General features: G+C 45.7%; 9 protein-coding genes across 77 annotated transcripts in view; 4 read left to right on the top strand and 5 right to left on the bottom strand.

The window, feature by feature from the left end:
- Positions 1–5,076: 5,076 nt before the first annotated feature.
- Positions 5,077–31,946, bottom strand: Nadk (NAD kinase). Of its 5 annotated transcripts, none has more exons than XM_076565867.1 (12): positions 31,875–31,946; positions 18,342–18,546; positions 15,941–16,024; positions 12,236–12,365; positions 10,993–11,101; positions 10,785–10,870; positions 9,228–9,330; positions 8,533–8,672; positions 8,257–8,356; positions 8,021–8,178; positions 7,408–7,490; positions 5,077–6,742 (listed from the first exon to the last, which is right to left on the bottom strand). In XM_076565867.1, the coding sequence occupies exons 2-12, from the start codon at positions 18,518–18,520 to the stop codon at positions 6,577–6,579; spliced, it is 1,338 nt and encodes a 445-aa protein (XP_076421982.1). In that variant the 5' UTR covers positions 18,521–18,546; positions 31,875–31,946; the 3' UTR covers positions 5,077–6,576. The 5 variants fall into 5 exon arrangements, with proteins under 5 accessions (XP_076421982.1, XP_076421980.1, XP_076421981.1 ...); XM_076565865.1 differs by lacking the exon at positions 31,875–31,946 and adding an exon at positions 30,406–30,686; XM_076565866.1 differs by lacking the exon at positions 31,875–31,946 and adding an exon at positions 20,356–20,446.
- A 2,675-nt stretch (positions 31,947–34,621) lies between these two features.
- Positions 34,622–113,046, bottom strand: Gnb1 (G protein subunit beta 1). Of its 8 annotated transcripts, none has more exons than XM_076565879.1 (13): positions 101,534–101,674; positions 73,670–73,718; positions 66,449–66,530; positions 64,994–65,090; positions 57,863–57,901; positions 56,202–56,308; positions 48,758–48,821; positions 46,285–46,447; positions 42,232–42,298; positions 40,112–40,313; positions 38,101–38,317; positions 36,572–36,687; positions 34,622–36,367 (listed from the first exon to the last, which is right to left on the bottom strand). In XM_076565879.1, exons 4-12 carry the CDS (start codon positions 65,048–65,050, stop codon positions 36,581–36,583), a joined length of 1,023 nt encoding a protein of 340 aa, XP_076421994.1. In that variant the 5' UTR covers positions 65,051–65,090; positions 66,449–66,530; positions 73,670–73,718; positions 101,534–101,674; the 3' UTR covers positions 34,622–36,367; positions 36,572–36,580. The 8 variants fall into 8 exon arrangements, with proteins under 8 accessions (XP_076421994.1, XP_076421990.1, XP_076421992.1 ...); XM_076565875.1 differs by lacking the exon at positions 66,449–66,530 and adding an exon at positions 86,385–86,466 and having other exon boundaries at positions 101,534–101,671; XM_076565877.1 differs by lacking the exons at positions 66,449–66,530; positions 101,534–101,674 and adding an exon at positions 112,574–112,931.
- LOC143272081 (uncharacterized) lies at positions 74,278–101,061 on the bottom strand. Its single transcript, XM_076565886.1, has 2 exons — positions 100,564–101,061; positions 74,278–74,426 (listed from the first exon to the last, which is right to left on the bottom strand). Exons 1-2 carry the CDS (start codon positions 100,950–100,952, stop codon positions 74,411–74,413), a joined length of 405 nt encoding a protein of 134 aa, XP_076422001.1. The 5' UTR covers positions 100,953–101,061; the 3' UTR covers positions 74,278–74,410.
- LOC121827444 (uncharacterized) lies at positions 101,427–113,165 on the top strand. Its single transcript, XM_076563646.1, has 2 exons — positions 101,427–102,016; positions 113,040–113,165. The coding sequence occupies exons 1-2, from the start codon at positions 101,427–101,429 to the stop codon at positions 113,098–113,100; spliced, it is 651 nt and encodes a 216-aa protein (XP_076419761.1). The 3' UTR covers positions 113,101–113,165.
- A 15,573-nt stretch (positions 113,166–128,738) lies between these two features.
- Positions 128,739–129,499, top strand: Calml6 (calmodulin like 6). Its single transcript, XM_076563645.1, is given in 4 exon segments — positions 128,739–128,786; positions 128,993–129,167; positions 129,325–129,411; positions 129,414–129,499. Coding segments are annotated over 4 exon segments (396 nt in total).
- A 623-nt stretch (positions 129,500–130,122) lies between these two features.
- Tmem52 (transmembrane protein 52) lies at positions 130,123–132,232 on the bottom strand. 4 transcript variants are annotated; one of them, XM_076565882.1, is made up of 5 exons: positions 131,860–132,232; positions 131,560–131,603; positions 131,382–131,423; positions 130,780–130,958; positions 130,123–130,705 (listed from the first exon to the last, which is right to left on the bottom strand). In XM_076565882.1, exons 1-5 carry the CDS (start codon positions 132,121–132,123, stop codon positions 130,446–130,448), a joined length of 789 nt encoding a protein of 262 aa, XP_076421997.1. In that variant the 5' UTR covers positions 132,124–132,232; the 3' UTR covers positions 130,123–130,445. The 4 variants fall into 4 exon arrangements, with proteins under 4 accessions (XP_076421997.1, XP_076421998.1, XP_076421999.1 ...); XM_076565883.1 differs by lacking the exon at positions 131,860–132,232 and adding an exon at positions 131,696–131,845 and having other exon boundaries at positions 131,382–131,441; XM_076565884.1 differs by lacking the exon at positions 131,860–132,232 and adding an exon at positions 131,696–131,844.
- A 1,653-nt stretch (positions 132,233–133,885) lies between these two features.
- Cfap74 (cilia and flagella associated protein 74) lies at positions 133,886–192,978 on the bottom strand. Of its 50 annotated transcripts, none has more exons than XM_076565824.1 (41): positions 192,468–192,602; positions 192,258–192,380; positions 189,303–189,502; positions 186,338–186,423; positions 184,659–184,743; positions 184,378–184,521; positions 183,110–183,208; positions 182,525–182,629; positions 179,278–179,451; positions 178,615–178,725; positions 177,959–178,061; positions 177,310–177,467; positions 175,813–176,014; positions 174,175–174,333; positions 173,757–173,930; positions 173,083–173,201; positions 169,750–169,816; positions 169,346–169,435; positions 165,524–165,688; positions 164,044–164,176; positions 159,763–159,839; positions 158,880–159,002; positions 155,589–155,710; positions 152,280–152,408; positions 149,064–149,151; positions 148,051–148,224; positions 147,481–147,614; positions 142,094–142,370; positions 140,728–140,826; positions 138,929–139,065; positions 138,097–138,231; positions 137,848–137,957; positions 137,540–137,595; positions 137,312–137,431; positions 136,893–137,048; positions 135,942–136,071; positions 135,614–135,768; positions 135,271–135,403; positions 134,847–134,995; positions 134,485–134,619; positions 133,886–134,382 (listed from the first exon to the last, which is right to left on the bottom strand). In XM_076565824.1, the coding sequence occupies exons 4-41, from the start codon at positions 186,402–186,404 to the stop codon at positions 134,281–134,283; spliced, it is 4,896 nt and encodes a 1,631-aa protein (XP_076421939.1). In that variant the 5' UTR covers positions 186,405–186,423; positions 189,303–189,502; positions 192,258–192,380; positions 192,468–192,602; the 3' UTR covers positions 133,886–134,280. The 50 variants fall into 50 exon arrangements, 37 of the variants coding, with proteins under 37 accessions (XP_076421939.1, XP_076421941.1, XP_076421940.1 ...); XM_076565826.1 differs by having other exon boundaries at positions 134,847–134,977; XR_013049525.1 differs by lacking the exon at positions 189,303–189,502 and having other exon boundaries at positions 137,312–137,438; positions 137,521–137,595; positions 138,929–139,191; positions 192,468–192,620.
- Positions 192,979–202,761: 9,783 nt separating this feature from the next.
- On the top strand, positions 202,762–215,485 carry Gabrd (gamma-aminobutyric acid type A receptor subunit delta). The gene is made up of 9 exons (XM_006992387.4): positions 202,762–202,982; positions 210,131–210,243; positions 210,537–210,604; positions 210,694–210,914; positions 212,434–212,516; positions 213,082–213,219; positions 213,810–213,965; positions 214,198–214,409; positions 214,753–215,485. The coding sequence occupies exons 1-9, from the start codon at positions 202,915–202,917 to the stop codon at positions 215,041–215,043; spliced, it is 1,350 nt and encodes a 449-aa protein (XP_006992449.1). The 5' UTR covers positions 202,762–202,914; the 3' UTR covers positions 215,044–215,485.
- Positions 215,486–241,215: 25,730 nt separating this feature from the next.
- Prkcz (protein kinase C zeta) overlaps positions 241,216–261,715 on the top strand; it is a 112,649-nt gene continuing 92,149 nt past the window's right edge. The window contains exons 1-4 of one of the 6 annotated variants that reach the window (XM_042272278.2): positions 241,216–241,459; positions 245,671–245,775; positions 246,925–247,014; positions 248,971–249,021. In XM_042272278.2, coding sequence (XP_042128212.1) covers positions 246,951–247,014; positions 248,971–249,021 — 115 coding nt within the window. In that variant the 5' untranslated portion in view covers positions 241,216–241,459; positions 245,671–245,775; positions 246,925–246,950. Of the gene's footprint in view, positions 241,481–245,670; positions 245,793–246,924; positions 247,015–248,970; positions 249,022–261,167; positions 261,457–261,659 lie in introns of those variants that run through there. The other 5 variants (XM_006992389.4, XM_076565816.1, XR_013049517.1 and 2 more) reach the window with 5 other exon arrangements.

Raw genomic sequence — 261,715 nt, 5'->3', positions numbered from 1 at the left:
TGATCTCTACAAGAAGGCTAAGGTCTGGGCCTGGTGGCACACACCTTTCATCCCAACACTTGTGAGCAGGCTCCAACCTTCATAGGAGCCAGACCTTAGCACAATGGAATCCATGATCTTAGCACATGGATAGCATCACCTATCAAAATGAAAATGAAGCCCTAATCCATCACAACCCCCCCCCCCCAGCCGTCATCTGAGGCTCTGTAATTAACATAAGCCTCTGTGTGTTTGTGGCTGTGGGGCAGGAAAACTTCCATCTACATACGCTGCCCAGCACTTGGCTCAGGGTCGCTGGCGGCCAGCTCCACCTCGAAGGCAGTTGTCTGGAGATGTGTCTCTGCACTGTGGCTGGCATGAGACAAGGAAGCCTAGTGTGGCTCCAATTCTGTGCATTTAGAGCCTTTTTTAAAGCTTTCTCAGGTCTTATGTGGAAATACCTGCCCCACATTTGGTGCCATATGTAGGCAATTTTCCTGTCCCACAGATGGTCTCAAATAAACAGAGGCTTGTATTAATTACAAATGCTAGGCTGATAGCTCAGGCTTGTTACTAGCTAACTCTTACATATGAATTAACCCATGTATCTATCTATACTTTGTCACATGGCTCATGGCTTGTTACCTCATTTTTCTTATACATCCTGTTTGTTCAGCAGATGGCTGGCATCTCCCCTGACTCTGCCCTTCCTCATCTCATCATCCTCAGTTTGGCTTTCCCACTTAACTTCCTGATCAGCTACTAGCCTGTAAGCTTTTTATTAACCAATGAGAGTAATACATATTCATAGTATAAAGGATTATTCCACAGCATTTCCCCCTTTTTGTCTAATTAAAGAGGAAGATTTTAACTTTATCATAAGATTATATACAACAGAAAGTTACTAAGAATTACAGTTGCAATTTCCAGTCCATTTGTATTTGACAAAATTAGAGAAAACACTCAATTTTCTATCCTATCTTGGTGAGTCTAAAGTTTTATACCTAATTTACTTTTTATTATGACTAAGGAAAACTAGTCTTCAACTCCATTAAAGACTCAAGAAAGATGAAATGTTTTCTAATGACAGGGACATCAGGCTGTCTGGAAAGTCACCCAAAGTTCCTCTAACATTGGGGCATCCAACTTTGGCCTATAGGCCGAGAATATCTGACAGAAGCAGGGAATTTTTTTTTTTTTTTTTTTTTTTAAAAGCAGGGAATTTTGAAGAACTGTCCTACCTTGTCTTGGCAAAGTTCTGTAGTCACCCCAATTGCTTCCAACTGTCAGCAATTGAGGCAAGGGTAGTTTCTTTGTCTACATGGCTAGCTTTTGCCATAAAGAAAACATACTCCATATGGAGTTTCTTCAGTGCCCATCATCTTCTCTGAAGTAGATTGGTGCTTCCAGCAACAGATATGTCTCACTGTCATAAAAAAGCCTAAACAAAAATGTGGTAGTGTAGTAGTTTGTGAGATGTCTCGGTGGGTAAAGACACTGCCAAGCCTGACAACCTGAGTTTGATCCCTGGAACTGACAAGACAGCAAGAAAAAAATTGACCCCTAATTTACACACACACAAACACACACACACAAAGTAATAAATGCATAAATACATACATACACAAATAAATAAATAAATAAATAAATAAATACATAAATAAATAAATAAATAAATAAATAAATAGGGGCTGAAAAGATGGCTCAGGCACCTGAAGAAACATGTACACATAGTCAAAAATAATAAAATTATATCTTAAAAAATTGAAGTGAAATGATTCTTTACTGCTACAGAAGCCCCTGAACATTTAGAGGGCAACTCTATGTCGCCTAAACTTAGTTTGCAGAAGACTTCAGAGATCTTGAAATCTGCCAAGGCCTGCTTCCGCCGGATACAGATTCTTTTTTTTTTTTTTTTTTTTTTTTTTTGGTTTTTCGAGACAGGGTTTCTCTGCGTAGCTTTGCGCCTTTCCTGGAGCTCACTTGGTAGCCCAGGCTGGCCTCGAACTCACAGAGATCCGCCTGGCTCTGCCTCCCAAGTGCTGGGATTAAAGGCGTGCGCCACCACCGCCCGGCCGGATACAGATTCTTAACTTACAAAGAAAAAAAGTCTGTTTTAAACCTCTTAGATAATTTGACTATGGAGATTGTAATGTTTTCATTTCTTTAGCTGTTTTTGTTTTTGTTTGTATTGTTTTGTTTTTTTAAGCTGGGCTTGGTGACCCAGGACTGAATTCCCAGCTATTTGGGTGGCTGAGGCAAGAGGATCACAAGTTTCAGGCTTGCCTGAACCACACAGTGAATTCAAGGCCAATCTGGGAAACTTAGTGACACCCTGTTTCAAAAAGTAAAAACAAGACTGTGAATGTAGCTCATGGTAGAGTGCTTATTTATATGTATACCTGTTTTAAGAGAGTATCTCATGTAGCACAGGCTAGCCTCAATTTTTTTTTTTTTTTTTTTTTTCAAGACAGGGTTTCTCTGTGTAACAGTCCTGGAACTCACTTTGTAGACCAGGGTGGCCTTGAACTCACTGAGATCCACCTGCCTCTGCCTCTGGGGTGCACTGCCACCAGCCAGCTCTCAATCTTCTTATGTAGCTAAGGATGACCCTGAATTACTGATTTTCCTCCCCAAACCTCTTAAGTGCTAGGATTACAGGTTTGGGGCACCATTCCTGGTTTACAAAGTTCTAGGGATAGAACCCAGGTCTTCTTGAATGTTAGGTAAACACTCTTCTCCAAGCCAGCTCGGGTATTGACTTAATTGTTTTTCCCCCAATCACCGGTTATTATCGATCATTTTGGGTTGACCTCTGGTATCTTGCTGCTTTCCCTCTACACAGAGGTGACAAGATTTCTCTTGGAGGCAGACAGTAGGGAAGGAATGAGGCTATGCCTCAGGTAATGTTCTGGGAAGCTAGGCTGCTCACCTTCAAAGCATTAGGAAGCAGGCAGTTCCCAAGGGGTAAGACTTCTGACCTGAACCATGAAGAGGGTGGGTGATAGGACCTGCTTGGGTCTATTCTCATTTGGGCTCAGTACTGAGCACAGGCCAACACCCAGTGTTCCTCACCAGCCTTTTATTGTAACCAAGTTATGTCAGAAAATCAGACAGACATAGTTGTGTCCTTCTACAGCATCAGAATTTGAGAAGCAGTAAATCTAAAAGTTGTGTCAATTTTGTTGGCTTTTCCAGCTAATAAAGATTTAATCTGTTAGATGTCTCCCATTGGCAACCATGAGTTTCTTTTTTAGTTGTTTTGGAAACTGCCAGAATTTGTCTTGAACTTGCTATATAGCTGAAGATGACTTTGAACTCATGATCCTTCTGTCTCCAACCTCCCAAGTGCTATGATTACACGTGTGTGCCACCACATCCAGGCCATTATTCCAATCTTAATTACTAATATTAACACTTAGATTACATATTACTTTTTTGTTTTGTTTTTTTTAATTAATTAATTGAATTTTTTTTTGTTGTTTTTTTGTTTTTCGAGACAGGTTTTCTCTGTGTGACAGTCCTGGCTTCCCTGGAACTCTCTCTGTAGACCAGGCTGGCCTCGAACTCACAGAGATCTGTCTGCCTCTGCCTGCCCAGTGCTGGGATCAAAGGCGTGTGCCACCACCACCACCAGCTGTTTTGTTTTTTCAAGACAGGATTTCTGTGTGTAGATGTGGCTGTCCTGGAACTCACTCTATAGACCACGCAGACTGACCTCGAACTCAGAGATCTGCCTGCCTGTGCCTCCCAAGTGCTGGGATTAAAGTTATGCATGGGGTTAAACACTGGGTGCTGCTTGGACACCATGCCTAGGCCTCCAGGAATGTCTAAAGGGCTGATGTGATCCCTCTCTCAGCTCTCTCCTCTCACATACCTTTGCTTCTCAAAACAAAGAAGGTCAAGGGTCCAAGGTCAACAGTCATTGCCAGGAGTGTGGATGGCCCTGGGAGCAGGTCTCTAACACTCCTAATGAGCCACCTCTCTGGCTCAGAGTCTCTGGGCAGTGCTGGGTCTGACTCCCAGCCTCCAAGTGTTCTTTAGGCCATGGAAGGGATGCCGGCTCTGGACAAGGAGACTGAGTTATGGGTCCTGGGTAATGTGGGGCTGTCACATACATACAATGAGCAGTTTGAGGAACGCTGGCACCCTGCTAGGAGAGACACTTCACAAGGTGAGGCCCCAGGTACTGGGTATGTTCCGGCAAACAACAGTCATTCTTGCTGTCAGTGGGTTCCTGAGTTCTTCTGACTACATCTGTGATTAGCACCCTCAGGATCATTACTCATGGCGGTTTGGTAGGGAGGTAAGTTATGTAGACCTAACTAAAAGTGAACCTGAGAGTCGTGATGCTGTCATTGTCCTAACAAGCAAAGTGGGCCTAAACAGAGCAGGCAGTGACCACCTGGGGCCTGGGCTGGCCTACAAGGTGGGTGTATAAGGCCGCTGGCTGGCCCTTTGCTCAGCACAGGGCTGTTTGTCTTGAGAACCATGCTGGGACCTAGGCAGGTTCAGGGCTGCATAGAAGCAGGCACCCCAGTGGTCATCTTATTTTTCTAGCACTCAACAAGCTCTTGACACACAGGCAGTAGTCTGGAGTGCCAGTGCCCACCATATCCAGGCTGCTAGGGGCTGGTAGAGGTTTGCCTGGCTTACAGCTACCCCGACCTAGACTAGGTGTTTGGATGGATGGTGGGTGAGGGTCAGGTGGCTTCCCTCACCCCCTTGCAGCACTGGGACTCGGAGACTCACTTCCACTTTGGTCTCAGTGCTCTTCCTGATGACAGTGCAGCCTGACTTGAGGACACTATACCTGAGACACTGCGTGGCCATGGTCTTTGGCCTTGGTAGTTACTTTTCCATCCTAGCTTTGGGCACTACATGTGAACTTCTCTCTGAAGAGGTGGCTGTGCCCCTCCCCCTAAGATACAATGCTATATTGCTTTAGGGTGGGCACCTGGCCAACCCAGAGCCATGGCGCTATCAGTGAGAGCAAGTGTTTCTCTTGTGGCTAGGGTGGCCTCTGGAGACTATGCTGGATGCCCTTGAGACTTGGAATTGGTTACAAAGAGACAGAGAAAGCTGATACTTAACCTATTTTTTTTTAAACAAGTTTATTTATTGAAAGAATCTGAAAATAGTAATAAGGCCTTCATTAACAATTAACAAATTTTAAGATATTAATATGAAACATTAAGAATTTACGTGAAAACTCCATGTGTTCTAGATCAGTCTGGTAGCAGCTGTTTCTAGGCTTGTCAACACTTGCTTTTTAGATGCGTGACCCGCACTCCAGACCCTGCTCTCCTCTGGATCACAGCAGAGGCCTACTGTGCTCACAATCACAGATGAACAGCACAGATCTTGGGGACAAGCTACCATAGCCTAACAGCACTGAAGCCAGACAACTTAGGGCTCCATTGCTGAGTTGTGTCAACAAGGGCCCTGTGGGTCCTGACTTTAACGGGTTGAAGAAAGCTCAGTGCGGTCAGCTCTACAGAAGCTGGCAAACCCTTTTCAGCAGCATGAGACAGAAACCTGACTTTACCCTGGAAGCCAGAATGGGCGGTCCTCCCTTCCTACTGCTGCCATAAGAGGTGAAGACAAAACTGAAAGCAGATTCCTAACTGAGGCACCTCGGCTGACCACTGACTCCACAAAGGCTCCAGGGCCTGTGTGGCACCCACGTGTGTTAGTTGGGTTACACACACGCGCTGCACACAGGGCTCCAAATGGCTGCTGCTCAGATGCAAACCTAAGACTCTTGTGGAAGGAGGAGGGCAGGCTCACAAGCCTGATGTCAATAGTGAGTTGGTCTCAAAACCCTTGTGGCCACTGTGAAAGGGAAGAGTGGAAACACAGAGCCCTGTCCTGGACACAATGTAAACACTGGACAACAGGCAGTCCCTCTAAATCTTCACAAAGCGTGTACAAGAAAATATGTACATAATCACTTCAGAAAGTTTAAAATAACCTCTAAAAAGTGTACACAGGACTTAAAATGTCTCAGGAGCTGCTGCCCTGCTACATGAGGAATGTGACGCTGCTTGATGGCTGTGCAAGGTGTTGCCTCTGTCTGCTCTGGAAGGAGTCAGAGACCTTGGGCCAGACTCAGAGACACCTGGCCATCACACGCCTTGCCAACCCCTAGCAAGGCTGCCAGGTGACCCCGAGAGTTGCAGAGGGAGGTACAGGACCTGGGGAGAAGCACTGCAGCTAACGGAGGAGTTCTGGCTGAGACATTTATTTCAGTATCAAAGGGAAGATCAATTCATTCTGACCCCCTCGGAATTGCAACAGACTGATTTATGGGAATTCCTGACTGGGATCTCAGGGGGCCCATGGGAGAGATGTAGGACACCCAGCCCAGTTCTCATTTTGCTTCTTTAGAAATGAAAAAGAGGTTTAAAAACATTAAAAAGCTGATCTGTTCTTCAAAAGGCAGACCCAAGCTCTCCCAGCAAGGCAGGCAGGCACAGATGCCTGGATAGCCATGTGGTTTGTCAAGGCCAGGTCAGCCAGAAGGCCAGCAGGAGAGCAAGAGAAGGAAGGCCCCCAAGGGCTGGAGGGCTCAGGCTGTAGGCTGGGAAATGAGGTCTAGCTGTCCTCCTCATCCTGGTCCTCATCCTCATCCTCTGGGAAGTGAGCTTGCTTCTTTCGAACATTCCAGTGCAGACACTGGGCAAGGCTCTCAAACCAGTCACTCACAGGGTCAGACACACAGATAGAGGGCAGCGGGTAGCAGGAGGTGGTAATGCTGATGCTTTGAAGGGAGAGAGAGAAATATGTTTGGGTAAGCCAGGTACTTTTTCAAGTAAAAAACTGTTCTCCCTAGGCCAAAGCCCTCTCCCAGGGCCTCACTGTGTCCTAATGCCAGCAGCCACTTTGGATTCTGAGGGGTACACAGACACAGGCTCTGCCCCTGTTGTCACTGTACTGATAACCTGACTCTAGGTCTGATTCCCAGGGGTCTGGGCAACTTCTCCTGAGGTGAGGCAGCGTGGGGATTGGTGAATGACCAGACAAATACATAAGCAGCTCTGCTGGCCCATCCTAGATCCTGTGATAGGCCACATTTAACTGTTGGGCAGCACACCCACACACCCAGGGAGACGCAGGGCTAGCTAAGTCAGTGTGCCTGCTGTTTCTGAGGCTGTGCAGTGAGTGACTGAGGGTGGCTGTGGACCTTTCATCTCAGGTACTGTAAGCCACAGGCAGCACCACAGCCTTGCTGGAGGTGACTCACCCTAGATCTAGGCTGAGACCAGTCCTGTCTCTGGGTGTAAAACAAGAACCAAGGGACAGGGCCTTGCTACAAGCCTACTGCATCTATACATGACCATGCTTTGTAACAGGCCACCCACTAATGATTAATACCACATGACAGAAGACAAGGTCAGCCCATGTTCCAGCACTGCAGCCCCACACCTGTCTCCATGGCGTATTTCCTGCCTCTTCCGTCCATCAAAAGACACCCATGCAGTGTTCCTGGCTTCCGGTGACAGCATAATCTAAAGGGGTGAAACAGGAACAAAAGTGGGCTCTAGGCATGAAGGGTGTGTTTCCAGCTAACTCTGGGTCCTCCTGAGTTCCTGCAGGGTACAACTTTAGCCACATTTTGGTGTTCTAAGAATAGTTGCTACCTCCTATAAATATAGCCATTAGAACTTATATTAGTAACAAACTAGCTTGAGTGGCCTGTGATGGAGGTTAGAGAAAAATGAGGCTGAGGCTGGGTACTCAAAGATCAGCCAGAGACCAGGTCAGAGGCTTTGTGGAGGACACTAATCAGGGTCTTTCATCACATGGAGACACGTATGCCATTCCCTCCCAATGGGGACCATCCATACTTCTTGCAACTACGGGCTCTGCATGGAGAGCTGGCCAGCTCTCTGTGCCACCAGAGACCATGGACAGGTAGGGCTGACATGTGAGGGTGCTGGGAAGTGGGCCTTTTGGAGGTGGCAGGTGCAACTGCTTTCTGCTGGCTCAGGGTCAAAAGACTCACAGACCAGAGGAGATACAGGGAGGCTGCTCTGACCTTCAGCTCGACCCCTGCAGGGACCACGATGGGCCGGAATGACAGCGAGTGGGGGCAGATGGGTGTAACCATGATGGCCGGCACGTTGGGGTGGACCATGGAAGCCCCGGCTGCAGCTGCATATGCTGTGCTGCCCGTCGGGGTGGACACGATCACTCCTGGCAGGGACAGGGTGTAGGCATCACTCTTGGGCCCATGTGGGTTTCTTGGGTCCCCAGGTGCAACATGGGCCTTACCATCGCCCTGCACAGTGGTGATAAGGTGTCCATCCAGGTAGACATCTACATTCGACAGGTATGAGGAGGGGCCTCTGTCTATCACCACTTCATTCAAGACCTGGAAGAGATGGCAAGGCCATGGCACTGCACTCAGGGGTCATGGCTCTACCATAAGCAGTTAAGGCTTACCAGAAGTTTCTTATCCTGGTGTCAGGGATTCCAGCCCCGAGTTCATCCCACCCTGATCCCCTCCTTGGGAGGTGAGGTTAGTTAGCTGGGGACTTCTCCACAGACCTGGTACTGCATGGCCTGCTTTCCGCCCTCTGTGTCCAGGCCGTTCTCACTGAGGCCATTATGGATGGCTATCTTCTTGTCTCTGAGCTCTTTCACCACCCTGACCTTCAGCCGGCTCCTCAGGATAACAGCAGCATTCCCTGGGGTCAGCAGGATCCAGCTCAGGGAGGCTGGGGCCACCTCCAAGGAAGCTGGGACCCTTCTCCTTTATGTTCCTATGTCAGTGACCTTCAGTGCCTTTCACCAAAGCAACCCTGAGCAGCCTATGTGCTGCCAGATTTCCCACTTTAGTAAGGAGTATTTGAAATATCTGCAATTTAGAAATCCCCAAATCTTGAAACTCCATCATTAAATAAAAATATTAAAAACAAAACAAAACAAAACAAAAAAACCCAACAACAATAACCAAGGGGGCTGGAGACATGGCTCAGTGGTTAAGAGCACTGGCTGATTTTAAAAAGACTCGGTTTCAATTCCCAGCTCCCACATGATGGATCACAACCATCTATAACTCCAGTCCCAGAGGATCCTACACCTCCATGGGCACAAAGCATACATGTTGTACAATAGACGTACTTGTAGGAAAAATAACCATACACATAAAATTGAAAAACAAAAACAGCAACAACAAAAACCTAACCAAGAAGGAGGGAAACCCTGAACTGTTTTGTGAGATCCGGAACATTCCAACTTACCCTCTATCACCTGATTCACTTGGGATTGGAAGTTCTCAAAGTTGAACGGGGTCAGAAAGCCCAGGGAGCCAAGGTGGAAGGCCATGACAGGAGGCACACTGCCCTGTGGGTGAGGAGACCAGGTGGCATTGCTAGGCTACCCAGGAACCACTAAACTGTCAATAGCTGTGGACCTTGGGGATGATCCAGGCAAGAGGTTACAAGAGCCAGAACAGGGTAGGATGGTGCCATCTCCCCAAGAAGTGAGAAAAAGGTGGGAAGGGCCAAAAAGAAACAAAAGCAACAAGACCAGACCAGCTCACTGGTCACACAGGAAAGATCTGGCTAGTACCAGATACAATGCTGTGACTGTAGAGATACATAGGCTAGAAGGAAGGCAGACTTGGCAGAGACCTGGGGGATGGAAGAAGAAAAATGGAGACGGTTGAGGCCCCATCTAAATACAAACGGGGCTGAGCCAAAACCAAGGTTCTAGGTACAAGTTGCCTGCAGTCCTTGGCCAGCAATTTCTACAGCAAAGCAGGGAAGACATCTTGCCAGGAGAACCCCAACCCGCACTTCCACCCTTAACTCCACACAGCTAGATGGGCTCTGCCTGGCATCCCACCAGGGTCTACTGTCCTCTTCCAGGCCACTCTTTGCAGGCCACCATGCCCACTCTTCCAGCATACCATGGGCCAGGTCCTACCTTGCTGAGGGTGAGACAAGCGAGGCTCCAATGTCCTCTTGCTGCCCTTACCAGCCTAGGGCTTTGGCTTCTAGACTAGTTCTGCAGTGCCAGATCTCTCCCAGATTGTCTGGTCTGTGGCCATGTGGTCACACTTCAGGGAGAGTCTCCCCACACCACTACTCTCCCTCCTCACCAGCTCAACACTGTCAGAGCATGTCCATTCATCTCTACTCACCCCAGGAGACTAGTTACTTGCAAACTTGCTTTACTGCTAATAACTGGGCTGAAAAAAATTTCTACCTCCTTAGAGCATTGGTTCTCAACCTTCCTAATGCTGTGATCCTTTAATACAGTTCCTCATGTTGTGGTGACCCCAACTACAAAATTATTTTCGTTACTACTTCATAACTTTATTTTTGCTACCGTTATAAATCTGAATGTAGCCGGGCGGTAGTAGTGCATGCCTTTAATCCCAGCACTCGGGAGGCAGAGGCAGGCAGATCTTTGTGAGTTCGAGGCCAGCCTGGTCTACAGAGCGAGTTCCAGGAAAGGCGCAAAACTACACAAAGAAACCCTGTTTCGAAAAACCAAAATAAATAAATAAATAAATAAATAAATAAATAAATAAATAAATAAATAAATAAATAATCATAATGTAAATATCTGTGTTTTCCAATGGTCTTAGGTAACCCCTGTGAAAGGGTTGTTTGACCCCAAAGGAGTTGTGACCCACAGGTTGAGAACCACTGCCTTAGAGTAAGACCACTAAGAAGCTTGTGGCCTTCTGGTATGAAGCTGTGTGATGAAGAGTAGGGAACTTACACTCTGAAAACACCTCCTCACATTATACCCGAATAATACCTCAACACCCTGAAACACAGCCTTACCTGGAAAAGTGAGGAGGCATAGAGCAGGGTACCATCTCCTCCAAGACATATGATGAAGTCTATCTGGTTGGAAATGTCATCATAATCTAGAAAGCAGACAAAATTTGGGGAATGTTGTCATACAAAGCCCTAGTGCTCAAGCATGCAGATGCCAACAGGGCAAAATGCCAATGGCTTCTTCCAGTTGAGAGAGCTCAAGACAGCATACCTTCACGGAAAGTGCAGAACTTCTTCTTCACTGGTCCAAAGTTTTCATCACTCACTATAGCAGGGTCTTCCAGCACTTTCTTTTCCACATACACGATCATGTTGTTCTCCTGGAAGCAAAGCATGTATGGGAGCCATCACACAGCCCTCACCAGCCCAGCCCAGGTCATACTGGCTTTTCCACTTTCGGACAGGGGTAAAAAAGTTGTTTTCTTAGCTAGCAAGTCATTTCCAACCTGCTCACTTCGTTGCTATGTAGCCAGAAACTCTGTGGCTCATGGCATCCTAGAGGTCTCTTCCTAAACAGGCACTTTCTAACCCAGTAGCTCAGGAATCAGATAGCTGTACCATGGTTGGATATGTTTTGAGGGAGTCCCCTAAGTCATGTACTGAAAGGAACATGATTTTTGAGGTGTTGAGATGGTGGCAACTTAATTTTTGATGTTCAGAAGTGGCACCTCTAGGGGGTAATTAGGAGTAAGGTCATCATGGTAGAGCCACACCACTGGTTTCTGGTGGTTTTACAGGAAGAAGGAAACGGCAGAAGATATTTGTGCACATACACAAGAACACACCACCTCTTGCCATATGCTATCCTATCCCTTTGGGCTTTGCAGGGAAGATGGCCATCATCAGATGTGGCCCCTGGACTTTGCATCTCCAAAATCACAAACTAAAACAAATCTTTCTGTTAAAACTTACCCAGACTGGGGAGCTGTATTACAGGCAACATGAAAGGGACTCACTCAGGTGAGGGTTAGCTGCTGCAACATGACTTAAGAGGTAGTATATTTGGAGGGGTTGAGGTCAGGAGAGCTAGCATTGCTGATATCTTAGAAAAGTGGGGTAGCCGGGTGGTGGTAGTGCACGCCTTTAATCCCAGCACTTAGGAGACAGAGGCAGGCCAATCTCTGTCAGTTCAAGGCCAGCCTGGTCTACAAAGTGAGTTCCAAGATAGTCAAGGCTACACAGAGAAACCCTGTCTTGAAAAGAAAAAAAAAAACAAACAAACACAAAAAACCCAAACCAACCAAACAAACAAAGAAGTGGAGCACTGCCATGGGGCATGTTCCTCATGAACAGTACAAGATATAGCTCTCCTACCTTGAGTTTCCCAGCACCAGCACTGTGAGCTAGTTAAGACGCCTGAAGAGTCCTTTGTTCTGCCACCCTGGACAAGTCTCCGCCCACTCCTGAGGAGGATGCATCACCCCCAGAGCACAGCCCTACCTTGCTTGCCTTACCTCCATGAGGTATATGCAGAGCTCTTTGAAGGGCTGCAGCAGGCTGGCATCTCGGATCTTTTTGATGACAAGCACACTCTTGGGAGACTTGTTCCATGTCAGCCGCTGGCTTGCAGGGTCCTGGATGTGCCTTTGGAGAGAGAAGAGAAATCACACCAGCAGTTATCTTTTCCTTGAGGAAACAGACATGTAATCTGGAAAAGTAAAAATAATGATACACCAAAAACAAATAAAACCACACCAAAAACAAATAAAAATACGTCGCTAACTTGTGTACATAGAATCAGCAATGGATCCCAGCAGGGATAGCTGCTAGCCATCCTGCAGCCTGGAGACAGGAACACAATGGATCCAGAGCAACCATCCTTGAAGACCCCTCTGCCCAGCCACTGTCCACCCTGCCCAGCCAATGTACCTGTAATCACCTTCATGGGCTAGATTACATATGCTATGTTCATTTCCTTACTGATACTCCCTGGTGGGTACGGCCTTGGCACGGAGCAGCAGAGGGAAAAGCCTGAGCTGTCTGTCAGGCAACTGAGGACACCAGCTCCTCACAGAACACCTGGTTTAAGAACTCTGTCCTGGGGTCTACTGTGAAGTTTCCAGTCCCAGGACCCTTCAGGACATGTGTTTCCTTTGATGTACATGAAGGTGTATGGCCTACCTCTCTATGCCATAAATTTAGTTGGCTCTTAATTATTAGCTTATTTCTTTATTCATTTATTTATTTATTGAGACAGGTTCTCACTATGTAGCCTTGACTGGCTTGGAACTCATTATATAGATCAGGCTGGCCTCAAACTCACAGAGATCTACCTGCCTTTGCCTCCTGAGTGCTGGGATTAAAGGTACAACCTGGTACCATGTCTGGCCCAGTGAATCTTAGTTTCTAAAGCACCATTTTCCCTGTCCAACACAATTTTCCCAATTAAGAAAAGATTCCATGTCCTGGCAGTTTATGAGAACCCACTACCAACTTTGGAAATTTTGATACAAACTACTAAAAGCAAAGGTCACAAAACGACCATGGAACCCTGGTCACAGCACTCACCTGTTTCTGGCATTTCTGGGAGGGGAGGGGCCGCTCATAGCCACCTCTTGCCTCACCACCTGCCTGTAGTGCTCCCGACTCCTGAGGCGGTGGGTCTCCACCTTCTGGAGACAGCAGGCATGTCCCCGAATTTCAGTGATACTTCACTAGCAAACACACACTCGACCCTGCGTGGCTACCATGCCCCTAGTTGTGTATTACACTGTGAGTCTAGTTTTTTTAATCTTCAAAACTGAAAGCAAAATGTAAAAGACTTGTCAAAGGTCCTACAGAAGTGTTCGCTAAACTATGAAAATTAAATAAACAATATGTAGACTTCCTTCTGAATACATGATCATTTTGCCTAACCATCTATTTTTAAAATAAAAAAACAGGAGGTTAACTGTAAGAGCAAAGAGGGCCAGCCTGAACTCCTTGCTCTTAGTGGAGTACCAGGACCACCTGCCTACCAGGCCTCTGGCAGGCCACAGTGTCCTGGCTGCTTAGGGAACTGGGAGCTTGGAAATGGCACGGCCCGCCCACAGGGAGGAGTTCTCAGGCCACCTGCAGGTGAAAGGGCTACAGGGGAAAGGCAATCACTTCCTGAACCTACCAGTCTCTGGGCTCCAGACAATGTGAGTGATCACAACCTTCTGTGCCATGAGAGAGCTCCAAGTCCCCACCCTACACCCAGCAGCCTGCCCTGCCCATGTGTATGTCACGACTGCCCCAGGCAGGCCCAGCCCATGACTTTTGGCCCCAAAGCTCAGGAAGGGTTCAGCATGTGCCACCAGCATTAATATATACAGGCCAAGATGATGCCAAGCCCTCCCTGTGACCACAAACCAGTTCCTCAACTTCCTGTTGGGTCATCTAAAGGGGAATGCTAGCCATTCCAGACAGTCTGAGCTTCAGGTGCCATGTGGAGCTGGCAGGCCATGGCCTGTCAGAACCAGCTCTGAGTGACCTGCCATGCCAGCCAGGGATGCATGATAACTGTGCCATACAACTAACAGAGGCTGACAGCCTAACGTATCCTCATAAGGAAAACACAGCCTCAAAGTAAAGTCTCAAACTAAGAAGGAAATGAAAATTCCTCATGATAAGCCCTCCATGTTATCTTGGGAATATGTGGGAAATGTATGGAGCCCTCTGTAATCCAGAGCCCAGAGCAAATGATCCCAGCCAGGTTAGTGCCTGTCCTAGACACTAACCACAGTCACAAAGTCCCCCACTTGAACTTCCTGACCTCAAAGAATGGCTTAGAGACCACTTTGTGTCTTGGCCCAAGTAACTGATATCTACGTAAAACTGGCTGTGAGGGGCTGGAGAGAGAGTTCAGCAGTTAGGAGTACATAATGCGCCGGGCAGCAGTGGTGCACGCCTTTAATCCCAGCACTCGGGAGGCAGAGCCAGGCAGATCTCTGTGATTTCAAGGCCAGCCTGGTCTACAGAGCAAGATCCAGGGCAGGCACCAAAACTATAGAGAGAAACCCTGTCTCAAAAAAACCTAAATAAATAAACAAACAAATAAATAAAGAGTACATAATGCTCCCCTGGTGTGGTGGCATACACCTTTAATCCTAGCACTTGAGAGGCAGAGACAGTCGAATCTCTGAGCTTAAGGCCAGACTGGTCTACAGAGCAAGTTCCAGGACAGCCAATGGCGTATACTGCTCTTGCTGAGGGTCTATGTTTGGTTCCCAGCACCAACATCTGATATTACAATTGCCTGAAACTCTATCCATTTCCAGGTGGTCCAAAACCCTCTTCTGGCCTCCACAGGAAGCTGGTGCAAGCAAACATACAAACAGGCATATATATACATATACATACATATACATACACACACATATATATAAATTATACAAACAAAATTTGGCTGTTGGAGAGGCCTAAGTAAGTGGCAAGTGTTAGACTGTGCAGGAAGGGGCTGCAAGCAGCTGGTAGTTGGGCAAACATAGGAGACCAGCAGGACACTGGGAAGTGGAGGGCAGGCATGTGGGCATCAGGACAGAAGCCAGGAAGCAGGGGGCTGCCTACAGCTCTGAGTGCTGGGGAGCTTGGGTGGGCCACATGTGGCTTGTGTTCCATCTCTAGCATGGCAAACCAACCCCTTAAAACATACATACACACCAATAAAGAGAAGCATCTTTCAAGCAACTAAAATCAGGTTGAAAAAGAAAGAAAACTGACGTTTCTACTTCTGGAACAATTAAGGAGAAACCTCTTTGTTGGATGGAATTCTCACTATAAGAAACAACTAAGCATCTCACACTGCCCATGCAGGACGGGCACAGTGAGACCCAGCACCCTTATTTTCCAACGCTTTTCTCTTTTCCCTGGTTTGTTTTTGTTTTTCAAACAGGGTCTGACTCTGTGGCCCAGGCGGGCATCTTACTAACACCCCAGGCTGGCTTAGAACTGGAGATCCTCCTGCCTCAAACTGAGTGCCAGATTACAGGTGTGTACCAAAACAGAAAGTTGCCCTCTGCCTCTAGAAGCCATGGGAAAAACCACCAGCTGAGCATCTCCACTTAGGAGTCTCTGAACACAGAGGGTTCTGAAAGACACCTGCTTGGCTTTTGTTTTAAACAATTCAGAAACCTGCACAGGGCAATCCCATAATACTCCCAAGGAACCTCCCCAGCCCCCAAGTCTGGTAAACTCACATGATGGTCTGGGGGTTCTGTAGCACGCAGGCCTTTGGTCCAAATGTGGTCACTGGGCACGGTCCATGGAGAGAGCGGGTCCTCCTGTGGAGCACAGTGGGAGATAGTGTCAAAGTAGGAGGGGACAGGCAGCAAGACAGACATGGGATACGTCAGGCCCTGTCAGTCTCCAAGAAACCCAAATGACATTAGCCCCATCGTACACAGCATTCACATGGCAAGCCCAGAAGATCCTGCTCTGGTCTAGTGATGCCATGCCTGATTTCACTGCTGCCCAGGTTCCCTGTAGCAGTACTGAGACATGGAAGCTGACCTGGACACGCTCCTGTGGACACTGATCCCAAATCAAAGAAGGCACAAGTCTAGTAACAGCCAAGAAAACACTGGCTTCACATAAGCCTAAGACCCAAGGCAGTACCTCTCAGCAGGTCTGTGGGCTATAATCGGGAGTCAAAACCTGACACCACCCTGAATAATCTAGATGAACATTCTAGCAGAAATATTTGCTCTAGAGCACATGTGTCTACAACACAGATACTAATTGAGCAACCCAGCCTTCTCTCCTTCTGAAAAGTGACCCAGCCAGTTGAGCATCCAAACATAGGTTCACTGCAGCCTGCCTTGCCTAAGGACAGCAGCAGTCAATGCTCCCTATGCTTCTAGGGGTTCAGCACAAAGACTAGAACAGTATTGTGACTTTTCTTCTTGGGTCATTCGGCTCAGGCCTCGGGGGGTCTCACCAACCCTTCACAGCCCAAAGAATACAACACTGAGATAGCAAGAGCAGCCTTCAAACTTTCTTTCTCCTTCAGCTGCTTGTCTCCAAACCCACAAAACCTTCCAATTCTGATGACGCAGATGAAAGACTGCTCTGCTTCTGGAGGATGGGCAGCGTCCAGGGTCATGGAGCCTGGCCAGACTAGACAGCTGACAACTGGAGAGGAGTCGATTGGTTGTTGAAGACCTTTCTGGACTAAACAAGTGCTGGAGTTTTACATAAAGCTTTTTTTCCCTTTTCTTTCTTTTTTTTTCAAACAGGGCCTCCCTATATAGCCTAGGCTGGCCTTAAACTTGTGATCTTCCTGCCTCAGCCTTTTAAGTGCTAAGATTACAAGTGTGAATCACCAAGCCTGGGTGATTTACATAAGCCTTTAAAAAGTTATACAGAATATCACAAATATCAACTTTTGTCGGAACTTAAAGGTTACCAGGCAGGAAATTTAGAGCTTGCAAAAGACAAGATTCAGAACTGGCACTCCCTCTATCGTCCTTAAAGGATGGGTTGCATGGGCAAACTTGCTTGTCTCCATACTGCCCCAGGGCATCAGCCACCAGCTACAGAAGCTGCCCTGACCTACAGTCATTTTCACAGGTTCAACACCCCTGAGACAAAAATATACATTATGGCAAAACCGGCACAAACCAGAAACTAAGGCAACTCTGCCCAAGGCTGGCAGAGCACAAACCTAGTGGCGAAGGCACAGGCAGCAGAAGGTGCTCTGTGACCAGCTGTATACCAGAGGGTACAATGTAACCAGCTGTATAGCAGAGGGTACTCTGTAACCAGCTGTGTACCAGAGGGTGCTCCATGACCAGCTGTGTACCAGAGGGTGCTCCGTGACCAGTTGTGTACCAGCGTCGGCCACCTAGCCTCTGACATAGCCATCTCTCACAGACAGAACTTTCTATACAGAACCTGAAGCAGCTGCTTGTTCCTCCACTGCTACCACGTAGGAGCTCTGTGAGATCATTCTATCTCACAGAAAAGACCCCCTGATTTTAAAGTGGCTCCTCACTAGAAAGCCCACCTTCGCATTTCACAAGCATGACCCTTGTTCTGGAGTCACTGCCAGTCTCTGGCAAGCTTCCATCTGAAACTTAACATAGTTATTGTCACTGGGAGTGAGAACACCTGATGACAGCGGAACACCCCATGCGTGTCAGGTGACCCCCCCTTGAGGCAGAGGAAGGCAGTGCCCCACAACCTGCACATGAGACCCGATGGCCTGTGTATGAGGAGCTGAGGGCTCTGGGTCACAACAGTATCTCTGCTCCACCAGCATCCTTTCTTTTACTGAGCACAACCATGCTTTCCTATCAGCTTAACCCCAAGTCAGCACGGTTCTAGTTGGGTGGTTCTGTGCTGAGACAGAAAGAAAAACATAGTGCAGCCTATATTTGGCACATGCCAGTTGGTAACGAGTGCCCAGCACAAGTCTCGTGGACAGTGTTTGATCCCTCTGCTAAGGTCAGCACCATTTGGGCAGTGCCCAGCCCCACCCCATGGACAAAACTAACATTAAGCAATGTTGACCTACACTGATACAGGCTGTGTCCTCTGTAAGGATCTTAACATGTCCCATCATGGCATGAGAAGAGAGGGGAGCACTCCAGATCCTACCTGAACTCCTTGGTGCTGCCCAGGGCAGGTGAAGCTGATAAGCTCCGAGACTTGGCCCGGCCCCTGATGGGATGATTGTAGCTCCAGGTCTCATCCCCATGACACGCTGAGCAGTGGTATGAGGCTGAATCAGGGCTCAATTCCTTACTCACATTCATCTTTCCTGGTTCCATTTCCATAGTTGATATGAGAAAAACACTGATGCCTTAATTTGATAAAATAAAGAAAGTCAATGTATATGAGCAGCAGTAACAAACATTCAGTGTATCCAAGGAAATGTTGGATGTGATTATCTGAACAACTGTGGTCACCTGCACAAGGCTCTCCCTCCCACAAGACCCTCCGGACATTCCCTGTGGAGGGATGAGGAAGATTCCTGAGGTTCCACCCATCCCTGAAGACATATAAGAAGTAAACACTGCTGGGAAAAGACTACTGACACAGTTGTCTGAGTCACCTAGGCTCCTCTAAGTAACCTCAATAAACTCACTGCTGGACTTGGCTGGGCCCATTTGTCACCACCTTCTCTATCTGGGTGAACAGAAAACAGACTCCCTAAGAAAAGTCACAAGCAACAGGAAAAAACTGCCAGGTTTCCATTTTCCAAAGTTTCTAAAAAATATGCTACTTTTACCCTAACAACAGTTAAAAAAAACTCAGAATCCTTCTTGTTGTCATTTTTCTTCAGTGCAGAGACTGAATCCAGGGCCTAGCACACTCTAGATAAGTGCTCTATGACTAAGATGCACCTTTCACCCCCACTGGTGTTTTTAAATCAATCTAAAGATAGAAGAGAGCAAGGACAAAATAACCAAGACAGAGTAGTAGCATTTCCATCACAAGCCAGATAAAAGGGTCCCTGGAAGGGTGGACACAGAGCACCACATAGCAGCCCTGTGGCCAGACAAGTACGATCTGAATGTAAGGTTGTGGTGTAGACAGCAGCACAGCAATGCACTTTTCAGTCCCTAACAGCTGCAGAACAGCAGGTGTGCACGGGGGCGTGTACAAAATGGACAAGATCAGTCCAGTACCAAGAAAGTCATCAAAACTGAACTGTAGTAATTCTCAAAGAAAACTTCACATCATCCAAATGTCATGAAGGTACACAGTTCTGACACCATGGCTCAATAAAATCAGGAAAAGACAAAGGAAGCAAAAAAAAAAAAAAAACAGTCCACTCACCTAGAGTTCTGAAACATTTTCCCGGCCCTCTTGGGGTGAAAGCCAGCATGAGAAGTCACATGGGCAACACCCAGACAGCGAAACCAGGCAAACACAAAGTTTATTTACTCCCCTAGAACCAAGCTGGACTTTCTGAGGATGAGTGGTAGTTAACTAACAAAATTGGAAAGGAATAAAATGAGTTGGCCTGGCAGTGGCGGCACATGCCTTCGATCTCAGCACTTGGGAGGTGGTAGCAGTCAGATCTCTGAGTTCCAGGCCAGCTAGGGCCACAGTGAGACAGACTCCTGTCTCTAAAACAAAACAACAAAGAAGCCTAGCTTTGGGGATGAAAGCCTATGAAGCCAGGAGGCAGAGGCAGGAGGTTCTCTGAGTTTGAGAGAATTCTAGGACAGTCAGGGCTACAGAATACCTTGTCTTAAAAATAAACAGACAAAGCCGGGCGGTGGTGGCGCACGCCTTTAATCCCAGCACTCGGGAGGCAGAGCCAGGCGGATCTCTGTGAGTTCGAGGCCAGCCTGGTCTACAGAGAGAGTTCCAGGAAAGGCGCAAAGCTACACAGAGAAACCCTGTCTTGAAAAAATAAATAAATAAACAGACAAAACTAGCAGAGCTCTGTGAACTCCAGTTCAGCCACAGCCACATTTTATCTGCTTCAAAAACCAAAGAGGAAAAAGAAAGAACACAAAGAGTGCAGAGTCTGGAGAGAAACTATAATAAACTTGTTTCAGTTAAGAGACGAAAGAACTGAACCCTAGTTTCTTCTCTGTTGCTGTGATAAAACACTGACCAAAAGCACTTAAGAGAGGAAGGGGTTTATTTGGCTTACGTGTCCATAGCCAGTTCACAGCCCATCACTGAGGGAAGTCATTGCAAAAGCCTGTCGAAACTATGGAGAAAAACTGCTCACTGGCTTGTTCTAATGTTCAGCTAGCTTTCTTATATAACTACCTAGGAACACCTGCCCAGGGTATGGCACCACCCACAATGGCCTGGTCCCTCCTGTATCAATAGTCAGGACAATCCTTCACATGCCCAAAGATCAACCTGATGAATCATTTGAGGCTAGGCTGTGTTAAGCTGATGTTAACTAGGACACACTGATAACATTTTTTGGGGGTGGGAGTATTTTTGAGATAGGTCTCATGTAGTTTAGACTGATCTCACACATCACTATGTTAATAAGAATGACCTTGTTGATTCTCCTGTGTACTGAGATTACAGGTACTCACCCAATGATGGGCTAAACTAAGAACCTGATCAAGACTTTTAAAATTCTCTTTAAGATTTATTTTATGTATATACATTTTGCCTATATGTACGTATGTGTACCATGTGTATGCATACCATGTATATGCCTAGTACCCCAGGAAGTCAGAAACAGGGCATTGGATGCCCTGGAACTGGAGTTACAGATGGGTACTAGAAATCAAACCTGGGTCCTCTGCAAGTGCTTTTAACCCCTGAGCTATCTCTCCAGCCCCATTTTCTTTTTTGAGACCAGGTCTTCACACTATACTTCAGGCTGTCCTAGAATTCATTTTTGTGAGGGCCTAAAGAAATCTAGGTCAAGTCTCATTCAGTACCTGTGGCTCCTCCCAGCACATCTCATCCCCAACCTCCTTTAGACCCTCTAGCCTAGGGGCTGAGCTTTGCCTCCCTTCTCCCAGCTTCTGATTCCTATGTAAATGCCATTTTGGAGCCGGGCGGTGGTGGCGCACGCCTTTAATCCCAGCACTCGGGAGGCAGAGCCAGGCGGATCTCTGTGAGTTCGAGGCCAGCCTGGGCTACCAAGTGAGCTCCAGGAAAGGCGCAAAGCTACACAGAGAAACCCTGTCTCGAAAAACCAAAAAAAAAAAAAAAAAAAAAAAAAAAAAAAAAAAAAAAAAAAAAAAAAATGCCATTTTGGGTCCTAGTCCTCTTGGCCCCTTCTCTCTTTCTCTCTGGATCTCCCCCACTCCCCACCCCTTCTCTTCTCAAGGTCTGGTCTATTCTGCTGGCCATGTTCAGTCTGGACCCTTCATTCTCTCCCTCACACCTGCAATAAAACCCTCCAACCTTGGAGCCCTCACATCATTTTCATTCCAACTGTCCTCTCACCTTCAGTGATCCTCCTGCTTTCAGCTCCCAAGGGTTGAGATTACAAGTGTGAGCCACCATGTCCTTAAGATGACTTTTTTTTTTTTAAGTTTAAACTTTTAATTTTTATTCATTTCTTTATTTTTGGTTTTTCGAGACAGGGTTTCTCTGTGTAGCCCTGGCTGTCATGGAACTCTGTAGACCAGGTTGCCTCGAACTCAGGATGCCTCTACCTCTGAAGTGTTGGGATTAAGGCGTTCGCCACCATGGCCAGGCTCATTTTATTTATTTATTTATTTTTTGAATTAGGTGAATATGTTGTATGTCTCTGTGTGGTAATGTGCATGCATGTGCAGGTGCCTATAGAAGCCAAGAGTTGGAGTCCCTAGAGCTGGAGTTACAGGTGGTTGTAAACTGCCTGATATGGGTGCTGGGAACCAAATTCTGGTTCTCTACATCTTTGCAGTATTTGCTCTTAACTTCTAAGGCATCTCTCTAGCCCACAAGATGGTAAAGAACCTTCAGAGAGCCTGGCATAGTGTTAACATGGCTGAAATTCCAGCACTAAGGAACTAGGCAGAATAGGAGAATCAGGTCAGCCTGCTTCACAGGGGAGACTATAAAAACAACAACAACAACAACAAAACCCCAAACCTCCAGAAAGGATTATGATGGAGAGCAACATCAGCCACAGGGCCATGATTGTAGGCAATGTGGTCAATGACAACCCCAGACCTGCTGCTCCATCTCAGGAAGCCTGCAAGGGGCAAAACACAAACCTACATAAATACCACAGCTTCCTGCTTAGGAATATTGATATGAAAATGTCTTCAATAACTAGAAGTCTGAATGGAGAGTGTGCTACAAGCATGCACTCAACATAACCCATCCTTAATAAGAAAATCACTGTACAGCAAATAGAGAACAGTGTCAAAAAACAAAAAACAAATATTTTGCCATTAAAGAAGAGAAACAGCTGGACCTGATGACACACACCTTTAATCAAGCACTCAGGAGGTAGAGGTAAGAGGATCTCTGAGTTCAAGGCTAGCCTGGTCTACAAAGAGAAATCTGTCTTTTTTTTAAAAAAAATAAAGAAAGTAAGTAAGTATAAATCCCAGATGAAATAGTGCTGTGGTCTAAATGCTTCTTTTTTCCCCCTAGCAGTAATGGGATTGAACGCAGGACCTCACTCATGCTAGGCACATGCTCTACCACTGAGCTATACCCCAAGCTGTTTTATTTTTTGAGACAGTCTCTCTTGTTACCCACACAGGCCTTTCACTTGTGATCTTTCTTCCTCAGCCTCCAGAGCAGCTGGGATTAACAGACCTGCACCACCAAGCCAAGCACTGTGCTTGAAGTTATCTTGAAGCCTTAACTACAACTGTGACTGTATTTGGAGAAGGGCTTATGAGGAAATGAGTCACAGGGTGGGGCCCTGATGTCCATTTAGTGCCCCTCACTACTACAAGGTTTCTCTCTGTAAAGCCCTGGCAGCCCTAGAACTTACTCACAGAGATCTGCCTGCCTCTGCCTCCCAAGGGCTGGGATTAAAGGCATCTGCCACCAATGCCTTCATCAGTGCCTTTTAAAGAGATATCAGAGATCTCCCTCCATTCCCTTCCCTCCCCTCCAGACAGGGTTTCTCTGTGAAACAGTTTTGCTGTCCTGGAACTCACAGAGATCTTCCTGCCTCTGCCTCCCGAATGCTGGGACTAAAGGCTTGCAACACCACTGCCCGGTTTCCCTCTAGTTTCAAACCTGTCCACCATAAGCCGCACAGAGGTGCTCAGGAAAAGTTCTCCCCCAGTGAGCTGGTACCTGATGATCTTGGACTCCAGTCTCCAGGACTGTGAGAACATAAATCTACTCCTTTGAACCACTCAGTCTGTGCTGCTTTGTTATAGTAGTCCAAACAACTAGGGCATGTATAACTATGGCAGGGAAAGCAGAAGAAAAATCCACTGACTATGGACAAACCTTTGGAGCCCCTGCTAAAGTCAAAGATAAAGGAATAGATATGGTTCTTATCCTGGCTACACTGGATACTCACCAGAGGAGCTCTATAAAACAAAACAAAACCGGGTGGCAGTGGTGCACACCTTTAATCCGAGCACTCGGGAGGCAGAGCCAAGCAGGTCTCTGAGAGTTGGAGGCCAGCTTGGTCTACAGAGCGAGATCCAGGACAGGTATCAAAATGACACTGAGAAACCTTGTCTCAAAAAACCAAAACCAACCAACCAACCAACCAGCCAGCCAAACAAAGAAAAAACCCAGACAATTTCTATGTCCCACCTACCTAAATGAATCATCACAATAAGGATTTGAGAGGCAGAGGCAAGAGAAGGCCACTGCAAATCTGAGGCCAGCTAGGTCTATGTAGCAAAGAAACAGAACTGCTTGGGCTGTTGACACAGGCCCATAATCCTAGCTACTTGAAAGGCAGAGGTAGGACGATGACAGGTTCTAGGTTTGCCTGGGCAACAAAACTGTCTCAAAGTATAAAAAGGCTGAGGATATAGTCTAATGGTAGAGTGCCTACAAGGTACCACAGCTCAATTCCAATTCCAGTATTAAACAACTGAACAGACTGTCGAGAAATAGACCTCAACCACTATTTGTGTGTTGTTATGAGTGCATATGCTCCCTGGCATACACACTAGCCTAGCCAATGGGTTTTGACAAGGTGCTGAGGTGATTCAACAAGAAGAACCTTCAAGCTGTATTAAACAGAATAGCCAGTCAAGAGAACTGAAAACTGAACTATTCCCCCTCACCCGCCCTCTTTATTTTAAAGATTTATTTATTATGTATACAATGTTCTGCCTGCATGTATAATGGCAAGCAGGCCAGAAGAGGACACTAGATCTCATTACAGATGGTTGTGAGCCACCATGTGGGAGTTGGGAACTGAACTCAGGACCTCTGGAAGAGCAGCCAATGCTCTCAATCTCTGACCCATCTCTCCAGCCCCTGAACTATTACTCTTATCACATACAAACATTAACTCAAAATAGATTACAGATGTGTACAATCAAACTATTAGAAGTGTTAGGAGAAAAAAATCATAATGGCCTTTAAAATCTTTTACCGTGTGTTGTTAGGAATTAAACCTTGGGCCTTACACTTGCTATGGAATACTTGACCACCGAGTTGTACTCCCAGCCTGTTGTGTGTGTGTGTGTGTGTGTGTGTGTGTGTGTGTGTGTGTGTGTGTGTGTGTGTGTATGTGTATTTTTTCCATTTTTGGTTTTTTGAGATGAGTTTCTCTGTGTAACCCTGGCTGTCCTGGAACTAACTCTGTAGATCAGGCTGTTCTTGAACTCAGAGATCTACCTGGCCTGCCTCTGGCTTCCAAGTACTAGATTTAAAGGTGTGCACCACCAGATTGGCCTTTTTAAAACAAAACAGTGTCTCATCCTGTGATCCAGGCAGTCTTTGACCTTGTGATCCTCCTGTCCTCTTGCCTATCTCCCTAGTAACCAGGATTAAAGACCTATGTTGCCACATCCATTTTACTTCTTATATGACAGTTAAGAAAATGAAAGTACATGCATATACTGACAGGTTTTTTTTGTTGTTGTTTTGAGATATAGCCTCACTATATAGTTCTTCATCCTCTCACCATGACCAGATGCCCAAATATTAGCCTCCTTGGGGTTCAGTCCACTCCTGGACACCTACATTCACATGTGAGGATTTGGGTTCAATCCCTTTGACCCATACTCTGAAAGGAGAAAAGTAACTCCTTGACCTCCACAGATATGTTGTGCACATCTGAACCCACCCCTACACACAAAAACTATGTAAAAAAATGTAATTTTAAAAATTAGAAAAGTAGCTGCCTGATGATTCTCATGGGTTTATGTTGGCCAAGGCCTGTGGGAGTTTCTGTGCCCTGTGCCGGCCTTCCTCACAGTGCCTTGTCAGGTCATTACTGGGCAGAGTGGGTGGTTGGTCAAAATGCCAATTGTCACAAAAAGACTGTGTGCTAGGGTTAAGTGTCTACACTGGCATATGAGGGTTCCCTGGGCTCTGCTCTGGATGTGGTGGGTAGCAGCACAAATCTGCTGATGGAGCCTGGGTCCCCCTGCCTGCCTGTTCTGCTCTAGTGTCAAAGCCCAATTTCACCCCATCACCATCGAGCTGATGACCAGGTGAGGGATGATAGCACATCACACATAATGGGTGCCATAGGCATCTCTGAAGTTAGGGCTAAAAAGACCCTACAGTGATTCCAGGAACACCACTAACAGAATGTGGCTGGGCTCACACACAGCCTTCTCCTGATCATGAGGTTAGACAGACCCTGGTACATTCTGCACTTGGCCTTTGTCCAAGCAGCTGGACAGTATGGGCTGTTGGGTCTCCCAGACTCTAAAGACAGATAGAGATGGACAGAACATGTGCAAGGCAGGATACAATACCATCCTGACATGCAAACACATTCTGTGGGTGGACTATGGTGCTGCTTCACAGGAGAGGAGACTAAGACCCCAGACCGTGGCCAGAATGAAAGTGCAGAGGAAGAATCATCAAGAGAATATAGTGTCCCCTATTTTGTGTCCACTGGGGTTGGACTGATAGTTTCTCAAGGAAAAAGAGAGTGGCCACCATGTGGGCTCTCAGGTTCCAATCCTGTTGGAGCCTTTAAAAAAACAAAGATACTAGGCGGTGGTGGTGCACGCCCTTAATCCTAGCACTCAGGAGGCAGAGCCAGGTGGATCTCTCTGAGTTCGAGTCCAGCCTGGTCTACAGAGTGATTTCCAAGACAGCCAAGACTGTTTGTTACATAGAGAAACCTTGTCTTCAAAAAACCAAAAAATAAATAAAAATAAAAAACAAAGACTTATTTTTGTGTTAGGGTATTTTGCCAGCTTGTGTGTGCACCATGTATGTACAGTTCCCACAGAGAACAGGAGAGGGTGTTGGATCCTCTGGAACTAGAGTTTACAAGTGCTAGCCACCATGTTAGTAGATGCCAAGGGAAACAAACCTATTTCCTCTATAAGAGCAACAAGTGCTATTAACGACTAGTCATCTATCCCCTTCCCCAAGTCTTTTTTAAAAAATTACATTTGTCTGGTGTGGAAGAATGCCTTTAATTCCCGCACTGGGAGGAAGAGGTGGGTACATTTGGCTAAACCTACTGGAATTTTTTTGTTGTTGAGACAAGGTCTCACTATGTAGCCCTGGCTGTCCTGGAAAAAGCATTGGCTCACCACAATGGAATATTCATAAAGAACTTATGAAAGTAGCAAGACATCAAGATGTCAATCAATACGTGTATAACAGTCAGGAATCAAAAACACAGACAGACACACACACACAAACACACAGAACCAACACTAGAAACATAATACATACAAGTTGTGAACTTCAAAAAAATATATGTGGAAGCAGTAAATGAAAAATAAAGCTAGGTGTGTTAGTGCACACTTGTTACCCAAGCTACCCAAGCACAGAGGTAGGAAGATTGTAGACTCTGAAAAAAAAATGAAGAAATAAAGGAAGAACAAGAGAAAGAGAGAAAAAAAAAGAAAATTAGTGAGCATAATAAGGAAATGTTTACCTTTGTTAATACTAAGTTGCAAAAAAAAAATTTCATGCTTTTTGTTTACTTTTAAGACAGGGTGTTGTGCCAGGCGGTGGTGGTACACGCCTTTAATGCCAGCACTAAGGAGGCACATCCAGGCAGATCTCTGTGAGTTTGAGGCCAGCCTGGGCTACAGAGTGAGTTCCAAGAAAGGCGCAAAGCTACACAGAGAGACTGTCCAAACAAACAAACAAACAAACAAAAAAGACAGGGTGTTGCTATATCAACCAGGTTGGCATCGCTACTGTAATCCACATTGTCCAGGTCTTAGTAATTATCTAATATCTACCTCTTTTTTTTTTTTTTTGATTTTTCAAGACAAGATTTCTCTGTGTAACAGTCCTGGTTGCCCTGGAACTCACTTTGTAGACCAGGCTGGGTTAAAACTCAAGAGATCCACCTGCCTCTGCCTCAGGATTAAAGGTGTGCTCCACCACCGCCCGGCATCTACCTCGCTTCCACAAATCAATGATACCCTGGCTAGCAGAGAGGTGGGGGAGGTGTGCTGTTCCTGGAATGGGATCACAGACCTGAAGGAGGCATTCTTGAGGCCCCACCAAGTGAGTGCAGACAGGAGACAGGTCTAGGAGGCTGAGTGGTCAGGTGATACCAACTTTGTCTTAATGCAAACATTCATTTTTATGAATTTACTTGTTCTCATGCAGTAGCCTTAGGAGCAGGGCAGCCATGGGTCAGGACATATGGAAAATGGTAAGCAACCATAGTGTGGTTTCCTGGGGCTGAAACGTGACATCTCCTTCTTCAGGAGGGCTAGAGCTCCGTGGTAACAGATCTAATCAAGCATAGAAAATGGAGCCTAGGCCATAGCCCATCATCTTGTCCTCCCAAGGCCACTCCTGGAAGTGCTGAGTTTTTCTGCACATAACTTTCTCCTGCTACTGTACCAGGAAAAGGAAGATCTGAAGTAATAAAGATTCAGATAAATCCACTTCCTTATAATAAGCCACCTGCAGGGCTGGAGAGATGCCTTAGCAATTAAAGGCACTTGCTGCTCTTCCAGAGACCTTGAGTTCCCTTCCCAGAACTCACGTCAGGCAGCTCACAGACACCTATAACTCCAGCTCCAGGGGATCTGACACCCTGTCCCTGCCTCCCAGGCACTTGTACTTATGTGCACATAACCACACACAGACACACATGCATACACATAAATACAAAATAAAATAAATCTTTAAAAAGTAAAACCACCTGAGGCTTGGAAATGTAGTTCAGTTGGTAGAGTGCTTGTCTAGCACATACAGAGCCCTCGGTTTGAACCCCAACATCACATTAAAGCAAGAAAAAGTCCAACTGAATATGGCTGGTACATGCCTGTAATGCCAGCATGCAGAGGTCATACAGGAGGACAAGAAGTTCAGTTATCCTTGTCTACACAGGGAATTAGAACCCCACTTAGGATACATGAGGTTGTGTCTAAAAAGAAAGAAAAGATCAGAGAGATGGCTCAGCAGGTAAAGGCACTGAGTGCCAAGCCCCATGTCTTGAGTTTGACCCATGGAACCCACAAGTCGGAAGGAGAAAAGTAACTCTTAAAAGTTGCTTCACACACGAGAAGTAGCAGGTTCATGTCCACCCCCTCATATACATTTTTTAAAAAGTAAAAGAAATCCACTTGCTTCTCTCCATTCTCCAAGTGAAGCCTAGAGTGTTAAACTATTAACTTAATCTAAACATTGCTGTTATGTTAGCCTTTTCTACCCAAAAGAAGGGGTGTTGGGTGAATTCCAGCTCAGTGGGACAGCATTTTGTCTATCATGTGTGAGGATCTGGGGTGGATCTGTAGAACCTCAAACAAGACAAAATCAATAAAACAGTAGCCCTGACAATTGTTTTAATAAAATACTCATAAAGGAGAAAAGGCAGAAACATTTTAGAATGCCACCTCTAAATGATGTTACCTGGTCAGGCAGTGTATTGGCACCTGTGGCTGCCCCAGAACACAAGAAGGGGCTGGATGAGTAAGTCATAGGGAAGTGACTGCTGAGGACAAGCATGCTACAAGAAATTCCTTGGCTGGGCAGTGGTGGCACAGGCCTTTAATTCCAGCACTTGAGAGGCAGTCAGGCTGATCTTTGTGAGTTCAAGGCCAGCCTGGTCTACAGAGCGAGATCCAAGAAAGGTGCAAAGCTACACAGAGAAACCCTGTCTCAAAAAACAAAAAACAACAAAAAAAAAAAAAAAAAAAAAAAAAAGAAAGAAAGAAAAAAAAGAAAAGAAATTCCAAGGGACATGAGGTCACTATGACTGAGAGCAATGTTGGGAGGGGAAATGAGGTTCTTGAAGTGTGTCATCCCGCAAGATGCTTAAATTACTAAGGCAAGGATGCCACCATCAAGCCTGTGAAAACCAGCAGTGATACACGAAATAAATGAATATAGTTTTGAAAAACATTCTTCTCAAGAGCCAAGCCAAATAAGTTTTGAACTGAAATAGAGACTGTTACCAAATAAGAAAAATAATTTGCTATTCAGAATCAAAGCTAGGAGAAAACCCACTGCTTGGGAGGAGAGCTGGTATGAGAGGCCAGTTTTTGACCAAGGAAGGACAGACCCCGGGGCTGTGATGGGCACGCCCTATTCCCACAATTAAGAAAGCTGCCAGAGCACCAGCCTAGTGGCTTGTTAATGTGACATCTGGGTCAGGAGAGGCACCTGCCTTTAGGAACTCTTCAGAACTCTTGAATTTTCTGGCAAGTACTGGATACCAAGTTTAAAATGTGACTCTGGAGAAATCCACACCCCGATTGTTTACAAAACGCTTAACTCACTACTTTTTGGTGAGTTTTGGTTTCTGAAGTTTCACATGCCAAGCCCTCTCCTACTTGCTAAGGCCCCAGGAAGACCAGTGGAGCTGAGTTGGCTGCGGTGGGGCGCGCTGAACTAGTCAGGGTCAGGTACAGAACAGTGGCCTCCCTGGCTTCTCCCGGGACCCGAACCTCTGACTCGTCCCCCGGACCCATCCCCCGGCCGGATCCTCAGATCTGTCCCACAGGTTCGTCCCCGAGACCACGCGTCATCCTGGCCGCAGCCCACACCACATTCGGACGCAGAGAGAGGCGCGTCAGTGCCACCAGCGTCCGGCCTCGGGCAGGTGGGCAGGGCCGGCGCAGTGACCCAGCCTCCACGGGCCTCCGGCGGCAAGTGACACCGGGCAGAGGGCGACCCAAGGCCCCGCACTCACCGTCGGCTGCCGCGCACCCGCGTGGACGTCTACATGCTGGGCCGAGCCAGCGGTCCCTGCCGCCCTACTGCTACCTGGCCCTCAGTGACCCAGCCGCCCGCCACCCCATGGCCGCTCGGTCCAGAGTCCGGCACACCAAGCAGCAGGGCGCCGCGGCTGGCAGTGCGCAAGCGCGAGACATACGCATGCGCTGCAGAGCACGTGGGGAGGGCCGCGCAGCCGCAACCAGAGAGACCGGCTCCCAAACCTGGGGTTTCTCTCACGCCTTTCTTAGCACGGGAGGGAGACCTGAAGACAGAGGGGCGAGGCAAAGGGAGGAGGCCGGGCCAGAGGAAGTGGGCAGGACAGAGGAGGCGGGGCAAAGGAGCTGAGGCGGGGAGTAAGGGAACTGGATGAGGACAAGGGGCGGAAGCGGGACAGCACGGGAGGGGAGGGGCCACAGGGAGGAATTGGGGTGTTGTGGTGGGGATTCGGAAGAGTGTAGAGGGGAGGAGACGGAGGTGGGGAGGGCAGGTCGGAAAAGGGCGGAGAGGAGAGGAAGAGCGGAAGAGTGGGCGGGGACAAATAGTGAAGAAGGCGGAGCAGAGCGGGGAGGTGGGGCAGAGGGAGAGGAAGCAAAATAGGGAAGCAGAACACAGGCCGGAGAGGTAGAAAGCTGCTGCTTGGCCCTTTTGACTGTCTCAGCCGCCACAGAGAAGAGCAACCAGCACCAGATCCCTTCCCGCTTTTTGCCTCCTTGCCTTGGGATCTGATCTTTATCCCTGACCTACGCCCCGCCCTGTTTCTGCGGGCGAGGTCTTCAGGACCTTGTGGGACAACGCGGGCCAGCTTGGTGGGAACGTGAGCTGCCCAACAGGTTCCTGTTCCCCGGTTGTTCTTAACCAGGACATGGACCTGATAGCATTCAGAATCACAACTCAAGTGCCAGCTGTGCCTGGGGGCGCTCACTTGGGCGTGAGGCACTTCACGAGGCCTTTCGCATTTTTCAGAGTCTCCAGAATTTGGGCCTGTGGTCTTAAGCCTGACGGTGAAGAACCTGACAGCTGGCTGGGCATAGTGGTTCACTACTTTAATCCCAGCACTCAGAGCCCAGGATCTCTAGGAATTCGAGGCCAGCCAGGGGTACTACAGTGAGACCCTGTCTCGGGGAAAAATATTCTGACAGTTGAGAGGTGACAGTGTACCTCATCCACAGCTTCAAGGGAGGGAAAAAGGGAGGCCCAGAAAAGGGCCACTAGCGCTAACTTTGTAACTGGTCCAGAGGTATGCTGAACTGGATACCCCGTTCACAACCAGGCCTTAGAACATGAGCGGTGTGGATAGCGCACCAGTAGGTGTTTTGTAGTCTCATGACTCCCAGACCGTGGCTTTCAGATGTTCACTCTACGCTCCATTTGGCAGGACTTGGCACCCTTCGCTTTGCCCTTCCTGTACAGCCCAATCTCCAGGCTTCCCCACAGCCCCAATACCTGCTGCAGTCAGGATGTTCTCTGGTCAGGACTTCTGAGGTCTGTGTCCTGTCCTTCCAAAAAGCACAGGTCAGTGCACAGTGGAGACCCAAAATTGGGGGTAGGATGACAAGAAATCTGAGGGGATTTCTTAAGTTTTGTAACTTCCTCATGTGTTTTGTAAGCCCAGCTCCTTCCCCAGAGTGAGCACCAGCCACACCCACAGGAGGTTTGAACTGTGCTTTTGGGTTATTATTGTTTTGTACTATAATACTCAACTGGTATCTAGTGGTACATTTCAGGCACATAGCCAGGCCTGGAGAGACTTCCAGAGTGGGAGTAATCATCCCCTGCAAAGGATCGAGCCTGTGGTTTGCAGTCCAAGGTCAAACAGCAAGAAACCTTTCTGTGTACACTTAAATAAAAATATCAAGTGTCCAGTGGTTGCTAAGGAAACTTTGTCTACAGTGAGGCTAAGGATTTGGACTGTGCAGGCTTCCCCATTTCAGAGGAAGGAACAAAGCTGACATTGTGCACTGTTTTAGTGGGCCCCACCAAACTCAGAGGACTTGGGAACCAAGTGCTCATTCTGACCACAAGGCTGATGATACTAACCTAGTTAACAGCTGGGAATGGCCAGAGGGTACTCAAGATTCCCAGTGTTTAATTTGGGCTCCTTCAAAGTAGATCAAAGGTCACATGGGGTGAGGTGTCAGGAAGAAATCAAGGCAATTATACACATTTTTGTTTCAAGCCTCCAACACCAGGACTTACCGTCTTCTAAGGGTTAAATAAGGGAAAGGAAGAACAGGGAGAGGTAGATTCAGAAGTATGATGTGAGGAAGTAAAGAGGATGTAAAGGGAGGTGGCTCCCTTTACAGGCCAACAGAACTGGAATCCTACTGCCAGAGGGATAATTTCCTATGCTGGAAGCAAATGGAGGGACACATTGAAAGTGGGCCTAAGATGCAGTAGCCATTCATCTGCCTGTGTGTACTTGGAACAGGTGTACTCACCACCATGGGCAGCAGGCTGGGCGACTACACACAGGGCAGCCTGGCATTTCCAGTCACCCTTCAAGGCATGTGTAATAAATGGTGAATGCAAGCTGTGAAAACCGGAGCATTCTACCTGGTCTGAAAGGCTTGTGCCTTGGGCCTTTCTTTGTATGCTGTTCAGCCAGCACTGCTGCCCATGTTTGAAGTGGGCACGTTTTCAATAGCTGTTTGCTAACAAGTGGGCAGTAGCCTTGATGCTGGCTGAGAAACAACCAACCTCCAGCCCTCTGAGGCAGAGACAGACCTGCTCTAGTCCCACGGGGCCTGCTGGCAATCAGGGCAGAAGCAGGTTAAGATGTGGATTCCAGCCGGGCGGTGGTGGCGCACGCCTTTAATCCCAGCACTCGGGAGGCAGAGCCAGGCGGATCGCTGTGAGTTCGAGGCCAGCCTGGGCTACCAAGTGAGCTCCAGGAAAGGCGCAAAACTACGCAGAGAAACCCTGTCTCGAAAAACCAAAAAAAAAAAAAAAAAAAAAAAAGATGTGGATTCCGAAAGACAGAAAGAAGGGAGTGTTGGGAGTATGGTCAACCTCACCAGTATTTCCATCCAGTTCAGAAAGAACCTCAAATGCTCTGTACTCTTCTCAGTGGGGGTTGAGGTAGATAAAAGCTTGCAGCAAAGGGTTTTTGTCTCTGAAGAATACATTTATTTCAGGGAAACTGGGGGAGGATTAAGCTAGGCTAACCCATCTGCTCAACCTGCCAATTACACCATAGCTTGCAACATTAGGGGAGTCTCTTCTGAAGGGGCACCACTGACCTCAGTTGGTTGATTTCCTTACCATCAACAAACAAAGGGGGCTTGGCCCAGTCAGTACATAGGGTATCTAAGGCTGAAAATTAGTTAAAATCTTTCCTTTAAAAAAAAAAAATTCTTATTTTATGTGCATTGGTGTCTTGCCTGCATGTATGCCTGTGTGAGGTGTTGGATCCACTGGAACTGAAGTTACAGTTGCGAGCTGCCATGTGGATGCAGGGAATTGAAACAGGGTCCTCTGGAAGAGCAGCTAGTGCTATTAATTACTGAGCCATCGCTCCAGCCCATCTCTTATAATCTTAAAACTTACTTAAGAGGAAAAATTGTCATTCAGCCCAGAAGTAGGCACTTTAGTAAAAGCACCCCAAGCTTTATTTCCAACACCTCTGAGGCTGATGTTCACGCCTTCAAGATGTAGTGGTCTTTGCTCAATGAGAAGGAAATGCTGCTTAGTCAGAAGGAAAGAGTGTATTTGGAGGGAGAGATCCTCAGATATTTTAGTGTGGAAATAGGGAGAGGAAGCCAAAGCAGGTGGTTGGTAGAGGCCAATGGAGGAGATGGCAGACAGGGCCCAGATGCTGAGGGGAGAAAGCCACTTGTCCTGGAAAACAAGTGGTTCTACAAGGCCTGAGATGTGTAGGAACCAGATTATCAGGAACCTCTCAGGAGCGCCCTCTCTCCCACTTTTTTTTGAGATAGATTTTCCTCTACTATATTGCTTTGGCTGTTCTGAAACTTACTAAGTAGACCAGGCTGGTCCCAAACTCAAAGAGAGCCACCTGCCTCTGTATCCTGAGTGTTGGGATTAAAGGTGTGTGCCATGATACTCAGCCTGAGCTGATACTTTATAGGGGGTCTCTCATGATGTTACATAACTGTTGAGTCAGCAAGTGGGGCATGTGGATACCTCCACATATTGAAACTGCTATCAAATAATCATCACACCAGAGTCCCTCATGTCAAACTGCTTTATTACATCTTAAATAACAGTACAGTTTAATATAGTATCTATCTTGCATCCAGCCTCCTTGCAGTACACTGACTTTAAAATTAAATACAAAAGGTGAAAAGGGTACAGGGTGCAGAGAGCTCTACAGAGTTGTTTGGTAGGAAGAGAAGGGGCTTCGCTGTGTTCTCTTTGCCAGGTCCAGGCCTACTGCACAGTCACAGCACAGTTTTGTACAGGACACTGCAGAAAACAGAATGGCGAAGCCACTACTGCTATGAGGGGTGCAGGATACAGGGGGAGGGGAGGGCCCACAGAACACTGCTGTCCAAACGCTGCTGCTGAACATGGCTTGAGATGATAACCACGAAGATCTGCATGGTGTAAAAATTGTTGCCTCGGATGCAAAAGGCTGTTCCATGGAGGCAGGCTTCCAGGAAGTGGCAAAGAGGCAGCAGAGCAGCTTTCCCCCTCCCCTCCTGAATCCAACAGCAATCATTCCCAACAGGACTATTTGTTTTGTTTTTTAAAGTAAAGAAAACAGTGACTTATCCCACTACTCAAGCGTGTAAAGCGCTTGCTGCTTCTGATATGTGTGCAGAGTAGCAACAGTAATGGACAAAGCCGCCACGGTTACAACTTGAAGAGGTTATTTTTTAAAAGAAAAAGAACATCTAAGGACTGAGTCCTATATGCACTTTAGAGCATTTCTACAGCATGCGATTCTAAGAGTAAACCCACCCAATATGGCAAACAATCAAATTGTTTAAAATTTAACTTAGAAAGTCTGAGATCATTATTTTCAAAACATTGATTTGTACATGGTTTCATACACAAATAACCAACTGACTATCCAAGCACAGGACAGGCACCTCTCTGGAGAACAAGTCTCTGACAGCAGGGGCAGGACGGCTAGTGTCACATGACAACAAACTTCCCTCCAACTTCACAGGAAACCCAAGGTAAGAGCAGAAACTAGACAGTGAGGAGGACAAGTCAGGAGGGAAGGGTGCTGGGAATAAGTTTACTGCTGAGCAAAGGGGAAGGATTCCAATAAAGCATTCGTGGCCATCACAACATGTGCTTGGCTACTTTGCTTCTGAATTTTTTTCTTCCACTATGCTATGTTTGTACGAAACAGTCATCTGTGACATGAGACAAAAAAAAAAAAAAAAAAAAAAAAAAAAAGGCCAGGGACAAAACTCCATCACTAACAAATCAGAGACTATCATGGGCTCTGGTTCTCTTAATTACTGAACATAAAGGAATATATTTAAGAAAGAAGTGTGAATGCTTCCAACATCCTGCTACAAATGACTCGTATTTAGAAACAATTACAGATAAAGTCTTCAACTTGTTTTTCATGAATGCCACAGAACAGGATCACTGATCTAAAATGCAAATGAACTAGTAAAGAGGCGTGTCTCTCTCACAATCACACTCAGGGTTACCTTCTGGTTAACATTTTTATTGTAGTATTTCCTTTTAAAATTTACCCAAGACAAAAAAGAAAAAGAAAACAAAGACAATGGCCCCGAAAGGAATGCACAATTTGTTTTAGTTTACAGCACAGAGATCCTTCTCTTAATGGGAGTTGTGCTCTTGGTTTCAGCAATAAGTGAAGGAAAAAAGATCTTGCCCTTTTGAAGTTCTGAGGGGAGGTGTGGGTGTCCACGTTAGTATGGTTGGATAGGATATGCTATCACTGTAACGCTTCAAGGTTGGAATGGTCTTCCAGTCACCATGGTATCCACCTGTTGTTGTAAACAGAGCTTGGGGTCAGTGCATAAGAAAAAAAAATTTTTGCTCTTCCCACTGTTCTCTCGGGATCACACCCATCACTTCAGATTTACTACAATACCAGATTAATAACATATCTCTGTTAATCTACAACCCATGCATGAAAAGTTCACGCCCTGAGAAATATATTCAATTCCACTAATGGGTAACTCCATTACCTACTGGCCTTAGTTCCAGATCTTGAGGAAGCTGTCCCAGGACCCTGTTGCCACAGCCATGCCATCATCAGTTACCCCCAAGCAGCTGACGCGGTTGTCATGTCCAGCTAAAACACCTGAGAACAAACATATGTGATGTTGTGATAAGAGCAGGACGGCTCATTTTGACACACAACACTCCAAGACTCTGCTATAGCCAACACCTAAGAAAGCAAGGGATGGATACCGTGGAGGAAGGTTTTGTCCAAGTAAAAAAAAAATTTTTTTTAAAGTAATTTATCTTTGTGTGCATTGGTGTTTTGTCTGCATGTATGTCTGTGTAAGGGTGTCAGATCTTGGAATTACAGACAGTTGTTAGCTGCCATATGGATGCTGGGAAATGAACCCGGATCCTCTGGAAGAGTAGTCAGTTCTCTTAACTACTGAGCCTTCTCTCCAGCTCCTCCAAGTAAAAATTATCCTTAGGTCCATGGCCAAATCTGTTAAGAGAGCAACCAACCATAACATGTTCTAATGAGAACATGGACATACGCTAAAGAGGATAACAAGGTGACATGCATAGGCATGCACATGCAAACAAATGCAGAGTAAGAAACCCAGACCCCCCTTGTGTTAACTTATGTACACTCACAGAAGCTTAAAATCACCGAGAGCCTGGCATAGTGGTGGCACACACCTTTAATCCCTACACCCAGGAGACAGAGGCAGAGGCAGATGTATCTGTGAGTTTGAGGCCAACCTAGTCTACAGAGCTAGTTCCCAGGCCAGCCAGGGCTACACAAAAAAATCCTGTCTCAAACAAAACAAAATCACAGAGTAAAAACTATAGTTAAGAATCCACCCATGTCTCAGTGGCAAGAATACTTGTTACTCTTGCAAAGGACCTAAGTTTGGGTCCCAGCACCCATATGGTGGCTCACAACTATCTTTAACTCCAGTTCCAGGGATCCAACACCTCATTTTCAACCTCTGCAGGTACTAGGCACTCATGTGGTACACAACGGCAAAACACTCATGTGCATAAAATAAATAAATCTTTAAAAAAAAAAATCTAAAAATCTGAGAGCAACTGATCACATGAGTATAAAGAGCCTAAAACTGATTATCATGAAGTACAGCGGCAAGCAAACCACTTGCCAAAATACTCGTTCCACCACAGAAGGGTTTGAAGCTTCAGAAACAAATTCAAATTCCTGTTCTTTAATGATGTACCAACTAAGCACAAGGGCCAGGGGGCTCTTGGCAGTTCAATGTCAACTTCCCTGATCTATAATACCAAAGGCCAGAATTTATTATTATTATTAATATTGAGACAAGGCCTAGCTGTCCCTGAATTCAGAGAGTCACCTGCCTCTGCCTCAAGTGGGCAAGAGTAAGTACAACAGCCAGGGCTACACAGAGAAACCTGTCTCAAAACCACCACCACTGCGGCCGCCGCCACTGCCACTGCCACTGCCGCCACCACCAAATGGGAAAAAAAGGAATCAAATTAGTGCCCAAGAACACAAAAAGGTCATGTGGCCACTGACCTGCTCTGTCAGCTTTGAGTGCATCCCAGACATTGCAGTTGAAGTCGTCGTACCCAGCAAGGAGGAGTCGACCACTCTTGGAGAAGGAAACAGATGTGATCCCGCAGATAATGTTGTCATGAGAATAGGTCATGAGCTCCTGGTCTGCACGGAGGTCAAACAGCCTGCACGTAGCATCGTCTGAGCCAGTGGCAAAGGCATTGCCATTGGGGAAGAACTAGAAAGAGAAGGCAAGTCAAGACATCCATAAGCAATAAGGCCTGGAACAGGGGCCAGCTGATACAATACTTGCATAACATGTGGAAGCACTGGAGGGGGTGTGGAAAAGTATAGTGGCTCCTGTCTGTAAGTGAGCATGGAATGGGGTATACAGTCATTAGGGCATCGGGAACACAGTGAATTCAAGGTCAACTTGAAGTACATATCAAGTTCTAGCCCATATACTGACAAAATAAATAAATAATAAGAAATGATGTTAATACAATTAGTGGCCTGGCTGCTGTGGAAAGGAAAACAGGTTGAGGTTGCAGCATGAACAAGGGCTGGCATCAGAGTGAATGGGGAGTGCACCAAGGGAGTACTGACACAGTGCTCACGGACTGTCACTGTCACCAAGGCAGACATCAGTACAGAGAAGACATGAAAATGAGCCACTGCTGAAGGGCTTCTGTTCCCTTGCCACTAGCTGTCAGGAGAGACTTGTGAAGGAAGAAACAAATCCCTGTTCCAGCTCACCAGACTCATCCCTTGAGGAGGTGCTAGCAAGAACACAGACTTTAAATTTGCTAACCCCTCACTAGCAGAGGATACACTCATGTATTCAGACTCTAAACTAATAGTCACTCTGGGGAAAGGAGCAGAGCTAGCACTTAGCAGACTCATCAATGTCTGAAACAAATGCACAGCACAGAGTTCGGCTGGCCTCTAAAGGTCAAGTCAGGATTTCAATTTGGTCTGTGACTCTGGTTGTATTTGCAAAGCAAAGGACAAACCAAGTATGGTAGCAAAGGCCTGTAATCTCAGGGCTGGGGAGGCCTTTGAGTTTTAAGTCAGTCTGTGCTAGACTTTGTCTCAAAATAAACACAAACTAAGAAACAAAACAAAACAAAAAAACCCGATCAAATAAACAAAACAAAAACTAAACTTTTTTTTTTTTTTTTTTTAAAAAGGAAGGGACTAGAGAGATAGCTCAGCAGTTAAGAGCATTTATGATTCTTGCTGAGGACCCAAGTCTGGTTCCTAGTATTCACATCATGTGGTTCGTAACAGCTTATTAACTCCAACTCCAGGGTATTGAATATCCTTGTCTGGACTCTGTGGGCACCTGCACTCACAAATGCACATACCCACACACAGACATACACATATACTTATTTTTAAAATATGTATTTTACTTATTTTTATGTGTACAGGTGTTTTAATAGGTTTACTTATTTTTATGTGTACATCACATGGGTGATAATTCCTTGGGACTTGAGTTACAGATTGTTGTGAGCCACATGTGGGTGCTAGGAATCAAACCCAGATCTTCTGAAGAGCAGCCAGCACTCGTAACTACTTTTAAGGCATCTGTGGTGGTTGGAATGAGAATGGTCCCCACAGGCACATAGGTTTGAATACTTGGTCACTGATGGAACTGTCTGGGAGGGATTGGAAGGTGGGGCCATTGTTGGAGGTTCAAAGTTTCAAAAGCCCAAGCCATTCCTAGTTAGCCTTCTCTCTCTCTCTGTCCCTCCCTCCCTCCCAACCTCCTAGTTGTATCTCAGGATGTAGACTCTCAGCTACTTCTCCAGCACCATGCTTGCCTGCATGCTGCCATGGTCATGGACTCACCCACTGAAACTATAAGCCTCCATTAAATGCTTTTCTCTGTAAATTGCCATGATCGTGGTGTTTTACCAAAGCAACAAACAGAAAAGTAACTAAGATTATCTCACTAGCCCCCAAAAAACAAATCTTTAATAATAAGTTTAAAAAGGTAAGATCTGATACAGATACAATTTAAACTCACACATATGGCATTGATGTCAGACTCATGTCCTGTAAAGGTCTGCCGGCACATCCCTTCTCGGACATCCCAGAGCTTGGCTGAAGCATCACAAGCACCAGAGACAAACAGTCTGGTGTCAGGAGCGAGAGACAGGCTCATGACATCTCCAGTGTGTCCAGTAAATGTCGTTGTCTGCTGGCCGGTCTCAATGTCCCACAGGGCACTGGAGCATGAGTAAATGGCAATAAGGTATCAGTCATACATCTGGTACCACCAGCTACCTACAAGAATATCTTCAAACTACCCAGGATCACCGATGACCCCTGTGCCATTGTGAAGATACATTTACTTCTGTAATAAGATTGTATTCAGGAAAAACAAAGCAAAGAAAAACTATATAGACGAGCATACGGGCTACGCCTCAGAACTGCTGTTTCCAGGTCACCTCACACCAGCAAAGGGGCTACCTTTCATTGCAGGGCATGTGAAGTTATCACACATACACACATTCATGGGCAGTTTGTGGGGGCAGCAGAAAGTGCTAAGGCCTGAAAGAGAAGAGCCTGTTTGACTTGTAGTATTTCCTTTATGCCCTCATTTCCCACATTCCTAGACACTAGGGAGGAAATGTTAGTTAAATAAATGGCTCAGAGTAACTGTGATGCCCGAACTCCCTTCCTTAGGGGTCATAAGCCAAGATGGTCTTCATGGATGCACACAGTATTCCAAGGTCCTGCTTGACAGCAAGCAGGAGTTGGCTTCCAAAGTGACAGCCATATGCTACTTCCGGCTGCAACCTGCACAATCAACAGTATGGTGAACTGCCAGTTCTTGTCAACCTCACCAGAAAGCCTGGCTTAGCCTAGCACACAAATCCAATCGGCCAATTTCAACGTAATCAATACAGGCTATCTTTACTAGGCATGAGGGACACAGAAAGAAAGAGGCAGGGAACACAAAAGCCTTATACATTCATCCAAGAAAATGGTCAACACATGAAATTTGTGATGACTAATCTTCATTGTCAACCTGACTACATTTGGAATCAACTAAAGCCCAACCAGCTAGGTAAATTTGTGAAGGGTTTTCTTAATTGGATCATTTGAATTGGGAAGGCCCACCTTAGCTAAATCTGGGTCACAGCTTCTGGTGAGACTCATAAAAGGACATGGAAAAGGAAGCTTTTGCTGTGCACTGGATTGTCTTCACTCTCATTGGTGAGTTTATTTGTCTTGCTGCTAAAGAATTCCTTTATTGGTATTAAAACCTATTCCAGGTTTCCACTGTAGACAGAAGACCAGCTGAGATATCCAGCTTCGTGGATTTAACAGCTACCAGATTGTTGGCCATTTTCATCAAGAAATACAGCTACTGCTAGACTGGCAGGCCTGTAAGCCACTCTAATAAATAACCCTTTAAATTACGGCTATTGACATCTAGGCATGCCTCCATGACTAGAAAAACACACAAGGGCAGCTTAAGTCTAAAATTACTCTCTTAAAACAACTATCTGGTCATTTTATTATTGAATGAAGGGAACTTGAGTATGTTTCCATCTATTAGTAAACAAACATCCTAAAATAAAGAACTCTGATAGAGCTGTTGTTTGAAAGTAGTACTCATGCTCAATATATACGGAGCTGGATTCAGAGTAAAACAGAAGAACGCCACAGAGCTAAAAACATCACATACATGAGTAAAAATAGATGGAGAAAAGTAAAAAGCAAAGCAGGTCTTGATATACAACTGAAGTCTAAATATATTTTAGTTCTTTGTTCAAAACTAAAACTGTACCTATAGACAGTACAATGAATTACTCATTGCTACTTTGTCTTTTTAATCACCGGCCATAATGAAATTCAAGATATTCTTTTTTGTTTTGTTTTTTTGAGACAGGGTTTCTCTGCTTAGCCTTGGCTGTCCTGAAACTTGCTCTGTAGACTAGGCTAGCCTCAAATTCTCAGAGATCCATCCACTTGCCTCTGTTTCCTGAGTACTGGGAATAAAGACATGCACCACCACTGCCCAGCCCAAGATAGTCCTAACCAGTGATGAGAACCATCTCCCAAAAGTTTTACCCTACTAGTGTGAACAAGAACAGTGAATCTCAAGTCTCATTCTCAGCCTTGCCAGGTACTCACCATGTGGTGTCTCCAGAGCTGGTGACTATCTGATTGTCATCCAGGAACCGGCAACAGGACAGATAACCTGGAAAAGAGCAGACCCAAATGAAGACTAAAGTCTAGCAAGCCCCAATCTTATGATCTTCTCAATGTAAAAACTATGGTAACGAAAATACTCAGAAATTCTGTTTTGTTTGGGACATCACAGTATGGGTGAAACTACAGCTAGACAGAACTAATGCCAGGACAATGGGACAATACTTCAGACAGACCCATTCCCTGAACAACACAAAATAGTAAACCATGCCTATGGGATCTTGGTTCTGCCTTTCTATCTTAAGGTAGGGAGTCCCTTTCCTTTTACACTCATTTGTTTGCCAACTGGGACAAAAGGAGCTCAGAGCTCAACAGGAAGGGAGACAGGAATGAAATCAGGGTAGAAAGGGCTTACAAGCCAACCAAGAGGAACAGGAAAAGAACACTAGAAATGTCCAGTGGGAAGGCTCCAAAAAAATGCACATTACTGGGGGTGCTTTCTCAAAAACTATGATATGGAGTTTGCTCACCGGAAGCTGTGGATAGCATAGGGGACAGTGAGACGGTGTCTCAAAATACAATACAAATTTTGAGAAAGATGAAAAAAATAAGTCACTGGAAATAAAGTAGGTTGATATCTGAATGTCACTTAGTTCACTAGAGAGTAGTGGTGAAATCTGCTAAGCAAAGGAACAAATTTTAAATGACTACATGAAGTTATGCAACAGGAGCCAGGACACTGAGAACTTCTCAGATATGTGAATAGATGCCTGCTGGAGTGACACAGAGGGAAGCTGAGGAACAAGCACCTGGGCTTTGCTAAAGTCTGTGATTCTGACAAGCCAGTGGGAGTGGGACACCAAAACGATGGAAACAGAAGTAAGTTATTAATTGTCCAGTTGTGACGTTCAGAGAAGATTTAACAGAGAGACAGAATCTTTTCTTCTGTTATCTAAGTACCTGGGAAGGGGCGTGGGGGAGTGGGGGTGGGTATCATTGTGTTATAAATAATGTAAAATATTCAACTTCTCATTCGATGAAGAAATTATACCCATAAAGTGTTTTAATCACTCACTCTACCAGGTTCCAATACTGAATGGCGATGCCATGCTTCACCAGGAGGGCAAATTGTGGCCCTCTTGACCAGAATATTCCAGCAAAGGATATAGTTACTCAAGTTATCAAAGAGGTCACTTCGAACCCTGGTTTCCCCTCTCTCTTTATCAGTCCCTAGGGATTAGCATTGAGACCAAACTGTGTCTTAGTTCCAGTCTCCTCGAAAATAGTATTCAGGCAATAAATTAACCTTCAAATATATATTGCTATTTATCTGTGGGTATATACACACATGCATGTACATTCATAATTATTTATTTTTTTTTTGACACAGGGTTTCTCTTTGTAGCCCTGGCTCATCTCCAACTCTGCATGCTTCTGCCTCCTGAGTGATAGGGATAAAGGTGTGCATCACCATGCCTGGCTAATTGTTTTCAATAAAACAATTTAGAATATGTATTCTACCTGTAAATTTTAAAAAAAGTTTAATATTTAATAAATAAGGTAATAAAAATGAGCACTCTGTTACTATGAACCCATTGGATCCATTTCCAGGATTTCCTTATCCTGTAAGATAGCCTCTATATTCTATGAAGTTTTAAGCCTGGAGGGCATACTCTACAGGTGAAGCTCCTGCCTGGGAATAACAGGACACACAACTGACTGCCAATGGAAGATATACTTCAAGATCAGATGCTACAATTAGCAGACATTTTACAGTTAGCTTTTGTAACTATTCAGAAACACAAGAAATAATCTTGATATAAATAAAAAGAAAGCATGTGTGTGTGTGCGCGCACGCGCATATAGAATATTTTAAAATAGAAACAAAAAGGAATTCTCAAATTTAAGAGAGCACGTAACACAAAAGTTTATGCTGACCCTCCTTCTATGTCTGACCAGCATGATTTGCATTCTTGCATTTATTCTCGGGTGAGCCTCCCTCAAATGCTGGCCATTACTAGGCTGACAGAAGAAGAGTTGTTGCCTACAGCTGATGTCAACTGAACTTACTTGAACAGAAACAAAACACTTGAAATGGAAACTGAAGAAACTTACCTCTTAAAGCCATAGAAACCAGGGAATTTGAAGACATGCTCAAATTCTACCAATTTAGTAAAAAACAAAAAATTTTGGGTTCCAAACGCCAAAACACAATGAATACAAAGAAAGTCACATATCCAGGCACATCACAAACTGCTTAAAACCAAAGATACACTTTTAATGTGTTTTTGTTTTTAATGCTGGCTACTTTCCCAGGGGACTCAAGATCAATTCCTAGCACCAACACAGTGGCTCATAACTATCTCTAACTCCAATTCCAGGAGAGATCAAACATCCTCTCTCTCTGGCTTTGTGGGCACCAGCCATGCATGTGGTGCACCAACATTCATGTAGGGAAAACAACCCATACACATTAAGTTCAAAGTCAACCCAAAATTCTTTATGTCTAGCAAAAATATCCTTCAGGAATAAAGGTCAAGGGCCAGTAAAATGGATCAGTGTGTACAGGTGCTTGTTGCCAAGCCTGACCACCTGAGCTCAATTTGCAGGATCTACATGATAGAAGAATCAACTTCCCACAAGTTGTTCTCTTAACTACATACACACATGAACCCACTTAGAGGTCAAAGGCAGGCAGGATGGATCAGTGGGTAAAGGAACTTGTGGCCACACCTGAGTTTGATCTTCAGAACCCAAATAGAGAAGGAAGGAGAGAACTGACTCCATACTGATCTCCACATGCATGGTGACCATGGAACTCGCTTTGTAGACCAGACTGGCCTCAAACTCACAGAGATCAATCTACCTCTGTCTCCCAAGTGCTGGGTTTAAAGGTGTGCACCATCACCATCAAATCTGGCTTTCTTTTAGATATGTGAAAATTAAATATGCTTCTTTTTTGAGATGGGGTTTCATGTAGCCCAGACTGCCCTCAAACTCACTATGTAGCCAACTGTGAATTCTCGATCCTTCTACCTCCACTTCATGAATGTTGGAATTACAAGAATACATTACTGTGCCTGGCTTTACGGTGCTGGGATGTAACCTAGGGATTTGTGCATGCTAGACAAGTACTCTACCAACTAACTACATTCCCAACCCCTAGAACAGTAATTTAAATACAATTGATCAAAATTTACAGGAAATATACCTGTAGGGATTTTGCCATTTTAAATTTGAGACAGAAGAGATCTAAAATCAGTTGCTTAAGCTTCTACCTAAGAAACCAGAATATTAAGAAAACATCCCCCAAAGTAATGAACACTGACAGTGTAACTAACTAACCTGGCCAAACTAACTCTTCTACCAGAACGGTAAGGGTTTAAAAACAATGCTCTTCATGACAGTCAATTATGAACAATCCTTTGCTCAAATGTGAAGAGAATCCTAGTGGTGCATTGTCAGTAACACACCAAGAAATAGGGTTTTTGAGAACAAAAAATATTGCCATAAAAAGAAAATACCAGTAGGCTTTCTTCTTTGGAAATGCAATGTGTTCTAAATGCAATGTGCACTAATTCCTGGCAAAACAATATGCACCCAATATTTTAACACTGACCACATTTAAAAGACCTGAATGGACCACTAATTCTCTTCTGTTGCCTCTAAAAGAGCACCGGTAAATCCATAAACAGAAAAGGCTGTACATAGGAACACATAATTAGGAGACTACTCGTGTTAAGGTCTAAAGACAGATGGCAGTTTTAAAACGGGACTGAAATGCCATCATAGTGATAAACTAGAATAGTGGCTGCTACTGTTTAAAGAGAAAAAAGTAGCTGGGAATTCAGAAACTGGCTTAAGTAACCAATTTACAGGTTTTTTTTACAGGTAAAGCATATTGGGCCTAGTTTGGTTTTATGTTCAGAAAATTGCCCTTATCATAACTTTTACTTGAACCATAATCAACAAATCAAAGGAACACTATACACACCCTATAAGCAGCTAACATCATTGGAAGGTTAAGATGTGTACCTGTATGTCCTGCCAGCTCACGACTCACACGCACATTCCCTTCACGGGTTTTCAGATTGTAAATGGAGCAGATGTTATCCAGGCCACCACAGGCCACATAATTCCCAGAAGGAGCGTATGCACAAGTCATGACCCAAGAAGAGCGCAGAGGGATGGCATGAACCTAAATAACAAGAACACATACAGTCAACACTATTAAGTTCAAGAAAATATACTACATGGCTGTTGTGGTGGTTCATGCCCTTAATCCCAGCATTCAAGAGGTAAAGGTAGGTGGAGTTCTGAGTTTGAGGCCAGGCTGGTCTACATACTGACTTCCAGGCCAGCTAGGACTATAGTGAGACTTTCTCAAAAATAAATAAAACAGAACAACAAAAATTAAATTAATGAGTAGTTGGGTGTGATGGCATACACCAGTGAGTTTATCTCTTGGAAGGCTAAGAGAGGAAGAACAAAAGGTTTTATGTTTTGTTTTTCATTTTGGTTCTGAGGACTAAACTCAGAGCCTTGTCTACTAGTCAAATATTCTGTATCACCAGCCCTGATGACAAGTTTGAGGACATCTTGGGGACAAATAGTAAGATACTACTTCAAAGAAAAAGCAAATTACATTTGTATTTTTAATGATTTAAGGAGAGAAGGATGTTAATAAGATTTTTAAGGATTTACTTACTACTTCCTTTAATTCCATCAAAATGGCCATGAGTTTAGAAAGAAAGAAAGAAAGAAAGAAAGAAAGAGAGAGAGAGAGAGAGAGAGAGAGAGAGAGAGAGAGAGAGAGAGAGAGAAGGAGGGAAGGAGGGAAGGAGGGAAGGAAGGAAGAAGAAGAAAGAGCCAGGTAGGGTGATTCATGTTAATCTGAGCACTAAAGAGGCTGAGGCAGGTCAATAACTGCAAATATAAGGTCAGTTTAGGAGACAGTAACTGAATCATATTCATTAATTCATTAATTCATTAATTCTCTGTCTCTTTTACACACACACACACACACACACACACACACACACACACACACACACACACTGAAATAACCAAGTTGTATAGTGGTATCATAATTAATCTTGTCATTTAGATAGAGCTGCTAGAATTTCTGCAATCTTTTACATGTATCTATTATTTCTTAGGAAAACACAACTGACTTCAAGATTATTTACCTTTCCTGGACTGAAGGCAGCATTCAATTTTTTGAGGTTTTATTTTATTTTAATTTTATGTGTATGAGGATTTGCTTAAATATATTTACCATGTGAGTGCAGTGCCTGGGAAGGCGAGAAGAGTACCTAGATTCCACTTTGAACTGGAGTTACAGATGGCTGTGAGGTGCTGAAAATCAAACTCAGATCCTCTGGAAGAACAGCCAGTGCTCATAACCACTGCCCCACCTCTCCAGCCCCAGAACTTGTTTTTTACAGTGTATGTGCATGTGTGTGTGCATGTGGGTGCACGAATACGCCACTGCAGGTGGATATGGAGGCCCGAGGCTAAGTAATGTCCAGACTCTTTCCTGACCATTCTCCACCTTATTTGAGACAATGACTCACAATTGTATCTAGAACACATCTATATGATAAGTCTAGCTAGCCAGTGTGCTTTGGGAATTCCTTGTCTCTCTCTTCCAAATGCTGGAATTACAGACTGGTCACCATACCCACTTAGCATTTAATTGGGTTCCGTTTTTATTGTTGATACTGTTTTCTTGAGGAAGGTCTCATGGAGTTCAGACTTGCTTCAACTTTATTATGTAGATAAGGATTATTTAATGCGTTAATCCATCCTATCTTCCTTTCTCAAATGCTAGATTACAAGCATACACCACCATACCCAGTATAATTTATTTCAATATAAGTCAAGTGAAGATTTAATCTAGAGATTTGTCCCTATCAGGCAAACATTCTACCTAGTATCTCTGTCTTCTGTTTTTCTTCCCTTCCTGTCCCCACCGTTTTTTTGTAGTACCTTGTTATGTTACCTAGGGTGAGTCTGACCACCTGGGCTTACCCAATCCTCCTACCTGGGCCTCCTGAGTAACTAGAATTACACTCTTAACACTTTGCTGGGTTACACTTTGTTCTTATTTTTTCTCGTTCTGGGAATCAAACCCGGGGAATTATGCCTGACAGGCAAGTACTCTACCACTGACCTACATTGACAATAACTAAATTTTCAAGTATAGCAGGTTTTAGATTATATCTTGTTTAATAAACTAAACAAACTACTAACCAAATGGAATCTACATTTCAGTATTCTAGAAATAAGTCAGGAAACCGGAACCCCGTTCTTCTACCAACACAAAGAAGCATTCAGCTCATTTCTACATGGTTAAGACAGGAACCACAGCACAATTGTGTGTCAAGCACAGGGACCAGCAACATGAGCTCTTCTATCACCCTCAAGATCATTACTGAACAAAAATTTCTTGAGTTGTCATGAGCAGACTGTTAGTGTTCCCAGAAAGAATCTTGCTTTTACCCACCTTGTTTGTGGTATAGCTGTCCCAGATGATGAGTTTCCCATCCTGAGAGGCGCTGACAAGGAGCCTAGAGAAAAAATAAAGGAAACAAATCTTTGTGATGTCCAACTAGAGCTTTAAAATTACATTTACTTGCTCAAAATCAAATACACTTAATAATAAGAAAAAGAGGATCTAAATGTTTGACCAATGTGACACCATGATTGTCAGGTAACAGTTCAGTCTTAGGGACACCTGGCTGATCAGACTACCAGCTCCTCTGTTAACTGAGAGGTAGTACTGACCTCTACTTGGTTCTGCAAAGTTTCTTTTTTATTCCAAGTTAAACTAGATACACAGATTGGTCCAGAGCCTTAAGTAGTATCAAATATTTAGGATACCATTTTGTTCCATCTGGTAAGAGAAAACCTGAATATTATGGGAAAAGCTTGAAATACTACCCATTCAGGAATCATTTTAAACACCCTGTCCTGTTTTTTTTTTGTTTTTTTTTGAGGGGGAGGGGTTGACACACATTATAGTCATTTAAAGAAGAGGGAACTTTGAGAAAATGCTTTCACTCTATTGGTCTATACGCAAGCCTGTGGGATATTTTCATGACTAATAACTGGGCAGTGCCATGCTTGGGCAGGTGGTCCTGGATGGTATAAGAAAGCAGGCTAAGTAAGTCCTTTGTGGCCTCTGCTTCAGTTCTTGTTTTCAGTTTTCTGCCTTAACTTCCTTTCGTGATTAGACTACAACTACAAGCTGAAATAAACTTTTCCCCAAGTTGCTTCTGCTCATGGTGTTTAATAGTACCAAGAGAAAGCAAACTGGAATACACTGCATGAGCTGGGATGGTAGTATACATTGTAATCCAAGAATGTGGGAAGTGGAGACACCGTGATTGAGAGTTCAAGGCCAGGCTTAACTATGTAACAAGTTTGAGGCCCAGATTCTATCCCCAAAAGCCACGGAAAAACAAACAAACAAACAAACAGCATAAAACTTCCCAGACTGAGATCAAATTAGAATGCTAGTTTCTATAAAAACTAAGGACTCTCCACAGTAGTTAAGATGACAAAGGACAGAACTGTACATGATTAGGCAAAAGAGACTACCAACTATCACGAATTATGAATTGCTTGTGACTCTGTCCTGATTCAGGGCAGCTGTGCTAAGTTTGGAATCTGTCCTCTGTATTTGCAGAATTAAGGCAGGATACTGTGGAAGGCAAACATGACTAGTAGGCAAAGAAATCTAAGTTATCTAGAAAGCAATCTGGGTGAGAGTAATTCTGGGATCATCTTAAAATGCAACGTGGTTGCATCTTAAAATCCAAAATAGCCATTTAGGGAGGTGTTTTGGATATGTATTCTCACTCCCCCTTACGTCATCTTAATAATTTTTTTCCTTCATAGTAAACGGTTATTGAGCTGGGTGTGATGGTTAAATAAATGTCTTTAATCCCAGTACTTCAGAGGTAGAGGCAGGTAGATCGCTGTGAGTACAAGAGCAACCCGGTCTACAATAGTGAATTTCTGACTAGCCAGGGCTGTGTATTGTAACTATCAAAAAGGAGAGAAAAAGAAAAAAGTTGTTGACAAGAATTTTTTTATATGGCTCAAAGCTGCAGTTTATGACTACATCCTTGTTCATTGTGGTAACTGGCAATTTGTGCAGTGGAAAGATGTCTCCATAGGTAAGAATACTTGCAGCACAAGCTTGAAGACCAGATGCCTAGCACACATGTAAAAACTAGTCATGGCCAGATACTGGTAACCCCAGTGCTGCAGTGGAATGGAGTTAGAACCCCTGGGATCACTAGCCTACCTAAAAAGTGATCTCAGGTCCAGTGAGAGATCTTGCTGTAAAGAAGTAAGGCAGTGGGCAGGAGTCTCCATGACGGGTAAGGTGACTTGCTGACATCCCATGCAACCTAAGTTTTGGATAACTGTTGCCTTGCTTGCTGACCTTGACCTTGATATCCTCCCTATACTAATTCCCTGTCGGGTTCAACCCCCCTGAATGCTTAAGGGAAGTTCCTTGTCTGTGTATCCTGCATAATGGGTGTTAACAGCTTAGATGCAAGAATGTAAAACATCGATAGCAAACTTCTGCCCTCCGGGGTTCTCCCATTGTGCTGTAAGCCTATATTTAAGACCTCCTCCCTCCTTCAATAAATGGCATTCCACATTAAGGCACAGTGATCAAGCAGGTCAACCAACCTCCTTCCTTTGGCTTCTGAACAGGGACGTGCGTGCATATATATGTACATACGTATGCATGTATGTATGTAATGTGTTTAGCAGAATATTAATTTATACTAAGATTCAATTGTGTGTGTGTGTGTGAGAGAGAGAGATATGGGGGAGGGGGCAGCCATGAGAGAGAGAGACAGAGACAGAGGGGGGGGGGCAGGCATGTAGAGGTCAGAGGACACCACAAAGAAATCAGTTCTTTTCTACCTCCATGTAGGTTCCAGGGGATCAATTATTTTATTGTATTGGTTTTTCCGAGACAGGGTTTCTCTATGTAACAACTCTGGCTGTCCTAGAACTCGCTTTGTAGACCAGGCTGGCCTCGAACTCAAGAGATCCTCCTGCCTCTGCCTCCTGAGTGCTGGAATTAAAGGCATGCAAGTGCTACCACACCTGGCTCAGGTGATCAATTTAATGGAGGCTTGCTTGACAGACACTTTTACCTGCTGAGTCATCTTGCTGGCCCTAAAATCCAACTTGTAATAATATTCAAGATGCTTTCTCAGTCCTGTGGGTTTTTCTCCCCTCTCTACTTCCCAGAGCCTGGTAAAGTCTCTTTGGCTGGGTCCTTCTGAGTAACTCAAGAAGATATGAGGGGTTTGGATGTGATTGCCACTCTTTGTTCCACGCAGCTATCTGGCTGGTTCCCAGTTTCTATCTCTACTGGAGATCAGAATGGGAAAGACTTCAGACAGCACAGTGAACTATGTTGGTTCCTCCAAGTTACATGACCTGAGATTAGAATGTGTGTCTTCTTTCACCTTCTGGAGGATCAGCTCACGGCTTAGCATTGTCTTAATTCCTCACTGAGTCAGCAATTATTGAGCTCTCTGAAGGTGACCCCTTAACTTGGAGGATGAGCTACTATAGATGTCTCTTAATACCGTTTCTCAGAGCCTCGAAAAGACCAGGCAGAAATAGAGCAGCAGAGGGCCCTTATACTGTAATAAGGTGAAAGCACCTTATATATGATGACTAAACATGGGTAGAGGAGTGGACTTTAAGCACCATAAAAGGAGAGCTTGAGCAACTGTCAGCCTTGGCTGTACAGTATCCTATCTCCAGAAAAGGAAGAATCATCTAAGGAGGTAAAGAGATGGCTTAATAGTCAAGAGTTTGCCTTGTATGCTCAATGCTCCAGAGGGCTAAGGTGCAATTCATTTGTGAAGAACAATTTACTATGCAGGAAACCTTGAATTGAATCTGTAGAACAGAAGAAAAAAAAGTTGTAGCAACAGGCTTGATTGTAGTGGGTAGCCATTCCAGCTTTGACCTGGAATTTCCAACCCCCATTGAGGCCTCGGTAATGGTCACGCCTATAAGGCGGGGCTGAGAGAGGATGCTGAAGATAGGAGTTCTGGATGCAGGGGCTTTCTTGGTTCCTGGACCCTGGTGGTAAACCGAGCAGAGTTTCCAGAGAACACCGTGGGACTGCGCTACACCTTTCCCAGACTCTGTACACTATCCATTCACTTGTAAATTACCCCACAAAATAAACCTCCCTTTTAACTACGTGAAGTGGCCTTAATAATTTCACCAATACTTGGTGCCTGTACCCAGTTTAGTTCTGTGATAAATTCTGTGACAAAGGATTGAAATTGTCCTTCTGTCACAATATATTTTGTCACAATATGCATTGTTCTTTATAAAGGAAGTTTATATATCAAAACATGGCTTGGCAGGGTGTGATGATGCACAGCTTTAACACAAGCACTTCGGAGGCAGACAACTGGACCCTGTAAATGTGAGGTCAACCTGGTCTACATAGTAAGTTCCAGGACACTCAGAGCTCTGTGTGTGTGTGTGTGTGTGTGTGTGTGTGTGTGTGTGTGTGTGTGTGTGTGTGTGTGAGAGAGAGAGAGAGAGAGAGAGAGAAGCATGGTGTGATGAGAGAGAGAGAGAGAGAGAGAGAGAGAGAGAGAGAGAGAGAGAGAGAGAAGCATGGTGTGATGAAAGTGTCAAAGGCCCAGAATGAATGGCTGAGTTTTACCTCCAAATATGCCCTAATATTCTTGTAGCTGAAATTTCTAGAATAGATATGGTTTGATTAAAAATTTGAAATTAGCTGGGCGGTGGTGGCGCACGCCTTTAATGCCAGCACTCAGGAGGCAGAGGCAAGTGGATCTCTGTGAATTCAAGGAACTACAGAGTGAGTTCCAGGAAAGGCGCAAAGCTACAGAGACATCCTGTCTCGAAAAACCAAATAAATAAATAAATAAATTGAAATTAAAACCTATATGATGTCACTATCACATTGAAAAATAGCTTTGTGTGGACCTGGAAGAACCTCTTGCCCTTCCTTGAAACAAAACAGCACATTCTGTAGGACTCAGTGTCTAAGCCAGAAAGAATGATCATCTAAAACAATCCCTAAATTCTATTTTGGAAGGTTTTATTTGCCTTTTGTTGTTGTTGTTGTTGTTGTTGCTTGTTTTTTGAGACAGGGTTTCTCTGTGTAGCTTTTGGAGCCTGTCCTGGAACTCACTTTGTACACTAGGCTGGCCTTACATTCGCAGAGATTCACCTGCTTCTGCCTCCCAGTGCTGGGATTAAAGGTGTGTGCCATGGCCACCCAGCTTTATTTGCTTTGAGACAGGGTTTCATGTAGCCCCAAGCTAGCCCAGAAATTGCTGTGTAGCTGAGATTGATCTTAAGCTTCTGTAATCCCCCTGCCTGCACCTCCTGAGTTCTGGAATTATAGGCATACACCCTCCTCCCTCCCCCCTAGTTACACAATACTAGCGATATCCCAGGTCTAGTGCATTCTAGGCAAGTACCTGTCAGCTTAACAGCTCCAGTTTATTGACTGATTGGTCTTTTGAGAGCCTCAGGGTGATGTTGTCCAGTTCAAAGAACAATAGTAAAACACATGTCATATTCCCGGCATACTGCCCAAGAAAGAGAATAAACTAAAAATCACCCATGAGCCTTCCTTGTTTACAGGAATATCATGCTCCTGATATAAGAATATCAGGACCTGGTATCCTGTTGATACACACATCTTCTTTCTGACCCATGAATTTCAAGGCAAACTCATGCTTAAGACTAGTTGGAATACAAGCCTTCGTATCTCACCCTAACTACCCTTTACTACTCAGGCCACACACCTGTTCTCAGATCTTTGAATACACCTACCCGAAGCACACACTTACCTTTCCAGACAACTCATTGAGAGCTTAACTGAGGAAGGATGACATAGTACCTCAAGAGGCCAGAACCCAGCATTTGATTCTCAGTCCAGGTCCAGGGCTATTGACTAAGGCTCTTGTAATGTTCTCATACATGGAAATAAAGCTATCTCGTACCACTTACCTTTGATGATGCATTCTGTGATGCATGGATCAGTAAGAATATTTTCTTTCATTTCATACTTAATTTTATACATCTTTAAAGGATATCTTTGAATTTAACCATTTTCTAATTTTATTTATTTTGAATGACCTTTATTTTTAATTGACAATAATTATGGACTATATAAATTGCTTAATGTTTACATTACAGAATGATTGAACTAAGTGAATTTAGAATCTTTTTGTGGTGGGAATATTTAAGATCTATTTTCTTGGTAGCCTAGTGGTGGTGGCACATGCCTTTAATCCCAGCACTTGGGAAGCAGAAGCAAGCAGATATCTGTGAGTTTGAGGCCAGCCTGGTCTACAGAACAAGTTTCAGGACAGTCAAGACATGGAGAAATCCTGTCTCAAACATCCTCCCCCAAAATCTATTCTTGGGCACCTTAGTGATATACAATTGCCTAGCAGGCATGAGACCCTAGGTTCAATGCCCAGCACTGCAAAAAATAAGCAATGAATAAATCTACTCTTAACCATTCTGACAGCAACAACACAATGCATTCATGATCTGAAACATACTTCTAACTGAAGCCGAACCCTCTGAGCAAGAGTGCAACACCCCACTCCCTTTTTCTGTTCTAATGGGACTGCTTCCATCATTAAACGATCACGATCACATAAAGTGCTCATATGCATAAGCAATTGTATAGGGACCCTGAGGAGAACTAAAGATAGCATCTTTTGTTCTCTAGCTATTTATACCCTAAAGCAGATAATTTCACAAAGAAAAGCCAAGCAGAAATTCCACTCTGATAACAAAAAATGGAAAAAAAAAAAAAAAAAAAAAAAAAGAGGATGTTAAGATTCTGTTGGAGCTGGGCAGTGGTGGTGCATACCTTTTATCTCAGCACTTAGGAGGCAGATGCAGGTGGATCTCTGAGTTCAAAGACAGCCAGGGCTGTTACAGAGAAACCCTGTCCCAAAAAGCCCAAAAAAAAATTCCACTGGGTGTGGAAAAGCTAGCTACAGTCACACGAACTATGTTGCACTATGTTTCATTGTAAGTGGAGAAGAAAGACAAGAGGCCCAGAGGTCCAATAATAAAGGGTAGTTATCAGCATATAAAAGATACAAATGCAAAAATGGAGTATCTCTTCAAATGATAAGCAAGTAGATGGTAGGGCCATGTGAGAGGATAAGGATAGCAATTCATTTATATTCCGTAAGTCTTCCAGTGAGAATGAAAAAAATCACTGGAGACCACATTTAGTTTTTGGGACCAGTCTGCTGCTGAAAACTTAGCACCTTATACCTTCTGTTGCTCAATTCTTGCATTATAACCCAGGCCACAGAGTAGCTAGGAAAACAAAGATCCAGTATCTAAAAGGTGAGGTGTGAAGAAAAGCTGGTGCTAGCATGAAAAAAGACAGTAGTGCAGTCAGACAGTTAAACAGGGATTTGAATGAAGAATATGCACCTGTGAACATTACACCTGGCTGCCAGGCAACTGATGGAACAAGTTTTCTAACTTACCCCCACCCCCGCCGTCTCAGATGGGGTCTCACTATGTAGCCTTAGCTAGCCTAAAACTCACAAAGATCTGCCTACTTCTGCCTCCTGAGTACTGGGGTTAAAGGTGTGTGCCACTATGCCCATACCAACTCAACTCCCCCCCAACCCCACCCCGAGACAGGGTTTCTCTGTGTACTTTTGGTGCCTGTCCTGGAGCTCACTCTGTAGACCAGGCTGGCCTCAAATTCACAGAGATCCGCTTGGTTCTGCCTCCTGAGTGCTGGGATTAAAGACATGTGCCACCATCGTCCAGCACCAACTCAACTTGTCAACCATTATCTTTCAGAAATCCAACATTTCAACCAACATTTCAAGCACTGTTTTGGAAGGGACCATTTGTACCTTGAGTCTGTGCCCCAATGCATGGCATAAATCTTGGCCAGATGCCCCCTCAGCGTTCTTCTGGTTCGCATTTGGATTCTTCCCACTGGATCAATGTTGTTTGTGATCTTAAAATATAAAGTTAGTGCAGATTAACTTCAGCAAATAGACTTTCCTCCTGCATTCTGTGGGTTCTGTCATATAATATCAACTGAGAACCAAAAAATATTGAATGGAAAATCCTGTATTAGAATATTTTATGTGTATGCATTGAGGACCAGTGATCCCTGAATGCTTGTGTGCAACATGCATGAAGGAGCCCTAGGAGGTCAGAAAAGACATTGCATCTGGAATTATAGAGTTATGAGCCACCATGGGGTGTTGGAAACAAATGCTCTTAACTGCTGAGCCATCTCTCCAGCAGCCAATTCATAAACTTTAAACTACACATTGCTCTTAAGTAGCACGATTAAACTGTTCATCCTGCAGTGCCTGAGCTGTGAATCCCTTTTGCCTAATGAGTCCACATGTTTGTCAAGTAGCAATACACTACAGCCATCATGCTCTTTACATGCCACAGTACCTATGCAACTCACTTCTTTTTATCCAGTATGCAGGCACCGTGTCATCCCACATCATCCCAGTGCAAACAGTAAGATATCTTAAGATCATGAGCGTATACCCATGTAACTACTCTAGAATAGTTAAAATTTTATTATTGCTTTATTAAATTATGAGTTATCTGCACCTTTATCTAGTGTGCAAACCATACTTTAACACAGTCATGGATACACAGTTAAAAAAAAAATCTGTGTCTACCTATGAGGTCTGAGGACCAGACACCAATTTCCCAAGGAGAAGATGTATTTCTATCTGTTGTGCTAGTAACTTTTTTATTGCGAACCTGACACAACCTAGAGTCACCTTAGAAGAGAGATCCTCAATTAAAGAATTGCCTAGATCAGATTCCTCTGTGGTCATATCTGTGGGGCACTGTCTGGACTGTTAGTTGATGTAGCAGGGTCCAGACCATTGTAAGCAATACCACCTCTAAGCAGGTTATCTTTGGCTGTTTGAGAAAGTGGGCCAGTCAGCAATACTCTATGGTTCCTGCCCTGACTTTCCTTGATGAATTATGATCTAGAAGTGTAAGCCAAAATCAATCTTTCATACCCAGGCTGCTCTTAGCCAAAGTGTTTTACCAAAGCAAACATAACTATACAACAAGAGTTGACAGCCATATATGTATTTTAAATGAATTTTATTTATTGGGATAGAGGAGTGGTACACATGTGCAGAGGTCAAAGGACAACTTGTGAGAGCCTCCTACCATGTGAGCCCTAGGGATTGAACTCAGGTTGTCAAGCTTTGTGGCAGGCACCTTTGATCCACTGAGTCATCTTATCAGCCCTGTACATGTTTTAAAATCAGTTTGATTCTTTTCGACATGAGTCTGGCAGTAAAATTGTTGGTCATATGGTGGAGATCTCATTTTCATTTAAAGAACATTCACTGGTCCTCAATGCCTATCTATCATCAGAATCAACTTCCAAAATAAAAAGTCTTGGCAGTGGTTTTATATTCTCACCCCACAGGACAGAGTACTCATTCCTGAAGTTCCACATGAATGCCCACATCAGACTGTGCATTATGAATGAATGATAGGTGGAATTGTTTCTTACCTGAGAAAGAGTCGCATCTGCACATGCTTTACGTGCATCCTATGAAACAACAAATGGGAATTAGTTGTATTTCACACTTTCAATCTCACGACTTTCCCTACCAAGGTTTCAGGAAGCCTCCACTGTCAGGATCAGTACTCTTCTTTTTACCTCTTCTTTAATACTCCCAAGTTCACTGCTGCTTTTGAGTTGTTCACGCCACAACAGAAATGATTCACAATCCCTAACCCTGCATAAGACATGCACATTCCACAGAACTCTAGGGACCCTGGAACTATAGATAATTCCAGGAAATATCACACTGGAAGTCTGTATAGCAGTGAGTGCCCTGGGAGCAGAGGCTACCTTCCCACAGCCAACACATACCTGCTCTGTCTTTCCCAGTCTACCTGAGAGCAGGAGGAGTTGCAAGGAAAGGAACAGGCTGAAGACCAGCTTGCTATCCAGACCAAAACACTTCTCTTGAGAATGCATTATCCAAGGACTTTATATTCAAACCAAACAATTAAATTTAAGTTCTATGAAAAGAATTGGAAATCTAGAATTGTTAATAAAATTCCAAATGGTAACAAAATAGCAGTAGGCAATATTTTCTATCTATAAAAACAACCAATGCAGCTAAGACCTACAAAAGAATATATCATTGTAATTTTTCTTTAATTTATCAAATTAATTAAAAAGTATTTTCAATAATAAGTGAAATAAGCCTTTTAAAAAATCTCAAAATAGCACACATATATAACTACAAAGATATTCATTATGAAGGAAAATGACACAACCCCACTTTTAAAGTTCAAAACTTAAGTACAGGCATAATTCAAAGGAACTGATAACCTTGACTAAGAAACTGACCACCTGCTTCAAAAGCAGCAGCTGGCAACAGTCCAGGTTCTTCAAATGAGGTAGCACATTCCCAGATAAGTGTTCAAGGATAAACCACCTTATAGTGCAGGAGTTTTAATTTACAAGTTGATGACATGGTAAAAATATTGAGATGATGATCACTGTATGAACAGACTTCTAGGTTCAAAATTCATCCTTAATGATTCTGCTTATAATCAAAATGCAATTCTATAACCAAGTATTTCTACATAAAAAAAATTGCAGTAAAATGCACAGAAAGGGCTTAGAATAGCAAATTATTATCAAGGGTTTTTCATGCCAATACTTGTTGATATAATGTATAGATTTGGATTTAAAAGACTAATAAGAATTTTAAAAATAAAAAATGGAATTTAAGCAGCTTCACCTTGGTTGGTTTCTAAAGACCAAAATGGTTGAATGTTTCTGACACTACAACTACTCCTAACAAAAGAAAAATTTAAACAAATCATATTCTAGCCATCTTTAGTCAACAAATGGTCAAAGATCCATGCAGTTCCAAAATTGCTTAAGACAAAACCTTGAACATTTTTCAAATGTCAGAGGACAACTTGTGGGAGCCAGTTCTCTCCTTCTACCACATGAGTCTTTGGGCCTGAACTGCAAAAGCCATTAAGAATGATAGGCAAGGCCAGGTGGCGGCGCACGCCTTTAATCCCAGCACTCGAGAGGCAGAGGCAGGTGGATCTCTGTGAGTTTGAGGCCAGCCTTGACTACCAAATGAGTTCCAGGAAAGACGCAAAGCTACACAAAGAAAACCCTGTCTCAAAAAACCAAAAAAAAATAAAAAATAAAAAACAAAAAAATTGTAGGCAGCAAGTACTTTTACTTGATGAGCCATCTTGCTTGTCTGAGAATTAATTAATTAATTAGAATTGAGATAGGGTCCTTTAGCCCCTGCTGGCCCAGAACTCACTATGTAGACTAAGCTGGCCTCAAATTTATAGACTCACCTGCCTCTGCCTCCTCAGTGATGGAATTAAAGACATGTGCCACCATGCCCAGCCACAATAATTTCTTTTTCTTCTTCTTCTTTTTTTTTTTTGGGGGGGGAGGGGAGAGGCAGTCGAGACAGGGTTTCTCTATGCAACAGTATTGGGTGTCCTGGAAATCACAGAGATCCAGCACCTCTGCCTCTCGAGTGCTGGGATTAAAGGTGTGTGCCAACACCGACCAGCACACAGTAATTTCTTAATGGATTCATGAATATGAATATAATGTCCACTCAACCAATCAGTCAATTTCCTGTCCTGTCTGGGTGTGAGAGCAAAAGCTCCACCACAGAAGAGGCTTGACCCATCTCAGGAAGGCACTGTCACCTCCCACTGAAAGTAGAAAGTCTGCGTCCAGCTCAGCTCAGTCTCTGGGTGAGTACATTTTGGACTGTGTTTATAGTGCAGCTCATCAACCAGAGTAAGTTCAGTTCTTCTGTATCTAACACATGTATGTTCTAATTAAACATTTGTTTGAGAGCCCATGTTTCCTTAGGAACAACAAATACTGACAGTTTTTGTTTTTTGGGGGGGCAGGGGGTTGTCTTAGGGTTTCTACTGCTGTGAAGGGACACGATGACCAAGGCAACTCTTATAAAGGAAAACATTTAATTGTGATGGTGGCTTAGTTTCAGAAGTTGAGTCCATTATCACCATGGCAGGGAGCATGGCGGTGTGCAGGCAGACATGGTGCTGTCTACATCTTGATCAGATGGCAACAGGAAATGGACTGTGACACTAGGAGTAGTTTGAGCACAGGAGATCTCAAAGCCCACCCCAAAGTGACACACTTCCTCCAACAGGGCCATACACCTCCCACTAATGCCACTCTCTTTAGGGGCCATTTTCTTTCAAATCACTACAGGGGATGTTTCACATGAAAAACAAATCTAAGAACAAACAACAGATAGTGAGACCCTGTTTCAAAAACAAACAAAAAAGTCCTCCTTTTCCATTTGGAGACCAATGGTCTTCACTTCTCCTCAATAATCAATCCATTGTAAAAAGCAGCGCAGTATTGAGAGGCAAGGTCCAAATTCAATGCAGTCATTTGTGAAGATAATATTCATTAGGAGAGTGAAGCAGTATCTTTACTAGGAATGGACAAAGACAGGGCTGTCCACAATGGAGGTCTTGGGCCATGAGTTACTCTGTGCTTGTTAAACACAGTGAGTGTGAACTGAAGTATGGCCTTATAGTGAGGCGCTGAACTTTAAAAGCAAAACAAAACTGAAATGAAAGTACTGTAAAGTACTGACTGAAATAATACTTTAATTAGCTACATGGGACTAAATGAAACTTGTTAAGATTGTTTTTACCTGCTTTTTACATTTTCCCTTTTGGGACAGAGCCTTGTGTTGCTCACTTGGTCTCAAACTTCATTTTCTTTTTCTTTTTTTTTTTTTTTTTTTTGTTTTTTGTTTTTTCGAGACAGGGTTTCTCTGTGTAGCTTTGCGCCTTTCCTGGCGCTCACTTGGTAGCCCAGGCTGGCCTCGAACTCACAGAGATCCGCCTGGCTCCGCCTCCCGAGTGCTGGGATTAAAGGCGTGCGCCACCAACGCCCGGCATGGTCTCAAACTTCATATGTAACTGAGAATGGCCTTGAACTCCTGATCCTCCTGCTTCTACCTCCTGAGTACTGTATACAGGGGCACTCTGTGGGTGCAGAAAAGAGGGCACTAGGGACTATACATGTGACAAGAGTAAAAACATGGGGAGTAAGTAAGCCTGTATATTATAAATACTTGCATGACATTTACCTTGGCCATGCAATCTTTCTTCAGCTACTGTGAAACAATTTGAGCTTCAGTAGCTATAAGGCTATAACCATCTAGCGTTGTAATGCCACTAGCTTTTCTGAATATTTCCTTTTCTCCTTTCTAGCTCTGTTCTAAGCATGCTTTCCCCAACTCTTGGGCTTTCTTATCCTTTCTCTAAATCTCCCCTCTGCCATGTAGTTGACCTCCATGCTGGCTTAACGTTAAAACAGAATAGCTATCTCCACTCTATTCCCCTTAAAAAGTTCAAATCACAAGCCCAATATAGTGGCGTATGCCTTTAGTCCCTAGCACTTAGGAGGCAGAGGCAGGCAAATCTGTGACTTTGAGGCCATTCCAGGATACATGGTGAGTTCCAGGACAGCCAGAGCTACATAGTTAAGACCCTATCTCAAAAGAGCAAAAAACTTAAATCACACTATAGTTTAGGACTATCTTCAAGATAAACTTGAAAAATAATTCTAGGTCGTTATTCAATACCTATTCCTTTGTCCCTCAGAATTTTAATTTTTATATTCTTAGTTTTCAGAACTTTTGGAACAAAGAAAAGATAAAAATCTCAAAGGCATATGGTCCATGCACAGGCCTCAAACTTTCAATACTCCTGCTTTAGTCTCTAGATTTGCTGGCATTACAGGCATGCCTCATTGTACCTGGCTTTAAGTTCTGTTTTTCTGTTTGTTTGTTTTTTTTTTGGTCTTTATTTTGTGTGTGTTTGTGTGGGTTTATGCAAGTACCTGTAGAGGCCAGAAAAAGTATCAAATTCCCTATCCCTTTAAGATAGGGTCTTACTATGTAGCTCTGGAGTTAAGCGTTACATGGGATTGTGATCCCCTTGACTTGGGTGCTGGGAACCCAACTGGGGTCTTCTGAAAGTGTAGCAAGTACCGTTAACTGCTGAGCCATCTCTCCAGTCCTGCTGTTACCTTTTGAGACTAGGTCTCATGGTACCTAGGCTAGCTAGTCTCAAGCTTACCATATAACTGAGGATGACTTTGAACTACTATCATTCGTCTTCCTCCCAAGTGCTATATTAAAGATGTGTACCACCATGCTTAGCTCCTGGCTTTAAGATTTTAATTTAGGGGAAGCCAGGCATGCTAAGCAATCCCAGTTATGGGGGAGACTGACACAGAAGGAACACCTGAACTCACAATTTTGAGATCAATCTAGTACCATAATAAAGAACCTGCCCCCCTTAAAAAAAAAAAGTAACCCTAAAAAAAACTTTAGGTGAGTATTAGGGCTAGAGGTGTACTTCACTGCTATAGTACTTGCCTGCCATGTAAAAAACATAATACATTTAGGGAAATATTTGATATTATTCAAATTTGTTTTTCAGGAAATAACTTTATATCATACCAAATATTTTAGAAGGTTTTATTAATTCCAGGGGAGTAGACACATTAAAAAAACACTGACCAGGACAATCTAGACTCAGATGTCCAGGCATGAAGTACTTACAGCAGAGGATATTTTATATTTTCTGTTTTATCTCTAGCTCTAAATCTCAGGCAATTCTGGTTATCTTTTCTAAATTCAAGAGAAAGTTGGCAGTGGTGGCACATGCCTTAATCCTGGCACTTGGGAGGCAAAGGCAGGTGGGTCTCTGTGAGTTTGAGGCCAGTCTGGTCTACAAAATGAGTTCCAGGATAGCCAGAGCTGTTACACAAAGAAACCCTGTCTTGAAAAACAAAAAATCAAAACCAAAACAAAACAAAAAGGCTAAAATGATGCTAGAGATTTCCATAAAGTCCCACTGACGGGGGCTGGAGAGATGGCTCAGAGGTTAAGAGCACTGACTGTTCTTCCTGAGGTCCTGAGTTCAATTCCCAGCACCCACATGGTGGCTCACAACCATCTGTAATGAGATCTGGTGCCCTCTTCTGACCTGCAGTCATACATGCTGTATACATAATAAATAAATAAATAAATAAATAAATAAATAAATAAATAAATAAATAAAAGTCCCACTGGCAGCCTGAATACAATTGACAAATTAAAGGAAATGTGACTATTGTTTAAGGAGATACTGATTGTTGCCAACAACTGCTGTGTGATGGTCTGTATGTCAAATTGCTCTGATTGGTCAATAAATAAAACACTGATTGGCCAGTGGCCAGGCAGGAAGTAGGTGGGATAAGGAGAGAGGAGAATTCTGAGAAGCGGAAGGCTGAGGCAGAGAGACACTGCCAGCTGCCGCCATGACCAGCAGCCGCCATGACCAGCAGCATGTGAAGACACTGGTTAGCCACCAGCCACGTGGCAAGGTATAGATTTATGGAAATGGATTAATTTAAGCTATAAGAACAGTTAGCAAGCAGCCTGCCACGGCCATACAGTTTGTAAGCAATATAAGTCTCTGTGTTTACTTGGTTGGGTCTGAGCGGCTGTGGGACTGGTGGGTGACAAAGATTTGTCCTGACTGTGGGCAAGGCAGGAAAACTCTAGCTACAAACAACTTATTGAGTAAGACTCTGAGAACAGCTATATCCTTACAAATGAGAACATGAAAATCAGAGAAAGCTATTTCAAATATACAAAACCCTAAACAAAATGAAAACTAGGTTTTTTTCCCGTTAAGTCTTAAGTCTTTTTTCCTTGCTCTTTAGACCAAGTCTAAGAAAATACATACTTGAATTGTCTCCATATAATGTTGAGTTCAAGGTCAACCTGATCTACATTTTGAGTTCCAGGACAGCCAAAGTTACATAGTGAAAAGTGAAACCCTGTCTCAAGTAACAAAAAATAAAATATAAACCCCTAAACTATAAAACCCACATTTGCTTGGCATCAGTTCTATCTCTAGTACCATCCCATAAGGAAAGAATCAGAATACACTGAATTTTATCTTTCCCCTTCATTTTTTTTTTAAAAAATAGGATTTCTCTGTGTAACCCTGGCTGTCCTGGAACTCAGAGTTCCACCTGCCTCTGCCTCCTGAGTGTTGGGATTAAAGGCGTGTGCCACCACCCAGCTGAAATTTATCTTTCATTTAGTTTTGTACTCAGGTAGACACATCTGCTCTCTCTGGTGACCCAAGAGCTGTTATGTACATTCCAATGGTCATCCTGGAGCACAACCCACTTCAAAATCATGAAAAATAAGACAGGCACATCTAAAATACCATTTTATTGATCCTTTCACTTTAAGTAACTTTTTCTTTCTCAGTTTAGCAGCTTTCCTCTTAAAGCTGATGCCACCTTCTCATATAGTGACCCACAATAGCCAAAGGAGGACCTAAAAACCTAGTTCCCCAGATTAAGAATTTCAAAGTCTTTGATGAATTTTATAGAAACGCCATGTAAATTCAAGCAACAAATTAAAGTAAGAAAACAAAATTTCTGAAACATAATAGACCAGGTATCTGGAGCATGATTAGCACATAATAATGCACAATTTGCACAATTTCACCTCACTCTGTTATGCATATAACAGGTACCTTCTGATCTGAAACATAAATAAACATGGCTACATACTCTAATCTGGTTCTTCAGTTGCTCGGCCTCCTGCCGCAGCTGGTCAAGTTCACTCATCTTCAGGTCTCAGTGCTTTCCACACTTCAGAATCCAAGCTCTGCAACAGAAACATGGCATGAAATGGACAAGCTATAATATGATTGGTTAATTGAAAACTTAATTTTGAGTAATTTATAAAGCAAGTAAAACACTGGGTGTGGTGGCATACGCCTTTAATGCCAGCACTTAGGAGGTAGAGATAGCAGGATCTCTGTGAGTTCGAGGCCAGCCTGGTCTACAAAGAGAGTTCTAAGGATAACCAAGGCTGTTACACAGAGAATCCCTGTCTTTTAAAAAAAAAAAAAAACCTAGAAAATTGAAAACTTCAGAGCTATGATCTCATAAAACAGAGAACTTTCCTACAGCATTCATAAGAACTTTTAAAACCCTATCTAGGACTGGAATATAAACATAATCATTATTTCTTACTGACTCTGTATAGTACAACAATGTCTAATACATTGCTGAAAATGTAGTAGTAGACTGAAAATGAAAACTGTTAATGTCAATAGTGGTAGTATAATACACTAGTTAGGTGTTTTAAATATTTACTTATTTATTATGTATATAGTGTTCTGTCTGCATGTATCCCTGCAGGCCAGAAGAGGGCACCAGATCTCATTACAGATGGTTGTAAGCCAGGACGTGGTTGCTGCGAATTGAACTCAGGACATCGGGAAGAGGAGCCAGTGCTCTTAACCTCTGAGCTATCTCTCTAGCCCAGAAAGAAGAGCTTAAGTTCAATGCCAACCTGTACCACAGAGACCCAATCTCCAGAAAAATAAAAACAATATCACTTAAAACAGCATAGGCCTTTCTCATGAAAAGATTTTGAGTCTCTCAGAAACCAAGAACAATGCCAGACATCCAGAATAGCTACCACATGAAGAAACCAGGAGTAATTTCTTCAGGAAACAGGACTAGGGTAATCTGGAAAACTAGTACTTTGAAGCTATGGCAGTCATCATGAGCCTTAAAGGACAAAGGGCATCCAGTATCCAGAAGTCCTCTACTTCTACTAAAACCCTAGGCTGTAGAGTCCCAGGAAGCTCAGAAATATCTTCACCCTTTTAGGTATAAACTGAAAAAGGCTGGTCAAGTGCTGCATACCCAGCCATATAAGACAACATCCCCAAACTCAGAGACAACTGAGATCATCCTGTTATAAAACATGATTTTTTTCAGCCTTGGGATGCAGAAGTTCAGTTGGTAGAGTGTTTGACTAACATATATGAAGCTCTGGATTTGAGCCCAGCCCCAGGGTAAATGGGATTCAGTGGTGTACATCTATAATCTCAGCACGTTGGAAATAATCAGGAGGATCCGAGTCACCCTTTAAGGCCATCCTTGGCTATAGAATTTGAGGCTAGCCTGGGATATATTACAACTGTTTCAAAACTAGATAAGCAAACAAACCTGACTTCCTAGATTGGAGATATAGTTCAGTTAGTAGATTGCTTGCCTACAATATATGAATCCTCACTCATGCTGTAATCACCTGTAAAACAGGAAGTTCAAAGTCATCCTCAGCTACACAGTGCTTTGAGGTCAGTCTGTACTACATTAGTCACTGCCTCAAAAAAATAAAACCAGAGTGCGGTGGTACATGCCTTTAGTCCAGCAGCTAGGAGGCAGAAACAGAAGGATCTCTGTGAGTTCAAGGTCAGCTTGACCTACATACCCAATTCCAGCATAGCCAGGACTTCACAGAGACCCTGTCTCAAAACACCAACAAAAATAAAAATAAAACAAGAAAGAGACTTCTTTTCCTTAGAGGAAGTTATACATAGAGACACCTGTGTGCCTGTCTGGAATTCATTTCGGTAGCCTAGCTTGGCCTTTGAACTGATAAGCAAATCTCTTGCCTCAGAATCTCAAGTGCTGGAATAGCAGGCCTCATGTCACTGTACCTGGCATACAGGCTGCATTTCTGACAAAGATGTTGGCTGTTAATCATAAATGTGATCAAAGCACCTTAAAATTGAAGGTGGAATTGCTTAATTCCCCATGAAAACTACAGAGTATGAATGTTTTGACAGCATTGTATTTACGTGTGCCATGTGAATGCAAATAAAACCTTAGGAGTGATGGCATGCCTCTAATCTCCAGAACTTGGGAAATGTAGAGGTAAAAGACTGCTTTTAGTTTGAGGCCTCTCTGGTAATATGGTGAGCTCCAGGGTACCTAGGACTGTGTCAAGATCATCTCAAATCTTTCTCAAAATTCAAAAGTTAATATCACATGCTTAACTAACCACTGTTATTTTCATTAAGAGTAAAACATATCATGGGTAAATCATCTGGATGACCCCACAGCTTAATTGCTAAAGCTCCTTATACTTTTCTATTCTACAGAAAAATATGAATACCCTCAATGAACCACACTACCAGCTCCTGATGCATATAATGGTAACAAAATCCCCTCCAACTAAGTGCCTTTGTTGCTGGTCAGGACAGAAAGTGCTTAACTTGAGAAAAATGAATTTGAGAGTAATCACCAGTATGGACTACCAAGAAAAGCCTATAAGGTGCAGCTGTGCACTAAACGAAAGCCTCCATATTCCTAGACTAGCACCTGCTGTTGCCGAGCTCTCTAGGAAAGCAGGATATGGAGCAACAGAGCTTCCAAGAGATCTCTGACCACAATGGTATTCTCATTTTCTGTCAATGCTCCCCCACCCCGCTCCTGCCTTTATTAAGAGACTATCTTGCCAGGCGGTGGTGGCACACACCTGTAATCCCAACACTTGGGAGGCAGAGGCAGGTGGATCTCTGTGAGTTTGAGGCCAGCCTGGCCTACAGAGCTAGTCCAGGATAGGCTAGTCCAAAGCTACAGAGAAACTCTATCTCGAACCCCGCCAAAAAAAAGAGACAATCTTGTTAAACCAGCCTAGTATATGAACTAAATTTACCATTACACCCGTCTGACCTCATACTCTACTTCTCCAGTGCTAGCATTACAGGTATGTACTACCATCTCTGGCTACAGTGGTTGTTTTTAAATGCATTAAGAGTAGATGCTTGACTCACTAGGAAAGCTTCACAAAGGGAGAACACTTCAGGCTTCCCTGGACATCCCTAGCATTAGAGAACATTATTTACTTTTGCAGGAAAAGACTGGGCCATTCTGTCTTTAGCACACAAAATCTAAGAACTAAAGTTTAGAAATATTCATAGACAATAGAATAAAATTCCAAATGAATAAAAACATGGTGTTTAGATAGAAAGATGTGGTGCCATGTTAGTCTTGCATGTGTTTGGCTTGCTTTACCTTACAGATTGCAAATCCTCTCACTGGTTTTACAGAGTCAGGGTCACTATATTCCACCACTTCTTACCCTATTAAAAGTCACTCTGGCTATAAAGATCTTCCACCCAATGCAGCATCCATGTAAGAAAAAGTAGCAGCCAAAGTCACGAGGTACCCTGAACTAGTCTAGTCAACAAGCAGCAGTTGCCCCAGACATAAACACTAAAGTTGACCTAGCTTTTACATCACAAGACTGAAAACAACACACTTAACAGGGTTTTGTAAACAGAGGAATTTTCTGAGCTGGCTTAAAAGCTCCTCAGGCTCGGTAGCCAGTAACTTACAGAAAGTCATCTCAATAGCCCATCAGCTTTATCAAAAAATTTTACTAGGTTTCTAGTAAATCCATTTTCCTAGTTTTAAGCACTATAGTTGGGTGACTTGTCATGTATTTTTTCCGTAGTATATGAAAAGAGCATTCAATTAAAAAGAAAGATTTTTAGGTCAATAAGATGGCTCTGTGGGTTTAAGTCCCTTGCTATGTAAACCTGATGATCTGAGTTCAATCTCTAGAACCTACCCCTAAAGGTGGGAAGAGGAAAACTTGACTCCATAAAATCACCCTCTGACTCTCACACAGTATGTTTAAAAAAGGAAAGGAAAGAAAAGAAAGGATCTTAATAGCTAGTAATCTTTTTTTTTTTTTTTTTATCTTTTTATCTATTTGTGTGTGTGTATGGAACACACCTGACAAGGACAGAGGATAACTTGAAGGAGCTGGTTCTCTCCTTCCATGAAGCATTAACAATGGATGCCTTTACCTGCTGTCCTAATATTTATTACCTTTTACAGTCTGGAGTATAGCACACAACTGCAAATGCTATTTACACTGCTTTAATGATTTAAAATAAATGTATGTTTAAGAAGTCCTACTTACATTTAATCACTTTTGACTTTCTCCTCAGTGTCGTTAGTCCCTTGGCCCTTCTGGAAACCCCACCATCAGGTCTGCCTGCCTGGGCAACTCTTCTCCTCCAAAGCACGTCCCAGGTAAGCTTTGGCTATGCTGAGGTGGCACTTTCCACTCTAATCCACTAAGACAGGACCTGCTGAGGCCTCAGGACTGCCCGTGACCCACATCTGCCCTCAGCTTTACTTAGAACTGCTGTTTAGGAAATCTGAATAATTTAAAAGCATAGGGCTAAGGATGTAGCTCAAAAGTAGGGTGCTTGCCCACTACGTGACAACAAACAAGCTGATATGACCTGGCCTTACTTTAAGTGACATGCAGTATCTTTAAGTAAAGTGCTAACATGATTAGAATAGTTCACATATGTGGTATGAGATGTAACATCCCCAACTTTGTGACAAAGACAGCAGCCGCAGAATGCCCCTCCAATCAAGATCCCTGGGAAGGAAATCATGACAGAGTACCTCAACAGTGACCTCAGGGCCCTACTATTAGACAGCTACTAACAATTAAACTTGGGCTGCAAGCCTGCTACTGATAAAAAGGAGAAATATGGGCCATTGAGATGGTTCAGCCAGTAAAGACACCTGATGTCAAACATGACAGCCTTATTTTGATTGCCCAGGATACATCTCATATAAGGGGAGAATCAACTCCTGCCAGCTGGCCTGACTTCCATATGTGCATTCTGGTACCCATGCACACACAAAATAAACTATAATTTAAATTTTTTTAAAGATGCATATTTTGAAAAACAATTTCATTGTCAGTCAGTGGTGGCACACACCTTTAATCCCAGCACTCAGGAGGCAGAGGCAGGCAGATTTCTGTGAGTTCAAGGCTAGCCTGATCTACAGAGCGAGTTCTAGGACAGCTAAGGCTGTCCCAAAAAACAAACAAAAAAAGGGAGGGGGGCAATAAAAAGAATTTCAGTTTCTCCAACATACAAATAGGACCTCACTAAATCACTTTTCACTGTGGTCTGGGAATAACATCATCTATGTCACAGAGCTAAAACAAAAATTAAATGAGATAATCAGTCTGACAGTGTCCCTCAACCATAAGCCTCTCAGTGATTATAATATTGAAGTGTTCCTTTCAACAAAACAACTCAAAGGTTAATAGCTGACATCTGAGTAGAAGTCACATTGGCAAAGAACACTACTGCCCTTGTGTGAGATGCTACTTTCAAAGACAGGAATTTCTAAAAGATTTGAGGTTATGATAGTGGCTGGGGGTGCTAAGTCAATGCCTTTGATCCCAGCACTCAGGAGGCAAGACAGGTATGAGTATGAGGCTAGCCTGTTCTATATACTGAGTTCCAGGATAGCCAGAGCTACATAGTAAGTAAGATCCTGTCTTAATCTGAAAGAAAGGAAGGGAGAGAGGGAGGGAGGAAGACGGGTGTGTGTGTGTGTGTGTGTGTGTGTGTGTGTGTGTGTGTGTGTGTGTGTGTGTGTGTGTGTGTGGTTTAGACCAACTGTGAAGCCAAACCCAAGCAAACAGCACTAGACCTGAATACAGACAGGGAGCTGTGTAGGAAGCAACTGCCAACACATTTTGTAAGTGTGATAATAGTATTGTTTAATGTTTAAAGATACACAAAGTATTTAAGAACAAAGATTCTCCTCAAAACAAGCAAGAAATAGAGAAATGGATAGGGGTATATGTAAGAAATAAGATCAACTATGAGCTAGTGATGATTTTAAGTTTGCTGATAGGAGTTTTCCAAGTGGTTAACTTTTTGCATGTATTTCAGTTTTCTATTAATAGTCACCTTTTAAATTTGGTAAGGTGAAACATACTTCTAATCTCAGCACTCAAAAAACTTAGGAGGACTTTGAGAATTGGGTCAACCTGTGCTATAAATTAATATCCTGTTTCAAACCTCTTTCCTGCCCCATGATTCCCAAATTTATGGACTTTGAATCTTGATGCTTGACTGAAATGTAAGAAAACAAAGAGAAAAGAAAGCCGGCTGGAGGCACTTGCCTTTAATCACAGAACTCCGGAGGTGGAGGTAGGCAGATTTCTGAGTTCCAAGCTAGCCTGGTCTACAAAGCTAGTTCCAGACAGCTGAGGCTACACAGAGAAATCCTGTCTCAAAAGCCAAAACCAAACACAAACATACAGTAATAGTTAGGCATTATTGCAAATGCCTTACTCCAGTTCTGAAGGGTTGGTTACACTCTTTTGACCTCTGTACAAACATAGGTACATGTGTGCAACCCACGGGTGTGCACACACACTCACACATACACAGAGAGGATAGTGAGATGGCTCAGTTTATAAAGTACCTGAGCTCAGATCAGCACCACAGCATCCATGTAAAAAACTAGCCATGATGGTGACTGTAATTACAGCACTGGGGAATCAGAGATAAACAAAAACCTAAAAATTACTGGCCATCCAGCCAGCCTAGCTGAATTAGTGAGTCTCATATTTAGTGAGTGAACCTGTTTCAAAAAACTAAGGTAGAGGGCTTGGGAAGAGAGAGGCATTAAGAGCACGCACTATTCTAGTGAGAATTCAGCTTCAAGGCAATCTGAACCCTCTGGCCTCTGGGGGCACTTGCACTTACACGCAAATACCCACACACAGAAACACACACACATATAATTAAAAATAAAACCAATACACACACACACACACACACACACACACACACACACACACACACAAATTTTTTAAATAGAGAAATGGGACAGATATTGGTAGCTTACCCCTGTAATTTCAGCATGCTGAGAAAACGAGGCAAGAAGACTGCTTGACTTTAAGGTCAGTCTGGCCTACAAGGTGAAACACCATAGGGAAGTTGGGGGCAGCAGGCTGAAGAGATAGTTCAGTGGTTAAGAATACTTGGTTGCTCTTGCAGAGGACTGGGATTTTGTTCCCATCACCCACACGGGACTAACAACTATCTGTTAACTCCAGTTCCAAAGGATCCAATGTCCTCTCTGACCTCCAAAGGCACTGAATAAATGTAGTATACAGATACATATATGTAAGTGAAACATCCATACAATTAAAATAAAAATAAGAGGATATGGGGTGAATTCCCAGCATAACACCTGTCTGTAATTCTGTTCCAGTGGATTTGGTATGCTCTTGGGCCTCTGCTTGTACTGCATGCACATGGTGCACAGACATATAAAACACACACACACACACACACACACACACACACACACACACACAATCTCAAAAAAAACTTAAAAATCTTAAAAAAGAAAAAAAAAGGCCTTTAATCCCAGCACAGGGGAGACAGAGGTATGAGTTTGGTTAGCCAGGCCTACATTTAGTAAGACAGACTGGAAAAAAAGAAAAAGGAAGGAAAGGGAGTGACCTCCTAAAGTGCCAGCAATTTTCTTGAGAGAATGAGGCAGGTCAGGGCCAGACTAGACAATACAGCAAAAGAACAGGTAAAACTGTGACAGAGTAATAGAGGCCATGTAAGAGAAAGTAAAACTATAACAAAGGAGCTGGAGAGATGGCTCAGAGGTTAAGAGCACTGGCTGCTCTTCCAGAGGACCTGAGTTCAATTCTAGCAACCACATGGTGGCTTACAACCATCTGTAATGAGATCTGGTGCCCTCTTCTGGCACGAAGAACACTGTATACATAATTAAAACAAAAACAAAAACAAAAACAAAAACCAAGCCGGCGTCGGCGGCATACTGGTGGAGTGTAATCCCAGTACTCAGGAGGCAGAGGCAGGTAGATCTCTGTGAGTTCGAGGCCAGCCTGGTCTACAGAGCTAGTCCAGGATAGGCTCCAAAGCTACAGAGAAAACCTGTCTCAAAGAAAAAAGAAAAAAAAAAAAAAAGAAAAAATAAAAAGAAAACAAAAACAAAACAAACAAAAACCTTAAAAAAAAAAAAACCTATAACAAAAACTAGGTAAATAAATTAAAAAATCCACGCTGGGCTGGTGGTAGATGTAGCTTGCCAGTAGAGCACAGGTGTAGCACGGGCAAGGACCTCAGTCAGACACCTAGCCACAAACACACAGAAGAAATGTAAATACTGTACTTTAAGAATTGATCAGTGCTGGGCTCTGTGGCATACACCTTTAATCCCAGCCCTGGTCAGGCAGGTGGATCTCTTGAGTCCCAGGCCAGCTTGACCTGAAAGTGAGTTCCAGGAGAGCCAGGGACACAGAGGAACCCTGTCTTGAAATATAAAACAAAACAACTGTTGAGTATCATGATGGACATGGAGCACACTTTTAATCACTGCCACTGGGAGGCAGAGGCAGGTGGATCTTTGTGAGTTCAGGGCCAGCCTAGTGTATATAGTGAGTCTACACAGCCAGAGTTACATAGTGAGACTCCCTCAAAAAAACCAACCCCCCCCCAAAAAAAAACCCCACAAACCACAAAAAAAACTGAAGACTACCAATTATATATGTTAAGTTACCTTAATTCAGAAGTGTTTCTGGTCTGTTTTCCCACACATGTAAGTCTATCTGTAACAACAGAAAAAGTTATGTTTTTAGCATAATGAGGCTGTGCTAACAGCTACATTAGCTACATTTTAGGAAAGAGCACATAAACCATCCTCTTCTCTACTATTTTCTCCCCCATAAACTGCTCTACTCATTATAGCATTTAATTTTTCAGCACTGAAAAATAAAGAAGTGAAGAGCAGGTATGATGATACATGCCTTTAATCAAAATACAGCACTCAGATCTGACTTCAAGCTCAGCCTGGTCTACATAGTAAGATCCTGCCTCGAAACACACACACACACACACACACACACACACACACACACACACACACACACACACACACACACACTAAAAAAAAACTACAGAAACAGTAAACAAAACAGACAGACAGGGCCTGGCAAGATGGCTCAGTGGGTAACAAAACTTGCTGCCAATCCCAATGACCTGAGTTCAATCCCTGAAAGCCACCATCAGGTAGGAGAAAACCAACTCCCAAAAGTTGCCCTGACCTACCTACCTACCTAAAATACATACAGCCATGTACACAGTAGATGATTCTACTTACGACATACCCCAAATAGGCAAATCCAGAGACAAAATTGCAGGAGTTGCACAGGGCCATGTATGAAGAGTTGTTGAGGGAATCCTGCCATTCAGTCTGATAACCAATAGTAAGGGGTGGCTTGGCCCAGGGGTGGAGTTTATATTAGAGAGTAAGTGACCTGGGGACAGGAATATAAGGCAAGGCATGCATATTCGCTCTGTGGAAGACTTGCTGAAGCCATGGCTTGGTGACCTTCCCAAGAGAGGCAGCAACAGCTGAATCAGTGATGACAGGCAGCTTCTTTTGTGTCGTGAGTGTACTGTACTGATATTACCTGTTAATAAATACTGACTTAATCCTAGACTTCCCTCAATCAAGAGTGAGATTTTACTGGGTACAGGGGCTTCTTTTGGGGTGATAAGAATATATACCTAGGTAGAGGAGGTAGTTTCACAACAATGTGAATATACTGAGTGCTACTGAATCATTCTCCTTAAAATGCTTTAATTTTCTATTATATGAATTCCACCCCCAAAAAGAAAAGGTGGGTGTTGAAGTAGAAGTTAGGGAACACAAGTTAATCAGTAAAAGCAAGCTCCATCCACCTCCACAAATCCTCTCTGAAAAGGTCCTATGAGTATATGTCTGAGGAACCATCAAATTCTCTTATTCTAGGGGCTGGAGAGATGGCTCAGTAATTAAGAGCACTGGCTGCTATTGCACAGGTCCTGAGTTCAATTCCCAGCAACCACATAGTGGTTCACAACCATCTGTAATGAGATCTGGCATGCAGGCAAAAACACTGTACATATAATAAATATTTTTTTTTAAAAAAAAATTCTCTTAGTCTAAAGAAGGGTCTCAACCTGGCACCCTGATTTTTTTTTTCCTTGTTTGTTTTGTTTTTAGTTTTGAGACAGGGTTTCTCTGTATAACAGCCCTGGCTGTCCTGGAACTCGCTTTGTAGACCACTCAGGCCTCAAACTCACAGAGATCCACCTGCCTCTACCTCCTGAGTGCTGGGATTAAAGGCGTGTGCTGCCACTGCCCAAAATATTTAATTTTTTTAAAAACATTTTGTTTTGCTCTGTTTTTGAGATAGGGTCTCACTATGTAGTTCTGCATGACATGTAACTTGATATATAGACCAGGCTGGCCTCGAAGTCGCAGAGGTCTGCCTGCTTCTGCCTCCTGGGTGCTGGAATTAAAGGTGTGTAGCACCATACTCAGCTTACCCTGTGTGGTGGTTTGAATAGGAATGACTCCCACAGACTCATGCATTTGAATGCTTGGCCCATAGGGAGCGGCACTATTAGGAGGTGTGGCCTTGTTGGAGGAAGTGTGTCACTGTGGAGGTGGGCTTTGGGGTCTCATATGCTCAAGCTACACCCAGTTGCTTTTGCTGCCTGTGTACCAAGATGTAGACCTCTCAGCTCCTCCAGCATCATGTCTGCCTGTATACCACCATGCCCCACCATGATGATAAAAGACTAATAAACCTGTGAAACCTTAAGCCAGCCCCAATTTAAATGTTTTCTTTGGTTAGAGTTGCCATGGTCACAGTGTCTCTTCACAGCACTAGAAACCCTAAGACATCCTGGTTTATTTAAGGTGAAATTATTTTGGGGAGAGGGTAAGTTGTCCAGCAACTGACAGGCATACAGTAGACCCCAGCTTTTATTGTCTGTTACAGCAGCACAACTAGCCTAGCTGCCGTCCCAAGTAAGAATTAGACTATAATGGGCCATAATTATCCCAATCTCTACACAAAGATCTTCCTAGGCACTTTTTCATAGTAAAAGATAAAGGGATAATAAATCACAATTTGCTCTATCTGAAACACTAAGGCTCCCTGGGGGTTCAAGCTCTCTGAGAAGACACTGGATAACTACTATGACACAAGGTAACTACTGTGTACCTTCACCATCTCCAGCTCCTGTGGTCATGCTAGGATACAGTGGAGAAAGGGGCTGCTTAACTGTCCTGATAGCTCAGTTTCAAGTCATGTGAGTTGTCTCCATTTATTTGGGGTTAAAAATAAGATCCAACTGCAGTTTCTTCCATGGATTAACCAGCCCGTAGGAATCAGAACTTAGGACAAGACTCCTGGTGCTACAGAAAGTTAAGGACAAACCGGAAACACCTTAAAAAAAAAAAAAAAAAAAAAAAAAAAAACTAAGAAAACCAGAATTTAATAAAACTAAAGCCAATATCCAACATGCTCTCACACAGCTACACCATCTAGTCTGTGGTACAGTGGAAAGGTGGGGTAGATACATCATAGATGCCTAGGTACTGACAACACTGATAGCCTGAACCTGCTTCCCATGGTCCATAGAAACCAACACAGAACTAGGAGCCAAAGTGCCAGACAGATAGGCAGAAGAAAAGACTACTCTCAGCAAGGGAGGATGTATAGACTGAGCGAGCTAATAGCTAGCCACTGCTGCTTGATACACATGTGGCAATGCCAACTGGCATGAACACATAATGAGACACTAGCTTTCCTTTCTACAAAGTAGCCCAATATGGAAACTAGAAATAGAAGCTATAAATTTCAAAGGTTAAAATGGCTGAAGTGTGGTTCAGTAGTACATATTTAGTATAGTATACATAAGGAGGCCCTGGATTCCATCTCTAACATCAAAAAAGAAAAGTACAGAACAATTTCTAGTTAAAATTTAAATAGGTAACTATCAAATCACATATTTGTGAGTAAATACAAATATGTCACCAATTGTACAAGGAAATTTAGTAACAGAACTTTTAAAGTATTCTGATAATCATCTACTGGACAACACAGCTATTTAGATAGGCAGCAGCCTGCTATGAATGTATACTCTGGCTTCTGTGGATGCACCAGTCTAAGCACGCTGCAGTGTAAACCTTTCAGATCACCCCTTCCCATGAGAAGGAAGGACCAGCACATGCCCAATCCACACATCCTCTTCCTTTCTGACACTCTCTCTCGCTGTCTCTTAAATGCTGGTATTTGATATACACAATAGTTCAACTTTTATTTAAAAGAATTTAGTGTGTGTGTGTGTGTGTGTGTGTGTGTGTGTGTGTATAAAATGATTCCACCAAGGCAAATTACACTACAAAAACCAAATGCAAGCTGGGTAGTGGTGGTGGCAAATGACTTTAATCCTAGGCAGAGGCAGGTCAATTGCTGAGTTCCGGGCCAGCCTGGTTTACAGAGTGAGTCCAGGGCAGCTGGGGCTACACAGAGAAACCCTCTCTCAAACAAAAACGCAAAACAAAGACTAAGTTCACCAGGCCAGGCTGTGTTCAATGGTTTTCTGTTTTTTTTTTTTTAAATGGTATCAGCACTGCACATACCACTTCTAAAAACGTTTGGATTTAAATTTTTTTAATTTATGTGTATGAGTATGTGGGTATGTACAGTGAATGCGGCTGCCCACAGAGGGCACTGGATCCCTTGTAACTGGAGTTACAGCACCAGTTGTGAGCTGCCTAATATGGGTGCACCAAGTATTCTTAACAATTGAGTCATCCATCTATCCAGTCCTCTAAAAGTTTCTAGGCTGGGCGGTGGTGGCGCACGCCTTTAATCCCAGCACTCAGGAGGCAGAGGCAGGCAGATCTCTGTGAGTTCGAGGCCAGCCTGGTCTCCAAAGCGAGTTCCAGGAAAGGCGCAAAGCTACACAGAGAAAGAAACCCTGTCTCAATAAACCAAAAAAAAAAAAAAAAAAAAGTTTCTATTACATTTATTATATGTGTGTGCACACTCACAGGGGGGTGGGGGGGTGGGGGGGACATGACACAAATATACCCATGGCACATGTATAGGGACCAGAGGACCACTTGTGGGAGTCCATTTTGCATTCAAAATTAGTTGAGTCCTAGGAATCAAAATCATGTCCTCAGGTTTGGTGGCAAGCACCTTTATCAGATGAGCCATCTGTTAAGACAACTCACCAATCCAGGAGCCAAGTCCAGCATGTAACAGAAGGTAGTGCAGTGGATACGAAGCCATAGAGTGGTCATGAATGCACTATGCTCCCTTAGTCAAGGAGCCCAATTACAAAGTGGTACATTCCCATGGTTATACTAGGTTAAATTCCAAAGATCGATACCATTTCAAGATTCTAAATAAAATCAACTGGTCCTGTTTTGACTCTGTAGAGCTAATTTAACAGTATTAAATATAAATATGATTAACTTTTAAGTACACATACACTGTAGCACATATTGAGGCTTTAAGTTTTAAATATTGTATGTGTATATGTCACTTAATTTTTCTCAATCTTGAAATCGAATGCTCTCAAGAAGCTCTTTACAGGTTGATTTCCCATTAAAATGTGAAATCAAGATTTTTTTTTTCTCATTGGATAATCTCAACAAAAGATGGGGGACTGTAGTTAGAGTTTTTCTCTCCGGGTCCTACCAAGCCCCAGCAGTCCTGTAGCCCACTTATAAAATAAACATACAGACGCTCATATTATTTAAACTGCTCGGCCATTAGCTCAGGCCTACCATTGTCTGGCTCTTACTCTTATACTGAGACCATTTCTGTTAATCTATATATCACCACGTGTTCCGTGGCTTTACCTGCTGCCTTTATGTGATGCTCTCTGGATGTCAGGCTGGCAGTCTCCTCCTGACTTCCACCTCCCAGCCTCTCTCCTGTTTGTCCTGCCTATCCTATACTTCCTGCCTGGCTACTGGCCAATCAGCGTTTTATTTATTCACAACATACAGGACATCCCACAGCAGGACCAACAGCTTTGTTGTCCCCAGCACTGGGTTATAAACACATACCACTATGCTAGGCTTTTATGAGTGCTGAATTTCAATAGAAAACTCAAAGAAAGCAAAAATGAAAGAAGCCATGTATGCCTCGGGCTACTTGGGACTAGTAGCTTTTCTGTGTGACAAAAACTCATTTTGGTCCTGATCTTGTGCCAGGGTACCAGTACAGGGCTGGAAAAAAAACAAAACAAAACAAATATATCCTTAAAACTTGAGTACATACATAGTTATACTTAGATCACAGTACAAAAAACAGGATGGAAACATTAAGCTACTAATAAAAACATTAATAGTATCATGGCCTCTATAACCAAGGCTCACAGGTGTGGTCTTTATTCACTCACTCAACAACTATTTACAAGTGCTGGGCAAGAGCCATGTCTTTCTCCTCCAAGTCCTTTGCTTTGAAAGCCGAGTACTTGGTTACCATCAAGGGGTTAAAAAGTAAATGATGTCAGGTGCTTTTCACCGTGAAGGAAAAATAGAACTGGGTGGGATGGGAGGGCGGAAAGATGAAGGTCATTCGAAAACAGCCAGAGAAGAGCATTCAGATGTGCTGATCTCCTGACACACATGATAGAAGAGAACCAGCTCCCAAGGAGGTATGGGAAAGGAGAGAGGGAGAAAGGGAGAAAGGAGGGAGGGGAGAGGGACGGATGGGGGAGAGGGAAAGAGAGGAGGAAAGAGAGAAGGAAGTGGGGAGAAAGAGGAGGGAAGGAGGGAGACTGATCTCCTACTTTCTTTAAATGTCAACATGTATTGCCATTTCTATATGTCAGAAGGAAACTAATTTTATTTTCTTTATTCCTAAAATACCCTCCCTCTCTTAAATTCAAATTGTTTGTACAAAAAAGGATTAGTCATGAAAGGGGGAAGGACTAGGGCCATGGCTAAGTGGTAGGGTGCAAGAAGTCCTGGGTTCTATTTTCCTGTACCACAAAAAAAGAGGAATACCACCACCCAGCTCATAGTCAACATCACTAATCCTAGCCTGGGAATAAAGAGAGAAAGACAGATCTTTGAGTTTGGGGACAGCATGGTCTACACAGAGAAATCCTGTCTCTCTCAAATAAAGAAAGAAACAAGCAAAATTTAATATCAAATTCTCCAAAGAACCATTAATTTAGAATTTTCCAAGAACTGGTGGTAGTGGCACACATCTGTAGTCCCAGCACTCGGAGGGCAGAGGCAGGTAGAGCTCTGTCAGTTTGAGGGCATCGCTGTCTACAGTTCCACAACAGTCAGAGTTGTTACAGAGAAACCTCACCTTGAAAAACAAACAAATGAAGAAATAAATAAACAAACAAAAGAATTTGCCAAGAAGCAGACTGAATATAAGGAAGTCAAGCTATAAGAAATAAACACTCTAAGTTACTTATCAATAAGGAATGAGGTAAAACACACCTCATAACAAGAATAAGATCAAGTTCTCACTGCATGCTTGGCACAGAGTGGTAGCTCATTATATGCCTATTAGGGTCTTTTTACTTTCATGAACTTTTTGCTTCCTTCTAATCTCATCCAATGCTGTATGGTGACACAATGAAATAAAAAAACTAAAAATCGCCGGGTGGTGGCGCACGCCTTTAATCCTAGCACTTGGGAGGCAGAGGCAGGCGGATCTCTGTGAGCTCGAGGCCAGCCTGGTCTCCAAAGCGAGTTCCAGGAAAGGCGCAAAGCTACAAAGAGAAACCCTGTCTCGAAAAACCAAAAAAAAAAAAAAAGAAAAAAGAAGAAAAAAAAAAAAACTAAAAATCTTGACAACAGCAATTTTTCTTTTAAAACAGCATGCACTGAACCTTCCTAAGGTAGAGGAACATGGAAAGCTAAGTATATGGGCAGAACTTGTATGTTTTCACTAGTTAAACATAATTATTGTCTTTTTTTTTTTTTTGGTCTCAAAATTGTTTTAAAAAGTTGCCAGGCGGCAGTGGCACACATCTTTAATCCCAGTACTCGGGAGGCAGAGCCAGGTGGATCTCTGTGAGTTTGAGGCTAGCCTGGTCTACAGAGCAAGATCTAGGACAGGAACCAAAATTACAGGGAGAAACCCTGTCTTGAAAAACTAAAAAAAAAAAAAAAAAAAAAAAAATCAAGACCTGGAGAGCTAGAAGAACTGACTGCTCTTCCAGAGGACCCGGGGTTCAATTCCTAGCACATGGCAGACAGCTAGCTCACAACTGTCTGTAACTCCAGTTCCAGGGGACTCTCACACAGACGTACCCACAGGCAAAACACCAATGCACATAAAATAAATCAATTATTTTTAAAAAAGAAAAAAAAAGTTGGATATTAACTATATCTTTAAGGAAATGGTTAAATCTAGAAGCAAAAAATTAAATGATTGCTGATGCCTTCTCAAATTCCCCCTTCCCCCTCAGTGTTCACCTGGTCTAACTAACACTCTTACAGGAAGAAGGGAGACAGGGATTATGAAAAGCCCCAGGACAGGAAACACATGTAGGAAAGCAAAAATTAAGAGCCAGGTGACTGGAAAGATGGCTCAGCAGTTAAGAGCACTTTCAGCTCTTGCAAAGGACCTGGGTTCAGTTCTCAGCACCCACATCAAGTGGGTTACAATCAACCTCCTGTAACTCTAGTTCCCAGGGGCTCCAACAGCCTCTTCTAGTCTTAGTAGGCACCAGGAATGTCCATGGTGTGTACACACACACACACACACACACACACACACACACACACACACAAAAACAAATTTTTAAAAAATCATAAAGGAAGGAAGGAAAAAGGATAGACAAGCTGTTTGTATAGACCCCTATCACTTCTGGAAACTTTTTCTCAAGTCCTTCCATTGCCTTCTGTAGTAACTGAACAATGGTATCTGGTCCACTGTGCAACAAGGCCTATCATCTTCCATCCTCCACCACAATCACCACCACCTATCAGTCTGTCTTTAGGAAAGGTCTGTGCTAACTCATTCACTTACTGTCCCCAGGGCAAGCAATGGAATGGGAAGGATAACAGGGAAGGAGGCACAAATAGGTCAAGCAACCATAGGATTCTGCAACACAGGCTGTAAGTTATGTAAGCAACATCTTTTCATTCTGCACCATCCAACTAGAGAAATGAGTCATAAAGCACCAGACATAGATTCAAAACACATCATCAGGTAATAATGCAATTCTCCAAACAAAGTGATTTCTAAGCCACTAGTAGCACATATCTATAACTGAGGTCTCAGGAAGCACTGATAGGAAGATCACAGCAAGTTCAAGGCTGGCTCAGACTACATGGTAAGACTCTTGCTTATTCTGTCAAAAGCAGCAAGAGGTGGACCTGAGGTGGGAAGACTGAACATTAGGCCAGCTCAGGGTACACAAGACCCTTTTTCAAAAAGAGGAAGGGAAGACATGGTCAGATTTAAGGACATCTAGTGCAGATAGTCCCTTATTACTCTGACAAAAAGTTTTTAAGAATTATTTACATGTATGAGTGTTTTGCCTGTGTACGTGTGTGCGTGTGTGTGTGTGTGTGTGTGTGTGTGTGTGTGTGTGTGTGTGTGTGTCTTTGTGTATGTGTTTGTGCATCACATGTGTGCCTGTTGCCCACAGAAGCCAGAAGAGGGCTACAGATCCAGTAGGACTTGAGTTATAGAGATGGTTATGAGTGACCATGTGACTGCTGGGAATCAAAACTGGGGCCTCTAGAAGAGCAGCTCTTAATTGCTGAGCCATCTCTCCTGCACCCATAACTTATTTTTTCCAGTTCACTTGTCAGTGAAACTGTAGATAAACGGAACTGTGTTACTGCCCTTGCAGAGTACTCAATAAACTTACTTTTGGGCTTGGGGAAAAGCTCAACAAATGAGATTTGCTATCAAGCCTGAATACCTGAGTTTGATACCTGTAATCTACAATGCAATGAAAAAACCAACTCCTGTAAACTATTCTCTGACCTACATACATAGTGGTGTACTTATGCATGCAAGCACACAAATGTTAAAAACAAAACAGAACAAGTCAGGTGTGGTAGTACATGCCTTTAATACCAGCACTCAGGAGGCAGAGGCCAGTGGATACCTTGAGTTCAAGGCCAGTTTAGACTACAGAATGAGGACCATGAGTTCCATGCCAGTTAGAGATACATAGTAAGACCTTGCCTCAAAAACAGACAGACAGACAGACAAAAAAAAAAAAAATCAAGCAATAATCTCAGCTCCCAAACTAAATGGTATTCAGAATATTGAATAAACTCACAGTACACTGAGGAAAGTAATGAGGGAAGCTTGTAGGTGACTGACAAGAGAGGAGCACCAAGCTCCTCCACACTAGCTATATCTTCTTGATGACATCACATCCTAACAGCTGGGCCTGAGATGGCTGCTTTAATTGAAAAAAAAAAAAAAAAAAAAAAAGCAAGCGTTGTATAAACATCAGCATGGCACAGGAAATGAGGTGGGTAGAGTTAGATCTGATTCTTAAATTTGGGCAGTTGTACAGTCCACTAATTAATAGCTAATAAAGAATGATTAAAATTATTCATTGAGTATTATTTTTCAAATAGCCACTGAGTTTGTTAGACAACATGCTCAAGTTGTTCGAATTTTTTTTAAGATGTATTTATTATATACAGTGTTCTGCCTGCATGTATTCTGCACTCCAGAAGAGGGCACCAGATCTCATTATAGATAGATGTGAGCCAACATGTATTTGCTGGGAATTGAACTCAGGGCCTCTGGAATGTTTGAACATCCAGTGCTCTTAACCTCTGTGTCATCTCTCCAGCCCAGATGTTTGGATCTTAAAATGAATTATAGGAGATTTAAAGTTGTGTTGGGCCACAGCACTGGGAATCAAGAGATATTCAGTATCACCGTGAATTTGGGAACCTTTCCATCAAAACGTAAACCCGGACCTCAGAGATAAACCAACAAGACTAAGTACAAGGTAGGAGAAAAGACAATGGAAAGAAAAATCAGGGCAAACAGGGAGAAAAAGATGAAATGAGTCAAAAGGGGGTGGGGAACAACCTGGCTCATCTCCCTTTCCTTCTTTTCAGTTAAGGACAGCAAAGCTGGGAAATGTGTCATACATTCTTAACAGAGACTGTCTTCCTAATTAACAAAACCCAGCAGGACCTCTATACCTGCTGATTGAAAGGTACTTCTAGGCAAAAGTAGAACTAGGGATGAAAGAAAATGGAGCAAGAAAGAAAAGTGAGGAGACACAGGGGGGAAATAGAACCAGCAGCCAAGTGTGGCAGACCTTCCAAGCATTGAGAACATCATTAAAGACACTCACCAGAGAAACCCAGAGGCACACTTCTGTGGTATTTTGCTCAAAATGCAAAACCTGGATCATACTGTAAAAAAATCCAGTGAGAGTTACTGGGTCCTTCTACAGGACTACTGACCTATGCCCTTAAAAATGCCAAAAACCACATACAGACAGGAGGATTCCAAGTTCAAGACTAGCATGGGATATATATATATATATCAAGACACATGTCTCAACGTACACATACTTACACACACATGCTATGGGATATTCCGTATGTTAAATGTGTTGCTCTGATTGGTTAATAAATAAATCACTGATTGGCCAGTAGCCAGGCAGGACGTATAGTTGGGACAAGCAGAGAAGAGAATTCTGGGAACAGGAAGGCTGAGGAAGAGAGACACTACCAGCCGCCACCATGAAAAGTGAGATTTAAGGTACAGTAAGCCACAAGCAACATGGCAACTTATAAACTAATAGAAACGGGTTAATTTAAGATATAAGAACTAGATAACAAAAAGCCTGCTGCGGCCATACAGTTTGTATATAAGTCTCTGTGTGTTTACTTGGTTAGGTCTAAGTGGTTGCGGGACCGGCGGGTGAGAGAAATTTGTCCTGACCGTGGACAGGCAGGACTGGAGAAAACTCCAGCTACACACACATACAAGTATCATGGAGGAAAATTTGTGTGAATTTTCACTGTTTCATGAAGTAATCACATTTCAGGGAGTGTGGGGTTCATTTTTGTCTGTTTTTTAGGTACTCTGGTTAATTAGTCCAGGCTGGCCTTGCACTCATAATCCTCCTGTCTCAGTCTTAGAACTACAGACTAAGAATCCCTGACTGCAAGCCAGGCAGTGGTGGCGCTCACCTTTATTCCCAGCACTGGAGAGGCAGAGGCAGGCGGACCTCTGTGAATTTGAGGCCAGCCTGGTCTACAAAATGAGTTCCATGAAAGGCGCAAAGCTACACAGAGAAACCCTGTCTCAAAAAAAAACAAAAAAAACAAAAAAAAACACACACAAAACAAAACAAAAAAAAAAAACTCCCTGACTGCTACTTCTTGAGATAAAGGAATGGTTTGGTTGAGAGATGTACAGCTTTCAGAGGCCAATCAGGAGACTTTGCCATAGCTTAAATGTGAATTCTCAGTTTCTCCCATTTATTGCCTACAAGTATAAAGTACTTCACCTTTTTGGAAGTGGAACTAGTAAGTCTAGAGAAAGAAACTAGGAGAGTTCAGTGAGTACCCAGGAATCACCCCCTTAGAGACTTCCACAAATAATACCAGAAGTGAATATGGCAGAATTTTAACCATACTGAGCTGAGTACAAACAAAGCTGCCAAACACACAAGATGGCCATTTCTTACACCTAGTGACAGGGAGCTGGAGCCAACAGGAGGCAGGAGCCTTACCCTGGCTCAGCCTGTGTGTGCACTGCACACGTTGAACAGCATTTCCAGAGTTTCTCCTGCAAATTTTTCTGCAGCACAAAGTATTACACATTAATTAAAAACACAGCTTGGGACAGAAGGGATGGTTTGTATCTCAGCACCCACATGTGAGCTAACAATGGTTTTTAACTTCAGTTCCAAGGGATCTGGTGTCCTCTTCTGGCCCAAGCGGGCACTGTACTCACATGGTGCATATACATACACACAGGTCAACATGTAAAACAACACTCATACATGTAAAATAAATCTGAAAAACAAAACAGATAACTTGAAGCTGGGTGTATAGTTACATACACTTGTAATCCTCAAGTACTAGGAAGTAGAGGCAGGAAGATGAGGCATTCTAGCAGGCCAGCCTAGGCTACAAGAGACACAGTCTCAAGAAGTAAATAAAAATAAATGGGCAACAGCCACATGCCAGTAATCTCAGCCCTTACAAAGATGATTCAGGAGGATCCTCACTCCAAGGCCAGTCTAGGTAACTTAGCAAGACACAGTCTCAAAAATAAAATAAAAAATTTAGAGACAGGGTACTTGGGATCAGAGAGGTAGGTAGGGTTGATGCCCAGGCCAAGCTTCTGTCCTGGGATGAGACTAAGAAAAAGATCTGTGGACAAATGTAGTATCTCAGGCTTACATGGCATTTATTCTCTCCTACAGGGCTGATGTACCTCAGAACAGTGGTTGTCCAGTACGCACAAACTGCTCGATTCAGTCCACAACACCACATAAACAAGGTACAGTAGCCCACATCTGTAACATAAGCACATAGGAGTAGAGTAGAACCAGAAGTTCAAAGTCATCCTTGGTTATGAACAAGGCTAGATTAGAATAGCTAAGACCCCATCTCAAAAAAAGTTTAAGATACACATAATTGCATAATTTGCTCATAGAGCTACTTGGTTTTAGAGACAAAGTCTCACTATTTAACCCCAGATACCCCTGAACTCCAGAGCCTCCTGGCACCTCCATTTTTTCAATGTTGATTACAAGGGTATGTTCCCAGACCCAGCTTACTACATGTGGTCTTTGAGAATTTTGATTATCTTAAAAACATGCTGGGCATTGGAGTTATCACAGCACTCAAGAGGCAGAAGCAGGCAGATCTCCGTGAGTTCAAAGCCAGCCTGTTCTACAGAGTTCCAGGGCAGCCAAAGCTACAGAGAAACCCAGTCTCAGAAACAAACAAAAACTCACAAACACACTGTTGTGCTCCTCCCAAACTGACTATTTCCCCCTTTTTTCTAACTATAGTGAGCTTGGCAAATTAAAGAGAGACAGACAGAAAGACAAAAATGTTCCTTGATACCTCCTCAGACCTCCACAAAGTAACATTTCACAGGATAAACAGGAATGTAACTTTTTTTTTGGAGGGGGGGGTTGTCCAGACAAGATCTCTCTGCCCTTGCTGTCCTGGAACTCATTCTGTAGACCAGGCTGGCAGAGAACTCAGAGATCTCTGCCTCCCTACTGTCTGGCTAGGAATGTAACTTTTTATGAATATACAGCAGGCAAGACAGCAAGCATGGCAAACATACTCACAGCTATTCAGGGACATCAGTTAAGCCCAAGGCCTCAGGACCAGCCTAGGCAACCCAGGAAAATCCTTTCACAAAACAAAGCCACCACAGAAGCTGAAGAAACGCCTAACCATGAAAACAATGGCATTAGACTACTTCCCTTTCCTAAGAACCTAAAATGAATGAATGAATGAAAATTTAAAAATCTCTAAGTTCTATTAAAAAATAGCTAGTCATAAAAGAGCACATCAGAAGACCCAAGGCAGGACCAGTATACTGCTCTCCACTTTATCTAGCCATTTATTAACCTAAATTACTGACTTCTACAACAAAACCAAAGCAGAATTTTACCATAAAGCATTGTAAAGCTTGTTTCAGTTAAACATTCAGGCCAAAAAACATAATTACAGAAGAATTCTCTGACCCCCACAGGAAAGGGTGGTGCAGGAGCTCAGGTGCAGAGCTTGCCAAGGCTTTTCACGTAGTCCTTGCCTTTCCCCACTGAACCCTAGAACCCTCAGCCACATAAATAGCAGCTAGGAAAGGAGGAGTAAAGAAATCTACTGTCTAATCAGTTATTCATCATGTAGCCAGGTCCTTTTTTTTTTTTTTTTTTTTCCTGCTTCTTAAGGATGACCCAATTAGCCTCCAACTGCCCACTACAAAAACATCTGACGACTTTTATAACTGGTTGACATACACACAACTTTAAACCCACTTATACTCAATTTAGGAAGATATAAGCATGCAATTCTTACAATGCTGCTGTCATATGTCCCAAGGTTCAAAAAATTTTAAAATAGGACCAATAAGATGGCTTAGTAGTTAAGGTTGCTAGCTGCCAATATCAACAACTTGAATTTAATCCCTGATACCTACATGATAGAAGTAACTGACTTCTATCATGATAGAACTGACTCCTGCAAGCTGTCCTCTGACCTCCCACACTTCTACACACACACACACACACACACACACACACACACACACACACACACTTTTAAAACTTTTCATATTTTTTTGTTTTTCAGCATAGAGGACAGAATCTAGGTCCCTCCCTCTTGAGCTAGGGGTGTAGTTCAATGGCACAGTGCTTGTTTCCCACAAACCCTGGGTTTGACAGCTGCCCCCTAGCAGAACCTCAACTCTAGATAATAGGGAATACCAAAGGCTACATGAGATGTAGTCTGCTAAAACTAGCAAAATCAAGATGCTTTTAAGGGCAGAGTTTAGGAACCATGTACTTGTTCAAGTTAAAATATCTCAAAGTGAACTGGACCAGCAAAACCCTAATTCTGAATACAAACTGGTCTTTATTATTACTTTATGTATATGGGGGTTTTGCCATGTGTACTACATGTATGTCTAGTGCCTTTGGAGGTCAGAAGAGGGCACTGGGTCTCCTGGGACTGGAGTTACTGTTGTATGACATTTTGTTTGTGTTCTGACAAACAAAGCTTGCCTGGAGATTAGAGGCAGAGCTAGCCACTAGTTAACCATAGGGTCAAGCTGTGGTGGCTCATGCCTTTAATTCCAGCACTTGGGAGGCTCATGCCTTTGATCCCAGCACAACTGGGGAGGTGGAGACAGGATCTGGGGCCCCCATTCGGTGTGAGGATTTGTAGAGGTAAAGTCTCGAGTAGCTGCTGCTTTGCTTCTCTGATCTTTCAGCTTTCACCCTAATATCTGACTCTGGGTTTCAATCGAGAAGACTAATTAGGATCGTGCTTCAAGTTACTTACTGATGGTTGTGAGCCGCCTTGTAGGTTCTGGGAATCAAACCCAGGTCCTCTGCAGGAGCAGTCAGTGCTCTTAACCACAGAGTCATCTTTCAAGGACCCAACTCCTTTTTTCTCTCTCCCCCACCTCCAGTCTCACATTGTAGTCCAGACCTTCCAGTGACCTCCCTTCTACCTTAGTCTCTCAAGTATTAGGATTATAGGTGTAAGCTACTATGTCCAGCTTACAAACTACTTCAATTTAAAATAGAAATTTACTAAATTTGACAAATGTTCCAAGGTTTAAACAATGTCAACAGCAGTTCCTAACTTTAAATATGCAAAGGCTGTTAAATCTAATTTGTGAACACAATTTCCCAAGTTCATACTATTTTACTGCCCAAAATGGCAATTACTGACCACATAAGGCAAAAACAAAAGAAACAAAAAGTCCTCATTTTATAAAAATTAAATAACATTAAGGAGCCTACCTGAGCTTGGTGGCACAACACTCTAGAGGAAGAGACAGAAGAATCTCTGTGAGTTTGGGGCCAGGCTGATCTACATAGTAAATTCCAAGATAGCCAGGGCTACAGAAAGACCTGTCTCCAAAAACAAAAGGAAAAACAAAACAAACAAACTATCTAGTTTTTCAGTCATACTAGATCTATTTCAAATGATCAAAAGCTCATTTCCTCTATTATTGATTTTTTTTAAGACAATGTTTCAAATTCACTATGTAAGCCAGGCCTGCCTCTGCTTCCTGAATGCTGGTATTAAAGGCATGTGCCACCACATCCAGCTAAAAGTTCTATTATTGAGCAGGATATAAAACAGAAAGAGGGAAAGAGGACTGGAGATATAGCTTGGTGGCAGAGCACTGTCCAACATAGGACAGATCATGAGTTCCATCCCCAGTACTACTGACTTTGAAAGAAAGCAAGTAAGTACACAAGAGAACGTAAGCTAGAAACACAAGGAGAAGTAACTCAAAGGATGAAGAAATAGCTAGAGTTGAGCAGCATCTGCCAAACTCATGTCTACCTGGAACTATGACCTTATTTGGAAAGAGGTCTTTTCCAGGTGTAATCAGGCAAACTAATATGAAACCACACACTTAGAGTAGGCCTTAACCAAATGGCTATATCCTTCTAAGGAAAGCAGTTGCAGAGTTTTGACAGCCCTATGAAAAGGGGGCAGAAAACTGAAACAATGTATCCACAAGTTATTACATTACATAGCTGACAACCACGAGAGCAAAGGGAGCTTCTCAATGGCAAAGCTGGTATATGCTTAACAGGACTCTCCCCTGACACCTGCAGGAGGAGGCCCATACCCCTGCCTGCATCTTGATTTCAGACTTCTATCCTCCAAAACTTTGAGAGTAAGTTTGTGGTTGTTACAATAGAACCCAAAGACCAGCAGGGCCTAGGGAAGCAGCTCATGAAAGCATGAAAGAAGGGGCAAAGAAGTAAGACACTCCCATAGTGTCCACTGAAGCTGACATTTCATTTATTCCACCACGTTTATTTATTTATTTTTATTTTGAGAGATAGTCTCTCTATGCAGCCTGGGCCATCCTGGAACTTGCTATGTAGACCAGGCTGGCCTTGAACTCAGAGATCCCCCTACCTCTGCCTCCCCAGTGTGAGGATTAAAGGCAAGAGCCACCAGGCCTGGTGCTCCATCTCATTTAATCCTCACCATGCCTATGAGAATGGGGAGAACAAAGATGTTCAACAGATGGACAAGTGAACTACAAGGAACAGAAAACACAACTGTTTGGAAGTGGTAGCAAAATCTTTTAATCCCAATATTGGGAAAACAGGTTGGCAGACCTTTTTAAGTCCAAGGCCAGCTAGGGCTACATAGTGGGGCCCTGTCTCAAAAAAAAAAAAAAAAAAAAAAAAAAAAAAAAAAAAAAAAGGAAGGAAGGAGGGAAAGGTATCTTCTATCTTTTCCCTATGTAGCCAGCCACCTTAAGTACTCCCATCCAAGCACAGCAAACATCTAACCTTCTCACTATCACTTGCAGGCCCTCAGAAGTCTCCTTTACTGCCACAAGCTCCATCTGTTCCCCACTCTTCACCTCAAGTGTCACTTCTGATTATTCCTTGCATTCTCAGAAGGGTTCCATCGACAGTGGCTCTTTTCACCTCTGGGTTCTATGAGCTACTATTCCTCTACTCGTCATCTGGTGCTGTCCTTCTATTTCCCCATACCTACCCTCAGGACAGACCTCAAAGAAAGTCTAGGTCCTTCCCTTCCGCCCCCCCCCCCCATAAAATACATTACTGCATGTACACGAGGCTAGAGACAAGACATTAAGACAGGATGCCTGACTGCAAGCAAAGGACCTCCACTCTCTCCTTTTCCACTTTCAATCAATCATTCAGGATCCCAGAGGCTTTGGTAGATTAACTGGTATTTACTATATTCAGAAATTAAAATTAAGATTTTAAAATTTTTTATTAATTTAAATTTGGGGGGAGTAAGGAGCTCCTGGAAGTCAGGGTAACTTGCATGAGTTAGTTCTCTTATTCTACTATGTAGGTCCCAAGGATTAAACTCAGACTCAAAAGTAAGTAGCTTTATTCACTATGCCATCTTTGTAGTTCAAGACTGCAAAATTTTTAAATGTTAAATCAGAAGATGGTTCATTGGGTAAATTGAGTGCTAAGTAATCACGAGTTTGAATCTCCAGAATCCACATAAAAAGCAAGACTTGCGAGTCGGACAGTGGCTCTGTGGTTAAGAGCACTGACTGCCCTTCCAGAGGTCCTGAGGTTCAATTCCCAGCACCCACATGGTGGCTCACAAACACCTGTAACTCCAGTTTCAGAGGCCCTGACACTCTTCTGACTGCCCTCCCCCTACATACACATAAGTAAAAATAAATCTTAAAAAAAAAAAAAAAAGCGAGACTTGCCGGGCAGTGGTGGAGCATGCCTTTAATCCGAACTTGGAGGGCAGAAGCAGCCCAATGGATCTGAGTTCTTCAAGGCCAGCCTAGTCTACAGAGTGAGTTTCAAGACACCCAAGGCTACACAGAGAAACTCTGTCTCAAGAAGGAAGAAAGAAAAAGGAAGAAGAAGAGAAGAAAAAAAAGCAGGACTTGTCAGTATGTGCCAATAACCTCTGTGTAAAGTAGGGCTTGGGGGATGAGGGCACAGATCCCACAGGTCTTCTGGGTTCAACTTGCAGTCAAAAACTTGTCTGAAAATTGAGGATGGTCTGGAGAGATGGCTCGGTGGTTAGGAGCACATATTGCTATTCCAGAGGACCCTGGTTCAGTTCACAGTGGTTAGCTCACAACTGCCTGTAACTTCAGCTCCAGCGCATCTGACACCCTCTTCTAACTTCTGAGGGTACCCACATACATATGCGCACAAACACACATAATTAAAATTAAAAATAAGTATTAAGTTCCATTAAAAAACATATACAACTAAGGAGAGCATTAGTGATACCCCAAGTCAACTTCTGGCCTCCACACATGGAGCATCCCCAAATGTTCTCCATACACACTGCAAAGCCCATTCCTCCCAAACGTATGTGTATTAAATCACTTGGAAAACATGTTATCAAAAATAACATTTTTTTTTCTTTTTTTCAGAGCTAAAGACCGAACCCATGGGAGCACTCTACCACTGAGCTAAATCCCCAACCCCCCAAAATAACATTTTTTATGAAGGAAAAAAACTCCAGCTCTAGGAGACCCAATACCCTTCCTCTGGCTTCCAATGGTATGTGGTATTTAGATACCTATCAATTTTAAAAAGCCAGGCATAGTGGCCCATGCCTTTAATCTCAGACTTGGGAGGCAGACACAGGCATATCTTCTACAGAGCCAGTTCCAGAACTGCAAGGGCTACACAGAGAAACTCTGTCTCAAAAAAGTAAAGAAAAAAAGAAAAGAAAACCAGCCTCTCACTGGTTGTTGGAAAAGGCTTTTTACTATTTTGTTAAATAGATGAATATTCTTTAAGACTAAACCAAAACTCAATGGACAGGTAGATCTTTGGTTCATTGACTGTAGTGGTGGGATGGAGCCCAGGGCTCCCACAGAGAGGCAAACACTGCCAGAGTATACTACCAGCTCAAATGGTCAATTCCTTCTTCTTTTCTAATTATTAGTGTGTACATGTGTATGCACACATATATCAGAGAATGACTTTATTGGCTTGTTCTCTCCTTACACTTTGTGGGTGTTCTGTTTTTAAACAATTTTGAAGCCGGGCGTGGTGGCGCACGCCTTTAATCCCAGCACTCGGGAGGCAGAGCCAGGCGGATCTCTGTGAGTTCGAGGCCAGCCTGGGCTACCAAGTGAGCTCCAGGAAAGGCGCAAAGCTACACAGAGAAACCCTGTCTCGAAAAAACCAAAAAAAAAAAAAAAAACAAAAAAAACAAAACAATTTTGATGGAGGAGGGGGGCTTATGTGCCATAGCATGCCTGTGGAGGCTAGAGGATAACTTCGTCAAGTCATTTCTCTCCATTTGCCTCTACACAGGTCCTGAGGACAGAACTCTATTATCAAGCTTGCATAGTGTCTTCACCTGCTAAGGCATTTCATGAGCTCCAACCTTGTTTTTGAGGCAGGGCATCTCTTATTTGAGGCACACTATGTCCCCAAGTGGTCAGTTTCTTAAAGAGTAGTTCTAATGCGGAATCTGAAACTGACAATTTTTCAAGAAGTTTCATCAAATCATTTTATTCCATTTTATGCTCTGAATGGATTTTTTATCCATCTGTGATTTCATAGCATCATGTTCAGGTCATTTGGGAAGTGAAAGTTCACTGATATAAGGAGATATTTCAAATGTAGACAAGTTTCATAATTAACAAAAACCATTTCACTAGCACTATCCTCTAATCTCATAAGCAAGGTACACTACCTCAGGGCTAAAAATATGTACCTTTGTGGTAGAACACTTGCTAGCATACATGAGACCTGGGGTTTCATTCCAGTAACTAACACACACACACACACACACACACACACACACACACACACACACACACACACAAAACCACCCCTTTAAATACTGGATACTGTCTGTCATGCTAGCAGGAACAAAAATCCCTATTTTTGTTCGAAAACTTCTATTTAAAAAAATACATATTTTATTTCATGTATATGGATGTTTTGTCTGCATGTATGTCTATGTACCATATGCATGCCCTCAGAGACCAGATGAAGATGCCCAGAACTGGAGTTACAGATGATTATGAGCTTCCATGTGGGTGCTGAGAATCAAACCACCATGTGCCACCATGCCTAGCCAATAAGAGGCCAGCCTGATAGCAAGACAGTTTGTTTCAAAAAAACAAGAAATAAATGTGAAGGATTAATGATTTTTTAAAGCCTTGGTTGGCCTGGATCTCACTACGAATACAGGCTTGCTGCAAACTGAGAGATCTGCCTGCCTCTGCCTCCTGAGTCTGAAGTTAAAGACCTGTGCTACTATGCCCAGTAATTAACCTGAATGCTGTGAAAATGACTAATTTGTACCACAGCCTTGATCTGTGTTAAGTAGTTAGCAGTTTTACAGTACAAATCCAACACAGCAGTAAGTCAAATAAAATATTTATATGATTACAAGTAGCTTTAACCTAAGAATTCCTAAAAAGGGTTTCAAGAACTGCTGCTAAGAGTTTATGGATTATACTTTAAGATTCAAAGGTCAGAGTTAGCACTGATCCCAAGGATCTAATCACAATCAAAATGCTAATAACCCCCAAAGGCCTCCATCTCTTCTAGAGCCTCAGTCATATAAAAATAAGTCACTGAGTCAACAAATATCTATTGTGTACCTTTTCAGGGGCTAGTGACATTTCAGTGAAGTTGAGTATCTTTCTTCCTGAAGTTTAGAACTAGTGGGAAGCTCAACATCAAGCTATGAAACCTGAGGTTCAGGAATGCCCTGTGAAGAGAGGCTCCTTAGGAGAGAATGAACTCTGTAAACACTTGGGAGGGTCTTCACAAAGCAAGAGATTGTTCAAGAACTGTTATGTGCCTGTGAAGCAGAAAGTGAAGATGGAGTAGCCATCATCCCAGCATGCACAAACCAAAATTATTATTATCTGGCCCCCCAGGACAGACCTAGACCTAGTACCCCACCCCCACAAAATCCTAGGGCTCCTTCTTGATCACCAGCTTTACTCATCTTCTCCATCTGTCCAAGCTGAAACCCCAGCCAGCCTCCTCCCTCCCTGTTCTGAGAATGCTCCAGGTTTAAGCGTGGTCCCCATCTAGTCAACCTACTCAAATCCTTCAAAGGCCTGTTGGAGCCCTCTACATGAAAGTTCACACCCCCACCACCCCAAGACTGCTCTTTATTTATCTACTTCTCCCTGGGGGAATTTCTGGCCACAGATAAGTAATTAATTTTTTTTATTTTTTATTTTATGTGCATTGGCATTTTGTCTGTATGTCTGTGTGAGGGTCCCCTGGTCTCTTAGAACTGGAGTTACAGACAGTTGTGAACTGCCATGTGGGTGCTGGGAATTGAACCCAGGTCCTTTGGAAGAGCAGTCAGTGCTCTTAAACACTAAGCCATCTCTCTCCAGCCCCGATAAGTAATTATTGAGTGTTTATTATGTGCCAGACACTGCTCCAGTGCTGAAGACAAAGTGGGTAATGGTGTGCAGCTGCTGATTGTTGCATAAAAAACACACCATCTCTTCTCTTCTGCCCCATACCTCAAGCTTATTTCAGAGACTTCACTAAGCTCTAGAACTGTTTAGGTATCCCTGAGAACCGCTGACCTCCATTGTTCCTGCTGGTCAGACTCCCACACATTGTCCTCAGGACTTGGAAAAGGTGCTGAGTAAGCATCTGAAATATTAAATATGCCAGGCATGCTGTACACGCCTTTAATACCAGCACTTGGGAGACAGAAGCAGATGAATCTCTGTGAGTTCAAGGCCAGCCTGGTCTACAAAGCAAGTGCCAAGACAGAGGAACCCTGTCTTGAAAAACCAAAAACAAGAAAAGAAATATTAAATAAACAACATAAAGGAAAGAGAATACCAACTAACAGACAAGTGGATGAGCAAATAAGCATCTATATTTCTTGTAGGGACTGTATTTTACAACCCCACAGGGCTGTTGAGTTATAAGACAATCACACACAACTATCTACAGTTTAATAACCATGTTTCACCCATGCTGACTGTTCTCACTCTAACAGTCTTATGAGGTAATATATACAATCTCTCCCCTCTTGATAAGATACATTATAAAACTTGGGACTAATAGATATTATCTTGTAATAATCTTTTTATCAATAGCAGAATAGACTCAACTAAATAATGCTTAGAACCATATTGTGTAATCTCAAGTCTTTTAAATCGGAGATATTTTAAAAATGGCTCTCTCAAAATTCTGATTTAAGGCCAGGTGGTTGCGGCAGGATACTACTTTAATCCCAGCACTTGAGAGGCAGAGGCCAGTCTGGTCTGTTACACAGAGAAACCATGTCTCAAAAAAAAAACCCAAAAAAACAGGGCTGGGGATTTAGCTCAGTGGTAGATCTCTTGCCTAAGAAGAGAAAGGCCCTGGGTTCGGTCCTCAGCTCTGGAGAGAAAGAGAGAGAGAGAGAGAGAGAGAGAGAGAGAGAGAGAGAGAGAGAGAGAGAGAGAGAGAGAAAACCAAAAAATAAAACAACAACAAAAATTCTGACTTAAGAAGACAAATCACTTTGAAGCCAACCTGGGCTACAGAGTAAGTTCCAGCAAAGGCGCAAAGCTACATAGAGAAACCCTGTCTCAAAAACAAAACAAAAACAAAAAATTCTGACTTAAGAAGACAAATAATTAAACTAGGCATGGTGGTGCACACCTTTAACCCCAGCACTCAGGAGGCAGAGGCAGGTGGATCTCTGAGTTTGAGGCCAGCCTGGTCTATAGAATGAGTCCCAGGACTACAGAGAGAAATCCTGTCTCAAAAACAGTCCATCCCCCCTCCACCAAAGAAGACAAATCACTAAATATTGTTACTATGATTAAGTCTTTAAAAAAAGAAAAGGCAACTGTGTTCTAATAAAAGAGAAAGTTTTTCTGTCATTGGAAGGCAGCAATAGCGTCAGGGAATCAGCAGGGCTCCTAAAGTCAGTACTGCACAAGGTTAAAGAGCAATCCGTAGTCCTCTTACCCAGTGACCAACTCCAATGTCTACAGTCTGCATTTCTGAAGTTAGTTATGCAACAAAATTCAAGCTTTAAAATTTTTTTTTTTTTTTTTTTTTTTTGGTTTTTCGAGACAGGGTTTCTCTGTGTAGCTTTGCGCCTTTCCTGGGACTCACTTGGTAGCCCAGGCTGGCCTCGAACTCACAGAGATCCGCCTGGCTCTGCCTCCCGAGTGCTGGGATTAAAGGCGTGCGCCACCACCGCCCGGCAAGCTTTAAAATTTTTATTCCAGAACAGTTAACATGCTACATCCTCTCTTCACATATACATCCACACAATATCATAGAACCATTTTCCTATCACTACTAAACATTTTAGTTTTGTAAATACTGTCTTAATTTAAATCTGTTCTTTTCTCCTCTTGTTCAATGATCACTAAACCAACCATTTAACTCAACTTCTACTTCATAATTTCTATGAATATCCTTAACAACAAACATAGTTCTGGGGAGAATGTAATACCAGCACTTGGGAAAGCTTAAGAATGAGGATCCCTTGAGTAGTTCAAGACTGGCCTGAGCCCTGTCTTTAAAAACAAAACAAACACCCAAATGCAAACCTGGAATTATTCAAACGGTTTCCTGTAGCCTAGTCTGGCCTCACTCATTGAGTAGCTAATGGCCTTGAACTCCTGATCCTGCCTCCACTTCTGAAGTGCTGAGATTACAGGTACATATCAACTCCTAAAATCAGAATTTAAGTCAAGGTTAAGAATTAAGAAGAGCCAGGCGGTGGTGGCGCACAAATTTGATCCCAGTGCTTAGGAGGCAGAGCCAGGCAATCTCTGTGAGTTTGAGGCCAGCCTGGTCTACAGAGTGAGATCCAGGACAGCTATGGCTATGTAGAAAGACTGTCTCAAAACAAAATAAAATAAAAATTAAGAAAAAGAGCTGGAGAGCTGGCTCAGCCATCAAGGGCACTTGTTGCTCTTATAGAGGACTTGGGTTTTATTCCCACTTCCCACATTGTGGCTCACAACCATCTGTAACACTTCTCAGCCTTTTGGTCTCTACTGGAACCAAGCACTCATAGGTGTACACACATACATGCAGGCAAAACACTCATACACATTTTAAAAGTTAAAAAAACCCTTAATAGTCTAAAAATTTTGTCCCATGTCTTATGAGACTTACGATAAGTAGCTTAAAAATAACATGGCACAAAGCTGGGCATAACGGTTCACTCATGAATACTAGCACTTAGGAGGCTGAGGAAGAAGGATCACAAGGGGTTAGAGGCCAGCATGGACTATAGTGAATACCAGGACAGCATGGGTTACAGAGTCAAACGGTCTTTAAAAAACTAAAGGGAGGTGGGGAAAGGCATACCATATGGTCAAGCCCAGATAATAGAACTGAGAATATCTATTACCAATCCACTAATGCTAAAACCAAAGCCCACATAAAGAATTTAATCCAATTTAGTGACTGACAGGAGCCAAATCTCTTAGGCAGAGAAAAACAATCCAATGAACAAACTAATAACTGCAGATACTACACTGGTAAAACAAAGTATAGTGAGCACTGGCCACATAGCCAACTGATAGTAGGTGAGTCGAAAGAGCCCTGAAAACTCAAGGGCTTTCTCAAGGCTACATTTTAGAGCTGTTAACTTTTCCAATAATACCAATGAATATGAGATTTTCTTAAATTACACTTCCTTAGTGCATGTGCATGAGTGGAGGATGCCTTGCAGGAGTGCACTCTCCCCTCCTCCCACCCCCCCCCCCCCCCATCTAACTTAGGTCCTCAGGCTTGGCACTGAGTACCTAAACCCCCAGCCCAGTATTTTTTTTTAACTAAGTGAAACTAACAAAGCTTCAGTATGTCTGTGCACCGCTTCTTGTGAGAGATTAATTACCTTCTCTAAGTCAGCCTGTTTCTCCAATATCAGTATAAATCCACCTGGATAAACTGAAATCAGCCTTACTAGTAGATGTGAAAAGTTTCTACTCTTGAGAGAGAGAGAGAGAGAGAGAGAGAGAGAGAGAGAGAGAGAGAGAGAGAGAGAGAGAATACTATTACACTGACTTTAGGGAAAGGGAGTCTTTAGACAAGACAATCAGTAGATAGCCCAGGCTACTCCAAATTGCATTGGTTTTCTTGCCTCAGCATCCAGAGTTCTGGGATTAGAGGGCATCCTACCACATCTGGTTTGTTCTGCAACCTTCTAAATCTAAGGAAATTCACCTGGTTCCCTATCCCCCTAAATTAGACATAACTGAGGCTATCAAACAAAGAGAAGCCTTTTTAAAAAGTGTGCTTAGGGGACACTCTGCTCTATTCTGATGAAATAAACCTAGCTTTGATGTCAGCTCAGGTGCTATAGAAGAACTGTTTGTGTCCTGTGAATCAGTTCATGGAAGACTGTCAAAGCTGCATGTTCAATCAATCTCCTGCATAAAAAGATCCTTGCAAGGATCCAGCAGATGAAACACCATCCTGACTCTGGGCATCTGTACGCCCAGGAGCCAGGCAGCAGGTATGAGCACAGTCTCAGATAACCTACTTTTGACTTTCCAGCCTCTCATCTTCTAAGAAAGATTACACACTGTAGCAATGAAACAAAATGCAGGCAGGACCCTAGACCTACAGTCTAGCCTCCTCACAGCAATCCTAGCCTTCCCAGCTGCACTACATTCTTATACAGGTCTGTCAGAAAAGTCTGTCACCCTTAAGCCAAATCAAGCCAGAACCTAGTTCTGTTGTCTAGTGCCTCAAGCCTCTCTTCAACACTTCCATCCGTGGCCAAACACCCAGTGTAAGACAGGAGAAAGGGAACTGCTCCTTCATTTTCTTTTTGCAGTATGAAGTACCTTCTAGAAGAATCCAGAAGAGATTTTAGCATGAGAACTAAAAACCTTATTTTCAAATAAAGACCGATTAAAAACAAAACAAAACAAACCCAAAACTATTTAGAAACTGATAGTGAAGGGGAACTTTTCACAAGATTAACACTGCTATTTATTTGCTAATCATGAAAGATTTTCTTAGTTAATAGTCAATCTCACTGGCTACTTAGCCACACAAAAATGCTTGATTGCTGCTATCAGACTGAAACATAACAAAAGAACTATTACTACCAAACAAACACTACGAGTTACCTGTAATTTCAATATTTACACACAAGCCCCGTTAATATATTTTATTATAAATTCCACTAATTCTCCTCTCAAAATAAAAATTCTGACATAACCGCTGTAAAGACGAACTAGGCACATACAGGGATGCTACTTGGGGATGCTAAACGTGACGTTTGAAAAAACCGGAAAAAAAAAAATGTTCAAATGTATCAAAAGGTCAAAAGCCAAGCTGCAGTTTCCCCAGGAGAAACCGAGGCTGTGGAGACACGGAAAAGCTAGCCCACCCGGTGAGGGCTCTGGGCAGAACGCCCCCTCCCCGCACAGTGGCGTCCAGGCAAACCTAGGACCCCGGCGCTTTTTCTCCTGCCCCGGCCGCAGCTGCCAGGGCCGGCCTTTGTTTTCAGCCCCGGTGGCGGCCGGCGCGGTCCTAGCTGACAAAGGCGGGCATCGCCATCTTGTCGCGGCGGCCGGACGCGGCGCCCATTCATTCGAGGGCGCCTGGGGCCGGGAACGCCGGGAACCAGGGGAGCCGGGAAGCGCGGTAGGCTGCAGGCCCGCACCCGGCAGGGGTGATCGCTGTATCCGGGAGACCCGCCCCGCGGCCGCTCCCCGCGCGGCCCTGCCGGGTCCCACACCCCGCAGGAAGGCGCGGTCGGGAGGGCAGAGCTCGGCTTTTGTTCCCGCGGGGACCCGGCCTCGAGAAGAAGCGCCTGCGGGCGCGCCCTTCATCCTGGCCTAGGCTGTCCCGCCCAGGTTCGAATCCACGACCCGGGCCCCAGCCCAGCATCCCGCTCCCTTTTTTAAACTCAGGACCACCGCCGGAGTGCCGCACCACGGCCTAGACCACTCCACCCTCGGCCTCGATTCCAGGCTCTGGGAATCGAATTCCGACACTCGGTCCGGCCTTGAACCCAAGACCCCGCACCCAGTCCCGCATCCGGGATCCAGACTTGAATCTAGGACCCGGCTCCGGCCTTGAACCCATGACCCCGACCCCAGTCGCCGTATCTCGGATGCAGCCTTAAGCCCAGGGTACCGGCCACGGTCCCACATCACGGATGCGGCCTTGCGCCCAAGACCCCAGCCCCGGTCCGCATCCCGGCCTAGGCGGCTCCGCCCCAATCAACCCGGGACCCAGGCCCCGCCGCCCACCCAGCCCACCCAGGGATTGCGGTCCCTGCCAGCCCCACCCTGGAGAGCAGGATGACTCGGGCGGCCGATGACCCCCGGGCGGGAAGCGGAGCCGCAGGGCCCGGCCCAGCTCGGCCCAGCTCAGGGCCGGCGCCGATCACAGACGGAGCCGCGCTCACCTCGCCCTCGCCCAGTCTGGCGCCCACGCCGCCGCCTGGTCGACCCGGTCGTCGCGCTCGCGGCTTGCGGGCAGAAGCCGGCGAGGCTGGTCGGGTCCGCGCGGCGGCTGTTCCAGTCCCAGCCCCGCTGCCCTCGCCGCCCGCGCCCGCCACCGCCGCCGCCGCCGCCGTCGCCGTCCGCCCCTCAGACGCCTCCAGCCATCAGGATGGGCGCGGCGGCCCCTGCCTGCAGCCTCGGGAAACCCCACGTCGCGTCACCGCGCACAAGCAGCGTGCGCGCCCCGCGCTTTCCGCCCCGCCCTCCTCGCCTCTGCGCGTGCGCGAGCGCCTTAAAGGCGCCGTGGTACCGCTTGAGGGTCTTCGAAGGGGCGACCTGCAGATCGGTGTCGGTAGCCTCGGGCCCTACATTGCTGGTGTCGGCCCCAAGCTAGAGGGCGGTGTGTTCTGCCTGCGTGTCCAGCCCGGGAGGGCCGGAGGGCGTAGGTGAGCGGCCTAACGGGGCCTAGCAGGGGCAACAGTAGCCAGGTAGAACAAGAAGGTCGTCAAGAGTAACCCCGAGAATTCCAGCCGCCTTGGGCTAACATGACTCCTGCCACACTGACTTCTTCACTCCCATTCTGTCCTTTCCAAAACAGCCTCAGTACCTCTCTTACTTCCTCCAGGCCTGCACTAGCCTCTCAAACAAGGGCCACAACCTTTTGGTGGACTCATCTCAGCCTGCCTACCACCTTGGCCTCTGGGACCTGGCACCGGCACTTCTCCATGCTTGTGGCTGGGGGCTTTCTTCTTCACACTTTGTAGTTTCCATTCTTGTTGACTCCTGTGCACCTTGCAGCCAGGTCTACCTCCTCCTCTCTACCCTGTTCCTTCTTGAAGCAGCCTTTGGGTGGGTGGTCTTCACATCTTCCTCCCTGCCCTGGATGCTTCCTGCCAGGCCGTAGAAATGTCCCTGTCATTGTTCAGACCTGCCAGTTTCCTCATGGGCTCTTTCTGTGTCAGCCCTGAACTGAGACCTTTCAAGAGTCCTAGCTCCTGCTAATGGTCACTAGAAGGGAGGATTCAGGTGCTGGGTATTCATTGCTACTAAAGTGTCATTTCTTCTAGCTGGCTGAGCAGACAGCCCGAGGGAAAACATATATATATATACATGAAAACACATATGTACATACAAACAGTCATGTGGACATTTGTGTCTGTTCTTCTTGAGCACACTAAAATACTGCAGGGTTCATTCATATTTTCCTCCTTCCATGTCAGTGACCTTCTGCTTTGAGAGTAAGGAACCTGGTTCCAGTCATCTCCAATGTAAACATGGTTGCTATCATCCCATCCTATGGCCTCGTACCCCTGGGCCTCTATGTCCTCTACTCCATCTTAGCAAGACCTGACTTACTGTCTCGTGCGTCGCTCTTTTACCACGGACAACTCCAAACTCTCCCAGTAGAGTCCAGGGTCATCTTGTGCTTGGCCCCTAGTCAGGGTCCACTGTCCCTTGTGACTCCATCTTCCATAACTCGGTGAAGGCCAGGCCTTTGCTGCTGTCACTTTTGCACAGATGTTCCCAAGCCCCTACTGGCCCAGTCCTAAAAGCACATCCATTGCCAGCTTCATTTCTCAAAAGTGGCCTATTCCCAGCTTCTCGCCCAGCTCTTATTTCACTGTGACTCCTGTGAAGACTTCCTCACCCACTGCGACCACCCCACCCCCAGAGGGTCCTAGGGAATATTTATGGTCTGGGAAAAGTATCTAAGTGGCATTCTAAGTTCCACGTGAAAGGGTGGAGACCCAGCAACCAGAGCTATACCTTAGAGGATAGAGGGACAAGGTCTCTGCTAGTCACTGCTGGTTCAAAAAGGGAGGAGCTAGAGGAATGTGAACAGCTGGGTAACCAGGAGACATCTGGGCCCCAGGTTCCTTCAGAGAAGGGATGGGGCATGGAGTACAGTCCAGTGCCCGTAGAAAATTAGAGAATCAGGGTTTCTGGGTGTTGGCAGGTGGTCTCAGGTTCTAAGGCAGTCATCAAACTCCAGCAAGCCTGATGCCCACCCTTCAAGATCTGCGTCGATGAAGGACTTAAAGTAGAAATGAGAAGAGGAAGAGAGGAAGGAAGAAGCGGTATAGAAGAGAAATGGACAGAAGCAAGTAGCCCAGAGTATACAAGGCCAGTTATTTCTGCAGAATCCTCCATGTTGCTGTGAGCTTCTCAGCCGCTCCTAAGTCTCCTAAGTGAAGATGGGGGCAGGGAGGGGACACACTGAGCCCTTCAGGGGCGCTGCCACCTCCCTGCGCCCAGTTATTGCCAGCCCATGAGCAAGGTTCCTTATGAGGACACTGAGCCTAACATGGTTGATACGGCTGAACTGTTGGTTTAGAGACAACATCTTGCTGTGCAGTCCAGGCTAGAGTAGAATTTGGGATCCTCCTGCTTCAGCCTCCTCAGGCTTTGAGATTTAGACTCTTGCCTCCATGTGATCTGTGATTGTTCAGGGTGGGGCAGAGCCTTCCCTGGAACTTGCCCCACAACACTGGCTGAAGTCATCATTTATGTGTTTATGCACAGGGTGTGAGGGACAAAGTTGAGGGGAAGGAAGGAAGGAAGAGGGGAGGGGCTGGTCCCTTATTCTCAGATCCCTAGCTGAAGCTTCAGGCTGCTACCTAGCCTCACCCTCCTCTGATATGTGCACTCCCCAGGCAGCAGGGACCTCTGGCCCTGGACCTTGGTCATTCTGCAGCCTGTTCCAGCTAACAGCCAGTGCCCTGCCCTGAAGATGATAAGAAGCTAGCCTTCTCTTTCGTATCCCAGAGGGTCTGAAGCCTCCTTTTTCATGCATCTGCTTCAGCCCAGGACCCTTGTGTTTTTTGGTTCTCACACTGCTGTTCAGCCCTCTCCACAGTTAGTAAAAAATTTGAGGGATCCCTGCCTACAGCCCAGAGTCCAGGCCTCTCCTGATTTTCCAGGCACACTCCCTTCTCAGGAAACATCTCAGAAATCAGCTGGCAAGTCCATAGCCACACCCAGTCAGATGTGACCAGCCCGGGGCTCCATCAGCAGTGACTGAAGAGCTAAGCAGGGCTCCCGGGTAGAAGCGCTGCCCAGGAGCTGGCTCAGTGCCCAGCCTTCTCTAAAAACCTAGGGAGCATGGATGTATAATTCAAATGCCCCTCCCCCATCTGCTCTTTAGCAGGAAATGGCCTAACAGGAAAGTAGGTCTTCTTAAATCTGAATTATTCAAACAATCTAGGCATGTGACCGGGACCCAGAGCAAGGCAGTGCCCTGGTGCCTTGCTCCAGCCAGGCTTTGAAGAGGCTTGAAACAGCAAGGGACATTTCTAGATTTCCAGATCTGGTAAAAGGGCAGGATAGTGACCAGTAAAGTCCCTTTGTCATGGCCTGGATTCAGGCCCTCGGGGCATCTGTCCCTGTCCTGCTGAGCACTGTCTAGTTTTTCCACCACACAGCTATTCCATCATCATTTCCAGTAAGTGAGACTGCAGCCTCCCCTGCCTCCACACCCCAGAGCACCGAGAAGAGGAAGGAAAGAGAGGAGGGACACGTGATGGTGCCCAGGGACTCAGAATGTAGGTGACAAGGAAGAAAGAGCTAATTAGTTCCTGTGGGTTTCCAAAGGCAGGGTTTGGAGAAAGAACGGGGCCATGGCTCTTGAGGAGACCCTCACACCTCCTTCACCCCCTAAGCACACTTATCAGTGCCCATCTCTGCTGTGACAACCTGGACATGGCCCCGTGCAACTCACAGTCCTGACCTACAGTGGCACATCTGTCCCCCAGGGAGGGGACATGGAGGGAGCAGAGCGGGTGGCCTTTGTAGACTGGCCAGCATGCTTGAAGGACAGTTAGTCCCTGCAGTCTCACAGGGGTTGGTTCTGTGCCCATTAGTCTCACCATGCTTCTGACCCTGTGATCCTTCTGGTCACAAACCAGAAATCCTGTTTGCAGAGCACCAAAATTAGATGGGAATGGAAGGGATGTCAAAAAGTGCCCAGTGATGCCGGGGGTGGTGGTGGTGGTGGTGGTGGTGGTGGTGAACACCTTTAAATCCTAACACTAAGGAGGCAGAGACAGGTGGATCTCTGTGAGTTTGAGTTTGGCCAGCCTAGTCTACAAAGCAAGTTTCAGGACAGCTGGAGCTGTTACACAGAAAAACCCTATCTTGAAAAACTTTTTTTAAAAAAGTGTCCAGTGAGCTGGGCATGATGATAATTTCATCACTTGGGAGGCTAAGTCTAGTTTGAGACCAGCCTGGGCTTCATAGAGAGACTGTCACAAAAATAAAATAAGTGCTGGCAAGATGGCTTAGTGGGTAAAAGTGCTGGCCACACAAGCCTGGCATCCTGAGTTCAATCTCTGGGACCCACGTAAAGGCAGAAAGAAGCTGGGCAGATCTCTGTGAGTTTGAAGCCAGCCTGAGCTACAGAATGAGTTCTAGGAAAGGTGGAAAGCTATATAGAGAAACCCTGTCTCAAACCCTCCCCCCCCAAAAGAAAAAAAAAAAGAAAAGGAAAAAAAAGGTGGAAAGAAAAACTCTATAAAGGTATCCTCTGAGTTCCACACATGTACTACAGCATGTGCTTGCCCTGCTCCAATAATAAATAAAATAGAAGTTGCAGGCAGGTCTGGGGTGGAGGATAAAGGCAAATGAGCCTGTGTCTCCTCCACGTGAGTTGAGTCAGAAACTTGAGAAGAAAACAGATGGTTCCTTGTTGCCCATGACATGTGTGTACTGTTCAGACCTTCAGTAAAGGCCTAGTGTGACCAGCAGTGGGAAATGCCTTCCTGGGAAGAAACAACAACTGGTCTCTCTGAGATTTGCAGAGGGTGTATCACCCTGAGCTGCATGTGTGAACCTCTTGCCCTATGCTATGGCCCAGGTGCCATACAGAAACCTAAACAAGGGGCTCTCCTGTGCCATCTTCATTTAAATATAACCCTCTCTAATGCAGAAGGCAGCTATGAGCAGAAAGACCAGGAGCCCAAACATATAGGTTGAAACAGTGAGAGTCAAGCCAAAAAGTATACAGGCTTAAACCATCTTGTATGAAAAGAAGCAATTGACAGACTTGGTAAATAGTTCATGAAGAGACATCTGGGCTTTGGGCATACCAGGACCCAGGTGTTCCATGAGGCTGTTGGGGCACTCCATTGCCTACCCATGCCTCTGCTCCTCTTTGTGGTGTCTCCCTCTGTCTAAGGAAATTGCTACATGAACTGCCTTCTGATCACTCCAGTTTAGCACCACAGTATTCAGAAGCATCTGAGATGTCTGTGAGGGCTTCATTCAGATTTCAAGGGGCCCCTGTGGCAGAAAGCTAGAGGCTACCATTAGTATCTCTGTTTAGGTAACACAAAGTTTCCAGCACAAAGGATGGGACTGTTACCTGTCTCCAGGCAGGAGAAAAACACTGCTCAAAAAAGGAAGAAACTTCATAAGTGTCCTTCCCCCACAACCAGTCTTTCTGCTAAACTAAGATTTGGAACTATGCATGGTGGTATATGTATATAATCCCAGGACTTGAGGCCAAGACAGGAGAATTGTTATGAGTTCAAGTTCAGCCTGGTCTACATAGTCAGTTCCAGGCTGTCATAAACTACCAAGTGAAACCCTGTCTTAAAAAAATCAAAACCAAGGGGCTGAAGAGAAGGCTCAGCAGTTAGGAGCATTGGCTACTCTTCCAGAGGACCCTGGTTCAATTCCGAGCACCCACATGGCAGTTCACAGCTGTCTGTTACTCAAGTTCCAGTGGGTCTGATTCTCTCACACAGATGTACATGCAGGCAAAACACCAATGCACAATTTTAAAAAATTAAAACCAACAGAATACATAAGACTTCAGATTTTGGACAGTAGTTAAGCTACACCTAAAGGGAGGCTGTGTTGTTTGTGGGACTCATGGCTGAAGGTCAGTTTTCCTGGCGACTCCTGCTTTGGTTGCTGCTCTTAAAGCCCTGGGCCCAATGCAGGAATTAGGGCAGCTTTGGACATTGACTTGTCAGAATGTCCAGTTAGTGCAGGAATTGTAAATAAACACAATTTCAGGATCACTGTACTGCTCAATTGCTCAGTTGCTTAAGCAAGCTAGGGCTCCCCTCCCTAAGCTTGGGGCTGCAGCCCTGCCTCTAGACACCCACTAAAGCATCTCTTGGGGGCAGGATCTCTGAGAAGTCTGGGGCCATCATTGTTCCCTCCTTCCCAACAGTCCTATTTTTTGCCCAGGCTGGAAAAGCAACTTAGGCAAAGGCCACAGTTGTTTTCTTGAGCTTCCACCACTTCCTGTAGGTCACAGGTTCTGGCCTGAGGGTACAGCTGGTGGCCACACCCTGGGTACTTACTCTGTGAGAAAGAATGAATGGAGATGCCACAGAATTGAGGCATGCAGAGGCCTGTACCCAGACCCTGATGGACACAAGGAGGAGAGGGCTTGAGTGAACATGGATGTCGGGCACAGGCCAGTGAATGAGAACACACGTAACTACTGGCCATACTGGACCCAGGAACCTGATATGGGCCCTGCAGTCATGACAGCTTGTCTAGGGCAAAAGAGCAACCCAGACTCTGAGCTGCTAGGTGCAGGCCCCTGGCCTCCAACTCTCTTCTCTGCCTAGAGCTTTGCCTGGGGGAAGGGAGTTCACGACATCCTGGGAACTGTCTCCCATCAGATGGCACCCTGGGACCCACTATCCTAAGACTAAGCTCTTTCAGCACCTGCCAGGTAAACATCTCACACCTGTGGCAGCAGCAGTAGGGCAGGCTGCCAATGTTTCCATGGAGTCTAGGCTCCTAAGGGTGCTGCCTAAGGGGCCACAGGAAAGCTGCTGGCACTGAAGGTTTCCCAGACTCCTGTCCACAGCCTGCTGGGCCCCACCAGGTATGAGACAGCTAAAGGTAGGATGTGTACCTGGAAGTGCCCTTTACACCAGGGAACTAGCTGAGGCCACTGGACAAGACAATGCGCAGTGCCAGGAGGGCAGGGAAAGTGGGCCATCTACAAACCTTGCTTGGCCTCTGGGGACTACAAGGCTCCCAGTTAGCACAAGGTGCAGGGTGTTGACATGAGGTATAATGGGCCCAGGACTCCTACCAGGCATGGTTCTGGCCACAGTACTTCCTGTTCATGCAGCCCTGGACTTCCCTTAGGCTGAAGATCTCTATATCATATCTTTTCTAACAGAAAGACACCCCAGACTACCAGACTGACTCTCCCTGAGGAAGGTTCTAGGTTGCAGCTTCCTAGTCTCAGTGAACCCAAGCTTGATGTCCTACCTTCTCCTCACCCTTCCCCTGCTCAGCTCCAGGCAGGAAATCTCCATAAAGAACCTCCACATGCCTCACATGGACTTAATCAGAAGGGAGACCCCTCAAATATTTCTAGTTCAAATATTTCTCAGTTCCCCAACATGGAACTCTACCTTGTCAACTGCTTTTTTTTTTTCTTTAATGTAGAAAGAGCTGGAGAAATGGCTCAGAAGTTACAAGCACTGGCTATTCTTCTGGAGGACCTGGGTTTGATTCTCAACTCTCATAACCTTCTGTAACTCCAATTCCAGGGGAATCCAACACCCTTTTCTGGCCTCTGTGGACACCAGACATGCACATGGTGATATATATATATATATATATATATATATATATATATATATATATATATATATATATATGCCAACTACCCATACACATAAAATAGAATAAAAATTAAAATGTGGAAAAACACAACATAATGTGCTGTTTTACAAATTATATTTATTTATTGTTTTTTGAGAGAATGTGTCATATGTAAGGCTGGCCTCTAACTCACTATGAAGTCAAGGATGACCTTGAACTCCTAATCCTCCTACCTCTATCTCTCTGACATGGAAGGGTGGTACACAGGCTTGTACCACCATAGGCCCCACGAATTGGCATTGAAGATATCCACAGTGCTGCACACCCATTAACACTAGTTCCAGGATCTCCATCTCCCAGATGCAGAGCAGTTACTGCTGTTTTCATCTTCAAAGTGGAAGCCTACATTTGTGGCCTTGAATCCAGCTTCAACAACACAGCTCTCCGTTTTCATACACTGTACCTGTATCAGTCAGTGTTCCATCCCTTTTATAGCTGAATAGTATGTTATTGTTCACACATACCATGTTTTAGATATCTATCAATAGATATTTGGGTTGTTTCCTAGTTTGGGCTATTATAAGTAAGCTGCTATAAATATCACAGAAAATGCAGCCAGGTGGTAGTGGTGCGTGCTTTTAATCCCAGCACTCGGGAGGCAGAGGCAGGTAAATCTCTGAGTAAGAGGCCAACCTGGTCTACACATTGAATTCTAGGGCTACACTGAGAAACCCTGCCTCAAAAAAAGAAACAAACAAATAATCTCCCAAAAGAAACAATGTGTGGGTGTGTAGTGACTCATACCTGTCATCCCAACACTTGGGAGGCTGAGGCAAGAGGACTGCTGTGAGTTCATAAGTGCCCTGGGCTACATAGTGACTTCTGGGCCAGCCTGGGCTACAGAATTAGACTCTGTCTCAAAAATATATAATCCATCAACACACTTTGTTGGTTTTTTTGGCTGGGGGGCTTTCTTCTTTGGTTTTGGTTTTGAGACAAGTCTAATGTAGCCCAAACTAATATAGGGAACTTGTAATTCCCTATATTACTGAGGATACTGTTGATAGGAGAAGATCTCCCATTTGGTAGTCTTTACTCTTCTTCTTCTTCTTCTTCTTCTTCTTCTTCTTCTTCTTCTTCTTCTTCTTCTTCTTCTTCTTCTTCTTTTTTTTTTTTGAGACAGTGTGTGACAATGTAGCTCTGACTGTCTAGGAACTCAGTAGATAGACCAGGCTGGCCCCTGCCTCCTGAGTGCTAGGATTAAAGGTGTGTACAAACATGCCCTCTTTTATTTTTGTTTGTTTATTTTAAATTTATTTTGGTTTTGTTTTTTTTCAGACAAAGTCTTACTATGTTCCCTGGCTGGCCTGGAACTTGCTGTGTAGACCAGAAGAGCCTCAAATTCATATAGATCCATTTGCTTCTGCCTTCTAAGTGCTGGTATTAAAGAATGGGTCATCACTTTTTTGTATTAAAAAATGTTTTTTTGAGACAGGATCTTATGTAGCCTAAGCTGGCTTTGAGCTCATGATCACTCAGCCTCTGCCTCTTGAGTGCAACCACATTTCTATTCTTTCTATCCTGATGGTCTCCTGATTTCCACCCAGTGGCCTGTGCTAGGTGTGAAGTCAGTCTTCAGATCTGGAGTGGGAAGGACCAGAACTTTCTCTTTGTTCCCTTCCTGACCAGAGTGTAGAGCTGAGGTAGCTGCTCTGGGCCTTCCTGTTTCTTCCTCATGCCAGCTGACATTTTGCATCATGCATGAGATTCTGCCCATCATGCCAATGGCATTGTCCCAGGCCTCTGACTAGGACCCTAGTGAGAATCTATAGTTAGCACTAGCACCTTTTGAAGTGATGATAGGCATCCTGAACTCATCATGGGCAGGAATGGAGGGGTCTCTAAATAGCCTCCTCACCCAGAGCCACTGAGCTACCTCTAAGTCACATTCAGCCATACTTCACACTCTTGCTGGGTCCTGGGCCCCATTGTGCAGGCCTAAGGCAAGAAGCAGTTAGCAGCCTTCTGCAGAGCCATCCCAATGCCAACCCTCAAGCCCCAGAGCAATAAACACCCCAGGGGTTCAGCCCACACATCCTTGGCAGGACCTGGGCCTGCAGGGACAGCTTCCTCCTGAGTGGGCCTCTGGGGTCCAAGAGCTGTTTGTCTATAATCCTTTCCCTATAGTTTTTTCACCTGCCACCTGGGAGATGATGCAAGGTTTGCCTGAAAGAGGCAATGAGGAGAGGCAGGGCATGAGGGCAAGCCAGGGATCTAGGCGATACACAGTGCTGTGGTTTGGGAAGACTGTTGGTGTGGGGCTTTCGAAGGTGTCTGGCCTCCAGCTGCACGTACACATGCTGGAGCTGGCGTCTTCTGTCACCTTCAGCTGCCTTCTTGAGGAGGCTGGGCCAGAGGTGCTAGGTGTTTTGAAATCCAGCATAGGAAGCCGAGAAGGGAGCCAGGGCCCTGGAGCTTTTCTCTGTGACGTTCCTGTGAGATGGGCTGGGCCCTGCTGCAATGCCCCTGGGGCTCATGCCTAGGCCTGCCCTAAATCCTCTGGGACAGGCCCTTTTCAGTAGCTAAGACTTCTAAGGGCCTCTTGTTCTGCCTCCTTTGCCTTTTAATCACTCTCTGAAGTTTTATTTTTGTATATAATTTATTATTATTATTATTATTATTATTATTATTATTATTATTATTATTATTGGTTTTTCAAGACAGGGTTTCTCTATGTAGCCCTGGCTGTCCTGGAATTTGCTCTGTAGACCAGGCTGGCCTCAAACTCAGAGATCTGCCTGCCTCTGCCTCCTGAATGCTGTGATTAAAGGTACACACCAACACCGCCCAGCTATACTTCTTTATTTTTGAGACAGGGCCTCACTATGTAGACTTGGCTGGCTGGGAGCTCACAGAGAGCTGTCAGCCTATGCCTCTGAAGTGCTAGGATTAAAGATGTGTGCCACTATACCTAGTCAACCATTTGGGCTATGAGAGTCAGTCTTTTTGTTGTTGTCTGTTTTGTTTTGTGTTTTTAAAGACAGGGTTTCTCTGCCTAGCATTGGCTGCCCTGGACTCCCTCTGTGGACCAGGCTGGCCTCTAACACAGAGATTCTCCTGACTTTGCCTCCAGAGCGCAGGGATTAAAGGTATGCACCACTACCTCCTGGACTGTCTTTGACATCTGAAAAGGAATATATAGGAAGCCCTCCAGCCCTGCAGTGGGAACAGCAGGAGTAGATGTCTCTGATTCAACACTGACTAAGGTGTTCCTGGGGTCCTGCTGGAACGAGGTTCATGACTGCCTGCTGCTACCTCATCTGTCTACCATGGCTTGTAGATGTTACCTCCCAGGCCAGGATTCTGTAGAGGACATGCACCTATACTGGTTTTACTCCCCAGCCTCAGTTTTCCTTACATACCGTAGAGATGTAGACAGGACGGAGCTCCCTGGCAGAGGGCGACTTCTACTCTGATGGCTGGCCGCACTGGACTTTATGAGCAGGGAGGTCTCTGCTCTTAAGAGAGGTCTGCACACTTAAGACTGAAAAGAACATGAACGAGCCCTTCCCTGTCCCATCGTAGAATCCACGGCCTTGGACTGCTCAGCTGAGCCTGAGCCAAGCTGGGGCTGGGCAGAGCAGGGAGTACAGGGTGGTACTGCCGCTCCAAGGACTAGGTCCAGGCCTGTTGGCTCGCCTGGTGGGAACGCGGCACCAGCAGGCTGTAGAAGGCTGTTTTCAGGAATTGTTAGTCCGGAAGCTTGGCTCCCGCACAGACTCCGGTTAGAGTTCTGACAGAGCTGGCGTCTGCCCCTGCAGGACTGTAGCTGTCGTCAGCTTACCAGGTGGCTGGGATGGAACTTATGTCTATTTTTGTTCTCTGCAGTTGTGGAAGCCGGAACAAGACAGCGTTTCGAAAACAGAGACGGAGAGCCCCCTACCCCTGATCTTCAGCCCAAGCTCTTAGTTTCAAGATGCAAGCCACTGGACATAGAAAAGCCGTCATTCCGGGTTGTAAGCGGTGCTCGAGCGCCTCATGGTGGGAACAAGCGGAACTTCCGAACGCTGGGCGGTACCACTTCCGGGCTGGTTGAGCGATGGAAAGGAGGCGGGACTAAAAGTGGAGCGGAGAAGGGTGTGGCCTGATTGACAGACCTGGAACGTGGACCGTGTCAGGGCCGGGCCTCGGCGGAATGTCCAGCTGGTCCCAGTAACCCTCTTAAGGTGCTGATCTTGCCTCCCAGATCTTGGTGCATGGGGCACACTTGTACTAGCACGTGCGGGCTTCCAACTCAGAAACATTAAACAAGAGGGAAAAATCCTAGGTGGTCTGGTGACAAAACCTGAAATTCCAGCACTAAGGAGGTGGACAGCAGGGGAATCATCTACCTGTTCAGGGACAACAGCCTTGACTACGTGGTGAAACCTTATCTCAAGAAAGCAAAAAGAGCTGGGTGGTGGTCCTGTGCTTTTAATCCTAGCACCCGGGAGGTAGAGGCAGGTGGATCTCTGAGTTCAAGGCCAGCCTAGTCTACAGAGCTAGTTCCAGGACAGTTAGAGCTACACAGAAAAACCTTGTCTGGGGGGGTGGGGTGGGGAAGAAAGGAAGAAAGAAAGAAAAGAAAAGAAAGAAGGGATGCTGGAAAGATGGTTCAGCTGTTAAGAGCACTGGCTGCTCTTGTTAGAGGACCCAGTTCTGTTTCCAGCATCCACATGGTGGTCCACAACTGGCTATAGATCCAGTTCCAGGGCATGTATGTACATTCAGGCAAACACACATACATAGAAAATAAAAGTAGGGCTGGAGAGATGGCTCAGAGGTTAAGAACACTGGCTGTTCTTCCAGAGGTCCTGAGTTAAATTCCCAGCACCCATATGGTGGCTCACAACCATCTGTAATGAGATCTGGCTCCCTCTTCTGGCCTGCAGGGATACACACTGTATACATAATAAATAAATCTCTCTCTAAAAAAAAAAAAAGCTATTAAAAAAAAGAAAAGAAAAGTAAATAGTTAAAAAAAAGTATAAAAGGGGTGAGCAGTGGTGGTTGCACCTGCCTTTAATCCCAGCACTTGGGAGGCAGAGGCAGGCAGATCTCTGTTTGAGGCCAGTTTGGTCTACAGAGTTCCAGGACAGTCAGGGCTACACAGAGAAAGCCTGTCGCCAAAAACAAAAACAAAGGGAAAAAATCACATTGAATGAAAATGAGTGCATGATCACACCTAGGTATGGTTTAGGAGAAGGGTTTTATTGTAGAAATAAGGGAAAATATAGCCAGAGGCATCTGGAAGGATCCAGACTTGACCTTTATCATGACCTTTACATATGACCTTTATCATTAAACACGCCATGGGAGCGGAGTGGGAGCAAGAGGAAGAGAAGAGAAGAGAGAAAGAAGGATGAAAGTAAAGCGGGCAAACATGCCAAGAGCCAGTCAGCCAGGAGCCAAGGGCAGAAGACAAAGAAAGACAAAAAGAGAAGCTGAAGGAGGGGAAGCAAAACCCACTCCCTGGGATGGAGAGGTTTGGAGCAGGGGTTGGGGTGAGAAGTGCTGGGAGAAGCCACAGGTACTGAGTGAGCCTCGTCCTGGCTTTCTTTGGGACCTGACATTCAGCCTTTTTGTCGATGATAAGGAACAATGTAATCTTCTGTAACTGCTTCTTAGCTGAAATTGGGGCATTGTGGGTGGGGGAGCAGGAAGATTGGATGTTGGTCAAAGTCTGGAAGGGAGAGCCGAGTGCAGGCTGGAGGACATCTGTTTTGCTCATTGCCCAGATTTGTTGGGATTAGTTGGGGCTAGCCACTTTGGAACACCTGGGATGCAGAGGCTCAGCTGGTCAGAAACTTCAGAAGCATCTAAGGCCTGTGTATTTGGAGAAGTTGATTGGAAATCTGCTGGACAGATATAGACTAGGGACAGAAGATAAATTAAGGAGTTTAGGGGAAAATCATCTTGGATGTACACTTGAAACTTCCAGGCCTGTGCTTCTAGTAGTTGAGGGGAAGGGAAGAGCTCCAAGACCATGGGAAAGTGGAGCTACCCTCAGGGCTAGGCAGTAGGCAGGGAAACTTAGGCTGTTGATTGACAGAAGTACTTATCTGGAGTTTATTTGACCTGTGACAGATGGATCCAACTCTCAAGACTCCCTGAAGCTTACATGAATTTCTTTTCAGTTTACAAAAAAAGGGATAGAAGTTTTAGATATATTAGCATTACCATTGTTTATAATCTGCACTGGAATACACATTGTAGAAGCAGTAGAATCACACCTTTGAGTCACACCAAAAGCTTGAGGACCCCAAAAAATGATTCTTCGCTAAAAGCGTGAACACTCTTTCCAGAGGACTGAATGTACAGTGGTGTTTTTAGCATGACTGAGAAGAGTACTTTTAAGTCTGTACTTAAAAGACAACCAAGGAAATTTAAATTTTTTAGCTTTGACTATGGTAATAGTAGTCAGTGGTTTACTAGAGCTAGATTAAGAGTTTATCAGAACTCCACTGATTAATGTCAAAATTGAACTTTTGAAGTAGTGAGAAGGAAAGAAATCTGAGTTTTTATTTTTTTACATACCTTAAATCACTTGCTTAGACTTTTACAACTTGCTCTACATGCTTTAAAACACTCTCATAGACCCTTGCAACTTAAATAAACTTTAAACCTTTTCTTTTATCCAGTCATTTACCACGAGACACAAGTGGTTGATTATTGAGGACAGTCATTGCGAAGCAAATTCCTTTAAATAAAGGAATGGTATTTCTTTTAGTGTGCAGTCTGCTAGCAAGGTAAACTGTGTCTGCCTTTCTCAGCTGGAGACCTAGTAGCTCTAGAAACAAGTGAGGTCTGATTTTATATATGAAATGGACTGACCAGTTGCAGCTTTGCAGAGAGGAGCTGGTTTCCTTGCAGCTGTTAAACTGATAAAGCTACAGTTAGCGGTCAACACCATCAAAGATCTGAGAAGGATAACATAATCCAAATGGCCTCTGTATCAGTTAAAATGACTGAGACTTACTGGCTACCTGGATGGTTACCCTAGGCTCCCATGGTCATGATGGCTTTGGGGGGGGGTGGCAGGAAGAGGTTGTAGGTCTTTGGCTGTTACACAGGATAGCTTTAAATCTTCAGCTGCTGCACAAGGCAGCATTGGCCTTCAGCTGTCAGACCTAGAAGGTCTGAGAGATTTTCCTGTAGGGAGCAACTTTGGAAAACTGATCTATCTTGATGAGATAGAGTAGGTTAGTCAACCCAACAGTGTCCACAGTTTGGGCAGGGCCCTGGTGAGGCATAGGCCACTTCTTTGCTCAGTAGTTAGCATTACAACAATCCAGATGCCCCATCATCTTCTTTGGAGACTTTAGGGTTTCCTCTAGGAGTTTGGCATTTTGTCTATCACAAGAAACTTTTTCACTAAACATTTTAAATGCCATATTCAGCAGATCTCTAAAGTATGCAGACCATTTTCTATTAAGCATACCTGATTTAAAGAAACTTTACTTGTTTTTAGTTACTTGCTTTAGGCTTAAACTTGAAAACATATACAGGAGGCTAAACAAAGCTTGTCAATGTAAATGAATTACATTTGTACTTAGCATGACTATGAGACTAGTTCTGAGCACATTAAATACTTTGATCATTTATTAGGTGACTGATCACTAACTTGCATGTCTTAATTATTTTTAATGGTTTACAACAAGTAAATAGTTTGTTTGTTTGTTTGTTTTTTCAAGACAGGGTTTCTCTGGGTAGCCTTGGATGTCCTGGAACTCACTATGTTTACCAGGCTAGTCTTGAATTCACAGAGATCAGCCTGCTTCTGCCTCTTGAGTGCTGTGACTAAAGGTGTGTACCACCACCACCTGGCAAGTTAATTCGTTCTTTCTTTCTTTCTTTCTCTCTCTCTCTCTCTCTCTTTCTCTCTTTTCTTTTCTTTTCTTTTCTTTTCTTTTTTTATAGTTTTTTCGAGACAGGGTTTCTCTGTGTAGTTTTGGTGCCTGTCCTGGATCTCACTCTGTAGCCCAGGCTGGCCTCGAACTCACAGAGATCCACCTGGCTCTGCCTCCCAAGTGCTGGGATTAAAGGCATGTGCCACCACTGCCCGGCAAGTTAGTAGCTTTTAAAGCTTAGGATTTTTAGCTTTATTCCTGTTAAGTCTGAGCCTTAAAAATTTGAATCAAAGATTTAGTTGAAGACTTTTAGCATCAAAATAAAACTTTAAACCATAAATGGCAGTCTATGGAGAGACTGGGAACCTTACTCTCTTGGTCCTTTTATACTGCAGTTTCTTTCTTTTTTTTTATTTTTTTTATTATGTATACAGCATATATAACAGCAGGCCAGAAGAGGGCACCAGATCTCATTACAGATGGTTGTGAGCCACCATGTGGTTGCTGGGAATTGAACTCAGGACCTCTGGAAGAGCAGTCAGTGCTCTTAACTGCTGAGCCATCTCTCCAGCCCCTCAAAAGATTTCTTTAAGCCGGGCGGTGGTGGCGCACACCTTTAATCTCAGCACTCAGAAGGCAGAGGCAGGCGGATCTCTATGAGTTCAAGGCCAGCCTGGGCTACAGAGCGAGTTCCAGGAAAGGTGCAAAGCTACACAGAGAAACCCTGTCTCGGAAAAAAAAATAAAAATAAAAACATTTAAAAAAAGATTTCTTTAGCATAGAGTTCAGAGAAATCCTAGAGATAAAAGATTTGTAGAGGGGAGAGTAGGAAAAGCTTAGAGATGAGACTTTTGGGAGTGTAGAGCATGGAAAATTAAGATGTAAGAGATTTTGGAATCATTTGTGCAGTGATAGGAGTTGTTACTGTATGAGAGAATATAGAAATTGAGTGTGCTGATTTTTGACCATTTATTGAGCTGTACTGAGGCCAAGTCATTTATAGTAAGACATAGAGGAGTCTGAAGAGGAATTTGAGTCTCTGAGTCTGAGGAGGAAAGAAGAAAGGGTTACAAAATGAAGGAGAGTTCCCATAGGCTCCAGGAGGGAGCTGAGCAACAGAGAACAGGGTAGCAGTGAGGAATAAGAGTTGAAAGCAAGAACTCTAGGGAGGATTCTATTATCTTAGAGGCCTTGGAGAGCATAGAGAAGAGACAGAGCAGGTAGCTTGGGGGGCAGGGGGTGGGGTGGGGAGAAGAAAGGAAATGGCAGTAAAGGCCATGAGGGTGGGCACAGAGAAGCTGAGGGACATAGCATGTAGCTCCTATTCAGTTGGAGCCTCTGGCTCATCCCTGCATGGTCTGAGAAGCCCATTCCCCCTCTCTCTTCAAACTTCACCCACTCAGAGAATCTCAAAACAAAGGAAAGGCACTAAAGCCCAGTTCTGTATTCTTGGTGACTATTGCAGCTTCCTCCCCTGATGCTGCCGTCCATCCAAGTACTTGTCTATGGTCAGCTTTTGACCCATAAACCCAGCTTGTGGTGAACACATCATCACCACTTGCCTACAATCTATAAAACCTCTCTGCCTTAGCTCAGGCACATGACTTCTTTGGCCTCCATCTCTGAGACTAGTAAACCCACCTGGGAGTTGCCTTACTCAATAAACCTGTTGCTATATTTTTTCAATTCAGCTTGATACGGCTTACTACATTGGTGGAGAAACTTATTATTTGGGGCAGAAAACATATCAGCTCCTAGCAGAAGAGAGGACAGGGTTGCAACATATAGGCACAGGAGAGCATAAGAAAAGATAGAGCAGGTAGTTCCAAGGGGGAGGAGGCAAAGGAAAGAGTCACAGATAGGAACTCTGACTGAGGAAGGATTCTGATATCATAGAGGCCCAGGAGGGTGTAGAGAAAGCTGTGGGACTGCACCTCTTAGGGGAGGCCAGGAAGCTCCAGGAAGGAGCTGAGAGAACAAATAGAGAAGACAGGGCAAGAGTTGTACAATAATTTAAATCTGGGGCATCCCCAAGTGGACTGAAAGACTTGTCAGAGAGAAGTCCCAAATCACAGAGAAGAGGCCTCCCTTTCCACACGACAGGGGCTCAGCAGGGTGAGAGGACCTTTCTGGCACATTGGTGTGGCTTTTTGTCATTAAGAGTAGACAAAGCAGGCAGCTTCAGGGTGACACTTACCCAGTAGAGGAGAGACAAGTGGTTAGAGCAAGTAGAGGGGAGGACAGCTGAGGAGGTAGACTAGGAGAGTTTTTTGGAGAAGGGAGGGTTCCAATAGAGGGAGAAGAGTAAGTGCCTTAGAAGAGAGACACCCATGTGGGCACCCTGGAGGGTGTATCAGGCTTCTTAGTAGAGAGATGCCTATATGGTGGACACCCAGGAGAGTGTAGTAGACACCAGGATCCAGAGAGAGGGCACTTACTGAATGGGTGAGAAGAGACAGATGGTAATAGCAGGTGGAGGGAGGACATGGCTGAAGGGGTGGCCTCTAGACTTTGGAGTCAAATGTGGTGGGTAGCAGAAGCCAGTAGAAACAAATGACCCATACGCATCCGATGAGAGTCAAATCAGCAGCTTGGTTTGGTTAGGCGAGGCCAAGCCTTTGGGAGGAGGCTCATATATGACTCTCCTGGGTTTTGAGCATCAGATGGATGAAAGTGAGGACACGGCCACTCTTAGGTATGGTTGGGGAGAAGGGTTGTATTGTAGATAGCCAGAGACATCCGGAAGGGTCCAGACTGAACAGGACCGCGAGAAGAAGGGAGGGCATGAGAGAGGAAGAGAAGAGAGTGGGGAGAAAGAGCAAGCAAACCAAGAAGAGCCTTGGACCAAGAGGAGATCCAAGACAGAGCATGGCCAAAATTGTAGGTTTGTATAGGAAAGAGAAACTGGGGGAGGGAACTGAAGCTCAGACCCTAGGCTGGAGAGCTTTAGGGTAGGAGGCAGAGTGAGAAGTGCTGGGAGAGCCTTGTCCTGGGTTTCTTTGGGACTTGACACACATTACATGAACTCTAGACATCTAATAAATAGTACTGGACTCTTTAACTCATTTTATATGTTTTTGGGGCTTTCCTTTCTAGCGCCCCTTTTTACATGCTGGACTCTTCCAGGAAGACGTTGAGATGAAGACTCCGTTTGTCTGTGGGAATTTATGGAAGATAGGGAAGCTAGAGATCACAAAAAGGAGGGAAGGATAGGGCTGAATGGTGGTTGGGGTAGTTCTAGTTATCAGTGTGACACACCCAGAATCACCTGAGAAGTCTCAATGAGCGACTGTCTACATTTTGTTGGGTTATAAGCACACCTGTGGGAATCTGCTTAATTAATTGATGTGGGAAGATCCAGTACACTGTGGGTAGCACCGTTCAGTAGTTAGGAGCCCTGAGAATGGAGAATGGAGCTGAGTACAAACAAGCAAATGACTGTGTGTGTATTCATCTTCCGCTCTTGACGGTTGGTGTGATGTGACTAGCTCTCTCACACTGGCTTTTCCACAGTGATGGGCTGTGATCTGGAATTGTGAGCTAAATAATCCCTTTTCTTCCTTAAATTGCTTTTTGTCAGGATAGTTTACCTCAACAGCAGAAATGAAACCAGGGCACTGGTTTCTGTTTTTGAAAGCACTTGGGCCGGGAGTACTGGGTGTTTGGTTGGAACCTCCAGCTTGCTCCTGCATGATCTATAAAGACCCATTCCTATTTCTCTCTCTCTCTAAACCCTGTCCACTCAGAGAATCTCTGAACAAAGGGAAGGCACCAAAAAGTCCAGTTCTGCATTCTTGGCTGCTGTGGTAGCTGCTCCCTGAAGTTGCCAGCAGCCAAAGTCCCTGAGTAAAGTGGTCAGCTTTTTAACCATAATTGGGCATAAACGCAGCTTGTGGTGAACACATCACCACCCCTCACCTACAAGCTATATAAGCTCTCTGCTTTAGTTTGGACATGTGGCTTCTCTGGCTTCAATTTCAGGGACTGGAGAACCCACTTGGGAGTTGCTTTGCTCAAATAAACCTGTTCTTACACTTTTTCAAATTGGCTTGATGTGGCTTACTGTGTGGATGGAGAAACCTATTACTGGACTCTTCATGTTGTATACATATTCTCCCAACCCTCTGGTACCCTGGCCATATGTTTGTTCTATCCAGAGAATGCAGAGCATGTTCTACAGTAGGGAATGTCTCAAAGTTCCTGGAACACAATGATCCTGAACCTTTCCGGCTCTAGGGAGCCTGGTCCTTGCCTGTGTGACCTTCTGGATTAGAGACAGGATTTGTATAAGCACATATACATGCATATGTCTCTCTCATACACAAAAGTTGGGTAAAGACAGCAATTGAATTTAAAGAAGTGGATCATGTGATTATGGAAGCTGGAGAACCAGGGAAGATCTGATGTATTCTTGGCCTTCATCTGTGGATAGAATTGCTTTTTATTTTTCCTTCAGGAACTCTGGTCTTTTTTCTCAAGGTCTTCAGCAGAATGGACCAGGCCCAACTGCATGTTGGCAGTTATCTGTTTTCCTCAAATTCTACCCATTCAACTATTAATCTTATCTAAAAAGTACCTTTGCATACCGTCATGTTCCTTACAGAATTATTCACAAAAGCAAAGAAGCAGAAACAATCAAAGGTCCACTGATGTAAGAGCCAAAATATGATCTCTGCATACAATGGATGCTGTAATCTACAGAAGGAAATTCTGTCTTGAGGACAATATACCAGGTGAGGGTGTCAGGGTTGCCCAATGGGTAACTCTCAACATCCTAACAACTTGAGTTTGATCTCTGGAACCTAAACAGTGGAAGGAGAGAACTAACCCCTAAAGTTGTTCTCTGATCTCTGCATATGCACGGCGGTACACATGTGACCACACACGGAGAAGACAGCCCAGATGCTATTCTAGGTTTTTCTCTCTTCTTTAGTGACCAGAAGATATAATGATGGAAAATGAAGATTTATTATCTGTCCTTAGATGCACAAGGCACACAGAGATCAGCCAGCATGAAAAGGAGAAAGAAGATGAGGATCTGACTATCTGTAAGGCTAGGATGAGCGTAGAGTCACAGCCGGAAGGAAAGCTGTGTTGGAGGCCAGGGAAGAGGTGGGAGTGCTGTCTTGGCTCTGACTTGGTCTCCAGGGATGGCAAGTTTGAGTGTAAATCATGAAGTCACCAAGATTTCAGGACTTCAGAGATGTAGCCAAGCTCTGTCAGAAGAGAGCAGTCTGGGATGCCGAAAGCCGAGTCTACTCTTCACAGTTGTGAGCCATTGTCTGTTGTGGGATATTTGTACACTGTGTGAAAATGTATTGCTGTGACTGGTGTAATAAAAAGCTGAATGGCCAACAGCTAGGCAGGAGGTGTAAGTGGAACTTCCAGGCACAGAGAGAGGAAGTAGGAAGAGATAATCAAGGCACAGGGAGATGCCAATGAGACATGGAGGGAGTTGGACATACAGAACAAAAGAAAGGTAAAAGCCATGAGGCAAAATGTAGATTAATATAAATTATAAGAGCTAGTAGGACAAGTCTAAGCTAAGGGCCAAGCTTTCATAATTAAGAAGTCTCCACGTTGTTATTTGGGAACTGGCTAACAGGACAGAGAAAGACTCTTTATCAATGGTGCCCAACATAGCGCTTGAATATCCAAACATAGGGCTTGAGAAAGTTAAGAAAAGTTCTGGACAAAGAGATGGATGTAGCTTCCTAGTCCTGCAGTCAGTCTCTCAGGTGGGCTGGTGCTTGGCAGCATACAGAGGCGTGGTTACTGGCTGCTGCCTGCAGGTTGGAGCCAGCTGCCAGCACCATTCGCCAGTGCCATGCACTAAGCTGAGCCACGCCGGCAATTTGTCTCATGCTATCACAGAACACTGCAGATGCTCAGTAAAGACAGATCCAGATGGGATAAAAACCTCTGAACAGGTAGAGTATGCTTAAAAATGTGCTTAGATGCTAAAGAAAATGGATATAGACAGTTATAGAAAAAATAAATATTTTTAAAATTTTAAAAAGAGAATAAAGTAATATAAAAAAATAAGCCATGTAAGGATAGAAAATATTATAACACAGGGAGTTTGGACCTTATATGGTGCTTTGTTAATTTTGAATTTTTTGAATGCTAGTGAACAGAGAACGACAGTTGCTGAGAGACTGTGGAAGGACTGCTGAATTATACAAGCCTAGCTGCTTTAGGAATGTCTTGGCTTCAGAATGGAAGTTGGGCAATGTGTTGCACTGGGGGAGCAGTTGTGCCTTTGTTTCCACAGGAAACAAAAAGTTATGGTTCTCTTCAAAATTAATAAACATCAGATTTAATCAGGGGAGACCTTCTGAGAATCTTGACTGCAGACACAGGGAAAAGCCAAGAAAGACTACAGGACAGGTGATGTATGTGCTGATCCCTCGACATGAGAACAGCTCTGAGACTGGAGGAGACATGATAAATCTTGTTGGCTACGGAGTCCTCATGACTTATTATTACATCCCATCCTTTCATATGGCATGGATAGAGGTTTGATTATACAGTCCAAATGGACTTATAAAGTTGACAGATGTCTTTTACCTGCTCAAACATAAAACAAAAAATCATCTTTACTGACTTGTATACACCACACATTCCATACTTGTGTTATGCAGATATATATGTTACCTTTAAAAGTTGGTGTGTTTAAGGAAAAAAAAAAAAAAGAAAGAACCAGACACCAATAAAAACAAGTAGCTCAGGTGATCCAGCCTCTCAAAATGCCTCTATTTCAGTTTCCCCAAAATTCTGCATCCAGAACATCTTCAAAGCTGTTAGCTAAGATGGTCTAGTCTCACAGACTACTCTCAACAGGACTTCAGATAAGCCCTGCACATTCCCATCACAGAGACTGGACAACAGGACTTGACAATTATCCCAATTTTCTCAGTGTCCTTTAAAGATGTCATTGCCCCCAGAGAGCAGGAAGCAGTCTAGAGAACACAATGCCCACATTCCCAAAAGGTGGGGTGGGTGGTTTTGGTCATTTGGTTGGTTATGAATGTTTGTCATCATTTAGGGAAGTTGTTATTGGTAATGGTCAGGAAAAAAACTAAACAAAGGAGATTAGATTCAAGCATCTATTTCTGAAGGGAAAAAGGGGCATATAGCATAGAAATGATGTGATAAAAGGGTGGATTGTTGGAGCATACTTTTGACCAACCACTAGTCTCAAATATTTTACACTGTATGGATTTTTGTATATTGATACATATTTAAGGTTATTTTTGTAATATTGTATATATGTTTCTTACTTAAGGTATTGTACCTATGCAGCTCATTTAAAAATGTAATGTAAGCTGGGCAGTGGTGGTGCACACTTTTAATCCCAACACTGGGGAGACAGAGGCAAGCAGATCTCTGTGAGTCCAGCCTGGCTTACAGAGCGAGTTCCAGGATAGTCAGGGCTACACAGACAAACCTTGTCTCAAAAACCAAAGAAAAAACAAAAGCAAATATATAATGTAAAGTTCTAGTCCTTGAAAGCTATTTAGGATAATTAAGAAATACAGGTTAGTAATTAATCATCTAAAATAATCAACTTTATAGTCATGTTAGGTATGTTTTCAAGGTCATACAGAGATCTATTTTTAGATATGGTCTTCAAATACTTCAGAAACCTACATAATATGGCATTTAAGGTGTTTTAATAACATAAGGCTTTTCTTTTTTTTTCTTTAAATGTCTTTTTATGGTGGTTTGCCTGTATGTATGACTGTGTGAGGGTGTCAGATCCTCTGGATCTGAACTGAATTTACAAACGGCTGTGAGCTGCTATGTGGGTACTGGGAATTGAATCTGGGTTCTCTGGAAGAGCAGCCAGTGCTTTTAACTGCTAAGCCATCTCTCCAGCCTCAACATAAGGCTTTTTATGAAAGTGAGATGCATCTGCTCCTAGTAACACCAATCTCTTTCAAAAAAAGATGATGGGCATTGAAGAACCTCCATATGGAGTTTGCTTTTAATGTGGCAAAGTTAGCCACTGGGCAAGAAACTGTCTCTTACCTCAACTGCTGACAGTATGCTGTCCAAATTGGACAAGCTGGACACAAAGGAAGGTGACTGCCAAACTTTGCCAAAACAAGATAGGGCAGTTCTCCAAAATTCCTACTTCACAGAAAAGTCTGTCAGATATTCTAGGCCTGTAGGCTAGAAATGGATGCCCCAACGTTGCAGAGGAACCTTGGGTGACTGTCCAGGAAGCCAGCTGCTTCTGTCATTTCTATAGTTTTGGAAGTTGCTTGCTCTGCACTTCCTGTTCACTTAGGTAGTATTATATCCTTCCTGGGTCTCTGATGGGGTTGAAGATGATATAGTTATAGTTACAGTTTTCCTTGTTACCAAATTCAGAAAAGAAACTTATATAAGAGATGTAAAATATGCAGGGTTGAGAGACATAAAAGCTTAAGTTGTTTATCTAAGAAAACATTTTGAGGTCCAAAAAGATAGTTTTGGGTTGGTATTACAAGTTAGGATAAAAAGTAAATTAGGTCCAAAACTTTGGACTCACCAAGATAGGATAAATAATGGAACATTTTCTCTTAATTTGCCAAATACAGATAGACTGGACATTGTAAATGTATTTCTTACTTGATAATTGCCCTTATTGTGTATAATTTTACTGTATTAGAGTTAAAACCTTTCCTTTTTACTTTGACAAAAGGGAGAAATGTTGTGGGATATTTATACACTATGTGAAAATGTATTGCTGTGATTGGTATAATCAAAAGCTGAATGGCCAATAGCTAGGCAGGAGGTATAGGTGGGACTTCCAGGTACAGAGAGAGGAAGTAGGAGGAGATAATTGAGGCACAGGGAGATGCTAATGAGACATAGAGTTGGACATAGAACAAAAGAAAGGTAAAAGCCATGAGGCAAATATAGATTAAAATAAATGGGTTAATTTAAGTTATAAGAGCTAGTGGGACAAGCCTAAGCTAAAGCTGAACTTTCATAATTAATAAGTCTCCATGTCATTGTTTGGGAGCTGGCTGGTAGGACAGAGAAAGACTCTTTACAACCGTCAGGTAAGAGATGTGAGGCATGGCTGTCCAGGACATCTTTTTGTAACCTGCTGCCTCCCCTCTGTGACTCTAGGCTCAGAATCTAGGTAGGATGGCCAGTGTCTAGATGCTGTGGTTTCCCTTACCCTGCACCCTTGGAAGAAGGCATTCAATACACAGAGAGCCCCCAATCCTGGGGAAAACCAAAGCCAGATCACAGCCAGGATGAAGGTATAGGATGATCCTCCAACCACGTCGAAACCAGAGCTGGCCTCTTTCACAGTCCCAGGAGACAGGCCTGCTGCACACTGGAGCCTTCCCATTACCATTAGCACAGACTTTTTGGCCTCAGCAGCTCTCATCCTGCAGCTCTGGGTATTCTGGCAGGCAGAGGACTGGGCTGTTGGAGGACGCTGAATGCCCCACATGCTCAGAGCCATCAGACAGGCATGGGACAGGTAGGCTGAGGTCATGACTAATCTTGGCAGCCAGCCAGCTAGGGATGAGAGGAGCCCCTCAGCCCACAGATCTGAGATCTACAAGTATAAACTAAGTGCTGTGGTCTCTAACCAGTGGGTCTCCTGCTCACTGCCTGGATCGGAGCAAGGAGCCCCCCAAACAAGCTCTAGGGGGTCAGCACCACTGCCTGGTGATTTGCTATACTCAGACAAGAGGGGCTGGTGCACATGTGAAACAAACAAACAAAAACAAACAAACAAAAAACTTCAAGTGTATAAGTGGGCACAGAGTATTTGAGTGTTTCTGTGGTACCTTGCTACTCCCTAGGGAGTTCACTTTGTTGTTCTGAGTGGAAGGGAGGTCAGGTTTCCCAAGAAATAGCCCCCAATTGCCTGGAGGAAACCTGCCAGCCTCTTGGTGGCAGCCTGCCCCAGGTTCACCTGCCTGGCCCCAGGTTGTGCCCATGTTCCTTCTCTGAGTGGGGGACCTTTAGCCCCACCTGTGCAGGGTGTTTGGGATCCCTTAGCCAACTTGCTCATTCTGCCTTTGTAGAGTGTTTGCCAAGTATTAGCAGTGAGATTGGAACTGAGTCCATGAGCATGGGAGACCAGCCAGACAAAGCCAAATGGGGAACTGCAGTGTGATCCTAAGGAGTCAAATATCAGTGTGAAAGCTGAAAGATCAGAGCAACAGAGCAGAAGCCACTAGAGACTTCTTACCTCTACGAATCCTCCGAATGAAAAAGGGGCCGAGATCCTGTCTCTACCTATCTTATATTCCTGTCTCCATGTCCCAATTGTGCTAGGATTAAAGGCATGAGCCCCCCAAGTGCTGGTATCAGAGGTGTGAGTCACAACCATCTGGCCTCTATGGTTAACTAGTGGCTAGCTCCACCCTCTGATCTCTAGGCAAGCTTTATTTGTCACAAAACAAACAAAATATCATACAACAGGAAACTAACTGGTTAGTCTGGGCCTTTTGCAAGAAGTTTCATAAGTGAGTGATGGCCACTTTCAATGAAGGTACCTGAAGTAGAACCTTGGTGCTCTTAATCCACTGAGCCATCTCCTCAGCCCTGAACTTAAAAACTTACAGAAAAAATTATTACATGTATTTTTATTTATTTATTTGTTTTTTTTTTTTTGTGTGTGTGTATGTGTGTGTGTACATTCATGTGTGTGGGCTTGTAGAGTTTGATCATGAGAAGGGAACAGCCCATGTAGCCTGTCTCTGCCCCTCTGTTCCTGGCCCTTAGCACTCATCTTCAGGGCTAGGGGACTCCCAGGCTGAGAAGGTTCAGGAAAGGGCCCCTGTAGGGAAGGACTGAGCCTATCCTGTTATAGGGCCGGCAGGATTTCCTACCCCTAAAAGGCTTTTGGAATCTGTCCTGGAGGCCCTGGGTAGTTGAGCATAGCTAAGACCTGGCTGGGCCACTGTTCTGCATGCTCTACCCAAAGCAGCTTGGAATCACTGCAGTGTCTTCTTGATCAGGCACACACATAATAAGGTAGTTTCAGCACCCAGAGGAACCTCTGGTGGACTAGCTGGGTGGGGTGGGAATTTGGGCAGGGCCTGCAGGCAGAAATGCACCCAAGCTGTGAGGACCTCTTGGAAGCCTAAAAAGGAGCTCTGGAAGCCTAGAAGAAGCCTTTAGCCATCAACACTTTTGTAGTGGATAGCCATTCCAGCTTTGATCTGGAAGTTCCAACCCCCATTGAGGCTTCACTGAAGACCTGAAATTTGGATGTACGGGCTCTCTTGGTTCCTGGACCTTGGATGCTGGAGGTAGACCAAGCAGAGTTCTCCAGAGAACACCGCCGGACTGCACTACACCTTTCCGAGACCCTGTAACCTATCCCTTCACTTGTAAGTTACCCCACAAAATAAACCTCCCTTTAAACTATGTGGAGTTGCCTTAATATTTTAACCAATACACTTTCCTTCTCTAGGGCCAGGGTGGAACACCCCTTTCTTGAAGGCTTTCATAGGGCTCTGTTGCTTCAAGGATGTGCAAAGGTAAGGGTTGGATGCTGAACTGTGTCTTCCTAGTCCTATGACCTGCTGGCAGGGAAGCCTTTACCTGGGAACCTTTACCATGGCTTCATTGGGCGTCTCCCCATGCCAGTTTCCTGTGTCTTGTGTGCTGTCTCCTTTGGCCCCAGGGTCTGTCGCATAGACTTCTTAGTTCCTGATGCTACCTCACAAGGATGGCCTGTGCCCTGGCTCTTGTGTGCCTACCTGACCACCTTCATCTGGTACTCATGACTGCCCCTACCTCCTGCTTGCTTATTTTTGCCTCTGTCAGAATTTCACTCACCATGAAGCTCATTACATCTGCTTGTTCTTGAACATCTTTTCTTCATTAGGGCCTCCCTTTAAATTATGTTCCCTGAAGCCAAGTAGATGCTAGGTTACTTCCTAACCTCTCCTGGACAGGAAGGACTTGTAAGTGTCCTTACAGACTGATTGCTTGTCAGCTGAGTAGATTAAGAAATACAAGGGGATCTTTGAGATGTTTGATGAGGAGGGCAATGGAAACGTGAAGATCGGAGAGTGGGAGCAGCTCATGAGCCTGCTGGGAATCAACTTCACCAAGAGTGATCTGGCCTCCTTGGGCAAGGATGTGGACAGAGGCAGTAAGTCAGGGCTGGCAGGGTGTGTGGGGTGTGTGTGAAATCTTGGGCCATGGTCACCTGTGCATACGAATGGGGAGAGAAGCATCTAGAAGGGAAAGGTAGAAGTGGGCCTAGCCTAGCTCTAACTTGATTCTTGGGTCAGTAAAATTATTTTCAGACAAAGGGTTCTTTAACCATGATAGCTTCCTGGTGCTGTTGTGGATTTACTATGAGAAAGCCCACAACCAGGAGGGCAAGCTAAGGGCAGCTTTGACAAGGACACCAAGAACTACATAGACTGGAACATACTCAAGGAGGGCCTTGGGCTTCGGGGTGGGGTGGTACCTGAGTAAATGGGGAGTTCATAAAGATACCAGCAGATGGCAGCTGAGTGTGAGACCTTGGTAGACAGGTGTTCATGAATGTGTGTGAGACCCCCAGTAAAACAGAGGCTGAGCCAAGGAGATTGACAAGGATGGAACCACTGACTATGAAGGTGAGCAATGGACGAGCCTGGGAACCAAGCCTCAGGCCAGGGAAGGCTGCTAGCCTGCCCGTCTACCCCCAGAGTTTATAGCCAGATGACAGGAGAGTCCTTCAAGTTGTCCAGTAATATAGCTGCTGTGACTGTGGGAGGTCTGCCCAGGAAATCTACTGCCCACTGCCACCCTCCCTGTCCACAGCTCTGCATCAAGTAAATGTTCCAGCCAGACTCTACTGTTTTTCACTGTCCCAACCTGGAGGGGAAGGCGGTAAGGGGTTGGTCCTGGAGAAGGATGTGTGGGACAGTCCTGGACACACAATTTAGACCATTTCTCTCTGACCTTGGCCTTTCTCATTGTCCAGTTCTGGGTTCTGAACACCAGCAGGAAAAGTAAATGGACTCCCACTAACCCTGTCTGTCCACACTGGGGTGGCTACCTAAGGCCTCCTGGACACGCTGGGGGCACTAGAGCCCTTTCCACAAAGGCAGAGACCATGTTCACATAAACTTTATTCTCTCTTCAAAGGGCTGACATGCCAGTGGGGCCTCAGCTCTCAAGGTTCAGGCTCCTCTGGGCTGAGGGTCTGCTGGGCCCCAGATAGGTGGGAGGGGTAAGGAGGAGGGGCCAACACAGGGCAGGCTGGCTGGCCGGGCATTGCATAGCAACGAGGCCAAGTCTGCAGCAATGTGCTGGATGGCTGGCCTTCCCTGGGGAGGGATGGCACAGGTGGGGTCCTTGGTTCTGAGTGCCAGATCCAGGTTATGGTTTAACGGCTCCACAAGAAAGAACTCCTGCCCTTTTCAAAGGGGCACAGTTAGGGCTGCTGGGTGCTGGGGCCTGGCTCTTGGGGCCCTGGAGTAGTCTCTAGCCCCAAGGCCTCGGGCAGAGAGTTGGGTTTCTGAGAGGGAGCCACTGCTTCCTCTCTGGCTTTTGTCATCTTCACAGCCTCATCATAGGAGGGTGGCAGCTCAGAGGCATACAGGCTGTAGGTAGGAGGGACCATTGAGTCAGGGTCTGGCTCCCCGAAGAACAGGGGCAACCGAATTCCCAGTGGGTACTGCACGGAGCTGTAGGCTGCAGGGAACAAGAGTGGGTTTGTGGGGACGGTCTGGCATTCACCCCCGTGCCCACCACCCCCAGACACTCACAGGTCACAGTGCTGTGTGCAGGGCTGTCACTGTCCACAGGGATGACTGTCAGCTCACAGGGCTGCCATGCTGGTCGCATGCGTGTCTGGGTGTGCAGCTGCTTCCTGAGGCAGCAGAACCGTACACAACTGGCTGTGACCCCACACAGAAGCATCAGGAGTATGGCAAGCAGGATAAGCCTGGCAGAGAAGAGTGAGGATCTGCCACGCACCTGTACACTGGGGCCAGTCATGCCCAACCACCAAGAAGGATAACAAGACAGGGGGAAAGAAAGCAAGACAAGTCTCTCCATGCCAGAACTTCTTGGGCTAAATGCAGGCCTGAGGAGCAGCCTGCCCTGGCTGGCTCTCTAGGGCTGGCCAGAGGTGTCCTTGGGTTTATTCCCAGGACACACTGTCCCCAGCCAACTGCACAATCCTTGTGCCTTCTGCTGACTATAATCAGGTCTTGCTTCCAAGGCTGCCTGGAGCTCAAGAGCTCTTTAAACAAACAGCGTCCAGGGAGTTGGGGGCAGTAGATGGAAAGGGTCTGGCCGGCCTAGCCTAGGTCTACCTTCAGAGGAACCGTGGGACAAGAGGCTTGGCACCTCGGCTTCCACTTACCCCACATGCCATAAGCTGCTCCAGCGGGCCTGGGGCGGGCACCTGCGGGGACAGCGGCACCTGGAGCAGGCGGGGTATCTGCTAGCTCACTCCACCGCTCCAGCCTTTCCCAGCACGCGGGCCGAGCTCTGTCTCCCTCTCCTGTCCCCTCTCCTCCTCCCCGTCCCCAGCTACTTACTGGTCCGAAGGGTCACAGTTGCTGTCCGCGGAACCCAGCGTCACCTGTGGGGACAAAGGTTAGCCTGAGCGGGGCGGGGCCGAACTCAGGGCCGCCCCACTTGCCATAAACCCGCCGTATGCGCAGCCCAACCCACCTGCGACAGTGGCAGGAGAGGTAGCAGCAGCAAGAGCCCCTGTGTGACTGGCGGCCCAGGGGCCATGTTCCGCAGACACAGCGGAACTCAAGTCCAGCGTCCACTCAGCTTTATGAGGCCCCGCCCCTGGACCTTGTCAGCTGAAGGTCCAGGATCACACCCACCTTGGTAGGCTTCCCTCCTTGCTCCCTGCCCTCCATTTTTCTGTCCCTAGAGGTTACCATCCCGGTTTGAGAAAGAGCACGCGCGCGCGCTCGCGCACAAACACCCGGTTTAAGAGACCGCGCATGCATGCGCGGACCGGGACACACACACACACACACACACACACACACACACACACACACACACACACACACACACACACACTGCATCTTCAAGGACCAAGGTCCTCCGGTAGGGGATAGAGCAGGTCTTGCTCTGGGCATGGGACATGGGTTTGTCTTGTATCAGACTGACACCTCACCCAGCCACCCCATCTTCTATTTCCCCATCCCCATTCACAAACCAGGTCTCCTGAAACTTGTGGGCTGCACTGGGTTGTGGCCTCTCAGGACAAGTAGAATCCACCCTCATACTCCACAATCCTCTAGGTAAAAGGGGTGTGAGTTTACACCACTAAAGCTGGGGCTTTAGCTTTCCAAACCACTATTAGAGGACATTTGCTATGCACCCTCCATGTGGACACATCTGAGGAATGGTCGGCCCATTTGGCCTAGAGCCAGCAGCTGGCTCTGGGCTATTGAGGTGCTGCAAACAGCACTCCTCCCTCAACCTGGGATGCCTGCTTCTTCCTGGAGGAGCTTACCAATCTAGGTGCTCTGCCCTCCACTGTTGGGACTGTTGGAACACTAGTGTTCAGATTGCAGGGGTGGTCGGCACAGCCAGGCTCATTAAGGACAGGAGGTGCACCTGTCCTCCTTCTGCCTTTATTTCTTCACTGTGCTCATACTTGTGTTGATCTCAGGTTTCTCCCTCACTAAAGGAGGCTTCAGGGTTCTGTCTACAGCTGCCCTATGCATTCAGGACCTGTGCTTTGCCTCTCAAGGGCCCTTTCTGTCAGGCTGGTGAACTTGTCCCCTGTCTTGCTTCCCTCCTTGCTCTGCCTTGGCTATGCTTGGTGTTGGAGGACCAGCACCATAATAGGAGGAAAGAGTGGATGACAAAAGAGCAACCTGAGGCCCAGATCAGAGCCTGGGGTCCAGAAAAGAGAGGCCCTGGGCAGGAGAACCATGTCTGGGTTCAGAAGGAAGTGGCCTGCCTGGGGCCATGCTTTCCCTAGAGCATGTCCTCATGAACCCTAGCCTGGCCTAGTGGACTTGCTGTTGCCACCCATCTGACCTGGAAACATGCCAAGGGTTTTTACTGGTCAGCTCGGGGCAGCAAAGGGCCTGGGCCTAATACCTCCAAGGTCACTGAGCAGAAATCCTGTAAAATGCTGCTTTAAGGTCAATGTCACTGGCTCACTTAGGGGCAATGCCAGGCTTCAAGGTTTCAAGGGCCCCAAGTACAGGAGTTAAAGCAGTGTTCAGGAGAGCACCCCGATAGATGTCATCACCCCCACTGCCCTGCCAGGCCTAGGAAGGCTGGGAAGGCTCTCACGGTAGCCTGTCCCCATTGGGTGGCAAAGTGGGTATGCTGCACCGGCAGGAAGGCAGGCTGGATGCAGTGTTGGAGTGGGAGTATAGCTGAGTGGGCTGGGGCCCAGAAGGCAAAATCCATTCTTTTTAGACAAGTGTAAACTCAAACTCACAAGCTGGGCCCCCTTTGCCCCTGGCCTACTTCTTGGTTGGGATCATCTAGGTTCCTGGGACTTGGGAGGAGCTGGGAGGCTTAAGGGACCAACTCTGGACTTTGGAAGCTCTTGTCCTCCTCTTATTCCTCCCTGTACCTTTCTAGGTCTGGACCAGGCTCAACCCTGGCTCTGCACCCCCAGCACCCTGAACTGTATGCTGTTACCCTCAATAACATAGATTTGGAGGAATCTTCCAGCGTTTGAGTCAGGGTGAACTCCCTCTAGTTATCCGGCAAGATTCCACCCTCGGGGAGGTTCTTTCCAGGCAGGACATTGTTTTATGGGTTGGTGTCTGTGAGAGGGGGTGTGGGTCAGGCTTCCTCCAGGCTGCCCTCCCACCTTACTTTGTGCTTAGCCAGCCCCCCACCCCCACCCTGTCACTGCACACTTGTGCGTTGGTTCTTAGAGTTTATTGATAGACCTGCACTATCTCCTAGGACCTCTAAAGCCTGAGGAGGTGCTGGTGGGTTTGGGATTTGGGGGCTGGAGGTAGTGTATCTAGGAGCAGGCTGTGTGTGGTGAGTTGGATGGATTAGTATTTCTTGGTTTGTGGCGCGCGCGGGGGGGGGGGGGGGGGGGGATGTTCTTGGATTGCTCTCAGGGCAGCAGGAAGTAGCCATGTCTGTAGGGCTGGGGAGCTCTGGCTCTGGGAAGTTTGAACCTGCCCAGCAGGGGATGCCCAGGTCCCAGGTCCCAGGCCTAGGGGAATGGGTTGCCCCGGCCCCACAGCCTGGGAAGGGATTCAAGGGTGGATAGGAGAGTTCAAGAGGCTCTGCAGTTTCCTGTGACCTCAGAGCCCAGCCACCACGTAGGCTACAAAGATGACTTTGTAGGTTTCCTTTACATCTCCCCGGAGCTGCAGCAGGGTTGACACCATGAGTGGATGGTCCGGCTGGAAGAAGAAGCTCCTTAGTAAGATTTCCAGACAAATCTGCTTGTTCCCAACGCCCTGCCTACTTCCTCTCCCTGCCCAGCCTGGGGTCCCAGCACCTACATCAAAGTCAGCAGGCGGTACCCAGGAGATACTGATGGTCTTGGTCTGACCACGCTCCACAGAACCCCTGGAAGGCTCGATGGTGAAGCCCTTGTGCTGAAGCCATGGGATACTGTCCAGGCTGAACTCCACAGTCTGTGAGATATTGGTACTACTGGAGGTTAGAGGGTCAGGTACTCTCAGGAGGCAGTAGAACTAGTGGAATGAGGGTGCCCAGCTTTACCCACCCCTCAACTCTGACCAGGACTGCCACCCTATATCTGCTGCAAAAATCCTACACAAGGCCAGGAGAGGTCAGGGAGCCCAGGTCAGGGAGGCCAATGAAGTTTCTGGGGTTTAGCTCAAGCTAGGGCTGTAATCACCTTCCTTGGTGATGGCTGGGTGGTCCGTATACAGCCCACTTGCAGCTCTCGGGTAGCAGGTGGGGTTGGCATGTCTGTGTCAAACTGGACATAGTTCAAGGTCACCAGAATAGGCTTCATCTCCTCTGCTTCTGGAGGGGGAGATCTAGCTGAAAAGTGGTTAGATGGAAGGATGTGTCTGGGGTGAGGTGAGCTGTCCAGGGTCAGGCGGCACAATAGGAAGTGGAGGGTGAAGCTGGAACCTCTCAGAGCAGTCTCCTTGGTAGAGATTGGTAGGGCATCCTGCCTGGCTCTGGGGCTGATGGGCTAGTAATCTGCTCTTCTCCAATGGGCCTTGGTATGCCCACTTGCTGGCCTGGGGTACTAGAGGGCCCTCTCACTGCTCCCCTTTCCCTGAGCCAGAAATCACATGGTAGGGGCTCACCTTCTCTATGTTCTGGGTCGAAGGCAGGGATCACTGTCAGGGACTCCACAGGCACATCCAGTGGGTCTCCTCCCTCCACAAACATCATGTGCTCACGGGCAGCACCCTTCAGGAGGATCTGGTGGGAGACTTTCTGGGGACAAGAAGCATAGCAACCTGCCCTGAAGCTTGACAATTGGGGACTGAGGCTGGTTCAGGGTGGGGCCTGGAGAACCAGGGATGCTGATCTCTGTCTGACATCCTCCAACATGAGATACCAGATAATAAAAGCCTCCAGGAAGGGGCAGATAAGGGACACACAGGGATCCTTCCCAAAATGGGGTGAGATCTGTGAGGGCTCCACCTTTTCAAAGAGCACCACTTGGAGCAGGTCGGAGAAGTAGAGGCTTTCATGGTCTGGACTGAAGGTTATGGTGAATTCGTGAGTCTTCCCAGGGACCATGAGTCCCTCAACTGGAACAACACTGAATACGCTCTGGCCATTGTGGTTCTGTGTACCTGCGGGCAGGACAGGGGTTATGATCAACACTACCAGTCCTGCTCCACTGAGCTCATACCCTTCTGCATCCCTTTTTGCTCAGTCTCTTCATGATCTGTCTTGCTGTACTCCATCAGCACATATCTCCTCATGGTTCCGTACCCCTGTGATTCCTGGCAATGTGTTAACTCACCAACAATTTCGGTCCTCTGCTCATGGGAGGTAAGGAACTTTGGTAGCTGCTGCCGGTTCTCAGCCCTTTTTTTGGAGAGGCTCTCCAGCCGCATCCAGAACTTGATGGGAAGCGAGGATTCATTCTGTAGCTGCAAGAGCAAGATGTCACTCAACTAGCATACCCTAAGCTGCCCTATGCCTGTGGTCAGTATCTATGACTAGGTTGTTTGCTGCTGGATCACACCTGATGGGGACCAGGTGACACTATGCTACAAGCCCTTTCTGGTGGTACTGCCAACAGTAACCACAGTAGCAGTATTTGGGACTGTTGGTACTCAATCACTTGGCCTTTTCCAAGGCTGGCTGGCAGCCTGCTTCCCTGCCCAACTGTGTGGCCAGCTCTGTGCCTGTCAACTGTTCTCCAGAGCTCCTCTTAACTGAACCATATCCTCATCTAGTCTCTTCTCCTCCCTCAGTCCTCTCTTTGGATAGCACCCTGTATGGTATTCTACTTCAGGACCCCATCAGAGCAGGTGGGCAAGTAGGTTGCTTGAGTCCAAACCTAGGATAGCTCTCAGGGTGAGACAGGACCATGTTCACGTGAACATGAGGGAGCCCAGGTAACAGCATGGATCTCCTTAGAGGTCTGTCCACTGGGAGACACCTAGTTAGAGGTCCAAAGAAGTAAATAAGTAGCAAAGAGGAAGAGCCTGATGTAGGAAGACAAGAAACATCCTTCAGGCCAGCGCTTTGTCAGGTCAGGGGGAGGGTGCTCCCAGTTTTCCTAGAAGTAAAGGCTCTGGGGTCCCTGCTAGGAAGACATTAGAAATGACAGCCTCTCGGGAACAGAATTCAGGAGAGACAATGTGTGCCTCCAGGGGTTCCCCAACCAGCTGGGTACTTCCAAATGCAGAGTTCACTGGCTCCAAAAAATTTTTTTTAAGGAGGCTGGGACCAGGGCTTAATTCACCTTAAAATTTGTCGAGACAGATTCTCTGGCAAGCACATAGCCCATGTTGAGGATGTTGCCTTCAATGGAGCATGTAATCATGGATGCCACACCTGTGCCCGTAAGGGTGAGGGTGAGAGTGCCTCTCTTGGAGATGATGTCCAGTGTTTCCTGAGCCTAAGGAGATTATGTCCTTTAGCAAAGTGCAGATATGGGAGCTCTACCCATGAGTAGCTGGCTGATAGCACTGTGCTCCTGAGATAGTCTGGAGATCTTTCCTTCCACAGACTTGTTGGCAAGAACTGGGTCAGGACAGGCTGCTTTCAAGCTCCAGCTGATCATCTGGGCCTGAGAACACAGTGGTGTCTGCCTGTGGCCACATCATGGTCCTGCAGTGTGGGGATCTCAGGGCAGTAACATTGCTTGGGGGCTGCACTCACCAGTATGCTCTCGTGGGGTGAGAAGGACAGCACCAGGGTCTGTGTCTCGCCAGAACATAGCTTTCTGGTAGGGTTTAGCAGGACGAAGGGGCCATGGGGGTTCAGCACTGAGAACTCCAACTAAGAACTGAGTATCAAGGATGAAGATGACATTTTGCAGGTTCTGCCACACACCTCACTGCCATCTCCAACCCTGGAAGCTGACTCACTGAGTATGGATAAGGATACAGCAAGGTCCTCCGGAGAAATGTTCTGGAGGGTGATCTTCTTTATGCCTCGATGCCCTGAAATGTGGCAGAGAGTCAGGTCACAGTCACAAAGGTCCAAGGAGCATCTATTTCTGCAGCAAGGTCAGGGAGCAGATGGTAACTGGAATGGTCCTGGTACCCAGGGTAGAAGATACGCTGTCGGATTGGGGATTTAACTCAGTGGTAGAGCCCTTGCCTAGCAAGCACAAGGCCCTGGGTTCAATCCTCAGCTTAAAAAAAAGATACGCTGTCAGGAGTGAGGGCTGTCAGTATAGAATTAGGACTTACCCACAGCAATATCACCAAAGTTAACGACAGTCTTGCCTTCATTAGATGTCACCACAATGGATGGAGCCACTACTGGACACCATAGCTCCAGATATAGAGTGTTATAGGGGCTAGAAGCAGGACAAGGGCAAATAATGGCAGATTAGGGTGACTCTGTGTCCCCCAGGTCTCAGATATGACCAGCAGTAGAGGAGGGACAGTGATTTTATGGCCAATCACACCCCATCCTGTCTCAAGAACCCCACACACCTGAAGCTCAGAGGTTCTGATGCCTTCCTGTCTTTGATGTCACCACTGGCAACGACACAGGGCACTACAAACCTGTCAAACTTCCCCTGGAAGGTTCTGACCAAGGTGGCTTGTGCAGCTTGGTATTCATTGGAACTGGAATGAAGGCAGTAAAGAACATTCATGCATGTTCCTCATGACCTTAGGCTCTGTTCCTAGGATACTCAGAGTGGGACCAGACCTTCCTCATCTTTGATGGTCATGCCTGCTCTCTAGGGCTGTGGGCTCAGGTGGACTCTCCAGGGAAGGTGAAAGTATTAAGAGGCAGAGCTCAGAGCCACTATGGGTCCCAGGTGGTAGCCACACCAGTTTTGTCTGGTAGACTAACTTTCCCCACCCTTCTCTGGCTCCTGTAGGGACCTTCTCCCCCACTGCAGACCCTGGTCATCCAGAGAGGGAGTAAATGTTTTTGTCACTACAGAACCACATTCCTGGGTCCACAGGGACAGGTCCTGGGCTGGCAAGTGGCCTAACCCATCAGAGCTTTCTTGGGCTCATTTGTTCATTGAGGAGGCTGGAGTCAGACCATGGAGTAGTCTGTTCAGAGGGATACCAGGCCCATGGGAATAGCCAAGGAGCAGATGCCTCAGAAGAAGAGACCTGAGTCCAACTATTTCTGAGGCCAGTCATGCAGCAAATACCACTACACAGTCAGTTTTGGATCTGCAGACACACAAGTTAGTGAAGCCGTGCTCCAGGCAATGTATGGGAAAACCTCTACTGAACAAGGTAGGCTTCATCACATCTGGGGAGAGCTGGTGAGATGCAGATTGGGAAGATCCCTCCGTCCTACCTGGCACTGAGCTCCTGCCTCTGCAGCTCTTGGGTATGGGGAGTAGAGGCCCGGGTTGGTCGGTCCCGGTTGTGAACCCGAACCACAGGCAGAGACTGTTTCCACTGTTCCTTCCTTTGGGTTGTTTCCTTTCGGAACTGTAAGCAGGAGCAGATGCTGAGGGGCTACCATTGGGGCTCAGTCCTCTGCACAGCAGGTGTTTCACTGCTCCCCTGTCTCAGGCTCTTCTGAGGCCCACTGCTGTGGAATAATCCTCTTGTACACTGTAAAGATGTCACTTGAATTGGTTTAATAAAACACTGATTGGCCAGTAGCCAGGCAGGAAGTATAGGCAGGGTAAGTAGACTAAAGGAATGCTGGGAAGGAGAAGGCCAGAGTCAGGAGTCACCAGCCAGATGCAGAGGAAGTAGGAGATGAATGTGCCATGCTAATAAAGGTACCACCATGTGGTAGAGTGTAAATAAGGAATATGGGTTAACTTAAAATGTAAGAGCTAGTTAGTAATAAGCCTGAGCTACTGGCTGAGAATTTATAATTCATGTGAGCCTCTGTGTGTTTATTTGGGACTGGGCAGTGGGGAAATGTCTGTTTATAGCCTAGCCTAGCAGGCTTGGTTTGACTGCTTGCTGAGTGACAGGAACTACCGGTTCAAGATTGGAGTGAATGGTATCCTCAAAGCAACTGGCTCTCTAAGGGAGTTTGACAACAGGTGCATCATTAAGAAAGTAAGCAGTGCAGACAGATAAGCATCCAGGGAAGCCCACGCACAGAGACCCTCCAAGGACAAGTTCATGGCCTGAAATGTCTGAACTTAGAGAGACCAAGCCACAGAGAGTAAGAAGTTTGCCGAATTGGGGTCATCAGTCTCCTCCAGTCCATTCCTTTCTTGAACCTCACTGCCTCATCAGAAGGTGGAAGGAAGGTCAGGGCTCTTCGCTCATGCGTGTAGTATGAGAGGCATGAGGCCACGAGAAGGGTAAGCCTGTAGCCAGTGGCTTCACAACTCCCTAAGTTGGTACAGCATGGAAAGCCTGTACATACTGTTGGGTGAGGCTTGCCTACTGTTTCAAGGCTGCCTTCCAAAGGTGGTTTCTGTGTTATCCCTCATGAGAAGCTATTCTGGGTTTTTATCCCAGCCCTGCTTTGGTCAAAACTCCAGCCACCCTAGGGTCACCCTTGCCTCCTGCTGCCTGGTGGTGCTTCCAGGAAAGGGAGAGCTCTTGCAAGACAACCTTTTACCAGCTCGGAGCACAGTCCCAGAAAAGTCTGCCTTGTACCTCTGTCATATGTAGGACACAGACTGCAGTCCCAGGCGCCAAGGACCATGTGAAAAGAGGCTTTTCTGTCCTGCCTGGTTCTGTAGCCACTTTTAAAATAATCACTCAGAGGTTTAATATTAATTACAAACCATTTGGCCTATTGCTTAGGCTTATTACTAACTAGCTCCCACAACTTAAATTAACCCATTTCTATTTATCTATATTTTTCCATGTGGCTTGTGGCATTACCTGTTCTCTAGTACATCTTGCTGCTCTGGCGGCTCCCTGGCAACTGTCTGACTTCACCCGTCTACTATCCGTATCTCTGCTTGGATTTCCCACCTGGCTCTATCCTGCCTTGCTGTAGGCCAAAGCAGCTTCTTTATTAACCAATGGTAATGAAACATATTCACAGCCTACAGGGTCATCCCCAGCAAGCCCACACATCTGCACCACCTTCCGTTTGGTGGCATGCCATTTGCTCCCCTCATGCCGCTCCCCTCTGGTCACTATGCACCTCCCCTAAAATACTTCACTTACCAGTTTGGTCTCTGTTTCCTTGTTCAGGATATGAATGGCTTCCTCAAGGATTGTCTCATGTGGCAGTACAGGCTGGAAGGCCACTTGGACCAAACACCTCTGCAGAGAGACACTAGGACTGCCAACCCTCCCCCAGAAGCTCAGAGGGCAGAGGTGGCCCTGCTGGTGCACCTCCCTCCTCCCATGGTGGTCTGCACTCTCTCTCTCTCTCTCTCTCTCTCTCTCTCTCTCTCTCTCTCTCTCAACCTCCCCTCCCCTCTTCTTCCTTTCCTCTCCCCCTCCCCCCGCCCCCCGCCCCCGACTTTTTTTTTTTTTCCAAGATAGTCTCTCTGTGTAGCCCTGGCTGTCCTGGAACTCTCTCTGCAGACCAGGCTAGCTTTGAACTCACAGAGATCTGCCTACCTTTGTCTCTCAAAAGGCATGTTCCAGCAAGCTTGACTGCATTTCTCTAAGGTTGCTTTTTTGATATTTTAACCTAGATGTTCCCTTCCAGGAAGGTTCTCCCTGATCACTGCCCTAGGAAGCTGGGGTGGACTTCAGGCCATGTATGTTGGAGGTCTGTTAACTAGAGGTGCTGAGAGCAGGGTCCTGAATGGGTCAGAACCTCACCAGACTAGAGTAAGAAATGAACCTGGGAACATGGAGCCCTTTCCCATCTGCAGCAAGTTCCCATGGGACATGTCTGAGGAAAGATTCCACGGTGACTTGCTGACCACATCTCCTTGATGCTCAGGATGTAGGCGTGGGGTTTGTAGGGGTGAAATGATGGGTAGGAGGGGGAAGAAAAGTTAGGAGGAGAAGAGTGAACAGGGGAGGGAGAGATGAGAAAAAAGGAGAGAAGACAGAAAAGGAAGAGGAAGGAGAAGGGAAAAGGCAGAGTAGAAGGAAAAATAGAGCTAGACACTGTCATAACTCAGTGGGAGACGACAACCAATATGGAGGGAGTAATTTCTAAATTCAACAGAACATGTTTTAAACAACTGTATCCTTTGAATCCTGCTGGTGACCAGACAAAAGGACACTGAACGGAAGTGGGCCACACAGGTGTGCTCCTTGAGGCAGGTATTGTGTGGCTTTCTTTAGCTGTCTACTATGAGCCAACACTTGGCTGCTCTGACAGTCTGCACATCTTCCTTCCAGCCCCAGGCAGGCATGTGCTGGATCAGCTTCCTCTCAGAGCTCTCTGCCTCTCAGCTCAGATGAGGCCAAGGGCACCGTGTCTTCTTTCCACTGCTCCTGAGCCCCTGGCTTATACCCTTGGCCTTGCTGTGGTTCAATACCTGTGGTTAAGGTGTACCAAGCCAGGCACCCTAGAGAGTGGCCTGGACGCGTTGCCTCCTAGCTTGTCAGTGGGGCCCATGCTTACCTTTCCTGGTAACACGGTTCCCACGGATGGTGAGATGGTGATGGGTGAATTAGGGGGCACCAAGAACTCAAAGGATGTTGGTCCCACTGGGGTAGCTTCCTCTGACCCAATTCGAGGCAAGGAGTGGATCAGTTTGTTCATGCTCAGGTGAGAATTGATGACATACAGTGTGGACACAGTGGTGCCATACAAGGCAGTGGCTGAAAACTTGATCTGGTAGTGGGACAACTCCAGGGGTGGGTGGACACCTACTGCTTGGCAAGACACCTTGAAGCACCTGAAAGCAACCATGTGGGTTATGTTCATTCTGTGCCGTGGCATCTGTGGTCCCTCTGCAGCCCTGAGTGGAGGAGACACACAGCTCTCCACATGCCAATTGTGATGGACAGGCCTGTTGAGCTGATGATGCCCCAGGTGCCCAATACTTACTCCTACAGTCCTCACAGTTGTTTATGACCTCATTAACCAATGTGGGGAAAATGTGTAAGCAAAATTATATAAGTGAAATAAAAATCTATAAGTTACTTTAAAAATAAGAGCTTCAGGGCTAAGAGATGGCTTAAAGCAGTGGTTCCCAATCTTCCTAATGCAGCGACCCTTTAATACAGTTAGTTCCTCATGTTGTGGTGACCCCCAGCCATAAAATTATTTTTGTTGCTACTTCATAACTGTAATTTTGCTACTGTTATGAATCCTAATATAAATATTTGAAATGAAACCCCTCCCCAAAGGAGTCTCTACCCACAAGTTGAGAACCACTAGCTTAGAGGTTAAGAGCACTGCCTTGGCTGTTCTTGCTGATGACCCAGGTTCAGTTCTCAGTACCCACATGGGGGCTGAAACTACCTGTAACTCCAGTTCAAGGGGAGCAAAGTCCTCTTCTGACCTCTGTAGGCACCTGTGTGGTGATATTTTATTTGTGCTGAAATGTGATTTTATTTGTATGTTAATAAATAAAGTTGCCTGGGGGTCAGAGCTAATAGCAAGCCATTTAGCAGAAGTCTGGCAGTGGTAGCACACGCCCTTAATCCACTCACATGGCAGGCAGAGTCTGTGTGTTCAAGGACATAGCCAGCTTGGTGACACACACCTTTAATCCAAGTACCAACCATAGAGACCTGGAGGTCTGTATAGATAGGCAGTGACGAAGAAGTCACGTGGTTGGGTTTAGAACCAATGAGAAGGCAGAACAGAAAGTCAATAAAAAATACAGACACGGCAGGGCGGTGGTGGCGCACACCTTTCATCCCAGCACTTGGGAGGCAGAGACAGGCGGATCTCTGTGAGTTCGAGGCCAGCCTGGACTACCAAGTAAGTTCCAGGACAGGCTCCAAAGCTACACAGAGAAAGCCTATCTCAAAAAACCAAAACAACAAAACAAAAAACCAAAAAAAAACAAAACAAAAAAAAACAAAAAAACAGACACACAGGAAGTAGGTCTCTTTTCTCAAGGGAAGGACGGCAGCGGCTGGTAAGCTAAAGGCTATTTGCTACTGCTCTGACCTCTTGGGCTTTTAACTCTGCATTTGGCTCTGTGTTTCTTATTTAATAAGACTGTTTAGAGTTACATCTACACACCTGTATGTATATAGTACATATTCAGACAAGCAAGCAACCCATATATATGTAAATAAATTGTTTTTGTTTTTGTTTTTTGAGACAGGGTTTCTCTGTGTAACAGCCCTGTTTATCCTGGAACTCGATTTGTAAACCAGGCTGGCCTTGAAACTGGAGAATCACATGCCTCTGCCTCCCAAGTGCTGGGATTAAAGCCATATGCCATCGCTGCTTGGCTAAAAGTAAAAATTTTAAGAAAAGAAAAATGTAGTAAAAGGAGTTGATTTCAGGCTTATTACATTAAATATTTATTGGCAGTTAAAATCCTCCTTTCTCCATGTCCTGAGTGCTGGAATAACAGGTGTGTTTCACCATGTCTTATTTATGGAGTGAAGGGTATTGAACTTAGGGTTTTGTGCATGCCAGGCAAGCACTCTACCAATTGAGCTATAATTCTAGCTCTAGGTATCTGGTCATTTTAACCACAGGAAGTTTACATTCTATATTTTCCCAGAACTCTTATGTTCACTCATCAACTTTTATCATTTGTTTTCTGTGCTGAGGATTGAATCTAAGTCCTTGTGCCTGCTAAGAAAGAGCTCAGTTGTTCAGTTTCACCCTGCACTCATTACATATCTTGTTTTAAAAGTTTATTTGCTGTGGAATAATCCTTTTGTACACTGTAAAAATTTGTCACTTGAATTGGTTTAATAAAAAGCTGACTGGCCGATAGTCAGGTAGGAAGTATAGGCAGAATAGCCAAACTAAGGAGGCTGGGATGAAGACGGGCAGAGTCAGTGGTGTCACCAGGAGACACAGAGGGAGCAAGACATGCTAGAGGACAGGCAAAGCCATGAGCCACGTAGCAACACATAGATTAACAGAAATAGGTTAATTTAAGTTGTAAGAGCTAGTTAGTTAGTAATAAGCCTGAGCTATTGGCCGAGCATTTATAATTAATATTAAGCCTCAATGTGTTTATTTGGGAACTGGCGGGTAGGAAAGAAACATCCACCTACATTTATTTATTTGTTTGTTTGTTTTTTGAGACAGGGTTTCTCTGTGTAGCCCTGGCTGTCCTCAAACTCACTATGTAGACCAGGCTGGCCTTGAACCCAAAGATCTACCTGCCTCTGCCTCCCAAGTGCTGGGATTAAAGGCATGCATGACAACTGCCCAGCTTTAAAGGTTTATGTTAAATATATGTGAGTGGGCATTTTGCCTGCATGTCTGCCCACCACATGATTACAGTGCATGCAGAAGCCAAAGAGAGCATAAGATGCCCTGGGATTATAGTTACAGACCATTGTGTGCCGCCATATGGGTGTTGGAAATTGAACCCTGGTCTTCTGGAAGAGCAACTAGTGCTCTTAACTGCTGAGCCATCTCTCCAGCCCCATTACATGTATTTTTAATGCTTTAAGCAAGTACATGGATTATCCTATCAAACTCTCATCTACCACAAAATGTGTTCAGGGGCTGGGGAGATGGCTCAGTTGTCAAGCACTTGTCTTATAAGCACATGGACTCAAGTTTGATCCTTAGCATCCTCCTAACAATCTGGGCACAATGACATATATTTATAACCCCAGCATTTGTGAGATGGGAGTGAGAAACAGACAATTCTTTAGAAGTTTGCTAGCTAGCTAGCCTGGCCTACTTGGCAAAGTCCCAAGCCAGCAAGAGGCCTTGTCACAAAGAGATAGTGGAAGGTGCAACGCTAGAGAGAGTGAGGAACAACACCCAAAGACCTTTGACATCCACAGGCACACACATGTATGTCCACACAGACACCCAACTGTGCACACAGATCTACCTACACATATATAAAATATGTTCAAATATTCAAATATGTAAGTTAATATCTTTTGGGGTAGAGTGATTATTATTAATGTTTAATTGAATAAATGCATAAAGAATGATTATGACTAAATACAAAATTTACTGGAATCTTTTCTTTTTTATGTAGCCTAGGCTGGCCTATAGCTCACTCACTATATAGCTCAGGATGGCCTCAAACTTGGTCCTTCTGCTTCCGCTTCCTGAATGCTGAAAATACAGGCCTGTGCCACTACCCGAGTTAAAAATTCTAAATATTTTTTCTTCAGTTTGTGTGTGTACAATGCAGGTATATATGTGTCTATAGATATATGTGTCTATATTGTGTGAGTGTGTGCTTGCATGTGCTATAGTGCAAGGGTGGAGGTCAGAGGACAACTTTGGAAGTTGGTTCTTGCCTTCTACCTTGTTTTGAGATAAGATCTCTCTTTTTTATTTAAAATTTTTCTTTATATTTATTTAGCATGTTTGTGAATGCCAATACTCTCCTACCAGGTTGCCAGGCTTGGTGACAAGTGCCTTATCCACTGATCCATTTTACAAAAAGGTCTCTCTTTTTGTTGCTGTTCACGGCTACATATCAGGCCAGCTGGCCCTTGAGTTTTCCAAGGATTTTACCTTCTCTACCTTGCAGTTTGTCACAGGAGCAATGGAGTCACAGGTGCAGGGCTGCGCTTTGTGTGGGTTCTAAGGACTCACACTCGGATCCTCAGACTTCCACAGCAGGCACTCTACCCACTGAGCCGTCCCCACAGCTCTCAAACCCTTTTTGTTTTGTTTTTGAAACAGGGTCTCACTGTGTAGTCTTGGCTGGCCAGGAATTCACTCTATAGATAGGGCAGCCTCAAACTCACAGAGATCTGCTTGCTGGGGCTGGGATTAGAGGCATGCTCCACTGCACCTGGCTCAAATCTTTAAATTAAAAATTTGCCGGGCAGTGGTGGCGCACGCCTTTAATCCCAGCACTTGGGAGGCAGAGGCAGGCAGATCTCTGTGAGTTCGAGGCCAGCCTGGTCTACAAAGTGAGTTCCAGGACAGGCGCAAAGCTACACAGAGAAAGCCTGTCTCGAAAAACCAAAAAAAAAAAAAAAAAAAAAAAAAGAAAAGAAAAGAAAAGAAAGAAAAAAGTGTGTGTGTGTGTGTGTGTGTATACACTTGTATGCATGCACACATGCTCAATTGTATAATTTTATGTGTACTGTGTGTGCGCAGGAGACCGAGAAGGTCAGAGAAGACATGATTGCCTGGAACTGAAGTTACAGATGGTTGTGAGCCACCATGTGGATGCTGAGAACTGAACTGATGTCCTCTGAAAGAACAGTAAGTGCCTTTAATTGCTAAGCCATCTCTCTAACTCCTTTTAAATATTAAAATAAGAGGTTTTGTTTTGTTTTGTTTTGAGTTTCTGGGACAGGTTTTATATAGCCCAAGTTGGCCTCAACCACATTACTTGGCCAAAGATAACCTCCACTCTGACTCTCTTGCCTCTGATGTCCACGTGCTGGTATTATAAGTGCTTACAGCACTGCTTCATGTGGTGCTGAGGATCAAATTCAGGGCTTCAAGCATGTGCAGCAAGCATTCTACCAACTGAGTATGCCCAAGATACCAACTTGCAAAGGTAAATACATTGGAATAGCACTAGACCTCCCAACAGAAACCCAGGAAAGCAAGGAATGACATATTTCAAGCCTTGAGAGTGAATAATGTATGAATACTTATACCAAGATACTTTTCACAATGTACTGACATGCACACAGATGCTCATGTTTACAATACTCATATTCATTGACTCATTATTTCCTTATCTCTTCACATACAAGGGTAAACTAGTCCAAAGTAAAAGGTCATATGGACCTAAAATCTATCTATCCCTGGGTCTTGGGCTCCTATTGGTCAGCAGTGCTGTCTACCCCATGCCCGAGGTCAGCCTGGTGGAATTTGAGGAAAGGACACAATGGTCACACGTCTCCTCTGCCTAGCAGGCTTACCGGTTTATTTCGGATTTGCAGACCAGCTCAAATCTGTATTCCTTGGCCTTAATGGGTTGGAAAATCACATCAAGTTGCAGAGTTTCCAGTGGCAAGATTGTCCCAAACCCATCATTGGGCTGGATGTCCACATACTGAGGAATGGGAACAGAGTCAAAGTGAAAACCATGCTCTGTAGAGAAGCTGGTAGAAAACTGTGTACCCTGTATGGGGAAGTGATATGTGAACATGCCACTTTAGGAGGACACGCAGAGGGTGTGAGAGTATGAAAGATGTGTATGTGTGTGAGTGCTCAACCTTACCAAGTGTGTGGGTGGATAGGGACAGCCTAGGAAGGGCTTATGGCAGTCAGGCCTGGGCATCCTCTTGGCCAGAGAAAGTCTTAGAAGGTGGGCAGGGAGAGTCTGAAGCTTTTTGGGTACCTTAAAGTCAGAAACATGAGAGGCCCAGGAGCCCCCAGGAAAGGTTCAACTGGGAGGTTTTACAGGGAAGCAGAGTTGCTGACACCTGGGCCTGGAGAGCAGCTGTTATGTCCTGCTCCACATCCCCCGGGATGACCACAGCAGGTACCTTTGGAAGTCCAACGAACCCAAACTCCTGGGGCAACAGTGAGAGGTTGCTGAGGCTGATTTCTGTCCTGATAGCCTCATAGATGGTACAGTAGCCAAAGTTTATCTCTAAGGGGCTGATTTCCAAGTCTGAGGTGGTGACGATGGCTTGGACAGTGAAGCCCACTGGTTTGATCTAAGGTGCAAACGGCAGAGAACATTCCCAGCCACTGGAAGATTTATGCAAAAGCCCCAAATAATAAAGGCAGTTCTGCTGCCGTGTGGCCAACAGCATACTATTTCCAGAACATGAGTTTCTCAGCCAGACCATTCCTCAGTATTTCCTAGTGGACAACTGAGTGTCTGAGCCAGAATTCCATGGTGAATAGAGAAGGAGTGCAAGCAGTAGTCTAAAGCACCAACCAGGTGTGGCAATGTGGCATGTGACTATGTGTGGATATATTGTTTGTAAGCACATACATATGTGGACCCATGTTGATGAGATCATAACATGCATACCTATGTGTGTATGTGGTGCATTCATCAGTGTATCTGTGTTCAATTGTATAGGCATATTTCTTTTTTAAAAATAATTTATTTATTTGTATTTTATGTACTTTTGTGTTTTGCCTACATGTATGTCTGTGTGATGGTGTCAAATCCCCTGGAACAGGAGTTACATACAGACAGTGGGTACAGGGAATTGAACCTGGGTCCTCTGGAAGAGCAACAGTGCTTTTAACACCTGAGCCATCTCTCCAGCCCCATAGGCATATGTGGGTGAGGTATCTGAGCCAGCCTACTCAGGTAAGAAGCCTTTTTCTGTTATTTCATACTATGCAGGGGTTATATAGATAGGAGGCAAAGCTGCCTGTCAGATTCCTGGATATCACCGGCTGGGAAGTGAGGATGGGTTTTGAAATCAAGGTTCTACCTCTTTAGGCATTGTCATTGGAGACACAGGGTTTGACCTCCCACAGCAGCCACCTGTTCCCAAGCAGTACTTAACATTCCCAGAAAGTGTCCTGTACAGACCTGGTCAGCCACCCAGATTGTCATCGGAGCCTCCAGAACACGACTGTCCTGGTCAAAATACTTTCCTGCATCTTCTGGGAGGGAGTGTCTGTAAGAGGAAGGATCCACTTGAATATATTTTTCTTCTTTATACTTTGTACAATAAAACTGTTCTAAAATTGAAGGGTAAGATGAATAAGAACATGATATAATGACATATGTATGAATATAACATAAGGAACCACATCATTTTGTATACTAACTTTAAAATGTCTTGCAATTAAATGGTCCTCTCAATCAACTAAGCAATCAACTAAGCAGGGCTCACAGAGACTGGAGCCAGCAAGCACGGGACCTGCATGGGTTGTGCCAGATCCCGTGTATATATATGTTGTGGTGTGATAGTTTGGTGTTTTTGTGGGACTCCCAACAGTGGGAGCTGGTGTATCTCTGACTCTTTTGCCTCCTCTTGGGACTCTTTTCCTCCTATTGGGTTGCCTTATCCAGTCTCCATATGAGGGCTTTTGCCTTGTCTTATTATATCTTGTTTTGTCTTGTTTGGCTGTTGTTTTTTATAGGCTTGGTCTTTTCTAAAAGCAAAGATTTTAAGCAAAGGGTGGGAAGTGGATCTGGGGGAGGGGAGAGGTGGAGGGAGCTGGGGGGGCGGTGGAGGGAGGGGAAACTGTGGTTGGGATGTATTGTATGAGAGAAGAGTATATTTTCTTTCTTTTTTTCTGTCTTTTTTTTTGTTGTTGTTGTTGTTGTTTTCAAGACAGGGTTTCTCTGTGTAGTTTTGGTGCCTGTCCTGGATCTCACTCTGTAGACCAGGCTGGCCTTGAACTCACAGAGATCCGCCTTGCTCTGCCTCCCAAGTGCTGAAATTAAAGGTGTGTGCCGCCGGGCATTGGTGGCAGAGCCAGGCGGATCTCTGTGAGTTCAAGGCCAGCCTGGGCTACCAAGTGAGCTCCAGGAAAGGCGCAAAGCTACGCAGAGAAACCCTGTCTCAAAAAAACAAAACAAAACAAAAGAAACAAACAAAAAAAAAGGTGTGTGCCACTGCTGCCTGGTAGGAAAGAGTATATTTTCTTTTTCTTTTTCTTTTTTTTTTTTTTTTTGGTTTTTCGAGACAGGGTTTCTCTGCATAGCTTTGCGCCTTTCCTGGAGCTCACTTGGTAGCCCAGGCTGGCCTCGAACTCACAGAGATCCGCCTGGCTCTTCCTCCCAAGTGCTGGGATTAAAGGCGTGCGCCACCACCGCCCGGCAAGAGTATATTTTCAATAAAAAAAATTAAAGAGAGAATGTTAATAAGCTTGGCTTAGTCAGATGTGGTGGTGCACACTTTCACTCGCAGCACTTTAGCTCAAAAAACTAAAAACCAAAAGCAAAAACCTTGGTTTACTTATGATATATATATATATATATATATATATATATATATATATATATATATGTGTGTGTGTGTATTTTGGTGTGTGTGTGTGTGTGTGTGTGTGTGTGTGTGTGTGAAGACATCACATTTTATCTCATGAATGTATGCAATTGTAATTCTACAATAAAATTAAAAATGTGTTTGTTTTGAGGAATACACATACCACTGTTCACACATGAGGGTCAGAGGATAACTTGCAGGTGTTTGTTCTCTCCTACCATGTGGGTTCTGGTAAGTGAGCTCAGGTTATCAGGCTTGGTGGCAAATGCCTTTACCTGCTGAGCCATTTCTTTGGTCCAGTGCTGTGGGCTAATGCTTTTGTGCACTGTTTTAATTAAACGCTGATTGGCCAGTAGCCAGGCAGGAAGTATAGGCAGGATAAGCAGACAAGGAGAATTCTGGGAAGAGGAAGGTTGAGTCAGGAGATGCCATGCCACCATCCAGGGAGCAGCATGTAATGGCACACAGGTAAAGCCACGGAACGACGTGGAACACATGGCGACATATAGATTAACAGAAATGGGCTGTGTTTAAGTGTAAGAGCTAGTCAGTGGTAAGCCTGAGCTAATGGCTAAGCGGTTTTTAATTAATATAAGCCTCTGTGTGTTTACTTGGGTCTGGGCAGCTGCAGATCAGGCTGGACACAGAAAAACTTTCAGCAACAGTCTAAAATAATAATTTTAAAGACAAAATCAATAAAATGATAAGGAGTCTATCACTTGAAGGAATCCTAAAAGTTTTTGAAAAATCAGTCTAAAAGCAGGTTGCTCAGTGGTAGAGTGATTCCCCAGTACTGAAAAAGAAAAAAAGTTTACTTTTGTTGGGTTGGGTGCTATACACCTGTAATAGGCCAGAAAATCATAAGGTAGGCCAGGCTAGGCTACATGGCATGACTTTTAAAAAGTACAAAGAAGCTGAGTGGTGGTGGCGGATGCCTTTAACCCCTGGATCTCTGTGAGTTCAAGGCCAGCCTGGACTACAGAGTGAGTTCCGGGAAAGGTGCAAAGCTACACAGAGAAACCCTGTCTCGAAAATAATAATAATAATAATAATAATAATAATAATAATAATAATAATTTTTAAAAAGTACAAAGAAAAGAGTTCCCCTTTACCATGAAGCAGGTCAGATCTTAAAAACCAGCTTCAGCGCCTCTTTGATACCCTGAGTGCCAAGGCCTGGAGGCAGATCCATAGCCACCTCACTCCCGAGCCTGCTACACCTACTTCTGTGGTCCAAACTCTGTTGACAGCCCAGGGTCTAGATCTTAGCTTGGAAAATAGGTTCAGTAGCAGGAACCAAGGGTCACTAAGGGAAACAGAGCTGCTGAAGTGAAAATCAGTACTTTTGGTTGCCAAAGCACCAGAAAAGCTGAAGTGAATTATTCAAAGTCCATCCTAGGAAAGGCAGAAGCCAAAGGACATACCACATACCAAAACAGTCTGCAACACCGGCAGTGCAGGTACCCCAGGGGCAAGAACAGAAGGGCTTTGGAACAGGGAGGATGCAGGGAGAACTGAGTGACAGGCACACCTTACAGAGCTTTGGGATGAAGGTAAAGAAACAAGCTTCAAGTGTATGCTACAAGCTGACACCAAACCGCAGGGAGAGACAGGAAGAGGTCTCACAAGAGCAAGGTGCTCACTGTGTCTGAGCAGAAGTGATGGTGGGGTCCGCGCTGGGAGATCAGTGTGTTCTGACCTTGGCAGATGGTACATCCTGGATGTGTGTGTCAAGCAGAGTGATCGGCACAAGGCACCCATGGATCCCACCCCCTTCCATCATGCTCCAGGCCTTTCCCAGTTCTCACCGAGGCAGGAACTTGAGCTGTACTGAATAGGAGGACTGGGCCTGGATGTAGCCAGTTTCTGGCAGAAGCTCTATGTGGCCTCTCAGCTCCTTGCAGACTTCAAACTTCAGGCGCAGGGCTGCTTTTGATCTGCAAGAGGTCACAGGTGGCTTTGCATGCTTAATCCTTTGACTGATTAAGGTATTTCTAATGATAGAGCCAGTGTGCAATATGCAGCAGACATGTTACTATGAGCCAAGCATAGCACACTGATGGTTAGAAAGGAGCTTCAATGCTGTTTTTTAAGGCATGTTTTGTTCTGAAATGAAATTGATTAAATTTTTTAAAAAATTATTATTGGGGGCTGGAAAGATGGCTGTGGTTAAGAGCACTTGTTGCTTTTGCAGAGGATCCAGCGCTCAACGGTGTCTTACCACCATCCGTAACTCTGGTTCCAGGTGATCTGATACCCTCTTTTGACCTCTGTGGGCACCAAGCATACATGTGGTACACATACATATAACCAGGCAAAGAAGTAACACATAAAATAAAATGAAATATAATGTATATTTATTGAGACAGTCTCTCTACATAGTCCTGGCTGTCCTGGAACTTGGTATATAGACCAGGCTGGCCTCAAACTCACAGAGATCCTCCTACCTCTGACTCCAAGGTGCTGGGATTTTAAAGGCACTTGCCACTATACCTGGCTGAAATAAAAAAAAATTTAAAATAAAAATTATTATTGTTGTGTATTTATGCATGGTGTGTGTGTTCACACATATGTGTGTGCATGCATGAGTGAGCACCCAAGTGCATGTGCACACTCAAACATGCACAGGAGCATTTTGCATGTGTGGAGACTAGAGGAGAACTTTGCAGAATTGTTTCTTGCCTGTGTTTTTGTGGGTTCTGGGGATTGAACTCAGGTTTCAGGCTTTAACAGTGCGTGCCTTTCTGATGAGTCATTTTGCTGACCGTGATTTTTTTTTTTAAGACAGGGTCTCACTATATAGCCCAGGCTGAACTATATAACTCAGCTGTCCTGCTTCAGCCTCCTGAGTGCTGAGTTTATAGCCATATGCCAATACACCCAGCTTTTGAAAAAAAAGTTTAAAATAAATAAAAATTTGTGTTGAAACATGCCCAAATCAGTTCTCAGAGACTAGAATGCTTAATGGGAAGAAGTATTGCAGGCTGATACTTAGTGCAGGGCCTGGAAGGCTTGTGAAGGATGCCTTCTCCCTAGGGGTTCCTGCTTCTTCCTACCCAGGACTCTTTACAGGAAGTTTATATACTTGGCAATAGTCCTAGAACCTTCAAGAGCCTTCTAGAATGATCCTTGTATGTCCTGTGGCTGACTATGCTTTGCAGCCCATGGTCTTCTAGACCTCTGCTCAAATATGGTCCTGAGAGCTGAGTCCATATCGATCCAGAGATGGAACAATAAAGTCATGCCATGGACCCTGATGTTATGAGGGACACTGAGGGAAGTAGCCAGATCTTCAGGGAGGGCCCACAAGTGCATAGATACCTCTGGGAGCATCCATAAGGAAGAACCAAGTGGACACAGAGGGAAAAAAAAGCCTCTCTCCTTTCTCCTGCTCTGTGGATGATTACCAGAGCCCAGACGGTTACCAGAGTTGTGGTGACCTCTGGCCTGCCTCTGAGCCCCTACAGTGTGTATCCAACACTACAGCTGACCAGGGCCCTGAGCTTCTGCTGCTGGAGACCTAAAATATTATGGAAAGCAGTCACTTGGGGTGTTAGTCAGCTCCACTGCTTGTAAACAGTGACCAACATTGGTTCTTGGGCACACACAACAAATGGTCTTCATGAATCAACACCTTTCTACATTCGTGCAGGTAAACCCACACAAAGTTACACATGACACTAGGTTTAAAGATTACTGAACACATTTATACTGACAGCTGGGTACTTTGGGTAAGAATGATAAAATTCCTTTCCTACATGGCCAGGAAGCACTTAATACCTACCCCAAACTCTGTTCAACCCATTCTCCCAAATAAGTACAACAAACCCTTCTTCTAAGCCCCACATTCCTTCATTCACCAGGTTTCCCCCTGACTTTTTTTATTTTTTATTATTATTATTATTATTATTATTATTTTTTTTTTTTTTTTTGGTTTTTCGAGACAGGGTTTCTCTGCGTAGTTTTGCGCCTTTCCTGGAGCTCACTTGGTAGCCCAGGCTGGCCTCGAACTCACAGCGATCCGCCTGGCTCTGCCTCCCGAGTGCTGGGATTAAAGGCGTGCGCCACCACCGCCCGGCTATTTTTTATTTTTTATAAACAATTTTTTTTAAGATTTTATTTATTTATTATGTATACAGCATGTATGACTGCAGGCTGGAAGAGGGCACCAGATCTTGGTACAGATTATTGTGAGCCACCATGTGGTTGCTGGGAATTGAACTCAGGACCTCTGGAAGAGCAGTCAGTGCTCCTAACCTCTGAGCCATCTCTCCAGCCCTCCCCCTGACTTTTGACAGTGCTCTTATAGCTCTTTGGTTCCCAGGGAGGGTTTGGGGACATCTACTAACTGCACCTTCATGGAGCAAGACAAAGCCTGGTGGAAACCATGCCATGGGAGTATTGTTCTTCCAGGTCATGTGTGACAAGGTAGGGACAGGGGTTTGATACAAACAGCACCTGCTTTTCTGGTCTGGGGACTAGTGGTTCAAAGCTGGTGAAGTCATGAAACCTGGATGCTCCTATATCAGGTTGTACTTCAAGGAAAATACTTTTAATAAAAAATCTGATGTCTTTGTAAAACAATACAAATAAATACACTTCTTTTGTTGGACTTTGTCTATTCTCCATGTTGCTGCTATGTTCTATATTCTTGAGGGCACTTAGACCCTTGCTTAGTAACCCAGGCATACAGCAAGTGTGTTATGGCTGCTGAAATACTTTCCACAAACTCAGACCTAACACATTATAAAGTAACTCTCTGAGCATCATGGAAGACATAAGGCCAAAGTGGGACTAACTAGACTGAAGGTTAAGTTGTAGGCAGGGCTGGTTCCTTGTGAAGACTGCAGGGGAAAATCCATTTCTTGCACTTTTAGGTGTCTGGCTTTCCATAGTTGTGGTCCCTTCCTGTCTTCAGTTCTGTCTCTGTCCTTGACTCTCCCGGATTCCTCTACAATGCCTCCACAACCCTGGGACATCCTGGATATTCAGGATCACTTTCTTCAAGGTCCATAGCCTAATTAACTGCCCACTCCTCTGTTACCTAAGGTGACAATTCAGAGCCAGTGTGTATCCAGCTCCAGACATGACACTCTTGCTGCCCACCATAGGCTCACCTGGTGTGGACAGTGATAGAGTCCTGGTAGAGTCGGTCATACATGCAGATCTTCAGGTCCACAATGGCCCTTGGTACCCAAACTGGCACATCTACGGCAATACCAGTGGCTCTGAAATATAACTGAAGTGGAACATGTAAACTCAACATGTGTTTACTTTGCAACATAGGAGATATCAGTGAGTGTTAACACAATACTTAGCAAAAGGTTTCATGGTTTGATTTTTTTTTTAACTTACTGCATTACAAGTATGAGGTTAATAATCAAGACATGTGTTGAAGAATCTTGTGATATTTTTCATGTGATTATCCTATTCTGATCGAGAGAATGAATTATAATAGTCATACTTTGGGTTTTGAATGAGTTTATTAAGTGTATAGTAAGCTGAGGTAAAAAGCAGATTGATCTATAGATAGATTGGTAGTAAGACATTACCAAATTTGGTGATCAAAATATCCAGCAGATTTAGAGTGTAGTGGTGCACATCTTTAATCACTTGGGAGGCAGAGGCAGAGGCAAGCAGATCTCTGTGAATTTGAGGGCATTCTGGTTGAGATCCAAAACAACCAGGGCTATAGAGATCCCGTCTCAAAAAAGAAAAAAAAAATTATCTAGCAGAAATCAACTGGGGAGATCTGTTGAATCAGTCATCAGGAGTTTCCACAGAGAGAGTCTTGGGGGTGGGGAGGAGCAGAGTGTCACTTTGGTGAGGCTCCAAGTAAAAGAACAAATAACAGCAGAAAGGTAACATCAAGTCCAAAGCTGATCAGTAAAAATAGACTGAGAAGATGGCTCTGGATGTGGGTTGGCCTATCAATCACTTCAGATCCAAGCATGTTTGTCTTACAGACTCCTGTAAGACCCCTTCTTCACGGGTGGGCTGCTCCCCACCCCATCCCCATGAGAAGGAGAATGGAGAACGGAAAAAGCAGTCCAGTGGAGAAAATACCATTGACAACAGGAGGAGACCACAGCATCTGAGCGCAAACATCTGGGAGGCAAATTATTCCCACTCATCTTCCCAAAGTTAAAGACTCAGATACCCTGTGGTACAAAAATGTCTGTGGTGGGAAAATGACTAATTCAAAGTGTCACCCAGGAGAAGACATTCTTCCTGGGATCATCTTTGTTTATCAGTGACTCCAGATGGAGCTTTTGGTTCCCAGTGTTCCCCGTCAGTTTCTGCTGGACAGTCTAAGTGTCTGATTTGATGTCTACTATCTTTCTGTTGCTTGCTGTTTTATTCTTTTACTTCTGCTTGCTACACACTTAGCTATGGTGATGTTTCATTTGTACTGAAATGTGATTTTATTTGTATGTTAATAAATAAAGTTACCCGGGGGTCAGAGCTAATAGCAAGCCATAGCAGAAGCCCGGCGGTGGTGGCGCACACCTTTAATCCTGATCACATGACAGGCAGATCTCTGTGTGTTCAAGGATACAGCCAGCATGGAAACATCCGCCTTTAATCTCAATACCAACCATAGAAGACCTGGAGGTCTGTATAGACAGGCAGTGAGGAGGTGGTCACGTGGTTGTGTTTACAACCAATGAGAAGGCAGAATAGAAAGTCAATAAAAAGACAGACACACAGGAAGTAGGTCTCTTTCTGAGGGGAAGGACTACAGTGGCAGGAAGGGTAAGAAAGGTTTTTAAGTTTCAGCTCTCAGCTACTGCTCTGACCTCTTGGGCTTTTAACTCTGCATTTGGCTCTGTGTTTCTTATTTAATAAGACCCTTACACCTACACTTAACAAACTCACTCATTCCAAAATGAAATTACAGCTGTCTCCTTTTGAGACAGGGTTTCTCTGTGTAGTCCTGGCTGTCCTAGAACTCACTCTGTAGACCAGGCTGGCCTTGAACTCAGAGATCTGCCTGCCTCTGCCTTCAGAGTGCTGGGATTAAAGGCATGCACCACCACTGTCCAGCTTAAAGTGTCTTTTTTTTTTTTTTGGTTTTTAGAGACAGGGTTTCTCTGTGTAGCTTTGCGCCTTTCCTGGAACTAACTTGGTAGCCCAGGCTGGCCTCTAACTCACAGAGATCCGCCTGCCTCTGCCTCCCGAGTGCTGGGATTAAAGGCGTGCGCTACCACTGCCCGGCTAAAGTGTCTTTTATTATCAACAATTATAAACATAAAATATGTAACTCAATACTAAATGGCCATGTATTTCTCATCCAATTTTAAAGTTATCAAGATTTTTAATTGCTTGAAGACTTGGGTCAGTGATGCAGCTCACCAGTGTTTGCCTAGCATGTTCAAAGCCCTGGGTTTGATTCCTAGCACAACCAAAACAACTAAAAATTCTTGATTGCACAATAATGCATTATACAGAAAAGTTTTATGCATTATGTAAAACTGCCACAGAGAACACAAACTGGAAGCTACAGAATTCAGTAGTTTTGCAGGGATCTGGGAAAGGGGTGGTAAACTTATATCTTTGTCCCCATCTGCTGGTTCTCCTCACTCTGACTCCTCAGGTCTGATTGGTTGGGTAAGGTGAGTAGGTAGGGGCCTGGAGGGATGTCAAGACTTGGAACTAAAGGAAGCCTGGTATAAGGGTAAAGCCTACTGGGTGGTAGGTACTGTTCTGGTGCTATGGGTTGAGTGGAGACCTCTGAAAATCGACATGGACTAAAGAACTCAGCCTGGGATAGAGGACTATGCCCTCTAGACAGTCAATAGGGTGAGTTGGCCTGGTAGGAGGTTTCCTTTTCCATAGGCTAATGGACTTGTACCATTTAAAATGTTCCAATTATCAAGTCTGAGGCCACAGTATTGTCAAAAATGCAATCTATTTCTGAATCAGAGACAAAATTAGAAAATATTCCAGCAACATTATTCTGTGGAGGAGGCAGGAGGTCAGTGACAATGCTTAGAATGTGAGGAGCCATTCAGGTTAGCACAACATTGTCTCAGCCTGCACAGGCTGGCTGAGTGGCTAAGGTGGCAGTGCACCTATTATTAGCAGCTATTAAAGCAGGGACTAGGACCTGATGGAGAGCTTAGATCTGGAGGACAGACACAAGATGACAAAGAAGGCAAGTTCTAGGAGTCTCAAAAAACAAAGGTAGACTGCTTGCTCAAGGTTCTAAGTTTAATCTCCAAAACTATAAAAAAGGCCGGGGTTGGGGAGAGAGAAGAAAAAACAGCAGTTTGTCCAGGAGCACCTGAAGACTCTTGTGCACGTGTGTTTATTAGCTAAGGTGTCAACCATTTGTGCTACCCACTAATGGTTTAAGCATGAGCAAATGGAAACCTCCTGGCACCTAGGGCAGCTGGGATACTCACCGTTGGACACTGTGAATTTTTAAACATAACCTTGAACTTAGTCTGGACTTCTCCTGGGATAACTGGGTTGAAGAGAATAGGTACTTTGATGGAACTGAAGGGGCCAATTTCTCCCTCTGTTACCTGTGCAAGAAGAAGAGGGCCATGGGATAAGAACACAGGCATCATGGTTTTTCTTAGGGAATTTCCCACTAGCCCTTATTCTTGCTACCACTGCAAGGATGGGTGGGTAGTAGGACCATGTCCTTGGGATGTCCATTTGGTCACATACAGGTATCAGTTCTAAGGCTGACATGCTCTTGAATGCTTACTGCTATGGAGTCCCAACAGAGTGAGACTTAGAGGGCTCATTCAAGCAGTCCACAGACCCTTACCCCACCACAGAGGCCAGGCTCTTTTTACCAGCTTTAGATGCCAGAAGAGCTTGGTAGGAGCTGGCTGCATTTTCTATCTTGTGTCTAGGATGCACAAGTCCCCACTACCCTACTCTCCCTCTAAGCCCCTGGAGTTTCAAAGATGCCATTCCTGATTCTAAGGCCACAGTCCATTTGGACTGGAGCAAGAAAGGTAGCTTAAACCTTTCTCTGCATCTTCCTCCTCCAGTTTGTGTGAACACACACATTTCAGCTAGGGAGGTTGTTGGTGTCCTCTCTAAGCTGGACCACACATAGGAATTTGATCCTGCTACTCTGGTCCTACCTAGTCTCAACATGGGGAGGGGATACCTTGGTACTAGTTGAGACCACAGGTGCCTGGAGACTGTAGGTTTAGTCTGGCTCTGGACAGACGAAAGAGCCCCCTGAGAGTATTGGCTAGGGCCAGAGAAGGATGAGCTGCCTCCTGGCTAGAAGAAGCCAAGGTTTAGCAGGGTAGGTGGACTGACCTCTCCCAGGGTTATCTCTGCCTGCTCCTCGCTAGGAACCATGGTCATGGCACTGGCCACAGCTGAAACCTCTGCTTCTAGAAGACAAATAAGACTATATCAATAATCAGTCTTGGAAAAAAGTCTAAGATTTTCAGATTGAACCAACTAAAAATGTATAAGAAGTACTTACTGCAAATTCTGAGGTACTGCCAAAGAAAAATAAAGATGACTCAACTCATTGGGTCATCATCCTCATGGGTTGAAGACTCAATATGTCAAGATATTATTTCTAAACTGATGACATATTCAAAGCTATACCAATCACATTCATGAAAGGCTTTCCCCCTCATCTTTTTTTTTTTTTTTTTTTTTTTTTTTTAAAGACAATGTCTGGCCGGGCGGTAGTGGTACATACCTTTAATCCCAGCACTCAGGGGAGCCAGGCGGATCTCTGTGAGTTTGAGGCCAGCTTGGTCTACAGAGTGAGATCTAGGACAGGCACCAAAGCTACACAGAGAAACTCTGTCTTGAAAAACCAAAAAAAAAAAAAAAAAAAAAAAAAAAAAAAAAGACAAGGTCTGGCATAACTCAGGCTGGCCTTCAACTCAATGGTTTTGAATTCCTGATCCTTTGCCTCTACCTTCCAGGTGCTGGGATTGTAGATATGTATCAATATACTAACATGTCTGACTCTAAAATGCATCCAGAAATGCAAAGAACCAACACAATGCAAGCAATTACTCTGAAAAAAAGAAAGTTGGGTAACACACAATTCATGACTTCAAGACTTAATCTAAGTTCATGATAAACAAGAAAGTATATTTGATAGGATAAATTGTTCAACTGGTTAAAAAAGAGAGCCTAAAGTATGTTCCTCTCAGATAGTCAATAGATTCCTGGCACAAGTAACCCATTTATCCAAACATTTATTTTTTGTTTTGTTTTTAAGACAGGGTTTCTCTGTATAACCCTGGCTGTCCTGGAACTCACTCTGTAGACCAGGCTGGCCTCAAACTTAGAGATCCACTTGCCTCTGCCTCCTGAGTAATGGGATTAAAGGTATTCACCACCTCTGCCCAGGTCAAAAATACAGTAGTGAAAGTTTCAAGAACAAGAGGCTATCTTCACAGAGACTGAAACTCAATTCCTGCTTTGTGCTAATTTGTATGACCCACTGCTGAGGATTCAGCTGCTTCTCCCTTGATGCCACATGCTCTGTTTCCCGACGCCCACTTGCCTGCAGACAGTTTCTATAAAGAAAGTACATTTACTATCCAGTTCTCCACTCTTTGACCCTTTACTGATCTGGGTAAGGGTGATGACCTGCTTCTTACAGGGAATGAGAATTCTACCCAACAGAGAGGTGGCAGGAAGACCCTCACATACCATAAAGGACTGTTGATGAAAATGATAAAAAGAAACTAATGACGGCATTTCAGAAGAAGTTGGTCTGCAATGGTTGTGTCATTGCACATACAGAACATGGAGAAGTAATTCAGCTACAGGTTGGCCAGTGAAAGAACACATGCCAGTTCCTGATAGATTGGATAAGCTAAGGATGGTCTGTGGGAGACTCATGGGTTTTAAGTGCTTGTGGCTTTTTCAAGCTTAAGTAAGAATTTCTTGCAATGAGTAGAATTTGGAAGGAACTTCTCAACAAAACTCTTTAAAATTTGAAATGAACTACTGATTTTTAAATGTGAGATGTATGTCCCACATTTTTATGACTTTGGCACAGGGGAAAAGGGCACACACACACACACACACACACACACACTACACAACCAAAATAAATGGTAAATTTGGAAATCTTAAAATAAAAACTACAGCTGGGCAGCGGTGGTGCAACCCTTTAATCCCAGCACTCAGGAGGCAGAGGTAGGCAGATCTCTGAGTTCAAGGTCAGCCTGATCTACAGTGTGAGTTCCAGGACAGCCAGGGCCATACAAAGAAACTCTGTTTTGCTATTTGTCCCTGTGCTATTTCCAATCTTGGTCTCAACAATTCTTGCTCATACAATCCCTCCTCTATCTCACCAACTGGACTCCTGGAGCTCCACCCCGGGGCCTGCCCATGGATCTTTGCATTCGCTTTCCTCAGTCATTGGATGAGATTTCTAGCATGACAGTTAGGGTGTTTGGCCATCCTATCACCAGAGTAGGTCAGATTGGGCTTCCTCTCGACCATTGCCAGTAGTCTATTGTAGATGAACAGTCTTGTTAAATAAGAAACACAGAGCCGGGGCTGGAGAGATGGCTCAGAGGTTAAGAGCACTGACTGCTCTTCCAGAGGTCCTGAGTTCAATTCCCAGCAACCACATGGTGGCTCACAACCATCTGTAATGAGATCTGATGCCCTCTTCTGGCCTGCTGTCATACATGCTGTATACATAATAAATAAATAAAATCTTAAAAAAAAAAAGAAAGAAAGAAAAAAGAAACACAGAGCCAATGCAGAGATGAAAGCCCAAGAGGTCAGAGCTAAAAACCTTATCCTTCACTGCTGCTGTTGTTCTCTTCAGCAAGAGACCTACTTCCTGTCTGTTTGTCTTCTTTATAGACTTTCTATTCTGCCTTCTCATTGATCGTCACTGCCTATCTGTACAGACCTCCAGTTTTCTATGGTTGGTATTGAGATTAAAGGCGTGTGTCTCCATGCTGGCTGTATCCTTGACCACACAGAGATCCGCCTAGCTCTGCCTCCCAAGAGGTGGAATTAAAGGCGTGTACTACCACTGCCCAGTTTCTGCTATGGCTTGCTGTGACCCAGGCAACTTTATTTATTAACACACAAATAAAATCATATTTCAATACAATTAAAATATCACCATATTCTATTGTGGAGGTATATTTGTGGATTTCTGGGGAGGAGGGGACTGGACCTGCCTGGACTGAATCTACCAGGTTGAGCTGAATCCCCAGGGGAGTCTTTGCCCTGGAGGAGATGGGAATGGGGGGTGAGCTGGGGGGGAAGGGGGCAGGAGGGGAGAGGACAGGGGAATCCATGGCTGATATGTAAAATTAAATTAAAAAATTTTTAAAAAAGAAAGAGTATGGGCAATGTACATGACATGTGTACATGAAAATGTCATAATGATACCTTTAATATTATATTAGTACAAATGAATATATGCTAATAAATCAAATTTTAAAAGCCAAAAAAAAAAGAAACTCTGTTTTGAAAAAAACGAAGCAAACAAACCAACAAAAAGAAAGAAAAGAAAACAAGGAAATGGTGAAAACAACTGAAGGCAGTGCACAGGGTGGAGAGTATTGCATTACAGTAAGGGTCAGTGCCTTGACAGGTACCTGTTTTTCCAATTCAACACAGGGATTGTTCAGGTTTTGAAACTGTCCTTGTGTATCATCTGCACTTCTATGCAGCTGGTTTAAAACAAACTCCCTCCTCAGCCTCAGAGCCTGGTGGTACTGATAAAGACCAGCACCAGCAGAGACCAGTTCATAGGCAGAGCCTTCAAAGCCCTCACCCCTGTACACCATGTGGCCAGCCTGGCTGTCCACATCTGGGGATTCTATGCTGTGGGATGTTCTGTATGTTGATTGTGTTGCTCTGATTGGTTAATAAATAAAACACTGATTGGCCATTAGCCAGGCAGGAAGCATAGGTGGGAGAAGGAGAAAAGAGAATTCTGGGAAGTGGAAGGCTGAGGCAAGAGACACTGCCAGCCGCGCTGCCATGAGAAGATGTTAAGATACCGGTAAGCCATGAGGCAACTTATAGATTAATAGAAATGGGTTAATTTAAGATATAAGAACAGCTAGCTAGAAGCCTGCCACAGCCATACAGTTTATAAATAATATAAGAGTCTGTGTGTTTATTTTATAAGCGGCTGAGGTACTGCCAGGGCTTGGTGGGAGCCTGGAGGAAAAAACTCTAGTTGCAATTCTATTTGTTTCAACACAAATAGAATTTCAATGCACACCATAACCAGTGTATATTTGTATGTATGAGTATTTTCTATATTTTCTATCATACAACTGAAGGCCTGAGAAAACTCTGTACCTTGACCCTCCTCCACATCACCTAGGTCACAGGCCTGTCAGTCTCCGGCTGAGATGCTAGCTCTCTGGCCCTCTGGTTGGCCTGAGATCCTGAGGTGGCCGTGCTGAGAGCGGCTCTTGGACGGCTGCCTTTGGGAGGCCCCTGTGTCCACGCCAGCCCTCTTCTGGGCCTAGTCAGCATTCAGCTGAGGCCAAGGGTCCTGGCTGGCTCAGGAATCAATGCAGGAAGTTTGAAGTAGGTACCTGCTACCCACTCACAAGTCTCCCCAACTCTTACCATCCAGTTTCTCAGATTCTTTTCGGCTTGGGAGGTCCAGTGGGGAGGACCCATCACCATCAAGCTGTTGCTCAGAGAGACTGTTCATGATCTTCTCATAAAAACTTTTGTCCTCATAGGTGAAGACGCTGCTCTGAAAGGGAACTCAGTGTCTTCATTGCCCATAAAACTCCACAGATACCCTTCTCACCAGATGAGTCCAAGAGAAGACACAACGCATCTGTGCCCAGGGCTGCTGCCATTCCTCCACTCCCAGGTCTATGCTCTCATTCTGTCTATCCTGGGTCTTCAGACCACAGCATCAGCTTACCTAGGGTAGGGATGATTATCTATTTTACCTTGGCCAAGCTGGCTCCTCTCTGTCATTAGCTTAGATGCCCTATCATAGACCCCACCTATGAGCAGCTGAGTCTACCCTCTTTACACTGTACTTGGTCACTAGCCCAGAGGCTGACTCTGCTCTAGCCTTGGTTGAGCTGACTCTCCTTTCTGCACAGCTGGTTGCAGACAGAACTCCTAGATATCCTGGGACCCCCAGGCAACCCATCCACCTACCCAAAGCAAGCCTGGCTCCTAGTCCCCTCATTCCACCTGCCCTGCTCTCTGGTTTTGACTACAGCCCCACCTTCCCCCACAGCAGCTTGCTCTCCATACTGCCTTGTTCATGGCTGCCCTGTTGGTCCTGCCATCTCCTGGGTGAGATGTTTTCTGGGGTCTTTGTTGGGGCACCTGAACAGAGCCAACACAATTGCTTCATGCTTCTCATAAGAATGTTCAAATAGTTTAGAAGCATGTAAGAAACGGTGCACCTTTTGTTCATCTTCCCCAAATGATCCCATGATCCATGAGCATGGTGAGTTCATTTCCTGAGTAGGGCCCCTGAGGCTGTTGCCATTCACTGTGACCCATGCACAGTCTTCTTGGGAAAAACAAGACACTTTTCATACTCTGAAAAGAGATCCATGGTGTCTCATGGAGCTGTCTGATTGGACTCTGGTCTCCCAATGCTCCTACTCAATATGTACCACATGCCTTAAGGGGAATCCCATTCTGCTGCCATTGCTCCTGAGGCCAGACTGCATGTGTCCTCATTGGAGCCAGACATTTTTTTTTTTTTTTGAGACAGGGTTTCTCTGTGTAGCTTTGCGCCTTTCCTGGAACTCGCTTTGGAGACCAGGCTGGCCTCGAACTCAGAGATCTGCCTGGCTCTGCCTCCCGAGTGCTGGGATTAAAGGCGTGGGCCACCACCGCCCGGCTTTGGAGCCAGACATTTTTATTCTCACTAATATGAGCCTGTTCTGACATTTTCCTTTCCCCGTCCCCCTCTCAATTTGATGGCAGTCTTTGCTCATTTATTTGTATACACATGAGATAGTATGCATGGCTGGGAGGGTGCATACAACACCCCATCCTTGACTGAGCAGAACCACAGACAGGCAAGACAGCATGGCTGCTGGTCAGAAGCTGGTAGTGCACTCACCATTTTCATGACGGGTTGGGGTTCTTCCATCTCAAAGAACTCAGAATCCAGGAGAAACTTGAATCTGGTGCCCAGGCCCCCAACATTGGTCAGTGTGATGATCCGGGATGTGGTCTCACCCACCACATAGCTGCCAAAGTCAATGAGCTCCTTGTCAAGGGAGAGCTGCCAAAGAACACAAGTGCACAAAGGGAGTAGGTCCTTGCAGGAATCATGGCCCAGAGAATTCCATGTCCCACAAGAGAAGGTTTACTCTCTCAAATATCAAATGCAGTCCTAAGAAGCTAGGGGAAACCTGGCTCTTCTGCCTCACAGGGAGGCTTGCATTTGACTCCAGGCAAGGCAGGCAGGAATACCATGAGCATCTGTGCACTGCACATCAGGGACATAACCTACTTAAGAAGTCACTGATGGGGGGTTGGAGAGATGGCTCAGCAGTTAAGAGCACTGGCTGCTCTTCCAAAGGACCCAGGGTCAGTTCCCAGCACCCACATGGTGTCTCACAACGGTCTATAATTCTAGTTACAGGGGATCTGACACCTTTACACAGACATATATGTGGGCAGAACACCAATTTACATAAAAATAAATAATTTTTTTTAAAGTCACACATTCATGTAGTGACCAGGACAGCTTGGGGATCTTGCGTCTGATCTTAAGAGGATCCAACCAGGACCTCCCTGATTGAGAGATGATGATGACTGAAAGAGAAGAGGCATAATGGTCTGGGAGTGGTGGATAAGCTATAACAGCTGCCATTCCTGGCTGAGGTAAATTGTCCTGCAGATACCAGGCCTAGAAAGTACTGCTTTTCAGAGTGGGATCATATCATGTCATGTGTCGCCCTTCATGGGCTACAGGCCACAGACTCTGTGCTCAAGCTACAAGTGCCATGCCTGGGCATCACTGTGGTTCCTCAAATGGCCATCTCTCACACTGCTGTTTTGGGACACTGCATCTAAACCCAGGGCTCCCCCTGCAGTGCCTTTCTCCAGAGGCATGACAATGAGCCACTAAAGCAAGCTGACCAAAGTATAAAACAGAGTAGTTCAGATTCAGGCCAGAGAGGCCACCTGTGCCTGCTACAGACGACCAGCATAGGGCTGCTTTTCCCCTGCTGAGACAGAGTTTTTGCTAGTTTCGTAGCCCATCCTAGACCTGCCCTGAGAAAAACTCTTGCATATGTGTGTCTCAGTGTCTGTGACAGTAACTTGTCACAACAGTGGGAGTGAGTGTGGGACACATAAGGCACATAGTACCAGCTTCCTAAAAATGGTTCCCAACTTGTAGGGAGGTGAGAGTATTAAAGATGGGAGGGAAAGTGGAGAGGGTAGGGAGTTATAATAATCATAATGTACTTTATACATGCATGAAAGTATCAAAGATCAAACTCAATAAAAGCTATCTTTTATAACTACTTTTTAATTATTTCATTTTATGCTTGAGTGCTTTATCTTTGTATGTGTACCACATGCATGACTGAGGAGGTCAGAAGAAGACATTAGGATCCCCTGGAACTGGAGTTACAGATAGCTGTTAACAGCCATATAGGTACTGGGATTAAACCTGGGTCCTCTACAAGAGCAACAAGTACTCTTTTCTTTTCTTTTTTCCTTTCTTTCTTTCTTTTTTTTTTTTTTTTTTTTTTTGGTTTTTCGAGACAGGGTTTCTCTGTGTAGCTTTGCCTTTCCTGGATCTTGCTCTGTAGACCAGGCTGGCCTCGAACTCACAAAGATCTGGCTGCCTCTGCCTCCCGAGTGCTGGGATTAAAGGCATGCACCACCACCGCCCAGCTTTTTTTTTTTTTTTTTTTTTTAAGATTTATTTATTTATTTATTTATTTATTTATTTATTTATTTATTTATTATGTATACAGTGAGTGTTCTGCCTGTAGGCCAGAAGAGGGCACCAGATCTCATTACGGATGGTTGTGAGCCACCATGTGGTTGCTGGGAATTGAATTCAGGACCACTGGAAGAACAGTCAGTGCTCCTAACCTCTGAGCCATCTCTCCAACAACAAGTACTCTTAAGCAATGCTATCTTCTTGCAAAGGACAAAGGGACCTTAGCTAATATCATCACTCTCTGCTTCCTGACTAAGGATACAATGTGATCAACTGCCTCAGTCTCCTGCAGCCATGACTGCCCCAACCTGAGGGACCAGATCCCCAGACAAGAGCCAGAATAAATCCTTCTTTCCTCAAAATGAAAATCATTCCTAAGTCTAATTTAAGCTATATCTAATTTAAAAGAACACAGGGACAGAGAGACATAGTAAATGCAATATTAGGGAGCAGTCATACAAATCCAGATGTTCTTTTATAAAAGAATTGGCTTAGTAAGTTTCATGACCCAAAAGTGGAAAGGGAGCTGCTATTCTACGTCAAAACATACTCACCAATATAATAATCAGATGCAATCTCCATTACATAAAAACAATAGCAGCTGTATGAAAAGGTAGTTTGGAGACAGTGGGACACATTTGATATGAATTGAGCATTAGGTGATAACCAGGAATTCTGCTAGTTTGTTGGTGTAACATATATACTATTACCTCAATTCTCCATTCTCTCTTTGTCCTACCTATCACACTGGAAAAGGTCTCTCTCTGCCCCACTGATTTTGAACTTGTACGTGGGCCTTGGTTTGGCCAATAAATCAATGGGAAATGTGAAATAAGTGAAGGAAGAAATTTTCTGGCTTGGATGTCTGCATTTCCAGTCATTTTCCATGAGAAGTTCATGCTAGATGGACACTGCTATAGAGGCTACAAGGTTTAGAAGGCCATGGTGAGACGTCCAGAGCAGAGCTGCCTGGCCGGCCCCCGTCAGTCAGCTCACAGTGGACCTGCAGCCTTAGAAGCATATGTAGGACTAAGACACACTGCAGTCTGTCACAGTACTGAGTTTGTGGGCCGTGAGTGTCACTGTGGAAAGAAACAATGATATAGTGGGTGTTTATTAGAAATGCCAACATTTTTTAAGTTGAGTCTGATATTGGTAATTTGCTCTGAAGTGGTAGATAGTGGGTATATGGAAATTCACTACATGATTCTGTGTTTCATTATGTTTGCAAATTTACTCACAATAAAAATATCTGGGGCTTGAGAGATGGCTCGGTGGTTAAGAGCACTGGCTGCTCTTCTAGAGGTCCTGAGTTCTACTCCCAGCAACTACATGGTGGCTTATAACCATCTATAGTGGGATTTGATGTCCTCTTCTGACATAAAGTTGTTCATGCAGATAGAGCACTCATATACAATGAATAAATAAATAAATAAATAAATAAATAAATAAATAAATAAATATTTTAAAAATTATCTGAAAGCTGGGTGTAGTGGTGTATACCTTTAATCTCAGCACTCAGGAGGCAGAGGCAGGTGCATTTCTCTGAGTTTGAGGCTAACAAACTCTGGTCTATAGAGTTAGTTCAATGGCAGCCAGAGCTACATAATGAGACCCTGTCTTGAAACACACACACACACACACACACACACACACACACACACACACACACACATTTATTTATTTATCTGAGGACACAACTAAGAGTTAAAGAAAGGACTGGCATCTCAGACAGATCTCCTTCCCTCTGAACTCTGGGCCTCTCAGTCAGGGACTCCATACAGAGCAGGGTTTATCTAGAAATTTCTAGCTCTGGTCTGATGACTCACCTTTTCAGGATATCTCATGTCACCCAGACTCGGCCCATGTTGGAGTCTGACTAGGATCAAGGTCTATGGTGGAGCTCTAGCCCATGCCCTTGGTACTCCAAGGGTGCAGCCCGTACCATGGAGAGAGTTTCCAGGGACTTAAACTTACAGAACATTTTTTTGTTGAACATTTCAGTGGAACAGAAAAGCCGCCCGTCTGAGCCAAAAATGAAACATTTCCTTCCAGATCTTTATTTATCTAAAAAACAAAACAATCCCAGTCACCATAAATTTCTATGATGACACAGTTAGAGGCTGCATCTGTATAACTATGGCCTGGACCTGCTTACTACTTGCTTAGTGGGCTTCCAGCGGGAGAATCCCAAAGTGTCCCACATAAACAGGTCCTGAAGAAACACACTTCACAGCCCACAGATAGTTAGTCATATAAGAGAATAAAACCAAACCATCTGGCAAGCTTTATTATGCTAGCATTATAGAATGATGCTGGATTTTATTGTTGTTGTTGTTAAGCCAGAAAAAATAGCACCGCTATGTGATCCTTTGACGTACCATAGGCTTGAAGGTGACGAGCACTTCACAGGACATCCCGGCTGACATGGGACCAGGGGGGTCAAAGCTGCAGAACAGCACATGGGTAGTTAAGTCGCTGTGCAAAGTGGGTGCTCACTACATACTCAGCTGGGCCTTTTAGATCCCCTTATCTTCCTGTTCCACACCTGTGCTGGCGTTTGTGTCCACTTAACACAGGCTAGAGTCATCTCAGAGACAGGAACCTCAGTTGAGAAAATGCCTGCATAAGATGTGTCTATAGGCAAGCCTGTACAGTATTTTATTAATTAGTGATGATGTGGGAGGGTGCCAGTAAAGCAGTACCCCTCCATGGCCTCTGCATTAGCTTGTGCCTTCGGGTTCCTGTCCTGTTTGAGTCCCTGTTCTGACTTCCTTCAGTGATGGACTATGATGTGGAAGTGTGAGCCAAATTAACCCCCCTTTCCTCCTCAAGTTGCTTTTGGTCACTGTGTTTTCCACTAGCAATAGTGGCCCTAGCTAAGACAATACCTCTACTTAGATGTGTTGGCACATGAGCAGCTCCAGGCTGCTGTGCTCCTTACTGACTCCATTTCCTGATGAAGAGGAGACACTTGGATAACCTTCAAATGTCTGTCCAGTGAGTGAGCCAGCACACTGAGTGAGGTACATCCCCAAAAGCCAACTCCAAAAAGATGGGTGCTGTGGGACGTCATTACCCTGGGGATAATTGCTAGGTCTTGGATCAAGGATGTTGAGTTCTAATAACAACATAAGGGGAAGGGCTATAAGTCAAGCCATCCTGTGAAACAGCCCCAGCTGCAGGAAAATGAGATGGGAGCTAGTCTGTCTTGATCTGAATCCTGGGTGAGTGAAAGGGTCTTCCTACAGAATTCCTAGTATCAGGCCTAGGTTTACAATGTTGGATTTTACATAATTTTCTTGGTTTGAAAGTACACAAAAACTTAATATGAAGATGTGTCTCTGGGTGCTGGGTGCAGTTTATTTCAGTCAATAAACTGCTTGTAATGTAGGCATGAGGACCAGGGTTCAATCCCCAGAACTCAAGAAGAGTCAGGCGTGGTAACATGTGCTTGTAATGACAGCACTGGGGCAGCACAGACAGGAATATTCTGGGGGTCTCTCTCCCTAGAGACTAATGGTAAGAGGATCAGAACCTAAGGCTATGCACATGTCGGGTGTTCATGAACCAACTCAGTGAGAAGCAGGCCCTAACTCTAGGAACTTCACACAACAAACTACTGAAACTCGTATGATGGAGTGGAGCCTCTAAAAGGCATGTGGTAAAATAGTAAAGTCATAAAGATACAGAGTTATGGGCAGGAAGAAAGAAAAAGACACTGTTAAGAAAAAGGACACACACACAACCAAAAGAAACAACAAGTTTAGAAATCTTAAAAACTACAGCTGGGCAGTGGTGGTGCATGCATTTAATCCCAGCATTTGGGAGGCAGAGGCAGGCAGATCTGTGAGTTCAAGGCCAGCTTGGTCTACAGGGTGAGTTCCAGGACAGCCAGGGCTACACAAAGAAACAAGAAATCCTGTACAGCCAGGGCTACACAAAGAAACAGGAAATCCTAGAGAGAGAGAGAGAGAGAGAGAGAGAGAGAGAGAGAGAGAGAGAGAGAGAGAGAGAGAGAAATGCTACCTCATCTGAAAAAGAACTAGGAATTTTTAGAAATGAGAAACATAGTACTGAAACAAGACACATAGTCAGCAGCTTTTGCAGCCAGCTAGATACAGCTGAAGAGACCAGAAGCCGGGGCACCTCACACACTGCCTGAATAGGCAGAGAATGTGAAGCAGGTGCCATAAGGACAGGGAGGCTTGGATGGTTCCACACAGGAGGAATAGGGCAGAGACAAAGTCATGAGGAGGGCTGAATAGGGAGAGCTGATATTTGCAGGCTAAGGATGAGACATTTCTAGAACTGCTCAAAGATACAAACCTCAGCTCTAAGAACTACCATGAGTCTAAAGAAGACCAAGCATCTCAGGTATGCTGCAGTAGGGCTGAGGGACACCGGAGGCCAGGGATCTCAGTGCAGCCAGAGGAAACTGAGGAACATGCTAGAGAGTCACAACTACCACAGCAAAAGAAATCAGAAGACAGAAGTGGATGCTAGCCTTCAAGTGTGGGGAGAATATTTAATCCATGCCTAGGAAGGAGGGCTTTGTGATAGCTGAGGTAATGGTGATCACCAGCTAACCTGGGTCCTCCATATACTCTGAAAAAAACCCTACAGGTCTACAGAAGCAAGTGACTCAGCATGGTTAAAAGACAGAGAAGCTCTCAGATCTCAAACTAATACAGTGGGTAAATAAACAATTTTTAGCAATACTTCCTCCATGCAAGACTTTGCTGACAGCTAGGAGATTCTGCAAATTGCCAGGAAGAAGGAGCAGAGGACCAAAAGCTCCTGCTGTCCACTTGCAGTCAGTTCCCAAGAGGACGGCACCTCTTAGGTGGGAAGTACTGATCAGGGCTCTGTCAGCCAGTGCTGTTCATGGAGAAACTGTGCAGGAACACAGTCCCACAGGAACAGTCTCACGAAGACACCCTTCAGGGGAAAAGAAAGGGACCGCTAGAGCCTGAGCAGAGGAGTCAGGGATCAATTTATATTAAGCCCCCGTTTTAGAAATTGCATATCACACACTAACAGATGTAGGTGATTTGAGCTATGAACAGCCCTGCCTATAAGCTGGATACAGTGAAACATACCTGTAGTGTCAGCTATTTGGGAACAGAGGCAAGAAGATCGAAGGTTTGAGACCAGCCTGGACTATATGATGAGTTCAAGGTCAGCCTAGGATGCAGAGCAAGACTTTGTTTCAAAAACAACAAAAAGGAAAAAAAAAATGGAAAAGAAGGTCAGATGCTAAGAAACAAAACCAAGTGCTGCTGAAACATTGCAAAGTGAAAAATGGAGGGTGTAGGATGGGAAAGGAGAAGCAGCAAGCATCAAAGGTAACCACAGAAAAATACTTAAAACGCCGGTACAGAAGTGACAATATATACACAAGAAGATTCCTAGAAAAAGAAGAAAAAATGAAACACTAGCACAAAGAGAGAAATAAATTATAGTTCAGGAAAGCAGTCTTGAAATCTTCACAGTGAGAAAGCATGCCAGCTGCCAAAGGGACCACGACATGCCACAACCAACACACAGGGAATGTGAGGAGACTCAGGCAGCCTGTCCAAAAGCTTGGTCATGTGTTCAGAGGGACTGGATGGGTCTTCATGACTTCAGTATTAAGAGATGGAGCAGTAACCTCTCCAACTCTTCAAGGCAAGTTGGCCCATGGCCTCATGCCTAGATTCTGCGAGACTCACTCAATGTGGATGAAGTCCTTCAGGCTCTCCTCCACACCCACCAGCTTACAGTAGTTGATTGTGTAGGTAGCATTTATCAACGTGATCTTCTTCTTGTACACTTTGCCAATATCAAAGTCCTGCAGAGATAGAGGAGACATGATGACCCCAAGCCCTCCAGGTCAGGGGAAGAGGGGTTTCCCTGGTACTGACTCATGAGAGGTTAAGGATCCTGGGGTAGAAAAGGATTCCCCAGGTTTCCCTTGAGTTGTGATGCCTTCTTGAGGTATGTGAAAGGTAGTGAAAAACTTCCTTCTCAGCAGGAAATGAGATTTGTGGGGGATTGGTTGGGTGGGAGAAGGGACAGAAGCACAGGATAGATATCTTAGCCTGTCCTTCTGTAAATGCTGACACCCCAGCTGGTGGTAGATGCTGGGGTCCTTTGGGGCCCCATCATGAGAAGGGGGAATTTGCCAAGCAGAAGGGGCCTAACAAGTGATTATCCTGTTATATTCCTTCACAGGAGTCCAGGCCCCTTTAAAGGAGTGCCAGGTGCTTCCTGCTCCGTAGGCTGTCAGTTCAGCCCTTGCACACCAGCCTCAAAGCTGAAGACATCTCTGGGTTTCCCAAGGTCAAAACAGAACGCATCAGAGGTGAGAGTAGCTGAAAGGCTTCTTTGCTTGATCATGGCTCACCTTGAAGTGAATGACCTCTGGCTTGCTGTTGAAAGGGCGGCCTTTGAACTCCCGCCCAGACACTACCTGCCTGTGGACCACCCCACTGCGCAGCTGCTCCATAGTGCGGGCCAGGATGTCCTTATCCATCTTAGTTCCACCCACAGGCTTCCGTTCCATGTCCTCCTTGGACACCTTGGGTTAAAAAAGACAGGTCAATGCTTGTTCAAAGCCTAATAATGAACAAAGTGCAGGGCCAAACCTGGTAGAGCAAGGAAAGGCTGGCTACAGGCCAGTTCTTTTTAAGATAATGGAAAGGAGAGGAGGACCTAGAGTTTGAAGGAAGCAGTGGCAGGCACAGAATGGAGCAGAAGGTGGGCAACTGCACCCGGGAACCTGGAACCTCAGTGTGAAGGACCTGACAGAGGAAAGCTGTTACCTGGTATGACTTGTAGTCCTTGCTCCAAAGCCCGGGGATATCTGGTTCAGCCAGTATCTCCTCCTCAGTACTAATGCTTCCCAGGTCCATCTGCATGGACTCACTGGATATGACTTTCAATAGACAGGAAGGCTTGGGGTGTAATGCCATCTCATTTTCCTGCCAGCAGAAGAGTGACGCAGTAAGATATGCTCATTACAGAATGGAGAATATACAGGTGAGTAGGAAGAAAACAAAACCCCTGGGAACCCTACTGGGTACTTGGCCTGACAACCCACCGTGTCGCCGTTGCCGCCATCGGTGTCGCCGTCGTCGTCCTCCTCCTCCCTCCTCCCCCTCCTTCTTTCTCTTCTCCTTTTTGAGACATGGTCTTTCTATGTAGCCCTGGCTGTCCTGGAACTTACTCTGTAGACCAGGCTGGACTTGAACTCACAGAGATCTGCCTACCTCTGCCTCCCCAGTGCTGGGATTAAAGGAATTATTTTGTTCTTTACAGAGACAATTGTATACACATAAATCCTTGTAACTCTAAAATACACCATACACATGTCTATGGATTACTGAATGCCTTCCTGTAAGTGTTCAGCAGAGTTCACAAGAAGGTCTTGTTCATAGGAAAATGTTCTGATTAGTAGACATGTTATAATTTTCTCTACCATTCCATCAGTGATATTCATTGTGTTGAATTTTCATGATGGATGGCACACTAGCCCTGGAGAAGTCTTGCAAAAACTCAGAAAATATAGCTGTACTGGTTCTGTTGGAACTGTTTTGGGGTTCAGGACTCATCTGGTTGTGCTGTACGATGTTTGTAGTGTACACCATGGGAAACCAGGGCCCTTCCTTCTTCCTGGAGGAAAGAGGATGATCATGTAAACCCTAGGATTTGTTCCCAGTAGAGCAAATTAAGGCTGTGGTACAGGAGCATTAGGAAAGTGACTCAGGGTGGCAGGGAAGACTTCTCAGAGGGAGAATGCAGGAGTATGTAGAATGTGCCCCCAGGGGAGGACAGGTGCACCAAAGTGAGAAGCGGCTGAAAGGAAGAGGTCCCACCTAGTACACGGAGGTGAGAAACAGGAAAAAGCCTATGGTGCACTAAAAGGCACAGGAAAATGCTCCAGAGGCCAAAGCCCAGGTAGCCCAAGAAAGCAGCTGATGTAGGATGCAGGGTGTTGGGTTAAGGAACATCCAATGTTCTTACACCTTTAAGGAGGGGTAAGTTGGAAACAAATCTCTCCAGCTTAGGGTATTGTCTATACAGGCCACTGGCTTAGACCAAGACCTTGGTGTGAGTGAGAGGAATACTCAGCCTTCAGGGAGACACTGGGAATACTTGGCAGTGAGTGATAACATGTATGGACTCTAGCTATACAAGTCTCTTCACATGAGGCTCACTACACTTTGTAGGAAGGGACAGATGAGGAACTTCCTCCTATCTCATAGGCAGCTTTGTAGGCTCTGATAGCACCGTTGGCTAATATGAGGAGTTTGGATGAGGGAGAAAAGGACCCTAGTGGGCATCACAGGGCCATGGCCTTGGGGATCTTAGCCAGCTTCTTCACACTTGGGTCCTTGGCCCTTCCCACCTGCACTTTCAAGTGCCTGACCTAAACTTGAAAACAGCAACATTCTACTCACCAGCAGGTGATTTGTGGTTATGGCAGTCTTCCCTTCACAAAAGTCAGAGATATACTTCCAGGTCTTGTCTCTCAGAGTCCACTGGTCTGTGGTTTTAGAGGGTGGATGCTGTCTCTTTTTCCTATGTTCTTCCTCAGCTTCCTCTTTCAAGATTCGACTTACAATCTCCTGCTTCCGGAGTTTCTGCTCCTCTTCAAAAGCCCTATGGGATGTGCTTCTCAGTAAGAGCCAGGTGCCCTTCCCCAGCACCTGCAAGCAGGGCACCTAGTGGGGGTTAGGTATGGTGGTCCTTTTAGCTCTCTGGTTCCTTCCCAAGTGCTCAGGTCCGGCCTAGGAGGGCTGTGGTGTTAGGACATCCTGTCTTGGACGGAGAGTATAGCAGATAAAGCTCATAAGGGCTACTAATGGAGATGTGACTTGGATCCTCACCTTACCATACCTTGCCTTGCCCTGTCCAGCTCTACATTTGACCTGTTTAATTTTGAATTGTCTCATTCAGCCCAGTCTAGAAGTCCCCACAACAAACCCTGGCCCTCATGAGCTTCCCCACCCTAGTTTCTAGGCTTGTGGCTGAGAAGACCCAATTGAGACAAAAAGCAAGGGCAATATTAGGGCTTGGTGACATCTCACTCACTCATTCTCAGAATCATTATAGCCATCCCTTGCTAGGCACCACCCAGGCAACAGATCTATAACCACATCACATGTGGGCAGACTGACAGGAAACACCAAAATTCTGTTGGCAACTGTAGGGCTCTCTCTCTCTCTCTCTCTCTCTCTCTCTTCTCTCTTCTCTCTCTCTCTCTCTCTCTCTCTCTCTCTCTCTCTCTCTCTCTCTCTCTCTCTCTCTCTCTCTCTCTCTTGCACATTAGTGAGACAATTTGAAGAGGAGGATGTCCCATAGCAAGAAAGCCAACAGACAATACCCAAGCAGATCCAGTGACCAGCAGGGATCAGGGATTTGGGAGAAGGGGCTTGGCCCTTTGGAATGAGGACAGCTTTAGGCAGAGACACCTAGCAGCTAGGTTAAGTAGAAATTAGCTAAGTAATGTGTGTGAGCTGGAAAAGGCCAATATGAAGTGGCTTCTTTGAAAACTCTGTGGGAGAAAGCCCTGACTAATGGCCTGGAAGAGGCCAGAGAGTGAAGCTGAAGGGCCTTATGTGAATGAGCCCCAGGCATCCCCCAAGGAGGAGGGAGCCACAGAAGCTCAGGAACCTCACAGCTGAAGGACCAGGAAGTCAAGAGAGGAAATGAGGAAAGAGGTGTCCTCACCCACTAAGAACCTCTATAAAAAGCCCCCAAATGCCAGAGCCCCCCTGGAGACTTCTGCAGCCCACGTTGGAGAGGGGAGTGCTGCAGTCCTCATCCCACAACCCACAACTGCTTTTGGTGAAAAGTCTGGGCAGGAATTAGCTTTGTTACTTTTAGGGGATGAAGGTCAAGCCTTTTGGTTCTCTCTGTGCCCACTTCCCAGGTAAATGTCTCCCAGCTCTCACCGCCTCTGGGCTTCCAGTTCCTGGTGCCTGCGCTGATGAAAAAGGTGCTTGAATGCATCTCCACCTTGGGCCAGGATCGCTTCCTTCTCTGTAAGGGCCTTCTGCTTAGCCACCTCTGCCCTGCTTTGGCCCCATGCTTGGAACTTCTTTAGTGTTTCCTGGAAATATGGAATTCTAAAGTCACAATACCAGCATATGCCCATGTACACACACACACACACACACACACACACACACACACACACACGTACGTTCATATTCAGACCTTTTCCTTGAATGGATCTATTTAAATCAATGCTGAAACTGTGGGTCCAAGGTAGGCAATTTGCAAACATTCATAATTTTCCCATGCATCCTTCAGCCAGCACAGCTCTGGGTCCCTTGAGTATGGCATTCTGTGCATCTGTGTGCATGTTGGCCACCCACTGTTGGTTCCCTTGCCTCTGAGTCTTCCGATGTTGAGGCCTACTCTTCCCTACCACATGCCTACCTACCCAGACCTGAGCCCTAGTGTTGGCCCTCACACTGCCCTGGGTCCCTCACTATTCTTCCACTGAGATGAGGCTCTCTCACAACAGTGTTAAGTTATTGAGAGAGGGGCTGGGTGGTCAGTTGGTTAGCTGTGTCAGAGAGGCGGAGCCACACCTACCCGACTGGCGGTGATGTTGTTCTTCAGTGCCAGCACAGCATCCATGCGCCGTTTCATGTGCCTGCGGGACTCCATCTCCTCCTTCTGCTCTCGCTCCCGAACTCTGGAGTAATGTGCACTTGGTTCATTTATTTATTTTGCTTTTGTTTGTTTGTTTTGAGACAGGGTCTCTCTATGTAGCCCTGGCTGTCCTGGAACACACTATGTAGACCAGGCTGGCCTCAGACATCAGCCTGCCTCTGCCTTCCGAGTGCTGGGATTAAAGGTGTGCGCCACTGTGCCTGGTGTAATGTGAATTTTTAGGGATGTATGCAGGTAATGCTGACAATTATAGAGTTCTAGGAGTCTTAGGTGCTGGTTACTTTTACTGGAGAAACAATGAACGCTGACAACACAAAGGTCAAATGGATAAGCCTTGCTGTCCAGGGCCTATTCCTGTGGGACAGGTGGTTGGGGGTGTTCTCTAGACCCTAGGGCCTCATTGTGTCTCATGCTCCTCTCGAAAATAAAAATAGTAACTTAAAATAAAACTTCAGATCTATTTCTAATGATTAGGTAATGACTTACTTAGGGAATTTCAAAATGAAGGCCAGGAACCCACATTTCTAGATTCCTCAAGAGCATTGACAGAAGAAAGAGTTAAAGTGAGGACCCACCTTCCCAGAGAGGCCTTCAGGAACTTCACAGCCACCCTGTGGTTTCTCTGGGCATCTTCCACCAGTTTTTGATGTCTCAGCCCCAGCTCCTTCTGCACATGCAAGGACTTCCTGCAGCGACACAGGCGGAGACTGTAACAAGTGTGCCATGACACACCTGTGGGCCACAACTATTAGACAAAGTGCTGCTGGGGCTCTGCTATGAAGAAGTCACCAAACACAGGGTCTGACCCAGGCTGGGTAGGAGTCTAGCAGGAGAAGAGACCAGCAAAGTTGATGATATAAAGAGATAAGAGGGACTTGCTCCATCTTGGAGCAGATTCCAGCAGCCCCCTAGCTTCTGGGGATCGGTGGTTGAGCAGATAGGAACTGCCTCAGAGAATGTATAGGAACTGAGCTTGAGCACTCCAAGGCTTGTGTGGACAAAGAAGTATCCAGATGTGTGACAGGACCAGAGAACAGCACATCTGGGAAGGGATAAAGGAATATGCAGAAGGAAGGGTCTGATGGTCTCATTGGTGCAGGTCAGTGGTTGCTGTAGGCACTTAATATAGAGTAGGGAGCTAGGCAGGACCCATGGCACAGATGCAAAGAGCTGGATCTACAAAGACTTGATGTGGAACATGAAGGAACTGGCAAAGGCCAGGTCTGAGTGGCACTTACCGGGCCCTCAGCAGACGGTTCCTCTCCACCTTCTCCAAGGTTTCTTTCTCCTTTTGAAGCTGTTGGGCTGCGTGTATCTCAAGGGACCGCTGCCTAGCTTCTGCTTCTTCTTCATTACGCTTCCGGACATCCTCAAATAGGCCCTTCTGGATCTCAATGTGCCACATGGCATTCCTTGCAAAAATAAACCATTTGTTGTTTGTGGGGGCTAAGGGTTTGAAGACCTGGTGTCACTCCTCTGTGAAGCATCTGTCTGGGGATCTGGGGCAATCCTGGTACTTTATTTTGACAAATACTCTAGGCAGATATTAGACACTACTGATGAGGAGTCAGCACCCTTCTCTAAGGCTTCCCCTTGGTCTGGAGACTGAGGTCCCACTCCTGGTCTCCAAACTTAGGAAAATTGCCATCACATCAAATCTAGCCTGAGTTAGCATCTGGCCACAGGCACTTACCTGAGTGAGTGGGTCAGTTCACTGTAGTGACTCCCTTGCCTGGCCTGAAGAAAACATCTAGAAAATGTCTTCTGAGGAGGTCATTGGAACTACCAAGAACCACCCCAAGTCTTCAAACATGCGTGGGAAGAGGCTCAGAGAATGGTAGCAGCCACCCCTGCCCAGGGTGTATCTGGATAATGAAGGATCTGTCTGACTCTGTCATCAACTGTCAGTAAGTATTACATCTGTGGTGGCTACAATGTACACAGCACTCCTCAGGTTCCCAGCACAAGTCTAGGAGGTTTGCAGCTCATCTTTGTTTGGGATGAGTAGCAGGAAGGCAAATACGGAACTGTCTTTCCCAGGATTTGGGAACCCATGCATCCATGCACCTCTGCAGTGAGTCAAGTATGGTTTCTGGCCATCACGGCTGACACATCTAGACATATGCTACAGAATTCTGAGCATAGCTACATAAGAGCATCTCCTGGGGCCTTGCTCTGCCTGGAGGATGGCTTTGCTAGAAGTTCTGCCCAGAGGACCCTGCCAGACCAGAACTAATGACAGAAGGTGCATGACAGAAGATACAACATTGGGAAGAAGTATTTCAGCTGAAACTTGGCATATTGGACACCAAGGCAAATATCTCAAATCTGTCCTCTATAGCTCTAGGTTTTTAATAAATGTGCTAACTTGAATTAAGAAAATTTCCTTCCATTCTTATTTTGTTAGAATATTTTTTAACAAATCATGACTATAGAGTTGAGTCCAATCTTTCTCTTCAATCAATTCCATGGCAGTTACAGGAAATCTGGACTAAGAGTTGAAATACTAGAAGTCCCTCAATGTTGGGTGGAAGAAAGGGACCACATATCTGGAGAGAACATGCTATAGAAATTTTGTCTTGAGTAGGGAACACTCCTTTCATTATAGCTCCAATAACATTCAAAGCCATTATTGCTGTGGATATCACTCTGTATAAATAAACACTGATTGGCCAGTAGCCAGACAGGAAGTATAGGCGGGACTAACAGAGAGGAGAATTGAGAGAACAGGAAGGCAGAGGGGGAGACTGCTGGAGCCGCCGCCAGGACAAGGAAGATGTAAGGTACCAGTAAGCCACGAGCCACGTGGCAAAGTATAGATTAATAAATATAAGAGTAAGAGCTAGACAATGATAGGCCTGAGCTAATGGCCAAGCAGTTTAAATAATATAAGCATCTGTATGTTTATTTTATAAGTGGGATAAGGGACTGCCGGGGTTTGGTGGAACCTGGAGAGAAAACTCCAGCTACACATTATGGTCCTGTGACATGTGTTAGGGAGACAGGTGAGAAACATTGCCTTTAGAAATGGGCTCTGTATTGATGGAGTCCTGAGAGGCAGAGGCCAGGTAGCCAAGCTTGTCAGGGAGCAAAGGTGGGCTCAGTTGGGTTGGGGATTTAGCTCAGTGGTAGAGCTCTTGCCTTGCAAGTGCAAGGCCTTGGGTTTGGACCTCAGCTCAAAAAAAAAAAAAAAGACTTTGGGGCAGTGGTCCCAGACCTCAGATACCACATAAATAGATAGGAATGCCACCAGAGACCTTCATTTGAATCACCACTGTGGTTTAAAGAAAAGGGACATTGTTGGCATTGGAGATAGGAGAAGATGCCATAACATAGCCATTTTTGAATTACCTCTATAAGTTTGACATTGTTTTAAAGTGAAAAACAATTTAAGAAGTAAACAGATGCTTATAGCAGCTCAGTACAGGTGGAGCCTCCAAGGGTCTTGCCTGCCGTGGTTTTGGAACCACAGACACTAGCTAGCCAAGTGTCGATCAAGAACAGTATAAATATTGACTTTCTAAGCCATAGATGGACTGACTTGTTCCCAGCTGCACATCTCTCCACATTTTATGTGTGTGTTCAGTCTTGTGTGTGTGGCTTGAATTGCAGCAATTATAGTAGGTGCAAGTCAGGGACTGGCTTAAGGCTCAGGAGTCCACTGTGGGAGAGGGAAGAAGTTTGGTCTGACTGTGGTATGTAGCCAAGAGTCAGCAGCTGTTACACTTACAGTCAGGGTTTCTGACAATGTTCTAGTCCTCTGTGTGTCTTCAGTCTGGAAAGCTTTCCAACTTCATTTGCTGTCATATAACAGCAGAGCCTTGCTCTGGACCCAGAGCTGGGCAGTAGCCCAGTGATTCACTGAACTGTGTATGTTGAGAGCTCTTGCTGGTGTTAACAGTGAGTTGTTATATGCCAAAAAGAAACCCTTTCTTTGTGGACTTGCTAGAGGCAGTTCTAGTTTGCACCCCCTGTGGATGTTTCTAGAAAAGAAGAGAATATTCCCCCCCCCCCCAATGTTAGGGATCAAATTAGGGCTTTATGCATGCCATTCAAATGATCTACCACTGAGCCCCAGCCCAAGAGGTATAGGAAATAAGAAAAAGAGGGGAAGAAACTGATTATACAGTTACTAAAATTATAAATAAAACTGAGGAAACTGAAAAAAAAAAAAACTTCACATGAAGAGCTCTCCTCTCAGCTGTGTCAACATGCCGCCACCTTTTTATTTCCTAAGCCTCTAGAAAGTGAAAAGCAAATTATTCTTCATACTCAAATCAGGAATTGTTCCACAAGCTGCTCCGAGATCTGTGTCCTGTGAACTAGCCAGATGCTAACTTACCAAGCCCACCTTCCAGGCTTTTGCAAAAACTTCTTCTTCTTTTTTTTTTTTTTGAGCTGAGGATCGAACCCAGGGCCTTGCACTTGCTAGGCAAGCGCTCTATCACTGAGCTAAATCCCCAAGCCCCTCTTGCAAAAACTTACTCGCTGTCCTTCAGCATGGCTGTGATTTTGGACTGCAGATCTTTCTCATTCTCCAGCTCTGTGTGAAGGCGTCTGGATGCAGCCTGGAGACGGCCCATAGCAGCCCTGGAGCATATCAATAGAATACAGAAAGGGCCATTCATGTAGTCAGATGCCAACCTTAAGTATCTTCCTCAATCATTCTCTGTCTTATGCTTTTGAGACAGGCTTTGTCACTGAATCTAGAACTCAGATTCTGCTGAACTGGCTAGCCAACAAGAGCTCCAGATCCTTCAGTGTTGGGATTGTAGGTGTGTGCTCACTGCTATGGGGGCTGGGGATCAAATTCAGGTCCTCATTCTTGTGTAGTAAGTATTTCACCAACTGAGCCAGCTCCTAGACTGACATTGCTTCTTTGTGTTATGATGTCTGTTTGCCACCCTGGAGAGATGCTGTCTGCCTCTTAACTATCTGAACATAGCAGGTACTTAAGACTTATCTTTGTTGAATGAATGAATGAATGAATAAACCTCTATGTATGATACCATCTTGGCCATCATGGTAACACTTGGCTGTCTGACCTCCTTGCCCACAAGGATGACCTACATGTTGTTGGCTTCTCTCTCTGTGGCGATCTCAGCTGCCAAGCTCTCCTGCTGTTTGGTGAGGAGGTCCATCCTCTGATGACAGACACGCAGCTCCCCTCTAGAACGTTAAAATAAGAATTGCCATAATGTTTTCCTAAAGTTCCAGCCTCAGAAGGGGCCAGTGGGTTAGAGAAGGGGGAAGGTCTAAGGTGCAGGCCAAGGACAGGGAACACTTTGTCTTTCTAGGGGTCTCTCTGGTGCTATCATGTCACGTGAGTAGGGTGTTCCCTGAAAACCCTGCCCAAGGAGCCAGCTCTGTAAACTCCTCCAAAGGTGATATGCCTGGGGAGCCGAGGGAATGCAGTTAACAGTGTGTGTACGCGCAGCCCTGAAGAGCACAGAGGTGATATGCCTGGAAGCCAAAGGAATGCAGTTAACGGAGTGTGTGTACACGCAGCCCTGAAGAGCACACAGCTGCTAATGGCTGCAGCTCCTCATCGGCACGCTGTGACACAGACCAAGGCAGTTCCCTGTGTAAGCCTGGGTAAGATGCTCACTCCTCTTACGTGACTTTCACTTCAGCTAGAAATAACAGAATAAAATCTAAAGCATGAGTTCTAACGGACTTTCAGAGGATGTTGGGACAGCTGCAGCATGAAGTGCATGACATTGGAATTGGGTAAGACCTATACCCACAGGTGGTGTTACATGCTAAGGTCATGCAGAATGATGCTTTTGTTTTTCAGAGACTCTAAAATAGGAGTAGTATCATGATCCTGAAATTTATTTTCAAATGATTCAGCTAAAGAATCATAGCTATGACACACATATTGATACATATTCAGTGGGAAAAGCTAAACATGGTAATCTGTAGTGGCATGCAGGAAACAGCTGCCTACTACTAGTTTCCAATTTTTCTGTATATTGGAGAAACACACTCAGTATTTCCGCTGAATATGCTGGCAGACCAAATGCCAATGAGGCCAAGACCAGAAGGACCCTGAGAAGTAGGAGGCTATTCACTAAGGCCTCAGTCACACCTGAAACATGCAGAAACAAGATGGTCATGGAGAACCTGGCAGGACCTAAGAGCACCCTTAATTCCCTGGGATCTTGTCTAGATTGAAGGAGGGGGAAAGGAGGTGGAGCCCTGGGCACCACATCTCTTCAGGGTTGTGAGGTTGCTCCTTGTAAAGACTGCCGTAGGAAGTAAAGGCAGGACCTCCCACATGGACACTACAACCAGAAGGAGTGGCTAGGCCGTGGGTCCTCGGCACGTGAGCTCACCGAGTCTTCTGAATAAAAAGGTCCTTCTCCTCATGCAGCTTGTCCAGGAGGTTCAAGCTTTTCCGAAGGTGAAATGCCTGGACTCTGTCTTTGGTGGTCGCCTTCTTCGTTTTCTCGGCAGTCACCTCCTCTTCTTTTGCTGGACTTGGAAAAAAAAGATAACACTTGCTTCACACACAAACCACAGCACTCAGCACTACCTGAGGATGCTCTCCACCCAGCATCTCCACAGCCACTGAACTACACTCCAAAAGAAGGAAGGCTGCCACTCAAGGAATTACCAGCAGCATCCTAAGCGAACGGTGTCCTCAAATCCCAGAAGAAATGGTTCCATCTCAAACTCTGGATCCTCCAACTGGATTCTTTCTAGAAATCAAGGAGACAGTCAAAACAAAACAACACAAAGCCAAACTGTAGTCAGAGTGTCGTGGCTCATTCCTATAATCCCAGCACAGGAAAAGAAAAAGGAGGAAAAGCAGGAATTCCATGTCAGGTCTAGGAAGTTGGAGGCCATCCTTGTCTCAAAATATAAAACAAAAATATTTTCAGAGGACAAAGAAAAATACTTTTAAAAAAGAAAAATAAAAAATCCGGCGGATCTCTGTGAGTTCAAGGCCAGCCTGGTCTATAGAGTGAGTTCCAGGACAGGTTCCAAAGCTACACAGAGAAACTCTGTCTCGAAACCACTACCCCCATCTCCCCCCACAAAATGTAGAAGGATTCTCAAAAAATCTGAAGGCCAACTAAATGGCTTAGTGGGTAAGGTACCTACTTGCCAAGCCTGATGTGGCCTGAGTTCACTCTCCAGGGCCCACATGGTTGAAGGAGAGAACTTCTGGCAAGTTGTCTTCTGACCTCCACACACCATGGCATGCACACACAGAAGCAAATAAATGTAAATTTTTTTATTTTCTATTTTTTGTTTGTTTGCATGCATGCATGTGCCTGCAGAGGCCAGAAGATGGCGCTAGGTTCTCAGGAATTGGCGTTACAGACACACGTGAGCGGCTAGAATCTAGGTACTGAGAACTGAACCTGGGTCCTCTGCAACATCAGTAAATACTCTTAACCATTCAGACATCTTTACAATCCCTATTTTTTAAAAATCATTATTATTATTTTAGAATTATGGTTCTGAGAACATCACTGTAGACTTTCAAAAAAACAGAAGCTGAGTAGTGGTGGTGCATGTCTTTAATCCCAGCACTTGGGAGGCAGAACCAGGCAGATCTCTGTGAGTTCAAGGCCAGCCTGGGCTACAGAGCGAGATCCAGGACAGGCACCAAAACAACACAGAGAAACCCTGTCTCGAAAAACAAAAACAAAAAAGAAAGAAAGAAAGAAAAAGAAAAAAAAACATACAGAACTATGGGTTTATCTCCGCATCATCAAAATACATCTGTAAAAATTACTGAAAAGAATGTGTAAAAGGCTGGAGTCTACCACCACAAGGAGGATGGAAGAGGGAAGACCAGTGAGAGGCCCACACAAACCCAAGAGGAAGAAAGGTCAGGGACAGGGTGGAGCAGGGACAGGGTGGAGCAGGGACAGGGTCCACACAGACCCAGAAAACAGGGCCATGGGATCAAGTTTGTAGGCTAGGAGGGACACAAAATCAAGGATAGCTCAGAAAAGTTTGGATCATCAGAAATTTTTAAAAGAAATTCTAAAATATTCCAGAAAAACAAAAAATAGGTCACATTCAAAGGATTAAAATTAAAAATGGCATCAATTTATTAATGGTGACTTGGAAAATAGAATAATATGGATTGCCACATTCAGATTCTCAGCCATTATTTATTATTTGTCAACTAAAGACAAGAGCAGAACTCCCTGTCAAGAGAGAAATAAATGATTTAGTAGATGCACTTTCTGTACTTTCCCTGGAATAAAGGGCAATTAAGAAGCACACTGTCTTCTATGCTGAAACTTGTCTGATTTTGGAAAAGGCCTTTGTTACCATCGTCTATGGGAGGGAGGCTGTCCGCCAGGTCCTCATCGGAAAACAGGGTAGTAGGTTCTTCCATACTGGGAGACAGAAATTAACTGCAAAAAAATTATTATAAAATATGTATCAACAATATTATAGATTTTAAAATCCTTAACATTTATGAGAACTAAGAGTGCAGTGAAATACACCTGTGGTTTCACTATTTAAGAAGTGAGGAAAGAAGATGTTTGAGACCAGCAGTTGCTATATAACAAGACTCAAAAATACAAAAGGTAATAATTTTTCTTATACAAACACATTAAGAAAATATATAAGCTACAGACTAAAAAATATTTATAGCAGAGATATGTGACAAAAGTTTGTATCTAGAATATAGAGGTCCTAAATATCAAGACAAAACTGCAATTTTAAAAGGTCAAAAGAGTTATAATTCATGTTGCAAAACAGATAAGGCAGTGGTGAGTAGACCTGTCTGTCCACACATGCACTTCGCACGCATGACTTGGTATGACAAGATGGCTCAGCAGGCGAGGGCTGGCCGCCAAGCCCGACCACCTTAGTTTAACCCCTAGCACCCTCTTGGTAGGAGACAACTGACCACACATACACACATGTACAACATTTCCAAAATGTACTAAATATTTAAAAATGGAACAAATGACCCAATTTCTTTAACAAATAAACATCAGAGTAAGAAGAAAAGTCAAAAGACCTTGAGGGACAAGTCAGCCACCTGTCCTATGAATACTGTGTGGCTCCTGACTCAAGCAGACAACCCTAAATGAAATTCTTGAGATAATTCCTGAAAATTAACAACAGGTATTGATTTTATTTAAAAAATGACTGTTTTGTTGGAGTTGATTTGACTTTTTGGATTGGCTAAATGTACAGAGGTACACACCAAGGCTTTCCAAGAGGGATGGGAGTATGCCTGGTTGTCTTTACAATGTGTTAGCCCAAATAGGAACAGGATACACAGCACTGATATGCTGTGGTTGGAATCTAAGGTTCATATTATCCTTCCCCCTATTTGTTTTATTTTTTCAAGATTTATTATTTATTATTATTATTGGTGGTGGTGGTAAGATTTATTATTATTATTATTATTATTATTATTATTATTATTATTATTATTATTATTATTGGTGGTGGTGGTGGTGTGTGAACTCGAAGATGCCTGCAAAGGCCAGAAGAAGGTTTCAGATCTCCTGGAACTAGAGTTACAGGTGGTTGTAAATGACCCAATATTGGCACCGGGAATTAAACTTCAGTTCTCTGCAAGAGCCACAAATGCCCTTAACAGTTCAGCCATCTCCCTAGCCTCCTTCTCTTTATTTTTATGATTATGGAATTTTTCTATAAGAAAAAAATTGCAAAAAGAATAGAATATAAACAGACTCAGGTTTAGCCACTGGAGACTTCCTATAGTCGGTAAGTCAATTTTAGAGTCACTAAACTGCATCCAAGTCTCAGGAGGGCTGTGCACATGTGTAGGTACATATGTGCATACACCTGAGAAAAACAAATCAGAAACTTGCCCAGTGCACTTTAAAATATAAGTAAAAGAACAAAGGACAATAGTGTTGAAGGAGCGTAAGGGAGGTGTGTCCTACCAATATTAAGACTTATTATAAAGTTATAAAACTAGAACAGTGCCATGGCAAACAGAAACAGACCTGTAGAATAGGATAAGGAGTCTAGAAATTGGTTGCTAAAGGTTGATACCACTTAGTACAAAACCTGATTGCTCACCAGCAAGCAGGACTGGGTGTTTCTCAGTGGGCATGCTGAGAAGCTGGACCCTTTCCTGGAAAATCATCTCCATGTGGATTAAAAGCTCCTATGTGAAAAGTGAAACCACTGCAGTGGCAGTGGCCAAGAGGGAGTCATGACCTCAAGGTTTCTAAATAAGGCACCAAAGACATTAGCCATGAGAGAAAATGCTGATAGAGTCACCTGTATTTGAATTTAACACTTCTGATCAGATGACATCCTAAGGAGACTCAGAGAAAAGCTATGGGGTAGAAGATATAACAATCCACAACTTAAAAGGTTTACCATCAAGACCATGAAAAGGACCTACTGAGTTTATGCAAAATACACTCCCCAGAAGAAACACAGGCAAAAACTTTATTATCAGGAGCTTTATAATAGAGACATTCAGCCAATACATGCTGCAGCCATATATCCAGTTCATCAGCGTACCCGGCTGTACATCTGTTCTTCTAGTGTTATCAATAGAGTCCTCTTTTGGATGATAAACTACCTCATGATCATAACTTAAGAAAAGTAGTTCAACATCATCTGTAATAAGGGAACTGCAAAGTTACAGTGAGCTATCATTACGTAGTCATCAGACTTGGGAGCATAAAGATCTAGCAGGTGCTGGGAAGGACATGAAACAGTGAAAAGACTGATATGTCAACAGTGAAATGGTAGGTGGAGCTTTGGCATTAGACATTAGGAGCTAGGCATCATACAGGGGAAAAAAAGAACAAACTCTTTGCTTTCCCCATTTTTTTTTTTTTTTTTGGTTTTTCGAGACAGGGTTTCTCTGTGTAGCTTTGCGCCTTTCCTGGAACTCACTTGGTAGCCCAGGCTGGCCTCGAACTCACAGAGATCCGCCTGCCTCTGCCTCCCGAGTGCTGGGATTAAAGGCGTGCGCCACCACCGCCCGGCGCTTTCCCCATTTTTTAAAAATAAATTACTATATATACTTGTTTGCTAAAAACAGCACAACTTCATCTCATTATTCTAGAGCAGCAGTTCTCAACCTGTGGGCCTCGACCCCCTTAGGGGTTGCATATCAGATATCTACATTAAAATTTATTAACAGTAGCAAAGTTATAGTTATGAATTAGCAATGAAATAATTTTATGGTTGGGGGTGTCTTAGGGTTTCTATTGCTGTGAAAAGACACCTTGACCACAGTAACTCTTATAAAGGAAACATTTAATTGTGGTGGCTTGCTTACAGTTCGGAGGTTCAGTCAGTCCATTATCATCATGGTGGAACAAGGAGGCATGCAGGCAGACATGGTGCTGGAGCTGAGTACGCTACATCTTGCAGGCACAGGAAGTGAACTGTCTCACTGAGCGTGGCTTGAGCATATATGAGACCTCAAAGTCTGCTTCCACAGTGATACACTTCCTCTATGGTGGTATTTTATTTGTACTGAAATGTGATTTTAATTGTATGTTAATAAATAAAGTTGTCCGGGGGTCAGAGCTATTAGAGCCATAGCAAAAGCTGGGCATTGGTGGTGCACATCTTTAATCCCAGCACTTGGTAGGCAGAGCTAGGCAGATCTCTGTGTGTTCAAGGATACAGCCAACATTGGAGACACACGCCTTTAATCTCAATACCATAGAAGACCTGGAGGGCTGTACATACAGGCAGTGACAAGGCAGTCATGTGTTTGGGTTTACAACCAATGAGAAGGCAGAACAGAAAGATTATCTAAAGACAAACACACAGGAAGTAGGTCTCTTTCGGAGAGGTCTCTTGGCTGAAGAGGTTAACTGCAGGGTAAGGCTCTTAGCTCTGATCTCTTGGCTTTCTTCTTTGCATTGGTTCTGTGTTTCTTATTAATAAGACAGTGTCCTCCAACAAGGCCACACTTCCTCCAACAAGCCCACACCTCCCATTAGTGCCACTCACTTAGGGGGCCGTTTTTTTTCAAATCATCACAGGGGGTCACCACAACATGAAGAATTGTATTGAAGGGTTGAGACCCATGCTCTAGAGGCCAGGCATCTGAAGCTCAGTGATCTAAGGCCACGGTGTCAACAGGTGTGTGTGGAGTCAGCTTGATACAAGCACTGCCATCTTTTTTTAAAAATTTATTATGTATACAATATTCTGCCTGCATGTATGCCTGCTCGCCAGAAGAGGGCACCAGATCTCATTATAGATGGCTTTTAAAGCCACCACGTGGTTGCTGGGAATTGAAGTCAGGACCTCTGGAAGAGCAGCCACTGCTGTTAACCTCTGAGCCATCTCTCCAGCCCAACCACTGTCATCTTAAGTCAAAATTATCATGATGTCCTCCAATTAGCCCTAGATGTTTTTTTCTCAGCAAATCATAAATAGATAAAATCATTAGAGTATTATGTGGGACTTTACAGCAGATTCTGGCTTCAGAGATCTCCCTGACTCTCCAATTTACTGTCTCCTTTTTCTGTGGCAGCATCTCATTACAGCCTTGAATTGACAATTCTCCTGTCTCAGCCTCCTGAAAGCTGGAATTATTATAGTTTGTTGTCATATCGAGTTTTGATATTATCTTAAGATAAACAGGCATATTTCAGAAAGAATGGATTTGCTTTTGTTCTAGTCCACAGACACACTCTTTTTGCCCCAAAATTTTTGCCCCAGGTTGCAAGTTTCCATCTTGCCTGCTGCCATTCAGGCCCACACTTGTAAGCTCCCCCCCCCCCAACCCCGATAGTAAACTGCACTTGGTGTAACCCTAGGCTGCCTTTCTCTTCTTTCTGCCTCACAGCACTTTGAGGCCAGTCCTTATAAATCAGAACGAGGTTGTTCTGGAGCAGCAAGGCCGAATTCCTTCTAGGAAGCTGGAGAGTGCGTCTATTTTCCTGCCTTTTCACTGTCCACCTTCAGCCACCTTCCCTCATTGGCACCCAGTCCTCATCTAACATGTTCAAAGCCGCTACCTTTTAGTGTAGCTGCATTCATTGGGCTCGCTGAGATGACCCAGGATGACTCTTTCATCTCAAAGGCAGCTTGATGAACTACCTCAGTTCCTCTGATTCATAGGACATCATGTTTTTACTGGTTCCGAGGACTGGGACATCGGATGTCTCTGAAGCACTAGGCTTTCTTCTGAGAGGGACACCCTCTCCTTAGAGAAGACTGCAGAAACTCTCACTTCTCACATTAGTTTTCCAGGGTTGCCATAGCAAAACACCCCGATCTGTATGCTTTACATCACAGAAATGTATTCTGTCAGTCTTGAAGCCAGAAGTTCATGTTTGTTTTAAAGACAGGGCTCCAGGCTAGTGGTGGTGTGGCCCATGCCTTTGATTCCTGCACTTGAGAGGCAGAGGCAGGTGGATCTCTGAGTTCAAGGCCTACAGAGCGAGTTCCAGGACGGCCAGGGCTATACAGAGAAACCCTGCCTTGAAAAGCCAACCAACCAATCAACAGAAACTACTGTTCAAGAGTAAATTTCTAATCTAAATATAAGCAAAGATGAAATGAGGATCGCAGGTCTGTGCATTGTTAACCAGGAGAGGCACTGTGCTGTGGGTGAAGGTGGGATTCTATTAATTGGCTTGGCCGGGCTTTTGATATTTGCTTGACAGTCAGTTCTCACATTGCACACAAGAAATTAGGCATCATTTGTCTGAAGAGAATATCCACGAGTGAGTACCTGAGCAGTCCAACTCATTACCTAGTTCAGTACCAGTACCTGGCCTACAGTAGATATTCAGGGAGTATTTTGCTAAACATCTTTACTCGCATAAAGAAATTATTTTATGGGAAACCAAGTTAAGGAGGCCTATCCACTTCCAACGAAGGGTTCTTTATGGATGTGAATTTATTTATTTATTTATTTATTTATTTATTTATTTATTTATTTTGGTTTTTTCGAGACAAGGTTTCTTTGTGTAGCCCTGGCTGTTCTGGAAATCTCTTTGTAGACCAGGCTGGCCTCGAACTTACAGATATCCTCCTGTCTCTGTCTCCCGAGTGTTGTGATTAAAGGCGTGCGCCACCATCGCCCGGCTTGGATGTGAATCTTACTCGCATCTCTCAAAGACTTGTGCCTGGTCCTCTCCTGCAAGGTTTGACTCTGCCTCTTCATAGACTGGTAACCACGTGGCTCCCAACCATGCGGCCACACAGAGAAGCCAGCCACCACGTCCAGCACATCCTCAGGGCAGAACGCATCATCAGTACCCACCTCTCTGGCCAGTCCAGGAACGTCCCTCAGCGATGAGACTTCAGCAAAGGTCCCCCAAGGAATGGACTGTTGCCCAGACCCCTCAGGAACCGCTCCTCCGTAGTGGCTCCTCAGCAACAGCCCCTAAAAATGGTCCCCGAAGACGGCCCCTTAGCAACAGCCCCTCCCAAATGGCCCCTAGGCAGTGGTCCCGCAGAAGGGTCCCCCCACCCGGGAACAGCTCCTCGCCGACTTCCTCAGCAGTGGCCCCGGAGAAACAGTTTCTTGGCACCAGGCCCTCAGAAATGTCCCCCTTAACGACGTCCCCTTAACGGCCGGCTGCCTCTCGCCCACCGTGGATCTGAGGCTGCGTAGTTTGGGTCCGCAGCTCCATGGCAACGGAAGGCTGCGTTGTGTTGGCAGACAGGGCGGTGCTTGCTCCAGGAGAGCCGGCGCAGGCGTAGTGCAGCTGTGCTGGCCGTCCTGAGGGCTGAGTCGCAACTGACGGTTGCCCAGACAATTAATTCTCCTGGAGACTGGGGCAAGTACTGGATGACTTGGCTAAAGCCAGTTGCAGCTTGGGTCAGCTCCTACCTTAAAAATAAAGGAACGTTTACACGAAAGTTGGAATCTCCTGCGTCTCTTTTAAAAAGACTGGCACCGCATGCGTGGCTGCTTTGGATCTGAATTCCGACTCTCCTAGGTCCTGCCCTCTAGGTGGTGACATCTGATTCCTCGGTGTGACAGCTAGAGGGTAGGCACCCTCTAGCTGTGAGAGTGTGTGATCGGAGCCGCCGTTTCCTGCATTGCCCTTGATAAATGGATGAGCAGGGTTGCAAGACAACCATATCCACTGCTATAGTTTGAGTATGAAGTGTGCTCCCCCAACCACAAAGGCTCACCCGTCAAAGGCTTGGTCCTCAGCTGATGGATCCAATCATTGAGAGGTGCTTGGATCATGAGGCTTCCGACTTAATCAATGAATTAATCCCTCCAATTTGATGGCATTGGGAGGTGGTAGAAAACGAGCAGGTGGCAGTTGGTTGAAGGAAGCAAGTCATTGGAAGAGGTACCCTGGAAGATATAAATGCCTCGACCCTTCCTGTCACCCTTTCTGCTTTCTGGCAACCATGTGGTAAGCAACTTTGTTCTGCTACACCCTTGTCATGATGCTCTGTCTCACCACAGCCAAGAAACAAAGGAACCAGCTGACTATGCACTGAAACTTTTGAAATGTTGAATCAATAAAAATTTCCAGCTGGGTTTGGTGATGCAGGCTTCTAATATCAGGAGGCTGAAGCAGGAGGATAGCAAGTTCAAGGTTTACTGGGCTAGATAAAAATTTAGGGATAGTTTTGCCCACTCAACAAGATCTGGCGTCAAAATTAAAAGGGCTGGTGATGCAGCCCAGCCAGAGAAAGCTTGCCTTCCATGCACATGGTCCTAAATTCAATCCCCATTAGAGTAAAATAAATGAATACATAAGTAAGTCTTCTCATTTAAGTTGCCTCGAGTTGTTTTTTTTTTTTTTTTTGAGCTGAAGATCGAACCCAGGGCCTTGAGCTAAATCCCTAACCCCATGGGTTGAGGTGCTGTTGGTTTTTTTTTTTTTTTTTTTTTTTGGTTTTTCAAGACAGAGTTTCTCTGTGTAGTTTTGGTGCCTGTCCTGGATCTCACTCTGTAGATCAGGCTGACCTTGAACTCACAGAGATCTGTCTGGCTCTGCCTCTCAAGTGCTGAGATTAAAGGTGTGCACCACCACCACCTGCCTCAAGTGTTTATTACAGGGACAAAACCCTGATAACCTTGTTGGGCTCAAAAAAAAAAAAAAAAAAGCCAGGAAATGTTTGACTGTTGCTCAAATTTCTAAACAGTCTTTTAATAAAAATCCCAGAGCCAGATATTGGGGTAAATGCTGAAAGATCAGAGAGACAAAGGATCAAGCCACTGCCACATCTTGGACTCCTCAACCTGAAAAGCTCTCCAGTCGGAAGGCCTTTAATTCTTGTCTCCTTACGCCTTATATACCTTTCTCTGCCCATCCATCACTTCCTTTCTAGTGCTGGGATTAATGGCGTGTGTGCTTCCCAAGCAAAGGCATGAGATTTCAAGTGCTGGGATTAAAGGTGTGTGCCACCATTGCCTGGCTCTGTTTCTCTCCTAGACTGAGTCAATCTCATGTAGTCTAGAGTGGCTTTGAACTCACAGAGATCCAGACCGATCTCTGCCTCCCGAGTGCTAGGATTAAAGGTGTGTGCCATCACTGCCTGGCTTCTATGTTTAATCTAGTGGCTTGTTCTGTTCTCTGATCTTCAGGCAAATTTTATTAGGGTACACAATATATCACCACATTTCACCAAGTGTACCACATTACACAGTGTACCAACGAGAAACCTAGCCACAAACCAAGGGAGAGAAATCCTGAAAACACTGAAGAAAAAAAAAGACAGACTGACAGGAGAACCAGTGACCTAATTATCTATGCCTGGGGAAGCTGGCTGTTGAAAACAAAGGCAATGTTATGGTATGTAAATTATTGGCAATAAAATTGTTTTCATTTAAGAAATACTGGTTAGGTAGAATCTCTGGCTCAGCTAATAGACTGTTTGCCTAGCACTCACAAGACCCCGTATTTGATTTCCAGCATAGACCAGGTGTGGGGGCACAATATCTTTAATCCCAGCAGCTGGGAGATAGAAGGATCAGAAGTTCTGAATCACCCTTAGTTACATAGTGAGTTTAAGGACAGCCTGGGCTACACGAGACCCTGTCTCAAAAAGCACACATTTAAAAAATGTGTGTGTGTGTGTGTGTGTGTGTGTGTGTGTGTGTGTGTGTGTGTGTGTTAGAGAGATGGCTCAGAGGTTACAAGTGCTTTTTCAGAAGACCTCAGTTTTGTCCTCAGTACCCACACTGGACAGTTTACAACTGCCTGTAACTTTAGCACCAGGCAACTGGATGCACTCTTCTGGTCCCTGAGGGCATCTGCACATACATGGCATACATATACACAGACGTCACATATATATGAATAAAAATAAAAGGTAAATAAATAGATAATAAATTAGGGGCCATAGAGATGGCTCAGAGGTTAAGGGCGCTTGCTGCTCTACTAGAGGATCACAGTTAGGTTCCCAACAGCCAGGTCAGTCACTCAAAAACCTCTGTAATTCCAGCTCCAGAGGCCTTCTTTTGGACTCTGAAGCCACCTGTACTCACAGATGTACACACACACACACACACACACACACACACACACACACACACTTTTTAAAACAAATATTCAAGAAAAATTAAAATTTTTATTTTTATATTCATTAATTTTATTTTGTGTGTATGGGTGTTTTGACTGTGTCTATGTATGTGTACTACATGCATGCCTGGTGCCTTTGGGGTTCAGAAGATGGTGTTAGATTCCCTAGAACTGGAATTACAGATGTTTGTAAGCCACCATGTGGGCACTGGTAACTGAATCCAGGTTGTCTGTAAGAGCAGCAAATGCTCTTGAGTGCTGAGCCATCTCTATAGGCCCTAAAACATTTTTTTTAAATGGAGATGAATTGGCAGTGTAACTCAGTGGTACAGCAGTCATGTGACATGTGTGGAGTCCTGGCTTCAACCCCCTGTGCTGCAAAACACACAAATAAATACATACATGAAAAAATAAAGGGGCCGAGTGGTGGTGGCACATGTCTTAATCCCAGCATTCAGGAGGCAGAGCAGTCAGATCTCTGTGGTCCTGATCCCTGAGGCTAACCTGGTCTGCAGAGCAGGTTCCAGGACAGGCTGCAAAGCTACTCAGAGAAACCCTGTCTCAAAAAAACAAAACCAAAAAAAAAAAATGGAAATTTCTGTTTCTTTCCTCATAGCTATAACAACTTTTAAAAACTGAACAAAATATATAATACAATAGCAATTCTCAAGTTATTGGGCAACAGAGAACCAAGAACCTTGGAGATGGACTGTGCATAAGGGAGCCCACCTTATTTTTATGTCACCATGACAAAACGCCATGAAGAAGGAACTTTATAGAAGAAATCTTTTAATTTGTGGCTCACAGTTCCAAAGGGCTGAAGTTCATGACCGTCATGGTGGGGAGCATGGCAGCAGCGAGGCAGACTTGGGGCTAGAGAAGTAGTTTGAAGTTTATATCTAATCCACAACCATGAGGTTGAGAAAACAGCACTGAGAATAACCTGGGTTTTTGAAACCCCAAATCCGGTCCTCAGTGACACTCCTCAAAAAGGCCACATCTCTTAGTCCTACCCAAACAATTCCACCAGATGGGGACCAAGCATTCAAATATAGGAGCCTACGGGGGCATTCTTGTTCAAACCATCGCAGAGCCCTCAGATGACGCCAACTTCTACCGAGGAAAGTTTCTAGGCCATGTCAAGGCAAGAGAGCAGCAATGAAGGAAAATAGATAATGTGGATTATTTAATAAAGATTAAAAACTCTAGGCCGGGCGGTGGTGGCACACGCCTTTAATCCCAGCACTTGGGAGGCAGAGGCAGGCGGATCTCTGTGAGTTTGAGGCCAGTCTGGTCTACAAAGCGAGTTCCAGGAAAGGCGCAAAGCTACACAGAGAAACCCTGTCTCGAAAAACCAAAAAAAAAAAAAAACCTCTGGGCCTTCAAAAGTTTGGTTGAAGTGAAAAATAAATAGAGAAACCCCAGATTGGGTGAATATATTTATAAAACGTCTTTCTAAAACAAATGTAACTACTTAGTTCAACAAATGGAAGGCAAATAACCTCATATTTTAATTAGTAAGAAATTAAAAGAAAACATCTAAAAAGGCACTCAGCACCTTAGTCATTGAAAAAAGTTTCACATTATATCTGCAATGAGATACCTCTTCCTAGCTGTAGATTGGTCCAAATTAGAGATTTGGAATGTTAAGTGTTGGTGAGGAGGTGAGGCAACATGAAATCTCACACATCTCTAAATGGTACAGCCACTTTGGAGAGCAGATTGGCAGTCTTTTATAAACTAAGCATTTGCTCCCCTAAAATCCAACAATCCTACACCTACATATTTATTCAAAAGAAATGAAAACATATGTCCACTCAAAGACTTGTACTTGAATGTTCAAAGCATTTTTACTTATAATAGCCTAAACTGGGTACTCAAATGACCATCAACAGGTGGGAAGTTAAATTATACTCAAGGCAATACAACTCAGCAAAAAGATAACACTGATGGCTAGGCATGCTGGTGCACACCTTAAACCTCAGCACTCAGAAGGCAAGGCAAGAAGCTGTCTGTGAGCTCAATACCAGTCTGATCCACATAGCAAGTTCCAGGCTCCCCAGGACTACATGGTAAGACTCTGTCATCCATCCCCACCCCCAAAATGCTGATGCATGCAGCAACAAATGTGTAGTTGTTCTCAGCTCTGCAGTCAGATGTCACCTGAGGATTCAGGGGGCTCAAGGTTCACTAGGCATTACCCACTTCCAGGCTTACTGAGAGAGGGGGACAGGATTTAGGTCCTCTATCTGGGGACTGGGGCCTATGTTCCTCCTGGCTATGAATATGTCAAAGCTGACCTCATTTCCTGCTCTGCCATCAGCTCACATTGAGCAAGGGGCTCCATCAAAGAACAGAAACACCAGATATGCTCGTAAGACTTAAGCCGATGGCTTTTATGACCAAGTCTGGTGATTCCTTATCACCCCAGGGATATCATTACAATTTGCTGGCTCCAGATCATACAACAGGAAATGAGTTCTAAAAACCAGAGGCAGGATCATTGGAAGCAACTTTGGATGGCTATCTATACCAGTTTCGTACTGTGTGACTCTATTTATAAAGTATGGAAAAAAAATGACAGAAATTCTACTTTAAATGCTTTTTTAGACAGGGTCTTGCTATGTAAACTAGATGTCCTTGGACATGCTATTGTAGACTAAGTTGGTCTTGAACTCTACTGTCTAAGCCTCCTGAGTACTAGGATTGAAGGAATTCACCACCAAGCCTAGCTAGTAAACCTTCCTTGACTTCTGCGACATCAGCATGCATAGTCAGAGAATCCAGGTCCAGAAGACAGACCAATGGTAACCCTTCCTCACAAGTTGCTCCAGTGCAGCCACAGAAGTTCCAGTCTGATACCCTGTATATTAAGTCTAGTGTTGGATCTCCTTAGCAGCCATTTTTAGGAGTTTTTGTGATATAGACTCAATCATGCTCATATCTAGTGTAGAGTTTTTCTCGCTTGATTGACAGCTCTTTTGTTAGAAATGTTAATTTGTGTCTAATATTTTCTATCATGCGAAAGACTTCAAAATGTCACTTTCCTCGCCTTCTTCTCCTTCTCCTTAGTCTTCTTCACCTTTTTTTTTTTTTTTTCCAAAATAAGGTTTCTCTATATAACAGTCCCAGCTCCCCTGGAACCTGCTCTGTAGCCCAGGCTGGCCTCAAACTCACAGAGATTTGCCTGCCTCTGACTCCCGAGTGCTGGGATTAAAGGCGTGTGCCACCACCACTCAGTAAAATGTCACTTTCAAAACAAAATTTGAGAATAGAATTCAAACTTCTCTACATTAAATTCAAGTAATGGTACTTTGATGCCTGTCTTGCTCTAGGCAGAAACAAATGTTCTAAGTGTCCCAAAAAACTCTTCAGTGGTGCTTGAGATTGAGATTACTAAGGAAATGACAGCTAAGCCCTCTTCTGAGTGGACCGCATACCTTCTTTGAATAGACTATAGAGTTTAGTCTGCTCCAAGTTTTTTTTTTTTTTTTTTTTTTTTTTGGTTTTTCGAGACAGGGTTTCTCTGTGTAGCTTTGCGCCTCTCCTGGAACTCACTTGGTAGTCCAGGCTGGCCTCGAATTTACAGAGATCCGCCTGGCTCTGCCTCCCAAGTGCTGGGATTAAAGGCGTGCGCCACCACCGCCCGGCTCCAAGTATTTTGTATGTGATCCTTTCTGCCAAGTTTCTCCTGCTTATCCACATGAACAATCTAACTGAAAATCACAGGATTAATAATTACACTCTAGGCTCAATGAAACCCTATTTGTATCACTGTCATTTTTCTCTATTTAGTACATTTTCCCAGGAAAATAACAAAGCAAATTCACAATTGCATCAGACAAGGACTTTAAATTTTTAGAGAATGTAGTTTCCTCTCGCAGGCTGTGTGACTCACCTCTACCTCCTGGGGCCAACCTGCTGCTGTGGTACTGCAGTAATGGGCTTAGGCCAGCTCCCCTGTCCAAGCCTCACACTTGTTCCCTCCCTTCCCATGTGCTGGATGCACCAACAAAGCGATCATCCAAACTTTCGGCAAGGAAGACTGCAAGCCAGTCATGATTGTTGAGCTCCCCAGGAGACCATTCCTCTGTGGCTTTATCAGTGCCACAAGGACCTTGCTATTCACAGATAAACTGAACTCGTGACTCCTGTGGCTGCCTAAAGAGGCAGGATTTTCAACCTTCCAGGTTTCCTGCTCAGTCCCATTTTGGGAGAGCAACATGCCTCCTTGCCCAGAACCAAAAGACACAGCAGCCATTGCCTTGATTATCTGAGAAGGGTTCTCAATAAATTCTACCCGATTCATGTCAAATACATAGTAATGGAGGTGTATTAGTAGGTGTCATTTATCTGACAAAATATCTGACAAGGGCAATTTAGAGAAGGAAGGGTTTATTTTAGTTCACAATTTAGAGGCACAGTCCATCATGGTGGGGGAAGCTTGGCAGGAAGAGCAGCTCTAGCTCTGGTGTCAGCAGTGAGGTAGCTGGTCATGGTGCATCTGCAGTCAGAAAGCCAAGAGAGATGCTTGTGCTCAGCACCTTGCTCTCTCTTCTGTTCCCTTCTATTATTCAGCTTGGGACCCCAGCCTATGGAACGGCGCCAGTGACATTCAGGGTGAGTCTTCCATTTGCAGTTGAACTGTTCTGAAAAATACCTGCCTAGAAACTCCCAAAGGTGCCTCTCCTAGGTGATTCCTAATCTATCAAGTTGACAATGAAGATGCATCATTGATGTAGATGCCAGAATGAATAGTGAAGGGATCAAACGAGTAGGCTTGAATTCCCAGTTTCTTTTTCACTACTGTTCTATTTTTAAAAGATTTATTTGTTTTCATTTTATGTGTATGAATGTTTGCATGCACATATGTTTGTGCACTACATGCATGCCTGGTTGGGCTATGGACCCCCTGGAACTAGATGGTTGTGAGCTGTTATGTGGATGCTGGGAATCAAACCCAGCTCCTCTGAGAGAGTAGCAACTGCTTTTAGCCACTGAGCCACCTCTCCAGTCCCACTTTACTACTATTCTGTCAGGGTAGCAGGTCTCCTAATACATACTCTAAGTGCACCAAGACTAGAAGAGGGGCTTCTTGAGGTACTTGGAAAAAAGCACACACTTCTGAGATGGGCAGCCGTTCTGTGATAGATGCCTCGTGGTGGCAGACAGTGAGTGGGGCTCTCCTCAGAGCAATGATGGGAGAGGAAAGCCTGTGAAAACAATCTGTAGTGTCTTCGGGCATGTTAGAAACAGCCCGAGATTCTAACAGACACACAGGGCCAACTCTCTGTTCCCTCTCGGGTGAGTATGCTCCATGGTTGTCTTTCCCAATTCCCTTAGTAGAGCCCACAGGGAGAGGAAGATGGAGAGATAACTAGTTACACATATTGGTGGGGAGGAACCAAACCTCCAAAACTACTTTTCAGAAATCTTAGTAGGAACAAAGTTTTGAAAGCTTGTAATCCCAGGACGTGAGGGGAAGCAGGATGATCAGGGGTTCAGAGTCATCCTTGGCTATATAGCAAGTGGCCAACCTAGACTACATCAAGCAAAACAATAAAAAATGTCTAAGGAATGCCTTGTGCTGAAGCTCCATAACTCATCTTTTTCTATATATCTCAGTCTGGCCAGTCATCCCCAGGGAACTTAGGCCACTTGAGTTTAAGACATTCTTGCTCCATTCATTAGGCTGGATCTAAACAACTCATCTTCTGCTTCAGTCTCCCAAGTAGCTGGAACTACAGGTGCAGTGTACACCATTGGTAGGCTGAATCTGCCCATTAAAAAGTGTTTACTATTTTTATGTGCATTGCCTCTGTAAGGGTGTCCAGTCCCCTGGAACTGTTGTTACAGACAGCTGTGAGCCGCCATGTGGTTGCTGGGAATTGAACCTGGGTCCTCTGGAAGGACAGTCAATGTTCATAACTGCTGAGCCATCTCTCTAGCCCTGAATCTGACCATTATAAAGTGTTTTGTGTGGTCCCAGGCACCCAGTGATGTCAGTAAATGAGGCTGAACAATGATTGAAGTTTGTGATTAGCCTTTAAAGGGAATCCTCCAGGGCTGGAGAGAAGGCTCAGCAGCTGAAAGCACTGGACCCAGAGGACCCAGGTTCAATTCCCAACACTCACATGGCCTCTCACACCTGTCTGTAACTCCAGTTCCAGGACTTCTGACACCTTTACACAGACATGCAGGCAGGCAAAACACCAGTGAACACAAAATAAAAACAAATTATGTATCTTCTTTAAAAGGGTTAGGGTTAGTCAAAAGAGTTAAAATGAAAGTTATGTCCAGGGAAGAGTACACTAATTGGTTATCCAATAGCTAAATGATCGTCTCTGAAAACAAAACACAAGTAACATTATACAGACTGAGCAGGTTATATTTAGGAATATATATGTATACACATATACATATTTGCATGTAACAACAATTAATGAAATAGAGACCATAAATTTGAAAGAGAGGAAAGAGGAATATATGTGAGAGGTTGGAGGGAGAAAAGGATAGGGGAAAAGATAGAATTATAATTTCAAAAGTAAAAGAGGTAATTTTTTAAAATGGAAGATGTGTGAGTCTTCTGCTTTGAGGGTTGATGTCAGTGTCAGGTAGGACGTGTCCTAATTTTGTGGACGGGTGAGATGGGGCCTGACATCCAGACTCCGTTATTAGTAGTCTCTCCTGTTCAGTAGGGCTTTTTTTTAAAACCCGCAGCTCAGAGAGACAGTCAATAGTACCAACAGCTTTCTCTCTCATGGGGAGGTCATCGGATGGAGGGTGTCCAGGGAATAGGATGCTTTCCAAGTGCACAACAAGCAGTTGATGCTACTAAGTGTGTGTGTGGTGGTGGTGGTGGCAGGGGGTGGGGGGGTGGGGGGGGCAGGGGGGAGCTGCTCCCTGATAGAGAAGATGACTGCTTCAGGGACGCCCCCGCCTAGGCAAACCAGGCCTGAGACCCCTCACGAACTGCCCAAGCAAGCGCCGCCTCAGGAACACTACCTGTCCGACGAAGTCCACGCAGGTCTTGCGCCTTAGTCGCTTGTGCTCCTGACAGACACGTGGAGGAACCTGTTTGTTGACAGCAAGGGCAGCAGTTGGAGGGTCTGGCGCGCCACACTCCTGGCGGACAATGGAGAGGACAGGGAGCGCACGCGAGGCTTAGGGAGCGCAGCGGAGCGACCACAGGGTGTTTTGGGGCGCGCAGGAGCCTCCCGGGTGCGGCGGGGCGCGCAAGCGGGGGTGGGACTGGAGCGCGGGGCGGGGCGGGGCGGGGCGGGCTCGGTGATCCGTCCTCCCCTCGCGCCCGCGCCACTCTCCTTCGCGCTCCCGCCCTTCTGGTGCCGCCGCGCGGCCACAGGCGAAGCAACTTTGCTCGTGCCGGGTCTGGCCGGACCTGTCCCGCGCAGAGCCCGCAAGGCCATGGACGTGTTGGGTTGGCTGCTGCCATCGCTTCTGCTGCTGGGCGCGCAGCCGCACCATGGCGCCAGGTGAGCGCCTCCCGGGCCGGGGACGATGTGGGGCGGGAGGGACTCGTCCTTTGGCGGGCGTCCTCCGCGGGGCAGAGTTCGGAGTTGCCAGGACCCTGAGTCTTCACCCCCAGGTCCACCCAGGTCCGCTTTGCAAGTGCTGTTCTTCCAATTCTGAGGACCCCGCCGACCTCTTTCTGATGCCTGGGTGCTGTCCGTCGTCCCCGGTGCTGAACGCTGCGCTGCGGGGCGGGTTTGGAGCCTCCAGACTAGGTTAATATGGACAGCTCTCTTCATCCTTGGCCTTGGCTACTTGACACTGAGCTGCTTCTTGCCCCCTGGTGCCCTTCCAGGTGCTGAGCTGAATGAAGCTTGGCAGGAGGAGCTGAGGGCAAAAAGAAGGGAAAGACTTGAGAACTGGGGGGAGGGGGCTTGGGGGTCTGCCCTTGAGAGAGTCGGGAGTAATGACCATCCTTTGCCTCTTGCTTGGATGGACGCCTCAGGAATGTTTGTCCCATCCCTGTCAGTAGGGCGGAGGCGACTGTGTGTCTCCTTTCAGGAATCGCTTCAGAGTTTATGAACTGAATCCTGACTGCAGGTGAATGACATCCAAGTAGTATACCCACCATGGAAGGAGACTGTATTCTTGGGGAAGAAGGAGGACTGTTTCCGCCAGAGCAAGAAGAGTCTGAGAAGGAAAGCCTTTGGCTGGAGCTCCCTCTCAGTAGCCTCCAACACCCCACAGTCTCTGTCTTCTTTCTCTACTCTCTGACCCAAAACCCACTCTTGGTCACCTTGGTCATTTTGGGCAGAGTCAGCTTCCATGAGAGTCATGAGTGGTGGTGGGGATTGTGAAAATCATTTGGATGAAGAGGCAGCAAATGGTCCAAACAGGTCCCTTGTGCTCTGGACTTGATGGCTAACTAACTGACTGATGGGCAACAGATATGGCCGCATGCCAGCTGTATTTTGGCTATAGATATCCAGGAAGCAGGTGATGCAGGTGTCTGAGTTTCTCTGCTGGCAGGTGGGGGAGAGGTCCAGAAGGCCTAGGTCTGGCTACAAATGTTATAACTAGGTTGGAGACCAGAGAATGGGCACTGACCGTGAGCCTCTGATCAGCCGGTGCCCTGGAAAGGGCTTTGTTCCTTCTCAGTCTCTGTGGGCTTTATTTCCCTTCTCTTCAGAAAGGAGGGTTAAGCAAAGTAGCACAGCTGCCTGTCTGAGGCTCAGGGGTCAGATGATGGCCCCGTCCATGGCCACATGGCCAAGAATCTGAAACTCTAGAGGCTCTGACACCCCAGCATTTTAGTCTGAGCATGATTCCAAAACTCGTATGGTGACAAATCCTGTCCTGTGCTGAGATGAAGCTCATTTTGTGTCTATTTATTCTATTTACAGGACCTATTTATAGGTTGCTTGCTGGGAAATTCTCCAGACCCCTCCCTCAAATCTGCATGTGTAGCCTATCCCCTTCCCCAAATTTAAAAAACAAAAAAGAAATTATAAACCCTGGCTTGTGTGAAGCTTCTGAGGTGTTGGGTGGGGGTTGTGTACCTGTTTTCTTGGGCAGAAAAGCTGAGAGACTCAAGCCTGAGACTTGTCATTATCCTAATCTTCTATGGAACAGCACCATGCATGAAGTGGAGGATGCCACTGCTCTGCCGAGCTTCCATTTCATCCTCTAATTGAAAATAGGTACTGTCTTGTCATATTTTAAAAGTTTATCCTTAGAAGGCTCTGCCCAGACTTCTTCTTGGCTTGACCTGACAATAACACAACATGGAGCAGTGTGACAGGGCTAAAGGATGTCTCCAGGGTGGGAAGGAGCCAAAGATACAGCTGCCGGCTCAGTCCTTGTGGTGACCTTCATGTTTAGCAAGGTGCTGACCATGCAGGGCTTCTCCTCTCATCTCTTCTGGCCTTTCTACTTTAGACAACTTCCCCTCTTCCCTTAGTCTCCAGATTCTCTCCTCAGTCTCAACCTCAGTGGTTTGTTGTGTGATAGGGAAAAAGTGTATATGTCATATTTGTGGGCTGGGCACAGAGTGTAAAGACCTGCATACATAGTGGGCACTGAGCTTGTCAACTGCACACCCGTGTGGGAGTCCCTCCCAGGCTGCTGGCACCTCCATCTCCCTGGTGCTCACAGAGCGATGGTCGCGATACTCTTCTTTGCCTTGGTAACTGGGGTGCTAGCAAGGAGCATGCTGCTCTAAAAGTGGAGCTGTGGGATCCGTGGGCTTGTGTGTGCGCAGTGGATGCATGCTGCAGTGAGGAGCATCCGCTGCCTGGCTCAGCTGCACCCACCTTCCCTTTCTGTCTCCAGAGGCATAGGGTGGGTTCGTTTCTCAGTGGGGGAGGAGGGGAGGAGTTCCCATAACACACCAGAAGTAGTTCAAGGGGGCAGCTAATATGTTTTCACTGCATCTGCTCTGCCTCAAGACTTTGAATCTCTAAATCAAAGCCTGATATGTGTCTGAGTCTCTCTGTCCATCTATTCACATAATATCCCAATCTCAGGCTGTCAGTGGTCTCCAAGGGAGCTTGGGAGAACCAGCAGCTCTCTGCCATGATACCTGTAACTTAATAGTAAGAATGGAGACCTTTCCACCCCATGTTATGTTCATTGAGTGCAGAACGTGTGTACTCCCTGCCCATTAGCACACCTGCCCTATAAAACCTGTCATGAGCCAGTAGGGACTGTGGGCTTCAGATCCCAGAACCTGGCAGGTAGCTGAGCCTTCCTCATGCCCCAGTCCTCTGTACTTATTCACAGCTGGAAAATGGAAGCCATTTTCCCAGCAGGGAAGAGACATAGGAGTGAGTGAAGTCTCCTCCTTTCTCGCTCCTAGAACATAGTTAAGTGCTTACTTTCATGTTCCAAGCAGACCTAGGATAAGGAGAGAAGAGAAATATGCACACGTGTGCCACTGCCCTGAGACAGGCCAGGAAGGACAGTGTCTCCTGATGGCCTCATTCCACACTGCCTAGATGACAGCTGGGTAGTCCAAAAATAAAGCCCATTTCAAGTCCCCTCACATCTGGCCTTCAGGATGACTTCCATTTGCAGTCTTAATTGTACTTTGTTAGAGGCTAGGGCTTAATTTAACTGTTTCATACCTTGTAATCACATTGTCTCATCTCCAGCGCCATCTCTCACTCTGGGGGATGGCTAGGGAGCAATCTCTTTCTCTCTGTTTGGAATAAACAATAGACCCATATATCTTGTCTTGTCCATCGTGATGGGCTAAAGTAGTAGTACTTGGTAGGCCAGAGATTAGGAAAATTTTGTTAGCAAGAAAATTTGATACCAAACAACTTCTTCAAAGTCTGGTATATGAAGCAGATAAATGAAATATGGGATGGAAAGTGGAGCCTTGGACCATCTGCTACTGGTGCCTCCCCAACTGGAGAAGACTTTAGGGCTCCTAAGACACACCTAAGAGTAAATAGAGTCATGGTCTGACTTGTGCAGAGAAAGGCAAAGCTCTGTCTGGCTCCCCAGCCACTTTAGCTCTAGCAGAACTGTGTAGGATTTTGTTGTTGTTATTGTTTCTTTCTTCTCCCCCCCCCCCATTTTGGTTCATGTAGCCCAGTCCAGCTTTGAACTCACTATATATCTGAGGCTGGCCTTAAATTCCTGGTCCTCCTACCCCCATCTCTGAGATCATAGGCATGTGTGTGCTACCACACCTGAAAGAAGTGTGTGTTTAAAATGTGAATTTAACTATGAGACCTGCTGTTCAGAATCCCTGCCCTGACTCCAGATTGAGGCTTTTCCTGTCTCCAGGGCCCTTCATATCTACCTCTGCTTTGCCATGGCCACTGATCATGTCCTGTTCACAATCCAGAGCCTCCCATTGTCACTTTCTCCAAGAGGCTGCCCTTTATATAGCCTCCAGCCTAGGCAGAAGAGACCCTGAGACCCACCTGTAGAATTATTCTGTGTCTGTTTGTTTTGTTGTTTTTTGAGACAGGGTTTCTCTGTGTAGCACTGGCTGTCCTGGATCTCGCTCTGTAGCCCAGGCTGGCCTCAAACTCACAGAGATCCACCTGCCTCTGCCTCCCGAGTGCTGGGATTAAAGGTGTGTGCCACCGTTGCCTGGCTAGCATTATTCTTAACACCACTTGCATTGTCTCTTCCCATGAGACCGGGCCCTCTGCCTAACCTGGGCTATGACTACCTCTCTGTGGCTCACCTTAGACAGGAGTTGCCTGATGGTCTGGAGCGATGGCTCAGTTGGTAAAGTGCTTGGCACATAAGCATAAGGTCCTGAATTTGAATCCTAGCACATAAAAATACTGGGGGTGGGGGGTTATCCCAGCGATCTGAAGGTACAGACAGGATCTCTGGAGCAACCAGCCCCTAGGTCACCAGTGTACCTTACTAGGTGTGTTCCAGGTTACTGAGAGACATCCACATAGAGAAGCAAGCAATGTACAGAGGAGAGCCAGGCATTCAGTACCCAGGAGGGCTGAGGGACTGCTGCAGTGGCCTGGTGGGGCCACCCAGCAAGAGGCCTCATTTCTGGTAGTGCCAGGTAGAGCTGGCTCAGACTTCCTCCACCATCCCAGACCAAGGCCCTGGAGGCCATATCCAAAGTTACTCCCCTGTCCCTGGAATAAGATGGTCAGAGTAACAAGAGGTTCACTGTGTGACTGGTCTCTACTGTTAAGGAGATCTGTTGGTTCTTGTCTTCTTGAAGGAAGGAATTCTGTCAAGAGACAGACAATTTAAGTAGAAGTTTATTTAGCAAAGCAAGTACTGTAAAACAGACTAGAGTTGCTGCACACAGGCAGAGAGCAGTCCAGCGGCTCGGGATTGTGGATTTTAGAGATGTTTTTATGAACATTTGTGGTGGGTGGTATATTCATGGGAGGTAAATAACACTTTTCCCCTCCCAAATCATAGCGGTCAGGATCTTCCTTTTAGGATATTTCTTCTCATGACTTGCACAAAAATCGAATGTGTGAGCATCATAATACACGAGATATTATAAAGACACAGGGTCTCCTGAGGATGCAGACCCTTTGTTTGTGCTTTTGTTTCTGATCTACAGGGAACAGCCTCACTGAGCCTTCAAGGGCATTTAACCACAAAGGGACGTTCTGACCAATAGCAGACATGGTCAGCAAGATGGCAGCTGCATTTTCCTCAGTCACCTCATGTCTCGCTCCTTGCCTACCTAGTATCATTCCCACTCCTTCATGGCGGACTGTCCCCTGGGGCAGGAGCGTAGCACGCATTAGTGTTTTAGGCTGCCACAACACATTACACAAACTGGGTGGCTTCGAACAACTGAAATTTTTTTCTTTTGTACATCTGAAGGCCTGAAACCCCCAACCCTCTGGAATGTCTGTGAGGACAGTCGCCCTCAGCTTCCCTCCTGCCTCTAGTGGCGGCCAGCAGGACTCAGTACCCCTCATCTTGTGGAGGCCCCGCGTGGCCTCGCCCTTGTCTTCACCTGCTTTCCCATCTCTGCCAAATCGTTTGCTCTCATTTTCTCTGCCTGCCCTGCTCCGATGTGGCCTTATCCTAATTACACTCACAAAGACCTTACACTCAGGCAAGGTCCCAGACTGAGGTTTCAGGTGGAAACAACGGCTGGGAAGGCAAGGAAGGGTGGAGGACTCGGTTCCAGCAAGCAGAAGAAAGTATGGAGAGGATGCTTAAGGCTCCGTGCTCTGGCAATGTCTGGGTTGGTGGCAGGATGGGTCCGTCTGCTTCACAGTTTTGGATCTGTTGGAGGGAAGTCTTCACTGCCACCTCAGCAGCTGAGGAGTTCCCCTATACTTTTAGGGCCCTCAACAACTCAGGCCAAGCTGGTGTTTGTTGCTTCAGCACAGAAAAATTTCAGCACTAGCCAGTTTATTAGGTAAAGATGGAGATGGTAGGCACTTATTTACTTACAGACAGGGTCTCATTATATAGCTCTGGCTGGCTTGGGGTTCACTGTATAAACAGGTTAGACTTTCTGAGCTCATAGGTATCTGCCTGCCTCTGCCTCCCGAGTGCTGGAATTAAAGGCGTGCGCCACCACTGCCCAGCCTTATTACCGATATTTTAATATAAGTTTAAACACGAGGATTGAAAACTCACTCAGAAAGAAGGCCATGACTAGCGTGTGCGTGCATCCCAGTCAAGCAAGGGAGAGTAAAATGTGCAGGTGTCTTGAGGGAGAGTCTCAACTCATTGTCTTGACATTAGCCATAAGTGCCTTTTTTATTTTTTGTGGCTTTCAAGTTGCATCTCAAAAGGTTGCTAAGAAGCCTTTTTTCCTTTTCCTTTTTCTCTCTTGGCAAGTGAGATTATAGGGTGGCTCAGTCAATACCCTGGATTATAACCTGGTAAGGTAAAACCAGAAGCCACGAGAATTACACAAAGGGTTTAGGACATGTTCTTTTCCTGTAAATGGAGTTTCTGAATGAGATTTCTAAAAAATTGCCAATTTACTGCTGGGAAGAAAAAAGACCTCACACCATTGTTAGTTGTATGGAATTCTCACTTCTCTGCTGGCTGAGAAGCTTCAACTGCATTCCAGAGTGAGTGGGCTCCTCTCTCTTCTCATGTCCCCAAGATTTTCCCTGCCTTTCTGTCCTACCTGGAAACAGCAAGGCCAGCACAGGCTGTTGTATTCACCTGCCCCCAGCTGCTTCAGTGTCAGGCTGATTTCTAGGTGTACATGGCCACCTGGAGGGTGGGGGGTCCTCCTGAGAGGATAACGGCCCACCCAAGTTTCTGGGTACCTCTCACGCTTCTTTCTCTCAAGCCACATCCAGGGAAACTTTGCTGACAGGAAGGCCATGTGCTCTTGTTGGGTTGGGGTCCTCTGCTCTGGGGACAAGCCCTGGGGATTGGGACACAGGTGATTGATGGCTAAACCTTGGTTTTCCTCCATGAACATGTGGAGGAGGGGGACTAGGGAGATCCTCAAGGAGCCTGAGATCTCTGCCTATATCCTGAGATGGCACAGGGAACAGAAAGGTCCCTAACACTGGAAGGTAGCAGAAGCGTGGAGGACCTCTGTGCTGTCCTGTGTCTTGCCTAAAGGGCCGGAGGGGGAGGGCTGGCACCTGCTCTTCCTTGGCATGTGTGCTGAGGACAGTGCTCCACCCCCAGGCCCTGGTGCTCTGCCTGCTGTGACCAGTTGACTTTGTGTTCCCAGAGCAATGAATGACATCGGGGACTATGTGGGCTCCAACCTGGAGATATCCTGGCTCCCTAACCTGGATGGCCTAATGGAGGGCTATGCCCGAAACTTCCGACCAGGCATTGGAGGTATGGGCAGCTGATAGGGGCAGGGGCACAGGCAGGAGGGTTTGCTATGGGTGTGGATTCTGCTGGGATCTGGTTTGGTAACTCCAGGGGTTCATTGGATTTCAAGCCCCAGCCATCTCAGATGGAAGAGGAATCTCCCCAGGCACGGTGGGAAATGTGTACCGACTCCAAGTTCCCAGAAAAGGCTTTGACTGTTCCTCTGTCCTGTCTGTCTGGGCTAGCCTTGAAGGACAACTGGGGTGCCAGGCTGCGGTTCCTACTACAATAACCTTAGCAGGCCCTGCTTCATACAGGTCCCCCTGTGAACGTGGCGCTTGCCCTAGAGGTAGCCAGCATTGACCACATCTCCGAGGCAAACATGGTAGGTACCAGTCAATACTGCCCCTGGGCTGTGGCCACCAGGAGGGCAGCAAGGGGCAACAGCGTCAGCGCCAGCCTCCTTCTCTGCAGGAGTACACCATGACAGTGTTCCTGCACCAGAGCTGGCGGGACAGCAGGCTGTCCTATAACCACACCAATGAGACCCTCGGTCTGGACAGCCGCTTTGTGGACAAGCTGTGGCTTCCCGACACCTTCATCGTGAATGCCAAGTCTGCCTGGTTCCATGATGTGACTGTGGAAAACAAGCTTATCCGCCTACAGCCTGACGGTGTGATCTTATACAGCATCCGGTGAGCTGGGCCTGCCTTCCCCTGCTGCTCAGGGACATACCCTCATTCTTCCAGGACACAGAGACATGAGTAGTAGAGAGTGTGATGCCCATTGTACCCTCTAGCTTTCAGAGCCTGCTTAGTTGGCATTAGCTCCAGATGCTACAGGAGGCAGACAGGTGTTTTTGTTTTTCAAATGAGGCTAAATCCATATACTGCACATTCACCATTTTACAGGGAACATTTTAGCACAGTCGACCTCTGTAATCTTACCCCAAACTGCCTTTGTGGCATTCAATTGCTCCAAAGGAAGGACCACTTTCTGGGGTGCCAAGATGCTTCCAACAAGCGGCCACACTTCGGCTTTGTGTACACATGTTTGCACATGCATGTGCTGTGACACATGTGAGGAGGTCAAAGGTCAGCTTGTGGGAGTCAGTTCTCTCCTTCCACCAGCAGTGGAAGCAAAAGCCTTCACCTGCCCAGCCATCTCATCAGTCACGTGGTTTTTGAGACTCGGCCTCATGTTGCTCAGGCTGACTTTGAACGACTTACTATGTAACCAAGGCTGACCTTGAACTCTTGGTTCTCTTGCCCCTTACCTCCCATGTGCTGAGATTGCAGCTGTGCACCACCACACCTGGATAGCCTGAAGACCTTGGCCACCACCCATCCTGTTCTATCCTCACGAATTTGTGGGTATTTCACGGAAGTGGATTCATATGCTGTGTGGCCTTCTATGTCTGGCTTCTTTCAGTACTGTGTCTTCAAGGTTCATCTGTGCTGTAGCTTGTTAGTGCTTCACCACCTGCAGGGCTGAATGGTCCTCGTTGCATGGATGGACCCCATTGTCCATCCCCTTATCTGGTAATGGATATGCTGCTCCTACCAGGTGCCTTTAAAAATTGAAGTTACCATTACTTAAAAAAAAAAAAAAAATCAAGATATTTGTCAAGTGTGGCGCACGCCTTTAATCCATGCACTCAGGAGGCAGAGGCAGGTGGGATCTCTGTGAGTTCAGGGCCAGTGAGTTTCAGGACTGCCAGGGCTCAAAAAAACAAAAGCATGCAAGCAAACAAACAAACCAAGACAAAAAAGGATCTAGAGATTTACACAACAATCTAAATGTTGGTCTGTCCCGGAAAAGCAGATCGTTTGGCAGCATTGAACCACCCCGCTGTAATTACCAGCTGTCCCTTAGGCTAGTGTCGGGGAGCTGAGGATGGTTCTTGCCTCATAAACCTGTAACTTGGACAAATAGTCAAGCATTTTAAGGAGAATAAAATAAATGAAATCCATTTCTTGGTAGTTCTAAAGGCAGTTACAAATATCTATTAAGACTACCCTAGTTTTCAGTTTTTGCCCAGATGCCGGAATTACGCTAAACAAACCCAAGAGGCAGCTGGAGCTGCATGTGGCTCGTGATGAGCAGGTGGCTCCTCTGTGTTGATGCAGGGGGGAATATCTGCTGTCTAGGGGCAGGGGACCCGCCAGCTTCCAAAGGGCATCGTGACCTCACCAACCCACTTTGTCTATACAGCATCACCTCCACAGTGGCCTGCGACATGGACCTCGCCAAGTACCCCATGGATGAGCAGGAGTGTATGCTGGACCTGGAGAGCTGTGAGTGCCTTCCCCAAGATGGGGTTGGCCCTCCCCAAGGTGGGGTGGGCTCCTTTCTGTCTGGGGATGTGCTGGCTCCTCCAGTGGAGCAGGACCCAGGGCTGAGGCTGCACAGCCCTGGAGCAGGACCCAGGGCCAGGCTGACCTGGATCAGAGCACAGGGAAGCTTCCAAGATAGGGCTTCCCTATGAGCCAGTAGCCTGTATAGGAGAAGCACAGGCTGAATGGCCTAAGGGAATTTAGCCATCACAGGTGGAGAAGAGCCTAGAAAATCTGACTGTGGCAACCAGGCTATCCTAACACAACAGACCTGGGCCCCTTTGCATCCTCCATCAATGATGGTTCCAATTTTGTCGGCACCTCTGGACCTATCAACCTTCTCAGAGATGCAGAATACTGTGCCAGAGCCAAGGACACATCCCCAGCTGAATCTGAGTGGGTGAGGTCTCTGTGGCTGTCGCCTGGCCAGCCCTACTCCTCAGGCTCTTATGTCGATGGGGCATGCCCTCTGAGACTGCCAAGGGCTAAGCTAGACTCTGCTGCCCGCTGGTGGGCTCTCTTACAGATGGCTACTCTTCTGAGGACATTGTCTATTATTGGTCAGAAAACCAGGAGCAGATCCACGGGCTGGACAGGCTGCAGCTGGCCCAGTTCACCATCACCAGTTACCGCTTCACCACGGAGTTGATGAACTTCAAATCGGGTAACTTAGGGGCAGGCATGAGCTGCCTGCAGGTTTCTTGTGCTTTATAACAGAGCTGCCAGCCAGTTCTGAGGGCTGAGGATGCAGCTGGAAAACTGCTGAGTTAGACATTAACTGAGTGTTGCTGGCTGTGCTCAAATGGATGGGAACACACTGCTATGCCCATAGCCAGGTCTCTGCCTTCTTATTCCTGGGATATTTCTTCCCAGGACTCTAGGCTTAGAGAGAACATGGAAGTGGGTATTATAGGCCCTTATCCTTAGGACTAAGCCCCTTCCTTGGCCACCTTTCCTTTCCGAGAGTACATATGCACAGAGATGGGGGCAGTTACTCTGCCATTAGGTTAGTTACCCTGCTGGGCAGGTTGCTCAGAACCAATTCAATGAACTTGAACCATTCTCTTCTTTGTCTGAGTGACCCAACATCTTTGTGGCCAGACCTATGGCAAGGTATGGAAGGTGGGTTTTCTAGGATCTTCCATCTGAGCCTCATAGTGGGCCAAACACACAACCAAGTCTGCTCCCTGACACCTTTGGGGCAAATGGAGGGGTGGGGGGAGGAGTTGATCTGACAGTGGGTTGTCCCCACAGCTGGCCAGTTCCCGAGGCTCAGTTTGCACTTCCAGCTTCGGAGGAACCGGGGTGTCTACATCATCCAGTCTTACATGCCCTCTGTCCTGCTGGTTGCCATGTCCTGGGTCTCCTTCTGGATTAGCCAGGCAGCGGTGCCTGCCAGGGTATCTCTAGGTATGAGGCTTCTCTCTCTTCCCATGAGCTGATAGAAGGAAGGGCTATACAAGGACTGCATCTCCCTGATAGCTATGAACTAATCCTTGGCCTCTAGACCTCATTCTGTCTGCCCTGTGCAGCGGAGCCTAAGGTGGGAGTAGAGGGCTGAAGAACTCCCCTCTTCCTGGGACCCAGGGATAGGGTGGGAAAGAGACGGGAGGGCTCCAGCCATGGCTCCCCTTCCCACCAGGCATCACCACTGTGTTGACAATGACCACACTCATGGTCAGTGCCCGATCCTCCCTGCCGCGGGCTTCTGCTATCAAGGCCTTGGATGTGTATTTCTGGATCTGTTATGTCTTTGTGTTTGCTGCCCTGGTGGAGTATGCGTTTGCTCACTTCAACGCTGACTACAGGAAGAAACGAAAGGCCAAGGTCAAGGTCACAAAGCCAAGGCCGGAGGTGAGAGGTTGGGTGGGTTAGTCTCACGATTCAGAAGCAAGGATGAAAACAAAAAAACAAAAACAAATGAACAAACAAACAAACAAAAAAGGATGGATTTCTCCCTGGAACAAGGGAGCAGAAAGAGCTGTTCTGTTGGCCGGCACTGAGAAGGTCACTTTTGACCCCTGAGTCCCTGCCCTGGGCCTGGCTCCCGAGCACAGACTACTGTAGGGTTGCAGTGCTGATTGCTAAGCATAGACAGGAACACTTCCATTGGTTTGAACAGGGTACTGTGCAGGAGCCTTGGGCAGTCAGGGTATCCTCAGCACCATCCTCCTGTCTCCCATCCCACTCTCTGCAGATGGATGTGAGGAACGCCATTGTCCTCTTCTCCCTCTCGGCTGCTGGGGTCAGCCAGGAGTTGGCCATCTCCCGTCGTCAGGGCCGTGTCCCTGGGAACCTCATGGGCTCCTATAGGTCTGTGGAAGTGGAGGCAAAGAAAGAGGGGACGTCCCGCCCAGGGGGCCCAGGAGGCATCCGCTCCAGACTCAAACCAATCGACGCAGACACCATCGACATCTATGCCCGAGCCGTGTTCCCTGCAGCTTTCGCAGCTGTCAACATCATCTACTGGGCAGCATATACCATGTGACAGCAGTGCAGTGGCCACTTCACTCACCCGCTGCTGGGGGGTGGGGTGGCCAGATGCTCCTGGAGGAATGGCCCTCTCTGTGGGTCTCCGAGTGGGACAGAGAGGAAGCTGCAGCTTCCTGAGCTTTACCTCAGCTTTGCCCTAAAGACCAACCAGCATTTCTTGCAGATGGAGCAGGATTGGTTTTGCATAGCGGACCATAGCTGACCTGACCCTGAAGCTGAGCCTGGCACTGCTGGGCCCATGGGAGCTGTGAATTTTTAGACTCAGAATGATCCTGATTTCTAGGCTTTTGCTCTGTGGGATCAGGATCAGAGAGAAGGAGAGTGGAAGTGGATGACCACTCTGGTGGTGAACTGGGGGAGAAGGGCATTGCAAGGCCTCTTAGGTCCCAGCATGAAATAAAGCCTTGACCTGGCAGCTGGTTGCTGTCTTTGTTGCACATGCCAGCTGCACTGTGGCCTTCTCTGCCTATGCTTCTCGGCCACGGGACTAGATAAGAAGGAGGAGGGTAGGGACAGCCTAGGGAAACCCGTAAAATCTAGGGTAAACATGCTCTGTGTGCAGGGAAAGCAATGGGGTTGGGTCCCCAAAAGGAGGCTGACTAGCAGAGGATGACAGTGGGGGAGGGGGTTGGAAAGGAGAAGAATCAGTACTGATGACACCAGCCTGATGCGTTGGTATCTATCCTGTTCCTGTCACCGGGCCACGTTGGAGCCATTTCCACCAAGGCAGACGCAGATCTGGGAGCATGAGCTGAGAGCCCCAGATTCCGGAGCCACACACTTTTGAAATGCCTTCCTAAAAATCTCAGAACTGGCAACACATCTGGAGCCAGGGAAGCTCGGGGAAGCATCCCAGAAGATGAATGATGTGGCTGTGTCTGAGACATCAGTAAAGGAACCTTGATAACCTGGTGGAGGCTCAGACCCAAGGTGCCACTATGGTGCCTTCTTGGATGAGGTAATAGAAACTCAGAGGTCACCTCAGGCCCTACAGACACCCCTTAGCTACATCCCACAGCAGCCTGAAGACCCCGAAGCCATCAGAGCATGTGATAGGCAGCTGCTAATAAAGGGGTCCAACTTTCCCATACACTGAGTCTTCCATGTAGAAGGAACAAAGGGTACAATTAGCAGAACAGCTTTTCATCCTGGGTCTGCTCCAGGGTCCTTCACAGTTAGCAGTTAGTAACTCAAGAGGTGACAGAGTCAGTCAGGCCCACCGCCCTGCTTAATCAGGGTGGTGCCCAGACCATGCCCCATTGGTTCTGTGGCTCCCTTCTGGTGGGCCCCCACTCTATACCATTAAGGAGCTTGGAAAGTGACTGTGTGAACCAGTTAGTGCCCATAGCAGGACCTAGCCAGTGGCCCGCCACAGCCCCAAACCATTGTAGGTGTCAGTGTCATGAAGTCACTTCCAGGTTCACGAGGGACACGGGGCTGCGTTGTCCTCAAAGTGCAGAGGAAGGCATTGGCTCCCTCGGCTCAGACCACAGACTAGTGCTCATTCTTTGTCTCCATCTCAAAGACCCCTGACCTAAGGACTCCTCCTTCTGGGTCTTTGGCTGCTTGGTTCTAAAGGATGAGGTTGTGTGGCTTAGCAGGACATCCAGGGGTGGGAGCGCTGAGCGCTAGTGTGGCCAGGAACTACAAAGATAGAATGGGCCTAGGAGCCAACAGAGAGCTGGTGGCCAAGCAAAGCCAGATCTGGGCCAGCTGGCATCCCAGCTCTTGACAGCAGGAGAGGCAGTCCAAACCCAGCCATCTTGGGACATCCACAGGGAAGAATATCCTTACTCAGGCCCAGGGGCAGACTTTTTCCCCATTCCTGCACCTCTGCTCTAGAAGCTTCCTACATGGTTACTGTTTCCACCTCCACAGGTTCAGAGAGTTGCCTGAGGATGGGGACCCAAATCCTAGATGATGCACACTGTAAACAACCCGAGACTACCTACTGTCACCTCTCACCTTAGTGCAACCTAGGTCGCACCTCCAGGAGAGCAGGCAGGACCAGCTCCAGCTCTCTAGGCCTCAGGGGAGGGGTGGGTGGGTTCAAGTTTTTAGAGCTGCTGAGGTCACCTGGACCCAGAGGCCAGCAGCCTAACTCTTCTCGAATTGCACAACCTACCAGCTTCAGCACCCGCCTCTGCCCTGCCTCCTGCCGCCTGCAGTCTGCCCTCTTTCTGCTGCATGTACCCACGGGGAGCTATTTAAAGCGGCCTTTGCGATTGCCTTGGGCTCCCACGCAGCCAGGCCCACCCGGGCAGCAGCCTTCGCCTGATTCTGCAACCAGCAATCACTCCCTCCAGCCTGCAGGCTGCTATTTCTGCCCACATGTTTAGAGGGCAGGCGGAAGGACGGGAAGGACTGATGCTTTTCAAACACCAGCCTCTGTTCCGGTGGTGAGGGCAGGAGCTGACTGAAGGCTAGGGGTGGATCAAGGGCTACAGCTGAGAAGAGCCAGCTTGGAAAGAGGATGTCAGTGCCTCCTGCCTGCAATGGCACCAGGGACAAAGGGTGAGAGGCAGGAGGCTTTTCATCCTGGCAGGGATAGCTTCTTCCTCTGCCCCAGGCTGGAGTACATGCTTTGAATGTGGGCTACTCCTCCCCAAGGCTGGAGGCTGATGGAGCTGAGGGGGCCTGGATGTCAGGAGACAGAGCCCTCTGGCAGCAAGGACTGGACAAAAGCCCAGGTTCAGGGACCAACCTTGCCCTTTTTCTAGTGTGTGTGTGGGGCAGACATGCAGGGTAAAAGGAGTCCACATGGAGGGCTGATTTTTGGTATGTTCCTCTCAAGCAGAGCTAAGACAAGTCTGGGGCTGGGGTATCTACTTTTTAGAGCTACACACCTGTTCTATCAGAGCTATGGAGGGCAGAAATCCTAAATCTAGGAGTAGGTAGGCTTGACTCCTGGGAAGAATTTACCCTGACCTCCCTCTGCTCCCCATGCTGCCTGCACTTCTTGGCTTGAAGATTTATCACCCTGACCTCTGCGCCCATCATCACGTGGTTTATTTCTGTCTCCCTTCTTTCTTACACAAACACCTGGTACTGGACTTAAGAGCTTCCATACTTGAGTATGGTTCATCTTAATCATAATTGTATATCTACAAAAATCCAAAGAAGCCACATTCCGAGGATCTGGGTTTGAAGCATTCTAAGGGGAAGTTTGTTCAGCTCAGTACAGATGGCAACCCCAGAAGCAGGAGACATGGAATGTAATGTAGAAGGAGAAAGGAGAAGAGGGAAAGCTGGAGTGTGCTCTATGGCCCAGGGCAGTGAGCAGCAATCACACAGGGCATCTGTCCGCCATCTCCAGCTACCACCTGTGAATGACTGCCCCAGCACCCCAGTGTTGACAAGCTGAGTGAGTGTCCCCAGTGTGGCACTACCAGAAAGCAAGAACTGGCCCCCTCAGCTGCTGCTTAAACTAGGTGCAACCCCCGCAACAATGCTCACGTATGCTTAGGAACCACGTTAAGCCCGTCTATGACTGGCTGCAAGGTGGTAGCTGTCACTGTAACAACATCCACCAAGAAAGACAACGGGAGGCTGATGAGACGAGCTCAGCTATTCCTTCAGTTACAGGAGCCCCGTGGAGTGAGGCCATGCCTGGATGAGTCAGTTCCCTCCCCACCTACTCCTGGGGAGCTCTTTTCAGGGCTTAGGTGCCTCTGATGCAGTGACACATGCCCTTCCAGGTGCTGGCCTTGGTCACCTTGACCACACATCAGTCACTAGGTGACTATACCTATGGGGGTTAGTAAGTCCTCTAACTTCCAGACCTTCTCTTCCCAGCTTCTGTAAGTCTCTCATGTTAACCCCCAAATATTGAGAGCCGCTGGTAGCAAAAGTCCACGAGAGTATACAGCAGTGACAACACAGAAGGCCAACCTGTCAGAACTAAGGGTTCTGTTAGAGGAAACCATAACCAAGGCATTATGGAATTACTGCCTTTTGAATGAACTGGCTGTCTCTGGTTGTAAACTTCTTGTACAATAACAGCTGTGATTCTCCCCGTTTACCCTGCATCTCCATGTTATGTGTACATGTGATCTCACGATTGCATCTCAATCTTGGGCACGACTTTCCTATACATTTGGGGTAATTGGACAACTGCCCCAGCTGTGTTTGTTTCCATTAACATAAATCTGGCCAGGGCCATTCTCCGGACAAAAGTATTTCAGCAAAGATACCTTTTTCCAAGGACAAAACTGCACATAGATAAACATTAGCTCTTCTCACTCACAGATAGAGAAAAGAACCACTAACAATTAAATCCTCAACCCCTTACCTTCACCCCTGGTTATTTACCCAAGACCCTAACTTAAGAGATTTACTGCTCACATTCCTGGGATGATGTTTTAGCCATTTGCTAATTACTGAGGTAAGGCGGTTACTTCCCACTGACCCAAGGAGATTGTCTACAAGGCCAGGCAGGCATAGGTGCCAAGCTTCTTTCTTGTGCAAATTAAATTTTTATTCCTCCTCAGCCAGTGCTATTCCTAGATTTTCTTCTCAGCAATTACTCTGAGTGAAAGTGCTTTTACTAACCAAATACTACATGCGCTGACATAGGTTGCTTAGCCACCTAGCATATGTCTCCCTCCCTATCAGAAAGCAGCTGCAGCCGGGACGAGTGGGAAAAGTGGTGCCAAAGACAGTTCACTTTCTTGTGACTTATTGACCCCTAACATTCTACCTAGCCATTTCTATATTATAGTTTGGGCACATAAATTCCCTAATGATCCTAGCCTTTAGTTGACCCTACCAGAGAACTCCCCTTAAGTCACTCCCCTTTTGGGTTGTAACTGGAAGCTGGCAATTAATTGCTTTATGTGTGGGTCCTTATCACCTCTCTCTGAGACCATGAAAACTTCAAGCCTTGCATTACTTTACCAAAGAATTACTGTGTGGATATATATACTGGTTCTCAGAGAGCTATAGGAGAAGAGGATGGATGGAGAAGAACAAAGATGAGGATGGAGGTGGAAAGAACTAGGTAGAATGATAAGAGAACATCAGGAGAGACTGAGAGCAGGAGGGACCGAGAGGAACTAAGTAAGAAAGCAGAAAAGAAACTGTGCAGATAGAATCGCCATAGAAGAATAAAGTGTATGGACTAAAGAACTCAGTGTACTTAGATTCATTGAATATCCCTCAGATTAGAATCCTCAGCTGGTTGGTAGACTCTTCCACAGACCCTGGGAGCAAACAATATAGACTGGACCTAATATTGTATGCGTTACCCAAACCACAGAGACTCTGGCTTGACTTCTTCTATCATAGATTTTTGTTCTACAGTTGGAGAAAATGTGGGAGTCTACAGAGGTTTCCTAGTAAGATCTGAGCTTGCTTTACACAGCAGGGTTGCATTAGGAGATGGCTGGACCATGTGCATGGTCACCAGGTGTTTGGGATGGTCTGCACTTGGCTGTGTTGGGGGAGGTCTTTTGCTCCATCCCTTGGCATTCCTTTAAAAGCCCTTTAGTAGAGACAGAAGGGGCCAGTGGGTTGAGACCCAGGCCCTTCCAAGGCTATCCTGTGTTTTCTGTCTCTCTATACTTCTAAATACAAATTCCTCATTTCTTCCTGCTCAAGAGCACCCTGGGGGAAGAAGAGGGAGCCAGCCTCCCTCAGGGAAATAACAACAGGGCTCTGCTATTTGAAGTATACTGGGAACCGGAATTCGACCCCACAGTGGGCCCACAACCTCTTAGGTTGACAATGAGACAGAGGTGGGCGAGGACCCCATCTGTCACTTGGCATTCATCAACCACCATCACACAGAGACAGCAAAACATGTTGGGTCAGCTCAGAGCCTGTATCTGAAAGCCCTTTGGATTTCAGGTGACCTCTCCACAGGACACATTCTGACAAAAAGCAGCATGGAAAGGCTTTGGGGGATCCCCATCACTTATGTGGGGGAGGTATTGTGGGGTCCTTCTCTAAGATGGTCAAGCCTTCTCTTGAACTAAGGGCTCTGGCTTAGTTACTGTTCTGTTGCTGTGATAAAAGATTCTGGCAAAACCCAGCTTAAGTGTGTGTGGGGGGTGTATTTTGGTTCACAGTTCTAGAGGGATCTAGCCCATTATCATGTCAGGAAAATGTAGCTAAAGGGAGGAAAGGCATGATATCAGAGGGGAAGCTGGCTTATACTATATTCACACTCAGGAAGCAGAGAGCAACTGATTCATGTGCTCAGTCACTTTCTACTTTTTATTCAATTTAGGACTAGGACTACAAGGAATAGTCCTACCCACAATTGAGATAGACCTTCCCACATCAGCTAATCTCATCAAGATAATCAAGGTCCTCCAGCTCTTTCTTTCATCCCCATAACTACATCCACCTTATCCTAGATGGTTGATGCAGCTATGGCATATGGCAGAAAGAGGAAAATGACCTCTCTGGCCTCTTAGAAACCTTATTCCAACTATTCAGGAGGCTGAGGCAGGAGGATTGAAAGTTCAAGCCTTATCTGGGCAGTGGTGGTGCACGCCTTTAATCCCAGCACTTGGAAGAAAGAGGCAGGTAGATCTCTGAGTTTGAGGCCAGCCTGGTCCAGGGACACACAGAGAAACCCTGTCTTGAAGCAACACACACACACACACACACACACACACACACACACACACACACACACACACACACAAAGTTCAAGGCCCACTTAGGCTACAGAATGAGTTCAATACCAGTCTGAAAGTGAAAAGAGGACTGGAGATAAAACTCAGTGAAAGAGCACTTGCCTAGTAGCATCAGTGAAGCTCTAAGGTTCACCCTCAAGTATTACAGAAAAGAACAGAGAGTTTGAGGCCAGCCTGGGCTACCAAGTGAGTTCCAGGAGAAGGCGCAAAGCTACACAGAGAAACCCTGTCTCGAAAAACCAAAAAAAAAGAAAAGAAGAAAAAAAGAAAGAAAGAAAGGAAGAAAGAAAGAAAGAAAGAAAGAAAGAAAGAAAGAAAGAAAGAAAGAAAGAAAGAAAGAAAGAAAGAAAGAAAGAAAGAGAAGAACAGAACAGGAAAGGAAGGAAGGACGCACTAAGGAGGGCTTCATCCTCATGATTGACACATCATGAAGCCCCACTTGCAAATTCTATCCTACTAGGCATTGATTTCAACCTATAAATTTGGGGGGCATATAGATATTCAATCTATCAGCCCATCACAGACCCTTTCCTTACATTTTTCCAGGTGCTCCAGTGTCTTTATTTCCTGTCTGCTTCTCCTAGCTTCAAAGGCCCACTAAGGTGTATTTGGACTGATTCCACCTCTATGGGAAGTTTAATCCTGAGTCATATCTGAAGGACACCCTATTGATAAGCCCTTCCCCACCCATCATCCTCTGAACCACTTGCACAGCTGACCCCTGGGTTCTGCCGGATCAGATGGCTCAGGACTACAGTAATAATAGGCTGTTAGCCCAAGCAGAAAGCGCTAAACCTCTGTGTTCAGGCTGTGCTGAGGATGGGTACCAACACCACCTACTATCTTGGATGTAGTGAGAGACATTCAGACTTCTCTCCTCCAAAACTTTGAGAGGATACATTTGTGTTGCTTTAGATCAACTGGTCTGCAGCTATTTATTAAGCAGCTGTAGACAATCAAGGCAAAAAACATTGTTAAGCAGGGCATTTGTGGGAACTTCACACTGGAGAACCTCTCTCCTCTACCAGTGAGGTAAAATCAGGTGGATTCTTTGGGAACTATTCCATCTGGAGACATATCAATCAAACTCATAAGACTCCTCTGGGGTCAACAGTCCTCATGATTAGTTCTTGGGCCTGATTTTCAGCACTGTCTGCTCTCTGGCTGCCAGAGACAAGAGTCTCTTTAAATACGTCCTGGAGAACGTTCTGGCCTTCATGCATCCCTGAGGCCATAGCTGGCTACAGCCCCAGCCTCAGGGAAGGCTCTGTAGGCTGTCTGGCATCAATCACCTCATGTTCTACTAGTACAGATTCTTGTTGTCCTTGCAATAGTGAGCAAACCAATTCCCTATGGCTTGGGGCTACTTTGAGGACCACCCATCTTAGCTCAAGAGTCTCCAGAAACGGAGGTCTTTGAGACCTGTAGAAGTGAGGGAGGGGGGAGGCAGAGAAGCAAATGGCAGTGGGTGCCACAAGTGTTCCAGCCAAATGCCATTCCTGTCTGTGACAGTTTGCTCCTGGGATGGCGAGAAACTCACAGGGCAGAAGAAGGGCTTCTGGATAAGACACTGCCCACACATTGCTTAGGGACTGTCCTCCAGCCACTCTGAACTGTAAGGATAAGGGATGAGGCACCAGAACACCTATAGCTAAGAAGTCACCATTTCAGTAAAACAAGTACAACTCACGAGAGTTGAGCCTGCCTTCTCTTGTGGAATACATGCCTTCTCATTAGTTGAGAAGTTCTAATACCTAGCGGCCTGGAGTACTGGCTCTGGAATAGGCCTTGTGTCTTTGTTTTTTAATTTAATTTTATTTTATATACATTTATTTTGCCCACAGTACTAGGTTTCCTGGAACTGGAGTTACAGACAGTTGTGAGCTGCCATGTGGGTGCTGGGAATTGAACCCGGGTCCTCTGGAAGAGTAGTCAGTGCTCCTAACCGCTGAGCCATCTCTCCAGCCCCTAGGCCTTGTGTCTTATTCTACCACTGTCTCTACAACCTTGAGCAAGTCTCCCAGGACCTCAACATCTTCATTTATTTAATGTTTGGATTTTAATCCTCCAGAGACCCCTGAGTTGAAGGCTTCACCACCAGTCTGTGGCTCTACCAGAAAATAGTAAAAAAAAAAATTTAGGAGGGAGGCTTACCAGGAGGAAATGAGGTTCCTGGGGGTGTGCTCTACCCTGTCTCTCTCAGTGTCCTGGTTGCTATGAAGGGAGAGCTTTGTTGTACCATGCTCCCTGCTGTGATGTCCTGCCCTGCTGTAGGCCCAAAGCAACAGGATCAAGCAACCATGAACTGAAACCTCTGATGCTATGAGCCAAAATAAATCTATCTCCTTTGCTTTTGTTTGTTTTTGTTTTCCTGCCAGGCATGGTTTGTAATGCCAGCATTCAGGAGACAGAGGCAGAAGGATTGAGGGTTGAAGCTAAGAGCTGCATTTCTTCAGCTTTTCTGCTGAGATCAGGCCATTACACCATGTTGTTATAAAACATTGTTTTGTTTTGTTTTTCCAAGCTGTGCCTTACCCTGAGAAACTTGTTTTACAAGCAGCATTTGATTCCAGTGTGAGTGTAGCTTCTGAGGCAGGAGGACACTGAATCTTGTTATGCATGTAAGTACCACTTGTCTATCACGGTGGTGATGAGGTAAAAATTGATAAGTAACTTATTCCCAAGAGTAAGCATGGTATCACACTAAACATTCACCCAAGCAAACTTAGACCATGAGCATAGGGGCATATTAAAATTGTGTCAGGAAAGCCAATCCGATAACTTATCAAATATACCACATTGAGAGAAGGTGCGGCATCCTCACTGGGGTCCTGTAAAGAGGAGGACATCTCATACTGCAGTGGCAATCCCCCCCCACCACATACCTGTCACCTTATCGTCACCTGATTGTCTAGTGGATGCTTCAAGAGACCATCAAACAGAGAACTCCCAACTGTCCCAGGGGCTTCAGCTTGGCTCTGCTCTTGCTGCTAATACAACCTTCTCAAATTGCCATCTGTCCAACTACCCAGTCATCTGTCTGAACCCAATTCTGTTCTTTTGTTTGTTTTCTAACCTCTGAGTCTCCCATGGTCCTATCCCTCAGTTTTGCAGATCTATTCAGCCTTAAGGCTGGAATCAAACCTGTGACCCTGAGGTTTGTCCCTGTGGCAGGGCCTCTAGCAGCAGAGTTCATTATCTAACTCGTAGAGATGCTACATGTCTCTGAGTCTTATGCCTTTGCCACCAGTAAGGCCTTTTGGAAACCCTTGAGCTCTGTCATAGCCTCTTTAACCCTTTTATAGTATGTGTGTGTGTGGTTGCACATGTGTGCACGGGTGTGTGTGAAAAGACTTACTATGTGATGTGTATTTTGTATCTGGGAGTTAATATTAGTAATTAAGTTGTATAAAGAATCTGTTTGCTAATAGTCAGCTATCAAGGGAAATCAGGACTACTTAGCAAATTATAGGCAACAAAATCAACATAACATAAATTGTAAATTTATTAATTATTAAATAAATTCAGACATTGGGGAAAGATACCAATGTATCTGTCCATCTGTGTTTCTAATATAGTGTGCTCATGATTGCTCCATAGTGAGTTCCAGGGTACCCTGGACTACATAATGAGATCCTGTGTGAAAAATCCAAGCTGATTTTTTTTCCAGGCATTTTGTCACAACAACAGGAAGATGGCATTTCCCATAAAACCAGACAATATTGCTTCTTTCTCACAGCATCTAGAACATTGTCTGTCTCTTGCTGCCACTCAGTGGATACCATTTATTTTTATTAGTTGACTCCAGTCTCCTTTTTAAATACCAATAGCCTTTGGGAAGAAATGCAGGAAGATGGCTTCTGGCATGGATCTGGCAGGGCACTGTGCCTGGCAGGCTTACCTACTCTGGATGAGACAGAATAGCCCCCACACCTTGTTCTGGGACTTTCTCAGTATCCTTACTCTCAACAGCCCAAAGACGCAAGTCCGTGCAGCTTCCTTGGCTGGGGGTTGGGGTGTGGAGGCCCTGAATTTATATGCCTAGGCTTGCCCCACAGCTGTGATGTCTAAAGGGTACAAAGGAATCTACATTCCTAGGGAGTGTTCACAAAGCCACCCTGTCAGGGGAGAGGTAAAGGGGCCAGCAGGCCCTGCCCTTGGGAGGCTCCTGACCTTTGGTGATATGAGATTTTGATGACCTGCCCTCTGCAAGAGAAAGCTCAGATGCTTCCAAAGAGACACCTGGACACAGCCAAGTTGCAAGGCCTCAGTCTGGAGCCTCCCTGCAGAGCAGCAACTTCTCCTCCATCTGCTGGTTTGCTGGAGCCAGTGCCACCCAGCAGGGGCATGCCTCCTCATGTGCTGGCAGGGTCGTTCTTGCCTGGCCCAGGGCCACGTGTGGGGGCGGGTTTAGTGTTCAAATGTCAACCTTCCATCTCAAAGGCCATAGGCTACTGGTCAAGTGAAGTCCATGGTAGCTTTGGGCTCCCCTTCATTGCTTGCCACAACCACCTCCCACCTGGCCATCACAGAAACTTGCTGACAACACATGGTACAAGAGCTGTCTGTAAATCCAACACCCCTTCATGATAAAAATCTTGGAGCGATCAGGAATACAGGGAACATACCTAAACATAATAAAGGCAATTTACAGCAAGCCAACAGCCAACATCAAATTAAATGGAGAGAAACTCAAAACAATTCCACTAAAATCAGGAACGAGGCAAGGCTGTCCACTCTCCCCATACTTATTCAATATAGTACTTGAAGTTCTAGCTAAAGCAATAAGACAACATAAGGAGATTAAGGGGATACAAATTGGAAAGGAAGAAGTCAAGCTTTCCCTATTTGCAGATGACATGATAGTATACTTGAGTGACCCCAAAGATTCCACCCAGGAACTGATAAAGCTTATAAATACCTTCAGCAACATAGCAGGATACAAGATCAACTCAAAAAAATCAGTAGCCCTCCTATATACAATGGACAAAGAAGCTGAGAAGGAAATCAGAGATACATCACCCTTTACAATAGCCACAAATGACATAAAATACCTTGGGGTAACACTAACCAAGCAAGTGAAGGACCTATATGACAAGAACTTTAAGTCCCTGAAAAAAGAAATTGAAGAAGATGTCAGAAAATGGAAAGATCTCCCATGCTCATGGATAGGCAGGACCAACATAGTAAAAATGGCAATTTTACCAAAAGCAATCTACAGATTCAATGCAATCCCCATGAAAATACCAACACAATTCTTCACAGACCTGGAAAGAATAATACTCAACTTCATATGGAAAAACAAAAAAACCAGGATAGCCAAAAGAATCCTGTACAATAAAACAACCTCTGGAGGCATCACAATCCCTGACTTCAAGCTCTACTATAGAGCTACAGTAATAAAAGCAGCTTGGTATTGGCATAAAAACTGACATGTGGACCAATGGAATCGAATTGAAGACCCTGACATTAACCCACACACCTATGAACATATAATTTTTGACAAAGAAGCCAAAAGTGTACAATGGAAAAAAGAAAGCATCTTCAACAAATGGTGCTGGCATAACTGGATATCAACATGTAGAAGGCTGCAAATAGATCCATATCTGTCACCGTGCACAAAACTTAAGTCCAAGTGGATCAAGGACCTCAACATAAATCCAGCTACTCTGAACCTGCTAGAAGAGAAAGTAGGAAGTAGTCTTGAACGCATTGGCATAGGAGATCACTTCCTAAATGTAACACCAGTAGCACAGGCACTGAGAGAAACAATCACTCAATGGGACCTCCTGAAACTGAGAAGCTTTTGTAGAGCAAAGGATACAGTCAACAAGGCAAAGTGACAACCTACAGAATGGGAAAAGATCTTCACCAACCCCACATCTGACAGAGGACTGATATCCAGAATATATAAGGAACTCAAGAAATTAGACATCAAAACGACCAACAGTCCAATTAAGAAATGGGCTATAGAACTGAACAGAGAATTCTCAACAGAGGAAACTCAAATGGCTGAAAGACATTTAAGGAATTGTTCAACATCCCTAATCATCAGGGAAATACAAATCAAAACAACCCTGAGATACCACCTTACGCCTGTCAGAATGGCTAAGATCAAAAACACTGAGGACACTTTATGCTGGAGAGGATGTGGAACTAGGGGAACTCTCCTACACTGCTGATGGGAATGCAAGCTTGTACAACCACTTTGGAAATCAATATGGCGCTTTCTTAGAAAATTGGGAATCAATCTCCTCCAAGATCCAGTTATACCACTCTTGGGCATATACCCAAGAAATGCTCAAACATGCCACAAGAGCACTTACTCAGCTATGTTTATATCAGCATTGTTTGTAATAGCCAAAACCTGGAAACAACCTAGATGCCCTTCAACTGAAGAATGGATAAATAAATTGTGGCACATATACACAATGGAATACTACTCAGCAGAGAAAAACAATGACATCATGAGGTTTGCAGGCAAATGGATGGATCTAGAAAAAAATCATCCTGAGTGAGGTAACCCAGACTCAGAAAGACAAATATGGTATGTACTTACTCATAGGAGGATACTAGATATGGAACAAGGATGACTGGACTGCTACTGACATCACCAGTGAGGCTACCTGGAAAACAAGATCCCAAGAAAGACACGGGGATCACCCAATGATGGAGAAATGGATAAGATCTACATGAACAGCCTGGACATGAGTGGGAGCAATGAACGTCGAGGGTCGAGGGAAAGAGAGCAGGAGATCCCAGCTGTATCAAGAACAGAGAGGGAGAACAAGGAATAGGAGACCATGGTAAATGAAGACCACATGAGAAAAGGAAGAAACAAAGTGCTAAAGAGGCCCACAGAAATCCACAAAGATACCCCCACAAAAGACTGCTGGCAATGGCCGAGAGACAGCCGGGACTGACCTACTCTGGTGATGGGATGGCCAAACACCCTAATAGTTGTGCCAGAAACCCCATCCAAGTACTGAGGAATCTGGATGCAGACATCCACGGCTAGGCCCCGGGTGGAGCGCTGGGAGTCTAATTAGCGAGAAAGAGGAGGGTTTATATGAGCGAGAATTGTTGAAACCAAGGTTGGATAAAGCACAGGGACAAATAGCCAAACGAATGGAAACACATGAACTATGAACCAAAGGCTGAGGGGCCCCCAACTGGATCAGGCCCTCTGAATAGGTGAGACAGTTGATTGGCTTTATCTGTTTGGGAGGCATCTAGGCAGTGGTACCAGGTCCTGGGCTCGCTGCATGAGTTGGCTGTTTGAAGCCTGGAGCTTATGCAGGGACGCTTGGCTCAGTCTGGAAGGAGGGGACTGGACCTGCCTGGACTGAGTCTATCAGGTTGATCTCAGTCCTCGGGGGTGGCCTTGATCTGGAGGTGGTAGGAATGAGGGGTAGGCTGGGGGGAAGGGGAGGGGGGCAGGAAGGGGGAGAACAAGGGAATCTGTGGCTGTTATGTAGAACTGAATAGTATTGTAAAATTAAATAAATAAATAAATAAATAAATAAATAAATAAATAAATAAATAAATAAATAAATAAATAAAAATTAAAAAAAAAAAAAAGAGCTGTCTGTACTTCCAGGTCTTTCCTTGGGTCCAGGCCTCAAGGTGGAACTATCAAAAAGATGATATGGGTGCTGCTTAGGTTCTGCTGCCTCTGTCAACCTGCTTTATAAAACTAGTACCTAACAGGGAGCTGGGAAGTTGGGGCTTCTCCCATCCCACAGCCTGGCCAGACCAGAGGATCTCCTAGACAATGTCTGGCTGTCTGTGCATCTACAGCCTGCCAGCCTGACCCAGGAATGGTTCATACATATTCTGGGCCTGAGCCCGGCTTGGTTGACGCCACCCCACTGGCCCCAGGCAGCTTGGTACCCAAGCCCCCAGAGCTTGGGTTGCATAAAGCCATTAAGGGGCTCAGGCTGGGGGCTGGGAAACCTTTTAGCATTCTCTGTGATTGTTTGAGTTAATGTGACTCTATTTTCATGGGGCTAAAATAGTGCATGTAGTCCTGGAGCTGTTGCCGTCATTGCCATGGTGACACGGTTCTGGCAGAGCCCCCTCATCCTCCACTGGGTCTTAAATAACCCCAGTCCTCAGGAAGGTGCAATGGGACCCAGTCTGTCTGCAGAGGCCTCCAGACTGGTGTAGCACAGTAGTCCTTTGTGTTCTTATGCTCGGACAATGCCCCCAGCCTCTAACTTGGATCCTGGTCCCAAGCATGCCTCAAGGCAGGAGGAGCCCCACTCTGTGCTCAGCCAAGGTAGAGAAAAAGAAATGAATATATGTGTGTTGCACTGTTGTGGCCTGGAATACCTGCAGGGACCTTGAGCCTCAGCTCTGCTTTCTATGGCCATGTGACCCTGGAACAGGTCCAGTGCCTCTCAAGCCTTAGGCCTGTACCCTGGGAGCATGTGACCAAGAAACAAGTACAGAGCCTCCCAGACCTACAGAACAAAGTCATGACTCCACATCCGAGGGAGATGCTAAGGCCCCAGTGCAAAGGGAGACAATTGTGCCCTGTGCAGGATATGGGCCTCTCTTTCCAGTTTGGCTGGTATGTGGGAAGGCTCTGGTTTGCTGTTAGTTACTTCACAGCCATTCTTTCCCTTTATCTAGCTTTTCTTCTCTCTAGCTTCTTGACCCAGCAACCCACAACTTTTCTTAGCTCTTCTGCCTTTGCTGACCTAGCGTCACCCACACTCAAAATATCCAGATACAGCATGCACACACAGAAGAGGAATTACACATATACATTACACATGGGACGTGTGTACACTCAGTGTCATAGGGTCTAGAGCCCACAGGTTTTTATTTTCTGAAAAAATGTTTCACTTAAAGAATTACATAAAACCAGGGCTGGTGTGGTGGCTCAGAGGATAGAAGCGCTGGCCACCAAGCCTGACAGCCCCATCTCCATCCCTGGGTCCCACACGGCAGAAGGAGAGAAGGATTCCCACAAGCTGACCTCTGACCTCCACATGTGCAGTGTTACAGGTACACTCCCCTCCACTCTACACACACAATAAACAAATAAATAAGTGAAAAATTTTAAAGGATTACATAATTTTTTTTTTTTTTTTTTTTTTTTTGGTTTTTCGAGACAGGGTTTCTCTGTGTAGCTTTGCGCCTTTCCTGGAGCTCACTTGGTAGCCCAGGCTGGCCTCGAACTCACAGAGATCCACCTGGCTCTGCCTCCCGAGTGCTGGGATTAAAGGCGTGCGCCACCACCGCCCGGCAAGGATTACATAATTTAATTTGGAGAATTGCAAGATACACAGGGTCCCAGCTCATCCTTTGACCACAACCCCCTAAGTTAATATCTCACATAGCCATGGCATGTTTATCAGTACAGAACACCTAACACTTCCATACTATTAAGGACATACTTTATTTGAGTTTCTCAATTTTTGAACAGTGTTTTTTTTTTTCTTTTTTCAGATTCCATATTGCACTGGCTTATTTTTCTTTTTTCTTTCTTTCTTTTTTTGTTTTTTTCGAAACAGAGTTTCTCTATGTAACAGCACTGGCTGTCCTGGAACTCACTTTGTAGACCAAGCTGGCCTTGAAGTCCCAGAGATCTGCCTGCCCCTGCCTCCTGAGTGCTGGGATTAAAGCATGTACCACTACACCCAGCTCTGGCCTATTTTTTTTTCCAACAAGTGTATTGACAGCCCTTTTCGAGGTGAGATACACTTAGTACTTGACCTCTTAGGAGTGTCACTGCATCCTGAGAGCTGGGATGACAGGTGAGCATAACCATGTCTGGTTCATGCAGTGCTCAGGGTTGAAGCCTGGGCTTTCCATGTTCTAGGGACTCTACCAACAGAGCTATGTCCCCAGAAGAACAGTGTTTTATGTTTAGTTTTGATATAAGTATAAGGCTATAGGATAGTTCTTTGCAATAATTTCTGGGAGGGTTTTAATAGAACCAATTTCTGGTGACATAGTAAATAAAAGTCAAAATACTATTTAAATCAAAAGATTTAAATTAAGTAAATTAAATTACTTTGCTTCTTGTGGTATTATTGAAAGTCGAGCTTACGACCTCATTATGAGAATCAAGCACTCTGCCACAGAGCTACATTTCCAGCCCCACATTTTTAGTTTTTACTGAGTCAAGATCTTATTAAGTTGTCCAGTCTGGCTTTAAATTCACTGTGCCACTCAGGCTGCCTTGAACATTCAATATTCCTGTCTCAGTCTACTAAACAGGTGGGGTTTACAAGCTTGCACCCAGAGACCTGTCTTAGCAGCCCATAGAGAGAAGGACTACAACTGGAAGGACAGATGGCTGGAGAGACAGAACTGAAGACACAGGAAACATCCTATGAGCCTGGAAGGTGAAGAAGTAGGATTGTGTGGGGATGGATACACAGAGCCCACCTGACAGTGTTGGGAGGCCAGACAGCCAGAGCTGTGGTCACTGAGGAAGTAGGACATGGTGCCCCACCTCCTAGGCCAGCACCAGGATGGGGTAAGGAACAGAGGCAGGCCCTTCCTCAGTGGCGTCCCTCTTGTGCCCCCTTCTGGAAATGCTTGGTACTACACTTGCCAGTGGTGGACCGGAAAGACTTGGGACAGAAATTTCGTCTCTAATCACCCACTGGCAGTGTAGGTGAAATGCCAAGTCGAGACAAAACTGGGTTTGGACGCACAGAACTTCTGATGTGTCCCCAGCCATTTCACCCACCCCATCCTCCTCTTCCCACTGCTCACACAGAGTTCCCAGAGGCACAGGCTTTTGCGTGTCTATCATGTCCTTCCCCTGTAATATGTCCTTAGGTTCCCATGCCAGCCTTTTCCAGGGCCTGATCACACACCCAACAGAGCTGCCATCCGTTTATTTAGTTAGTTAGTTAGGTTTTGGGGGAGGATTTTGTTTTTGTTCTTATTTTGTTTTTGAGACAAGGATTATCTGTGTAGCCCTTGGCTGTCCTGGAACTCACTCTGTAGACCAGGCTGGCCTTGAACTCACAGAGATTCGCCTGCCTCTGCCTCTGGAGTGCTGAGATCAAAGGTGTGCACCACCACACCTGGTCCTGCCATCTGTTTGTTTACATGTGAGTGTATTCATATGTATGTTGGTTTTCTGTCAATTTGACAAAAATTCTGAGAAGAAATTTCAATTGAGAAAATGCCCCCATTAAACTGGCCTGTAGACAAGCCTGTGGGCATTTTCTTTTTTCTTTTTTTGAGACAGGGTTTCTCTGTGTAGCCCTGGTTGTCCTGGAACTCCCTCTGTTGGCCAGGCTGGTCTGGAACTCAGATCTGCTTGCCTCTGGATTAAAGACATGCACCATCACAGCCCTGGGGTGTGGGGCATTTTCTTGATTGCTGATTGGTGTGAAAGGGCCCAACCCACTGCGGGAGGTGCCATTCCTGGGCAGGTGGCCTTGGGGTGCATCAGGAAGCAAACTGGGCAAGCCAGGAGAGCTGTGTTCCTCCATTGCTTCCTCAGGTTCCTGCCTTGGCTTCCTTGATGGACTCTGACTTTGAATGATATCTAAAACAAATAAGCTTTTGGTCACGGTGTTATCACAACAATAGAGAGGAAACACTGACCATGTGTGCTTGTGTGCTATTGAGGCAAGGTTTCTCCCTGAACCTGCAAGGTTTCTTGGCTAGGCTGAAAGCCAGTGAGACTCGTTGTTCTTCCGGCCTCTAACTTTCTCACAGAGCTGGGCTTACAGGTATGTGCTGGACAGTCAGTTTGTAATGTGGGTGCAGTCCTCATGATTGTGCCACAAATGATCTTAACCACTGAGCCACATCTCCAGTCCCACAGAACTGACAGGGGCCACTCTCTACTGGCATGCAGGTTGCATGAAGAGAAAATCCTGGCTTATGACTGCACTTAATAGGACCTCAAGCAACATCCGATGACTGAATGAATCAATGAACGCAGTAGTTGTCACATCTGTTGGTTTCTCTAAATCCCATGATCCCTGACAAAGAAAGGAAACATCTGCTGAGGTGCCTCCCTCAGCTGAGTGCCCAGCACCTGTCAGCAACTGCTCTGGGCCCTTCCTGTAGCAGATGGGTCCCTGCCAGACACACCACACACACACACACACACACACACACACACAGCCCGTTCAGGTCAGCTTCACATCTGGAAGGGTTAGCAATGTTTCCCCTCCCCCACAGACTATGAGAATTAGCTAACCAGAGACCCAGAGGGGAGCCTGGGTAGGGTAGAGTCATGTCTCCTGGGAGGTGGAAGAAGCCCTCACCCACACCTGGTGGAAGTGTCCACCCTGTTCTTCTGTGCTGGCTGGTTTTATGTCAACTTGACACAAGCTATAGTCATCTGAGGGGAGGCACCTCAACTGAGAAATTGCCTCCATAAGATTGGGCTGAAGGCGGGTCCAAAGGACCTTTTCTTAATTAGTGATGTGGGAGGGTGCAGCCCACTGTGGGTGGTGCCACCCCTGGGCTGGTGGTTCTGGGTACTATAAGCAGTCTGAGCAAGCTAGTAAGCAGCACTCCTCCATGGCCTCGGTAGCAGCTCCTGCCTCCAGGCTCCTTCCCTGTTTGAGTTCCCACCCTGACTGCTTTCAATGATTAACTGCGATATGGAAGTGTAAGTGAAATAAACCCTTTCCTCCCCAAGCTTTTTGGTCATGGTGATTCATCACAGCAATAGAAACCAAAGTAAGACACCTCCCGGAAGCTGGTCCCAAGAGATGGGAGTGAAAAAACAGACAATTGGGTCTTCCCTACCCAGCCAGGCCTCGGGGAAGGGGCTTCATTGGCTAACTCACCTTCTCCGAAACTGAATCTGTAAAAATCCATTTATATTTTTACCACCAGCTAACATTCTTCATTTGGGAAGCAGTCTGTGTTTGTGACTATGGGAGTATACAGTGTCTGTGGAAAATTGGGGAACCTCAGAAACTGTAGGAGGTGGATCTGAAAGGACCTGGCCTCACCTGCCCAGCCAGTTCCCTCTGTCTGCCCTGGGTCTGCTTCTACTCACTGGTTCCAAGGGTCACCTCCACACCCTTCCCACCTTGGAGGGAGTTCTTGAAGCCTGCCATTCTACCACACTGTGACTGGTAATGGTCTCATGTCCGTGGAAGCTCGTGGTAACCCTGCCCTCCCTTGGTGGACACAGCCCGAGGCCCTGGAGCCCATGTGGCCCCAGATGTCCCACTCATTACAACTGGGTGCCAGGTGCTTGGAGAGACCATGGGAATATCTAGCCAGAGAGGGGAGTCATTGGTCATTTGGGAACAAACACTGTCATCTACTGCCAGGCAATACCCCGACTTCATTCACAGGGGAAACCTGCAGGTCCCTTCACCTGAAGCCTCACAGGTTGGGATTTTGACTGTGGGAATTACTGCTATGACCTGCCCCCATAGGCCTGGGGGTGCTTTGCTTTGCAAATACCAGCATCAGGAGAGGAAGGCCAGAGGGAGGGATGGGTGGATTCTAGGGAAGCTTTTAGGACACTGGGATTAACCCTAGTGCTCTCAGCCCTTTGTTCTGATGACAGCCTTTAGTATATTGCACACCTCTCCTGGCACCCCTCTGGCTGTACATGGTCTGAGACTCGGACCTGGATCCACTGCCCTTCCCCACCCTCATGGAAAACAGAGCCCCTCCAAAAGCCAACAAGCTCAGCTTTGCCTCACCAGGACTAGAGGCTGTCAGTCACCCCAGTCTCCTCTCCCAGAACTGAGGCTCCCACAGAGACTCCCTTGGCCAGGGTCACCCAGGCTGGAAAAACTCCCAATGGCTCCTGCTGGACCAATGGGACCTAGTTGGGGGACACACCCAGTAGCCCATTCTGCCTCCTGGGACAGGACTATTCTGTTTCTTCCAGTGGTCAGCTGGCTAGGGAGGAAATTCTAGAGGTGCCATCATCCCTCCCCATCAGATTGCCTAGCTCACCAAAGGCATATCTCATTCTTCCCAATACATCAGGAAGTACCAAAAACTGTACACTACAGTGGGTTCCAGATGGCTGCAGGGACAAAGGCAGGACTCTGCATGGGGAGCTGTACTGGTGGCCAGCAGGACTTTCCTAGAATCATGACTGGGGTCCCAGGTCCTGTGAGCCTATCTAGCATGGTTTTCATTCAAGAGCAAGGGGGAACAACTGAAGGCTTTTAATTATAAAAAAAAATGACATAAAATGATGTGTGTGACTGTTTCGCCTGCATGTATGTATGTGTACCAAGTGTGTTTGTTGGTAATCGTGGAGACCAGAAGAGGACCTTAGATCTCCTAGAACTGGAGTCTTAGATGGATGTTGGTGCTAGCAATCGAAACCTGGGTCTTCTGGAAGGGAAACCAATGCTCTTTATGATTGAGCCACCTCTCCAGTTTCTACCAGAGGCTTTTAAACACTGGACTACAACTCCAGCATGGACTGGCTTGTTTTTTAAAGAACCTGGACACTGTACAATGGTTCCAGCACAGAGAGGGAAGTCAAAGGATCATAGTGAACACAGAGAAAGGTCTAGGGTTAGATTGCGAGAACATGTTGTGTGGTGATATTGTGTTCCCCAATATATTGTGCCCCATAATAAACTTACCTGGGGTCAGAGAACAGAACAGCCACTAAACAGACATAGAGGCCAGAAAATGATGGCACACACACCTTTAATCCTAGCATTCTGGAGGCAGAGATCCATCCATGTAGCTAGAGTTTTCCTGCCTTGACCACAGTCAGGACAAATCTCTATCACCTGCCAGTCCCACAGCCGCTCAGACCCGACCAAGTAAACACAGAGACTTATATTGCTTACAAACTGTATGGCCATGGCAGGCTTCTTGCTAACTGTTCTTATATCTTAAATTAATCCATTTCTATAAGTCTATACCTTGCCATGTGGTGCGTGGCTTACCGGCGTCTTTACACGCTTCTTGTCATGGCGGTGGCTGGCAGTGTCTCCCTCTGTCTTCCTGTTCCCTCTTTTCTCCTCTCTGTTAGTCCCGCCTATACTTCCTGCCTGGCCACTGGCCAATCAGTGTTTTATTTATTAACCAATCAGAGCATTTGACATACAGACCATCCCACAGCACTTCCCCTTTTCTTTCTTTCTCTCTCTCTCTCTTTTTTTTTTTTTTTTGAAAAAGGAAGGTTTTAACTTTTACACATCTCCAAAGCCAGCTTGGTATCTTTGGAAATTTGGGCGTAGCTTCTCTTACTACTTCCTGCGGAGGGGGGGGGCGCTGTATCTTATGGGGACATAAAGAAAATTTAAGGATCATGGAGTAGTCTGTGGGGCTGTATCATCTGAGCCAGTTGCCTTAAAACAATTCTGAATGTTGGATCATCTGGGCTATTGTGTCATCAGAGACCTTTCAGGTGGTCTTGGCTGGTCAAACCTGATGCGTCTTAATCTGGAACAAATCCATAGCCTCTGGCTTTCTGTAGAAACAAAAGCAGAGCCTCCTTTCCAAAGCAACATATCCTTACATCCAAATTTTGAAGTCAAGGCACCTTTAAAATATATATATTTTGGCATAACTCAACAGCTTTTGCAATCAAATGTTTTTCTTCAGTTACAAATATCAAAGAGAACATAATCCAGATTCTCTGTGTGGTAGCCATCTTTATGTGGCTTATTTTTTATATTACCTTGAGCCTATTGCTTTAAACTGCAGCCCTCTAGGCTATGTGGCTGCTGGCTCCACCTACTTCAGCTTCCCAACATGGCGGTGGTACGTTTTCCGCCAGCTCTGGGAGCCATCAACTCTCAGAAATAGTGGGTCTATGCTTCTATCAAAGCAGCGTGTAGCCAAGAAACCTCTTTTTTTTTTTTTTTTTTTTTGTACTAGCAAAGGCTAAATCCACCACGCAGCTTAATGTGCCACTTGCAGAGGACTCATACCTACCATACTCCAGGTCGAGCGCACACACCAGGAACCCACCATAGTAGCTCAAACACACAGGCTGCCAGCTAGCTTGAAAGAGACAACTAGGAACTGTTTTTTGCTCCGTTTTAGAATCTTTTTTCTCAGGTTTTAGGTGGAAACTCTTGCCAACACATTGGGCGCCACATCCAGATCTCTGTGAGTTCAAAGCCACACTGGAAACAGCTAGGCATGGTGACACACGCCTTTAATCCCAGGAAGTGATGGCAGGAAGCAGAAAGGTATATTAAGGCGTGAGGACCAGGAACTAGTAGTTGTTAAGCTTTTAGGCTTTTAGCAGCAGTTCAGCTGAGATTTATTCTGGATGAGGACTCAGAGGCTTCCAGTTTGAGGAAACAGGATTGGCTGAGAAGTTATAGAGATGAGGTTAGCTGTGGCTGGTTCTGTCTCTCTGATCTTTCAGCATTCACCCCAATACCTGGCTCTGGGTTTGTTTTTATTAATAAGACCTTTTAAGATTCATGCTACAATGTTGAAGGTGAAACTTTGAGAATTAGCAGAGTGTATGTAAGGTGTTGGAGGGGACCGGGGTTGGGGGTTGGGGAGCTTTGGTATAGAGCCTTTGGAGGAAAGGGATGTCCATGTTTGCCCTGGGAATGAGGATGCTGAGGGAACTTTCAGGAGCATGCAGGTAGAAGGAGGGCTGGAAAGATGTGCAGGAACATGAGGCTTGGTAAGGGCTTGGAGAGCATCTGCTTGAGAAGACACCAATATCTGGGCACCCAAATTGACAGGTCATGTGACAGGGCATGGCAGTACTTAATGAGTCAAGAGGGTCACAAGTTCTAGACCAGCTGGGGCCACATTGGGAGCCCTTGTCTTAAACAATCAAAAATAAAAAGTAAAATATAAAGGCTGTGTGGCCAGAGGAAGGTAGGTGGAGCTTTGGAGAATGGCATCCTGCAGCTGCCTGTTGCTGTCAAAAGTAAACTGGGCATTGTAGCTAGAGTTTTCCTGCCTTGCCCACAGTCAGGACAAATTTCTGTCACCCGCCAGTCCCACAGCTGCTCAGACCCAAACAAGTAAACACAGAGACTTATATTGCTTACAAACTGTATGGCCATGGCAGGCTTCTTGTTAACTGTTCTTATGGCTTAAATTAGTCCATTTCCATAAATCTATACCTTGCCACGTGGCTCATGGCTTACCAGCATCTTCACATGCTGCTTGTCCTGGCGGCGGCTGGCAGTAACTCCTTCCGCCTTCCTGTTCTTTTTTTTTTTCCTCTCTGTTAGTCCTGTCTCTACTTCCTGCCTAGCCACTGGCCAATCAGTGTTTTATTTATTGACCAATCAGAGTAATTTGACATACAGACCATCCCACATCAGGGCATGGTAGAGCATGCCTTTAATCCCAGGACTTGAGAGGCAGAGGAGGCAGATCTCTGAGTTCCAGGCCAGCCTGGTCTACAGAGAGAGTTCCAGGGCTACACAGGGAAACTCTCAAAAAACAAACAAAACATTAAAAAAAAAAAAGTCGGAGCAGCAATGCCTAATTCAGGCCTGTCATCTTACTTGGAAGATTGAGGCACATGGATTGACAATCCAAAGCTGGCCCAGGCAGTTTAGTGAGCTGCTGTCTCAAGAAATAAAACAAATGTTGAGGAGCTGCAGTTGTGGGAGTCTGTGGGAGTCCAGCTCCTACCTTTCCCACCTTTTTTAGGGTTCTTAGGAGGAGGAGAGAGGGATAAGAAAATATCAGATAGAAAGAGAGACCTAGATGACGAGAAGAAAGACAGAAACACAGGATAGCTTCGGGAGGGCCTGGATCAATACCTAACAGCCTCGCCCTTTATTGAAAAGAAAGGGGCTTTTAAAGCACACCATACAGCCAAGTACAGACCCTTCCAAACACCTGGTAACCATCCCCGTGACCAAATCATCCATTATGCAGCCCTGCTAGGTAAAGCAAGCTCAGATTCTCTGAGTAAGTTCTCACTAGGAAACCTCTGTGGGTCTCCACATGCAGTGATGGTTCAGTGATTAAGAGCACAGGCTGCTCTTGCAGAGGATCTGAGTTTGGTTCCCACACTCACATCGCATCTCACAATTGAGTGTAACTCCAGTCCCAGGGTGGGCCTGATTCCCTTTTCGGGCCTCTTCAGGCACTGCATCTATAAGGTGTGCAAATGCACACCAAGACACATGCTGGCAAAACAATATGCATATACGTAAAATAAAAATAAATCTTTAAAAAATAAACAAAAATTTGAAAAACAATCAAGGGATGTAGTCTGTGGTAGAGTACTTGCTTAGTATGTGCAAGACCCTAAGTTCAATTCCCAATACTAAAATAAACAAATATCTGAGAGCTCAATGTGGTCACATACATTTGTAATGCATGGTGAAAGTCTGTCTCATAACTTTTTTAAAATTGAGAGTTGATGGTTATTCGTATAGCCTTGGAGTGAGTGGTGAAAGTGAGGTGGAGCAGTGTTCTAAAGCAAGCAGAGATGGGGTGAGGATAAGGAGTAGTGTAGAGCTCCGGGAGACTATACAGAGGTTACTGAGAAACCATCAGGTTTAGAGGTCAAAAGGTTATTTATTTATTTATTTATTTATTTATTTATTTATTTATTCTTTTAAATTATCTGAGACACTCCCAGGGATGTAGCCCAGATTGGCCTATGCCTCCAGGTCCTCCTGTCTCAGCTTCTCTAATGCTGGGATTACAGGTGTGCCACTATTTTCTTTTTAAAGGAGGAAGCAAGCGTTTAAAAAGTACTTGAAGCCGGGCGGTGGTGGTACATTCCTTTAACTCCAGCACTCGGGAGACAGAGGCAGGTGGATCTCAAGTATTGGAGGCTAGCCTTGTCTATAGAGTGAGTTCCAGGACTAGGACTACACAGAGGAACCCTGTCTCGGGGAGTGGGGCGTGTGTGTGGCAGCACTTGAAGTAGGTGACCAGCAGGCTGCCAAAAGGTGTTTTCTAGGGAGAACACAGGATCCAAGACTAGGGCGGCTGCGTCTCTTCGGCCTTCCAGGGTCACCCCAGTGCCTGGCACCAAGAAGAACCAGGGACGTGTGGAATGTAAAACGAAGGACTAAGAATGCTTTGCGATTGCCCAGATCTGTCCGGCCGACAAGTGAACTGGAGCAGAGGCAGCGAGTGTAGACAGGCTTTCTCTGTCTGGGATGTCTCCCGCTACAGTTGGGGGGCTGGGACCAGAGAGCCAGACCAGCTCGCATCTTGACTAGGTGCTCAGCTCCTTGCAGTCTCCAGGACCCCGCCGAGTTCACACGCCGAGGGTCTGAAAGCGCCGGACAACTTGCACCTCCAACAAGTTTGCCTGGCTTTTTGGAACCACAGTCCTAGGAGACTCAGAAGGACTGTGCCGAGGGGCCAGGCAGTCCCTGGGCAATACAGGTCGTCGCTCGTTGCCGGGCAAAGCCACACCACGCGCGTTCCCATTGGCCGCAGGTGGCCGCGCTCCGCCCGACAGGTAGTCCGTCCTGTGCGCTCATCATTGGGCCGCGGCCGTGAGGCCCCCCGAGGATTGGCTCAGGTGGAGGCCCCGAGGAGCTTTCATTGGCTACAGGTGCCACCCGCCTCGTGGATTGGCCGTCTAGACGGCCAGGTTCCGCCCCTGCCCAATGCGCCCCCCGCCCCGCGCGCCTCCCAAGTTCCGCGGAGTTGGCGCGGCGGGCGCCGTCGGTCCCGCGCTGCGCGCTCCCTTCCGCGTTCCGCCGTCCGCCCCGCCTGGCAACCCGGCCCTTTGCCGGGGCCGCTAGCCATGGCCCGAACGACCTAGACGCGGCGCTGACGGCGGCCGGCGGAGCGCGCCATGCCCAGCCGGACGGACCCCAAGATGGACGGGAGCGGCGGCCGCGTCCGTCTGAAGGCTCACTACGGCGGGTGAGCGCTCGGCGCCCGACGGTGGGCAAAACGGGGCGCGCGGCGGTGGAGCTCCGGGGCCGTCGGGGGTGCTGCGCGCGAGGGAGGCGGGGAGCTGCTGTGGTGCCCTTGAATGTGGCCGGAGGGAAGCCTCGAGGGCGGGGCACGCTCTGGGTCGCTATTGCTCTCCGCGGGCGCGCGCTGTAGGCCGGTGTTGTTGCGCTCCTCGCTATGGTCGCAGTTGGTTAGGGACTTTAAGGACAAACTTGTATGTCAAAAGTTTTCATCAGATTGTGAAAACTTCTGGTGCATTAAAAAAACAACAGCAAGATTATTTAAATCGGTCTCGGTTTAAATGTAAGGAAAACCTTTGAGCCAGGTGAAGGCATCCACAAGAATGCCTGTCCTTGTGGGAACATAAGGGCACATTTTCGCGACTTTTGTTTGGGGGACAGGAGAACTTTTGGAGATGTCCAGAAAAAATACGGTCCTACGCTGTCTTTAAGGACAGGAATGATGGACTATTCCGTCACTTCCCTGGAGGTGGTTTTGGGGGCTGGCCTCGGTCCTGAGCCCTGGATTCCGCCTTGCTTTCAGGGGAAATGGAGGCATCGGGCACTTGACAGTGGTCAGTATGGCTGCCCGGGAGCATTGAGCGATGGGAGCGGAGTGATGGAGCCTGTGTTCTGGCTGGTCGGCCCAGGCTCGGCTGGAGAATCCCATGATCGTGTTGCTCTGATTGTGTAGACAGAAGGCGGTGGAGGCCTAACGATTTGACTGCTTCCAGCGGTGCCGGGTCTCCTGGAACTGACTTGGATACTCCCAGGTCAAGGGTCGAGGGTCACTGCTCTTGGAAAGGAGGAAGGGAGTGGAGTGGAATGCTGGCCCTGTGACTGAACTGGGCTCTCGGCATTCCTGGGAGTTTTACAGAGTGGCTGATCCCAGCCACAGAGACAAGAGGTGATTCCTTGCCTGGGCAGAGGTTTGCTTTCCAGCCTCAGGGACCGCCTGGCCCCACAGTTTGTTATGGAAATATTCCAGACAGTTCCCTCTCACTGTGGCTAACTTCTGGCAATCCTGGGCTTAGAGGTGGGGTTCCTGCTAGAGCCAGAGGAAGAAAGATTTCTGGGGGGCTCGCAGCTGCCCCATCCAAAGATATCAAATCTGCAGCCTTAGCTGTGTCCTCAGACTTGTGGATTCTGTAGTGAGCCTGTTAATGCTGAGACTGTCCCTTGCCTGGAACCCCCAAGCTGAGCAACACATGTTCAGCGTTGGTTCTTTAGAGCCCAGGGCCTTGGGAATGGGAGCCACCCTTCCCTTAGGGCAGCTTCAGCCACAACCGTGGGGTCCTGGCTCCCCTTGGACGGTGTCCCTGTCCTGGACTGTCAGTCTTGCCCTCTCCTCCCTCCCTTTGCCCCTGGGGAGCACTTTGGTTACTGGCAGTGTAATTCAACCTGTTGACTCCAGTTTCCTCAGCGGACAAAAGTGGAGCCCCCCCCACCCCTTCCTCTCCCTTTCCCCACCCCTTCCTGTCCTCTTCCCTTTCTGCCTACTCCCCCGCTCCCCGCTCCCTCTGTACCCCTCTCCTTTCATCTTCCCCTGGAAGGGGCTTCTTTCCAGCCTTCCTCCCCACTTACCCTGAAATCGGCCAACTGGGTCCCTCTCTAGAGCTTGAGCCCCTGGGCAGTGATGGAGATACTGTCTGAGCTGTGAAGGTTGTGTGTGTGTGTGTGTGTGTGTGTGTGTGTGTGTGTGTGTGTTTTCTGTCCGGGAAGGGGTAAGATCAGCCCTGAGGAAGGTGACGGAGCCACAGCTGAGGCATAGATACAGCCCTGTCTTTAGAACAGTAATGTGAGGGCCGTCTGCCCTCCTGTTGTCCCTTGGTCCCTTCGAGGCTTGAGATCGGAGTGCTGCCACCAGTGGCCACCTATATCTGGGGCGTGTCAGGCAACACCATGCTCTCAGGGGATCACAGGTGAGCCTGACATTCAGACATCACAGATGGTGGGTCTTCCCTCCTGAGGCTCTTGTTACAAACTTTCATGTTGGAGGACCTGCTATGGTCTTTGAAGGTGCAAAAGTCAGGAATGGGTGGTCCATCCAGGCTGGTCCTAACTTCTGTGACACACTCTTGCTTAGAGTTTTGTCATGAGGCAGGCTCACCCTTCTGACGCAGGTGAGATGTGACCAGGGTGGTAGTTCAGCTTCATGTGGCACCTCCAAAGCACGGAGGTCTCACACCTGTCCTCTGGGCACTGAAGGGTGTGGGATGGCTTACAGTTGGGTTCAGGAAGAGGTCCAATGTGGTTGATATATTGTGCACCCCAATAAACTTATCTGGGGGTCAGAGAACAGAACAGCCATAATATTAAACATAGAGGTTAGGCAGTGGTAGTACACGCCTTTAATCCTAGCATTCCAGAGGCAGAAATCCATCTGGATCTCTGTGAGTTCAAACCACACTGGAAACAGCCAGGCATGGTGACACACGCCTTTAATCCCAGGAAGTGATGGCAGGAAGCAGAAAGGTATATAAGGCATGAGGACCAGGAACTAGAGCTGGTTAAGCTTTTAGGCTTTTAACCAACATTTCAGCTGAGATTGATTCTGGATGAGGACTCAGAGGCATCCAGTCTGAGGAAACAGGATCAGCTGAGGAATTGGCAAGGTGAGGTGACTGTGGCTGGTTCTGCTTCTCTGATCTTCCAGCTTTAACCCAATACCTGGCTCCGGGTTTGATTTTATTAATAAGACCTTTTAAGATTCGGGCTACAGTCCAAGAGAGGGATTTCAGACCTGATTTCCAGAGTTCCCAGTTGCAAGGCTGGCCAATGCTGAGTATGCTGGGCAGTGTGGGCACTATGTCAGGGTGACATCAGGTGACAGACAGGTGCCTGGGGATGGGGACTTGGTGTTTGGAGTCTCTCTGTTCCTCAGTTTTGCTTCCTGCCATGATTCTACAGGCTGTGGTGAGTAGGAGCAGGATCAGTTCCTGTGGCAAGTGACAGGGAGGGGAGCCTGTGCAGGGGTTGGCTGGCTGGTCTTGTAGGAAAAGGGGGGGGGGCAGCTGGGACATCTCCCCCAGGTCCTACAGAGTGGGTGAGATCCATGGGCCAGGTAGGACCCTGAAGGCCCTGGCTGGTTTGTTGGGGGCTGGGTAGGTGCTCTGAATGTTGTCAGTGGACAAAGACTTTGTTTATAGGCAGTTGTGTGACCCAGTTTAGATAGCCCAGTGGGGAAATGAAGGGGTCAACAGCAACCCTGGCTGGCATTTCCGTTTCAGAGCTTTTCAGGTTTCCTTTCCTAAGCCTTTCTCTCCATGGATGTGAGACATGAGTTGATTTTTACTGCAGCGTCAGTGAGGGTGTGGTTCCTGCTTAGTTTCCATGGAAACTTGTTGCTGCTGCCCTTCCTTATAAGGAATAAAGGGGAGCAGCCTGCCCCCCTACACTTCTCATTTTCCTCCTCCAGGGCATGTCTCTGAGCCATCTCCTACTACAGAGGTCTGAATCCCATTTGGGAATGAAAAGGTAAAAGGCAATGGCATTCTGAGATTTGATTGCCAAGAAACATTCCTTCCAGAATTGTTACTGCTACACTGGGGTGGAGGTGGGTCAGGTCCGACCAGGATGTCCAAGAGCTGCTTTGATTAATCACTTATTCTCCTCTCCTTTTTCTGGATAACATGCCCTGGTTTTCATCTTCAAGGTTTTGGGGAGAGGCTTGACTATGGTGTTTTACGCAAATGAAGCTAACAGATTTGTGTCTGCATCCTGGGGTTCTCTTTGGGTGCCCAATGATGCGGTTGCTTGGCCCCAGGCCTCCACTAGGGGGCACCTTCTGTCACTTCAACTTGGTTTTCTATAGAGTCATGGAGGTCTTTTTTTTTATTATTTTAATTATATTTTATTTGCACTGGTGTTTTGCCTACATGTATGTCTGTGTGAAGGTGTCAGTTCTTAGAGTTGCAGACAGTTGTGAGCGGCCATGTGGACACTGGGAATTGAATCCAGGTTCTTTGGAAGATGAGCCATCTCTCCAGCCCACGGGGGGGGGGGGGGGGGGGTCGTTTTTAAAACTGGTCACTGGTTCTATTTGTGTTGGGGGGGCTGTCACATTGTCTTTGGGAAAGATCTTCATTTTTTTAATCAGGTAACTTGGTTAACTAAGCAGCGTGTGGTCGGCTTCAGATGTGATGCCGGTGACAGATATCCCTGTCCTCTTTGTCCCAGGGACATCCTGATCACCAGCGTGGATGCCATGACAACATTCAACGACCTCTGTGAGGAAGTGCGAGACATGTGTGGCCTGCACCAGCAGCACCCGCTCACCCTCAAGTGGGTGGACAGTGAAGGTAGCCCCAGTCTTCCTAGGCTAGGCAGCCTCCCCCAGGTACAGCTGAACTCGTTAGAACCAGCGATTCCTCAGTACAGTGGCTGCAAATGGGTGAACAGGATCTGAGAGCAAGGCAAAGGGGTGTTCCTGCTGTGCGGGGTGCCTCACTGCAGGGGAAGCTTTGTGCATCTCCTGGCCCAGCTTGCATAGCGCCTTCCCTGACTTGCCTTACCCTGGGGTGTTCTGGCAGCTGCTTTAGGAAGGACTAGCTCTTCGTTTCAGTTCCCACCTCTTGATTTCTCTCGCTCTCTCCTGCCCTTCTTCCTCATCTCTCTTACTTTCTCACATCTTTTTCTCTCTTCTCATCTCTCTCCTCTTCCCTTTCTCCTCCTCTCTTCTCCCCTCCTTTCTCCCCCTCCACCTCTCTTGCTTGCTCTGTGTCCCTCTGTCCTCGTCTCTCTTTCTTCCTTTCTCCTCTTTCTCTCCCACATTCAGACTCAGAAAACTGGGTTGAGATGGGGACGGCCAGGAGACTCCTTTTGTACAGCTGACTACAGCTATCAGTCAGAGACACTGTGGATTAGGCAGAGCACATGGCCGCTCCTGTTTCAGCAGAACTACTGGCACATGGGGCTGGTTGTGTGCATCTCTATATCCATCAAGACTAGAGGGCAAGAGCCTCTTCCCTTACCTAGGCCACCTAGGAAGAAGTCCTAGGGCTTGCTGCCTAGCCAGCTCTTAGAGCTCCCAAGGCTGTGAGTGAACGTGACTTCCTTCTGGGGATTGAAAGGTTCTTTTTTTTTTTTGGTTTTCGAGACAGGGTTTTTCTGTGTTGTTTTGGTGCCTGTCCTCGATCTTGCTCTGTAGACCAGGCTGGCCTTGATCTCACAGAGACCTGCCTGGCTCTGCCTCCCAAGTGCTGAGATTAAAGGCATGCGCCGCCACTGCCTGGCGACTGATAGGTTCTTACATGGGACACTCAGGTTCCATGAGGGGAAATTAACTCATTGGTTTGGATGGCTCTTCTGGAATCTCCCACCCCTGCTCGGTGCTGATCATGAACAATGAGACTTTGAAGTGCTAAGTAGCTCAGGCCTCTTTGCCTTCATACTTCTGTAGCCTCATTGGTGCCTCTTGCCTCCCCCTGCTAGGTGATCCTTGTACCGTGTCCTCACAGATGGAGCTGGAAGAAGCTTTCCGGTTGGCCTGTCAGGGCAGAGATGAAGTGCTCATCATCCATGGTAAGTGAGAGATCTAGGGCAGACTTCTCATCTGTCCACTTAGTCTGTAGAAATAAATGGCTGTCTTAGTTTGCTTCCTGTTGCTATAACAAACACTGTAACCAAAGCTACTTGGGGAGGAAAGGGTTTATTTAGCTTGCACATCCTGATCACAGTCCATCATCGAGGGAAGCCGGGGCAGAAACCTGGAGGCAGGAGCTTATGCAGACATACCTACCCAGGGGTGGTACTGCCCACAGTGGACTGGGCACTCCCACATCAATCAAGAAAATGTCGCACAGACTTTCCTAAGGGCCAGTCTGATGGAGGCATTTTTCCAGTTGAAGTTCCCTCGCCCAGATAACCCTGGCTTGTGTCAAGTGTACAAGACTAACCAGAACATGGCCTGAGGAGCTTGATGGGATCTTTGTCTGATAACCTAAGGATTGGGAAGCCATGTGGAGTCTGTCACTATAAAACCTTATGATGCTCTTATGTGCTTTTAAAAGTAAATTTGTGGGATTGAAGAGATGGCTTAATGGTTAAGAATACTTGTTGTTCATGCAGAGGACCTGGGTTCTGTTCCCAGCACTCACATGGTGGCTAACAACCACCATGTTCCAGTTCCAGGGGGATCCAATGACTTTTCTGACTTACGCAGGATCCCATGAGCACGTGGTGCACCCACATTGATCAGACACACACATACACATAAAAATAAATTTACTTAATTAGAAATGTATTCTTGTATTGATTTATTTGTGCATGCACGGGTGTGCACGGATGCTACAATCCATGTGTGGAGATCAGAGGACAACTTACATGAGTTGGTTCTTTTCTTCATGATGTGGGTCCCAAGGATCAAATTCTGTAGCTGGGAATTTCTCCCGTCCCACCCAGCCCCACAGTCCCTCAGACGCTTATAAAATAATCACTCCGAGGCTTATATTAATTACAAACGGTATGGCCTATGGCTTTAGCTTTTGGCTAGCTAGTTCTTTCATCTTTTTTTTTTTTTTTTTTTTTTTTGGTTTTTCGAGACAAGCTTTCTCTGTGTAGCTTTGCGCCTTTCCTGGATCTCGCTCTGTAGACCAGACTGGCCTCGAACTCACAGAGATCCACCTGGCTCTGCCTCCCGAGTGCTGGGATTAAAGGCGTGCGCCACCACCGCCCGGCTAGTTCTTTCATCTTAAATTCACCCATTCCTATTAATCTGTGTGTTGCCACGTGGCCATGGCATCACCAGTCTGTTGGCATCTTATTGCTCCTTTGGCGGCTGGCATCACTCGACTCTGCCCTTCTTCTCTCTGTATCTCTGCTTGTATTTCTCACCTGGCTGTAAGCTTTCTTGCCATAGGCCAAAAGAGCTTTATTTATTATCCAGTGGGAGTCACACATTTTCACAGCACACAGAAAGACATCCTACAGCAGAACTCAGTTCCTCAGGCTTGATGATAGGTGTCTTTACATACTGAACCATCATGCTGACACAGAAACTTAAGTTCTGCTGAGCCTCATGGTGTAGGCTGGTTGAGAACTGGAGGTAGATAAACTGAGAGAGTTCAAGACAGACTTGTGCTATAGAGTTAGTGAATGCCAAAGGGCCAGGGACGTAGACCCTGTGGCTCAGTGGAAGAAAGTCTATACCTAGCATTCTCAAGACCCAGGTTTAATTCCTAGTGCAGCTTTTTGAAGTCGATTTTAAGATAACTGCTGTCCTCTGTTGTGTCTGGGTCACTTTACTGATGAGAACCGCTAGTTTTCCTTTGACAGCTCTGCCCTTCAAAAGCCTTTTCCCCGGAACCTGACAAATGGGGTTTGGCATGGAGATGTTCTCGGGATTCTGAGGTTCTGCTTGTCTTCTTGTCCTCAAGGGGTCTGTGGGGAGTACTTTGACTCTGGGCAGGACTTTCCCTGAGAGACGGTGTTAATGGCACAGTGATCACTAACTTTATCATTTTGTTTCTTTTTATCCAGTTTTCCCGAGCATTCCAGAACAGCCAGGCATGCCTTGTCCTGGAGAAGACAGTGAGTGTTCAATTTTTTTAAAGTTTAATTTAATTTAACTTTATGTGTATGGGTGTTTTGCCTGTTGTGTGTCTATGCACCGCATGAGCCCTGGTGCCTGCAGAAGCCAGAAGAGGGCATCCGATCCCCTGAAACTGGAATTATAGTTATCAGCCACCATGTGGGTGCTGGAAATCAAACCCAGGTTCTCTGCAAGAGCAGCCAGAAGTCTTAACCACAGAGCCATCCCGCCAGCCTGACTGCTCCATTTTATTTATTTGTTTATTTATTTGTTTGTTTGTTTATTTATTTTTTGAGACAGGGTTTCTCTGTGTAGTTTTGGAGCCTGTCCTGGATCTCGCTCTATAGACCCTGCTGGTCTCAAACTCACAGAGATCCGCCTGGCTCTGCCTCCCGAGTGCTGGAATTAAAGGCGTGCGCCACCACCTTTTTAAGTTTCCTTTTAACATGTGCCAGGTGCTACAGGTAGAACTGCTGATCCATTACGTGAGGGCAGTGGGTGAGTGCCTTGTGTGAAGCAGGGCCCTGGGACCCGGAGTCGTTTACCTTGGTGAGGAATCTAACCGCAGCGTGAACAGTACTTGAACCTCAAGAGCTCTTTGCACTTTGGCTGGCTCCCTCATGGTTTCTGTGGGTGTGATGTGGCTGACTGGTGCTTTGTTGGCAGTCGGGGAGGTGAGGGTAGGAGGTGTGGTGGGCTTGGTTGTAGGTGGCAGAGTAGAAGGCCCACAAAATGCTCTGGCTTGTCCCATGAGGAAAGTGCCCAGGCCAGGACACGTGGACGCGGCGCCTGCGCCTCTGTACCACTCCGCCTGCCCCGTGCGGACCATCCGGGCCTGCAGTTCTTGTCCTCTCCCTGTCTTGTGCTGATCTGTTCATTTCCCCCTTTTGGTCTGTTGGTAGGAGATGAGGGAAGCAGGTCCCAGGAGTGGTGGGATCCAAGGGGAGCGTTGTCTCTGCCTCTGATTGTGTCCTGGGGACCATGCTTAGGTGTTAAGGGGTGGCACAGTCCTGGGGGTGACAACTTTTGGCTTTCCTGGTCAGGGAAGGAGAAGTACCTGAAGTTGCACCACCCAGTGTGATTAGAGGGAGGCGGGTGCTTAACCTATGTGTTTTGCCACTGGCGGGAAGGGGAGCCAGCCCAGGGACACAGGGTAGGGAGCCAAGAGAGAACATCGGTTAGGTGTGTATGCGTGTATATGGGGGTGTTGCCTAAAGAGGTCTTTGACAAACTGGGTGGTGTGGAACCCAGGACACGGAACCTTCCAGCCCAAGTCCCAGGCAGCCTGTGCAGAGTTCTTAGGATAAGTGCCCAGCGTGTTGTGTTTCCAGGTCCTGTGGAGTACTCCCTGATGCTCCAGACCCTCCCTCTGGGGTGCCCATGTCCCACGGAGGGACAGGTATTTAGACAGTATATCTTTATGAGTATGTAAAACAATAAAATAAGGCAGGGGCTGGCAACATGCCTCAATTGTTGCCTGATGACCTGAGTTCAATTCCTGGAATCCATGTAAAAAAAAAAGCAGAAGACAGCCAGCTCTACAGAGTTATGCTCTGACCTCCAAACACACACTGTGGCACACATATACCTGTACTCACACACATCATACACACATGTACCTGTACTCACACACATCATACACACATGTACCTGTACTCACAGACCTCATATACACATGTACATCACACTATGGCACACATGTACCTGTACTCACACACCTCATATACACATGTACATCACACTATGGCACACATGTACCTGTACTCACACACATCATATGCACATATGCATGCTCACACAATAATAATAAAGTTCTAAAATTAAAAAAAATAAAAAAAAAAAAAATAAATAAAGCGGCTCAGAAGAGAAGATGAGGTTTTCCTGTCCATCTTATTCCTGACTTTCACACTGCTCGTCAGCAGGTGTGTTTCAGATGGTGTCTGTATGTTACCTGGAAGACTTTTTGGTTGTGGTAACAAGATTGTGTTCATATGTTCTACCTTATATCACGAGAGTCTCCATGCAGCCCCTGTGACCACAGGGCAAGAGGGTAGCCCAGATGTGTGTGGATGCTGTAGGGAGGGTGCCTTGAGTTGGCGGGATGGTGCCATACAGTAGTGTCACTGGATGTCAAGAGCTTGGGGACTCTGCTGAAGAGAAGAAGTCGGGTGTGACAAGGTAGGTCCATATCACCCTGTGGGCATGCAGAAGTGTGGCTGACCTGGCCACATGAGTAGGTCCTTGAGATGCTTGCTGGGGTGGCTTAGTCTCTGGTAGACACTCAGTTTTGTCAGAACATTCCATAGAACCTTTGCTGAGATCAGAAGTTCTTGAACTGAGTACCACAGAAGATCAATGGATGATTGACAAGCCAGGGGCCTTCTCTCCAGCTTTTGGATCATGCCCTGGCTGGCTGGTGCACTGGGGTGTAGAAAGGCTCTCCTCTCTCGGGGCCTGGAGTGTATGAAACAGTAGGATCCTGAGACAGGGTCTCGCGGTCAGCGTGTTGGTGTTCTGTTTCCCCGGTGTGTCACGCTTGCCCCTTGGTGTGTGTTCCTGTCTTTGACATGGGAAACCCTGTTCTTGTCACCCAAGGGAACTGTGTGACTTTGCTGCCTACAAGGACATTTGTGTTTTTAGTTTTGCTGAGGGTCAATGAGGAGACTCAGCCTGGTGGAATGTAAATGACAAGGGTGAACCTCCTTGAGCTTCATTAGGACAATGTGAAATGGACGGACAGACACATAGATAGATCATAGCCAGCGGTGGATACAAGTTTGAAAACTTTGAAGGACCTGGTTGACATGGAACAAGGGAGTATCTAACTGAGCATGCCACGCTGGCTAGTTGTAGCAGGTCTTTTTGTTCGCAAGCCCCCAAATCATGACATTGAGACTTACTAGTTATGAAAGCTCGGCCTTGGCTTAGGCTTGTTTCTAACTAGCTCTTATAACTTAAATTAACCTACTTCTATTTATTTACGTACTGTCACATGGCTCATGGCTTTTTACCTCTCTTCCTGCATGTCCTGCTTCCTCTGCATCCGGCTGGTAACTTCACCTTTCTTCTTCCCAGAGCTCTCTGTCCAGAAGTCCCACCTATACCTTCTGCCTAGCTATTGGCTGTTTAGCTTTTTATGAAACCAGTCACAGTGACACATCTTCACACAGTGTAAAGGGATATTCTACATTTCCTCCTTTTTGTCTAAATAAAAAAAAGAAAAGTTTTAACTGTAACACTGTAAAACTATATACAATAAGAACAATTTTCGGTAAGAATTACATTTACAATGTCTAGTTCATTTGCATTTGGGAAATTTAGAAAAAATACTCCGTTATCTATCCTAACTTAGCCCAAAGTTTTGTCCCCAAACCATTTCTTGTCACAACTTGTATTACCATCCTAAAAAGATCTTTTTTTTTTTTTTTTTTTTTTTTTTTTGGTTTTTTCGAGACAGGGTTTCTCTGCATAGCTTTGCGCCTTTCCTGGAGCTCACTTGGTAGCCCAGGCTGGCCTCGAACTCACAGAGATCCGCCTGGCTCTGCCTCCCGAGTGCTGGGATTAAAGGCATGCGCCACCACCGCCCGGCCTAAAAAGATCTTTTTATACCTTAAAACATCTTTTTAGATAAATAACTTAAACTTTTATGTTTCTCAGCCTTATAAACTTTACATCTCTTTTGTAAGTTTCTTCAACTTGTAAAACTATAGAAATGACAGAGACATTTGGCTGCCTGGACAGTCACCTAAGGTTCCTCTGCAATGTTGGGGCATCCATCTTCGGCCTGTAGGCCTAGAATGTCTGACAAACTTTTCTGTGAACCAGGAATTTTTTGAAGGACTGTCCTACAAGAACTTTGTCTTGGCAAAGTTCATCAGTTGCTTTCTTTTGTATCCTGCTTGTTCAATTTGGACAGCATACTGTTAGCAGTCAATGCAAGGACAGTTTCTTGCCCAAATGGCTAGCTTTCACCACAAAGAAAGCAAACTCCATATGGAGGTTCTTCAGTGCCCATCATCATTTTTTGAAGTAAATTGGTGCTGCCAGGAGCAGATGTGTCTCACTGTCATGAAAGCCTTATGTTATTAAAACATTTTAAATGCCGTATTCCGTAGGTCTTTGAAGTGTTTGAAGATCACCTATCTATCTAAAATGTATCTCTGTATAATCTTGAAAACATACCTAACATGACTATAAGTTTGATGTTATAAAAAACTATTAACCTGCCTTTTTCTGTTATCCTAAATAGCTTTCAAGGACTAAAGCTTCACATTTTTAATGAGCTGCATAGGTACAATACCTTAAACAAGAATAGAAATATATATATATATATATATATATATATATATATAATATAACTAAAATAACCTTAAATTTGTATCAGTATACACAAATCCATATCAATGTAAAATATTTGAGACTAGTGGTTATTTAAAAGTATGCTCCAACAATCCACCCTTTTATCCCATCATTTCTATACTGTATCCCTCTTTTGTCCCTTTAGAAAGAGATCCCTGAATCTAATCTCCTTTGTTCAGCTTTTTTCCTGACCATGACCAATAACAACCACTCTAAATCCATAACCCATCAGATTACTAAAAACCATCTATCCCTCCTCTTGGGAATATGGGCGTTGTGTTCTCTAGACTGCTTCCTGTTGTCTGGGGGTGATGGCATCCTTGGGGGTCCCTGAGAAAACTGAGATAATGGTAACATACATATCTGCATTAACACAAGTATGGACTGTGTGTTATACACAAGCTAGCCAAAGATGATTTTTGTTTTATGTTTGAGCAGGTAAAATATACATCACCTGTCTTGTAATTCTTCTAGGTTTATTTCTTTTGTCTGTACTCAGGATTTTCTCCCCCCAATCAAACTGACTCTCTTTAACTTTGAGCAGATTCACAGTCTTTTGTTTTTATGTAAACAAAAGCATAAACTCTTCCCCAAAGAAATACATTTTCTGACTTCTATATTAAAGCTATGGCATTCCTAAAGTGCCTGGGCTGGTTTAATTCAGCAGTCCCTTCCACAATCCAGTGCCTCTCAGCCGCTGTCGTTCTCTGTTCATTGGCATTCAAAACATTCAACATTAGCAAAGCACCATAGAAGGTCCAAACTCCCTATGTTATATTATTTCCATCCTTATGTGGCCTATTTTTTATATTACTTTATTCTTTTTAAAGACTTTATTATTTTTAAACTATTTTTATGACTGTCTAAACCCATTTTCTTTTCTTTCTTCAGCATCAAAGCACATTTTTAAATGTATTGTACCTTTTTAGAGGTTTTTTTTTTTTTTTTTTTTTTTTTTTTTTTTTTTTTTTAAATCTGGACCTGGCATTACTAAGCATCTGCAGCATTTTCTGACTGAGTGAGACAAATCATAAACTGCTATGTCACCACCACACGCACGGTGCTGGCAGTTGGCTCCAGCCTGCAGGCAGCAGCCAGTAGACCCAGCGGTGTATACGAGTGAGCACCAGCCTGCCTGAGAGACTGCAGGACTAGGAAGCCACGTCTGGCTCCTTGTCCAGAACTTTTCTTAGCTTTCTCAGGCCCTGTGTTTGGATATTTGAGCCCCCACATTGGATGCCATATGTAGACAAATCTTTTGGGGGGCCATCAGCTCATGAAAACCAACACGGAGACTTATTAATTGTGAAAGCTTGGCCTATAGCTTAGGCTTGTGCCACTAGCTCTTATAACTTAAATTAACCCATTTCTACTCATACACTTGTTGCCACATGACCTATGGCTTTTACCTGTCCTGCATGTCTTATTTCCTCTGCATCCAACTGGCCATTCCCTTTTTTCTTCCCTGAGACTTCTCTGTGCCCAGAAGTCCTTCCTAACTTCTTCCTGCCTAGCTATTGGCCATTCAGCTCTTTATTAAACCAATCACAGTAACACATCTTCACACAGTGTAAAGGAATATCCCACAACATTTCCCCTTTTTGTCTAAATAAAAAGGAAAGGTTTTAACTCTAACATAATAAAACTATATACAATAAGAACAATTATCGAGTAAGAAATACAATTCACAATGTTCAGTCTCAACAAATCTCCTCTCAAACCCCTGCATTCTTGGGGCTAGTTAGACTCTAACTGGCTTCTAAACTAACTCTCTAAATTGTAAAGTGCTTAATGAACATTTACCACTTGGAAGCAAACAGCCCAACAGCATTTAGTGTCCCATGGCTTGGCTGCCACCACCCCTACCCCATTCTAAAATGCATCCATCCCACACCTTCAGTAATCACTTGGTGGCCCTAACTTCTGGCCAGCTTTCTCTCCCTGTGGGTTTGTCTGTTGGACATTTCATATAAAGAGACTCACATGCTCCACAGCCTTATGCCCAGCTTCTTTCTCTCAGCATCATCTTGAGATTCTTCTATGTTGTAGCATGTTAGTACTCCTTTCCTTTGGTTTTTTTAATTTTTAAATTTCTGACAAATACATAATTAAGTTTTTTTGTTTGTTTTGTTTTTGTTTTTCGAGATAGGATTTCTCTGTGTAGTTTTGGTGTCTGTCCTGGATCTCTCTCTGTAGACCAGGCTGGCCTTGAATTCACAGAGATCCAACTGACTCTGCCTCCCGGAGTGCTGGGATTAAAGGCGTGTGCCACTGCTGCCCGGCCCATAATTAAGTTTTTAATTACCCAGCTTTTTTTTCTTGTTCTTTCCTCCCTCCCTCCCTCCCTCCCTCCCTCCCTCCCTCCCTCCCTCCCTCCCTCCCTCCCTTCTTCCCTCCCTTCCTTTTTTTTCCCTGACATGGAGATCTCAGTAACCCAGGCTACCATTGAATTCTTAGATTCAAGCAATGTTCCTGCCCCAGCTTCTGGAGTAGCCGGACTGCAGCATCCTTGCCTGTGTTTTAACTGTGCTGTTTTTGTTGATGAGCTGTGAGGAGCTGTTTGTGTACTCTGGATCTGAATCTCTGGTCAGGGTTGATTTAAAAATACTTTCTCTTTCTTTATGTTGCCTTTTTTGTTGAAAGTTCCTTTTGACTATCGGCCAAGCTTTCATAATTAATAATAAGTCTCCATGCCTTTTTTGTGAGCTGGTGTCCCCCCCCCCCCCAAAATTTGTCTACCTATGGAGTCCAACATGGGTCCTGTATTTTTTATTTTGTTTTGCTTTGGTTTTTGTTGTTGGTGGTGGTGGTATAGTTTTTGGGTTTTTTTTTGTTTTTGTTTTTGTTTTTGGTTTTTCAAGACAGAGTTTCTCTGTGTAGCTTTGGAGCCTGTCCTGGAACTTGCTGTGTAGACCAGGCTGACCTTGAACTCACAGAGATCCACTTGCCTCTGCCTCCCAAGTGCTGGGATTAAAGGCGTGCAGCACCACCACCACCACCACCACCACCACCACCACCACCACCACCACCACCACCACCACCCAGCAGCTCCTGTATTTCATGTCTGGAATAACTTTTTCTCGAACTAGGGAAAAAATTCTCCTTTCCCTGATAAAGGTCTTGTCATGCTTGATTTTTCATGTATATGAAAAAAAAAGTATTTTCATGTATATGAAAAGATTTGTTTCTGGACTTTCTGTTTGTCATGGTTTGCATATGAAATGCCAACCATAGGCTCAAGTGTTTGAAGACTTGGTCCATAGCTGGTAGTGCTGTTTGGAGGAGGTTTTGAAACATTTTGGACACTGTTCCTAGAAGCTTAAGTGGGACTAGAGCATTATGGCTCACCAGGTTCTAGTATGAGCTCTCTGTTCCCTGGTTTACCAAGGTAGGAGCAAGTTGTCACATAGTCCTGCCACCATGGAGCCACCCATTACCGTGCCTTACCCCACATGGTGGACTCTGCCTTGTCAAACCATGAGGCAAAACACACCCCTTCTCCCTTACCTGGTTCTTATCTGGAAAGTGGTGACCAGTCTCACTCACTGCTCATTGGTCTGAGCATCAAGTGACTGATATGGTTACTGTAACCTTGCAGTAAGGTTTTTGTTTTGTTTTTTATTCCTTTGAGACAAAGTCTCATGCAGCCAAGGCTGGCCTCCAACTTGCTATGTAGCAAAGGATGAAGTTGAATGCTGATCTTTCTGCCCCTTGGATTGCAGGTGTGTACCCAGATTGGCAGTAAGGTTTTTTTTTGTTTGTTTGTTTTTGTTTTTGTTTTTCGAGACAGGGTTTCTCTGTGTAGCCTTGGCTGTCCTGGAACTCTCTCTGTACCCAGGCTGGCCTCGAACTCACAGAGATCGCCTTCCTCTGCCTCCCTAGTGCTGGGATTAAATGAGTGCGCCACCACCGCCCGGTGGCAGTAAGTTTTAAAGGCAAGAAGTGTGGGGTGCTGGGCATGTAGCTTGGTGGTGGAGTACTTGTCTGGGATGTGTAAAGGCCTAAGTTCAGTCACCAGTAACACACACACACACCACACACATGCACACACACACACCACACCACACACAGAGTCCCCATGCACTCTGACTTGTCAAAATTGTTTTGATTTCTAGGAACCTTAATATTTCATTTTTCTTTTTTTTCTAAATTTTAAATTGGGATTTTTTTTTTTTTTTTTGGTCGACTATTTAAGATACTGGATTTTGTCATTGGGTTGTTCTGTACCTATTGAGATGATCATGTTTGTTTGTTTTCAAAACTCTTGTTAATATGTCTATTACACTGACCAATGTTCTTCTTTATTTTTATTCACGTGGGGGGTGGGGGGAGCGTGAGTACAGATACCTATGGAGGCCAGAAGAGGTCAGATCCCCTGTTTTTGGAGTTACAGGAAGTAGTTAGCCACCTGATGTGAGTGTGGGTGCTGGGAATCGAACTTGGGTCCTCTGGGAAAGCAGGAAGTTCTCTTAACCACTGAGTCATCTCTCCAGCCCCAAACTGAACTATTTTCTAATTTGAATTTTCCTTGGATCCTGTGAGTTCCTCCTGGTCATTATGTATAATGTTTTTACCAGGTTGCTAAAATTTGTTTTGCTAGTGTTTTATTGGTTTTGTTGTTGTTGTTGTTGTTGTTTGTCTTTTTTCTCTTTAATGGTCATTGATGCTGGTCATGAGATTCAGGGCCCATTGCCATAATATAAAGACATCCATCTTGGACCTCTGACTTAACCACATCTACAAATTAGGTCTTACCAGCAAGTTTTAGGGAAAGGATGTGGGCACATCTCAGTGGGCACATCAGTGTTCAAGCACCCTCAGTTAGTGGCTACATTTGAGGTCCATTTGCCCTCTGCACCTTGTAGGTTGGTGGGGCTGGTCTGACTCCCTCCCACTTTGTGGGTGGCCTTACACTGTTGTGCTGGAGGCTGTGTGTGACTGGGGTGACCATGGGGCGCCTGGTGGGGGTTGGGTCCCTGGGGTTTCTGAAGCGGATGTCAGGTTTGTGCAAGGCAGGAAAAACTTCCAGGTCTGTGTCTTGTCTCAGTTCAGGGGCCTGTTTGTTTCTGGCACCCGATGAGCTGCTGTGGTTGCTGTCTCACCTGTAATGTTCTTCCTAGAGGTCAGAGCAGTGGCCCAGCAGCAGACCTAGGCAGGTGAGGCCGTGGCAGGAGTGTGGCCACCAAAGGAAGCTGAGGTGGTAATCTGTTCAGAGAATAGCCTGAAGCTCTTGGGGCATGATGTGTGTGTGTAACCAGAAGGTGCTGGGAACAGGCTGAGGGGGTAGCTCAGTAGGAGGGTAGTGGACTGGTCTTCAAAAGGCTTCGGTTCCGTCCCTAGTATTGGAGAGAGAGAGAGAAAATGATGTAGTGTGGTATTCATGTGGCTACTGTCTTTTTTTTTTTTTTTTTTTTTTTTGGTTTTTCGAGACAGGGTTTCTCTGTGTAGCTTTGCGCCTTTTCCTGGAACTCACTTGGTAGTCCAGGCTGGCCTCGAACTCACAGAGATCCGCCTGCCTCTGCCTCCCGAGTGCTGGGATTAAAGGCGTGAGCCACCACCGCCCGGCGTGGCTACTGTCTTATAGGCTACCATTTGTGCCACATGACTTTGGGCAGGTAGGTGAAGTGTGTAGTGCCTCAGTTTCCCCCTCTCTAAGTGGGGACTATGAAACTAATGACATTTAAAAGGGTATATCCTATATTTCCAGCACTTGGGAGGTAGAGGACAGGAGGATTAGAAGTTCAATGTTATCTAATGAGTTTTAGGCCAGCCTTGACTAGTCTACATGAGATTCTGTCTCAGAAAAACAAAACAAATAGCCTTAAAAACAAAGGAGTCACTGGAACATGTTCAGGGAAGCCAATTCTCTCTGTTAGTCTGCTGTAATAGTCACCCACCAGCTGGTGATCAGGTACAAATGGGAGTTCCCTACCAAGTGCCCTTAAACCTTTGCATAGTCCTTCCCTTGGCCTGGAGATGAGGAGGAAGTGAGCCAGGCTCAGGGTATGTGGGAGTTATGGCTCACCAGGTGGTTGGCAGGGAAATTGAGGTAGATCTTGGTGGGCTGTTGCCCTGAGCAAACATCGTGGAATCTTTTCCAATTCCCTGAGACTTGCCAGTATTTATAGGTAGGCCTATTGTTCTGTTAAAAAATCTACTTTCATTCAGACTTGTCTCAAATAATTTGCAACAAATTGAGAAAGCTGCTTTTGCACCTAAAATAGGCTTCTAACAAAATTAGCAATCAGCCCATTCAGCCTGCATTTTCTAGAGTTTTTTCAAAACTGGATATTTTGGGCTAGCCTGGAGGAGAGAAATTGTCCAGACAGTGTTTGTGATGTGGTGCTAATTTTTATGTTAGACACATTTTTCTTGTTGAGGTCCATCATGGATGTCATGGTTCAATTATTGTGTAGTTTTACAATCGTAGTCAAGGGCTTGCAAACTTTATACTACAGGACCAGGAACTAAATATTTTTGGGCTTTGTGGGCTGTGCAGCCTCCGTCTTAACCCACATCCCCTATCACTGTATTGTACTTCAATGAGTATCCCAATAAAAGTTTTACAGACACTGAAGTCTATTTCAGATATATTCATGTTTTTAAAAATATTATCTGATCAATTAAAAGTGTAAGATTTTTTTTCGAGGGCTGGAAATTTAGTCCACAACTTTGTACAGACTAGGCGAGTGTTCTGCTATTGAACTACACTCACAACCCTTGGGGGTTGGTTGGTTGGTTTGTTTTTGTTTTTAGACAAGATCTCACTTTGTAGTTTAGGCGGGCTTTTCATATGCAATCCTCCTGCCTTAGCCTCTCAAGTGCTAGAATTACAGGTCTGCTACCACCACAACTGGCTCAAGAGTCATTCTTACCTTGCTTGGCTAGAGTACTAGTTGTCATGCCTTGTTTGCAAAAGAGGGGCCTTGAGTACCATGTTTATAAAGTTTCACATTTTCTGAAGTGCCTTGCGCACAGCTCGTCAGCTGCCAAAAGAGGGAAGCTTTGTCCCTGGAGGAGCAGCTCCCCTCTGGTCAGTGTTTAACTGAAGGAGCTGCGATTTGAACCTAGAGCTTAGGCAAACAAACACAGATCTCTGAGTTGATGATATTGTGACGCCAGTGTGTAAGTACCAGTGTGCGAGGCATGGGGGTCAAGCAGTCTGTCCCTGGCTCCCAGTCTGCCTGGCACACTAGGTTGACTGTTGCCCGGCAAGGCACAGCAATCAGAGCATGTTAGGTCCTACACTGGGCGATGGACCACCTCCTACCTTGGCCTGCGTTATGTGTGGTTCCAGGCCAGTGAGAGCTGCTCAGGTCTCTGGGAACTTGCTTTCCCCTGTTTCTGCTTTGGTATTACCCACTGTCACCCTCCATGTGGTGGGGTCCGTTTAGTGGATGCATTTACAATTTGCAAAGGCCATTTGACCTAGGATTTGGCCTGCACTGAATGGGCCATAGTCCTCCCTTCCTGGGCATAGGACAGTCCCTTGGTGCTTGTGACCACTGGGCTTTTGTGTGGAGTCCACCCTGAATGCATATCCATTGCCATCCCTGGAGTTGCTGCACCCAGAATCCCAGCCTGGGGCTGATTGGGAGGACCCTAGCCACCTGGGGTGATTTCCAAATGTGACATTTTAAAGACTACTAAGTATGAGCCCTCCTTGGCTGGGCTCTGGCTGGCTCTCATCCTGTCCGGCAGGCTCAGTACAGAGACGCTTGTTTTCGTGTGACGTCAGCTCCTCCGTATCCATGCCGTGTTTTAGTTTGTGCCTCAGCTGCCGGCTGTAGCTTCCCAGGGGAGCCGGGTACCACCCGGGCCTGGAGACATGAGGAGACATGAGGAGGCAGAGATGTGAGAGGCGGGGAGCAGGACAGCCAACCTTCTATTAGATGTCTGCTCCTCCAGCAGTAGCCCACCCTGCCTATTGTCGATCTAGAGACCCACCCTATTGTCGGTCTGGAGGCCAGGGGACGCAGCATCGGCTCCTTAAAGGGACGGAAGATGCCTCCTTGCACGCCCACCTTCGGTAGAGCATAAAGAATTCTGTGCTGAGGAGGCAGCAGAGAAAGCCGGTGAGTAATGCACGACTCTCCTGTGGATTTTCCACCAGGCCTAAGGTGGTGGCGTTGCAGGCCTCACGAATGCAGTGGCTGGGGCTGTGGAGCACAAGTCAATGCTTCGGGTCTCATCTCGGCTCTGCCACAGCCTGCGTGTTGCACAGATGTTCCAGCACAGAGTCGACTAGGGCAGGGATGCTGCCGCAGCATCTCACAGCGATGTCGGGGGAAGCACACGGAGAGGCTGTTGTTTTCCCCGGTGACAGGTTTTCAG

This window comes from Peromyscus maniculatus, chromosome 2, assembly GCF_049852395.1.
Source record: "Peromyscus maniculatus bairdii isolate BWxNUB_F1_BW_parent chromosome 2, HU_Pman_BW_mat_3.1, whole genome shotgun sequence".
NCBI classification, from domain to species: Eukaryota; Metazoa; Chordata; class Mammalia; order Rodentia; family Cricetidae; genus Peromyscus; species Peromyscus maniculatus.
The sequence above is the reverse complement of the archived record's forward strand: the minus strand, read 5'-3'. Positions and strand labels throughout refer to the sequence as shown.

Coding starts and splice junctions, on each gene's coding strand:
- Nadk (XM_076565867.1), bottom strand. CDS start 18,520: ATGGAAATGGAACCAGGAAAGATGAATGTGAGTAAGGAATTGAGCCCT. Junction 10,871..10,992: donor GTTCTGCACTTTCCGTGAAG/GTATGCTGTCTT, acceptor TCTGCTTTCTAG/ATTATGATGACATTTCCAAC. Junction 9,331..10,784: donor ATGCCTCCTCACTTTTCCAG/GTAAGGCTGTGT, acceptor CCTCACCCACAG/GGCAGTGTGCCTCCTGTCAT.
- Gnb1 (XM_076565880.1), bottom strand. CDS start 65,050: ATGAGTGAACTTGACCAGCTGCGGCAGGAGGCCGAGCAACTGAAGAAC. Junction 42,299..46,284: donor TGAGCTGGCAGGACATACAG/GTACACATCTTA, acceptor GCTCTTTTCCAG/GTTATCTGTCCTGTTGCCGG. Junction 40,314..42,231: donor AGCTCTGGAGACACCACATG/GTGAGTACCTGG, acceptor CTCATGCTCCAG/TGCCCTGTGGGACATTGAGA.
- LOC143272081 (XM_076565886.1), bottom strand. CDS start 100,952: ATGAAGGGCGCGCCCGCAGGCGCTTCTTCTCGAGGCCGGGTCCCCGCG.
- LOC121827444 (XM_076563646.1), top strand. CDS start 101,427: ATGACTCGGGCGGCCGATGACCCCCGGGCGGGAAGCGGAGCCGCAGGG. Junction 102,017..113,039: donor GGGAGGGCCGGAGGGCGTAG/GTGAGCGGCCTA, acceptor TGTTCTCTGCAG/TTGTGGAAGCCGGAACAAGA.
- Tmem52 (XM_076565882.1), bottom strand. CDS start 132,123: ATGCCCAGAGCAAGACCTGCTCTATCCCCTACCGGAGGACCTTGGTCC. Junction 131,604..131,859: donor AAGGAGGGAAGCCTACCAAG/GTGGGTGTGATC, acceptor TTGTCCCCACAG/GTGACGCTGGGTTCCGCGGA. Junction 131,424..131,559: donor AACTGTGACCCTTCGGACCA/GTAAGTAGCTGG, acceptor CTGTCCCCGCAG/GTGCCCGCCCCAGGCCCGCT.
- Cfap74 (XM_076565819.1), bottom strand. CDS start 186,404: ATGGAAGAACCTACTACCCTGTTTTCCGATGAGGACCTGGCGGACAGC. Junction 159,003..159,762: donor CAGAGATAACCCTGGGAGAG/GTCAGTCCACCT, acceptor CTTCTTGCACAG/GTAACAGAGGGAGAAATTGG. Junction 155,711..158,879: donor AAAATTCACAGTGTCCAACG/GTGAGTATCCCA, acceptor GTTCCACTTCAG/TTATATTTCAGAGCCACTGG.
- Gabrd (XM_006992387.4), top strand. CDS start 202,915: ATGGACGTGTTGGGTTGGCTGCTGCCATCGCTTCTGCTGCTGGGCGCG. Junction 213,220..213,809: donor GTTGATGAACTTCAAATCGG/GTAACTTAGGGG, acceptor TTGTCCCCACAG/CTGGCCAGTTCCCGAGGCTC. Junction 214,410..214,752: donor TCACAAAGCCAAGGCCGGAG/GTGAGAGGTTGG, acceptor CACTCTCTGCAG/ATGGATGTGAGGAACGCCAT.